Source organism: Callionymus lyra, chromosome 6 (assembly GCF_982586985.1).
Source record: "Callionymus lyra chromosome 6, fCalLyr1.hap1.1, whole genome shotgun sequence".
Classification (NCBI taxonomy): domain Eukaryota; kingdom Metazoa; phylum Chordata; class Actinopteri; order Syngnathiformes; family Callionymidae; genus Callionymus; species Callionymus lyra.
Window position 1 is genome coordinate 33,481,225 of NC_141823.1, and position 288,358 is coordinate 33,769,582.

Here is a 288,358-nt window from a genome sequence, read left to right on the forward strand (position 1 = left end):
TTCACAAAAAAAAATTTTTTATATATTTGTAGCACTGACCTTTCTTTAAATAAGACCTTATAATTAAAACATGTTTTTCTTTTAGTGTTGTTAGTGCACACTGTTTCGAATGTTTAAATTCCACAAGAGACTATTATTAGACTTAAGCCTTAGTACAACAACAAAAATCAACAATTCAAGTTTCAAAACACCTACGGAACAAGCAAAAGCTATTTATGGAAGGGGGAAACCAACAAACAGCAAATAAATTGTGTATATGACACAATAACAAACTACTCAAAGTAGATTGGCATTAGCAGTAAACTAAGCTGTGAACTGTGACATTTCTGATGAGATCTAGCAAGTAGACAATAGGCAAGGAGGCCAAATTTTACTTTAGCTTAACTACTGCACCACCAATAGCGTTACCAAAGGTTGCACACCCCTGTGTAGCATAAGCATGCACTGCAAAAACAACCAATAACTTTACCAATGCTAAGATATAAGTAACAAAAGCAGTGAGACTTTCTATTCTTCAGATTAGCACAGTTAAATGGTTTAGCAAATCAATGTAGCACTACAGCATACAGAGCTAAACAACCAATAGTATCTACCGAAGTTTATTGGAGTTATTGGAAGTGGAACAGAATTGTCTCAAATTGTCTGATCGAGCTGATGCGCACATTAAGATGAAGTACCAACTTATAATAAAAGATTGCTAACAAAAAAACTGTTATTTTCGGGGAATAGCGCGGGATTTCCGCTTCTACCCCCCTTTAAAAAACAATGTTGGACAATTGTTTACCACAAAAATGTGTGAGTCTTAAGAAATCTCTGTTCCTGCTCTACACACAATAGTTAAAATATATTCAATGTTTTGAAATCCTCGTTGGTTAGGCTCATACCATGAGCGGGATTTTACACTAGTAAACTGTAAGGAAGTAAGGAAGCAAGTAATATTTGTAGAGCGCTTTTCTAGACCTGGGTCACAAAGCGCTTAAACAATCACTACAATACCCAATAGAATATATATACTTAAAAGATCAACACTGAGAGCAACACAGGAGTCACATTAATTACCTTTGTTAGTTTGATTTATTTATTCACCTGTGGAACCGTTCATATCCTTTAGACGGTAACACAGTTAATTAATTGTGGATTAATTATCCATCAATAATCTCTTCCAGATTATTTGAAATCAAAGCAACGCGACTGTCTAATCACGGAAGATCAGCACAGCACAATGTTTTACTGGATAGTTAGCAACCCAAAGTAGCATAATCAAGCACCAATAAAAAAAACAATAGCCTTTAAGCAGTTTAAAAACTGTTGCTAATGTCAGCTAGCTAACGAGTAGTCAGCCTAGCAACGGTTGCTAACAACAAACCAGGAGGTTGCTTTCTTAAAAGAGGGCGGGATCTCCGGTTCCTCTCTACAATGGCACAGATCTTGTCTGTCAAAACGCCTCTCCAGTGAGACTCAGCCACACACGTGAGACTTCATTCAAAGATACCTCAATCACGTCTACCTCTCCCAGCACAAGCAGCGTAAATTGATCAATATTTGTTCCTGTGGGCAGATTATCCGTGCGCCGGGCAATAATCAACTCCTATCACTGTTGGAAACGATCCTACAATTTTGGGTAGTTAATCCAATAATTCCTAATGTCTCGTCATTAAATTGACAGTTACACGCCAAAACGGATACACGTACAATGACGTGAAGTTTAATAGATGTATTGAAAAGTAAACTGTGATGATAATAATTATGCACAAACTCAGTCACAAAAGGATGGTTCACAGTTGATTGGCTGCTATTCAAGCTCCCTGCTGGGTTCCTTATTTGGGGTCTTGAAAGTCCTTCTCTCTCTTTCCTCCATCACTCCATTGCAGTTGTTCAAATACTTCATGTGTCATTTCCCAACAACCCAAATTATTCTGGGATCATTCAATCTATCGGTTCTGTCTTGATTCTTTCCCAACAAAATGAGGACATAAAATGAACCTAAACACATCAATTATATGATTAGTAATAACACATGTAGGTAGCTAGTAATCATATTAATTGATGTTTAGTGCAGGTTCATAAGACTTAATTTAATACTTTTCATTTCTTTCTTTAGTCAAATCAAACACTTTGATCCGTTATCCAAAGAAGGAATTTCCACAGGAAGCATTATTCACAACACATGATACTGATCCACGAAACCGATCCATGGTACTGATCCATGAAACCGATCCATGATACTGATCCATGAAACCGATCCATGATACTGATCCATGAAACCGATCCATGGTACTGATCCATGAAACCGATCCATGATACTGATCCATGAAACAAGATCCATGATACTGATCCATGAAACCGATCCATGATACTGATCCATGAAACCGATCCATGATACTGATCTATGAAACTGACACGTGATACTGATCCCTGATACTGAACCCCATATACTGTTCCGTAATACTGATCCATGAAACCGATTCTCGATACTGATCTATGATATTAATCCATGATACTGATCCATGATACTGATCCATTATAATGATCCATGATACTGATCCATGATACTGATTCATTACACAGAGCCATTGTACTGATCAAATTATTTTGATCAGTATAATACTGATTGATTCATGATGTCTATTAATGCAGCATAAATGTTTGGTCAGTGCCAGTACATACCTGCTCCTCACACCCTAAAGCACGAGTGACAACTCAGCCTCCAGCTGTCCTTGAGCTGGTTTAAAGCTTTGATTTACTGAAAAAAGACTGAGATCCTTGTTAATCCTCAGTCTGAAAATTGAAAGACAGCTCCAGTAAAAGTCAAGATCACTGAACAAACACTGCGGAGAACATGTTGACAGACGTGGCCAATTACTTCATCAAGGCCACATGAGGGAAAGAAATGTTACAGTAGTGCAGGTGTCAATCCTTCATTAATGTTTATTTTTCTCGCTTTACTAAGCCACTGTTTCTGGAATCAAGTTTAACACGTTTTGTCGAAGTTTCATTGTCATCAGCCCGTCCGGAGGGTTGATCACATCAGAACGGCTTTAAAAATCAGAACATTATAAAAAACGCTTAATTTTATGTCAGGGCTCTCAAACTTGCGGCATAGGCTCCATTTGCGGCCTTTGAAATTATGTTTTCGTTTTTATCAGGGTTGGGCTGAGCAAGACTCCGTCTTTGGAAATTGTCAGCTGGGTAAAGGATAAACGTAAGTATGTCCACTATTTGTCCAGATACCTATGAGTCTCAAAACCAAAAGCTTTTTTTCTGCTCCTGCAACAAACATGTCTTTGTAGATTAACTGATTTCCTTCAAGGAACTGTTCATTGAGAGCAGAGGAGACTAACAGATCACTATCTTGCAGCCAATCACTAGTTGAGACAAACTAATTTGCATAACTCAATAAATGCCGTTTTATCTTTCATTATTTCATATACTTTAAGGATTGAATTAAATTCCTTTCAAAGTTTGTGGATAAAATAATTATCCTATTATTTATTTTTGGGTCCTCTGGGACCTTAAGGCTGAAAACAAATGTGTTTTAGGTATCCCTTGTATTTCTTCTGGGTCAAGTTGAATACATATGCAGTGGTGGAGGTTTTTTACCTTGACCCAGAGACAACATGAGGGTTAAGAAAGGTGGATGTCAGTTTCACTCTGGGCAATTTAAGAATTGAGCAGTTCTTTTTTCAAAAGTAATCAATGAAATAAAATCTTCTTTTTTTCTAATCTTTCTCTCTCTTTGCGCTTGATGGAGTCTACTGACTCCTTTAAGAAACATCTTAAGACGTTTTTATTTGTTCAGGCTTTTCCTTGATTTTCTGGAACTCCAGTTGTGTTATAAGTTTTATCTTGACCTTTAAAATATATACTTTATTGAATATTGTTTTGATTGTTTAAGCGCTTTGTGACCCTGGTCTGGAAAAGCACTATACAAAAAACAATTACTTACTTACTTACTTACTTACTTAATGGGATTAAAAGTGTTGAACTTTTATGAGTGATTGAAGCGTTAATACATTTGGGAATATATAAATGGAAATTTATATTTTTACATATATTTTTCTTAATTTTTTTTCACACACCTTTTAACCTGAATGTAATGTTGCTGAAAGGAAGTTTATATGAAGAGAAAAACAAGTTTTAAACTGAAAGGAGTTGAGATGTTGAAAGTTAACGATAAAGATAAGAGACAGCAGTCACGTTTTAAGAAAAAAGTTTTTGTCGCTGATGGCTTTAAAACTCATCTCAGTGATTTAATTCCTCTTGGTCTCTAAATAATACACGTTGGTTTTTAAATGATACTTGGAAATAGAAATAGAAATTCAGCATTCATCAATGTGTGTCAATGAAAAAACAATTTTTTAACCTTTCAAGCAATACTGAATAACAAAATACTTTCTCCGTCATCTGGTCCTCAGGGGCGTGTGGTGGTCCTTTAAATGTCAATTTCTCCAGAGAAAGCACTTCCTGTTGTAATGTAAACAAATCCAACAATCTTGGACATCAGTTTTCTGTCGGCTCACATGTGCTCAAAGATGGACACTGTGGAGGCGCATGTGAGTCAAACTGGATCATGACTGCAGCTGAGAGTTATCTCACATTCATCTGGGCTGTGATTTCTATTTCAGTAAGACAGCGACTCTCTGTCTCCAGCCTATCTCTTTGGCATCTCAGCGAGGAGCTGCTGTGAACCTGCGTCCTCCTGGGAAATGTCCCTGTGCTGAGCCACCTGCCAGTGTGCTGCCTCTGACATGATGTAGTTCATTCTCTTCTTAGACAAGATTATTAACAATGATTCTGTATTGATCCAGGCATATGTGCTCAATGCTTAGCTACTAGTTATAGTTGTATTGAAATTAAACACTAGTGTCGGCTTTGAAGTGCTCATAGAAATGCCAGCTGGCCCGACTGGATGCCAGCAGAGACAAGCGGAGAGCTTTGTTCTTAAATACTTCAATATCATTGATCTGTGTCTCACTTACATTAAGATTGACAGCTCGGTACAATAATAAGCACATAATCTGCCACCACATCGCTCACTGCAGAGCAGGAAGCTCCACGTGACAACAGAATGTTGTTAGAGATAACATCACAAACGTTCGTACAATAACTCATGTGACATGTGCTCAAGTATTCAAGTACTTTTGCAACTGTATTTAATTGTCTTAGTGGATTCTTCTTCTTTGTGTTTTGTACTTAAGGATATGCGTGACCCCGGTTCTCTGAGAATGGTTGACAGTCAATGATCAAATTGATCATCAATCAGTTTATTAAAACAGACCTGGGGAAGTTGCACATTGGAGGCAATATGCAGCCCTTTGTCAGCATTTGTGTGGCCCTCACAAGTTAAGAATGAAATTAAACTGGTCATGTAGCTGTGATAAAAGCTTCCAAAGCTTTTTTAAATATTAACATGTTTTTTAATAGTCTACACGTTTTGTTTCTGGAAAGTTCCTCTCTATAATGCTTTTTAAATATAAAATATTCACATATTTATCAATTAAAAGCGAGTTTTATCTTTTATCTATTTTTTTCTTTATGTAATTGTCATGTATTTTTAAATGATAAGATGATATTAATGTATGTCTTCTCTTGTCTTTCTGAACCCTCTCAATGGTCCCACCACATGATGCAACTCATGTCTTAAACAATCCCCTCAAAGTTCACAGCATGTTCTTTAAATACTCTTTGATGAGGTACCAACTTAAAATCCATTGAGCTCATATTTAAAATTTCCTCCAGGCTTGAAAATAGATTAATTATGAACTGTGATATGGTTTAGAAACCATATATAACCATGTCTTCAGAAATGTTCTTTCAAAGAAATCCTTTCACCCTTCTCATGTTTGGTACAAGAGAGTTGATACCCTTCCCACCAGATGTCCATGTCAACCTCGAAGTTGATTTATCAACTTTTTAAGAGCTTTATTTGTAGATGGAGAGGTTGTCTTCAGTTTGAATGTACAGAACCAGACCAGCACAAAGAAGCTATCAAAAGTTTGGGTTTGGGTCATATGCAACCCTTGATGTAATTAAATTCTTTGTTGTTAACTGTACGATAGTTATACACTTATTGCAGCAGCATTGTTCTTAAAAACAAATGCTCAAATCCGTTACAGCATGACATGTAACTGTATAACTGCATTCCCTGATGATCAACAAAAAACACATTCATGTATTTATTTTTCTATTTGTGGTGAAAATCTGAAGTTCAAGGAAATGTCACTAACAAGATGCAGTGGATCAAGTAATAAAATATACACGCTAAGAATAGTTAGAAAGTGTATTATGTGTTTTCACCTCTCCATGACTAGTTACCAGATCCAGATTCCTCTTCGGTTCTGGTCATTTTCTGCTTGTTAAAAGGAAGTTTTTTCTCCCCACTGTTGCTCACTGTGATCCACCAGAGTTTTACTCTTCTCTTTTGTGATTTGAACTGTGTTTTTAGGAAACACTCATGATTTGACACTTGAAATACAATTAAAAGGAATTTAATTTAATTGTTAATTTTTTTTATTCATAATGGTTCTTACTTTCCCCTTTTATGGGTAAATAATTTTTAACAACTACCATACATTTTTGAATTCGGTATGTGTTTGTACTGCTGTTTTGTCAAAGGTGGAGTCTTGTGTTGGCTGAAAGCTTGAGGATATTCATGATTGATGTACATTAGTTACATATTTTTACAAACAAAGAACTTTGTAACTATGTATTTTTTTTATGAGTGTTACGTTTCTTAATCCCGGAGAGTCTAGTAGAGTAGAGAAAATTATTCCACATCTTAACATGTATTTACATGTAAAATTAAAGCTGTTGTCTAAATAAACAGTTGAACAAATACTTCAGTGAAATACTTGTGTTTTGAGTCTAACTTAAGGTTAGACTCAAAACATTGCAGGTCTCCACTTGAACTCTGTTGGGTTCGGTAAAAATGATTTTATTCTCTTTGGTGGCGTCAGGCAATCTTGTATCACTCTTTGAGACGCTTGTTTGTGTAAGAATGTTTTATTTATCTGTTTTTATGAACCTCCTTCTTTCATTTTACGTTTGATTTTTTGGGATTAGCATTAGCATCTCAGAAACTATTTTTGCCGAGTCAACATGAATATACACGTAGATAGAATATTTAAAATGCTATCAACCTCCCATATACTTGTGAGTTATACTTAAAGGTCAACTAATGTTTTGATTTAAGTGTCTCAAACTGATCTTGGACCTCTATAGTACTCATCAGTATGTGTGTTCGTATACAAAACTCTCTTTTCTTTCAAATATTTGCATTAGAAAATGTGCTTTAGCACTAACCACTGAAAACACCATGTTTTTCTGGTGATCCTCCTTTTTTTTTTACCATTACCCTGCCGATTGGCCAAGCATCAATGTTTGTCACTGCACATCAGTAATCCCGGAAGTCTCCACCTCCAAGGGACTTGGGACAAAGAATTGTGCTGAGGGACTTCCTGCACCTTGGAGAGAAAGACTTCAACATTTGAGTAAAGCCCTAGTCACACGTGTTTCGTGAATTATTCCCCTCCTCTGTGTTATAAGCGACGTCTGTTTGTTATTTGTCTTTGAGCTATGTTCTTTATATTTAGACTTAGATTGTGTCATTTTGTTCTTTCTTTTTATTTTTCTCTGTTCTTGTTCTTATTTTTATTTTTATGAATAATCGTCTGTATTGCTGTGTATGATTGGAAAAACTATTTCCCGAAGGAGACCTCCTGAGGGATCAATAAATAAAGTTATATCTGTATAAGCGACGTCACTTAGATACAGGTGTTAAAGGCGCGCAACTACTAATAGACACGCACTCGCGATCACAAACAGACATGATAATTTAAACGGGATTAAAACTCAAACATTCTCCTTAATTATTACAAATGACCAGAGGTCCCCAGGTAATACTTATCCCGTGTGAATCAGACTTAAGTCAGGAAAGTTGGACTTTTATTAGTTTCCTTTTGAATAAAACACAAACTTCTCTAGTATTTAAACTTTATATGTTGTTATTGATTAGACGGTACCAAAACGATCTAAAGGGATCCTTGTTCTTCGTAAGAGCAAAAAACAACTGAAAAATGTAGTTTTCTAAATGTTAATCTAAACATGAACACCTGATACTAACTTAAACATTTAACCCCAGGTAGATACTTACCAACACTTGTGAGGGATGTATGATTTTGATGCAGTGCTGCAACATGACACAATACCATAATTATTATATATTCACAAAATAAATCAATAGATTGTGAAAGGCCTTTCTTCCAGAGAATTTTACCAGACCTGTTGAGTGGGTTTGACAAAAGAAGATGTTTCCTAAAGTCTGATTTATAGTCTGCTCCACCTCTCTGTTAATTAAAGTATTTTTAGAGCCACAGCAGAATGTTCATCTGGGTAGACTCGTGTTCATACATCTTCACAGCACCGAGGTGAAAGTCAAATCACTGAGGAGGAGACTTATCTAACAAGTTTGGCTGATACAATCTGGAATGTTCTCATTGTTGCAGACGCATGATGAATCTTTTTAACTGGAATTCATGCAGATCAACATCAGCATCATACAGGACAACCAAATCATACTTGATGCGTTTTCAGTTAAGAATGTGAGCCAGTAAACACAGCTCCAGGTGACCAGGGCGCAAACTCATGGATATTGAGTCGATCATCTGAAAAATTATTTCTGAAACTGTTGAACAGATCTTTACTAAACTTTCCGTTCCTCTTACACACAGAAAGGTTGAGATAAGAAACTCAAAAATGTTGGTTTAATTGAAACAATTGTAGAGAGTCAAGAGTCAGAAAGTTTTTGTGGTGGAAAAATGTTAAACTTGCTTTTTAATAGTTGACATTAATATTTAAGTCAAGAAAATCAGTGTCACTCCGCTGTTATATTAGAGTAAAAACACACAGACACACTTAACACAACTGTGTGATGCTCTTTCAGTTTTACTGGCAAATAAAGGTTGAAACACATGTCATAGGCGATGAAATGTAGATATTTTTTACTATCTTGGAATTCATGTGCAGGTGATCAGGTGATCATGTGATCATGTGAGCAGGTGAGCAGGTGAGCAGGTGAGCAGGTGAGCAGGAAAGGTGTGTCCAGCCTCACGTGTGAGTGAAGGACACCCCCCCTTGATACGTGTATAAAAAGTGGGATGTTGCTGCAGACACGGCAGCACTCTCAGCAGCATCAACACTGAGCCGCAAACATGGGGAACTGCTGTGACAGGTTGTGCAACGCCATGACGCCCCAGAAGAACACCAACATCCGAGTGAGTCTGCCGGCCGTCTGCTTGGTCTGGCAAATTGCCATGATTGTCCTTTTTGGAATTTTCATTCGATACGATGAAGAATCTGACGCACACTGGGCCGAACACATGAAATCACACAACATCACGAGCGACATTGAAAATGACTTTTACTTCAGATATCCAAGTAAGTGTTTCCATGTTTGAACATTCTTGTCTTGGTAATGGTTGTGTTTAATTCCTTTATTTTCTTGAAAGTTTTATTTGAATAACAATGTTCAAACACAGTAAATAAGCAAAGTCTAATAAAAGTAATAACAAAGTTTAATCTTAAAGTCAAATCTGGAATCTTGTCATTTATTTTCCAACCCAAGGTTTCCAAGATGTGCACGTCATGATCTTCGTGGGGTTTGGTTACCTCATGACTTTCCTCAAACGCTACAGCTTCGGTGGAGTGGGCTTCAACTTCCTCATCGCCTCCTTCGGTCTGCAGTGGGCTCTTCTCATGCAGGGCTGGTTCCACACTCTGGACCACAGTACGGGGAAGATCTACATCGGAGTGGAGAGGTACGTGTTGAACATAAACATCAATCATATTTTGACATCAGAGGTCTAAGGACATTTTTCACTCACATACGTGTTAAACGGCATTTTTCTTCACGAGTCGTCATAAATAAGTCAAGTACGTAGCTTGCGTAAGTTTGATGTTTACGGAATTCTTACAGTATGATCAATGCTGATTTCTGCTGCGCCGGGACCTTGATCGCCTACGGAGCTCTGCTTGGGAAGGTCAGTCCGGTCCAACTGCTGGTGGTCACCTTGTTTGGCGTCACACTCTTCGCCGTGGAGGAGTTCATCATCCTCAGTCTGCTCCATGTAAGACAAAAACGGACATGGGTCTCCTTCATAAGTCACTGAAATCTTGGGTATGCAGTGCAGAGACGCAGGAGGCTCCATGGTCATCCATGCCTTTGGAGGCTACTATGGTCTGGCCATCTCCTGGATCCTCTATCGACCGAACCTGCACCAGAGCAAGAACATGAACGGCTCTGTGTACCACTCTGACGTGTTTGCCATGATCGGTCAGTTTTATTTCTTCAGGTTTCGTGTTGTTTCCATCATCCCCTCACATCCTTGTGTTGGTGTCTGACAGGTACTTTGTTCCTGTGGATGTACTGGCCCAGTTTCAACTCCGCCATCACTGATCATGGTGACGGTCAGCACCGAGCCGCCATCAACACCTACCTGGCCCTGGCATCCTCCGTCCTCACCACTGTGGCCGTCTCTAGCATGTCCAAGAAGGGAGGGAAGCTGGACATGGTACCTACCAGACCCATGCAAAACAAATAACAACAAGTACCACAACCAGCTGATAACCTGCTGCTCCACCCACACAGGTCCACATCCAGAATGCCACCCTGGCTGGGGGCGTGGCCATGGGAACCTCAGCTGAGTTCATGATCACTCCATACGGGTCTCTGATCGTTGGCTTCCTCTGCGGCATCATCTCCACCTTCGGCTACCTCTTCATCTCAGTGAGTGTCAACTGTGGTATTGTGGGCTGTTTGTGCTGTGATGCAGTGCCTATTCAATTCATCAAATCATTAGAAAAAACAGATTATATGAACGTTTATAGGTTAGTTTTTAAGGCAAGGAAAGAGGAGAATATGTTTAAACTGACGTGATTGTATTCAATATTATTCGATAAATATGGGATTAACAAATACAAATTGAAATTAACCAAATAATAATTGCAAATAATAAAGACATATTTCTCATTACAATATATGGCTCAATATATAAAGGAACAGTAACAGAAGAACATGACATGCTCAGTGAAATACTGAGATAGTAAATGTAAAGCTGTACACAATCATTAACCTGTTTGTTTTCTTTTTCAGCCGTTCTTAGAGAAATATCTGAAGCTCCAGGACACCTGCGGCATTCACAACCTGCACGCTCTTCCTGGGATGCTGGGAGGATTCACAGGCGCCATTGTTGCTGCTGCTGCCACTGAGAGTGTCTACAGCCACGAAGGGTGAGACAGTCTAGTGTTGCTCGAAGGTTCCATAAATACTGAGAGTATCTTTTAGGGGAATATGAACTCAGTAGATGTGTTTGTCTAAATCCACAAACTACTGTCCATCATGGATTAAGACAGTCATCCTCTGAACAGTCATCAGTGAACAGAGAAGCAGATGGAGTGCACAAATGCTCACTAATAGACTCAGGGACTCATTGATTCTTTGTGCTATTTGGCTGTTTAATTCTGAGTTAGGGGGCAGTAGTGGAGTGACAAGATGATATTCAATGTTAATATTTGTATCCTTTGTCTTTGTTATTTGTCTTTGATCTATGTTCTTTATCTTTAGATTTAGATTTTGTCATCTTGCACTTTCTTTTTATTGCACTTGGTTCTTGTTCTTGTTTCATGAATCTATCGTCTATGTTGCTGTGAAAATAATTACTGAAGGAGACCTCCAGAGGGATCAATAAAGTTTTATCTATTTATCTATCTATTTATCCATCTATCTTCTCTCCGCAGACTCATCAGCGTGTTTGACTTTGAAGGCAGCTTCAAGGACAGATCAGTTGGAACACAGGGAGGTTTCCAGGCTGCTGGGACATGCGTGTCAGTTGCTTTTGGTCTTGTAGGAGGCGTCGTAGTTGGTACGTCTCAGCTTTTTTGTTTGTTTTTTTGCTTCGATTCTGCTGTAGAAGTAGGAAAAGATTTCATGCGCAAAACAGGTTTTCACAGCACATGGTCATTCCCTCTCTCCAGGTCTTATTTTGAAGATCCCCATCTGGGGCGACCCTGCTGATGACAACTGCTTCGATGATGAAGTCTACTGGGAGGTGAGTCTTTTCTGAAATTGACGACAGTCAGCCACCTCAAGCTACCTTGAGTCACACTTCATCTGCGTCTCTTTAACCACCAGAACTCCTTAAATTTATTTTCAAACTTCTCCACATAAGTTGATGCCATGAAATTGTTGAAATAAGATATGATTGTTACTAAATATTCTTTTTTTCACTTAACATCCATTTTTACTCTTTAAACAAAGAGTATAAAAAAAAAGAAGTATTTATTTATTTTTCATTTATGGCTTGTGTTTGTAACTACTGTCATGTTTGTGTGCAGGTACCTGAGGATGAGGAGAGCATCCCACCTGTTTTGGAGTACAACAACCACATGATCCACAAGCACCAGGACATGTAACGTCTCTTCTGCTCCTCTCACATGTTCTCCTCACAACTTCTCACTACCTGACCTCGTATTTGCAGATCTGAATCCAACTTCTCCGTGGACCAGAGCTAAAGCTGACGTGTGGAATGTTCATTGATGAAGGAGCTTGCGTGACATGAATCTTCAGCACAGAAGTTGGTTCTGAAAATGGGTTGATTCACAGGAAAGCAGGTTGAATTTGAAGAAGAGAAGGTTTTTATTTGTTGTCACATGACCATAATATGGTCTTGATTTTTGTCTATAGAAAATTTTCCTCCACTGTACTGAAGTTACTGTACCTAGTTTGTTGCATTTGCATTTATTGATCTGTAAATAGAAATCTACACTTTGTTGTTTGTTTTACTTCCTCAATGTGAGGTTCAGTCATCTATCATATAGTTGCTCTATGAATATTGTTAATTTACACAAATGTGCTTTGATCTTGTTTGTTGTTCAATCAAATATCATAATAAACACATCAAATCCTCTCACGTTTCCAGTGTGGTGCTTATTACTGCAGCCACAACACTCCTTTATGAGTCTAGAAACATACAGGGGTCAATTGATGACTGCAGAGTATGTGTAGTTGTGTGGGTGAATCAGCAAATGATCAACCATTGATCAAGAAATGTTAACTGTGCAACACTGATCGTGTAACAAAAGAAAATCTTGTAACAACATGATCTGGAGCTAATAATCCATGGGTTTGTGTCTTCTCGTAGACTATTCTAACAGTTTATTTTCATGTCTAAACAAGAAGGAGGTGTCTCACATGCATTTAATACAAAACTCTGCAGCAAGAATTCTGACCCGCTCTGGTAGAAGAACTCACATTTCCCCGATCCTTAAAACTCTTCATTGGCTGCCAGTTTCTTTCAGGATCACATTTAAAATTTTAGGTCTTGCTTGCTATTCATGGTGAAGCTCAGTGATCTGATCCAGACTTACACCCCCGCTCGGGCTCTGAGGTCTGTGGATCAGAATCTACTGATGGTTCCATGCACACGGTTCCAGACCAGAGGAGAGAAATCCTTCCAGGCTGTTGCTCCTAAGCTATGGAACGATCTTCCTCTCTCTGCGCTTGATGGAGTCTACTGACACATTTTTTTTCCTGCTGAGGTCACGTGAAAAGGTGCAACAGGTCTTACATCTCAGCTAGAACTGTTTTTTACTAGTTATCCCATTCAATTTAAATTGCAATTTAAATCTTAATGTTCAAATTAATTGTTTGTCTATTTAAATAGATTGCGTACTGATTAATCAAAAAACTTCGTTGTTGAGTTAATGTAACTTTTCTTGCATTTTGAGTATATTTAACTCAGATTTTTTGATTAAGTTGGACTACATTACTTATCTAAGTCCCAGTTACTTAACATGTGTCTTAAAAAATGAAAATAAAAATACACAAAATGATGAAGAAGCAATATTTAATATAAATCAATAGATTCATCTTATTTCATCATTAAATGCAGGCCATTAGACAGGGGCAGTATGCTGTTGTTTGATTCTATCAAATGTTGCATATTATGAACAAAGAACCAAAAAGAAAATTAAAAATAAATCTTGATTATAATTTTTTATTTATTCATTTTTCTTGCTGCAAAATCATTCATCCTTGCTTTCAGTCATGCTTGTGTTTTAATATTAATCATTTCTAAATGTCTGTGTACGAAAAGCACTTTGAATATTTTTAAAATCTGATCTTAAACATTAACTTTACACACCCAGGTATCTATAAGTAAGTAAGTAAAGAACATTTGTAAAGCACTTTTGACCAGGGTCACAAAGCTTTAACAATCAGAAACAATACTCTCCAACTCTCCTCTCCTCCACCTCTAGGTTACAGTTATTAACACACTATATACACATTCACTTTCAAGAGTTAGTCCTCTTCCATGCCTCTATAGTGATTGCATGTGTACTTTTTAAACACTTAATGCATCGCATAAACATTTGTCAAGATATCATTTGGAGCAGCCAAACAGTAGTTCAGAACAGAGTCATGTATCATTTAAATGTCCTTTGTGCAAATGTAAGCACCCACTATCTGAATCTGTGATTTGTGGTCATCTTAGAAAACACTTAAAAAGTCACGAAACAGTTTTCATATAAGGTTTGCAACTATAGTACAAATGTCTACTCTTCATTCAATTCTCATAAAGGCAGAACACACCAAGCAAGTCGTATGTCAGATCTGAAAACGGGAAACTGTATATTAACCAACTGATTAAAGAGGAGAGAATAGTTATATTACAGAATAGTAAGAAGAGTTGAAATTCATGTGACTGGTATACATTGATACAAAGTAGATTGTCTCACACATAAAATGTCAGGATGTAAATTCAGTGACTTCACTTCACTTGCGCAACAGAACATTTTATTTTGTGTTCTTTTAATGTGGAAACTACAGTGTTTGGTTACTATTTGGGATTATAGAGTCTTTCCACTTTATTTCGTCATATTTAAAACTTCTTACTTGAAGTACTGTTTACAATATACACTTTTTTTTTTTCCTCTGAAGTAAAATCCTTACTTCTGTTCTCATCTAATTTATGCACAATAAATGCTCCAAAACATTATATTATACATATATTTGATTTTTGTTGTTGTTTCTGTATAATCAACTTCAAAACCCATTGAGAAAAAACTTCTGCTATATAATATATACAGTAAGATATACTTTTACTGTGAATTCAATTTATACCGCTGTATGTATTTAAAGTCATACCACCCAGCACTTGTAAGTTGTTTATTACAAAAATGAAATTGAGCAGCTTGACCAAAAATTCTCTAACCATCTCTATCCTTCATTTAGGAAGACGAAGAGATGGAAGATGTGTCTGTGGCCCTTTTACTGTCATCAGTCCCCGGGACTCAAGTCCACTTCACTACCATCCTGTGAAAGTCTCAATCGTCATTGAAAGTGACATCGTTGACAGTTGCCCTGGTCATGTTTGGACTGATCTATGACCTTCATTTGAGTTATCCAAAAGATCTGACCATCACTTTTGAGTTCATTCAGAAGATTTTACTCGGTCTAGATGGTGCTAAACTGTCACCCAGGTCACTGACTCTCAAGAATGACTTGGTGAGACGTGAGTTAGTGCAGTAGTGTCTGCACAATGTGCATTTGTTCTGGTGAAAATTACATTAATAATAGTAAGTTAGTAAGTCATTTGTATTTATATAGCGCTTTTCCAGACCAGGGTCACAAATTGTTTAAACAATCAAAACAATATTCAATCAAATATATACTTTAAAGGTCAAGATAACACTGAGAACGACACAAGTGTAAATCTTTATTTGTTAAATGTGTACTTCTTCATTTAGGGCTTACATAAGGTAATACATATTACTATAAACATGCATTTGAGATGTTTTGTCTTATTTTATCCAGTTTGTTTAATTTCTTTTAAGTTCAACTAAATTGTAAAACAAATCATTGTAAACTGGTAAAATAAATTATTAATTTAAAACATTTGACTTGATATACTGTAAGTTCAAATTTAAAGTCAATATTATTATTATTATTGTATAAAAGTAAATATTTATGTTGGCTCAATTAAAAAAAATGTTTTAACTGTAATCAAAGAGTAAGTAGAAAATTATTATAATTTTCAACTTTTTAAATACTTAGTTTTAGAACTCAAAACAATTGGTGCAAGTGATTGCCTCAAACATGTTGAGTTCTGTGAACTCGTTTGGGTTTTCAGTTTGTCTTTACATTAGAGTTGGAAAAAAAACATAATTTCCGATCAAAAGGACAATTCTTATATTGAAACACGTGACCATTTGGAAATATGTGTTATGTGCTATTTCTTTATACCCTGAGGTTTACCAGTGCAGGATAGCCTCAACACAATCAAACATATTAAAAACAATTTGTGCAATTGGTCAAATCAAGAGGTTTCACAACCGAGTCATACTTAGTTGGTTTTCTATTAATCCCAGACTTTTTTTCCATCGAGCCAATTAAATTCCTAATATTTGCCCCCCGTCTCTCATGCAATCCTCTGGCGCCCCCTAGAGGAGGCGCCACTTACATTTATTCTGTAGCCATTGATGTTTACGTTGTAATTTACTTAGGTGTCTTATCTAAGCCACACAGACTGAGTTTGGTCCTTTAAAATGTGTAGGACCCATGTTTTTGAGGACCCGTTTTTTATTTTTTTTTGGAGATCATGAAATGTAAATGACTCGCCTGCCGTTCTCTATTTTCTCCACATGGTGACGCTGCAGGCCAAGAAGCGCAAGATCTGTCACGTCATCGTGAGAGTGTCGGACCAAATTCAGCAAATATTAGGTTAAGGTAAGTTAATCATTACTCATCATATTACTTTGAATTATGTAACAACGGGGGTAACCATCTGCAATTAAAATGTATAACTTAAGTTATTTGTGTATACAATTCTGACCAAATGTTGGTTTGATGGCCCAGGTTGGGAATGTTTCAGATTATGGTGACCGTGTTAAACATGTCTTATAAGAGACTGGGTTAGGGTCAGGGTTAGGGAGAAAATAATAAAACTGCATATTCATGAATTTGAATTTGTTTTCTGGTGAGGATGTCAACTTAATTCATCCAAGTACAGGTTGTTTCTTATATTCAGCCTCGCAAATATGTTTGCATGTAACGACCAGAAACTTTCCTTGATATGCTTTATTGTACAATTGATCTGTGTATTTTTCCGATGTTGTTATTATACCAGATGTTCTGGTCTTTGTTCTCTTTAGCTCTTCATAAATTCTCACTCAGGTTTTCTCACACAGTTTAACTTAACTCTTCCCTCGTCATATTAGCCATATTAGCTATTGGGGGGGGGGGGGGTCCCATGGTTTATTACAGTTTTCTATACTTTAGATTAGATGAGATTTTATTATCCCCTAAATCATACCTAGGAAAATTGCGGACATGCAGCCCTTTGACTGTATTCATGTGGCCCTCAAGAGGTCATGGTAGATTTTTTTATATATTCTTTTCCCTATTTTTTGTAACTTTTGTTTAAAAATGTCTAGCCCCTCAAAATCAATGGAGATAATATTGACATCATATTTAGAGGAAAGGGTAATTTTTCTATCAGTTTCTTTAACACAAAAGGTTTATTTTATGTTGATATTTATTTTTTCCTATTCTTACTAGCTTTTTCTTATCATATTTTCTGTAGATCTCTTTTGGATTGACGACCCCTCACAACAGTCACAGTATATCAGAGGATATTTATATGAATGAATGAATATGCTTCGATCTTCTTTTGACCGGGGGCAAGACCTTAAGTAACTACTGTCCACAAGATGTAAAATGTGGCGGGCAACGCCTCAGGCTCACTGGGGTTATCTGGTCTCTCCGGGGTCCAGATCCACTGCCCCCTTCATTCACATATGAATGAGTCCTGGACAGACCAACGGGACAATTTCCTGAGCGATCAGTGGAACATAATGGACTTTAAATTAACTGGGTGGACATCTGCTTTGTGCTACTCTTGTCTGGACTTAAGAGGTCATAAAAGGGCTGGAGGGGTCAAACCAGTTGACTCTTTAAAAGAGTGTTGAGGTCAAACAACTTAAGATCGTGTCAGTTCCTGCAGCAACAAACTATATATCATTATTCGTATTTAAAATTCATGGTTTGATTTGTTATCGTATCAATTAAAACTATGTTTTATTGTTACTCAACAGAACTGATTTTGTTATTGGCAGAGTCAAATAACAGAAAGGTTTCCAGGTAACATGAATCAATCTACAGGAAATATATCCAATATTTGGTCAGTTAGCGGTTCAATGCACTTTAGCAGTGGTGATTTATTTATGCAAGTTTTACCTACTTTTTGTAAGTTTTTGTTTTGTGATGGATTTTTATCTTGATGATTTATTTGGTTCTGTGGTCAATTATTTTTAAATTATGCTTAAAAGGTTTAAAGATGTTTAAAACAAAATTTGAAGTTAACTGTCATCATCACAGTGCACATAGTGAACTTGTTATCAACTTCTGATTTAGTTTTTGACGTATTTAGTGTTTGTATCCAACAGAATTATTGTTGTAGACAATACAAGATAATTCTATTCCTAATATATCTGCTTAGACCCCATATTTTACCTTTGTCAATTACACCTGCCTATTCACATATATTCTTCATGAACATCAGACATTTGACTCATAGGTTTGAGATTTGACTTTCTTTTTTTTCATAATACAGGAAGCGACCAAGTTTGGTGTCTCACAGTACAGTTCACGGATAAAGATCTCTGTGAGGTGGCAGGGCTGCCAAACTAGTTATTTTGAAACAGGACTTGTGCTAATGAATGGAATTGATGCAAAAACCTTTGCACTGTTTTTTTCACAATGAAAGTGGGTCAGCTTTTTTTGGTGATAAAATGGTGATGCCAAACATGGGCTGTGGCTGAAAGTGAAGGGTCAGTGATATATGAAATATTAGTTGAAAGAATGTATTTTTCCAAATTGTACATACATTTTTTCATTTATGAAGAGTAACACTGTCACCTCTAAGTCTGGTTACAACTGTTTATGTCAGAACCAGTATCAGTGCCCAGCCCTGACTAAGAGAAGTTCCTGATGCTGAAAATACACTCCCAAAGAGGCTTGATGGGGACCTGATGCCGGAGGAAAGTATCGCAGAGGCTCCTCTTGTGAATCATATGACCCTTGGGAGTGTGTTTGTGAAACCACTTGGTTTGCTTTTGTCCTCCCGGGACTGGGCTCCAGTGAAAAGCTGCAGAAAGCCTGTAATCAGATTAAAGGTTGCTGGCGAGGGGAGGAGGGAGTTTGAGGAATAGCAAAGAGGTCGTGGAAGTTCTCTAATCAGTACCTGCCATTGAAGTGCAGAAGAGGGTCTAAATAACGCAGCAGGGGGGAGGCGGTGGCCAAGCTGGATGGACAAATTGGCCTGTTGTTGAGAGGGATAATGGGACAATGAGGGAGGGGAGAATAATCAGCGAGTATGGAGTTGGACAGAAGAGGTGCAATGGGAAAAGGAGGAGACCGAGGAACTCCAAAGGCTACGGCCTCGTCTTATCCTGCCCCGGCAATTATATCACCTTTGTGAGCTCATTGGAGCGGCTGCAGGCTCCATATGGGCTCGTGGACCAACGTTACAACCTGCACGTCTCCACCAGGCGGTCTCTTTGGGTCACTGTAAATGAGGCGAGGGGTCGCTGGTTGGTCACATTTAAACGTCCTGTCGACGAACTGTCCTGGTCAATTGGATTTTCTTCCTGATTAAACTCCACAGCGACAATGACAGATAACCTTGTAATCTCACCAATAACATCGACCTCCTGGCTGAGAGTGTCGTGTCACGGGACGTCCCACTGAGCCCGAGCCCCTCTGGTCTCTCTGTGGGATCCTTTCTGTCATTGTGATTACTCATCAAACCTCCTTTGACTGAACACCAGGCACCACCAAAGGCCAATACCTAGTTTGAATTCATCTGACAAGAGTCCATTTATTGGGGTCAAAGGGAAATCTTGGAGGGGGAGACCCCTCGGCCGGTCAGACCTAGTGAGGAGGACTAGAGAGAGAAATCACCATTCATACCGGTGACAATGGCCGCTGATGTCTGAAGTTTGAAAGACGTCAAATCTGGGACGCTTTCTACATGGCAGATGTAAACCGAGCGCTTCGGCTAATTAGGCGTCTGTTTGTCCCCTAATTGGTTGTTAAGTACGAGTTTATAGTTTCTAGAATCCTCAACTTTAAGTGTTTACACTGCTTCATTGGTGCCCAACTTTTAAAGTCACTATTTGTTTAAGCCTTTCACTCAGAATGGGAACTTTGTGATGTAACTATTTCCCATAATAAACTATTCCCATTCCCTAAAAATGGCAATAAAATCATCATTAGATTAGATTTGATTAGAATAGATTGACTTTAAGGTTTCCAGTAAAGAGCAGACTAGAAGTTACCGAAGTTTCATAAATGCAAGAACAAGAAAATAGTCCAAATAAAAAGTTCAAAGAGCCTAGAACAAAGCCAAAAAACAATAACATCCTAGAGTATCTGCTGCTTCATACTGTAAATTATTTCCTATACCGATTGATTCACAACAGATTATTTTCGTCAAGATGATATTTTCATGTGTGTTGTAGATCTGAGGTGAGATGCAAACCTGCAGGTAGGAAGATTTGAAGTATTTTAAAGAGAAATTCCTGAAAAAAAGGTTTGTTCAACAGAATGAACATGGTTGGTACAAAAATGAATTTGCAAAAACACAAAAATCTCTGAAGTAAGAGGGGAGAAGAGTTTGGATTATCTGTATCCTGTGGATTATGGGCCTTACAATTTGCGAGTAGAAATGTCATTAAAAATGGACATGTAATTTGTTTCAGGGGGTCTCCTCACTCCCTTTTTGCTCCGTTTTCAATTAACCTCCAAAACTTTGTATATAGAACATTTGGGTTATATTTCATCACAGTTAACACGTCTGAATTAACATGGGGGTCTTCTGTACTGACCTCGAAGACCTTCACAGATAAACCGGTAGTCTACATGATCATTCAAGAACTTTTTTTTTATCTTGTTAGTCTATAAGACATTAAGATTGGGTAAACACAAACACACACATGAAGACCGACACACCTACTATTTCATATATATATATATATATATATATATATATATATATATATATATATATATAAATATCTAGGAGACCACGGGGCAGACCCAGGATGCGCTGGAGAGACTATGTCTCTTCTGCTGCCCCTGCGACCTGAATGAGCAGAGGACAACGAATCGAGACAAATCGAAAGTACTACAACAGAGTAAACTACAGACATGTGTTAAGTGAAGGAACAGAAACCAACGTAGCTTTCTTTCCAGAGTAATTGGCTGCAGTATCTTCAAAAGTTTTTTTTCAGTTTGATTCTAAGCCACTTGGTGTAGCATTCTTTGTGAAATGTAAACAACATTAATAGCACTGATAATGAACGAATGAAATGTGATAACAGCAGCTTCCTCCTTCTTTTGATTTATCTCTTGCCCTGCAATAGAGATTTACTTTAACACAGGAATCTCCAAAGTACAGATATTGTATGCGGCTCTCGTTATGGACTTTACTTTTCAACCATAGTTGGTAAAATACACAAATATGTTCAATTATTCTTCTTCTTTTGCGTGCAGCTGCTCCCTTCAGGTGTTGCCACAGCGAATCAACCTCCTCCATCTAACGCTATTCTCTGTATCCCCCTCTCTCACACCAACCAACGTTCTTCTTGGTCTTCCTCTAGACCTCCTGCCTGGCAGTTCCAACCCCAACATCCTTCTACCAATATACCTCTTCTGTACACGATAAAAGCATCTCTTTCTCTCTGACTTTATCTCCAAAACATCTAAGATGTTTCTCTGATTGACTCATTCCTGATCTTATCTTCTTCACTCCCAAATAGAACCTCAACATCTTCATCTCTGCTACCTCCAGCTCTGCATCCTGCCATTTCCTCAGTGCCACTGTCTCTAGACCATAGATCATGGCTGGTGTCACCACTGTCTTGTATATCTTTCCTTTCATTCTGGCTGATACTCTTTTATCACACATTACCCCTGACACCTTTCTCCACCCATTCCACCCAGCTTGAACACATTTATTCACCTCTTTTCTACAATCTCCACTGCTCTGGACTGTTGTCCTCCTTCTTCATCTCCACTCCCTGTAGCCTCATGGTTCCACTTGGGTTCCTCTCATTCCCACATATATTCTGTCTTGCGGCGACTAACCTTCATTCCTCTCATGCTTCTCCTCCACCTGGTCTCTGCTCTCACCACAGATCACAATGTCATCTACAAACATCATAGTTCATGGAGATTCCTGTCTAACATCGCCTGTCAGTCTGTCCATCACCACCGAAAACAATTATCTTCAATTCATTTTAAATGTCACACAATCTTTAATACAATGATCACAAGTGTAATGAAAACACCTCAAAGTGAAGCTGCTAAGTCTTGATGATTCCTTACTAATAACATTTGTCCGTCTGTGAAGAAGTTCTCAATTTTATGCTGAACTGGTTTAAGATACAGATACTTTATTTTTATATTTTTTTTAACTTCTGACTCTCTGTGTCCCCGTTCACATTTGGCCTCCGCTTGTTTTCACTTCATCGAATGTAGCTTGCCTCATTCAGTCAAGAAAACAGTGTACGTACTAACTATTACGCAAATTCTCCACAGATAGTATGTTCCAAATCAAACACTGCCGCTACGCACTAACCGGAAATGACGCGACAGCTTCTTCTTCTACTACTATTTAACGAGCACGTTTTGTTTGGATCAAGAATGCTCCTGATGGTAGACTTGGCGCAGGTTTGCAGCCTACTCCCATCAGTATGTGTGAATGGCTGTCAAAAGCACTACCGAATTTCCCCTCGCGGGACTAATAAGGGATTCTAAAAAAAATAAAAAAAATAAAAAAAATATGAGAAACGAAATATTCGCAAGATATTTACGCTGGTATCAGCTCCGAACACGTGTCCTACTGCTGGCTCAAAATGCACCTGTTAGTATATGCATATACCGGTATATATATAATATATATATATGTATATATATATTTATAACGTCAACGCAAGTACGCAAGTATCCGATTTGAGACACGGCTATTGAATAATTGATTCATAAATAGAATACATTTACATTTAATTCTAGCTTGACTGAAATTCAACATCTGAGGGATTTGTTTTTAGTAGTCTATAACACATATGATATCTATGATGTATGCGACTGTGTTCAACTTGCCAGGTAAAGGTTTGATCATTTCCTTTTTCAAGTTACATAATAAAATAAATTAAATTAAATGTGGTTTCATTGTTTAATAAAATACTGATTGAAATCCAATCTTCAACGTAAAAAAGCTTTCTCATTAAATAGCATCGGAAGGGTTAACTGAACACATCGATGCAGCTTCATGTGACTGAGCTAAAGACCTCATTAACATTTTTGGCGCAAAAATATGTTTTAGTGCTAATGAGTGGCAGTGACAGAGAGGGGGCACTGATCTCACACTCCACAAAAGCGAAGGAGCGAGTGAAAGATGTGAAAAAATGGAGGGAACGAGGAATGATTCTCTGGGGAGGGGGTGGGTGTTTGGGTGAAAAGCAACAGCATATGTATTGTTGGAGGCCCTGACTCGCCACCCTGGAGAGCTCCCCGTTCCCACGGTTGCCCAACAAACAAATGCACCCCCCTCTACACACGCACACAAACACACACACTCACACCATGCACCAGCACGCAGTGGTGATGTCATTAATTACCATCAAAATGAGCATGACAGCAAGCAAGTGTGCGCGCGTCGGCAAGTGAGGCTTTGAGTGTGTGTGTGTGTGTGTGAGTTATTGTGAGTGTGTGTACATTCCTGTGTGTGTGTGTGTGTGCAGGGCATGAGGAAGAAAGAGACCATTGTCCATTATAAAATAAAGAAATCTCCACTGAAGCATTGTAAATGGAAAAGGCAGAAAAATGGAGCAAATTAGAGGATCTTTGAGTGAGAGCTGGGGTGTCACATCTCGTCAGCACCCCACAAAACCTGATGTGCACACATTGCCGGGTTTTGCTGCAGAGACACTCTGTGGCCCGATGGCTCCTGATAGCCAGTTTTAAAGTGTGTGTGTGTGCTTGCGTGGGAGTGTGTGTGTGTATGTTTACTTGTATGTGTGATTGTGTGTGTGTGTGTTTGTGCTTGTATGTGTGTGTGTGCATATGTGTGTTAGTTTGCTTGATGTGTGTGTTTCTGCATGTATTTTTGTTTCTGTGTGCATCTGTATATGTGTACGTGTGTTTGCTTGTATATTTGTGTGCATATGTATGTCAGTTTGCTTGTATGTGTGTTTGCATATGTGTGTGTGTGTGCACGCGTGTGCTTGTGCATGTGTGTGTGTTTCTGCATGAATTTGTGTTTGTGTGTGCATGTGCGTATGTGTGCATGTGTGTATCTAATTATTTTTATATTTTGCATTTCCAAACAGATTTTTAGAGATTATAATCTAGTTTACTTGAAATAATTAGGAAAAAAACACAGATTACAGATGTTAAGAGTCAATCACACAATAGGTGACGTTTAAAATGTGCGCGTCAAGATATTTGATGTTTGGTTTTGTTTGGAAGTCAAGGGTCAAATCCACAAGAAACATGGAGCAGAGATTATGCTAGAAGTGACAATTGCAGCCAGGAAAACCATTTGAACTGTTGACTCTTGGAACATTAACCGTAATAAGACTACAGTGGGATGGAATCATGAGTGGCGCATTGATAATAGACGATTATGTTTCGAACCTATATTCAATTTTAGGAACTCAATTGGAAAACGTTGTAGAGGATAAAAAATAATGACCAACGATGTTGGGTGAATTATATGAGTGTATCAGTAACAGGTCACAACAACAAGAAATGAAAGTTCGGGTCAATCTCTAAAGCAGTTATGAGCGGAGAGAACAATGAGAGAACAATGAGAAAGAAACAATCATCACCCAAAGCACATTCAGGTAAAAACACAAAACAGAACCTTGAGATTAGAGATCCTTCTGAATTTATGCCAAACAGGATCCTTGTGGGGGCCAAATCTGGCCTGCAAATCTTGAGTTGAAAACGTTGAACTACTTTTTTCTCAATTCTCTCCAGACTTGTTAATTCCATGGGACATATTGGAAACAGTCGTGATTTTATGTTTAATTTTGCCTTTGTAAACTCTTTGTACACATGGAGGGGAGAGGCGTGTTGAACGTACAACTGAGAGATGAAGAGGCAGGTAAAAGAGGCAGAGGAGAACAACCAATGAGAATTTGTGGAGGCAGTAAATAAGGACTTGATAGTGACTAGGGAGGATGATAAAGGGGGATGGAACTGGTCTGGCAACCATCAAGGTTTGTCACCTTTTATCAACTCTGAGAAATCTAAGGATTCTCTGTAAGCATTTTTAGGCAGCATTTTCATTGAACTTCTGGTGCAACATTTTAAGATATTTTGATACATCAGATATAAAAGTCAGGCCAATAGTTTGATTTCAACTGATGTGAAGAATATTTGATCACTCCCACAATATTTAGAAAACCCTAAAACTCTCTTCATTGACGCTCCAGGAGGTGAACACATGACTCCAATGATACTCAACCGAAAGTCCAATTAAAAGTATTTTCATATAGTGTCAACATAGATTTTTTTTCAAGCTACTTCTTTGAGTTCCCATTACGATGAGATAAAGAGGCGTGCAGAAAGGATCCTTTGGAGATTGTGGGCAGCTTGTTTGGAGGTTTGGCTGACACAGCAGCGACGTGGCTCGGTTGTTAAGAGGACGGTGAATGGCTGGATTCTGCAGAGCCGACCTCCCTGAGCTCCCCTTGTGCACTGAACCAGGATCCACACTGAGATTATTGTCGAGTGCACGACCATGAATGGAAGAGACTCCACCAGCCAAGTTTGCACAGATAATTGCTCATATTTGATCTTCAGCATCTGAAAAGAAACAGTGTTAATGAGACGCTGTGAGCAGCAGAGAAACAAACATGTGCTTTGTTTTCCCCTACTTTGTATCCACCGAACTTCTCTGTCTTTGTCTTCCATCTCTGAACAGTCTCTGTCTCTGGGAAAAGAACCGTGTGCTGCTCATCATCAACCAGGAACCAGGAAAGTGCCGGACGTTTCAGCGTGTTAGCTGGAAACAAGTTACTAGTGAGCATGTCACAGTGATTGTTTCACTGGAATTATCCTATGAACAAGTGAACACATCTGGATCAGGGAGTGAATTGATTCAAGTTTTCCTTCGCAGCAAAATTTAAATAAACAATCAGGGGGACAGTGTTCAGCAAACTGTTATCTGTTCTAGCTACAGCCAGCCTTTGATCCTGGTTCAATCAAGAAGAGACATAACGTGTCCAGTGTGTCCAGGACACTTTTACTGGTTCTGCTTTGAGTCTCTCCTGGATGATGAACCATCTCATCATATGGTGTTCAACTGATTTGACATTAGGATCAACACAGCGCAGATCAAAGACGTGAGAACCAACACTGGTGAGCAGTAGTTTATTTAGATGGAAAACTATGAAAGCTGACCTGTTTCTGTGATCAAGACCAGGGTCACAAGCACCTTGAGACCCTGGTCTGTGAAAGTGCTTTACAAATAAACTTACTTACTTACTACCTTATACATAGAAATCTATTTTAGAAATGTTCGGGGGCCACATGAGGCCTCCCGATCTAAGGTTGGTAAGAGACAATGAAATGTGTTCAAGCATGGAAAAGCTTTTGATGTAACATTTAAATCCATCTCAAAACAATGTTAGTTTGTTGCAATTCAGTAAAAATGTTCATGTTTTTGTTTAGGATTTTTTTGTTTCATAAGTGCCAGACAATAAATGAATGAATTAACACTTTCAATTTTAAATTACTAATATATTATTAAATAAAAACAGAAAAATCTCTTTTTACAAATAACTATTTTTTTGTCGTAAAACTAAAACATAAGACTTTTTGTTTTCCAGTATATTATACCCACATACATGTTGTATCTGCATTCTAAACAAATCAGGACAAACAAAGTCATCATGCAGTTGATCACAGAAACAGGTCAGCTTCATAGTTTTCCATCTAGTGTGGAAGGCAGCTGGACACCCGCTAGATCGCATTTAACAGGTCAAAATTTAATAAGAGTGTTTTCGGGGTGTCGGGAGGATCGCACCCTATCCAGGATGAACTTCATCTATAATTGAAATCTCGGTGTGGAGCTGAAGACAAGCCTTGGGTTCAAGTGAACAAACCGCTTCACTTCCAGCAGATGGTGCCACAGCAGAGACAGGAAGCCGCTCATAGACAGAGTCAAAACCTCCCTGATCAAGAGTTGTTGGACTTCCAGGAGGGCTTAAACTTCACACTCGAGACTTGTTCTAAATGTTTGCAGAATAAATTAACAGTCGACTCTGAATATATTTTTTCTCTTTCTGCTTCCACTTGTTTGTCGTCCACTTCCTCTCCCTCATGCTGTGAATGGACTCCACTGTTACGCCAACGCTCCCTGACTGCTAATAAGACAACGTTTTCTTTGGTGTCCTTTTTCTTCAGACATCCTTCCGCTCTCTCCTTTAAGCTCTGTCAAAGCACAATTTGGATGGCTTAAAAAAGGAGTTACTCTTTCCGGCTCCGCTTCAAACTAAAGGAAATGATATTGAACTTGTGGTCATTTGTTTATTAGCTACAAATCTTGCCTGACGTCATTTTTAGTATTCCTTACAAATAAATGTTACGTGTGTAAACATATCCACCATAAATAATTCTATTAACCTAATTTTTGTTTATATATGCTTACTTATATAATGACAACACAATTCTTCATTAACCTTCTTTTGGTGATTCTATTAATTTATAATACATCTGCTTTCATTCCCAATCTTATTCTTCATTCTCCTGCCTCGTAATGAAGAGATCATTCATTTTTTAGTTGAAAATCTAAGTATATCAGAAATGAATCTCAGATAAAACACACGTGTCATCTTTCAGGCTGAATTTTAATATGAAACTCATCTATGGATATGTTCTATTTAGGCATTTTCTGTTCAAAGTGGAAAGACAATGTATTTTCTTTCAATCATGTAGTATTGTGTATTTTCTTGGCTGCTGAAGTGGCTGCATTTCCCCAAATTTGGAATAAGGAGCCGCACTGGTGAGAGAAGCCCTGGATGCCTAAAACAAACTGCAGAGGGGCTCCAGCAAAAACAGCAAGAGGCTTAAGATATATTAAATTACCATGATTGGGACTTAAAGCATGGTTAAAGCCTGTTTGAGAGGCTGGGGAGCCTCAATGCTCGGCTATTCATGTCTGGGGAGCTGGGTCAATAGGTTGGGGAAGTTCACAGGACCTGATTCTATTCTTATGCAAATGCAGAATGCAAGAGCTAAAGCTCAGTGAGTTGGAAGATATAAATGACGGGACAATCATCTGCAGCTCTCTGCAGACTCAGGCCTGCCGTCTACAGCTGCCTCCTCACCATTCATGAGGCCGACGCAGAAGACTGCAGAGCTCAGAAGGATCTCCCAAATCATCTGTCACTCTCCTGTTGCAGCATGACCATGAAGATGGGATGTTGCGTTCATTATTAAGACATAGATGGTGCCTTTGTTGTCCTTTGAAGAGTTTTAGTCAAGAGTCTGGTTCTCTTGAGGATTCTGCTGTCACAAGTTTTTTTTCGCTGAAGAACTCAACCAGGCCTGAACCTTCATGATGTAATAGCACAAGAAATGTAAAGCTCTTCCACCTCTAAAAACAGATCCCAAAATGACTTGCAACAGTCGAAGCTCGTTTGACCTCTATCATTGAGGTCATCGAGTTTTGAGTTTAAAATATTTTGGGATTCTGTAAGAAACTAAATCTATATTTGGCTCGATCACATCTTCTTAAATGTTTATTCAAATAATGAAAGTGGAATTAATAAATAATAATTAAATTATAATTTATATATATTTACAAATGTATTTATTTTTCATTTTTCCTCATCTATATTTATGCATTTCCACTTTTCTTTCGGCATTATTGCCAAATTGAGGTAATTTCCATACAGTGTCCTACAGACAATTTTAATAAATGTGGCACAGTCTTGGACAGTTTTAGATGCTTAAGCATTTCTTTGAATTTAACCTGAGCTACAGGTTTTAACAATTTAACAGCTCCTCTGTTACATGTTTCTAGAGCGTTATCGCCATCATCTCCTCAAAGGTCACAGCAACATGAGCTATCAGGGGAACAGGCTAGCGTGTGGCGGCTTGTGCCGGGTCAAGGCTGTGTCCCAGGAGAGAGCAAAGGTCAGGACCCTGTCGGCCTGCTTGATTTAGGGTACTCTGGACTCTGGGTCCATTAAGTGCTGTGACAGAGGAGGTGACCGTGACCACAAGAGGTGTGCACTGACATGTAGGATTAGCATGTATTGTCACGTCTCTTTAAAACTCTAGATCACAAGATAATGCCTTTAAAAGAAGATTTAAAATGTTTTATTCAAGGTATGTTTCGATGATCATGTCATTTCTTCGAAGATAAAAACGGGACTGTGACAGAACGCAAAAACCAATAGTTAATCGAAACACAAATACCACAAATGTCACCCCAAATTTAATTAAAAAAAGTCACTAAATGGCTTAAGAATGAAATGTGTACGGTTGCCCTGAACGGGAAAACCTCATTTACAAAAACTAAAATCACAAATACAAACGCAGAAGCAACACTAACACTAAGTGTCTCTCCCGTCACCAGGCTTGTTGCTGACTCGAGGAACAACATGTTTATATTTTCAGATGTGAAAATGACTTTGAATTTGTTAAAATACGTCGTTCTACATTCAAGTCGTGAACCAAACCCATGGTGAGAGCGTGGACAGCGTAATCAATGTCGTCTAAAACACATGCTTTTTCACATGCACATTAAAAAGGTTCACCTGTTCCCTGCATATCATCAGTCCACTCAGGCCTGATCATGAGCGACGTCCCATTTCCTGTTTAAGTTAATGCTGATACATTTGTCTTCAGTAATTGTTATACGTTTTAAACTTCCATTGGCATTACGGCCACTGTTAACGCAAAGATTCATGGGGAAGCAGAGAATCCCCACAGACAAAACTAAACTATTAATTCATGTTACTTACTTGTTTATTATTAATAAGATATTTGGTGGTAAAGATGATAAGACTTCTTTATTTAATAATACGCTGTGAATATTTTACATCTGTCTTTGGAGGTTTTGACATTGTTATGCAATTTTCACTGCGGCATCTTATATCACTGACACCACCTGTGTGTGAATATAGAAAAAAAAGGAGGAACAAGACGTGGTACTTGAAATCAATGATTCAGGGGCAGAGAGGAGAGTGCAGGCATGGTTGAAAGGGGTAGCAGGTGTATGACACTGAGACTTGTGATAGGTTGATTGAAAGCTTGTTTCATCAAGAAAACTTACAAGGTATACAAATAAATATTTCTTATATAGATAAAGATGCTGAAAACAAAAAAAAAACATTCAAATGAATGAAATCTTTATTTCTGAATTATATATCATACTTCGACTTGTTTTCTTAAACCTGCACTGAAGCTCCATATTTTCTATCTTTCAATTTTAAAACATGACTATTTAAATATCCATCATGTTCCCCAAAAATGGACCACACCAACATCACAGATTGTTTATCAGCATTTATTGATCCAGTCACATTTTAAAATACATTCATGTATCTATGCATTTTCCCAGCTATCCAGGGTGACTTGCAGAATTTGACAGCAATGATAGCAAACGAAGAAGTGATTGAATAAATATGTCGTTTTTCATCTTCTGCTGTCATGGTGTGGGCTCGGGGAGCAGATATGAACAGGTGTACCCCACAGGAGTCACGTCACTTCATCATGACAATCTGAGTTAGCATGAGTGAGTTTTGAAAGTGTAGTTTCAGAGGTGAAGTGTGAAGAGCGCCGCGGTCTTTGCTCTTCTTCACTTGATCATACGACTGCTGACCCTGGAAGACACAAATAGAAACAGTCACAACATGAACAATGAAAATGATGTTATAATGTTCAACTTTCTTCATTAAATGTTATTCATAAAAAATGACAAGGAGAGAATTAAAAATAAAGATATATGGCTGCAACTTTTTTCAAAGATGAACTACATTTTCCTCACTCACTCTTCCTCTTCATTAACCCTTTTATCACTGACTCACCCCAAACCTTAGGCTGATAACTCTGCTGATGATTTTCTAGTGTGAGTGACCAATGGCAGCCACGGACACTTAGCTTATGGCTGAGCTCTCTTTTTTCTCACACGTCCAATTGATACAAATTAATATGGGCTCTTATGATTCCCCTTCACTGCTGAACAAAATATCCTCTGGAGAAAGGAGTGCAGACCTGGAGTGGTGGCTCGGAGCGTCTGTATAGACTGACACAGAACTCGTCTGTCACGTGGGATCAGGGGAGTGAGAGGAGAGTGGGAATGATGAATGTGAAATTTGGGGAGTTCCCAGGGTCTGGAGCGTGTTTGAATGGCAGCATGAGTGGGGGTGCGTCGGCCCAGCTGTTGGGGGGGACCTGTGTCTTGTCTCCCCCGCTGCCGCCCCAGTCTCTCCCTCGCCCTCTCTGACAGGCTGTCCTTTTCACCAGCGCATTGCCGGGCCGGCCGGCCTGCTGCCATAACAACGCCCTGACCCGTCCATCATGGCAGCACCATGCAGCCACGCAGAGGAGTCCAGACATTTCTACCCTGTGAACTTGAACTTGACTGGCAGTCTGAGCAACTGGCGGGGGAGAATGGAAATCAGCTCCTTTGAGATTCTCTTCTCAGATTTGGCTGCTAATCGCAGACACCTTTGTTTGCCGTGATTAATCTGAATTCTGTCTGCTGAGTTTGGTGACGTCTGCAGAGATTTACTTTCCCCTTCCAGAGGAACTGAATCAAGTTTAAGCTAAAATACTTTTGATTGACTTTGAAAATACTTTTGATGAACGTTTGTTTTACACATGTTTTCTTTCTTACGTCATCATCGGGTGTTTATGTGGCCCTGCTTCTGGGCGATGTGCTTGTTGGCTAATGAATGGTGACTGCGACACCTCAGGGGTCTCAGCCTCTCAGACTCACTCGACCATGGGAACGTCGGAGCTGTGAAAGGTCCTCTGTCACTGTTACAAAGCCAAGAACAAGCCATAGCAGGATAATCGCGTTTATCCCCAGATTAAGACAGGATCGCAGCTGCGGTCGGTGTCTCTGGGGTAAGGTGGAGGGGCGTGAAGGGGGTCTCTGTGGTGAAGAAACATATGACAACGCACCCCTGTAGGACACTGCAGGTATCGGAACCTGCTCCAAAATAAAAACGTCAAAAGATAAACCACCATGATGATTTTGTTTCCATAGCTAATTCGTATGATTTTGACTTCAACAAGATCTCATGATTTTAAATCAAGAGTTCATCAAGATCCAAATCTTCACTGTGCAATGATCTAACACTCGCAGTATTTATTCCGTTTAGTTTTTGGTTTTATTTCATAATTGTTTCAATCATTAATAATGTTTAATAACAAAGACCTCAATTTGTCTCTAGACTCAGATGTACAGTATGTGTGGTTACGTTTCTTCTGATTTACTCGTCCAGTGATGAAATGGTGACTCGTGGCGAGACCACACATGTCCATTCATGCCACTACACTCACGCCGGCGGTGAGAAAGTCAGTGGCAGACAGAAAGAGGCGGGAAGACAAAGGACAGACTTCTTTCCAGGAGACATTCTCATGGCGGCAGCATCTGCCACGTCTGGGTTTTGGGGCTCCCACCTCTGTGCCCGCTGCAACACCCCTACCCTCAATCTGCAGAGCAACGTGTGATCAGAATCACACTCCAGCAACTTATTTACCCGTCCATCATAAACATGCTCTTTGTTAATGCTCATACAGTATCTCCTCATTTCAGCTCCACTGTGGCCCCTCCCCCACTCGCCAGTCTAATTACAGCGCTGGCTGTAATAAAGGAACATTTATTCATCACACCATTCTACTTACAGCGAGGAAGATAAATACAACAACAAACAGGTGTCGTCGTATCAGCGTTCATTTGTTAACGATGCATCTCAGGTATGTGCGTTTGACAATCTTCATGCGTCTGCAGTGAGAGCGTTTTTTACATAACAATATTTTTACATAACTATTTATTCTGAAGCAAGAGCTGCTATAAGTTCAATAAATCCACTACAAACTACTTTCTCTTGATAGTTTTATTTAAACAACATATTAAATATTAGCCAGCCTGAACCTCCACGCAGGCCCGGGAAGCCTATTTGGTGCTACTGCGCCTTTAAATTCTCACCACTCCCCTCGTTTCTATGCAATTATGTTAATATGCAGAGCAAGTCTGGCTGCTATTCATTATCGCTTGGAATTGCATGATTGTTTCCTTTATTTCCGTCTTTGTGAGCCACTCTTGGGTTTTTTGGGGCCTGTTCTATCCCACAGTCTGCCTGAGCCCAGCGACCAGCTCCAGTCGGACAAAGACGGCGTGTAACCTGCAGAGACGTGTGTGTGTGTGTGTGTGTGTGGGTGTGTGCGTGTGTGTGTGTGTGTGTGTGATGCCAGGGTCGAGGTGCAAAGTAGGAAGCATGTTCATTGCTACAATGTGATGGAAAATAAAACACCTCCTTTGTTTGGATTTCTGTCAGTAAATAGTTTGTTTGTGATAATAACTGTCTCATTCATTGTAACACTGTCGTATCGTTACCTTGTTTTTAGTTCCCTCTAAGAACTGTTTAACTTTAGTATCTTTCTGATCTTTAAATCCTTTGTTTTACTGTTGTTTTATATGTGGTCCTTGTGTGTCTTTAAAGGCACCTTATAAATAAAATGAATTATTATTTATTATAAATAAAGATTCCATTTAAAAATTAAGTTCCATTCACTCCAGATAATTACTAAAACATTGGGATGTAGAAATTTTTATTTTTATTTTCTTTTCATCAGCAGCAAGATCATTGTTAAGTGAATGATGACTCTGAACGAGGAAGGAAAACAGAAGATCTGAGGCAATATAATAATCTTAATGTAGAAAAATCAACAAATGAATATGAATGTTTTGCGTTAGAGGGTGTTGATCGTACACAAGTAAAGAAGAAATGTTTATGTTCATGACAGCAGCAGAGATGACCTTTAAATTACTAACATTAAGAAGGAAAATGTCAGATTTTGTCAATATTTGAAGGCTTTGGTATTGATTGACAGCTTTTATAATGCACCGACTCAACTTTCATTCCTAAACTCCGATTTTGAATGTAAAATATTTGATCACGAATGTGAAAACAAGTTTATTTACTCATTTGTTTGACTCATTTCAGCATCAGATCCTCACACGAGCGCAAACTAGTCCTACTAATGTACCGCTAGTTAGTGCAAAAACATCAGCCTAGTTAATGATCAGAAAGTAGACGCTAACGAAGCGCCAATTAACGCCGCCTCCTCTGAACCTGCACGACCATTTTACAGCAACAGAGACTCAAGATGGCTTCCCTGTACACGAGATGCTGAACACAGTGGAGGATGAGGCCTTTGACGTAACGCCACAATTAACTCGATGAAACTAAAGATAATTTCTGGTGATTCAAGATCATGATGTCACCTTTTTGGACCCTTTTTTTTTTTTTTTTAAAACATAAGGCTCAATCTCTATTTTTTAATCATATTTCATTTATAATGTTCAACTTTCTTCATTAAATGTTATTATTAAATTATACACACACTAACCCTCTTGACAGTTATACCTCAATAAAAATGAAATTATAATGGTGTAAAAAGATGATGCTTGTTTTTTGAAATAAAAGCAGTTAGAAAGATAAATTTGGGGCCCAGATATTAAAAACTAATGTTTCACTAATTTAAGAACGAAAAACAACATTTACACTCTTATATTGTGCCACTTACTTACTTAAGTATCTTATACTGATAACAAGACCCTGCCGTTTTAACCTCTTCAGTAATGAATTTATCCATCTTTTTTACAATAGGCTATCCATTCTTTTTCAGCTTCTATTGCATTTTTATTTGGCCTTCATTGTTTGTACAGTGTAGTTCAATATAAATCAATCAACTTTATTTCAAACACTTAATAAACTACATTTCTAATAAAATCTGGATATATTCTAGATTTTATTGTATGTAATTGGAAATATTTGATCGATACAATTATTATTTTTAAAGACATTCTGAACTCGATTAATACATGAGGAGTGTTTTTTTTCGGGCCTTTATTTCCAACTAGATTCACAGTTGTTCGTTCGATTTGATTCTGCCATCCACAGAATTAAACAACAAAATGAGAAATCCCATGTCCAGATGTTAGGGTTGATAATAATAATCATAATAAATTGTATTTAATTGATATATATATATATATAGTATATTAAGATAGGTCTTTTGACTTTTGAATGACAGAATCTATTATAAACATTAAAATGTTGAGCATTTATTTGTGGATTGTTGACAGAAAGTTACAATGTTAACTATGGATACAAATGGTTTATCAGCCAATTCGACAACTATCTATAAACTGTCAATCACAGTTGACGTACCTGAGAGAGACTTCTTCTGTTGACAAGTCTTTTACAGGTGTTTGAAGGCCATTCCTACTTTCGGTTATCTAGCTTTATGATGGATGATTAACACTCATACAGCTAGATAACCAAAGACAGGAACAGACTCCGCTCGTGGTCTCCACGGTGGGCAGCAGGTGTGTGTGTCTGCGGCATCCTGAAGGAAACAAAGAACATCTCTGTAAATCCTTGAAGAACATCAAGGCATGTTTCTGACAAGTCCCAACCTACTTTGACCTACACCTGCCTTAAAACATTTACAGTTTAATGTGTTCATTATTGCACACACTCCTATTTATGTGCCTTTAAATGTTAGACACTCTATTTGTACAGCACCACACATCCTGTTTGACTCAAAAACCCAAGTGTACATGTGAGATGTTGAGGCCTAAAATGAGATCAACCATCACAAATGTATTCAAACGTTGATATTATCAGTTCATGGTTTGATTTCCGCTTTAATATAATTGTATATTTTATTATCAATAATTCACTGGACAAAGTAATAAAAAAAAACACGTTACATTTAACGAACTTATTTAACTTGAATTGATACATTTCTAATCGCATTCTGCTTGTTATCAATTTACAATAACCCCACTGTGAACTCACGCGACGTCTGACGTCAGTCGTCTTAATTGGTAGATGTTGAATTTTTCATATTCTGATTTAAAATTAAACTTTGACACACATCAAGAAGGCGTGACGAGGATGACATGAACTCAGTTAAATGTGATGGAGATGAATCCACAGCTCCAGGTGGGATCTGACAGTAGGTACAGCTTAAATTGATGGAACACTCCTTTCTTGTGACTTGGAAATGCGCATTATTCAGGTTCATGTTCCTGATCTGGAGCCAGTCAGGCCGCCTGCACGTGAACGCACCGCAGTAACGAGTTCCTGTCAAACATGAGAGAAAATGATCTGGATGAACTCACCGAGCAGAAGGAGGATCCATCGGAAGCGTCTCCATCCACCAAAACATCCACATGTGGATGTCGGGAGTGTCCACCATTCGTTCCACGAACAGCTGATCAGATCGATAAACGACCGACTCTGGGATCTGATTGGTCCTCCGCGTGTTTGTATCCGTGTCGGGCTCCGGCGGCTCGGCTGAGGGAGGCAGGAGGATCTGACGCTTCTATCCGCCGTGCGAGCTCCTCCAGCGGCTGCTGAGACTGCGCCGTGTCCCCTTCACCTCCGGCTCTGCTCCTAAATGCTCGCCGTCCCCGCTGTTATGACGTCATAATGACACACCTGAGATCAACCAATCAGCGAGCATATGCTAGTGTGGGTGTGTCGTCTTTTAAATAATTATTCTAATTTATTTTAATGAACCATTTAAGGAATTTGTTTTGCAGCTGCCGAGAGATTCTCTCATTAAACAATTAATAAAATAATCCATCGTTTTTTATGATCGTTTATAAATAGTACACGAGCATACGCACGAGCATAAAGTACTCTATTGCATTTTATAACCATGTTAAATGTAATATAATAATATTAATACAAGGAAAACGACATGGAAACGTTTAGTTAATGATTAAAAAGTAGCATTTTAATTTAACAATACAATTATTTATGTAATAGTTATTTATACAAGTACATAGAGTTAAAATGAAGTGGATTAAATTATTCCACATGTTTTTATTTTTAATATTGTGCTTTACTCATAAAAAAGGAAAGAAAACAACTATTAACAATTTATAAACACTCAATTTATATATTGTGGTAAATGTACTCAGTTCTTGTTTTTCAATCATTCAGATACATGTAAATGTGTTTTAAAATATTTCAGGTTAATTCATTTTATTTTGTTATTGTTGTTTTCACTTGTCTACCAACTAAATTGTCCTTTAAAAAAAACAAAAAACATTTACCATTTCTATTTTCAAACATAGCAAAAACAATTCATTTGACTTTTTAAATACATCAAAAATGAATATAAACGACAATAAACTGCAGGATATGGATATTAAGATTTGTTTTGTTAGAAAGAGTAAAATGTTTTAATTATTTTTTTGCTCAAATACCTCTGTGATTCTCACTGTATTTTCTCTTCCCTCAGTCTTAATTATTGAATTCAATGTAGGTAAAACTATCTATTCAATTCAATTCAATTTTAATGAAAGTGTCTTATCATAATAAAGTTATCTCAGGACACTCTACAGTTGAAGAAAGACTATAGTGGAGAAAGAAAAACAGATCCCAGAAATTCAACAATGAGTAAAGCACATTGTGGCGTTGAAGAGGAAAAACTTCCTTTTAGAAGGCAAAAACCTCAAGCATAACCAGACTCATCATTGACAGCCTCCTGCTGTGACTGGCTGGGAGGAAGGATGGGGGGGTAGACAGATGGATGGAGAGAAGAGTATGGGAGGATACAGTGAGAGAAAAGAGGAGAGTATAGAAGAGTCCATTGAGGTGCTGGAGAGAACTCGGGATCTGATGACGTGGTGGACCTGGGGCTCTCGGAGAGAAATAAAAAGTTTTGGTTTAAACTGCACAGGTGATGAATGTAATGCAGAAAAGAAGGATATACAGAGCTCGGTGTCTAAAACTCCTCTATCTGAATCTATCCATCGGAATGTTTCCACATTGTAACTATGATAAAATGCACACAATTAGTCCCATTTTAACTCTTTTTGACAAATCTGTGTGAGTGCTTACAGTAGGACACATTACTGAATTACACAAATATGAGAGAGCTATGTTAAAGTTTGAATTCTTAAACATTCAATATCTTAAAACACTCCAAGTCTGCCCCTCAGTGAGGCTGTGTCCTCATGTGTCTCTCTTTTATCCCACCAAGTCTGGCCTCTCTCGTGCTCCTGGTCCAGCGAGTGTGAGAATACATTTGATCCATTCAGAAACTCAGAAATCATTTATTCATTTCAGTTAAATGATATATAACTATTAATCCGCAGTCAATGTCCTCGATCACTTGAAAACATGGAACAAATCCCATCAAGTAATTTTTGGTCTAATAGACCTCTAAATATCCTTAAACATCTGGGCTAAAGATGGTCTACTACTGGTCTATAAAAAAAAGACGTCTAAGTCTATAGTAACCACTAATGAATGTATATTTATATACGTCTAAATCTAGACATTAAACTGGAATTAATGCTTATTTAAAATGTGGACCTGTGGTTCATACCTTCATGTACTTTCAGGATGTGCTGAAAATATATTCACATTGTATTTTTTAAATATTTTGAATATATTGAAGTAATACCGCAATGCTCATTTTACCACTGGATATAAATATATAAATCGATGTTAACATTAACTGAACTATCCTACTGTAATCTGAATCAATAGATTATCAAACATTATCCAATCCTCACAAATTTGAATGTGACATGAACATGGACTTTTATTTTTTAATACATTCTTATACAACTTTAACACTAAACACATTATAAAACCTTCTTTTTAACCACACCTAATAAATGCACCTTATATAAACAACGTATAAACAACTTAGATATTATATGAAATGAAATGATGATTTGAAGAAAACCTATTAGAACAGTTTTATCCTGGGCTTCTTATAGCTTCTCCACCACTTCGACCTGGAGCCTGTTTGAAATGGAAACCCATTGCTGAGCTTATCACATTTTCTGTGGCCTCTTTAAAAGGTTTTCAAGGACAACTTACGTAAAAAAAACTAAAATTACATTCAATTCAATTTTACTAAAAGTGTCAAATCATAAGAAACTTATCCCAAGACATAAAATAGAAAAGCAAAACAGATCCCAGTGAATCAACAATGACTGAATCACAATGATGTATCGAGGAAAATAATCATTTTAATAGGTATGTTTATAATTTGTGCGTATATATACTGTATGTGTGTGTGTAAGTGTATCTGTTTCACAGTTAAGGGGAGAAGTTTAGAAGTTTAAAAAATGATTGATTCTGACTTAACAAACCTAGCAACACAATGGTCATGCTTTTTTTTTAATACTAATCCTAAATTTTAAATTTAATTTTTAAATGAAAGTTTTTTTTTAATGTCAAATCAAAACGTGTAAAAATATGTACAAACCATCTCAAATAATTATTTCTATCTTAAACTGCTGATGTACATGCAAAAATGTATAAAATACATAAACACAGGGAACATGCACTCAGCATAGTTACAAAAAATTAAATGAATTAAAAAAAGATTATTTCGAAATGTAGGCTTCTCGTGGAGTAATACACTTTCACAAAGATTTGTATAACTTAAATGATAGCCACCACAAAACATAAAGTGTTATTTTGGCATCGAAAATGGTCGTTTATGTAGTTTATTACGCATTTACATTAAACTTTTCCATTAGCAATGCACCTTTCAAGCATTTCACGCCGCACCGAGTGATAGTTCACGTTAGATGTTCAATGAGGCCAAATAACGCTCGACCCACACCCACATTCACACAACACACATCACATTAAGCATGGGTTTTTATTTTAACATCGGTTTTTGATGTAAATTTCTTTTCGGTTTTTGCGTAATTGGCGCTTGGTTTAGAAAAGCAGTGTGTTGCTGCCCCCTGGTGGTGATGGTCAGTGAGTTAAGACGGGGCTCTGCTGACATGATAGTCCACTGTTTATTTAGGTTTAGATTACTAAACTCCTCAATAAACCCTATTTTAAACTGTAAAAGACGTAAAGGAACAGGTTTTCGAGAAATAAAGTTCTTCTAGCAATTGCGATCTTTCAGATGATGTGGCCCTCCATGATATCTTAAGTGGAACATTTTTGCAACTTGTTTGATTATTGTAGTTAATGAAAGCATTTAAATAGTCCTATAATGTTCTGTTAGCATGTATTCCAGCTCATTCAATATATCTTAATCTGTAAAAAAAAGAAGAAAGAAATCAGCCATATTTTAAGTATATAACAGGACCTCCAAGTTATCAAATAACGAAAACAAAACCGAAATAAAGAAAAAAAAAGTTCTTATGGAATAACTTTCACCGACGTTGGTCAACTCTTTTGACAGAATGGTGTTATACTGACATCTGCCGGTCATTTAGCAGGATCGTTATAGCCCTACAAACGTTTATTATCAAGTTATGTTAGCGAGCACTTCATTCAGTATTACAAGCATCTATCACACAGACTAGTTTCTGAGCTGAAAACTAACAAAAAACATAAGACAGCTCTTATAAAGTATTTTATTACACAATATTGTGAATGCTCTACATGATAAGCAGATGGATTTGGTCAGTAAATAAATCATTTGGATTTGTGGCTTATTTACTATTGGACGTTTGGCAACTACGACTGTACAGAAAGTAAAAGTGCTTCATGGAAAACAGTGGGTTTGTTAAAAATATACAGAGAAACTAAAACATTACTTTGAAGGCACAGATGTTGTACATCAACATGTAGGGTAATGTAAAGTCAGACGGGATTCCTCCGCACATCTATCAGCACATTATTTGAAGTCAGTGGTCCCACGTTCAGGCTGGTGCGACGAGACTCTCTGCGAGACTTGACGGCGGGCAGGGATGAGGGGGCGCCGCAGGACCACGGCGTCGTCTGAACAACTCGCTTTATAGGAGCATCAACAGTTGATCTTGTCCAGAGTTCATCCATAATAGCCGACTCCTCTGTCGGGAGGGAAGAGCGCCGCCAAGTGGATGGAAGCGGAGTGTTCACCAGTTCACGCATCTCCTCTCTGGATCTAAAGGGTTTTTCCTGCTGAGCCGCTCTGGTTCCATGTTTCTCCTCAACGCAGCGTGACAGCCTCTCTGTGCTGTCAGAAGGTTTCGCTTCAGCTGGTGCAGCTGGTAAGAAAGAAAAGGATCAATAAGACATGGCGCAATTGTATTAAAACATTTTTCCATTTCTCACATAAGCAGTAAACCAATCAGATTTGGAATTGAATGCTGATGCACGTTTTTAAAAGCAAAGTATGAAAAATAAATACACATAAGACAGTAAATAAAATAAGTCAGTTTCATGAGCATGAACAGCTGTTTTAAGATCACAAATCTTTTATTAAATCCATTAGTTATAAACAAAATAAACACAAATATTTAATTTGGTTATTTTGAACTGTGGTCAAAAAGTTATGTGACTCAAATAAACTTAAATAAATCTACCTGCACGGATTTAAAAGAAGAACTGCGTCAGATTCTTTTTGATCAATAAAGGGAAAAATAAGAGTAACACTTCCTATGCTTTTGACCCCGATTTGTCATTCTCTTCTTGCAAAACCTTTAAAAGGAGTTATGACAGGCAACATGAAAACAAAGTGTCACTCCCTCACCTTTTGTTGGCTCCTTCCGCTGACTCACATGTGCATCCCTTAATTTGTTGCTCAGGTCCAGATTCACTGCCTTATAGTGGTTCAGCTCCAGGCTCAGGTTGTGAATCCAGCCCTCGTACTGCCGTTGCCGCCCAGCAAGACCCTCGTCCAGTTGTTCTGTTTTCAAGGAGATCAAAAGAATGAGCACATCGTGTCAAAGGAGTGGTAGGAGAGACGTCTCTGACCTCGACACTGCTGCAGCAGCAGCTGAACGCTCCTCTCGTGTTCCTTCTGCTGCTGCGTCAGCCTGCGATCTGTCTCCAGTTGTGTGCGATCCAGGGCGTTCTCCAACCACTGCACCAGCTGCTGCCGCTCGTCCAGCTGCATTTCCAGCTCAGCCAGGATGAGTTGCAGCTTCCGCTCTTCTTCACGTAGGGACACCACCTGAGGAGAGACACGCTCTTCAAGCAGCTGTCGTCACCAGCAACCTGTTCCAGTGTCTGATCTCACCACAGACCTTATCAAAGTACTTGCAGAGCAGCGCTCGTGTCTCAGAGGCCGAGAGGTAGCTGAGTTTGGCCATTAGGTTCATCTCCCATTGTGACAGCATGCTGGCAGACGCTCTCAGCTGCCTCTGCCTCTGAGTGATGGCTTCGTTCTTGTACTCAATCGCAGCGTCCAGGGCTTCGATGGCCTCGTCCAACTGAAACAGTGTTCTCTCCTCCTTTGATTGAAACACAAATGACATTGGTGCGAAACATATAATCTCCCATAAATACATTTTAGAATCTTTATTTTTTTATGTTCTTCAACATACTTTTAATCATCTATAACTGTGTTAGTGCTCAGAATCTTTTTTTTAAAACACCTTGAAATATTGTATGCATGTTTCTTTCAAAAACACACCTTCTTCAATACATCAGAATCATTTTTAGATTTATTTGGACAAGAATACAAACAGAGCAGGGGGCAGAACTGCAGTCTTACACACTCCTGCACTTCTCTCACAGCCGTCCCCTGCCTTTAACCAAAGACACGGTGGTGCCCAGTTTAATGAAACCAAGAACTTATGTCAGCAATAGAAGAGCTGTTACAGAAATAATATTCCAACTGATCCTTTTACTATAATTGTGAAAAACAGGAGAATTAAGTGTTGATTGTTGAATATCTGATCCTTTTCCTCAAAAGCTGCACTTATTAATAAACTCATTACAGATACAAACATCAAGTATAGTTCTAAGCATTTCTCATACAACCTTGGGAACAGGTTAGTGACTCATTTTCGCTGTTTCTACTGTACTTTATCGTCTTCCTGTTCCATTTTCGGAATTCTAGTCTCAGTTCCCTGAGTTCTTGACAAGCCTGGAGCTTATATCGTTAAGTTTTAATTTTGGTCACTTTAAAGGTAACCTAATGTGTTGATACAACGCATCTCAAGTTGATTCAGGGTGTTTGCTTTGATCAGGACTTATCATTTAACTCACACATAAAACTCTCACAAACAGTCTAATTTAGCCTTCAAAAATCAGAGATTTCCATCTCCATTTCCGTTCTGAGAGACTTTTATGATCATCCTGACAGAACTCTGCAGCACGTGTTCTGACTAAGACTAAAAGGCGTGATCACATTTCTTCTGTGCTGTCCTCTTTACATTACTACTGCTACTTATGTAATCCTCCTCTTAACCTATAAAGCTTTACATCTTCTAACATACATCACAGATCTGATGCAAACTTATCAACCTTCTAGAACGTTATGATCCTAAAACTCAGATCTATTAGTTATACCACAAAGACCACTTTGACTACCACTAGGACTGACTACGGCTCTGTCTGAACTAGTCCTTTGTGATTTTTCTTAGCTGCTATAGGCTTAGATTGCTGAGGGAGTGTTTATAAACCAAGCTCTCTCCCCTTCTCTGGATCCTTCTTTTCTGCATCATGTTCATCACCTGTGCAGTTTAAACCCACACTTTTATCCTTTTATTCTCCAAGAGCTCCAGGGCTCCACCTCCACAGCTTGATCCAGGATCTCCTCCAAAACCATGGATGCAGAGTTCTCTCGATCACCTTCCTTGGCCCTGCCCTACTTTAAATTCTCTTCTCTCACTTTTTCCTCCCTCTTTCTTTCTTTTCTCCATTGCTGTTGCTCTTTGCTCACTTCCATCTTTGCTCGAAAAATGTGTGTTTTTTTTACTTTGACTAGAGTTGCTAAAAATCATTCCACTTTGCTCCTCACATGCCAATCATTAGCCAACCCTTTTTGACAAACAATAAGGACTTCTGACCTCTGGTGAGAGCAGGTTTCCCTGCCGCAGTTTGTCATCCAGTTCCACTCGTTGTTTTAGCAGTGAATCTTTCTCTTGTCGCAGGTTGGAAATCTCCTGGCGAATCTGTTGGGAGTCTTGTGCGCTGCCACTGCGCAGGAGCCCGTTTCTCTCACTCAGCTCCTGTTCTAGCGTTTCAATGCGTCCTGTGAGAGTTACCAGGTCTTTACTCAGAGCCTGGTGGGAGACAGAGAGAATTCAATGAATCAGTCTGTAACATTTATTAATGCTTCTAGTGATGCGTCATACCTGGCTGGAGCGAAGCCTCTTTGTCTCCAGTCCACTGCGCTCCTGCAACAGGGCTTCTTTTTTGGCTAGGATTGTCTCTCGCTTGGTGAGCTCTCCTTCAAGACCCTCTAGACCTCGCCTCTGATCAAGTACACGCTCCATTTCTTCATCCAACCATCGCTTTTGGTCCTCGATTTTCTTGTCACAAAAATCATAACATCCATTATATTATTAAATATTATATAATATATTATATATAAAAAAAAACCTGCAGCCTCATATGTGAAAATTATGTTTTGACTTTTCACCGCCATGATACTTTATGGAGTATGCAGAAGCTATCAAATACAAAAGATTTCGACATACAGTACATTAAAAGGACAATTATATTTACTTTTTTATTCTTTTGCTAAATAACTCTGCTTTAAAATTCCTTCTTTTAATAATAATAATGATTAATATAATACTAAAAATATTATTTGTGATCAAGGTAGTGGTTTGGTAAAATTCTATCTAAACATGACTTGTATAAGAGACGACATATTTTGTCAACCTGTTGTTCCTCCAACGAGATGACGGAGCCGTTGCTGCCACTGCGTCTCTGTCGCTGGAAAGCAGCGATCTCTTCAGTCTTGATCTTCAGGATCTTTTGCTGTTGCTCGTTTTTTATCTCTAGTTCCTGCAAAAAGTGAATTCAGCAAACTTCAAGTCTGCCGACAGATGACGGCCAGGTAGCGACAGACTTCAGCAGAGCACTCATCAATCATACCTTCACTCTGTGTGTGTTTCTTTGCATCTCTGTCTCCAGACGTCGCTTCTGCTGACTTTCCTGTCGGAGTTTCTTCTGCAGCTGCTCCTGCTGCTGCCTCATGGACTGAACGCTGCGTTCCAGTTCCATTACTCGACGCTCACTCTGTGCAGGCAGGTTAGCCAGTCGAGCTGTATCTCTTTGTCGCTGACTGAGAACCTGAATCAGCACCAAACATTATTGGCAGTTTATTATTAGAAATAACTTCATAAAAAACACACCTTATTACGTTATCAAAGAAGTCTATGCTAATGTATGCAACTTTCGGACTCAATCTATAAAAGTAAATCACCCATTTTTTAAGCTCATCTTTTCATTAGTTAAATTCTAGATCTTGATAACGGTTAATGTTAGCACAATTCTTTGCCAATATATTTTCAACTTGAATAGCACATTTCTACAAAATAAGATGTTGATCTGCTTATTTACACCATTTGATTAGTGAGATGTGGTCCAACTCTGGGACCATAACCTTTTTCCTAAAAAAAAGAAGTCGCAGTCGAACCTGAACTTTGCTCTGAGCTGCAGCGATCTTCCTGCGACACTCCTGTGCTTTGGTCTTGTCGGTCACGCTAATATCCTTCTCCTGCTTCTCCAGCTCTTGGAGCTGCCGTTGAGCTTCTTGCAGCTCCTGTCGAGCCTGAACAGCCTCACATTCCAGAGCTGTGATCTTGTCACTGTACTGTCGGTTCAGGGACTGAGCATCCTTTCCTAGAATACATGCAGCGTGCGTATGAGTGAGGTGTGTATGTTAGGCGGAGTAGGTGAAAACAGGAATGTGACAGACCAGTTTTGACCAGCTCTTTGATGAGCTCTTCTTTCATCCGGATAGTGATTGAAAGCTCTCGGATCTTCTGCTGAGCCTGTACGAGTCCCCACTCTGATGCTCCATCAAAACTTTTCAAAGATTCATGTGCGGACGTTTCTCCAGAACTGGAGTTGGCTAAAGAAAGATAGGACAAATTTTCTTTAGGAACATGACACCATGGCGAAAACCACAGTTCTCTCCCCGACAGTACTCAGATCTGGATGCATAGGTAACTCACATGCTTTACGAGTTAGAATCGGAATCCGATCTTGTTCCACCGTATGACACAACAGGCTTTTGCCTCTAGTTGCAGAGAGAAGATCTTTTCTGCTCCAAGTTTGGTTCACATGCCTGCATAGAAACAGGTGAAATGTGTCTTAGTCAAGCATGTCAACAGCAAGCACATAATCAAATGAAACATAAATACCAAGCATGAACATACTTTCGACAATTGGAATGATTGCTTTCGTGATTCATATCAAGCATTCCTTGTGGCTCGTCGTAGAGGCTGTAGTCCTGATCATCATTTGTTTCGTTACCAACAGGACAGAGCTGCAAAAAGGACGAATAAGAATGCATTTACAAAATCAATGAATATATAGATTAGATTCACATATTAATAATGTAAATATTTAGTCTAGATTTCAACACAACAGCTTCAATAGCTAAATGTATCAAATGTTCATAATCTAAAGCATTGGTATTAAACTGTACCCGTCTCTTTGTAAAACCATTGTGGATGTGTTGTAAGGAGCTGGTGGGGGCAGTGTGGGGTCTGGAGTTATAGTTTAGGGTGGGTCTCAGCAGGCCAGGGAAGGACAAGAGACACTGCAGCTCATGGATCTGATCCTGCTGCTGCTGTAGCTTGTCACTCTGGAGGAGAAAGCCAGATCAAATGAGCCAATTCAGCAGTATGACAGGCAATGATTTAATATATACACCCACTGTAGAATTAGTATCTCAACTTGGCACTTTGCTGTAATCAAAACCATATTCCAAAACAACCAGATCAAACCTGCTGCTTATATTGTTCCATAGCATCCTCCAGGGCTGCCAAGAAGTCTGTGTTTTCTCTTTCCAGCTGGTTTATTTGGGCCTGAAGCTGAACAACATTCTCCTTCTCATCATGTTTCCCGTGTTCATACATCCATCTTTCCTCGGCAGCATCCTGATCCTTTGAAGAACATAACTTCCAATAATCAATTTCAATGGTGGAAACTTGTAACACTCTCTGTCTTTGTGACGAACCTGGTTGTTTAAAGAAGGCCTTCCAGCTCTTAATGCTAAAGATTCCTCAGTGGAGCCATTGTCTATTCCACTGTCTGGTCCAGAAGCAGTTGTCAGTCCACTACGTTCCTCCTCCACTGAGCACAGCCATTCTTTCACTCGGAGATTTTGATCTGCGGTCAGAGCACCTTCACTCTGGAGCTCATGCAGAAGCCTGACAAGACGATTGTAAAACACAGTTAAAGAAATAGATTAATAAAATGAATGAATCGATAAACAAAATATTGGTGAATAAAATTCTCTAAAATTGCAATCGTTTCCCCCTCAGAAAGCTACTTGTTGACTGTTACTATTAAAATTGTATCACTACCTAGACTATGTTGCAAAATCTCAATTTATTGATACATTATACAGAAATTCTTGTAGTATTTAGTATAATAATACGTACATTTGTTAAATACGTCTTTCAATCTAGCCAGGAAATCCTCATTTAAGGGAATTTACTGCTAAATAAGTAGTTATATTATTTTGTTATATATCTGGAGGAAGTAAGGGAATTTAGAGATGTAAAGGAATTAATATCAAGTACCTTTATCTAAAATTGAGTATGTATCTACTTATTTTAAGGCTGTGTATGTTCCAGAGGCTGATGGTTTCTAGACCAGGAAAATAATCTTTACACAATGAAAGATCATTGCACTACTATAGAAACATTCTAATAAAGATGCAAGTGTTCATATTTCTCATTGTGACCAACCTTTTATGTGTGGAAGAACTTGACAGTGATAGAGAAATCACAAACATTTCTTATTACCTGTATGCAGTGTCTGTACATGTCCTGTAGTGAGCACTTTGCACTTGCAGTCTGCTGATCTCTCCTTCACCGAGCCGTGGTCTTTTGTTGGGATCTCCATGAGAAATGATCCGAGTCTCTGAACGCTGACGGTTTTCTAATGCTCTGCGAAGAGCTTTGATTTGTTGCTCCAGACCTTCAACCCGATCTGATTCCCGCTTGCAGTTCACTGTGGCCCGGTTCTGAATGTTTCTGGCCCGTGTGGCGTAGTTTAATGTGTTCAGGCTTTCGTCAAAATCTGAAGATGATGGACTGATGCAGGCGATCATCAGTGTTTTGGAGTTTCCGCCCAAAGAGTCTTTCAAGATTCTGAGTGAAGACAATTCATGAGCATCAAACAAGAATGTATTAAGGAGAAATGAGGAGAAACATTTCGAGACGCACCTTGTGATTTTGGAATCTCTGTATGGAATGTGAGAGCCTTTCCTTTTGGGGTCCCCTAGTGCTCCGATGACGTTCCCAAGGGCCAGAAGGCCACTGTTAATCTGGATGCTTTCTTTGAGTCTCTCACCAGTGTTGCCAGTCCTCAAGATGCGCTCAGACCCGGCCAAGTCCACGAAATGAAATTTGGATGACAACATCTGCGGTGCCGAGTTTGTCCCATAAAGCCGGGTGCTTCCCCGACGTTGATCCATGTACAGGGTGAAGATGGTGTGGGAGCGACTGGAGTTTTGATTCATCTGGGTAGCTCCGGTATGTCGGGCTGTGTTTCCTGATTCCAGCAGAGTCAGGACTTCATCGAGGCCTTCCACCTCACACTCCTTGACTCCAGATAAAACTATGTTGCCACAGAAATAACTTATAAATACACATGTAAGGATAAATTTAAATTTTCAATGACGCTAATTCCCAGCCTAATGTCCAGGACACATTTTAAGATACAGCCATTACTGATCTCTGTGAGTCATTTAAACTAGTTAAATTAGTTAAGATGATGGCAGTTGAATAGTTAAATCATTTTTAGGAGGATCTCATTGATTCTACTTGTAATATTATCCAGTTAACATTTGGAAATGTTATGTTTTTTTTTCTTACCGATGTTTCCTTTGTCTTCTCGTATGTGAATGTCTTTGCTGGCAGTTTCCAGTTCCAGCAGATCCCTGAATTCTTCTTTGTAGACCTCCAAGTATGACACTCTGACTGAGAAGTCAGAGAGGTCATTTTCATCCAGGAGCTTAAAGACATCGGCCACCGCTCTGGGGATGATTCCTTGCTCCTCGTCTCTGAATGAAGCTGCATACGTTTTGAATAAAACACAAGAACTAAGAAAATAAACATATCATCTATCACTCTTATCATAGGTCAAAATAATGTGACCAAAAGTGCAAACATTTTGATACTGATCAAGATAACATTTATTCAGTGCAAAGTTTGGAACCATTACTTACTAATATTAGCTTCCCCGATGGTGTAAGTTTTGCCCGACCCCGTCTGCCCATATGCGAAAACTGTGGCATTGAATCCATGGAAGAAAGCATCTATTAGAGGCTGGACTGATTCGGAATATACTTCCTCCTGTGAGCAAGTTTCTTCAAACAGGAAGTCGCACTGGAAATGACGATCGTGGCCCAAAGTGAGACGCTGAAAATCTAGGTCGACAGTGATGCAGCTCTCATGGGAGTGAAGAAGCTCTTTAGGCAGAAGAGGGCGCACACGGATTGCAACTTGCACTGCAGAAAACTCCTCCCTGCTGTGGCCAACTGGCAGCTTTGGAGACATCGCTGCTTTTATGCTTAAGGATTGGTCCCTCCGCTATAACTGGATCATTCTGGAAGCAGGTGGCTGAAAAGTGCAAGAACAGTATAAGCAAAAGTTCAACACCTCAACTAACATGTGGATTTATTAAAAATAATTTTAAAAAAAGATCAAGAAAGAGCGTCTACTCAGAATGTGGGTTTGAGTCCATCTGTTATTTTGATATGGCAAAATCTTGGATTAAAAAACTGATTTCCAAATTCTTAAACAAGGCCTCATAGCCTAAAACGCTGGTCTTGTAGGTTTATGACCTTACTGTATTCAAAGATTGTAGATGGTTATACTTATATATTTTTCCTCTCCCCCCAGGGAGATGCAGGAAAATGGACACTCTTCAACACCGAAGACAAACTCAGCTTTATGAGAAAGCACTCACTTGGCTGAGGCCAGGGTTAATAAGAGAGAGACCTTAAATTAACACCTATAGCTGATCTAACAGCTCAAACTTAGGTCTAGAGGGCAGCCAAAGCCAGCTATAATATATATATATATATAGGATGATATTTGGGTGATGACATGGGATGACAGATATGCGTCTACATGGACCCCGTGCACTCTCCTTACATCTTACTTTCACCTCCGGAACATAGCATAGAATAGTTTCAACCCAATCTCTCCTTTTTAGTCACTGAAAAAATAATTCATGTCTTCATCACCAAGAGACTCGACTATTGCAAGAGCATCCTGTAGGGACTCCCCCCTGCTGCTCTTCCAAAAGTGCAAGCAAACCAGAGCTCCGGTTGTTGACGGACGACAGATTTTGGCTATTTTTCAATCTCAAGACCATTCATTTTATCAGCAAAATGTTCCGTATACTGTGTAAGTAATAATAACTTCTTGGTAGACAACCAGGGGATAAAGGTAAAAAAAGACTTTTTCTTGGTCTCAAATTTGAAAATATTTGATGCATGTTATGATATAAGGGCTAATAGTCTACATCTCTTAGAAGAGACATTATTGACAATAACATGTATGTGTCTCATCTTTAAACTGTATCTAGTATGATCATGACAATAAAGGATTACATGGCAGATGGAACCTTATGCTGATGCCCTGCTCTTAATTTGAAGTTTCTTTCCACCTTCTGCATATGACAGAAGAACCCTGACCAACTGAAAGATTGATGTTTTTGATAAGTTACGATGACTCGACCACGAGCTGTTGTCACTTTGAGTGTGAGAAGTGGTGCTGTAATGAAAGAGCGACCCGCCTTATGTTGCTTCTGATTGGTTGATATTGCGTGGTTCCTTCAATGTTTGGCTAGATTTACCTCAAAAAGGGTTAACGATTATTTATAAATATAGAGTATTGAATCGGTAAATATAATCGTGAGACATGTCAAGTGTGTCAAGTGCATGAAGGTTTTCATTACTCCAGGTCATTGTTATCCAAGAGGTTCTGTATTTTAATTCCGAGCATTCCAGAATGTCAACGGACACAACCAACATCGTCAAAAAACATAGAAAGCAACCCGACTCAGTCAATACGTATTATGATCATCTTTTCAACTCACAAACCACATGTTTTAGCTGTTTTATACCGAAATTAAAATACAAGTTTTTTTATAACAAAGGGAATTCCTGTGCTACAAATTCAAAAATATGCTTCATGCTTAAACAGATCAAACCACCCTCTGCTATTGTGTGCGTGTCCTTTTCAGCTCCAGTCTTCTATATCACATACTTGCTGTTCAACTCTGTCAACAGCTAAACAGAAATGGTTCATAACACAGAGAACAATTGTTCGTAACCATCTTCTGCATTCATATTGTAGATCTTAAGACACTACCAGGAAAAGTGTCTTAAGATCTACATTAGATTGGCTTTTCCTTGATTCCCTGAGACTCCTGTGTTGTCCTCGGTGTTGTCTTGTCCTTTTAAGCATTTATTTTATTGGGTATTGCATTGATTGTTTAAGCGCTATGTGACCATGGTCTAGAAAAGCACTATACAAATATAACTTACCTACTTATTTACCATACAATTTCTTTTTTTAAGTACTAGTGCAAAAGTGAATCAAACTAATTATAAAATAATCAAAGTAATAATAAATGACAACAAGACAACTAAGAACATAAAACCATCAGATAAGATACTTGAATAAGGATGATTTTAGGACCTCAAAGAGCAACTGGTAAGCTGACTTGAGGTGCCAGAGAGGGATGTTGTTGTTTAGGAGATTTGCAAGATTTTGCTAGTGATGGGTGATATCACAGAAAAATGTCTATCTTGTCATGCCTGTTCAATCATTTCTATTGCCATTTTATTTCACGGAAATTTCCCAGTGTAAGCTAGCGTTTTCACAAGAACCGACACTTTAGTACCAATTCAATACAATCCCGCACAAGATAGAGTTTATTAAGCCCTTTCTGTAAGTCGATTGTTGCACGCTGCTTAACAATCATTTTTCTGAATCATTGATTCAAGTTGTGTACTTAAAAGTATAGGGTGTTTTCTTAAATAATATGTATAGAAATGGTATTGAAGTATAAACAACTGTCATGACATTGGTAACCAGTACCATGACAACATGCTTCCAAAACGAAGGAAGTAAAGAAGTAAGCTGTTTCTGAAGTATGTTGACAGTATGTTTTCCAGTTATTCTCTGAAAATATATAACATGGTACAGAATTATCATAATATAAAAACATCCATACTGTGAGGACAACTCTTCTCCAATCAGGTGTTTTAGGGGTGTAATAATTTGACTGTCATCCTGGTGTTGTTTGTTTCACCTGAACCCTCATTGGTTAAACTACGCATGTTCGATCGGTTGAAACAAAAATGTTCAACCAGTTCAGCCTTTGAGGACCGGATTGGCAACCAACGGATAAGTGCTTTAAGAATAAAAAAAAATATTTTAAAATGAATTCTTAATCACAGGCAGCCATTGAATGGAGGCTAACATAGAAGTAATGTACTATGTTTTGTCCAATCCAGTTAAGAAACGTGCTGCAGCATTTTGGACAAACTGCTGGACTGGCTAACTCCAATAAGAAGGCATCTGCAGTAGTCCAGCCGAGAAGTTAAAAAGCATGGACCACTGTTTTCAGTTGCTGCCTGGAGGGGGTATGCTTTTTAAACAGGATAGCTGATGCAGGTTAAAAAAAAAGAAGGCCTTGACAACAACAATAGTACACACATCTTACATAAAAACACCAGGGAAAATCTTCAGAAAAAAAGCAATGTACCGACATATGCCTCCATGTCATGTCAATGACATGAAGATAATAAGTAAACAAACCTGTTGGCCGCATTCCCATCAGTTTGGAAAAGCAAAGATTTACAGAGCCTCAAAATATCGTTCAATATTTTCATTCATGGAGAGAAACCAACATTTGAACATGAGTAAAACCTTCCACTAAAGTGACTTCAAGCCCCAGTGTAACAAACGCATTAGTCATATAAATGCCATATAATTTTTGCATGGGTGCAAAGACCGACTTGTTAAATACACTCGTTTAAAAACTGGTAAAATCACAATGATGGATCTGAAATTTCCCATTCTGGACTAAGTAAAGTCCTTCAGCATATGAGACACAGCTCCTGTTAGTCTCTTTTTTAATCTCTCTGGCACAGGAAGTCACAGCATAACTACTGCATATGACACAAAAAAAGTACCATCGTTTCTTAAAACTAAATAATAACAAATAAATGGTCAGATAGACATTGACGCAGCATCACTCAAACCTTTTGGAGTTGAGATTTACTTATGTAATTGTTTGCATAGCTGGACCTGTTTCAACAACACTTCGCGTTTACAACAAAACCACAGAACTTATACTACAAGTCTGTCTTCTATCAATGTTCGTTTGCAACTTTCTCATGGATTACAGACGGAAAACGTTACATATTTCAGTTTAAGAGAGGATAAGTAAATGGTACCGAGCAAATCACAGTGATGTCAGTAAAACGTGTCTTGTTATCCGTTTTGAAACCTTTAAGCAAAAACAATGTGATTTGTGTTGCTTATTTGTTTCTTTCTTCTGGCGAGATAATGGTTTGCGTTTGTTTTGATCCAGAATGCTAAGCTAAAAATAGCCGGCAGCTACTTAAACAACAGAAGTGACGATGCGAGCTAAGCTACGAATCCAACAGGAACATGTTGTCGTAACATCTTAGGAAGGCTCTCAGATGTGATGTTATGTTGACCAACTTGACTATAACTTACTTGTTAAACGCACTTGTTGAGGCGTGGAAGGTGAAGAGGACATAAGAGTCTTTGGAAAATGGAAGTTTGGGGGGGCACCGGGGCAGGCGTGGGAGGAGCCCCAGAAGTGTCTCCTCAACTTTGGATATCGTCACAAAACACAGATCTTATCACTGTCGAGGGTGAGACGGAGGCACAGGAAGACTGCTAATCCTTTAACATTACAATCACGTTAAAAGTGCATTCGATAGATGCTGTGAGTCTGCAGTATATTGTAAGCATCTTTTCAACAGCAAGATGCCAGCTAAGAAGAGGAATGGTTTTAAACTTCTCTTGCTTTGCATATCAAGATCGAACTCAAAGACTTTGCCAAAAAGATGTTCGTCGATAATTTCAATGTAAATTTATAAAAATAATTTGCTGCATGCATCTTTTTTGTTTACATTTATTTCACCGCCTCGCATGGGCGATGAATATTGCAATTTAATTTAACCACAGGATGGCGCTGTCAACTCACTGATCTATAGTATTTTTTTCCCCTGTATATATGTATATATATACCCTCCAGAGTCACATATTGCTCTACATAAGAAAATACATCAACAACCATGACTAAGTTAAACAACTGCAGTAAATATACAGTACAAAACATTTTTATGATAATTATCAATGCTTAAAGTGATATTTCACCTAAAATTCAATTTTCACCCCCATGTCAACTAAGGGTTGAGTTTATTTTCAGAGTAATCCATTCCTTTTTAGAGTTATAGACAAAAACATTTTTATGCAGCGACTGGAGCTCGGTTGTCTTCAACTTCATCTTCGTCCAAAAAGACACCTAACAACATCCAAATACCTCCATACTGCTCGACTGCCTGACACAAGAGATTTAGCTTGACAACCCAGTATCATCCACTCAAAACAAGCCTAAATAAAGACTTGTTTAAGTATTTTTCTGAAGAATTCCTCGAGGCTTCAATACAAGATGGACATTACAGGCCAACACCAAGGAGGTATTTGGATTCTCTTTAGTGTATTTCTGGATGAAGACAAAGCTTAATTATTAAAATTAACACAAATATTGCCTATAACTCAAAAAGGGAGCAGATTACTCTGAAAATAGTGAAGTTTGAATTTTGAGATCACTAGCTAACCTTTTTGTATAAAGTTTATTTATATATAGCATAGAGGCAAGAAGAGGAAGTGAACATTATATGGAATTATATTATATTTTAAATGGGTCCAAATGGCTCTTTGAGTGGTAAAGGATGATCTACAGTCACAGTACACTCCTCTGGTGCAGAGACAGACTGTGACCACTAGGACAATCAGGAAGTGGACACCAGCTGTGGAGGACGCCATCAGAGACTGCTTTGACAACACAGACTGGGATGTGCTGCTGAGGTCTCATGGTGAGGACATCGAGGGTCAGACACACTGTCTAACGGATTATTTAAATGTATGCTTAGATGTTGTCGCCCCTGCTAAGACTGTCCGCTGTTATCCTGAAAATAAAGAGTGGGTAACAAAAGAGGTCAAGGATGTCCTTAACAGGAAAAATGTGGCTTTCCAGAGCAGGGACAGAGACGCCATGAGGTCAGCACAGCAGGAGGTGAAGCGATGCTTGAGGGATGCGAAGGAAACCTACAGGAGGAGGTTGGAGGAGAAGCTGAACGGGAAACAAATAAGAGAGGTCTGGGAAACATCACTAGACATAAGAACAATTCCTCGCTGACTGCAGTGGACACGGTGGAGGAGGCAAACAGTCTCAACACTGGAGTGGCTGGTCCTTCAGTCTCAGGCCAACCTCACTGATCAATCAGAGTACGTTAGGCTGAAGAACAACACGTCTAACGTCTCTGTGGTATGCACTACAGGAACACCTCAGGGGACAGTACTGGCCCCACTCCTCTTCACCGTCTACACTTACGACTTCTGCTACAACTCCGAGCTGAGTCTCGTCCAGAAGTATGCGGACGACACTGCCATTGTTGGATGCATCAGGGACAACAGCGAGGACGAGTACAGGATACGTGAATTTGTGGACTGGAGTGAGAGGAACCACTTGCAGCTGAAAACCTCAAAGACCAAGGAGCTGGTCTTGGACTTCGGGAGGTCCAGGACAAAGCCACGTCCAGTGTCCATCAGATGCGACGAGGTGGAGATAGTTCTAAACTATAAGTACCTCGGTGTGTGGCTGGACAGTAAACTGGACTAGTCCTGTAACACAGACCATGTATATAAGAAAGTTCAGAGTAGACTGTACTTTCTGCTTGCCTGCTTAATTTTTGTTTTCCCTTTTGCCCTTTGGATCTCGCGACTAGCAGCCAAACCCTCTCTGACCTGTCTCTTTTACTCACAGATTATTGTTGGACTTAAAATTGTTGTTGCTCGACTTGTAAAAAGGACTCACATTACACTGATTCACACACTGTAACTCAATAATTATCCCATCTACGATCAATGACATTGCCATAGATCTCTTCCGGAATATGAATAATAGTATACCAGAAAAAAAAAAATTAAAACAATTAATGGTAATGAGTCACATAACAATAATTGAATCATCACATTTTTACCATGTTAGTCATATGACATTGACAAAGGTGACATGGTAATACTAAAAGTGGCATGGATGTCAGAACATCAGTATTTTTAATAGTATAAATCAACATTAAAAAACGCCATTCTCACTCTTGTCAGTTTCATGACAACAATAACAGTCAAAGTTATTTCAAGACACTTTACAGTTAAGGTTGGACTCTATTGAAGAAAAGAGAAACCGATCCCAGCAACTCAACAATGAGTGTATTACATTGTAACAGTGGAGAGTATAGACTAGTGTAACAAAGTCCAGGAAGAGTCATTGAGAAATCTGGATCCTTGGTTGTGGAGGAGATCTTGGATCAAGCAGCAGCTCCAGAGGTGGAGGTGAAGCCCTGGAGCTCAGGGAGAGGTGGAGAAGAAACGTGTGGGTTTAAACTGCACCAGTGATGAACATAATGCAGGAAAGAAGGATATATATCTACATACATTTGTAAATCTTAAAAGTTACGAGTAAGTAAAAATTAAAGATACAGTTATTTTGATCACTAAATAATCCATGTGGATATGGTTAAGTACCTTCATTCTGAATGTTGCTCAGGCGGTAGTGATCTTGTAGAGTGATGTGTGAGTGGATTAAAAAGTTGTGTGTTCAATCCCAGTTCCCTGTGTGTGTTTTTTTGCGCTTTGTGGGGTGAAGAACAAAGATAGCACTATACAAGTAAGAACCATTTACCATCAAACTATTTGCCACAGCATGTGGTTATGTGGCCAACAGATTCAACAACGCATACATGAATTAATAAATTGTATTTATTGTCATCGAAATTGAGACTACAATCCCTTAAAGTACAGAAATAAGTTAATATTAAAAGCATTAAAAAAGAATAGGCTAGACCTTTAAAAGACACATTTAAAGTGACAAGCTTACACACACCCACACACGCACACGCACAGGTACATGCACACACACACACCGTAGCAGCTTAAGGAGACAGAACAAAAAAAAAACTTTAGATTGCAGAGACGCTGAGCAAAGATAGGCACATATTGCAAACATTGAACATCAGAAACAGTGCAGAACATTTGGTGATTAAAGGAAAGGGGTGGTGTTGAGCGCATGTACTTTGCATGTCATTATTATAACACAGATGGAGATTTGTTTATAGATAAAAGTATTTGTGGTGGGACGAATCCCTTAGAATGTTTTTAGCTACTAAGACAGCGAGAGCTATACAGTTCTTCCAGGGTGGGTAGTGAGCAACCAATGATCTTTTGGGCTGTGTTAACAACCCTTTGGAGGGATTTCCGGTCAGCCACTGTGCAGCTGGCAAACCACACACACATGCAGTAAGTCAGGATGCTTTCTATGGAGCAACGATAGAATGACACCAAAAGTTTCTGAGTCAGATTGTTATTCCTGAGAACTCTCAGGAGGTACAGTCTCTGTTGTGCTTTCTTGATGGTGGTTGTGGTGTTAATGTTCCAAGTTAAGTCCTCCTGTATGTGCACCGAGAAACCGGAAATCTGTTACCCTCTCCACCTTTTTTCCCCAATGAATAGGGGTTGAGTATCTGTTTTGGCTGTTCTCCTTAAGTCTATGACCAGCTCCTTGTTCTTGGAGGTGTTCAGTACAAGGTTGTGGTCTGAGCACCACATTGACAGTTGCTCAACCTCGTCCCGGTAAGCAGACTCATCTCCGCCAGATCATCATCAAACTTGATGATGGCTGTAGAGTGCGGGGGTGCAGTCATGCATGTAAAGGGTGTAGAGTAGGGGGCTCAGCACAAAGCCCTGAGGCAGGCAGATGTTTAAGCTTAGGGCTGTGGAGATGTGGGGGCCTACCTTCACCCTCTGGGAGCGCTCCGACAGGAAGTCCTTGATCCAAAGGCAGACAGAGTTGGATATTCCAAGTACTAAAAGTTTGGTCATTAGTCTGTTGGGTAGTATGGTATTAAATGCTGAGCTGAAGTCCACAAATAAGAGCCCCGCATAGCTCCCCTCCCCCTCCAGGTGGGGCTATGCAGCATGGAGAGCTGTAGCGATAGCATCCTCTGTGCACCTGTTGGTTCTGTAGGCAAACTGGTGAGGGTCAGACCTGGGTGGGAGATGTGAAAAGATGTGTGTACATACCAGTTTCTAAAAGCACTTCATGATGACTGCGGTAAGTGCTACTGGACGGTAGTCATTAAGGCTGCTGATGGAACTTTTTTTGGGGATTGGAATGATGTTTGAGGACTTGAGACAGGGAGCGACTGCACCCTGGGACAGTTACTGGTTAAAAATGGTGGTAATAACCCCAGCCAGCTGGTCTGCACGGACCTGGAGCACCTGTCCCGAGATGCCATCCGGCCCCGTCGCTTTCCTCGGCTTACCGGCCCCCAGCGTGCGTCTCACCTTGTGCTCCTTGCACTCGCGACAGTTACCAACGTCCGGTGAACGTGTTTCCGGCTCCGCTTCTCATCGACTCGGACTCTGTGGAATATCGTTTGATCTCTCGAGTACCGGGCGATTTCCACAAGGGATCGAGTCGGGCTGGAGTACAGGTCAGGATGAGACGTGCAGTTGCGATCGCTCGGAACAACTCTGACGTCATCGAACGTCATCGATGTTTGATCGACATTCCTCTCACTGTATGTGACGACACATCAGCGCTGCCGTCTGTCCAGACCTCAACGAAAGGTGGTAAGATTTTTTCATTTCCTCTCTTTAATTCGACTTTTACAACCGAGTTGAACTTCAGTGACAGCTGGTACCCACGTGACCGCTGTTCGCTTCAAAAGATCCCGCTCTGCGCGCCTGTCAGTGACGCGGCGTCGTCAGTGACGTCATCGGTGCTGAATGTGGGACTTCTTAATGTTCGCTCCATTACTAATAAATCCTTTATTCTTAATGATCTTTTCACAAGAGTTAATTTGGATTTATTATGTCTTTCTGAGACTTGGCAGAGAGAGGAAGAGTTTATTCATCTGAACGAACTCTGTCCAGTAGGGAGCGCTGTCCTGGGGAAGCCTCGCCTCTCTGGTCGTGGAGGAGGTCTTGCTACTGTTTTTAGGGAGAGTTGTTCTTGCAAAGTGATTCAGACACAGGAATTCACTTCTTTTGAGTCTCAGATGATCTTGGTTGGTTCTACAAGACCTTTCTATTGTGTGTCAATCTACCGTCCGCCTGGTCCTGCGGCGGTGTTCTTAAAAGACTTTAGTGACTTCTTATCTTCCATTATTCAGATGGAATCTGTTCTTATTCTTGGAGACTTTAATCTTCATGTTGATGACGTCACATCTTGTTCTGCTAAAGAACTTTTAACTTTAACTGAAGCCTTTAATTTTGAGCAACATGTTTCTGAACCCACTCATCAAAAAGGCCACATTTTAGACTTAGTTTTTACTCCTGGCCTGAACATTTCTAATGTATCTGTACATGATGTCCATCTGAGTGATCATTCTCTTGTCTTGTGCAACCTGGACTTCATCCCTGAACCTAAGCCTTTGAAAGTTAGGTCTCAGAGGCGTGTCATCTCAGCCGATACTGCAGACAGTTTTTCTGCTATGTTTGACCGTCTTTCCTTTGATGACTGTCCAGATGTGGACAGTTTGATTCACTGTTACACTGATCATTGTGTTGAAATACTGGATCAAGTGGCACCTGTTAAATCGAACTTGAAAATTCAGAAAAAACGGTGCCCTTGGACAAATGAAGATCTCCTGAGTCTGAAGAGACTTTGTCGAAAGACTGAGCGTCTCTGGAAGTCCACTAAACTTGAGGTGCACAGACTTCACCTCAGGGATCTGTTGACTTCTTACAATGAGATGGTAGAAACTGCTAGATCTGATTACATCAGAAAACTGGTAGCAGCAAATAGGAAAAACCCCAAAGTTTTGTTTGACACGATTAATTCTCTCGTGTCTCCTGCTCCTCAAATCACGCCGGTCTTCTGTGAAGCTGACAGCAATGCATTGTTGAGATTTTTCATTGACAAAATTAAATTGATCAAAGAGAAAATCTCTCCCCCTTTGTTGGGAACCCCTACTGTCTCTGAGCCCATCTCCTCCTCTTGGTCATCCTTCACTGCTGTATCTTTGGGTGATATTTCGGCACTAGTGAACAAGATGAAACCCTCCTCTTGCTCAGATGACGTCCTTCCTTGTAGGCTTTTTATCAAAGTATTTGATGTAATTGGCCCCTGGGTTACCAATAACAAACATGCCATTGTGGAGCCTCTGCTCAAAAAACCAGGCTTAGACCCAACTGACCTCAGTAATTTCAGGCCTATTTCTAAGCTCCCTTTCTTGTCCAAGATCTTGGAGAAGGTGGTGTCCGAGCAGCTGTCTTTGTTCCTGGATCAGAGCGACATCCATGAGAAGTTTCAGTCTGGCTTCCGTAAACATCACTCTACGGAGACAGCTTTATTGAAAGTGTCCAGTGACATCATGATGTCGGCTGACTCTGGTAAATTCACTGTTCTGGTTCTCTTGGATCTGTCCTCAGCCTTTGACACAGTTGATCACCAGATCCTGCTGAGAAGACGAAGGGATGAAGTGGGACTGTCTGGGTCTGTGTTAGAAGGGTTCTCATCTTACCTTTCTGGGCGCAGTTTTAGTGTATCTGCCAATCAAATGAGGTCTGAATCGGCAGATCTGTTGTGTGGAGTCCCTCAAGGTTCTGTTCTGGGTCCTTTATTGTTTTTGCTGTACTTGATTCCCCATGGTAAAATCATTCAGAGATTTCCAGATGTTTCTTATCACATTTTTGCTGATGACATCCAGCTCTACTGCTCTTTTGACCCAACTGAGCCCCAAAGGCTGAACAGCTTAGTCAATTGTTTGCTAGAAATCAAACAATGGCTGAGTGAAAACACTTTACAGCTTAATGTGGACAAAACTGAAACTCTGGTGATTGCTCCTGATGATAAGATTCCAGGGTTGAGTCAGTACTTGGGTGACTTAGGTCAGTCTGTCAAACTGAGCCTGAGAAACCTGGGTGTTGTATTTGATAAAGACATGTCTCTTGTTCAACACTGCAGAAAACTGACCAGAAACTGTTTCCTTCAACTGAGAAAAATCTCTAAACTTAGGAAAATGTTGTCACAACATTATCTGGAGCTTGTAATCCATGCGTTTGTTTCTTCTCGTCTGGACTATTGTAACAGTTTGTTTTCATGTCTTAACAAGAAGGAGCTGTCTCGTCTGCAGTTGATTCAGAACTCTGCAGCGAGAATTCTGACCCGCTCAAGTAGGAGAACTCACATTTCTCCGATCCTTAAAACTCTTCACTGGCTTCCAGTTTCTTTCAGGATCAACTTTACAATTCTGGTTCTTACTTTCAGAGCTATTCATGGCCAGGCTCCTCCTTACATCACTGATCTGATCCAGCCTTACACCCCAGCTCGGTCTCTGAGGTCTGTGGATCAGAATCTACTTATGGTTCCACGCACACGGCTCAGGACCAGAGGAGAGAAATCTTTTCAGGCTGTTGCTCCTAAGCTTTGGAACAATCTTCCTCTCTCTTTGCGCTTGATGGAGTCTACTGACTCCTTTAAGAAACACCTTAAGACGTTTCTATTTGTTCAGGCTTTTCCTTGAATTTCTCGAACTCCTGTGTTGTTCTCGGTGTTGTCTTGATCTTTGAAGTATGTACTGTTTTGAGTATTGTTTTGATTGTTAAAGCGCTTTGTGACCCTGGTCTCGAAAAGCGCTATATAAATAAATATTACTTACTTACTTACTTACTCCTTCACTGTGAGAAAGTCACTGCTGTGGGCTGAAAGATGTGATGTGTCCTGTGAGGTGACCTCGAAACGGGTGAAGAAGTGGTTCAGCTCCTCTGCCAGTGAAATGTCACTGGCATCAGCCGAGGTGTTCTGTTGATAGTTGGTGATGTGCTGAACCCCCTACCACACCTGCCTGGAGTTGTTTTTGTCGAAGCAGCCCTCAATCTTCCTCCTGTAGTCCTGATGCCTCTCTTAAGGTTGGATCTGGCAGTGCTGTATATCACTGCATCACCAGCCCTGAAAGCGATGTTTCTCTCCCTGAGCAGGCACTGCACTTCTTTTGTCATTGACATTGTCTGTGCAGTCTTTTATATAATCCAGGACAAATGTTGTGTACTGCTCCAGATCTTGGTGCTTAAGGATATCCCAGTCTGTTGACTCAAAACAGTCCTGAAGCTGTTCAGAAGCACCCTCAGGCCATGTTTTAACAGTTCTGGTTGTGACAGAAGCACTTTTCCTATGGGGGTGTATGCTGGTATTAAATGCAGGGACATGTGGTCTGACTGACCGAGGTGAGGAAGTGCTTTAGCCCTGAAGCCTAGTTTAATGTTCGGATAGACCTTGTCAAGTGTGTTGTCTCCCCTGGAAGTATATTTAACATGCTGATGGAGTTTGGGGAGTGCAGTCTTTAAATTTACATGATTAAAGTCCCCAGCAATGATGTGAACAGCCTCAGGAAACGAACTCTGTGGCTGCTGATAATATCATATAAATGTCCAAGTGCCACGCTGGCATTAGCATCCGGAGGAATGTACACAGCTGTTAGCATCACAATGTTAAACTCACAGGGCAGATAAAATGGTCTGCTGCTGTTGAAAAAATAATAATATGTACAGTATATATACAATATATATATATATATTGGAACAGTAGAGACAATTTGTAGACAATGAACGAATGAGAGAATAAGTATATATATGTATATATAAAAAATCATTTAAATAGGTTTCATTACTAGGTCGATGAGGATGGAAAAATCATACATTTCTGTGCAGACTTTGTCCGCCAGCATTAAACAAGAAAGTGTGCTGGTCAGGACATCAATTCTGCAGTTGCTGTTGCTATTTGGGAGTGAATGTACGGCTGTGAACTAAACTAAGGTTGTAATTGGGAAGGGGCAGGAGGTGGGAGAGAAAAAGAAACTGGATGAAGAAATGGGTTCAGATGTCGAAAGAAAGTTTCACCTTCACGTGTGGGCTTACATAGTGGCAACATTTTAAATCTTGATTATCTTGATTACCTTCATTAAGGTTTTTGTTGATCATAATCAGTGTCAATTCATTCTTTCTCAGCAAACAATTTTAGAAAGCATAATGATTTATTGATACCAAATCACCAAGCATAGGCGAGACTCAAGTACACATATTCCTTATCACAACATAACTTCAAAAGTATTCTTACTTTCTCACAATCTCAGTACATTAGCTGATAGACAAAAGGACATTTATTATCATCCTTTAACCTCTCTGCATGTCTTGGACCAGAGTGTATTCAGTAGCACGTAGGGAACCTACAAACTCTTCACAAGACTGCGCTGTACAACTGGAATTGGAAACCAATATATATAATAATAACAATATAGTTATTAATACGAAAAGCTCTACCGAAACAGTTATTTACCACCATATGTAAAACATTTTTGTTAGAAAGATTTCAAAACCTAGATTGTATACGTGAGAAAAAGAACAACGATAATAATATATTTTATTTAAGAGCACCTTCAAAAGTTCTCAAGGTTTCTTTACATATCGATCTACCCAATTCATAATTTATAGTAAGTTCCTCGATGATTGTATTGAAGATGATTTGATAGCAACTTTATTATTATTTGATTATACCAACTTGCACATCTTATTGGAAATAATACATTTTCAGGTTTTTAAAAGTCGTACTGTGAGACAAACATGGTAACTTTGGTGATGTAACGGCCCAACTGGACTCTTCTCTCCAGCTCACTCATCTCTACCTCGGCCTCAAGGGTTGCGGGGCCCTGGACTGGGCTAACCAGCATCAGTTGCCCTGTCAGACGATCTGATCGCTGAACTGTGAAGTGGCGCCGAGCTTGCCTTCCCCCCAGCATAGTGAAGCGAAGTGTGTCACCCACTGGACGCAGTGCAGAGACTCTGAACATGACGCGAGGAGCTGACAGGTTGGAGACAACAGCAAGGTAATGGTAGGAGAAGGAGTTGGGGGCTTGTGAACAAGCCTTGTTATCTACGGGACATGGGTTTCGTTCACAGCGCCTGAAAAACAAAAAGGAAATAGAGTAAATAGCAAAATGTTTATTTGAAAAGAAAATACAAGATATATACTTTATTAATCTCACACAGGGAAATACAATACTTATATAATAATCCTCACATTGGTGATGTTTTTACATATGTTGCGTGTGGGTTCTTTGGGCATTCAACTCGCACACACTGGAAACCCCCATATGTGTTGATGCACATTTGGTCTTTAGTGCAATTGTTTTGTCTGTTGGCACATTCATCAATATCTGGTGAGAAGAAAACATGCTGTTTAGAGAACACAATTTTTTAGAATCTGCAAAAAGTGCATAGGTAGAGAATGAAAATGACATTGTAACATTCTTCGTAAAAGGAAAAAAAAATTCCAAGTCAAATGTATATAAAAAACAAAAAACAAATACGAAACATTATTCTAATATTTAACAATAACATAATTCAACTAAATATATACTTTACATTTGTTCCTGATCCATATGATACATTTTTTAACAGTAGAAAAAACAGCAATGGCATAAGTAGGAAAGCAGGAGGCGGTCTCAAATAAGAACAGGACCTCTTTTTGCAGATCCTTCCAGACCACACTGAGTCACGCATTTTCAAAATATTTGAAGATACAGATGGATAACACCACTTATTAGTGTTGTCTTTTCATATGGTTAACATTTTCTGGAAATCTCTTTGTTCAATTATTTTATTTTGCAAGCAGACAGTCAGGTAAGCTAGACTGATTATTGTTGTTGGTATGATTATTGTTACGAGAATTTTTCCATTTTCTTTTTTAATTCAGTTTAATGTCTGCAATAGCCTTCGTTTTAAATCTAGATTTTAATACATTTAAAAACAACTGCACCTTTACAACTGCGACCATCTCTTGTTGCGTTATAGCCACTAGGGCAGGTACAGCGATATGCTCCTGCCGTGTTCACACAAGAATGTAAACAAAGTCTTCCAGCCTGTCCATTATGAAAGAGCTGACATTCATCGATATCTGTAATGAACCATATAATGCATGTTATTAGAGTAATAGACATTAAGATGTTGGTTGTTTCATTTGGCCTGGTTACCAGTGCAAGTGTAACTGTCCCTTCCTGAGATTGTGTACCCAGGCTCACAGGTGCAGTGGGTGGTCCCTTGAGTTATAGTGCAGCGTGACGGACGGTTAAAGGGACCAGAAGTGTCAGCTGGCATTGATGCAGCAGTGGCAGCAGGAGAGGCTGGGACTGTGGTGTTTATCACGGTAACAAAGACTGAACAAGGAAGGGCAGAAATTCAGATGGATAAGCAGTCATAAAAACATCCAAGATACTATTTAGCCATTAAATGCACATCCTTGATATGGTATTTAATAAACATATCCCTTATTGTGAGTAGAAGATATTTCTATGGCTGAAGTACACAAAGGCAGAGTATATCTTGGCCTGTTTTTTAAACAGTTCGATTAATTTCCATATTGTTGAATAGCTTGACATACATATAGCTGCTTCGAAATATAATTTAATATTGATTTTCACTACATCATTTGGAATATTTTATATGGAATCTTATTAGAAGAAGAGATGAAACAGATTGAAGAAAATTCAATATAAGACTGAAAAGTATTTTTTCATGTTTATGTGACTATAACTATAACTATTTTATAGTTGGTAAATCATAATCTCTAATAATTGGCATAAAGGAAAAATAACTTTTCTCTGTGTGCTTGCCATAGTTTGCCTGAATCAGAAATGTATTCTTCTAGTTAACTAAAAGGACCATGAACGTGGCCGGTACCTACAGTTTGGAACAGGGCTCTGACATGTGACTCCCGCCCAGCCTTTGGAGCATGTGCAAGAGAACTGGTTGACATCGTCTGAACACGTCCCTCCGTTAAGACATGGTGATGACTCACATTCATTTATGTCTGTAGGGAATCAGAGAAGCTTTCAATCCACAAGTTTGTGTGTTTCAAGGTATATCAGCAAAGAGCATTTAGGTTTAGAGACTTAGTCTCCACTCAGTGACATTAAAACCTGACTAATGCTGAAGATGGTTTTATGGAGATGAATTGGTGATTTGTAATAACAGTCTGAGAAACAAATCAAGGGTCACATTGTCATTTACCTCGGCATAAAGGTTGTTGGTTACTCCATGTCAGACTCTCCTGACAAAGTCTGCTCTCTGATCCGACCAGTTCATATCCAGGTTCGCAGACAAAATGAACCTCATGTCCGATGCTGTGTGATCGGCCCAGTCTCCTCCCGTTAACAGGAGCATCCAGTTTTGGGCAAGTACCTGAAAAATATTATGGTTTTCTTTTGCTTGTTGTTCAAACTGGCTGTTGATATATATAATGATCCCAAAACTCTGCCTCTTTTTTTTTTTTTATAAATTAATACTGTGTATTGACTGATCAGCTGAAAGTTGTTTGATCACAGCTGCACATTGTGTGATTATTGTTGAAAATGGTGTAAATACTGATGGAAACGATTGATTTATTTTCATAAATTGGTTGACTACAGGTGAAATTCTTTGGCTGGGGTTGAAAAGTTAAAATTTCTACAACTGTATGTTTTGGATGTAAGTGGAACAAAAAATATGTACATGAAATTACAAACAAAAAGAGAAACTCCTACTGTTGATTGTTTTTGTAGAATGTTTTCCAGCACTGCTCTGTAGAACGTTAAGCTTCTTCCTCAGGTTCCGAAGACTTTGTAGATAGGAGGTTTCGTGAGCCAAGAGGAGCTTCTGGACTTGTTTCAGGGAGCCTTGTATTTCATGTTTACTGGGACAGTCCTGGAACATATAACCACTTAAACCAATAATGTCAAATAATGTAATTGGCCAAAATGTTAAACACAGTTCAATTGTGTTTACATGCCCTCTTTTAACAGGAAATAACAGTTGATATTTTCTGATGGTTGTCTTCACATTCATAGCCAGAATACACAAAAAAATGAGCCATACACTCCAGTGTTCTTGAGAAGATCAGATACAGGCAGAAGTCTAGTATGAATGCTCCTTCCAGTACAAACCTGATTTAGCCAGACCCAATATATTCAGTGTACAGTCAGTGAACCATTTTACTCATGTGGGTTTAGGCGTGAAGAGTTTTAATCCTCATTAAACAAAGTTATGTAACGTCTAAATACATGATAGCAGAGAAACACACAAGTCAACACTGGCTTCTATAATGTGGTAAAAGGTTTGAGTTGATGCATCTGTTAGGGTAACAACCCTCCGTCTTTATAGGCTGAAACGACGAGGGAGTGGCTGGGACTTGTTTACCATCTTAGCCCCTCATTACTCTCTTTCATTCAACAGTTTGGTTCTCCCACTGCAGGCCACTTCTCTCGCACATGTTTTTGGCACAACCAATGAGTGTTTTTCACCCCAGAGAAGTTATGTAAGAAGAGTCAATATTTATTGAAAACACCTTTTGGATTTGAACAGAACTGAGACCTCGGTCAGATGCAGACTGTCTGGTGTTTATGGTTTGGGTGTCAATGGGGTCTTTCTGTGGGATCAGACTCTGATGTTCTGCTTCTGGCTGCAGATTGGACTTGTGTGTGAGTGTGTTAGAGAATTGAAACTTTTTGTAGCAAAATGCTCGAATAGCGTTAGCCACATCGCACTAAAGACAAAATTTTGATTGATAAACTTCAATTCAATTTCAATTGTTTTAAAAATGTTCTTCCTTCAAGGGCAACTACAAAGAGCATTCATGTATTCACAGATAAGTAAAAAAAATTTCTTGAAAACATAAAGTCGATTCATCTAGCCCTTCACTGCTGATTTAATTACATCTAGTCTCATAGCATATTCAATCCAATTTAAGTGTCAGACGACTTTTAGTTAGTTTAGTTACGTTTTTATTAATGGAAGAAATACAACAGAATCTCCAGCCCAATTTTTAGCTGTAACACTTAATAGAAGTTTGAATAAATTGTTGTTTGAAAAGGATGACATTAAGTTTCACAAGTGCTTATGATATAACAAACCAAAAGTAAAAGGATCACACACAAATAATGAGAAACTCACAAATCACAAACAACCTGTCAAAATTAAATTCGACTCACCTGTGCAGCTGAAGGATGGACGAAACACAAGCCCAGCAAAGCAATGAAAGCAGAAACAATCATTTTTCCAGTAATCTCCATCCACAGGGAGGCTGGGTTAAAAAGATGTTAACCTCAAGTGGACAGTCCACAGACTGAGCCGCCTCTATGGGTCAATGAAGGAAAGTACTGGGCAGTGGAAAAGTTGCCACTGCGGAATGTTGTGTTGCTACAGTGGAACCAATCAGTGAGTGATACTTTAGGTAAACTCTAACAGCATTATGGTCTCCTGAATACATTTAGAGACACTGTCACAACAGATTGCTATAAGACGAGGTTTATGCTCACACATTTGGGCATATACATTACTTTAAGTGAAAGCAAACCGAAGGTGGGCTCCACTGAGAATACTTTTATATGTGATATAAATGTGTACTCATGTAAGAGCCTACAGGTTTATGTATGTCAATTCCTTATACAGTTGGAGTGGAAAATGTCATTATATAACTTTATATTATATATTTATTTCTTGGCCCCTCCTTTCATCCTTTCACGATTTTTGTTTTACAGTGTTGTCAGTGTTATCCATTGCCTGCTTTGCAACTTGCAGATAGACATACAAACTGCTTACAAGGCTGCACAGAAGGATACACGTCAGTACTCTTCAAGTCAGCATGTGACTAAACTGACAGACCGCCTGTGATTCTGTGACTCAGTCAGAGGTCATACAGCCCCAAAGACAAGAACAAACAAAGTGATGAGAAATAATGGTGTAGTCTGGGAACAAGATCTGTCACACAAAACACTTTCATACCACAGAGGCAGTCTGTGTGTTTTGATGCATTGTTGGACGCCTTAGTCACCATCTGAGTCATGACACAAAAGCATATTGTCATGTTTGCTGCTTAAAATAAAAGAATAACAGATTTCAATCTATTAACTCTGTTCTGTTGCTTTACATTTCAATGTGCAGCATTAATGCTAGGTAATTTAATGATTGTTCAAAAGTATAAAACTGTCAACACAGCAAATCTTAATAATGACTTTCATGTCATATACAAACGTAAATAACTATTTCTGAGAGGTCAGAGGCAAAAAATAAGACAGAGAAAGATCATAAATTCGGATAATTTAGATTTATAAATCCAAATGACGTCTGTTTAAACAATAAATGTGCCTTGACGTTAGACATTATTCAAATGGTTTATCTTTTAAATAAAAATTAAACTGTCCTGTTTATCAGATGTTTTTGTAATCAAGTAGTAGCTTTAAGTTTAATGAAGGATTTCAACATGTTATGCGCTGAGTGCGACCGTTTGATGATGACGTCACGCAGCAGTGGAATAGTAGAGGGAGGAGGAAAGAAGGAGGGAGGATAGAAGTGATGGGAACCTGTGGGTGCTGCGGCCAGAACTTGGTGTTTCAGATATGGAGACACGCAGCTTGTCCCGCGGTTTGGATCTGTATGTTTTCTATCTTCTCAGCACAATATTTGTTGGGAACCGGATCCTTGTAGCGGCGTCACCTCCCGGTAAACACGAGCAGAACACCTGCTAGACGAGAACACGCTCTTCTGTTTATCAAAGTGTTTTTTTTCATGACGCGAGCTAATCTTGTTCGGTTAACGTTGTTTTAACGACTTTAACAACTGCATCTACTTTGTAACAATTTTAAACAAACAACTAAAACTTATAAATGAAATATGACCGTAACATTTTTAAGTAGGTTAACATTATACAAGCTTGACTTCCAACAGATATTAATGATAGACATGTTTCTCCCCCTTCTAATTGAAATTAATCCAGTTACATTAAAATCATTTAAGAAGGTATTACAATGTTTATAACGTCCAATAAATGTACATAGATCAATACGAACAACTGCAGCATATTGAATAACACATTATATCTTTGTATATCTAAATACTCAATTATGCATGTTAAATAATTTGCCTTATATTTGTTGTCACACTTTTGCCAATACAATACAATATCCCTTCATTATTATATGTTTGGTGTAAGTAACAACACATATTTTGAAATTCTATAGAGCAGTAAAAAAGGACCTACTGTATCTCTGTATTTATTCCTACACATGTGGAGCCTGCTTAGAAATGTCAGCCTCATGGAGAGATTTTGTGAATTAATAAGAACCAGCACTGACAATGATAGAAGTAATTGTCATAGAAAGGTGATACAGTCGTACACATAACTAGAGAGGATAGCCAAATAACTTGTAAACGCATCATTGAAATATGTTGACATGAAAAGGGTTTTCAGTTTCAAATTAATAAATTAAAATGCATCTCTCCCATTTTAATCAAGAGTTATTGTTCATGCTAAAAGCACCATCATGTCTACATCCTGTTTCTGCAGAAAAGGCTGCAAAGGAGAATGAAGAAAGGACAAAGTTCAACATCGTGGCTCATCACAATAGACTACGGAGCCGGGTCAATCCAATGTCTGCAAACATGCAAAAAATGGTTTGTGACCTCTATTGTTCATTGGTATTCCCTCTTTGCAGCATGAATGCTTTCACCTGAGTGTATGTGGAGTCTAGAAGTGCGTGGTTTAGTGTCAACAGTTTGAGTAAAACTAAGTGAATGATGGATGACTGACAACTTCTATCAAATACATGCAGCTTATGCACTCATTGTTTCTGGCAGCAGCATTATCTGATCATACTATTTCAAATGTAGTCAAAACGTATCTATTTCGAACATCTATTTTTTTTATAACCGTGATGTTGTTTCATCTAGACTACTGAATATTAATGTAAAAAAGGTATAACATGTTAAATCCCTCCTTCTCTTATTATCTATTGCTGGATCTAATTGTGGCCCGAGGGGACAATGTAACCAAGTTTTTTTTCCCTTTGGAGGTAATCTGAGATATACTGTATGTTTGGTCACACTGTCACTTTGGCAGATAACCTCCTTGTTGCCACGTAAGCAGTTTGGTCTGAATTCTTCGGCTGCTCTTGTGGCTCAGAGAGCTGCTCACTGCTGATAAGATGGTTATAAGAAAAAAATGGATGTGGGTAATCATTCCTTATTCAGGATGTCGGTAATACAGGTAATTTACTCTATGAAAAACCCTCACAGGGGAGGTTTTCAGAAGCGTAGCAGCATGTTAAAGAGCTGCGATGTTAGATGTTAAATGCTCTCGGCTTCAGTGTCTCTACGATAATCTCAATCATTTTTTAAAAACCAACCTTGGCACATTTCACAGAAATTGTTGACTGAGATAATATTCTAATAAGAATAAATAATGCTCAGCCCTTTTTTACCCTAGCGGCAAGATGTTTTCTAAGAGCTCACGCAGCAAAAATATACATTCACTCCATGATGTAAATCCTCACAGCTGTTAGAAAGAGCTATCACCTCCATCTACTTTCACAAGTGCAATAGCTAGTGTGCAGATCTTACTGTTGACATGCTCAGTATTATCTGTATGGTTGAGCCGAGCTTTGAAATCTTACCGCTAATCCAACTGGACAATGAAAGAAACGTGTCTGGTGACCTTTAAACCTGTTGGTGAAACAATGGCCGTTTTAAAAGCATGTCACCATCACACATCAGTGTCATCGTCTTGACCCCTTTCTATCTGTGGAATCAGACAGAAAACATCTATGTCATTCTGCTGCCAAATATGCACACACAATGATTCATCTCACCTGGCAAAGCATCCCCCCGGCTCTGTCAACTACAGTTCTGCAGTTTAGTTGAATTACCCTTCGTCTAATTAAGCAAATCTTTCCTTTTTTTAAAGTGTTTCTTTATCAAGATGAGCAACACCAAGCAGATGGATTGATGCTAGAATGGACGAGTTAAGGACTATAAGGTCTATTTTTTTAAGACTTTGTTTTTCGCTTTCGTCCCACTTTTCCTTTGTCCTTTTTGTGAGTATTGCTTTCTCATCAGAATTAATTGAAGCGAAATTTAAAGGTGCAAATGTTTTCCAATAGTGCAGATATTCTGTTTTCATGCACCCTTGAAGATATAAAGCATTTCAAATATTTCATTTTGTAAGCAGTGAATGGTTTACTAAAGAGTCTGCAGTACACAATGAGTGTCAGACTGGATTTTCCATGCTTGATGTAGATGTTTCTCTCTGCCGGCTGCCTTTTTTCAATTGGCTTCCATCTCTGAAAGTGGCTACAATAATTACTCATTAGCCGGAGGCAGCATGCCAAATTGTCTTTTTAAGCGTATTTAATGTACAATACGTCTTTCTATCAGAAAGAAGCCATTGATTCTAATCTGACAAACAAGTGGATGTTATTGTGTATATGTTTCTGTCCTGTAAAGAGCCTTTTAGTGCTTAATGAATAGAAGTAATTGTTGCTACTTTAGATTTGCACATAAGTGGAACAAAAGGATGTAGGAATTATGTTTTAACATATAAGTCAGTGTTTTATATAAACATATAATATATCATAAGTGATATTTCATTAATTCCTAATTCATTATACTTTTGTGTAGAAATGAACCTTGTGATTAGTGTAGAGTAGTCCCAGTGTGAGGACAAAATGTTTGTTTTTTACTCTTACAATTGATGTCTCTGCAGCAGACATAATAATAATGATTACATAAAATAATATTAATGTTTGTACAATGATCTTTATGAAAGACTGATCATGGACATTTTATGATTTGTATAGATATCATTGAATTTCCATTTTCCAAAATCAAATTTATGGTTCAAACATGAGGTGAGGAATAAACGAGCATCACCTCACCTCAGATTTGACCATTGTGTTGCTTCTATGCATTCGTTTATATACCCTGGTCTTCTTCAGTCAGGCTAATGTCTGAGACCAATAAATGTTTGTATTTAGTTGATGGGACATAAAACCAAAGTGCGTGTGTGTGTGTTTGTGTGTGTGTGTGTGTGTGTGTGTGTGTGTGTGTGTGTGTGTGTGTGTGTGTGTGTGTGTGTGTGTGTGTGTGTGTGTGTGTGTGTGTGTGTGTGTGTGTGTGTGTGTGTGTGTGTGTGTGTGTGTGTGTGTGTGTGCAAGCTGTCCTTTTGGTTATATGGACTCTGACTGACACGACACTTCTCTGCAGGTGTGGGATGAAAGGTTGGCTGGACTGGCAAAGACAAGAGCAGTTTTCTGTGAACCAGAGCTCTCTCCTTATCAACTGCCTGCCCCCAGCGACATTGGTTGGAATATACATCTGGTTAGTGTTGGTGAAGCCTCAATTGCTGCCATCATTGAGGGTTGGTTTGAGGAGGGCAAAGATTTCCTCTACCAGACGGGCCTATGTAGAGGAAACCGAACATGCCATCACTACACACAGGTATTAAAACGTGTTTTGGTTTGTGTTGCATTAGCGCAGACATGTATGTACATAACTGTTGTGTCTTTGTGCAGTTGGTGTGGGCCACCTCCAGTAATGTGGGCTGTGCCTCTGCTGTCTGTCTTCGAGGAGAGCCGCTCATGATATTTGTGTGTGCATACTACCCAGGGTATGAATGAAGATCCAAAGAACGAAAGAACAAATAGTTGACTGTTTATTATGTGTAGACTTTTGTTGTGTTACACTTTGAGAGGGTTCATTGTGAGGTACTGTGTATTCACTGAATGTTGCAGAGGTAACTGGAAGTTGAATGGCCGACTGGTCACACCGTACCGGACAGGACTCTCCTGCACTCTGTGTCCTGCATCCATGTCCGGCTGCTTCATGGAGTGGAGCTACGAGGGCGGACTCTGCGGTGAGACATATTGGATGAAAAGCTTACCATTGAGATTTTGTCCATGTTGAAAATTGTGAATCCTAATCTGCAGTTGTAATAGCCCTTTTGTTTTTGTGATGTGTCAGAGATTCCTACAAATCCCTGCCGCATGAGCTGTGGTCCACACGGGCATCTCAATCAATCTACATGCAACTGCAAGTGTGAGCCAGGATTCACCGGTCGATTCTGCCAAGGTATACATCACAAGATGCAGCATAATCTTCCAAAGTTTGAAGGATACATCTTGTTTGCAGTGCGGTGCAGTGTGCAGTGTGTCCACGGTCAGTTCAGTGAAGAACGCTGCTCATGCTTATGTGATTTTGGCTACAGCGGTGTTGAGTGTACAGGTAAACAAATATTATCATGTGATTCAACAGTTGATGGTAAGGGCTTGTTCTGTGCTGGCACAACCTTTTTTAAAAATGTTAAGGTCAAGTTTGTTTTTTAAGGATAAAGAAAGGTCACTCCTTAAACTCAATGTTGAAGTTATAAAAACGATGAACCCTTGTGTTGTCGTTGGGTTAAGTTACAATCAACTTTGTATTGTCAAATTTACCAATGTACAAAAAAGATCTGAGATATGAATTAAAAAACCTTTCACATGCATTTTACTTTAATTAACCTATACTTAGAAGTCACTGTATATTGAAGTTTGCAGTCATCATGTCAACTCTCAGGGAGCTACTCTTCTACCTGTGTTGGCAGAGCGAGTTTCATTTCCCCTTGAAAGCTGTGATGTCATAATTGATGGCGTCTGCTTCTCTGTGTCTGCTGCTGCTAACACCTACTATGGAGCAAAGCGCCAGTGTCAGGTCAGAAGCTTGGTGTGCTGCCAAATGTCCTTTGTAAAATTGGCTTCAGTTTTGTGTTTCTTTGTTTTAATCTTCAGAAGAGAGGAGCTATTCTTGCTCAGATACAGAGACAGAAGGTTCAGGACATTCTGGCTTTTTTTCTCAACCAAATGGAGATCAGCAATGATATCAGCAAGTCTGATTTTGAGCCAAATGGCTTCTGGATAGGTAAAGTTGTAAGAGAGAATTAATCAAACAGAGTTTATTTTATACTCACTTCATCTAGTGTGTTTTTAAGCAATGCATCTACACAGGTCTGACATACAAACGCCCCAAAAATATATTTCGCTGGGACACTGGAGACCTTCTTAAATATAGCAGCTTTGCCTTTGGGCAGCCAGACAACAAAGGGTAAGTGACACACTTAAAATTCACAATTCGGCATTATGAACTCGTGTTGTTTGTTGCTTTACTTGTCCAAAGTCAAATGCTCAAGATAACAACTGTACCATTATGAACCTGCATTCCTTTTTCTGACCACTAGATGTCAGCCTTCTCTGCCACCCTCTCCGTATAACGAGCAATGCCACGCTCCTTTGAAATCGAAAAAATAAGACTCAGATTTATTTAGTATAACATTGTTCTTGCTTTCAGTTTTGGAAATTGTGTCGAAATGCAGGCATCAAGTGCCTTTAACTGGAACGATCAGCGCTGCAAAACAGAGAATCACTATATCTGTCAACACAGTAAGTTATTTAATTGGATTCAATTCCCAGTACATTTGACAGTTTTTTCTGTTTCAAAACAACTAAAAGACATCCTATGGATATATGAAAGGCAGTTTGAGAAACATGTTACAATTTTGTCAGGCTGCATATTTTACACAATTGAAAGAAAAAAAGGAAAATACTTACGCAAAGCAAAAACATCGTTTTTCTGTAATTCAGACATTGAATATAATTTACATAATAAATGTTTTTGTTACATATAAGTCTTGAAATACGACTGGAAACTAATCAAATATGAATGACAACACTACATAGATGTTGGTTATTCAACATGTTGAATACTATGTACTCTACTATAAAATCGTGTAAGTATGACAGTGAGTGAATCAATTGTCCCGAGTGCTTCCATCAGGAGATCAATATGCATCAACTCCACAAAGAGCTGGCAGCGTTTGTACGCACACATACCACTTATATCGACCACAAAGATCGATGTTCTACATCAACTTCACTTCAATGTGTTACCACAAGTGGATGTTTTTCTTTCTGGAATTGAGTGACTACAAACCTTAACCGGGAATCCAATTGTAGCCTTTCTCTGTCCAAGCGAGTAAACTATCACATTTTTATTTACTTTCAAACCTAATGTAAAACCCAATCTTAAAGTTGAACAGTGTTTGGGACCTCAGTTGACTTTTCCTGATGCAACAGAGTGGAAATTTATAACTGAGATGATTAGAAGCACACAGAGCTCCGCCCCGACAGAGGAACTCTCAGCCTTCATTGCGGCGCTTTGTTAATTGGTAATAAAGTGATAAGGGGATTTCAGAAGGCCTAAGGGCGACTCTAAGCTGTGTGTGTGTGTGTGTGTGCGCGCGCGTGTGTGTGTGTGTGTGTGTGTGTGTGTGCTGGTGTGGGCATGTGTTTGCCTTTTCAATTTAAAATACACCATTTCATAGATTGTCAAGTAAAGTACTACCACATGAAAGGGTGTAAGGACTACGCTATGCACGGACACTATTTCTGTTGTCTAAAAGTTCATTTTGAATTTATTTGTGTTCCGACAGATCCAGAACACATTTCCCTGTGGGATGATGGGAGTTGACCGGTTCAATACATATATTTTCAACAGGAGTCGATCTAGTTTGGGTATTTTTGTTGCATGTTAAGTAATGAGATTTAATGTTAAGTTGTTATTAAATAATGACTTTTTATTACAAAGTCTCTGTCTAAAATTCTTGGAATTGTTTTTTTTTCTTCTGGTTTTTAAAACTTGCAGAAATATATTTGTCAGTAATGATCAGTCTTATGATCGTTTTATTCTATTCCTTTATCCTTTCAATTTTCTCTGGATGTTGGGGGCAGCATCCGATGTAAAGTAGTCCAAACATTCCTTTCTAGCATGTCGTTGTGTTCCTCCTCATAGAGGTCTTATTTTTTTTCTGTGCTGCACAGTATATCATGCAAAGGTATAGTATGGTAAATGGTTCTTACTCATATGACCCTTTCTTTGCCTGTTCACAACCCATTCACACCCAATTACACATGGGAGTAGTTCAACATCAGGAGCAAACAGGGTTAAGTCTCATGCTCAGGGGCACAATGACACAATCTTATTTGGAGCTATGATTCAACTTTTTAGCTACAAGCCAAACACTCTCCCATCTGACCTATGCTTCTTTGCAGCCTGCCGACATCACTGGAATTTTTATCTTAATTCTGAGCAGAATTGGGTGCTCTCACCACTAGAGCGTTGCTGTGCCAGTCTACATGAGGGCAGGTACAGAAAGACAATGACTCATGACTAAAAATGATCGCCCAAAAAAAGTCTCAGTCCCTATATGTGTACATGTTAAGTCACATTTTCTAACATTAGGTCCTTTTTTTCTCACAGTTGTCTTTTAATACAAGCGTAGCTTTTAATGTTTTTGCTTACACTAGCAATTTATTTCCTTCATGTCTGCGTGTGTGACCTTAACCTACAGTAGATCAGCACTTTAAGGGCTTTAATGGCTGCTCTTTGGTACAACAAAACTCTTTAAAGTTTGAAGTACTTGTAATGGAAATGACCTGTTTTTATAATGAAAAATGTGTTGAGATAACTGTTTTGCATTTTAAATAAAATGGAGTCCTAAAAAGTCCTTTAGGGAGGTAGATGATGTTACATTTAAAGCACAATAATGTATAAAGATTAGAGAATAATGGGTCTGAACATCTTGCTAAGTTATATAGTATTTTATACAAAAACTAAATAGGGACAGTTTTCAGTATCTCCTTACAGGAATGTTCAACGATCTGTTTTTGCAGGTAAAACTTTTTACAGCTTGTTTATACACAAGACCGAACCCATACAATAATAAAGTGCAGATTGATATCTGTAAATGTGGATGTATATTAAGCATGATATAGTAACACATGCTTTTGTGCCGAAGATGGATATTTTTTAAGTTTTATTTAAAGCAAAAGTGAAAATGTGGAAGTAAGAGCAGATGAAGAGGAGGTATCAGTGGGCGTGAGGATGGTCAGGAGAAAGGATACTTCATAGGACTGATTTGTAGTAAAGATTATACACAGAAAACATCCTGCAGTGGAGTCATTTGTGTTAGTCAGGGGTGGATAACCTAAGGAGTCATTTATCCGTTTGCTTTTTGAGAAGAGTATAATTGTACTCATATTGTACGCAGTGAAAGTGAGACGGTAAACAGCTGTGTGTGCACTTGAAGGCCCTGCTTCTTCGACTCCCAGCTTGATGTGTGACTTGTCACGCTGAGCTTGACCAACAGTGTGTGAGGATTGTGTGTGTACGGTGGAATGCAGTGGTAATAAAAGGTCAGTTATAGAGGGATTTGCATCACAGTGGGTGTCCATGATAGTAAAATTGTTTATCTGTTATTGAGTCCAGGGAGCCACTTTCACATCCACTGATTAATATTGACCATAACATTCAGCAAAAACCTGTATACGTGGAGTTTAGAGGAGCAAAACACAGAAAAGAAAAAAGTTTCAGGTGAAGCTGAAAAAGACAACAGGACGTATAGGTGGGAGATGTCAGGAAATGACACGTTAAGATCCTTTGAATGTAAAGACGTTCAATATAAATTGAGAGATGAATGCTGTGGTTAAGACTGTCAGGTGTGAGGGAGCAAGATGCAGTGATGGATGACGTTGAAGACGTGTACTGATGTGTATGGAGTGAAGCAGAAAGGATAGCATCAGCAAAAAGAGAATTTTTAAAGGCATATATTCATTCTACATCTATTCCCCTCTGTCCTGACATTTCGTCTCATTCCATATATTTTTGACGGTGTCGCTTACTAAAATAATTGCCTATCTAAATGTATTCTTAACAACTCTCCTTTTACAAAGGTTATTATCACCTAGATATTTTCATTGCAATTAAGTGTGTTACTAAAAGCAGAGCACAGATCTAATAGAAGTCTTTCGAGGTGCTTAAACCTGTGACCCGAGGCTGCGTTGTTGTGACTTATCTCAGTTATTGTTTTATCCATTTGAGAATAACACGCTTGACTGCACAAGATGACGCATTTTACTACAAGTTTAGAAAGTAACAGAAGAAACAAAAGACAATATTGAAGTCAAATTTGACAGGAACAACGTTTAACTTATCCGACTAGAGGTATGTGACTCTCAATAGGGAGAACTTGTTATATGAGGAACGCTCATGTGCAGAAGATTTGCAGACATAATTCGCCAGATATAGACAACAAGAAGAGAGAACATTTCTGACCAAGAATGTTTGAGTTGGTGAAACTAGGAAAACCTAATGGGATACATTCATTCATTTTCTTTACACAAAGGCATACAACCATTAACGCACACACTCTCTGTATTCCCTGCCTGTATGTTTTGAACTGTGGGAGGAAACTGGAGTGTCCGGAGGGAACCCATGCAGCACAGGGAGAACATACAAACTCCACACAGAAAGGTCACAAGTTGCCTCCCTCCCAACCTGGAAGCTAACCGGCAACCTTCTTGTTGTGAGGCGATCACGCTAACGACTGCACCACCCGATGAGATACATGAACGTGATAATAGAGGATGTGAAGCCGTAGATGTGCGTGACATAAGAGGATATATTTATACTTCAAAGTAAAATATTTTGTTCCGCCTTTCAGCACCATTCTGTGGTAACAGTCAGAGCAAGAGATGGATCCAGATACTGTCTCTGTGTTTCAGTCTGTTGACAACACCATAAAGGAAATGAGCTCTTGGACTAGGGAACTCATTCTTTATTGTCACTACACTTCCATAACTGCTCATTTTTCAAAAATTAAAATCATGTTTACTGTCTTTAATCTAAAAAGAGAAAATCATTTTTTGGTGAAGAGGTGGAAAAAGCGAGCCAAGCATCGAGGCAGCCATCTGCAGCGTCATCTTGGACTCACAAACTAGGAAAAGACCACATGAGGAAAGGTGGGTAGGTGGAGAAAAAAGTCACATATTTCTCATATGTGTTTCTGTATTAGATCATCTGATAAATTGTGCAAGGGTCACAGCCTTCTTTTCACATTGTTTGCCCTAGACGATCCACATCATCCTGTAGCAAGTATTTTCACTTGCAATAATGTGTACATCAACATGTCTGACCTGTGTTTATTTAATGTTCTTTCAGATTTGACCCTGTTATCTTCTCTATCATCTCAACCTTTATCTGCGACATTCTGTCTGGCGAAAATTGTCTGAAAACTATTCAAAATAAACAGTGAATGCTGGGCACAAACATATTGTGTAAAAAATAAATAAATCATATTTCAGTTTGGATATAGAAAAATTGAATGTTTCTGCTGATGTGTTGTGGTTGCCTCTCTATATGAAGTGAGGCTCTTCAGTTCATCTGTGTGAGTGAACCTTTGGGTGGAACACACTGCTGACTTCCTCAGCTCTCATGGTGCCCCCTGATAAGCTGGTGCAGCAGAGGGTCTTTAGAATGGCACCAGTGGCAGTGGAATTAGCTTCCATTGTCATGATAATGACAATGATACTCTCGCCCCGTCCAAGTCAGACCAGCCATTGTATGGAAACAGGAATGCAATTTCTCCTGCAGCGGCGACAGACAATCCTCCACGAGAGTGAAAGGTCCCTAAATGACTCTCCTTTCAGGCGAGGCTGAAGGGCTGGGAGCCAATTAAAGTGGGAGCAGCAGAACGCTGCCATTCCAGGGATCTGAGGCCGTCACTAAAAACGCACATTATGTGCAGCAGGACTCAAAAATACACACGTTTTAATGCAAGGTCGTGAAAAGTATTTAACCCAGTCATTTGTCACATTTTAGGACACAGGTAAGTAAAATACGACACAAATTTGCGAAGAAGACTATTTTCCGACAATAGGATTATCTTTGGCTCTGTAATGATATGACTCTTATAGAATCATGGGGAGAGTTGGAGTGACAGTCAAGGTTGTTGCTACATGGATGATAGAATTGTGTTTAGTCTTAACCTTTATTATGTCTTGGACAAAGTTAAATGTTTCAAGAGTCTCAAGTCTACCTCATAATTCTGAATCTGTGTTAATGAAGGGTTTGCCCAATAGTTCCTCTCTTTGTAACCTTAAGTGACCTGCCCCATATAATTGGTGATCTTTACCACTCTTACTTCACCTGAGTCCTTCTCTGCTTGTGTACTTGACCTCCGACCTTGTTCCCTGAATATTGTCCACCCAAAAAATCTATCTGTTTTTGAACTGACACCTGAAGTTGATTGTTGTAATTTTTAGTTTGTGAGACTTTCTATTGACCTCTTTGGATAAATCCGTAGTGTATTCCAACAACAAAATCTCTGACCCTTTCATCGACCACATTTACTGGAGACTAATTGCCAAGAAGCTAATTTATTAAACCATTTTTCATACGTGCCTTAAAGGTCTTTATCACTGCGCCATCTTTGACGTTAGCTCATTTCTGTTTCCTTAAATCAATAATGATGTGGAATGATGGATAACAACATAATTTGTCTCTAAAATCACATAGAAATTAGATTTAATTCAGTGATTTGACTGTATGCTGTGTTATATGATTTCAAGGTGTTGATAGTTTAAGCCAAGGATAAACCATCATTCCACAGTGCTCGCTGGCGTAGAGGCTAAAACGGTCAGTCAGCAATCCCGTACCCAAGTCCCAACACAGACCCATCACAGTGTATCTTACTCCTGTCGTCAGCCCCACCAACAGTAAGCCATGACCAAGATCCAACTACGACAGAGGAAGAAATGAGTCGCGTCCTTGAGGAGAGCAATGAAATATTATTACCCTTCTTCAACGAAGAGCTGATTGAAGGACTGAAGCCCCTGAAACTTGGCAAAGCTCCAGGACTCGAAGGAATCAGCTCTGAAATGATCAAGCATTTCGGCCTCAAGACCCTAGACAAGTGCTAAACCTGACACAGTTAATCAAGGACGGCTTTAAGCTGGGGTGTCTACACAAATGATCAGCCCACCTTCAACAACATCAGAAGGTTCATCTAATCATTGAATTGCTGGGATCTGTTTTTCCTTAATCAACTATAGTCTTACTTCAACTGTATAGTGTCTTGAGATAACTTTGTTATGATAAGACACTTTAAATGAAATTGAATTGAATTGAATTAATCAGATGATCTCTTTCTGGCCACACAGGCAAAAAGCTTTGAAACCATTGAGAAGCCCCTCACAGATGCCTCTGAGATCCTCTGAGGGTACTACAGATCCTGGTTCCTTAACGCCAACCCAGGGAAGAGCTTCCTGTGCTTTTCACCTGAACAACCACGCTGCAATGAGAAAGCTCCATCACAGGCAACCTTGAAGGCCACACACCTAACAGCATTGTACACACTGGCAGTAATTTGCCCGCCTGGCATCCAACGAGATGTCCAATCAAGGACCGAGTGGGACAAACAGCAGAATGATCGCAGACATCCACTACATGGGCACCAGGAGGCACCCCGGCGACTGATGTCTCTTCACAGCTTCTTGACTGTCCGAGGCCTACGGGGGAAGACACAAGAGACTCTCAGGATCGAGCTGTGGAAGAGGAGTGACCCGAACAACAAAAGGGCACTCCCACCCCCCAGCGAGTCCATGCACCGGGGGCCGACACGCCCAGAAGTAACTGGGTTGCCCTGAACCAGACAAGGGCAAAGGTGGCAAGGACAGGTGACAACCTGCTACGGTGGGGGAAGACCAACAGTGAGGATCCCCAAACCCTACAACATCTGATGCACAGCTGCAGACTTTCAGCTACCTGGACAGACACAGACCTCCGAGAAGCCAACGAAACTGCACTGGACTGGGTGGAGAGAAACAAGCTATGATTGCGATCCTTTGAGTGATTGTAATGTATCATACATTCAGACACTCACCAAGCAGCTGCACTGTTGAATCTTGCCTTGTTTCTTCCTGACAGAAATGGAAGCCTCTGATGGTGATTCAAGGAGAGGAAATGGAGGAGGTCTTGGTCCAGAGCGAGGTGTTTAAGGTGCCAGGCTTCACAGCAACAGTAATCTCCAGGTATTCAACAGCAGAAAGGTTAGGTAGAAGATGTTGCAACAAAGTTGTTCTGTATCAGGTGTGGTGGCATAAGAATTCTTGTTTTTGTTTTTATTGGATGAATACACAATTTCATCCTGAAATTTTGCTGAGATTAGCAGAACACTAAAGAAAGAACACCCTAATGTTGCACGGAGACATAGAGGATGTTCTCAACTGAGAAAAGCTGCAGTTGATCTCATCAGATCTCAAAGTAATAAGGCTCTTGTGCGCACAAGTGTTGTGGTTTCTCTGTTGAAGGCAGCAATCAGTCTGCAATTATTGCTCTTTAAAACTCATCCAGCGTCGCCAGCTGCACTCGGGTTCTGATGTTGCAGGAGGAGGAGATGTGTACGTAGAGAACGCTCTAGGTGAATTGCAGGGTGATTTCTAATCATCTGAACAAGTCCAACGAAGAGCTCATCAGAAATTCAGTGCATGTGTTCACCTGCTTGTGTTTGGTGTTTATTGGACGCTGGGCAACGTTTCATCTGAGTGAAGTCCCTTGTGACGGGTGTTTTTCTTTTGATGATGCGTTCAAAGCCAATTTGAGAATATTCTAAACTGTACTTTTGAGCATTCAAACATTGAATTGCGATAAGATGACTTTTGTCCTGGTTCTTACATTTACTTAAATAAGAATTGGCGTGCTAACAAAAAAGTTTGAGATTTGAACACGCTTTCATTTCCCCATCAAACTAGCCTGGTTGAAAAAGCGAAGTGATTATTCCATTACGCCATTATTTTTCAGCCCTTTATCTACATGCTGCTTTCCCTCTTTTTCATTTCGTCTTTTCTCTGCAGTCAGTATTGAACGACCCACGGCATTTGGATGCAAGATGAACTTTGATAAGATTTAATGAGAACACTGCATTGTGTGGGGGGAAGAATGGCTTGGGCTGCAGTCAAGAGCCTCCTCACCAGGAAATGGACCATAAAAGAGCCACAGTTAGTCACTCTGAATCTGGAGGAGGAAGACACTAAGGACCAGAGAGAGAATATAAAAGACAGAAGAATAAAAGAGAGCAGGTGAGGGAATGTGAAATAGCTGAAAAGAAGCACACAGGAGAGGAAAACAGGTAACGGAATGGGAGGAAGGAAATCAATTCAGAATTAAATATTTAATCTAGAATCAAAGCTTAAATATATTTTGGTCATGAACAACAACTTAACTGACCTTAATCAGAAAACCCAAGGTCCAGAAAATAGCGTGATCTGACCATGGCCCTGTGAAATATATTGACGTCAGCACCGAGAATACAGTATAAAATGCCCGCATAGTGTCTCATTCATCCAGATCATGGTTATCCAAGGGGTTTAAACCCCCAAAACTGTACCCTGATTATCTGGTACTCCTGTGTTTGTCTTATGTGTCTTGGCCTTTTATAGTTTATAGTTTTAACTGTGTATTGTTCTTGATTGTTAAAGCACTTTGTGACCCTAGTCTAGAAATGTGCTTTCAAAATAATCATTTCTTACTTACTTACTCGCACAATTTCTTGTAAAATTTTTCTTTTGTCACTTTTTCCAGCGACAGGTAAATGTAACCCACCTGGCATCCGACGAAATGCCAGGCGGGTTACCTTTACCTGTACATTTTTGAAACCTCATCCCAGAGTGATTTGCGGTGAAATCAGTTGAGGATCCAGTAAAAAAAAACAGTTTAATATAGTAGTATAAAGTATAAGTATAAGTATAAAACTATTGATTTTAAATAAGAATAAAATGGAAATGTATACAAATAACGTATTAACTTCAATAGAGCATGTAGTGACTGAAGGCAATGAGCTCTGTCTATATCGTTGTATCATTGTATGTATCTACAACATCGTTTTTGGTTGTGTTTTTGTTGACTCCTGAAAGGACACTTATGTGGATGAAAAGGATGAAAGGATAATCTGAAAGTCTCAAAGGTCGTAAAAAATGCTAAATTAACTTATTTACTGGAAAATATTGCCACTGGCACTTTCTGTTTTCTTTAATTAGATTACATAAAGGTCTTTTTCCACTGTAGTGCAATAATATAGATGAAAACATATAAAAAACTGTGTTTTATAAGCCACAGTAGGAGATCCTTTAATGAAAATGTAAAGGCAGAAATGTTATGCTGAGATGAGTAATGCTATGTACACATGTGTAAAAACAAAATGTCATTTTCCTGTGACATAAACTTTCATTCCTTTTATTCTCTCATTCTGGTAGGGCAGGAGTCATTAAAAGTGACTACAATGTTGAAGACAATGTCAGTGCCCTTGAGGAAGACCTTGAATACCTGATGAGGAGGTTTGCACCATTAATTTTCAGATGGGACATTAAATAGTATCTCATTGACTATGCAGCGTCTTCTCTGTGCCCATGTGTGACCCAGCTTGTGGATGAGATTGCTGATTAGGGAGCATGTTCGGTAGTGGATGTGCTTTGAACATGCAATTTCATTTAAATGACGCTTTCATCCACAACGACATAGACGTTCACAGCAAAAGACCTGGCAACACCAGCCCCACTGTTAACAAGGTGTGATGTCAGGAGCAGCAGTCACTTACCTACAAAGCTAACCACCATTTCAATTTTGAATAGACGCTTCCTGTGAGTCCGTCTTGCACCTGTAACCTCTGACAAGTCTAGAAGCTCATCGCTTTCTCCTTCTGAACCACTCAAGCGCTGACTAAGAGCTCTGCCCTCACAAAAGTCGTGGTAGATTATCCCCTTCAACGCCGTGGTCCTCCTCCTCCTTTGTAGCACTTCTCATCAGCCTGTTTTTTCCTTCAGCGAATTTACCCCCTCTTACCCCTGTCAAGCAGTATCACGCTTTGAAGTTAATGAGTCAAAACCATCAGTCGTTTCGCTTTTAATTATAAAACGGACAGAATGATTACATTTTTAATTGAAACTGTCATTTTCAATTAAGATACGCCGTCGTTGAGAAGCCCACCACAACAACCCCCCATTACTTACTGAATCATTTACTTTATTTTCATTTACAGCCAACTGATGATCAAGCAGTGCGTTTACTGATGAAATATGATATGAGTTTACTAAACAGCACAAACGTGTATATATTCTGTACTCGCAGAATGTGTTATATTGTGCCATCAAGCTCTCACACACACACGCACACTAATGCATTACATAATACAACGTGGCTAACTACTTTATCCTTTTTTTCAAATAAATCAGACATACTGTTGGTAAGACTTTGCGTTAGGATAGAGCCTGTTTCGTAGTACTTGGGTACATGTGTGAGCAGCCAGTCAAGACGAGGGGCCACAAGAGGGAGACAAAATGGGTGGAAGAAAATTGGGACAGCTGTAGAAGACACATACATGTTATAGTGATAATCTACAATCTTGATAGTCATGAAAGGGTTTGTCCAAACGCTTGGCCTGTACTGTATATTCATGCACATGGACATACAAAGTAGATTTAAACGCTGTGTGTGTGCTATAGACATTTTTTAAGTGGCTTAATTCTTCAAATCCAAGTTGTGTAGAATGATGATGAGAAAGTTCAGCTAACTGCTCTGCTCCAGCACAGCACTCTGTGATAAATGAGTCTTTCAAATGCTTTTTCTGTGCTTTTCTATGTGCAGGGAAATTGAATTGCCATTTTGGTTCCAGCGGTCACCTTCATCAAGGAATCATTTTGTCATCTCCACCTAGCTGTGTAGCAAAATACATTAATGACGTCTGAGGAGAAGGAACGAGAAGATGTTTGCACAATGTATTTGTAGAATGATTCAGGTGCCTAACATACTGTTCTTGCTAACTTCATTAGATAGATACGTTTTTCAGATCTTCACATTTTCTTTGATGGTTCTATGGATCAAGCCGTAGTATGGAGACACCTCAGTTTTCATGACAGTTTTTCCAACCTCCAAGGTGGAACTAGAAATAACTTCAAGTGGTGAAGGACTGCTTTAAGTTAGGTAGATAAAGATTGACAAACCATCAGCTCAGGTGTCGGACTCAAATTATTTCTCAAGGATAGAGATGAACTCTCACTGTCAATGAGTCCACATGCTGTCTTTGCTTGGTGAAAAGCTTGGACATCTGGCCTAAAGTATATAATTATGAGCATGATACTGTCCTTCAAGTTATATTTTTTAAATCGTTGTCAAACATTTATTTTTTTATTTCTTCCAGAGGGACCGTCTCGGTTGAAGCAGCAATAAAGTTGAGGGGAAGTACAGAGTCACAGTGAGTTCATTAATATTCCGACTGCATTATCACAACAAAAGCCAGCCACCATTAAATGAACTCTTATTAAACTATGAAATATTAATTTTGGCTGCTTCCATGTGCAGACAATCAAAGGGAATGTCTGGGTGTCCAGTAGCATATTTAAATTTGTCAACATAGTGAGAGAGCATGTTGACATTATCTGGGTCATTTGAAGTTGATTCAAACAAGATCATTATCAACATTATCAGGATTTCTGTGCTTCGTCTCAGCCCAGTGGACTGTCTGGAGTTTCTCTGCTTCAGTCTGTAGCTGCTTCGGAGCAGAGATAGTCTGTCACAGCCGGGCGGTCTGAGTGAACATGACTTTCACCGAACGTGGAGAGATAGCGCAGCAGAGGATGATGAATGTGCTGTTTGAGAATGCAGTTCGGCTACACTTGTCATTGTCTCTCTTTGAGTTCACAAGCTCTGCATTTCCAATACCACATCTATGCAAAAGGTTCTCCAACATCACCAAGCAAATCACACTCTGGTTAATCAACACACATGCAATGATGGATGACATGAGGATTGTCTGTTTGCTGCTGAGATGTCCATGAAGTGGAGTCAGCATGCAGACGATCCAGATTTTTCTATTCCTGTTTTAATAAGAACCGTATTTAGTTACCACGTTTAGTTAGCATTATTGATATAAGTCTGTCTTTATCGTCTTCTCCAGGATCTATTGACGTCTTTCTGTTAATATGTTTCTGTGGATGTCGTCCAGTTTATTGTGAAAATCATGAATGTGGTAACGTGCAGTTTTTAGTCACATTATCACAGGTTTAGGGTTGTTGGTTGTTTCATAAGTAAACGTGCCTGCATTAGCTATCGTGTTAAAATGTGAGAGTTAGGTAGCCATTTTGGACTCCTGCCCTGCAAGACTGAGAGAATAAAATGAATGAAAGTTCATGTCATAAGCAATTACATTTTGTTTTAATATATATATATGTACACAGCATATGTACTGTATATTAAGAGAAGAAGAACATGTTTCCAAGGTCATGCTTTGATTCCATCCATTAGGATTGAGTCAGAAAATGATAACAGATGCAAAAATATGGATAACTTCGACCACGCTCCGCACCAGGGCACCCACCTCTGTCCAATTGACTTTACTGATTCTTTAGCAGACGGTAATGAGTTTTCTCCCCAAGATGGAGGAGGTTGGAGCGGTCCACAGCGAGTACGATTGGGAGGGGCTGGCGGTGGGGTAGAAAAGGCATTCAATGATAATGTATGAGCTGTCTGCTGTGCAACATGCTGGAGGAAAGGAGTGCACCAGTGCATTTAAAAGGAAGATTATCATGTCAGGATACAGTAAAACTGGCCTGAACCGGTTGTGATCTTAGGTGAATACAAATGTGAACCATATATTCTGAAAGTCATCATGTTTAAATGGAATTAATTAATTTTCTATGTTAGAATTATAACCATAACTCTGAAACCGCAAGTTGGTTACGTGTTGTCTATTGTGTGTTTTAGCAGCATCATAACAAGGACATCAGACCCTTCAGGAGGTGTTGGACCATCATGATTTTACAGCTGCTCTCTCCAAGTTGTTGAGAGACTTTTCAATTATTCATTAAGACTTTTATTGTGTTTTCAGTCGCTGTTGTTGAAACGTGCCTTGTAGACCGTCAACCATTTGACATGGCAACAGAATATCTGAGATTAAGAGTGACTAAGAGATACTTTTGTATTTTTATTTTATTTAAACAATTCACCATTTACTCATTCTGGGAGAAAAATAAATAATAATGTATAATGCAGAATAATAAACATTCTCAAATTGTCTGGTACTGAACTTTTAATCCTGATAGCTGGTGAAAATAAAAACAAAAAATAGGATTGAATTTATTTTCTTGTAAAGTGTGGTCATTTAAACACCATTGAAATAGTTGACATCCCAAGATACCCAAACACATTAACTACCCTCTTATAAGAACTGGTTATTTGTAACTAGCACAGTTATGTTGCAGACACATGTTATGTTCATTCTTTTAATACTGTAATACTCAGAAAAAGTCCATTATTACATAGCTGGCCAGGAACATTCAGCATAGATACTGTATATTTAAAGATTGGAGAAGTGTCCTGTCTTGGTTTAGTTTCTGAGCATCTAAACCTTGTGTTTACTTTGAGTGATTAGGCTAACAAAACAGGCTAGGGAAGGTCGCTGTTGTTCTGACAGAACAGGATAAATGTGGCTAATAAAAGTGAAAAAGCAGCACTTGTTCCTTCTCTCATTACCCTCCTACTGAGGTGTGAAGCTCTCAACACAAGCGCTGCAGTGGAGTGGCTCAGCAGCCGGCCGTTCAGGCTTCTATCTATAAACGCAGGTTTCCATGTCAGCGTGCTTTGCAAGACTGATTACTAACAATCTTTTTGTTAGAGCAGGTGCTAAACCTCAACATGGCCACCTGCCTCTGAGTGTGAGTTCATCTTTAGTATATAGCTCGCAGCTTTTGTCCACTGCTATGTGGTACATTTGTTAGTTGGCTGACCACTGCAGGAACAACAAATCTTTCTGCAGGCGAGAGGCCAAGTTATGACAAAAGTGTGACCAAGAAGCGTTACATTGAGGAAGGTTTGTGTTGAGATGTCAGTCGGAGGAGCAAGAATAATGGGAGAAATGGTGTGAGCGACAGTGAGGGACCAACAAGAGTTGATGATCTGGAGCCGTTCCAGATCCCATTAATGGAGCCCGAGACTAGAAATGAGGCTTTGAAGACCATGTCGGAAGAGAAAGAAAAGAGTCATCTCTTGGCACTGGATGGTGTTTCTTGAAGGTCAACCTAGTGTTGACGTAAGTGTCTCTTGAATCGACCTCTCGGGCCTCTATCATACTCATCAATATGTTTCTCTTTGTACAAAACTCTATTTTCTAAGTGAAATATTTACATTAGGAAATGTGCTTAAGCCCTGCCCACTGAAAAAGAGTAGTGAAGCCCAAAATGAGGTCATAATCAACTCCGCTCTCGTAACATCTCAATTGCTAAGATTTTAGACAGGGGAGAACTTGTTAACTGCAAAACATAAAGCTCCTTTCAGGCTCATTTTTTGGTTAAAATGAAAACAATTATTAACAACTATTCTTCTGTGTGAACCTGTGCAAAGGGGAGCAGTTCAGGCCATGACCTGGTAAAGAACCACTAGATACAATTTCTGTGTGTTTTTATGTTTTTATGTTAAAATTATAGTTAATAATTATGATTAATTGAAAACATTTGTCAGCTGAATTTCAAATAATTAGTATAGTTAATATTTAAAATATACTCTAAAGATTAGAGAATGGTTTTAGATCAATACTTGTTATCTTTACAAATGAGTTATGATGAATGTGTTCAACCATTCATTGCTCATTCCCTAGTTGCAGCAAATATTTACGTGCCCAAATACTTGAGCACTTAGACAGCCAGAGCTAATTTAGCTGCATGTCACACCACTGAGAGCGCCACAGTTATCCTGACTAAACACTCCAATAATGCAATTGTTTCTGGGTTAAGTGTAGTGTGAAAAGGGGTAATGGCCTAATCATTTTAGAGTTGACTAAGATTAAAGTTGGGCTCACAGCCAGTCCCACCCTGTGCTGGTTGTTAAAGAAGCTAATTAAACTGACATGAAAGCGTCTCTTCAGAAGGCAGGAAGATTAAACAGCCCGCGGCCTATTCTCTCCTAAACTGCCACACAACCCAAATGAAGCAGTGATGTGACTGCACAACAGGGTCTCGGCTAAAAGGCTTTCAGATGCAAATTAAAACCTGGATGGATTAAATGTGAAACAGAATGAAATCAGGACAATGAAAAATACGTTTTGTTTAATCTTTTTCTTATTCTTTTTACCTTCAATGGGTCAGAACAGTGCCTGTCTGAACTTACCTGCTGCCCTAGCTGATCATCTCGGAGAATTATAAAGTCACTTAAATCAATGCCGAATTATTCACCGTCAGTTTTTCACTGAATGTGGTTGACCCCACCTATACAACCTCATCAAATTTCTCCCACTCGTGTGTCTTCAACCTTCCATTTGTCTTCTACTGCTTCTACTTTCTTGCTCACTTAGTTGTTTTTTAAAGCAAAGAAATCCTCATTTTAGGCAAAGCATCAATTAGACCTTCATCTAGCGATATGTCCTGCATTACTATAATGAGGATATATCGTGGATACAAAAGGTGATCTGGAGAAGGTTTTTGTAGGCCATGTGTCGGCTCCTCTTAGAGTTTAGAGCTAATGTTAAAATGCTGAGACATGCACAATAGCATGCTAATACTGTATATACTGTATGTTATTTTCAGTTGATGTATCTTTAATATCTCTGTTATTTCACTTTCTACGTGAGAGTTTCTATCTTGTCTAAAGTAATTACATTTGGAATGTGAACAAGGGAATGTTTGTCAAGGAGATAAACGAGAAGAGGGAACAAAAAGGGAAGATACAAATGAGCTGAACAAAGAAGACAACATCCTCCCTTACAAATCCACCAGGCATAGCCATTAGCAAGCAGAGGTATTGATGTAATAATAAATAAACAAGCCAATGAAACAAGGATCAGCAGAGTTTATGCTGAGGTACTCTGGAGAAGGAGAGAATATATGAGATAAGAACATGAAAGAGAAAAAAACTTTATTGATCTTTGATAGATAAACAGGTGTTAAGTATATGAAAAATTGATGAATTGCTCTGATATCTCAAGTATGACTAATGCGTGATGAAAAGCCCACTCAAGAGTGAAAACATTTAATGAGGAAACTCAGTTTAATGGATTAAAAACGTATTAAAGTCATGTTTTAAATAATCAACACTCACAAGCAGCACAAACTCTCTTCCTGATTCAAAACATACAAGATCATTAAAGTGATAGTTCACCCAGAAATTCAAAATTTACTAATTTACTACTCTCAAAATAATACTAAGCCTTAGTCAACATGAGGGTGGTTAAAAATTAGGTACATTTGAATTTCTGGGTGAACTACCACTTGAAGTACAGTTAAATCAAGAGGAACTTCCACTGTCTCGGAAAGAGAAAGCCTTGGAGAAAGCCATAGATGGGACTACTGGAAAGACACTTATTAAAGAAGTTATGGTAAATATGAAAAGTTGCCATTTTGCTTAAATGTTGATACTAGTTTATAAGTATAAAAGGTTTATATAATTCTGCCCTGGTATGGCTCATCTTAACACAATGTTGAAAATAAATAAAATGAAAAATATTTATTTTATTTAATACATTTGCGAGAGTCCAGTTATTTTTTTTTTTATTGAAATATATAATGTTTATATATTATTTTCCCCTTTAATTAACATATTTAATATATATATGAATGAAATATAAATACGTGTGTATTTATTAACTCCACCAAGGAGGCTTTGTAGGTTCTGAATGTATTTAAAGCCCACTCTGCTGTGATTAGTCCAGCATTGGAATTGTCACCACACGTCATCAATCCTGGATGTCCCCACATGACTCCTTTTAGAAACAAAGCAGAGCCTGATTACAGCTGCCTCTTAAAACCTCTCGTTCGCTGAGATTTCAGTCGGTTGAGAACTTTATAAAGTGATAACTATAAAACATCATCATGATGAGGGACTTATTGCATCTTTGAGAGGAAGACTTCAACATTTGAATCATGTGAGTGAGTCAGGAGAGTTTTGTTTTCACATTAGTTGCTTGTTTAGTTTATTTGGAAACTGACAGCATTGTCATTTTATTTCCATTTCTCCTTAATCTCAAGGGAATCAGTAATAAATGTATTAAAGGCTGACCTACAAAAAGGTTATTTCATATTCCTTTATAATTATGTTTACATATTAATACAAGTTTACTGCAACAATGCAAATGAACCATTACTCTTCTCCTCACTAGTCTCCTTCCAAATGGAACAAACCTCCTCCCCCCGTCACAAACTAACACTTGGTACAGTCCAGTGGTGCTTCTCTAGCTGCTCTTTCTTTGACTCAGTCAGTAGTATCACAGCAGCAGCAGCCTTACGTCGATCTGAACCTCACAAAGAGAAAGAAAGGGGACATAAAGACAGAGTTGCACCGAGGGAAAGAAATCCTCCTCCGTCGCCTTGTCTACTCGCGGTTCTGCATCCCTGATATGACCCTGTTCAGCCCCAGATGTGAGTATAGATCAACGTGCACGTTTGCATGAGTAATTCCTTCCATTTGAAATACTTGTTTTTACAGCTCAGCTATTTTCATTCTAACATGAACATATATCTGATGCCGTGTTGTTTATTGTACAGTCTAATATTTGAGAGGCTGAACAGTTTTAGCAAAAACTTCCTGAAGTCTCTGAGGTGGAAACTATAAGATCTCACCTGGACAAGGTCAGGACGTCACAGGTTTATCACCTGCTCATAAGACTCTCTCTCGATTGATTCTTTGAAAAGCAAACTCATAGAGATATACCTGAGAACAAGCTTCACATCGAGATGTTGTGTTTTTGTGTGAGCTAGTATTTCTCACTAGCTTGACATGATCTTTAGAAAACACATTTTAAACGATCAGCAATTCCACTTCTGAAGCAGGTGATTTGCTGTAATCTTATCTTTTAAAATTGTATGTTTTTGAAGCTTCTTGTTGAGTGTGACTGAACACTCTCAGCAGACGAATATGAACATTGAAAGCCTCTATCAACCTGGTCTTATTGATACATTGGCCATTATTAGACACAATTTGCTGCTCAAAACCGGAAAAAGTTGATCAAAGTTTATCTGATTCAAGCCGGGGGAAATATATACAACCTTCTTTTTTATCACCGTGACTCCAGTTTTAATGTGACTCTTCCATCTTCCACCTGTGATGCATCGTCTTTGTAAATTATGAGCGGATTTGAATCATTTAGCATATTAATTTGAATGATTATTCTTTCATTTGAACCCTACGGATCACATGATCATACACTCACCAAAAGAAGAAAACTGTTCTTTTACATTGGATAAGGTTGGACAGTGCAAAACGGTAATTATAAAAAAAATCTCATTTGTTTCTAATTGTGAAATGAACTACTATTCTCCTGGGTTCATAGCGTCTGCATTGTTGGACACTTGCGTCTCTCACTGCTAGGCTTGGTTGTCCAAAAACAAATGAACATAAAGTGCGTATGGAAGAGATTAAAAGGTTTCAGGTGTGAGGCTGCAAAACAAAGGAATCGCTCAGATATTTTTGGGTTCTTCTCAAAGTCAGGTTACATTTTCCAAAGTCTACATTTCATCATGACAGTTATTCAGATAAACATAACTTTGAGAAGATTGTTGTCCGCCTCTTGGTCAGCTGGAGATGGAAGTAGAGACACTGTGTGGCCGTGACCTTAAAAAACTGGCCAAAAGAAAATACAGAACCAATTTGTGTCTTATCTCCTCACTTGAAAACCATGTTGCAGTGAGCTTACATTTCCTCCTCCTGCATTGAAATGGATATTGAAAGCTTGTTAATTTTTGAAAATGCTCCAATCATCTCTGGTTTAACCTATTTTATTTTGTTATCTTTTACACTTATATTTCTGCTTACTCATGTTTTGATCATGCATAAATGGTGTCCACATGAATGTGCAGCTCAGAACACGTTCCAACATCAACCCTGTTAGTGAACCACGTTGATGAGGGGTTTGAGCGAGACAGCAGCCTCCTGCTTTATTCAGCTGCCACTCATGATCTCCACTAGAGTAACTCTACTGTATATTTGAGTAAAAGATTGAAAAGTCATTTTTTATTAATTCAGAGCATCTTTTCATCCAGCAGCCATCAACTCATTTCTGTTTGAGCTGAGTCTCTTGTGTGTGTGACGTGATGAGGTTTAATCCTAAAATAACATGTCTGGATAATATGCAAAATCTTTTCCAACATTTATTCAATAAACTGTATATCCAATTAGCCTCATGTATTTAATATTAGTATTTCCCCATGTATTTGTGCCATATCTATGTATTTATTTATACCCTTTTATATTCCTTATATATATTTAAATATATGTATACATTTTATATAATTTACTAAATTAGTAAATACTTTTTTTTTTAAACTTTTTTAAAATCCATTTCCTGGCAGTAAAATCGGCAGCTTGGGATCCATCCTGCTGCTGGATGTAAAGTGGAGCTGAGGCGCTTGACCTCCTCTTACCTTCTCCAGAAATTCCAAATAAGAGCAAGCTGCTCCCGACAGTGCTGCTGTTTAATTTAGTGTCCAGGTAGTGAGGTGAAGCCAGCTCGCTGATGCTCTCAGGGTTGGGATCCGGGCCCAGTTTCCACTGGTACCGAGCGGAGACTGCTGAACATGACAAAGGCTTGATACGCCATTATGGCTGATGATGTGTTACTTTCAAGTATTCTCTGTTCTCTGCTCATATTTTACTAACATGCTGTTGTCAGTTTGGATTTTTATTCTGCCAACGTTTATCGCCAGCTGCTGGTGGGCCTCGTGCTGGAATCAGAATAACACAGACGCCAAAGGGCTGTGGAGCAAAGGGATGTTGCAAGAATATGCAGAAATCTGACTTTTGCTGGTATATTTGAATGCTCGTATGCAGCTTCATCAAAAGAAATGAACTACAGGGGAGGCGAGGAGAGGGGAAGAGGGAGGGTGCACCGAATAGGTTAAAGGGGGGAGGGCTGACTTTATGTGGCAACCCCGATGGGAAAAGCTTTTGTTAAGTCGACAGACAATAATCCTGAATAATAGTCAAAATATTTCCCGGTCCTTTTTCTCCATTAAAGTTAACAAGGTTGTAGAATTTTACAGTATTTATTTGTCTTATTTTATCCCAGTGCGTCTCTTGTTTTTTATGGTCCTTTAACTTAACATTAACTGACATTTATCGCCATTTTTAACCGCCCTATTCCTTTTTGATGATATATTGCATATAATATTTCCATTTTAAATGATGTTTTATAAGTATGTTTTATTATTATCAAATCTATTTCTGTCACATCTATGATTCCTTTTTTTTTTTTTTTTTTTACATTTTTTTATTCAATTACAAATGATAAATTCACTTTGTGTATGTTTTCTTAGTAGCTTGGCTCTGTTGTCATTGCAAGAGGTACAATGATATTTCATTGGGCAGAATCTCCTTGCAGAAGCTACAATGCCATGGTCATAAAACATAACATAAATGATTGTTTGAGTAATTGTATTTATAGAAATAATGTCTAAATTTGTGTTATTACACTAACAGTAACTTATAACATGACTTAATACTATTTAATTTAGTTTTTAGAAGGGGACAACCTATGAGTTTTCTTATGATGCAAAGGGGCAGCCGCTCTACTTTGAGCCTCTTTCTAATGTCCGAGTTTCTAAGCCCAATCTACAGTAAAGACTCATTTTTACCGCATTTTTCTGCCATCTTGTTCTCTTCTACTCGACTGAAAGACGATAAAGATTAAATTAAGCTTTAGCCCATCAGAAGAGAGGGAGAGAAAAGTAAAATAAAGTCAATAGAAAAATATTTGATCTACATTAACGGATGACAAATCCTGCTGCTCTGGCCCACACTCGCCGATCAGTTCATACTGTGTAGGTGAATATTTTCTCAATCAGTTCTGCTGTTATTTGGAAAAGGATGACACTGGGCCTACTGTAATGGATGTCCTCAGCTTCAGGCTGAAAGCTTCTGCGTGGATCTGCATTTTTTCGCTGTTCATGCAGGGCCAGCATCGGCGCGTCTAAATGCATCATATAGGAATTTGTTTTCCAAATAGCAGAGTGATTACCACCCGTGGTTTCACAGCCGGGCTCAGCTGCATCCTCACTTCTCTTCCTGTGTAATGACTCATTCATGCAGTCAATCATGACTTTCTTAAAGTTGCCCAGGAAACATTAGAAAGTACACTTCTCTCCTTCCACAAGCTCTTACTCTCTATTTCCTGTTGCAACATTAAGAAGAGGTTTGACATTTTTATTGACCATGTTGAACATGACAAACTAGAATCCAGTTCAAACAAGGTATGATGATGACTTGGTATGATTTATACTAAAATGAGAAAGACTTTCAAGTTAAAAGTCTCCCACATCTTTATCTATATAGCATGTAAAGTCATTTATCTACAGGCATTCTGAGATGAATTTGATGACAGAAACACATCTAGACAGGAAACTCTGACGTAGATATGCAGAGAATGTATTTAAATCTGATTTTCACTTAAAATTTTCAAAACTCACTAGTGTAATTATTCAATGTTAATAAAGTAATAATGAGGGTTTGTGCCTGGAATAAGGATGATTCTTGATGGAAATACATTGATTGATGATCTCTTGATGAATGAGATTTGACACCCAGTAATGGCTGGTCTGCAACATAAACACTTGATCAGCAACTTTGATAAAAGCAAGATAAAGATCTGGATCAGTATTGCCACAGCATGTCAACTTCCTCCACCCTTGCCTATCTTGAGCCTCCCCCAGAGTCACTATAGGTCCTCTTTATGTCCTTATTAACCACATCCATGAACCTCTTCTTCTTTTACCAGCTCTCTCCATCGCCAATATCCAACATGTCCACTGTCACCTCGATCTACAAGCATCTGGACTCTCTAAGCAAGAGCTGTCTCCTGCGTCTAGTAGCTGATCTTACTACTGACCTTTTAAAAGTCCCCTTTCTCTCCTGCTGACACCTTTCGGTCTGAATCTCCTCAATATGTCATTGCCTGATCCAAAATAATTTATGAAATCTACTTGACTGCTGCTTGTCAGTCCTTAAATCTTCCTTAAAAAAATAATTTAGAAACTAGTGTGAAAACCCAACTCTCCTGACTCACTCACATGTTTCAAAAGTCTTCCTCCCCGAGATGCCGTCAGTCCCTTATCATGATGATTTTTTGAGGTTATGACTTTATAAAGTTCTCCACCGTCTGAAATCCCAGCGAACGAGAGGTTTCAAGACTAAGGTTTTAGTCCTGAATGCTTTCACAGTCGACCATCTTGAAGGCAAGACATTTTCTTCAGCCGATGCTTGTCCTTGTTATGAATTGTCAATAGTTAATTAAGTAATTAATATTTATAGGGCGCTTTTATAGACCAGAGTCACAAAGCGCCTAAACAATCAAAAAAATACTCAAAAAATATATACTTAAAAGATCATGATAACACCGAGAAAAACACAGGTGTATGGGTCTGTACTGTGTCTAAATCATTCTCACAAGAACTAACAACCAACAATCAACTAGAAAAGCACAAAAGCCTGATCTCACATGTGGTTCTACCATCAAATGAATATTGAGTTAATGAGAACATGTTTTTCCTTATACTGACAAACACAAATTCATGTATTCTGGGTTTTACAGTTTTATTTCAAGTCATTGGCCTTGACCTTGGACCAAAGTATACGGGACGCTACTTTTGTTTGGCCATCAATGAATGGGCCTTGTAGATAATTATTATCTAAGATATTATTTGATGATTTTCTTGATGATTTTCTTTTGTATCTTATCTCACATTTTGGAATGAACAGTTAGGACAATTAACATTCCTAAAAATATACGTAGATTTTTTTTTAAATCAACAAGCAGGCAGGAATGTCCTTCTTAATTCTCATTTACCTTCATCAGTGTGACGATGTCAGCCTAGGAAAGTGTCCTAGCTCAGCCAGCAGGTCACTGCAGCATCTTAGGTGTGAGGGGAAAAGAGAGTGTGGCGAGAGGTAAAGGCTCTGACATGTGTTAAAAATGTTTTTTCATCCTTATAGCCAAACTTAATTAATTGTAGCTTGCAGCCATCTGACTGTCACGCTATGTAAGTGTGTTCGCAGCTTGTCCAGTCACACTCCATTCACCATCCGTCTGTCCCTGTCAGACTGACCCCCGCCCCTCCTCTCTCCCTCGCTTTTCTTTCACCTTTTTTTCTGTGAATCAATGCCAAGTGACCAGCATGAGCGCTGAGCTGCTGGCGTGTCCTGTAATCAAGTGGGCCGAAAGTTAATTGTCCCTGAGGAGGACTTGAAAAGAGGTTTAGTTTAGTAGAAGGAGGCAACTTGAATGGCACACTTGATCTAGGTCATTTGTCATCAACTACACATTCAAGCAGAAAATGTTTTCTTTTGCATCATTTTTCCATTTCGTTTCATAACATTTGTTTATCTTAGTGCAGTTAGTCCTTTGACTATGTTCCTGCATAAAACAAACTCCTGCACATTCTGTTTGAATCTAACTGAGAACCATGGTCAGTGATTTAGAGGAGCACAGGATAATAAACTTTACATTACATATGTTTATCTTTAGCACAACACAACTCCTAGTCAATCGAAGATTTTCCTCTTAATCGTCTTTTGTGTCCTCGTTCTTTTCTTGCAGACACAAGCATGAGTGGAGAGTTGAAGTCCAGTCGCTCCAGGGCTGCAAGCAAGAGGTCCACTTATGAGTGAGTGCTCCGCACACGCACGCACACACGCACATGCACACACACACACACGCACATACACACACACACACACACACACACACACATGCACACACACACACACACACACACGCACATACACAAGCACACGTACAGACACACACTAACACACACACTTACGCACAGATACACATGCATAAAAACACACACACACACACACACACACACACACACACACTCACACACATGCACATGTACAGACACAAACAAACTTACAGACACACTTACGCACAGACACACACAGACATGCTTACGTACAGACACACATGCATGAACACACAAACAGAAGCAAACTCACATAGACACAAACACACACACACTTCCCCACACACCCACACACCCAGACACACACACACATTAACACACAGACAGGCACACAGCTCGCTCTATTATCTGTTGCAGGCCTTCATCTATAACTCAGTAGCTTCTCTTGAATAATCAATGCTGCATTATTTGTTATTAGCTTCATTGCAGTCGTTCATGTTGCTGCTATTGATCCCACACTGACTCTCTCCATCTGTCAATTTTATGATTTATCATCTGAAGCGTACAAATGATAGCATCTGATAACTGTTTCTGGCTGCTGGTGTTGCTGAACGTGCTCACACGGAGGGTTGCAGGGACGAGGGAGAATTGATGTTTTTGTTCCCATGAAGTCTGTGTTCAAGCAGACGGGTTACAGACAGTTTTGAAATGTAAGTTTGTTTAACAATGCTATTAACATGATAACATCATATAAATTACCGGCTCAGCATTCCATTATTTTAAACAAATGTGAGCGTTGGAGTCTCACAGCTGCACAACATGACGTTCAATCACGCCTCTGGAAAAAGTTCTTCTTTCTAACAGAAACATAACCTGATGATTTTGGCACATTTTTAAAATTCAATTGTTTTTTTAGAAAGGAACACAGATAAATGACTGTATAGATTATACCTGTGATTGCAGAATTATGAAAGACAATCAGGATTTGCGGGTGGATAACCGGAATGATCAGAAAAAACAGGAAAACCATTAAATCAAAGCAGATTGTTACGACTCTAATCAGTGAGTCTTGTTATTGTTGCTGCATAAATTGACTTCCACATATGTTTGTGAATTCTTCTTATTTCTGCCATGACCAGGTACATAAATATGACATCCTTGTCCACTATGTATTATTTGCAGCTCGCTAAGTAAATCCAGCACTCCCCCCCTCTCCCCCGTCCCCTCAACATCTCTGGCCATCTCGGGGTGAGCCTTAAATGCTATTTGCCCATTCCACCATGTAGTTATTCAACTCTGTGCGACCATGCATTAATGAGATTAGTCACACAACATACACACAAACACACACACACTGCGGGAACACACCTGCGGTATCAGCCTGCATAAAGCCTGAGCTCACCTGATAATACATAGTCATGACATGAGCTTAAGTCAAGTTCCTGCGAGCGCTTAACATTTGTTGACAGTTGCCTAATTTTGGCTTCTGGCATATTGTTGCCCCGAAGAGATAAGCTCTGAACATGATGTGAGTCTGAATGCCAGCATAAAAACCAAAAACTAATTTGCATTAGTTTGCCCGGTAAATGAGAAGTAGATAAGCTCAAGCCAATCAGCATTTTCAATTCCTCGAAACTGAAGGCGGCGATGTCGCTGAAGTCACAATTGTAAATGAGTCTCAACAAACCGGACGCGGGTAATCCTGCTCCGTGTCGCTGGCAGCAGCGAGTCAAATCTTCTTCTCCCTCTGTTCTCGCAGCAACGGCCAAAACTTCTGCCGGCAGCCCAGATTAGTCTGTGAACAAACTTTCTAGCTGGTGTCTAAGACGCTAAACTAATGTAATCTCCTGCCGGCTCTGGTGTGTCCCACCGAACACAGGTGCCGGTCTATGTGCAGGCAACCACACTGCTGTGTATCCCAGTTTGTGGGGTCAAAGGTAAAGTCTTCGGTTGCCTGAGGTTTTTATGCTTTGAACATAAGATCCACAAAAGAGGTTACGTTTTTGTTTATTTAAGAAATGTTCTGGAACCTAATAATGGGACAAAAGATAATGACATTGTGTTTGTCTTCTAAATCAGTGGTCCACAACACCGGTTCAAACCGGGGACCTGTACCGGTCCGTGAGACATTTATTACCGGACTGCACAGAAAAAAAATATGTTCTTTTTAATATTACTGGCTAAAAGATGTTTAATTTGGAAAAGAAAACAGAGTTTCTCTGAACTAACAGTAGTGTGTGACTCTTGACTAGTGAAAATGAGTGAAGCACACACTTCTGTTTAGAATCCTCATGCCATAGATATAATGCTTAAACACAAACTCACACATTGGCTCAAAGTCACACACACACAGAACGCCATCGTCAGCAAACGATCAAACGTCTCAACATTGGTCCGTGAATATTATCCCGACAACTGGTCCGCGGTACAAAAAAGGTTGTGGCTCATTGCTCATGTTTCACTTCTATTTCAAAATGATTAAAAAAAGGTTTCAAATCATTCTGAGGAAATACATGTAGGTAATACAATTTCATTTAAACCAGTTAAATTGTATGCTACTAGCTAACGCGACAATGGCGGTTATAAAGATGAGGTTGTATCCAAAAAGATGAATCAAGTGCAGCTGTGAAATATTGTCATCCACATTTCTTTTGCTTGGAGCGACCCTGAAACCTTGTGCGGCTTCATTTATCGCTGATGCGTCCTGTCGGTCAGAGGTCGCCTTCAGCTAGGCGAACCCCATCTGTGGAATTAGGGATGAACCAGAGATGGTGATAAGATTCTCACAGTCCAGATGTTCCTGCTGCAGCCACAGCGTGATGAACTGCATTATGTGGTGCGGTGCACTGTGGTGTGTAAACGATCTCAGGTGCAAAGCCGGGATTTGACCGGGGGGATATGAAAATGTGATTGACTCGTTTATTTAAGTTTCCACGTGATAAAAAAATAGTGCAGATATATATGTGGATGTATCAGGTTGTTCTGGGCTGTTACTTATGATATGCTGAGAGAACAATTGTCCTGGTAACGCTGGATCATCTTCAGACTCTTAAAAGTTAAGAGTGGCACTCTCGGGTTGAATGAAATTAAATTTAAAATGTAAATTTTTAATTATTAATATAAACGTCGAAATCTGGCACTCCTAACAGAAAGTAAGAGTCTTGTTTATTATTTTTGTCAGCTTGAGCATCCACCCTCATTTGAACTAGTTTCTGGATTTCAATTTAATGTACAAATGTTTTTTATTCAAGATTTTGAAGGCAACATAAAAAGGCCAAATTTGACCCTGGTTTGGTCTCTTATGAGTGAAAGATGAGGGATGGTTGGATAGATGACATTTTCAAGTTTTCCTTTAGTTATGAGATGACATCATGCTGCAACCACAAAATAAATGGAGATATTTGTTAATCTTTTAAACTACTTTTGAACAACTGTGCTGTGAATGCTATACAAAAAAAGCAACACACACATCTCATCAAGCATGTTCAATAAATGAAGAGATTTGATTGGAATAAACCAGGGGAAGAAGCTTAACCTAGATTTCCCCTCTTCTCAAGGAATTATGGTTTTCATGCACAGTTACTTAAAGTCAAAATGATTAAAGTCAATGTTTTCATCGTCAAGGAATATTTCAGCAAATTTTTTTTCTAGGCATAAGCAAAGGTTCTGAATTTGCAGTATGTCTAAACATATACAAAGAGCCTAGATATTAAGGAACCTTTGATAGACGGAATAAAACAATTCAAAAATGTGTTTAATCTGTTTAAACATTTTTCCAGGTTAATATAAATGTTGTTTTATAACAATCTTAAATAGGAATGAAGAGTTTTACTGCAAAAAAAACGTACTAGTCAAACACAATATTTCGACTAGTATCCGATCAAACCTGCTGTGCGAGCAGAACCGACACAGACTGCTCAGACTTCTTTTCACCTCTTTTTTCTTCTCTCAACTCCGCGTAGCTGCTCTAACAGCTGACTAAGGAGTTCATATTCAGAAAACAATGCAGCTGGTCCAGCCATCAAACCAAGCAGCCTCTGAGATGAGAAGGATTCCAAACGTGACAAAACTAATCTGAAGGACAAATGATCCTGGTTCATTACAAGTGGTTCATGGCCTCATGTCCCCAAATAATCGTGTCATTATCACACTGATCAATAGGTACCACAAAGTTTACTTTTTGGCTTTGGAGTGACAGATATTTAGAAAATACTTTAATCCTGTTGTACGTGTGTTGTTTCTGGGCCAGCTGTTTTGACAGAAGATCATCCACCCATGACAGCAGTGAGAGGATTGTGCGCAGGTCACCTCATATCGGCTGTTCCTGCAGCAGGAATTTGTTGACGGGAAACAAAAGAAATCATGTTTAAAGCAGTTTTCCAGAGTTATGCTGCAGTGGAGCTATTCAGTTAATGTCGCCTCTTCAGTGCTGGCGTTTGTCGTGAAGTACTTTGGAACCGTTCACTTGATGTATTCCTCAGCAGTTAGTTTCCCCTCTTCTGCTTATGTCGGCAACTTTGCCAAATGAAGTTTAATGAAGTGTGGTGAGTTCAGGGCCCTGTGTATCTAATATACCAGTGTTTTCATTCTCGATAGTGACTCGGATGCTATCACACTTGATTTGGTGAGCCTGTTTCTTTGACCGCCTGCAGAAGAAAAGCCAAATCTTCATCTTAAAGGGCTTGTAAACAACAAGAGAGAGGAAACACTGCTAGAAATGCTCTGCCAAATTCAAGATGTATTGAATGCTTGTATCAATTACAACCTTATCTAGTTTGAGTTAGCACACTATTGGGTTTTTTTGCCTTGAAATAAGTATAATAATAAAAAAGCTTATTAAAATCAGACTGTAAATAGAGTTCAAGGGCTGGAAATAAAATGGTGCTCTTGAAAAAAATCTTCTGTCAGTAATATTTAAGAAGTCTGAAGTCTGAAATAATTAAATTAATTATCTTGTCAATATGTAAAAACACTGGGAAATTATTTCGTCTTCGCATTGTTTTGTTTAACTTAGTTAAAGGGTTTCTAGTTTAAGGTACCTAAGGACCATGGTAGTGATGTATAATATTTAGGGATAGTATGTAGATGTTTAACCTTAAAATAACAGACATGTCAAAAACAAAGCGAGCAGCCTTACAATAAGATGGCTACCGTTTCAATTCCAGCTTAAGGCAGCCCTGGGTTTATACATTATTCCTATGTTAGTGTGGGGCCGCTGTCGGTACTTAAATCTACTTTAGTTGATGGGTGGGAGTGGTTTAACTATATGTGCCTTGTGTTGCGATGAACAAAATAACATTTGAAAACCTCTCCCTCAATCTCTAAAAATGTGTTGATGATTTCATAGCAATACCAAACTACCTAACTTACATTTAAAAATATAATTAAGCCATTGATTTAGTGATTGACTCTTGAATTGTTGTCTACACATTTACATATTGGATACAAAATAATCCAACCGAAATATAAAACTTCTGCACTACTGTTCACCTTCATATTAATGAACGTTTTGATTTTGTTATTAATTATTATTAGAGGTTAATTTGCATTATTAAACTGCTATTTTTACTATAATAAATGAGCTCTCATGTTCTCGGTGTTCCTGATCCTGAGCACATTTACTTAATGAATAGAAGTCCTCACAGAAAAATAGAAATAGTAGAAAAAAAGGCGATGGTTCTAATGGACGAAAGGGAATCAATTTTATAAACACTTAGGTTGCAAGTTTGTTTGTTTGGTTTGTCCAAGCCTTTACATTGTTTTCTGTAAAGAAGTGCGAACATGAAATGCTATGAGATTGTAATATTTTTAACAGATAACCAGGAAGATTCACAACAGTAGATTCACTGAAAAAACTCATCATGAAAATAATCAAGTAAATGACATTCGGACGAAACTTGCAAAACTGGCCAAAAACGAATTCTCTAATAGTTTTTTCCATAAGAGCAGTTTCTTTCATGTGCAGAGGTTCAATAACGTCTGAAATCCTCTTATACAAAAATAGCCAGGATCGGTGTCGCGACTCTGAGCTGACGATTTTGGTAATTGAGGTCTAAACCGATCCGACAAGCGTTCAGACTCATCAGCCTGTTTATGTTATATCTTTTTCTTCTCTTTATTTTTGGCAGCAGCTCACCAGGTATCAGTCGGCAGAGACTCGTATTGTGTTTTTGCAGAGCTGACTCGAACCTTTGTGAGCCTCGCCCTGTATTTAACCGTTCAACTGAAGCAGGATCCAAAAGTTTGTCTAAGAAATATTCCATCTTTCTTATGTCAGTATGACACATACATGTTTGTGTTTAAGAGGACAGGCCAAGAAAGATGGTGATTTATTGGATGTGTAATCTGCTCAGGTGTTTTTCATATGGATGTTTTCCCGATGTATCCATGTCTTTACTGACACCTTCACACGGCTGGGACTTGTACATCGTCTTCCTACTGAGTCCATCACTAACGTAGCTCTATTTCTGACAGTTTCTTTCCTGCGACACTCGGATCCATACTCTCTCTCCAGCTGCTCTGTTCCCATCATGACTGCCTCACCATCTTTAGTTCTCCATGTCCTCAGTGGTACAAACGAACACCTACATACTCCAGAGCTTACTTCGTGACTGTTGTGTTGTCATTATGGGATCAACACTCATCACATACAGTATGATGAAAATGGAATCTATTAACATGGTTGTCAATGAAATTACTTGCAAGGTCATGGGGAACATAGTGTAGTTTCTTCTCTAGGTTAACATGTTTTTGGTTACTGTTTTAACAACAGTACTGTTTCAAACAGATGGATGGATAAAATGAATGGAGCATAAGTTTTAGAATGCTAGTTGAAAATCTCCAAGTTAACAACCATTCTTTAAGAATGACTATTTGTTAAACTCAAGGGAAAAATCGGACTTTGATCTCGAACCTCCTTCATGGTGGCCAACAATAGCTTGAAATGTGTATTGTTACTCAAGGATACGTCATATGTTGTGAGTTAGTATTGCATTGATCTGATTTTTTATTTGTCCCACCTCTGTGTGATGCAGTTTAACTTAAGGAAGAAGTGAACATCATCCTGTCATCTTCTATTTTCTCTCAGATCTGTATTCTACCAGTCTTTCCTTGTGTTGAATTTGTCTTTGCACAGATGATTAAGTTTCTTCGACCCACATGAACTGTCTGGTTAAAGGTCAGTGCAGTCAGGGGTGCATAGTAGCGCTGGAGAAAAGGTCAGGCTGTGCAGAGACAGTGGTGGAGAGCCTCAGATGAGCGGTAGAACAGTAGAGTGGAGATAAAGGGCGATAATGTCCACTGTGGCCGAGGTCACGAGTCACTGATAGTGACACCAATAGCTCGAGGCAGGGGGCGGGAATGACCCAAACGAGGTTCCAGCTTGGGTGTGTGTTTGTCTGTTGGTTTTCTGGATGTGCATTACCAAGGCAGATGAGTTATCACGCCTGTCCTGCTGGCTTATCACTCTCCCGCGGTGGCTAATGAAGTCGTCTCTCTCCCTCCTCCTCCTCCACAGAGAGGAAAAGTTAAAGAAGCAGGTGCTTGTGTGGGAGAAGCAGCGCGTGAATAAAGATGGATGAGGAACGGGTGCGAGAGACGAGGCTTAATTCAGTGTAACAACAGTGTGGAGGACAAGAGTGAAACAACTGGTAGACGACTAGATAAGTCGGCGAGTGAAGGAAATAACAGCGGGGAAGTGAGCGGACGGGGAAAGCTGGGGAAGCAAGAGAGCCCTATGTTGCATGTCATTGCCCCCCCTGGTGTGAACAATCCATCTCAAATTGATCTTCCAGCTCGGCCCAGCAGGGCATTCTGAATCAATCTCAAATTGATCTCTGTGCCAGAGGTCGGGAAAACTAGCAGTGGAGCTTATCAGAAATATAGTGGTGCTGGGAGGATCTGACAGGGAAACTTATCACACTGCACAACAGGAAATGGGCTCTGAGCCTCCGGGGCGGCGCGAGGACGAGCCGGCTCACACACACACCCGCACACATTCAAGCGTGTGTTCATGGACACGCGCTCGCCTGGGTTCTGTTCAGCACAGTACAGTAGGGTACACCAACGCATCGACACACACACACGGCCAGGCATCGCTTTGTACCCAGAGGCCACTTCAAGAGAAAACAAGTCAGTCGATATCTTTTAAGTTAGACAGGTGAGATTTAAAGGCCTCCAGCTCTTAATGACTCATAACAGGTTTAATGCGTCCTCGCCTCTGAGAGGCACAGAGAAGGACGATCGATAGCACCTCGCGTTCGGTCACTTTAAGGGTGCGATGTCTCTCTTGAGGCCAAGTGAGAAGTAAAACAATTTACACAGAGAGAGCTTATGAAGAACAATGGCCAGTGGAAGAAGGAAAAACAAAGAAAACCAACTTTACTTAACTCTTAAGTTCCTGTGATGAATGATTTCACTCTTAATGCCTAGGGTTCACAACTAATATGAACAAATAACCGTAGATATTATGTCATACTTTATGGGCACTTTTTACAGGAAAAAGTACTCTCATTATATTTAATAACTTTTTTCTAAATCCAACATAATTGTCTTTTTCTTTGTTTGGAGGAAAACATGCCGACTCAAAAGAAAAAATAGAATAACTCAAAAATAATTTGGAGGGTCCTGTAGGTTCCCTGGGCTTTGAGTTTGACAAAATTAAATGAATGAGTTAACAAGATGAAAAACTTAATGCTTTTTAAATAAATTGTGATTTCAAATTGAGCATTAATTAAAAGCAACATTATTGAAATTAAATAGTTTAAATGAAACAATAATGAGCATTGTATTTTTGTTACAACAATGGAATGACACTAAATAGTCCCACTATCTTTTGATTCAAATGTCCATTATTACTTGTATAAAGATTTAGGAAAAAGTTGGCAAGTGACCAAAAAGGCATACTGTGTAACATATTTTAAACCATCCCATGAGTCACCGGACACGTTTATAAATGAAACACTCAAACTCCGCCTGTTTCATCGAAATGTTGGCATCAAATGTAACTTTAGGCTGGTGGACACATGGTTTATCTGAAGTCACTTGATCGTTTGACCTCTTTTACCACCTTTATTTTTGTAGTATGCCACAGAAACATTTTTTTCTTTGGTCCTTTTTCAAGAAATTGCTTAAAAAAACAACAGATATTTCTACTTGTGTAAAAATAGTTCTGTCAGAGATGGTTGTGTTTTCGTTTGAGAAGATTCTGGGTGCTATGGCTGTCAAAGCGCTGAATCACTGAGGTGTTGTAGGCAGATGGTTAATTGTGCGTTCCAAAATCTGTGTCCAGAGAAACCCTTTGCCAAATGGAAAACAGAATCCAAATCAAACTTTCTCTTGTTGATGTCTGACAGCACGATTAGAGAAAAACAACAAGCTTTATCGGTTTTGTTCTAAAAACTCTTTATATCGACGGTCATGAAGACAGAGATGATGAGCGTCTGCATCTTAACATATTAACTGTAGTGTAGGGCTAGCAGTGGCGTAGTGGTTAGCGTGACAACCTGAATTGAACCTATCACTCGGATCCGGTAACAGGAAACCACGACTAAAATGAAAGCAGTAACAGCAGTAGAAGTAAGTGTTCATGTACAGTATGTAATATCCAGAACATGTGTCATTTAACAATAGGTACTTATCGTTTCAAGATTATTATTTTAATCAGTTCTGGCTGACATCAGGTTTCTAGTAATCCACCTCTTTGTTTCCCTTGATCCTTCCTGCAGCTGGGAACGTCACTCGATTGGAAGAGAGGGTACACGCTAAGACCCACACACCGGAATACTCAAAGTTCAGTGCCATGACTGAGAAAGTGGGAGACGGGAAGATAAGATCAGAGGACTGAGCAGAGGAGACTAGTGAGGGGGTTTGAGCATGTCAGCGTTTGGAAACCTTTGCTGTGCTGTGGCCTTGAAAAGCTTCTGTCAGCACGGGAGGTAATGGAGGTTAGACGAAAAGGACCTGAAATATATGCAACTCCTGTGAAGCCGATGCTGGAGGCAATTTAGGGGCACAGATTTGAAGTATGTTTGCCTGACATGTATGTTTAAAAGACCCACAGAGGCAGCTCAAAGTGTGATGTAGCATAAACAGTTGAGTGGACATGGGAGGCCTGACCTCCTTTTTTTCTGCCTCTGTGGTCATAAACATGCACTCTGAGGACCACTGCGGGGGGAGAAAATGCTTCAGCAAAAAAGCATGACCGACCGATGTGGCCTTTGACCTCTGTTGAGAACGCGCTGACGCATCATGCCAGTGACACAATGAGTATGTTGAACTCGGATAGAAGTGGAATGAACATGAACATCACATGATCACGTTCATTTGCACAATTACTGTATACAATTATTATTGAAGAATGTTCACAAAATGATGTTAACTTTTTTGTTAAATCTAATTGCAGCCCGGAGTTGAGCTTTGCTCCCAAAACAAGGCACAAGTTTTACACCAAACCTGCTTCAGCACAGCCCTAAAGATGCAGGGGCCTGACAGAGTTGAAAAGGCCACAAGGATTAATTACTGCACATCCCCTCTAACCTTTTAACTTTCTTCTCTGCGTCACTTTCCTGGTTGGATGTCTGAGCTGCTCAGTTTGGTTCGGTATTGTGGCAAATGCGTGTGTGTGGCTGGATGTCACTTGTTACTTCCTGCTGTGTGGTGCAGCTAATTAACGCTAAATATCTTGAACCCTGGAAATTTCCAATTACTGCTCCCAGTGAGATTCAGACGTCTGATGAATGATGGGGAGCTGCTGCAGCTGGCTGCCTGCAGAGAAGTCGTTGGTGCACATATAGATCACCGTCAAACAGAGGATCTGTTAACCAGCTCCTTCAAACTCATCCCATCACTTCAGGCTCCTGCGCTGTAGAAGCTGATTTCATTACCTTTGAAAACAAACCAAACACATTCTTTCGATCCTCTAAACAACATGTGAGTTCAGTTTCAAAAGTAGAAGTTTGGCACCGGTATTGAGGGAGACCTAAACACTAACCATCTCTTAGTCTAAGTGTGGCAACAAAGTGACACATAAGATGACTACATAGATGTGAGATGCAGTTTCGATTGACAAGTATTACCTAAACTTAAACACACAAAAAATAAGGTCAGGGCAATTAAAGCAACAGTTGAAGGTGTTGGAATATGCAATAGCACAACAAATGATGATTTATTCCAGCCAACAAAAATATTGAGTGTACGTCGACCTTAATATAGGCTTTTCAAGCAACACTTCATTTCCAGACCAAATCACCCAATAAGCTCAATAAACTTGCAGGAAACTAAGATCATAGATACTTTTATTAAATATAAAAGTCCACAAAGATTTAATGTCATTTCATTTGTCATCACTTCTCTGTTAGACGTATAGACACAAACTCTTATCTTCCTATGAACACACTAATGCTGGGAATGGTTGTTTATTGTTATACACATCTCAGTCTTTTTAAGAATGAGCGGCTATTGTTACAACATCAAAACATCTTAAATCATAAAATAAATAATAAATATAAAAGACGAAGATTTTCTTCTGAATCAGCCATTAAAGGGTTCTTTTAATCACCTCTTACACCGGCTACAGCGGCAGATTGGAGATGGAGATTGGCTCTAATCTCTTGCTCTGTCCAGAGATTTTGCTTTGCTTTGCTTAAAAAATCGTCTTCACGGTTTTCACAATTCACAGTGTTCGTTGGTCGCGGAATCAGATTTAAACTTCTAATGATTGACAGATTTATATACGACTTGGGTGGAACTGTAAACCCTGAAAGTATTGAATAGGAATATATTTTAAATTTCATGTCTCGACAAACCGTGACATGTGTTTTTGAAGTGTCATGACTGAATAAAAGTTCTTTATGAGAGTGACCAAATCTTTATAATCTCTCCTGATCTCATGTCGTTCCTTCCTATCACTGTGAAGCAGCATTCACCAACCGTTGGATTGTTCACCCACTAATCGGGAACTTGAGCTGGGTATTGACCATCATGAGCGAGTTAGTTTTAACCTACTGATGATGTGTTGTTGCAAAAGTAGTGCTGTACCATGACTACCTAATCTGGAATATCAGATGTGGTGCAGTCGGTTTGAGATAATACAATTTATTTTTACTCTAATAATACAAAAAAAAAACTGTTACACTAAAGATGCACAGAAATATTTCACATTTTGATTTGTTAGTTATTAGTAACATTATGTTTTTGTTTAAAAGGTGCTATACAAGCATGTGAAAGTAATACAAAATGAACACATTTTCCATTAGGTTTTGTCGAGTACGACCGGCATGTGACAGTTTATATCTGGACACGCCACAAAGCAGTCCGTTGCTGTGCTGATCCATCCGAACAGACAACTGAGAGCTAGCTTGTCCTTAAGCCAAGTCTGAGGCGAGCCTATTCTGGTGTTCTCATAAATATTCATCATTTATTTTAAATGTTATCATCTTTTATGATTCATTCATTCAATTTTCCACTGTTGATTATTTGGGGGGGGACTTTCTTTGCTTTGTTATTATATTACTCCCTGAATATTTAGTTTAATTATTTAGAATTACAATATTTAGAAGTTTAAACTCAGTAATAAAGGAGGTCAAAATGTTGAAAGAGTCCAAGTTGGAGACTTAAAGAAATATGTCTTTATTTTTATTTAGCTACTCTAAGAAATTATTTACACCCTCAAAATGGCTGGACCTTGTTCAAGGGGCCGGGCCAAATGTGGATACGGTGTAAGTACCATTTCAGTCTGCCTTGTCATTTCGATCCGGGCACTTCCTACTGAGATATTAAATGACACTTTGTACCAACATTAAATGTTTATATTAGCAAAAAGACACATGTGTCTTTCACCCAAACAGAATGTGTCGGGGGTTCCAAGTGACGATGACGCTGATTGGCAGAACTTTGTCCTATTTCACTTATTTAACTTGCCAGTAATCAATACATTTCATTTGTTTTTGTTTTATAATTTGAACATATATATTTATTTGGTAACCCCTTATAGTCTCTTGAATGTTTATATTGCATTGCATAGAAAAAAGTGTGTTATTTTAGTCAAACACGGTTCAGCAAATCAACGGCGTTGTCACGTGTAGCCTGGACACGTTCCACTAGTGTGAAAGTCACGTCAGCGTAAGAGCAGGAAGTGACGGACGGATGCTTTGACAACGATCCAATAGACAAAGATCTAGACAAAGGTCTATCTGTTAGCATAAATGTTTGGTGTGGTAAAAAGTGTCCTTAAATGGCTAAGTTTTATTTCTGATCACTCGTAAAAAAGCTTTTAAAAAGGCATTCGCGTTTGGGGCGTGTGATCATCATGTAGGAAGCACCTGGACGGAAATGACAGGGCGGACTGAAATGTTACTTACAATGGGCCGTTTCCAGCCCGTGGGACGAGTTTGGGGACCACTGGCCTAGTTTAACGCATGTTGTTTACATCATTCTGTTGAACATTTGTCATAATATTTTATCTGACGCTACAATAGTTGTGTTAATAGTGATATAAGTCACACAACAGTGGAACTAGCATTTGGTTTCTAACCATACATCTTATTTAAAAAAGAAAGTCAAGTCATTTAGGCCAGTCAATGAAATCATCAACAGCAGAGCACAGAAAGGTCATTTCTAAGTGTTGCTCATATGTCTTGACAAACATCAGAAGAATAGAAAAGAAAAGATGTGCTAACGGTAGAAACATCTTTTGACCATTATGTCGAGGCGACTTGTAATAGCCTCTTAATGTGTGGAACAAACATGCTTGTAATCATTTGGAGGTCTGACCTTCCAAATTGTTTTCCCAGCGATCAGTTAATGAACGCCGTCATTCCTCTCTCCGTGACACTCACTTGCTCATACGTTTGTTTGGTAATGATGCTAAATACGACAGCTGATTGGTGGGGCTCAATTATTCTTTCCAATGTGACATTCTTGGGAGACTTATTGAAAACGGAGCGGTTGCCACGCCTGGGCCCGACTGATCCAGGCGTATCAGTCGGGAATGTCCACTCCCTGACAGCTGCAGGAGAATCTGACTCATTCGGTCAACGCTCTGCTCGTCTCTTAAACAAATGCTTTGCTCATTTGTCTTCATTCCTGCCCGTCCACTCAATCTCATCAAGTCCAGTTGGTTGGTTTTGGCGTCCGACCCAATGCTCTGTCTGATATTTAAATGTCAGTTTAGCATTCCAGGAAGCTCCAACTGCACATAGTGTGTGTATTTTTATAGGCAAATTGAGGCGAGAAAAACCCAATGAATGAATGAGTGTGTGTCTAAAGGTCTCTAAACAGTCTTTCTCTGGCTTTATGGAACTTTCTGAGTGGAATTTCTTTAGCTTTGCTTAGAATGTTCTGAATTGTATACTGAAATCACAACTCTTGAAACCAGCTGAAAATGTACATGAACATGATTTTGGATGTTTCCAAAACAGTTTGTATAACTCCCTGTTCTAGGGGCGCACGGTGGCGCAGTGATTAGCCTCAAGGCACGAAGGTTGCAGGTTCGGTTCCAGGTCGGGAGAGTCCGAATCTGACCGTTATTACTACGTTTTAAGCCAATGATCGTATATCAGTAGCAATGGTATGTAATACAAGTTCCATCTTTCCAGGATTATCCAAAGTAATCTATGACAACATGTGATGCTCTACAAGGCAGTAGCAGTTTATCCGATAACATCGCAGACCTACTCCATTTGTATTCTGCCATTAAATTAAATTAAATAAATAAAAAAAGAAATGGATAAATACACCAATAGATAAATGTTAAAATTAAGAAATACATATATAATTAAATGTGCAATTAAATAATTTGATAAATACACCGGAATAGCACCCTTCTTTAAGAAAATACAATCAGTTATTTATTAGTTTTTCTATTTTTTTCCACACATTTATTTAAACATTTAGCTATGTATTTATACATGTATTTATTGATTTATAATTATGTAATTTATTCTCATAGTAAATTGCAAGAAAAAAAAAGAGGAAGAAATGACCACCTTGATTTAAATCACTTTGCAGGATCAACGTCATCTTTTGACGCTAAATATAAGGATTGTATTTATAAATATTTTCTGTTAGGAAAGAGATTAATCAGCATCTGTCACCTTCAGTCCAGTCTCAATTATATTAAGAATAGAAGAAAAGAAAATATATCTCCTTAACGTCACTACTTACAGAAGAAATTAAAATGTTTTTTTTGAACTCAAAATGATTATAGGTCCTCTTTGTTTTTCTCTTTCTCTGTTTGCACCGTGTCTTGTAGGGTGACTGGATTATCTACACCTCCTTATATGGTCATCATTGTCTATTTATGGCCAGAGATTTATTATGTAAATAAATATTCACAAAATCTTATTTTCCCTAAGAAATTATTGTTTTATATTAAAATGAAGAAAATATAATGTATCGTATTAACACTTTTAATAGTGAAACATTTTGTAAAAAGATTGTATGTGGAACTCTCATTAAAAATGAATAAGAAGTGTAGATATTTCATTTCCAATTCCATTGAAACATAAATTCTATCTAATGCTACCGCTGATTCTCTTAGTGGGGTCATGGCTGGCTGGAGTCTATCCTAGCTAATTTGTGTGAGAGGTTGGGGACACCCTTAGAAGGTCACACCTAAGGATAATTTAGAGTTCTTAATCATTGTCTTTATGTTTTTGGACTATGGGAGGAAACCGGAGTTCCTGGACCCATCGCAAGTGGAGCGTAGGAACTCCACCCTGTATTAAACTGACAATACATTGATTTTTGAGCATTTTAAAATAGATTTCTCTCCTGAAATGGGCCGAACATATAAAGTTTTATTGGCTTCTTCCTAATCTTCAGATGACTCATATTTCATTTGTTAGTTGATATTCTGGAGTTTAAATTGCGTTAAACAGATCCAGCATCAACATCTGTTAAGTGATGAAAATAACTGATCTAGCTCTAATCAGCTTCTCTCAGATGTTGATGTGAATCGCTTCATGCTCAGTGATTCTCCAGATAGCACAAATTGCCTTTCCGCCCCAAAGTCTGTCCATCTCCTGCTCGGCGTCTAGCGCGCCCTCCTCCATCACGCCGCGGCTGCTTCCTCTTAGGTGTGGCTGCAATCAAACCTGAAAGATTCAAAGTCCTTCGCAGCTTTTTGAACTAAGGAGAGGACGGATAAGTGCAGTGTGACACGTAACCCTGCCTCTCCACCTCCATCTCTCCTGCAGAATAAATTGCTGCCAGGCTGTAATTTAGCTCTGATCTATGTGGGATATAAATTTCTGAGCTGCTTTAGTTGCCGCGAATGTGGGAGCTCTTGTGCGTTCGCCATGAATCAAGCTGCACACTTCGTACAGTATATCCAGTTGATGCAGACCAGCGGGCCGAGCAGTAATGAGTGTCACAGAACAGATAACATGTTGATGTGTTATTGATCTGCTTCTGTCCTGGACATGCCATTGATTAAATCATCCAAGTGTGTGATCGCTGCGTGTTTAAGAAGCCTCTCAGGAAGCAATAAAGATGCTCCTTGTCAAATGTGAACTCCCACAGGGCCAGTCGTAAAACCTGGTGTGTGTGTGTGTGGACGTGGACAGTGTTAATGTGCTGTTTCGTATCCATCTCTAGAGTAAGAACAATACATCTCACAGAAGGTTAATTATTGCTTAATAACGTTGTTGGGAAGGAAATCATTTTTGAGGGATTTAATGTACTTTGATTAAAGCGACTTTGTTTTAAACGCTCTTGAATATGGTAGTTAAAGCCTCGGTGTGTGTAGCTTGAATGTAACCCAAATTGAATTAAATTAAAATGAATCATGTTGACCATGTGTCTTCTGATTGTCACCAACAGTGAGAACAAAGGGAACAATTGAGAGCCACATATTAGACTTAAACAAATGGATACTGGGTCAATCTACGTAACCTTGCCTTTTTGCCCTCAAAAATAAAGAAAATATGAGTTAAATGTGTTGTTTCAATATCATTGTACACTTTTGAGTCATTCCTATCAAGAACATAGACATAACACTTAACATTTTTTTTAATGCATATGGTTTATATTATTTTATCATCTAAATTGCACTTATTTGAGTTTCCAGGGGGCATTCCAGGTTCCAAAACAATGCATTATGCTATACTCGCTCTTTCTCATACTTGGCTATTTGATAAGAGGGCCAGCTGTCCTTAAATCAAATCTTACCTGTAACACTTAGTTTATGTTTGAAATAAATTACTTTTGTCGAATTGGCAGCCTTGATAATTCAAAAGGTGCAAGATATATGTCGTGGGCATTAAATGTCTCACTGCTGATCTTACCCCTAAAGAGAACCACGTATATAATCAGTATATTTTCACTGAGTGGACACATTTAATAACTAAATAACTGCCCTGCTTGCTTGCTGTGTCAGACACTGTGGGACATTTTCTGTCGTCATTCCCACATTACATGTTTAAATTCCAGTCCTGACGCTTTGTTTGCATCAGTCAGCTGCTGCAGTTATGAAGGTGAAATAGTAAAAAGTAAAAGTTAATAGAAGTTGTTGAGCCAGTGAGCTAAACAAAGATAAGGAAACCCACCTGATAACATGCAGTGATCCATCGTCGCTTGTATCAGCAGTATTGTCACTTTTCCACGGACATAACTATAAATACATAAATGATACGAGTCGTTTCAAGTTTCTCAGACTAAAATAATAACCAGAGCAGATGTAATTTCGAAAACGTTTTCTGCATAATTTCTGTAGAATCGAGTGATTATCTTCATAATTACTGTTGTTGTCGTGCTTGTGCAGGGAGAGTGTGCGACGGATGCGTGAGTGAAACTGAGAAAAAACGTTTCTGATTAAATGAGAAGGAAAGCGGGAAATGATTAGCTTTGAGTACGTCCCATGAAAGTCTCTCAGAACAAGAATAAGCTCTCTTTTTATTCGCCCGCCTTCTCCATCAAAGTCATTCAATTCTGAATTGCACTCAATTTTAACATCATTCCGTCTAATTCCCTCACAGCATATGCCCAAATGTTGTTCAGCCCCACGTATGTTTGAAGGTTCCTCTGAACTCTGTGTTATTGATTCCTCTTGACAGCGTGCTGTCTGCCTCACAGTGTAGGTGTTCACTTAATGAGATTACAAAAGAAACGCACCACAATATGTTGTTGCAAACAAGTGTTGTTGCCACCAAAGAAAACCTGAAAAAAGTATTCCAATCGCAATAGTTCCCTGGTTATTTTAGTAACTGAGGAGAGCTGGATCATAGTCATTGTCTGCCCAATGATTCAGTCTGTCAGCAGGACGAGGATCGATAGCAGAGAAACAAGCACATGGTGATTTAGTGAACAACTTGATTACCTGGAAAAAGCTTTTAACACTCTTCTAATGACAAACATTTCCTTGTCAGCGATTTTCAAATATTTATGGAATTTTTTCACCCTTTACCAGGGGAGTTCTGTGATTATCAGTCTGTCTGTTAGCAAATAACTCAAAAGCAGATGAACAGATGATAGTGTTCCACAAGTAGAATCTAGATCAGTGGAGGTCAGCTAAATCACCTCAAGGGTCATTATCTTCTGTAACTGTTGTGAGTCAAGCCAAAATTACAAAGTCAAACAGTGTAATATATTGAGAGGATAATTTTTTGATTCATTTCTCTAGTTGATTTATCAAGTCAAAAGGATAACGTGGCAAGAACCTAAATATGTTCTTTTCATACATCAGTATATCACTTCTGAAGATACGCAGTTTTTCTATTTGTCTTTAATTCCACCATCACTAGTCTGAACTGAGATTTTGTCATACTGGGTCAGTTTCTTAGCAACTAGTTGTGACATGAACCTTGAGTCCTCACTGTGTGAAGCTTGCTTGTTCTTCCTGTGCTCGCCTGGCTTCAGACCAAAAACAATAGATTGATCGAAACTATATATGTTAGCAAGTAAGTTAAGGTTATTTGTATGTGAGTGGCTGTCCTTTGCATTCATAGCCAAAGACTCCACACACAGTCAAATATCCACTGCAAAGTAAAGTGAGTTAAACATATTTTCATCCTCAGACCTGGGGATGCTTCCGTGATCCACCTGAATCTTTAATATAAATGAAACTTCAGATGCTTGTCTTCACTCTAAGCTGAGCTCATCAGTAATGATTGATTGAGATTCTTCTCTGGCTATAGAAATGAAATCAGGACGATGGCAAACATATTTTCGGTCTTCCTTTAGATGATGATACTTGAGATCATAATCAAGTTCTGTGCGGTGTGTAGGTGGATAAAGCTTCGAGTATGTAAATGATTTACTGCAGCTGGTTTTTATTTTAATCAGCTGCGGAAGAGTTTATTACTGCAAGTTTAAGAAGGTCCATCAAGATTTTAATCAGCATTAATACCCGTGAGATGTCTAATCAGATGCTGGGGGTTTGAATCATCCTCGGTCACTGTGATTTTAAAAGTTTTCTGATCACAGGTCAGTGAAACTACCTGATGTGTTCGCACCTGAACTTATACTGAAATGACTTCATCTTGATTTGTTAAAGAATGATCATTTTTGTGCAACATTAGGTCCTTAAAGATTAGATTTTGGAATAAATAATTTAAAGTCTATACAGGTTTGTTGTACATTATTTCTCCTGGTTGTAAAAATAATAATAATAAAGAGAACCTTTGAAACTCTCACTGTCACAAGTAGCTTTATATAAAAACACACCTAGTTAGAGATGAGGGCTCCAAGCAAGACTGTCTTGGGATAAGATATGTAGTTTACGTTCTATGTGCTTATGTGGGTACACTAAAGACGCACACTTTTTTAAGAAAACTAGAGGAATCAAGAGAGATGGCAGCCTCGTGTCACAAGCTTCCATGATGTTTCAACAACTCCATAGACTTCCATGTCTGCTGAAATAAGTGATTCAAGGCAGAATGAGTCGGGTGAAGTAAACCTGGGTCTCCTTGGTCTGGTCTACATGTCCTTTGAAGGCTTTGTGCTGGTACTTTGGTTTCCTCCAGAAAGTCATTCATAATTTCTACATAACCATGGGACTTCTATTTATGTACTATGATGTGGTGGAAAAATAAACAGCCACCTTTTGTCCCATGTAGTGAGGAAAAGCTCCAGCAACCTGTGTCTCTGTAATGGAAACAATCAGAAAGAAAAGATTGAATTAAACTGAAGTAAACTCTCAATGAGACAAAGAAGAAAAACATACTATAATACATCAATAGTTTGCTTTGAGAAGTATTGTAATGTACAAAAGTAGTCTGAGGAAAATCACAATGCACCACTAAAACATGACATGCACACAGAAAAGACAGTTGTTAATGTCCCAAAGAAACGTGATTGCATCAGACAAAGATTTCTGTTGTTATAGAAAAAAAAAGCCTTTAAATGTCACACAGACTCTTTCTTGTCTATTTGGTTTTGCTTTTTGGAGACTTTTTGTTAGTCACAACATACAGATAAAAGAAAAAAAATCGGAAACTATGTGAAAAATTAAGCACTTTAGGAGTCACAATCATTTCTCACTGAGCACATCTTTAAAAAAAAAAAAAACGGGGCTTTTCAGTGTGAGTCATTGATAGTGTGATTTAAATTGCATCTGTCAAGACACCAAACTAATTCTCCCACCAGGCCGATAATTCATCTCATACAACGACAATCATTCTGTCCAGATTCCTCAGTTGCGGTGAAACAGACTTTAGTGGTTCATGCTGGTGTGAATCTAAGGGATGCTTTATTGAAAGAAATTCATCACACACAAACACACACACATTGACGCTGGGATGATTTATGGCCAGCCGTGTCTAATGGATTTCCTTGGCACTTGAGAAATTATGAAAAAAAAAATAATTAGCCTTTTGTGACCCTATGTCCGTCAGCCTTCCCCTCACACACACTCTATTTATGCTCACACACACACACAGTGACCCAGGCAATTGGTGTCTCACTCTGTAGGTAATTACAGTGTAAATGTGTTTGGCATAACTGGCACAGATTTGTCTTCACTAAATAACGTGACAGCTCTTGTTTATACTTGTCATGTTGTTACTGGACCCTGGTGACTTATTTTAATGGGCTGGCTGTCATCAAGCAGGAAATAAATAGCTAAACACGCCGAGTAATGATCAGTGCTGAGCAGCTAATTGTTTAAAATACAGAACACTGTACACTGGTAAATTCTACAGTATGTTATTATCTTTATAATGAGTTTTTATGTACGATAAGTACTTTTTGAATGATTCTCTCAATTTTGTATTGGTTAATAAAAACACAGTTAATATCTTTAAATTATTATTAGAGGTTTCAGAGCAACTTTTGAATTTAAATATTTTTTTATTCTATAAAAAAAGGTTAAATCGGTCAAAATGGTAAGAAACATTACAAACTCAAATCCTGTCATGCAGGGTATGTTATGTGTCCAGAGGAAGTTTTAAATACATGAGTTGGTTAAAGTTTAATGTTGATACTAATCCAAAGTAGCACCTACATTTTCACTACAGTAGTCCCACCCACTTTCCTCTGACTCTCACCCTAAAGCACTTCGCGAAAGTAGGAACAAGTGATTGCAGTGACACTGTGCTCTACAAATATTACTTACTTACTTACTTTCTGAGAGAGTGCACAGAAGGGAGGGGCGAGACAAATGGAAGTTGAGTTTTGAACGGCTACAAAGTAGTAACAAGTAGTAACTCACCTCCCAAGAGTTTTAATTAGCTGCTCCCATTAACATGTTAGAGCTGAAGAAACCTTGAACCGTGGATGCTGATGTGAAAAGAAGACCCTGAACTCTGCCGTCTGTCTCTCCTGTCCTACCACCATCATCATCTAGCCGATGGTTACCGAACATTTATTGTTACAATTCATTTGAAAGCACGTCAATGAAGTTCCTATGATGGCCGGAGAAGGATGAGAATGAGTCGGAGGGGGGCGGAATAGAGACAGAGGGATGTCGGCAGAAGGATTATTAGTTGAAGGTATTATGGGGGAATGTGGGGGTCTGACACACTGGAATGTGGATTAGTGTCATTTTCCTGCATTTCCGCTCACATGATCACAAAACAAGTGAATTTTGTCACCTGAACTCGGCTGTGCTGAGCAGAGAGAAAAAAGATTTTATGTGTAACAAATAGCTTCGTCCTGACTTTCTTAACCAGCATCTCTCCATGTCCCCCGCAGCACGGACTTGGACCTGGAATGTGACAGCTATCAGGAGGATTACTATGACAGGTACTGTCATAAATCTTCTGTGTAAGGTCACACACCTCACTGCTCCCGTGTGTGTTTGAGACGACTAAAGCTGATTCTTCATCCCTCCTGTCGCGTGTCGTCTCTGTTCTCTGTCATCATCTGCTCCTCCGCTGTTCGACACCTCGGCTCTTTTGCACCGTATCAAAAAAACATGTGCAATTTCCTCTGCTGGACCGAAGATCAAAAGTAGAACGTCTCTCTGAGTGTGAGGACGACATTCTCTTTCAGTTTGAAGTATAAGGACGACTGTCTTATCTCTCTTTAATGAATCTGGTTTCATGTTTCACTCTTATATTGTGTAGCAAGTAATCGTGTTACTGTTATGATTTTCTATTTAATTAGAATTAAATTCATATAATATGTTTTCTTTTGCATCCAATCTGACTTGACCTGCTGATGTGTTTTTATTTTTCAAACCAATTTAATGTTTGAAACATCAACTTAGAAACCATTTGATTGTCTAAGCGCTTTGTGACCCTGGTCTCGAAAAGCGCTATATAAATAAATATTACTTAATTACTTACTTACCTGCACTGCAGTATTTTGCTTTTACAAATAAGAAATTGAGGATTAAGGTGATTTTTTAAATATACAAAAAAAAAATACTTTATGACTACAATACATTCCCATGCCACTTATCCAATCATATTTCACTATATCTTTCTCTCATTTGGCTGTTAGCGAACCGGCTGTTGTGAATTCCCATTTGGATCCATTCCATTCTTCACTCTCAGAAGCTCTGGTTGCTGCTTCGCTTCTCCTGTCCTGCGTTTATTCTCTTGGTGTGATAACATGGGAAATATTATTGATGGCAGGTTAGTAGAGTAAGAGAAGAGTTTAAAAGTGTGAAACATTTTTATTCAAAGCAGTTCTTGAATTATTTATCTGACAAACACAAGGACAAGATGGTGACCATAGCTTCACTGGGGAAATAGAAATCTCCCCAATGAGTGGTAAAGCACCAATTTAAAGGTTAAGTGATTTAATGTAAGAACAAAGACCACTTAATAAAACTTGATGTGTGGAAGCACTTTTCAATATCGGCAGGTGTGTGTTCGTCCAGAAAAGGATGCATTAGGGACGATCAAGACAACAAATGACCTTCTGTTGTTAATTTAATTATTTATTATTAAGGAGCCGCTTCGACCATTATTGCGAATGTCATCATTTTGTTAGAACAAAGAAGAAAATCAGCCGTGTTGTCTCTCTCCATCTGCTCAGTCTGGTCAAAGTGAACACAGAAATATTATTAATTTTGCCTTCACTCTCTGCTCTGCTGCGCTGAGTATTGACTGCTATTTCTTCTTTGTTGTGGTGCTTTTCATCATTTGCTTTTCCTTGCTCTGCATTTTTTCCGCCCTTGCTCAGGAGAAACACGCGCTACAGATTTTCAATTTGCTTTTTACACACTCCATGATTATTCCCCCAGATGCAGACGTGTCTTATAGCTTGTGTGTGCATTTTTGTGTGTTAAACATGCTCGCTCAGAGTCATGTTGTGTCTTTTGGGAATAAAGGCTTGCCTGTGTGTGTCTGTGAGTGTGTATGTGTAGGTGTGTGAGTGTGTGTTGATATGGAAGATAAAGTGACCATCATTCGTCCTCTCGTCCAAACATGAAAGAAAAGTGTTGTTCCACAGGAAGATAACAAGTCAGGCCGACAAAGCTGCTTTACGTGTGCGGTCTAATCCACAGAGACAAACACTCGCTTGCACTTTCCTCTAATCCTCGCTCATTGTCCTCTCGTTCATTCTCAGAGATGACACTTCAAAGCCAGTCTAACAACACATTGTCTCTGTGTCCCGGCAAACTGCTCTGAAGGACTTTAAACTCCCATAAGTCTTCGGTCTGGTGTCTGTCTCCCATGCAGAGCCCATAATCTTACACACTTGCAGTGGCCTAATACACTTCATCCTTGTGTGACGGGGTGTAGAGCATCATTGTGTGGCACTCAGCCAGTTAAGAAATGTACAAACATGACAATAGAGAAAACAACACAATGATTTTCCAACACAAAACACATTCAAAATAAGTCCCATTGCCAACAGTCTTATCTGTAAATCTGAATCATGATTTGAGTTGTCACAGCTGACTGATAGAGATGTGCAGCAGAGGAGCTTTCTCTCATCTTTGTTTGCACGTCAGATCAGACGTCCTCTGTCCCGGATACACTCAGATAAATCTATTAACCAACAATCACAGGGAACCTCATCGTTTGGATTTCAGGTGTTTCTAATTCAAAAAACGATCCACAACAGAGTCAGAAAATCAGTTGGATAGTAATATATATAATATATCAGTAATATATATATATATATATATATATATATATACAGTGCCTTGCGAAAGTATTCGGCCCCCTTGAACCTTTCAACATTTCGCCACATTTCAGGCTTCAAACATAAAGATATAAAATTTTAATTTTTTGTCATGAATCAACAACAAGTGGGACACAATCGTGAAGTGGAACGAAATTTATTGGATAATTTAAACTTTTTTAACAAATAAAAAACTGAAAAGTGGGGGGTGCAATATTATTCGGGCCCCTTGCGCTAATACTTTGTAGCGCCACCTTTTGCTGCAATTACAGCTGCAAGTCGCTTGGGGTATGTCTCTATCAGTTTTGCACATCAAGAGACTGGAATTCTTGCCCATTCTTCCTTGCAAAACAGCTCGAGCTCAGTGAGGTTGGATGGAGAGCGTTTGTGAACAGCAGTCTTCAGCTCTTTCCACAGATTCTCGATTGGATTCAGGTCTGGACTTTGACTTGGCCATTCAAACACCTGGATACGTCTATTTGTGAACCATTCCATTGTAGATTTGGCTTTATGTTTTGGATCATTGTCCTGTTGGAAGATAAATCTCCGTCCCAGTCTCAGGTCTTTTGCAGACTCCAACAGGTTTTCTTCCAGAATGGTCCTGTATTTGGCTCCATCCATCTTCCCATCAATTTTAGCCATCTTCCCTGTCCCTGCTGAAGAAAAGCAGGCCCAAACCATGATGCTGCCACCACCATGTTTGACAGTGGGGATGGTGTGTTCAGGGTGATGAGCTGTGTTGCTTTTACGGCAAACATATCGTTTTGCATTGTGGCCAAAAAGTTCGATTTTGGTTTCATCTGACCAGAGCACCTTCTTCCACATGTTTGGTGTGTCTCCCAGGTGGCTTGTGGCAAACTTTAAACAAGACTTTTTATGGATATCTTTGAGAAATGGCTTTCTTCTTGCCACTCTTCCATAAAGGCCAGATTTGTGAAGTGCACGACTGATTGTTGTCCTATGGACAGACTCTCCCACCTCAGCTGTAGTTATCTGCAGTTCATCCAGAGTGATCATGGGCCTCTTGGCTGCATCTCTGATCAGTCTTCTCCTTGTTTGAGATGAAAGTTTGGAGGGACGGCCGGGTCTTGGTAGATTTGCAGTGGTCTGATACTCCTTCCGTTTCAATATAATTGCTTGCACAGTGCTCCTTGAGATGTTTAAAGCTTGGGAAATCTTTTTGTATCCAAATCCGGCTTTAAACTTCTCCACAACAGTATCTCGGACCTGCCTGGTGTGTTCCTTTGTCTTCATGGTTCTCTCTGCGCTTTAAACAGAACCCTGAGACTATCAAAGAGCAGGTGCATTTATACGGAGACTTGATTACACACAGGTGCATTCTATTTATCATCATCAGTCATTTAGGACAACATTGGATCATTCAAAGATCCTCACTGAACTTCTGGAGTGAGTTTGCTGCACTGAAAGTAAAGGGGCCGAATAATATTGCACGCCCCACTTTTCAGTTTTTTATTTGTTAAAAATGTTTAAATTATCCAATAAATTTCGTTCCACTTCACGATTGTGTCCCACTTGTTGTTGATTCATGACAAAAAATTAAAATTTTATATCTTTATGTTTGAAGCCTGAAATGTGGCGAAATGTTGAAAGGTTCAAGGGGGGCGAATACTTTCGCAAGGCACTGTATATATATATATATATTGTATTGTATTTATAGTGTGTGTGAGGAACCATCAGTAGATTCTGATCCACAGACCTCAGAGCCCGAGCTGGCGTGTAAGGCTGGATCAGATCAGTGATGTAAGGAGGAGCCTGACCATGAATAGCTCTGAAAGTAAGAACCAGAATTTTAAAGTTGATCCTGAAAGAAACTGAAAGCCAGTGAAGAGTTATACGGATCGGAGAAATGTGAGTTCTTCTACTAGAGCAGAATTCTCGGTGCAGAGTTCTGTATCAACTGCAGGCCAGACAGCTCCTTCTTGTTAAGACATGAAAAGAAACTGAATTAAACAATTAAAACTTAAAATTCAGTTAAACATTTTAATTATTTTTTAACTGAATTAAAACAATTAAACAATGAATTAATTGTCATCAATTCCACCTCCAAGGGACTCATTGTATAAACAAAACACATGCGTGATAGCAGCTGGCTACAGGAGGAGTAAGGACCATTAATATCTCTTAATGGACTCCCCTCTCATAATCACTTGTTTGCCGAGATTTCAGACAAGGGAGAACTTTATAAAGTAATGTTCAAAACATGCGTAGGACATACTGCATCTTGGAGAGAAAGACTTCAACATGAGAGTAAGCCAGGAGAGTTGGGTTGTCCCTTTAAGATCTTGAGTGGAGGAAACTGAAATTTGACTGACTTATTGCCTTTTATTTTTTTACATACTCAAGTGTGAAGCATATAAACTGTTCATATAATTAATAAATGTCGCTTGACCAAAGGTGTATATACAGTATACTCGGTACACAATCGTACAGTCCCTTTGAATTGACCTGAACACTTACTGGTGTCATGACCACTTGACACGTCAAAATATTTATTTTTTCTTTCTGTTAAGATTTGGCCTGAGACCAACACTGACAAACACTGAAGCGACTTTTCAGCTCCCACTGTGGAGTTTAACTGAGATACACCCGCTGTCACCGGCAGTGCCAGCCTGGCGGCGAGCTATTGATCGGCTCTGACAGAACCAATTACATTCAGTGGCAGATAGAGACACGGAGCTGTCCACGGGGAGGCGGCGATGCCAGAGCCAGAGAAAGATGAATGTGCTTGAAAAACAAAGGGACAAAATATCAGTATTGTTGTTCTTGGTTTATTTTGTTTTCATCATTTGTGTGTCTGTTTTCTCCTTTGTTGTCCCAGACTGGAAGTGATTATTCACAGAAGTGACCAAAGAAAGGAATGTGACCAAAGAAAGGACCATTCAGAGCAGTTTATAATATAATTGAAGTTTAAAATATAAGTCAGTGGTGCACCTCGAGTGTGTCACAAACATGCTGTTTGCTAGCTATGTCATTCTGAAGGTGGAACATTACACTTTGTATCTTTGTTTGTTTGGAATTTCAAGATCTAGTTACCGTACATTTCTGATGCGATTTTAAAGCAGTCATTTGTATTATAAGATTGAAGACAGTTTTATAAAATCTAACCTTTGGAAATAAATCTATGAATTATGTCTCAGAAACTTCTTGACCAGGTAAAGATGGATTTATGTGCCCTGTGAAAATCACCAGTCAAGAAAAACAATGACAATCCATCTATCTTAGTAATGACCATATAATCTCAAGACCTACATGCTTATCAAAGCATTTATTAACATTAAAATTAAATGTAGCCTGGGCAGCAGGCATAGTAAAACTCTAGTGGCAAGAGGAACTACTACGACAGAAACCAACTTTTCAAAGAGCCATTTCTGATTATTTTAAATGAACAGGCTCACATTCAGTATTTGAAGCATGTATAATAAATCTTTAGACACAAGAAAAGACCATGTGACATGAACTGCACGGATGAAAAATAACAGGTTTTAAGCATTATTAAAATTACACACAACAATCAAAGCTATTTTTAGCATCTTAACCTTACTCTGATGTATTTCCAGGGTCTACGACTACCAGCTTGTCCCGGCGTCACTGTCGCCACTACCTGGGGGAGTGAGCCCAGCCAAGAGGTTCCGCTCATCCTCTTCCTCCTCCAGGCACAGACGCAGCCGAGACAGAACCCACTCCAGAAGCTCCAGAGCTCACTCCAGCAGTTCATCCACAGCCAAGCGTGAGTCTATTTCAGCAGCAGGGAGCGGTGAGGGTGATTGACATTGGAGAAAGACATGGATTACAGCTAAAACAAAAGTTGATTTATTGAACAGTCGCATAAAAAAAAAATACTTTTCCATAAGCATCTGGGTAGGTAGGTAGGTAGAACTTTATTGATCCCTCAGGAGGTCTCCTTCCGGGACATTTTTTTTTCCAATAAGACACAGCAATACAGCAATTATTCATAAAAATAAATAAAATAAATAAATAAATAAGAACAAGAACAAAGAGAAATGAAGAGAAAGAACAAGATGATACAATCTAAGTCTAAAGATAAGATAAAGAACATAGATCAAAGAAAAATAACAAAGACAAAGGATACAAAGATTAACATAGAACAGAACATCAAGATACTTTTACTCCACTCCTGCCTCCAAACTCAGAATTGTACAATCTAATTGCCCGTGGGTCTATTTGTTTTGCATCTGGGGATGAGCATCTGCTTCTCTGTTCACTGATGAAAGTGTTCAGTGGATGACTGTCATCATCCATGATGGACAGTAGTTTGTTCAATGATCTCCTCTCAGCAACTGTCACCAGTGAGTCCAGCTTCATTCCAACCACAGAGCCAGCCCTCCTGATCAACCTGTCCAACCTGTTGACACTCCTCTTGGACACATTCCCACCCCAAAACACCACAGCATAGAAAAGGACACTGACCACCACAGACTGGTAGAACATGCAGAGGAGCTTCTTGCAGATGTTAAATGATCGAAGCCTCCTCAGAAAGTACATTCTACTCTGAACTTTCGTATATACATGGTGTGTGCTGCAGGACTAGTCCAGTTTACTGTCCAGCCGCACACCGAGGTACTTATAGTTGAGAACTATCTCCACCTCGTCGCCTCTGATGAACACTGGACGTGGCTTTGTCCTGGACCTCCCGAAGTCCAAGTCCAGCTCCTTGATCTTTGAGGTGTTCAGCTGCAAGTGGTTCCTCTCACTCCAGTCCACAAAGTCACGTATCAGACTCCTATACTCGTCTTTGCTGTTGTCCCTGATGCATCCAACAATGGCAGTGTCGTCAGCATACTTCTGGACGAGACTCAGCTCGGAGTTGTAGCAGAAGTCTGAAGTTTAGATGATGAAGAGAAGAGAGGCCAGTACTGTCCCCTGAGGTGCTCCTGTACTGCACACCACAGTGTCAGTCGTGATGTTCTTTCAGCCTGACATACTGTGGTCGATCAGTAAAATAATCTGTAATCCAGGAGACCAGACCAGGGTCCACATGCATCTGTGTCAATTTGTCCTGCAGCAGAGTGGGCTGGATAGTGTTGAAGGCACTAGAAAAGTCCAGGAACAGGATCCTCACTGAACCACTTCCTTTATCCCGGTGGGAGTAGGTCCGATGCAGGAGGTGGAGAATGGCATCTTGTACATCAACTGCTGGCCGGTAGGCAAACTGCAGGGGGTCTTGCACGTGCTGGACTTTTGGCCTGAGATGTTTGAGGACCAGCTGCTCCAGTGTCTTCATCAGCTGCCACCGGTCTGTATCTTTCAGCAAGCTCGATCAGATCTTTTTTCGGGACTGGAACGATACAGGAAGTCTTCCACAGGGTTGGTACTTTCACCAGCTATAGACTGAGGTTGAAGACATGCTGGAGCGGCTCAGCTAGTTCAGCAGCACAGTTGTGTAGCAGCCGAGCAGACACCTTGTCAGGACCAGCAGCCTTCCCTGGACGAATCCTCCGAAGTACATGGACGTGTACTTGGAGTGAGGTGATGCTGGGAAGTGGTTGTGTGGAGCTGAAGGAAGTAAAGAAAGGTGGGGCAGGTTCTGAAGCGGGCAGCAGTGAGGGTGAGTCCGCCTGCTTAAACCTGTTGAAAAAGTTGTTGAGACTGTTTGCCTCCTCCACCGTGTCCACTGCAGTCAGAGAAGACTTGGTCTTGTGTCCAGTGATGGTTTTAACACCATCCCAGACCTCTCTTATTTCTTCAGCTTCTCCTCCAACCTCCTCCTGTAGGTGTCCTTTGCCCTCAAGCATCGCTTCACCTCCTGCTGTGCTGACCTCATGGCGTCCCTGCTCCTGAAAGTCACCTTCTTCCTGTCAAGGACATCCTGGACCTCCTTTGTTACCCACAGTTTATTATTAGGGTAACAACGGACAGTCTTAGCAGGGGCGACAACATCTAAGCAGAAATTTAAATAATCCGTTAGACAGTGTGTCTGTCCCTCGATGTCCTCACCATGAGACTTCAGCAGCACATCCCAGTCTCCATTCCAGTCTGTGGTGTCAAGCAGTCTCTGATGGCGTCCTCCACAGCTGGTGTCCACTTCCTGATTGTCTTAGTGGTCACAGTTTGTCTCTGCACCAGACAGTAACAAAACAATCTAGAATGTTTTGTCTCTAATTAATATTCTTAGAGACAAAACCACCTTGACGCTTATGGAAAAATGTTTGACTGGAATATTAAATCAAATAAAAGCTCATTCCAATAGTAAAAAATAATTTGGTGAACAGAGCAAAGAAAATGCAAACATTATGACATTTCAATTCAATTAAACAGAAGACATACACAATAATGTAAAATTATAGCAGCAGGTATATTATAGTAGTATATATTTTTTCTAAGGTTTTTACCAATTTGTATAAAATAACATAACACATAAGAAGTAATTTTTTTTTTCACTTATTTTAAAAAATATATACAAATTTATAATTCATTTTACCAACACAAAAAATATTTTTTGGTTTGTTCAAATAAATTCTAAATATGTATAAAACATCCTGAACCACGTTTTTAATTTTGCTCTTCTTATTATCTACTTATTTATCCATATACAATGTCTGTGCTCACAGTCGGCATGGAGGAGCTGCAGGTTATTAAAAAGGAGCTGACGCTGATCAAGACACAAATCGATGGGCTGCTTGACAGCCTGGACAGGATGGACGAGGAGACGAACGACCACAAAGGTGAATAACAACACAACTTGCACACAACTGAACCCTAGCGTTGCCTCTAGGTCGAGCTGAACGACCTCCAGCACTGCATATGTATTTATGAAAGGGATGAATCAAACATAGTTGTTTCGGGCCTTTGGGTCACTTTGACTTTGAATCTTGAGATAACACAAGGCTTAAATAAATAAACATGGTCTGTATATTAACACCTCTGTTTAAAGTCAACATCAATGCTAAAGGACATGCATTCTTTCTATGTGTGTTATTTCACAGTGAACACTCCACAAACATACAGAGATGAATTGATGAAGAGCTTTCCAGGGTTTCCCCTGAGACCAATTGAGCTGAGATTATTTATGTCGAAGGACATAAATGTCAGAATGTTGAAAGGCAAGTTTGGGAAACCCATTTTAAACCTGTTGTCGTATCACACACAAACCACTAACAGAATGTAAGATGAGGCACACACGCAGATTTTAATGTTCAGTGCAGCTGTCTCCTCTTGTATGTATCACCTTCAGCGATTGAGCTCTCTCTTCTTCATATTAATTTGTCTGCCGGATTCCCTCGTCCCTCATCATCTTCCTCCTCTGTCGCTCACCTCCTTCACATCCATCCATCATCCTGTCACTCCCACTTTAGTCTCCTGTCTGTCTTCAGGAGTCAAGTCAGCAGGTTGAAGACTGTAATTTCTGCTTTTGTCCTAGAGCCGAGATTTATTGTCTTCTGAAACCCACACCCTTAAGTTTGAATGTTTTTTTCTACGGGTGTCCTTGCAGGGTCTCCTGCAGGGGAGGACAGTCCTGCTGGGTCACCGTACTGTTTATCCGCCTGCAGTCCAGATCACTCTTTCTCCTCCCTCTCCCCTATAAGCTCCTACCATCAAAGCCAGAAGGAGAACCTGGACCTGAGGGACCCAGATGACTACCACCACACGGTAAATGGGGTTGGATTATAGCATTTAATTTCCTGTCTGGATCAAACTAGGACAACGTTATCACATCATTTCTGTTCAGTCCACATGAGGACCAGTGTTTGCTCCAGTCACCTGTGTTTATTCTGACTTCCGGGCTGTAGATGTGTTGGAAACCAAAGTCATTAGTTACTTTATGGGTTTATATGAACATAGATGCTTCCTGTTGATGTTAGAATTATTCTAAGCGTGTAGAAGCGTTTGAGGAATATACACTAAAGCACCAAATCCTGTCAGCTGTGACTGGAAAAATTAATTTGGATTTAATTTCTGCATGTTATTATTTACCCTCACATAAACGTTCAACTGTTTTAAAGTGAACCTCAACCTCAATGTCATCAATTTTTCGGGTCTGCGTTTCTTCGTATCAACCTATGGCTCTAGTGCTCCCTACTGGCGGTGTATGGTACTTTAAGAGGGATTTAGTAAATAGATGACCCATGAACTACGCTGCGGAGTAATTTAATATTTTCAGAATCAAAGGTCAGTGCTTTTAAACGTTAAAATGGCGTTTTCTAACATTTCTCTTTCCTGCCCCAGATGAGGAATCACAACTTTGGTCTGGAGGATGAAATATGAACTCAAAAAGAAAACAAAAAGATTGAAGGAGGTGCCAAACATGGGGAAGAGTTTAAAGACCATCAAGATCATCTCTCAGACTGTCACGTATCCAAATAACATATCAGGTGTTCATATGTTGAAAAGTTAATCAGATAATTCCTTTGGTATTCTTTCATGTCATCTCCTCTTTTGACCTTCTTGCTAGTTAATTCTTGTTTTGATCAGTTCATACTTACAACTGCTGACTTATTGGTTGCAGTTTTGGTGTAACTTGGTGATGTGCAACATTGATCGAGTCATGCATATAGTATAGCTATAACGTCTTTTGGATATGAAGGGTCCAGTCTCTTTCTAACACGATGAAGTCAATGAGAAAGGACAACAAATGTAAGCTGTGGGTACTTTACCAACATTTTAACAACAATAATATATGTGTAGAATATGAAATGACACCCACACTAAAGACATCCCAGTGTCGCAATAATAATCCAGATGAGACGGCACAGTTAGTGTGATTGCTTTTATGTAAGCAGCTTAGATGTGAAGGACAGCCATCGTCATGAGAGTTTACACAAGTGCCAATAGATTTAACATTGAGTTTTCTGCTGCAGTCTGGGTTGTAGCCGAGTGTACCTTCACATGCATCACTGTCAGATCCTGTCCTTCTAGTTCAGGGGTCACTAACCCTTTGATACCACAAGCTACACTAAGAGCACTGAGGGATCAGAAGGGCTACTATATGTTTGAGACTCTTTTCGGAAAGGTTGCTTTCCAATGTTTAACTAATGTTTAATATAATATGTCAATTGTTTATTTACAATGATTATCAAGATAGGAAACATGACATCTAACATTAAAAGTGGGTTCATTCAAAACAACGTATTCATGGAACAGTTGGGTGACCCCTGTACTAGTACCATTAGATATGGATCTGCACATGACGTCTATTCATCATGTGATGGTGCCAGACAGGATGGGAATCAAAAGAAACCATTGTTTGCATGCTTAGAGGAAGCGCTAGTCATGTCATAACCACCTAAAAGTTGTATAAAAGACCTCATAAGTTTAGTCATGACTAAACTGAAACGCACTACTCTTGCTGAACGAGCAAATATGTCGAGCATTACACAACTCTAGTGGCGACTAAAATGAAAGCATACAGTAAATGAAGCAGGTACTGGGTAGAATTTAGCATCCTAACACAAACATCCCTACAAAGATAAATTACTTACTTCCTTACTACATCCCTACTTTTACATAACAATGTGTTGTGCGTTGATTAGAAGACCTGCAGTGTCAGGTTGAAGGTTGGAATCTGCCAGCACCAGTAAATTAGATTACTAACATAAAATCTTGAATCTTATTGTGAACATAACAATTTGTCGCAAATATAACAAAAACATAAAACAAAAATATATTTATAAAACAAAATGAGCTGCGGAATGTTGCGGTGCATTTGGGGCACTAGTAATAAAGCAAGAAAATAAGATTATACTGACATTTAAACTTACCTTTTAATATTTTTGTGTACTATACAAACATCCAAATTCAGCTCACTTTTGTTTCTTTCTGCATCGTCAAAGGAATGTCAGCATCTCTTCCATCATGTGTTTGGCTCAGAGAGAAGATCAATGTGTAATATTGTGTATTATGATCAAATTTAGATGTTCTGTCTGATTTAAATGTTGTTATATGACATCTCACAGTTTTTTTTTTATGAAAATGAAATTCAGATTGTGCTGTCTGTTTTTGGTTTGAATTATTAAGATAAGCCAAGTAAAAATACTCATTGTCACATCATTAAAAGTATTTTCACGTTGAGTAAAAATACCTGGCTTGATTTTGTGTGTGTGTGTGAAAGTCTTATGGTTAACAAGCTACTTGTTAGTGCTTACAATTCTTTTCTGACAAGTTTTCTCTAGTTTAGTTTTAGAAAAAGGGGTTAATTAATTTAAAAAGGAAAGGTAAGTAAAGAAAAATAAAGTATTTTATAGTATAAAGTAAAAAATAATATAAGTAAAAAAGTGAGTATATTGGTTAAACAAATGTGCATATAAACAGTATTTCGGAAATATATTTTCGAGTATGATTTGATATAATAAAAATATTAAATAAATACAGTTTGACCTCATTAGTTTGCCACCTACAACCCCTCCTGGAACAGACCCCTCATGAAGACAATGGAATTCCATTCTGATGGAACATTTCAAAATAAAAAGTTTCTCGTGAATCTCTTCTCCAAGTCATTACAAATTATCTCTTGTTGAAACAAACCATGTCATTCTAGTGGAAGAGTGTTCCAAAAATCATGTTTGCTTCAGCAACATTACGTGTTCTAACGAAAGAAATATGCTTGAAATATATAACGTGCTTCAGTTTTTCTTTTTTGTAGTATTGACTTGTGTGTCATGTTCATTTGAGTTCAAATTCAGACGTTAGTGCAGGTGGGCGTGACCTTGGTACTGCTTCCGCCTTTTCCAAAATCCAAGTGGAACTCTTGCGCAACCTCTGCTGTTGACAGAACGATAGCAGTGAGCAAAGTCGACTGATGGCAAAGTGATTTAATATTCTGTGGGTGAAGCTGAAAATTACTTTATTCGCTTCTGTTCGGAACGAGTCCATCTAAGTTCACTCATGAACACGCACAGACTGCAGAACATCAAGAATCATATTCTACCTGAATATAAGGTGAGGAATTACGTTTTAAAGTGTATATATAATACAACGAAAATGCTAATATATCCAGTATTATCTTTCTGTCATTATTAATTAAAATATATATTTATACTTTACTAGTATAGAAATAATGTTGATGGTAGATAGATATCGTGTTTATGAGCACAAAGTACCAGATAACACTACATTTGGAGAGTGATATTAATTCAAAGATAGATAAACAACCTACACAACCCCCAAACCTGACTTGAGGACTTTAGAAAATATTTCGACCTTTTTAAAATATTGCTAATGTAATGTTAAAATGACGTGTATTAGATAAGTCACTCACTAAACTAAAAGTATCTATATAACCGTGGTTCTACGAATAGTTGTGAGTCCCTCGACAGAATTTCTCTATGGGTTACACTCTCCACCAGGCCTTCACTCCCTTAGAATGGCTGTCTATGACACTCAGATGGTGTGTCCCAAATCGCACACTTCTGCAATTGCAATATTTTGAGTACACAAGTGAGTGCACACTGAGCAGTGTGTGGAAATGTAATTCACTTTTCTCTTTCAATTGTTCACTCAAACGGCCATGGGATATGTTTCCAATGGTCGGTATAGGTGTTAAAAATACGTAGAAGCTGTTGAATAATTTTTGGTAAGTGCATAGCAGCAGTGTTTGTTTCGACAGTACTAGCCTGTCTACTGCGCAAGTAAGTGCACTGTCTTACAGAATTCATAGAACTACTGTAGTCAAGATGACTTGTGGTTTCTACTTTATTTGTGTGAGGCCCTCTACTGGCTGTCGCTGTGGGCTACAATGTGCGCAGCACAGGGATAAATGTACTCCCAGAAAACCGCCCTTTGGTGAAATGTGTGTGGCCAGGACCCACGTTTTGAGGAGCAGGACCTTGTTAACCAGGCTGTGGACACCTACACTGTCGTGAGCCACTGTGAGTGCTGTTGTAATGACAACAAACTCCTATCGTGACCCACACCTCGCACCTGAACTTACCCTCCACAGACACTAGATAAGTGGTAGCATTGTAGAAGCTGGTTATATTAAATAAACAGGTGAGGGGTCTATAAAAACTAGAAGGAGACCACTCAAACTCCAGAGGAATAGGTCTGAAACTCCAGATGGAAAGCTGAATCTAGAGATAACATAACCAGAGATTATTATCAATAATATTACTATAATATTTTTGAGACCCTAAAGACACAGCAGGAGTAAGTAAGTGCCATGACGTATGGCACACTCTCTGGGTGTCTCCCACTTCCCCGTGGATGTACTTCATGGCAGTGGTTCCAGCCCGTCAGATTAAGGAAGGACCTGGAAGTCAGACACATCCGGTCCGGTGCTGGCAGAGGAGGAACTCTTCTCTTCCATTTACACCACCTAAAAGACTGATGATAACATACCTACGAACATGAGGTGGGTCCGGTTGGTTCGGCTCCTCAGGGTTTCCCTCGCAAACAACTTCACAGGATGACTGTCCTGGGACGTGCCGGATTTTGAGCGCTCCTCTGCTCTCGGAATACAGGTGACCTAGGAACCACTGGAGGGAGCCTGACCGCCATGTGAGCCGCATTCATCCTCTTCCTCGAGTCCATAGACACACACTGGCCTAGAGGATTGAGCAACAAGTCATCAGCCTCGTATCAGCGATGATTGTGCCTGCATGCTCCTGGCTGGTGGTCTGATGTCAGTCCTCCGACAGCCTGTAGAGGGCAGACCACGAAAGCAGTTTAACCTTGATTTGTCTATTACAATCTATAACAGTCTTTGCACTTCATGTTTTTGTCAATGAGTCATGTTTTAACAAGCAGATTGTTTTATTTAAAACCAAGTATCCTTTTCTTCATGTTTTCTAGAGCTCACCAATGGCAGTGTCAGCCAGTCCTCTGACGACTCATGTGCTGAATGTTGCCGCTGGGGTCCCCGGGGCAAACATGGCTCTTAGGCTGTTTCGACAGGATGCCTCAACAAAAGCCTGGAACTTGGTTACTACAGGGTAAAACCTGACAACGGTTTAGTTAACTACTGCAATGGGATTGATGGTTTGAATACAATTGGCTAAAAATGTCCAATTAAACATCCAATTGAACCTTTAACCTTTGAACATGAGCCACTATATTTATGTTTTTGGTTATAACTATATGTTTTCATTTCTTGTCTTCCAATGATTTGAGTCTTACACTGACATTTTTACAACTGATATTTGTTATCATTTCAACATTTACAATGATTTAAAAAGCCGTGGTTGGTTTAATCACGTTATTTCTGCTTATCAATTTATTACAGCAAAGTTTATGCACATTATGAAAGAAAAAATCAATCAATTTGACACTGTATCTTAAATATTTGATTCATTTTAAATACATTTTATATTTTCTCTTGACCACAGTATTTGAAGCACTTACATTTTCACTTGGAAAACCCTTAAAAACAAGTTTTCTTTTCTAACCAGCACCACCAACAGTGATGGCCGCTGTCCAGGACTCATCACCAAACAAATGTTCCTTCCTGGCGTATATAAGCTACACTTTGAAACAGGACACTACTGGGGGAACATGGGGGAGACAAGCTTTTACCCCTATGTTGAGGTGAGGAACATGTCAGTAAATTCACCATTTCATTTGACCCACAGTAATTGTTGTTTTCTGATGCAGATTGTGTTCACCATCAGTGACTCTGAACAAAAGTACCATGTTCCTCTTCTACTCAGTAGATTCTCTTACAGCACATACAGAGGAAGCTAGTATGACGCGTCGCTGATTTAAAAGAGTGAACCGTTTTCAGGATGACTAAACCTGTTTCATGTCATAGTAGAACAGTTATTTGATCATTTAAACTCTGTTTTTTGTTACTCTAAAATAAATGTTGAATACCATTTGCATTGTGTCTGTGCCTGTTCTTTTCTAAACCCAATTAAACATTTATGTCTCAATAACATTAAAAAAGGTTCCATTTGTGCTTCGTCCATATATCTGATTACAAGTTACAAACTACACATTCAGTAAATAAAACTGAATAAATCATCCATACAATTGCACATAGAAATGCAGAACTGTACACTTTCACATGATAAAGTTGGACATTTATGTTTTCGTTTAATAAATTACTCATAGTAGTTGAATAAAAATGAATACCGAAAAATTACGTTTAAAAACATCCATTTATAATGGATTAACATGGATAAATCTGGTATTGTTAGACGAGTACATGTTTTATTTGTATTAACAACAATGGCTCCAGCGATTGACTTCGATTGCTTTAGCCTGTCAGACTCGACTCGCCGTGTTCGATTACTCTTCCCTGTGAAGGACGGGCCTGGCTGGCTACTTGGTGACGATACTGCTAAATCACTTTTCTTTGTTTTCCGTCTACGTTTTTGCAATAAAGAATGGCAGACGACGAATTACAAGCAATACGACAGCAGAGGATGGCCGAACTCCAGGCAAAACAAGGGGTAAAGAGACAGGAATCTTGAGAGAAACGTGTTTTCGCTCCCCTTATATGGAGATGCTTAGCTGCCCGGGTTAGCATGTGGAGATAAAAATGTCACTCTTGTAAACAACGTTTCTCATGTTCGATGATTTTACAACAAATTTCAATTCATGGAAAATAAAGTCACATGCGCTACGCCTTTATTTAATCATAGAAGGAGAAGAAGCTGGTCGTAATGAGAAGACGGATCACACCCATCTATTGTTGCATGTATTTTCTGACAAATACTTGTCATACTTGTATTTATTAATACATGTAAAAATACATTGAGGATGAATTGTGTACTGTGACATTTTCTTGTATTTTGACAATACTGTAAGAAACTAAACTAAATGAGATCATCAGTTTATTTTTAATAATTAAATAATTGTTATAATGATTATTGGTATGCTGCACAAGTTGTTGTTGTATTATATATATATATATTTATATCAGTGTTATACTCTGTAAACTTATTATTTTCCATGTTAAATATTTGTCATTATGTTATGGTGGTCCTTTTATTTTAATTTTATTTTCCTTCAGGGTGGCTCATCAAACAATCAGCAAGGAGAAGAAGCAAAACAGAGGTAATTTTTAATTAATTTTAGTATAAATACTTTTTGTTTCATTATATATATATATATATAATATTATTCCATTCCCCTGTTTGTATCTGAATAACAGTATTGTCAATTGTTTTGTCTTGTCAACAGAGAAGAAGAAATGAGAAACTCAATATTAGCCCAGGTTCTAGAACAGGCTGCGCGAGCTAGATGTAAGTACTTCAACTGCAATATATGTTGGTAACTAAAATATGAATTAACTTGTTTTCATTTTATTTTCAGTAAGCAATTTAGCTTTAGTAAAGCCTGAAAAAGCCAAAGCCGTCGAGAACTACCTGATACAAATGGCCCGTTTTGGACAGTTGGGGGGAAAGGTAAAAAAAAAGGTTTTTGTTAATTAGTCTTTCTGTTATTTTAGCAGAGATCAGGTGAAAGTTACTTGGTACAGTAATGCTTGCTGCATACAAGTGTTTTTAAGCTTCTTTTTTGTTGTTGTTTTTTTCAGATCTCAGAGTCCGGATTGATCGAGATACTTGAAAAGGTCAACAAGCAGAACGAAAAGAAGACGACTGTTAAAGTGAGTTTGAAGTTTCCAATATCTCATTAGCTGATGTGCTGATATACATATAAATGTGATGGCTGAAACACTTTCACCCGACGGTTGAAGCAGACTTGAGGCATATTAGTAACTACATTTTTAAAAATTATACTGATGTTACTGTTTCAGAAGTACCCCTGTAGATGTATTTTTCCATTTAAACAATAATTATAATCAGTGTATGAAGTGTTATTGAATGATTAACATGCAAGACTATTAAGGTATATGTCGGGGTTCACTGTTATACCTGGATTCTTAGTTATAAGCGAAAGAAAGTTTATGTTTAAGTCGACTGCATTAAGAGGACAAATCAGTATGATATCGCGGTATATACTAGATTAGAAAACAAGATTAACCAAATTGGGACTAAGGGTGCATAGATCCCGATAACTTAATCAAGCATCTAAAGACGCATCACAAAGCAGTTTAGAAAAATAGAAGACTGACAAAACAAAGAAGCTAACTATGGCAATTCTGCAAAGACTAGATAATAACATAAAAAAGCGCTCAAATTTATTTAGATGGACAGTCCTAAAAGTGGATCTAAAATGAGGGCTATTGCCACGTTTTTGTATATTAAGAACCATGGTACTGTATTCCCCTTGTATTCCCATATATATATATATATATATACATATATACATATATTCCAGGCATGTTTGTGTGCATTTAAAGAGTTGCTTGCCAGGTTTATTGCGCTATTTTCCTCACAAACTTGTAACTTTATAGTATGTTGTACAGACTGTCTTTGTGTTATGCGGTTGTAGGGTAAAAACAGTTTACAATTGAACAATTCTCTATATTTTCTCAATATGCTTTTAAAAATATAAACACTTTGTTCATTTTATTTAAATGAATACAATCTTTGTATTGTTTATTTTGCATCTTATTCAAAGCAAAACCAGTGTTATTTCAAAGTTGGGAATAAAAGTTAATATTTAAACACTGGTAACGGATCAGTGTATCGGTATTTAGACCATAAAAGTCAGATCTGTGCATCCCTAATTAGAATGTTGACATACATGAGAACGTCAATGTTTTGTTACAAAGGAAGAAGCATGGCAAAATGACAATGTCTTCAGTTACTGTTCTCATTGTAAAGTAACCTAAGATTATCGAGGATGAGGAGAAATTATTTTCCAGAAGATAAAACTGTTCAATGCTTTGTTTTTCAGTTCAACAGACGGAGGGTGATGGATTCGGATGAAGAGGATGAAGATGATTAACCCAACTGGAATCTAGGCAGAGACCCTGCAACATGTTTTCTTAGTTTGGTTCATCCCTAAATGGTGGCGCACCCTTCCATCTCGAGGACGAGCACAGCTACTGTGTTGCTTCTAAATAAGCAGTGATTTCGTCATGATAAAAAAGACAAAGTGACATTATTTTTCATCAAAATATCTTCAGTATGTTTCATCAAAATGGGTGCTGATGCTGATAAACTTTTGCCAATAGGTGACCCTTAAGGAAAGCAAAAGGCGGTTAAGGCTTTGGTATATTTCACATCTGCTGCAATGTTTTCTCTTCCCATCAAAACATCTATTTTGGATGTTGCACTTGTTCATTTTCTCACTGCATACCTGTATTTGGATTGTTTACAAAAATAAATAAAATGCCTTAAGTTGATTTGTTTATTGCTGTCTTAAAATCATTGTCAAAGTACAAAAAATGTAAGTACTTCTGGGTTGAATTGGCATCAGGTGGCTGATAATCATTAGATTCGTAAAAAATGATATCTCTTTCTCTCAATATATGTTAATTTCTGCTTAAGGACTGTTGATTCAATAAAGATCGTGTATGTGTGTATAGCAGGGCCGGGTCTAGACAGGCATGTATGAGGGGGCAGCCACAAATCTTGAGGGGGCATTGTGCTGTTACTTACTTACTTACATGTAAGTTTGAGAGGGCCAGGCCCCCTCTTGCCCCTGCCTAGACCCGGCCCTGGTGTATAGGGTTATAAAACGGTGGTTAAACACTGGTTTTAATTATATTGGCAAGCCAATAATTTGTAGAGAGAAACTTTTTTAAATACCTTCTCCAATTTTTTTTTTTTAAACTACAAATGTTAATCATTTTCATTCACTTCGCTCCTTGAAGTCAAGTAGGCGGGGCTATAGTGTCTTCATTTTCACACGAGGGTGGTCAGATGTTTTTGATTGGCTGACTCGGCTGTAGTGCCTCAGTAGACTGGTGATCATTGGTGGGAGTATTTTGTCACATGTTAGAAACCAGCCTATCAGTAACCAGAGTCGTCTGTCGTATGGTTCAGAAATGGTAGCTCTCATATGTACCGAACGCTCTCTGGACTTTTCACAGACTTGAATCTCTACCACACCGTTAGTTGTACTTTTAAAACCATTCTCATACATTTCAGCATGCCAGCAGATATCATGGACAAAACGCAGGTTGTGACATGCACTGCTCCTGTAAATATTGCTGTCATCAAATACTGTGAGTATTTTCGACTTCAGCCGTACGTCATATCTTATTCACGCTTTATGTCATGTGTTTAATATTGTTTACCAGTAGTTACATGGTTTCGTTGGATTTAAAAAAAAGTTTCTATTGTGTTTATATTTATATATATATATATTGCTTTAGGGGGGAAGAGAAACGAAGATCTGATTCTACCCATCAACTCATCGTTGAGCGTCACTTTGCATCAAGACCAGGTAATACAACATATTTAAATAACATCAACAGACTTGAATTGAACTTTGTGTTGTGCCTGGCCGCTTATACTATATGTATATGTATAGTTCAAATGTTGCTGAGGGGTAATATCTGACTTAAATGAGTGAAGTCTTATAGTAAAGCATACACATACCAACAGATTGTTACAGTAGGACCATATTCCTAAGATTGAGTAGTTACCTCTTATTAGTACCATAAACAAACATGCATACAAACTTAACATTTGGGAAAATAAGACCTACATCAAGGTAGATGTTCACTACTATGTAAGTAAGTAAGTAAGTAATTTTTATTTGTATAGCGCTTTTCCAGACCAGGGTCACGAAACGCTTAAACAATCAAAACAATATTCAATAAAGTATATACTTTCATCAAGATCAAGATAAAACTGATAACACAACAGGAGTTCCAGAAAATCAAGGAAAAGCCTGAACAAATAAAAACGTCTTAAGATGTTTCTTGAAGGAGTCAGTAGACTCCATCAAGCGCAAAGAGAGAGGAGGATCATTCACTATATTCACTGTTGTTGACTTAATTTTGATAAACTCGTCTCTCCATCAATACAAATCTAATTTTTGCAGTTGAAAACAACAACGACAGCCGCAACAAGCAGGTTGTTTGAGGAAGATAAACTATGGCTGAATGGTAAGGAGGAGGACATCAACCACCCGAGACTACAGGCCTGTCTGAGAGAGAGTGAGAGTGCTTTTATTAACTTGTTTTCGCAGACAGATGATGCGATACTAACAATAACACTGATCTTTCTGTACAGTTCGACGTCTGGCACGGAAGCGACGCAGCAACGCTGACTCTGATGCTGCTGGACTGTCTCACAAGGTTCACATATGTTCTGAGAATAACTTCCCAACTGCTGCCGGACTGGCGTCTTCTGCTGCTGGATTTGCTTGTCTCGGTAGAATTTCTTGTCATCAATGAGCCGCAAGAATAAAGTGTTTTTAACCCATTTTTTTTGTTGCAGTCTACACTCTAGCTCGTCTGTTTGGCGTGGAGGGGGAACTCTCAGGGATTGCTCGGCAGGGTTCAGGAAGCGCGTGCAGGAGCATGTATGGTGGATTTGTTCAGTGGCTCATGGGCCAGAAGAAGGATGGAAAAGACAGTCTTGCCCAGCAGGTGGAACCAGAGAGCCATTGGTCTGAGCTCAGGATTCTCGTTCTCGTGGTGCGATTTAAATCTGTTTTCTGTAGAATAAACGCTATAATTTGATCAATACTTTATGCGCCCCTTCACAGGCAAGTGCAGAGAGGAAACATGTTGGAAGCACGTCTGGGATGCAAACCAGTGTAGAAACAAGCTCTCTTTTGAAGGTGAGAAAACACTTGCAATACAGTTTTGTAAATTCCACTCCTCAGAATCTGATAAGAAAATGGCTGTTATGATTCTTTAATTAAGTCAATCTAATCTAATCCAATCTAAATTTATTTCAAAACAGTTTAGGAGCTCAATAAATCGACCAGACACTAAAGGCAACAGTGTTTTTGGATTGACCCTTTGAAGAAATGAGCACGTCCTTTTCACAGTGCAGTACAGGGTTCTTTCTGTCAGTAAAACTAGATCTGAACACATCTGATGTTACTGATCAAGAGTTCTGTGAATTTAAAACATTTCCTAAAAAGATCTGCGTTCGCTTTTCATCTTTGAAAGATTCATTATCTGTCTTGTGTATGTGTGTGTCGTTCTCCAGCACCGGGCAGAGTCTGTGGTTCCAGGACGCATGGAGGAGATGATCAGTGCTGTGAGGAGGAAAGACTTTGTTGCCTTTGCAGAACTTACAATGAAAGACAGTAACCAGTTCCATGCAACCTGCCTGGACACCTTCCCGCCCATCTTCTACCTGAACAGAGTCTCTCAACAGATCATCCACTTGGTGCATTGCTACAACAAACACTGTCAAGAGACAAGAGTGAGCATCTAATTGTCATGTTGTGAAGACATATTTCGTGTGATTATTATTAAGATTGTTCAAATAATTATTTCAGGTTTTCTTTTGTTTTTTAAAATTAAATTAACATTTTTTTCCACATTTGATTTCTGCTTCTGTCAGGTGGCGTACACCTTTGATGCAGGACCCAACGCTGTGATTTTCACTCTTAAGCAGCACATCCCAGAGTTTGTCCAGCTCGTCCAACACTTCTTTCCACCGGAAATTAATGGTGTACAGTAAGTAGACAAATAATTTGTAAATTAATTAATTAATTAAAAAAGTAAAAACAATTACTTGTTTTTTTCCTGCAGATTCATAAAAGGTCTCCCTGTGGAAAAAGTGACTCTTTCTGAAGACTTAAAACGGGCCATTCGTTTAGAGCCAATGCCCAAAGGAATCGGCTATGTCATAAGTACTCAGGTATGACTGAATCCACTCCCTTTTAAAACATGGGTTGATCGAACAAACATGCACATATGTTTTCAGCTTGATCACAACTGACATTATAATATCTAAAAGTTGTCAAAACACATTTAAACGGAGTCAAAATTATCGGCGCTCACTTATAATTTAAAAATGCTTAAGCCCATCCTTCTTTTTTTTGTTGTTAGTAAGCCATCTTTTTTTTACAGCATCATGGTGCTCTCTGACACTCCCTGCAATTGCACAAACGTGCACTTTACTAGTTAGGCTTTGTGGGCCAAATAAAATCTTTGCAGGCCATAATTGGCGGATTATTTATTGTCTGTGAACACATTTATAATTTCCAACATTAGCTACCGAACCCTCTTAATTTAGTTTTAAGGGTAACCTTTCTAGACCTCATTGCACATATAAAATGTCACTCTGGGCTATATGAATCTTTCCTCTGATGTCTGTGTCTTGTTCCAGCCTGGACCAGGACCACGTGTGGTGGAGGATCCGAAGCAGCATCTACTAGGATCTGATGGTCACCCTATCGTCTTAGCTTGACATCTGCGATGCTGAACAAGACGAGAAATTAACTTGTTTCTTTTTAACTCCGTTGATCACATTTTTAGCTATTGTTTCATGGTCACATGAGGCAACTTAATTGTTTTAAATTGAAACAGAATTTTCTTCCTAGAGTAATTTGTCAAATTATGTTGACATTCTGAACATGTTGCTCAATGAAGAGTACAATTCAATACAACTTTGTATTCAAGCTAAATTGCTTCCAGATTTACTTGACAGGTAATTACAAACACAAAGGAGATCACATGATCCTTCGTATTCATCTGTGTGACATTAATACTGTAAACATTTTTTAAAAATAAAATGGATGGAAATGAGTCACATGGCCTAAATTCATTTCATCAGATTGTTTTTTGCAGGTCAGTACAAGGTAATTGCTGGCCTCGGTGACAAATCAGTCCCAGAAAACCAATATTTTTGTACCTGCCCAGCTGGACAGAGTTTAAAAAAAAGCAGTAGGTTATTGTCCCTTTGTGAGCTCAGTTTCTTTATGGGACGGACATATGGGATCTGTTGGAATCTGACCTCAACATCATAAATGTGTACAAGGACATGTTTTTAAATTATTTATATAATAGCATGTTCTTTATGTTGTACACTTCACAAAATCGATGCATGAGGGTCAATGCTAGTAGAATGTTAAGAACATTTTCTACTGAAGCGTCTTAAACGAAGTGCAACTCAACTTTTTATATAATTTTTCATATATATTACTAATAATTACGGTTTGTGACACCAAAGAAACAACATCATAAGTCTGATTTTATATGTATAGGTCTGAAAGAATGAAGACTCCACGAGGGAGGATGGAAAACTTGAACAACTGTTTATACGAACATGGCTATTTGTATCACACATGATTAGAAACATCAAGGGTGATAGAATTCCAAGTAAAAAGAGCAAATGTCTTTGACTGGTTTTAACAACAAGGGAGGGTCTACTTCGTGGTACTAACAGGAAAGATATTTCAGCTTTAAATGTAAATATCTGTACATTACTCTTTTTAAATAAATGTTTCTGATCTCAACATGGTTGGTGCTCAGAAAGTTTCTTTTTTTTCTTAACTGGGTTTTTTATGTTCTGTTTTTACCAAGAGAGTCATAAATGTCATCTGCTGGACTTTCACTTCCTCGTTTCCAGTCAGATTTTCATTTCCTGGTTTTAGTTCCTTAACCTGTCAGGTGCGTGTGTGTCGCGCGGTCCGAGCGGAAATGACGTAGGCACCTGGGAGTCAGACCTGCCCATTCTTCACATGTTGACTCCCATCAGCACGTAAAAACCACTTCTTCCTCGTTCTTTACATCGGTTTAGGACGAGGATCCTAACAAGACCGACCAGTCTGCAGAGAGCCAGAAGACGATGGGGAAGATCGAGTGGGCGATGTGGGCTAACGAGCAGGCGCTGGCGTCTGGACTGAGTAAGTCAAGGACTAGTTTCATGCTGGAGAAAAACAATATATGTATGTATTTTAAAGTTTTTCTTCCTTCAGTTCTCCTCACAGGGGGTATAGTCGGAGTGGCTGGACAGTTCAGAGGCTGGCAGTTTGCTGCTTATGCTGTGTATCCTTTGATTCAGACAAAACACCTTCTACATGCTCAAAACATAACTATATTGAAGTGTATATTTGAAGTATAATGCAGTCTTCCAACCCACGTTTACAAACATCATTATTATTATTCCTGTGAGCTCTTAAATGAAGTAAACATAGAAAAAATCAGACAAATGTATAATAATTTAAATAAATGTAATTGTGTTAATATTAAATAATTACTGAAATGCATCCTTTAACTATTTAATATTTTCTTCTATTATATTCACTAGTTCTTCACCAGTGTTGAAACAATCTATATATTATATTTATATAAATATGATTATTATATTCTTGGAATGATTATTCAAACAGTTCAAAGTGTGGTGATGACATTTCCCTCATGTATTTCCAAATGGTTGTGACTCGGCAAATTAGTTTGACTGATACATGGATTATATTTATGAATCCCACTTAGTGATGCATTAATGCTACTTAGTATTAATATTTTAGACAACAAGAACATTAAACATACTTTATCCGACTATAGATCAACAGGCTGTTGCATTTAAGAAATAAATCTTAAGTATACACATAAAATACACACAGTTTTATACATGTCATTGTGTAAGCTACACAATCTATTGCTTGTTTAGTGTCTGTAAAGAGTTACAATTAGTGATATTGAGTCACATTTATGACACACTATTCTTGCCAAACAATTTAAGCTTTGATTGAGTTGTTTGTCTTGAAATGTTTCAAATGCTCCTTGACAGACAGGTCAGAGCTGCTGGGTTTTTTGTCTGCTTGCTTGAGTACCCTCGGAGCAAAAGGTCAAAGGGCACAAGCGTGGAAAGATCGTAAGTGTGAATCTGGTCTCTTGCTAATGGCCGTCACAAGTCTTCCCATTATGTTGAACCATTTTCTCTTCAGAGGTCAGTACTGCTTCACTGTGTGTGTGAAAGCCTTCGGGCCGCTGACAAGAAACTACTATGTCAGGGCGTTTCTGCATGCAGCGTGAGTTGATATCAATGTTGACTTTGCTTTGCTACATTCTTCCATCCATGAGAGGAGACAAATCAACTGACATCCGTTTTCATCCCTAGCATCTGTGTGCCGGGAGGGTTCATGTTGGCCACTGTCCTTGGGTGCGTCTGCCTTGGCATTTCTAGCCTCATCTACCTGGCAGTAAGTCCCTATCAATGCTATGATTCATGAAGATCTTTTACAGGAAGCAAAGAAGGATGGTGAGGAGGAAGTAGTCATTGTTGACACACAGCTGTTGTGAAATCAAAGCAGTCAAGAGTGAAGCGCGATCATCAGATACTTTTTAATGACCAGTTTCACCTTCTCTGAAAATGAAAACATTTTATTAAATAGGCATCACAGAATGTCTGCCTTGGTGCTTGGTTCTGTTTTTCTTTTGCTTGTTTGTGTTTATGCTATCTTATTTCATTATTTTATTCTGTGTCAAAAATACCTATAGAGTGTGCAACAACAGTTTAAGATTCTGAAAATCTGCATTAATAATAAGAGTGATCATGCCCTGATTCAAAGGCGGCGATCCGAGGAGAGCATTGGGAACCCATCCTACCAAAGAAGCAGGAAACAAGAAAGCCTGTAAGCATAAACCAGCCCCCTACCAATCCTCCACCAAGACCTGCCATCGCAGATGTGAGGCGGAAACATGTGGACGATCTGGAGGCAGCAGCCTACGACAACCCCATGAAAGTGCAAGACTAGTGACCAGCACAAACATTGTTGGAATTGGTTACAGAGGGTGAGATCTAAAATTGAGTTGAGCAGTCAACTGAATTTCCCTTTATATTCAAGCCTTCTATGAAGTTTAAGAAAGACGAAAATGAAGGATGGGTCGATTCAACTGTCTGAAGGAGTAGATTATCATTTACTGCTTGTATTTGAAAAACTTATTTTATGTGATATATTCTGAAGTATATTTTGTCTCTTTTATACTAACATTTGAATGGTATGTTTGAAGTAATGTTTGATCCTTTTTGAATAAGAAGGAAACGTGTTTTTAAGTGGATTTTATATATGAATTCATGTGAATTAAAGAGATTTGTTTAAAGTGTCATGAGGATACTTTCATATGTATATTTGTGTGTGAAAGTATTTTAACATAGGCAACTTCTGTTTTTCTTTCTTACAAAACATCCTGTGTTACAATATCTGAGAATTCCACGCAACACAAAGCGTTTAAGGTTAGAAAAGACAAAATTACATTCTTTATGGTTGACTGACGACTTCATTCCTTGTCTGACCTTTATAACTTATGCAACAGCTGTCTTGTATGGAAGCTATTGTATTTGAGGCGGTGTTGATTCACTGATGCACTTCCTTGTTTCTGTATGAAGTTAAAACAACTCTCAGTCTTTCTGACTTTTAGCGTGGCCAAAAATAAACGTGTACTATTAGTAATGAGACACGCAAAGGTCTGGGGACCAAGAGCTTGTGTAAGTCTAAATTGCCAATGACTAATCAAACTGCCTTAGCCCTGTTGTGAAATGATGGGAATTCCTCTTACGTGATTTTGAATTGTATTAAGTAAGTAAGTACATAAGTACTAAGTAAGTTTCTTCTTATTACACATTTATTTAGACCCAATAAGCTTAATAAGTAAAAACGATCAAACATGTTGTATTTAACTTTATATTTTAGTTTTATGATGTTAATGTAGACTAACTATAAAATCACACACTGCACACACCCTCAGGACTGCACTGATTCATCCGTCTTTACCCACACTCATGAACAAAACCTCAAGGTACTTTATTCTGACTAGCAGTAGAACCATGTACTCAGAAACCAGGTCAAAACTTGGTCACCGCGGGCAACCCTGATATAAGTTGATGATTAAATGCTTTCTAGGTCCACAAAACAACAAACATCTTTCTTATCCATTGAACAATTCTTTTAATCTCAATGGCCCATTGGCTAGAAAGCCTCACAATAAAAACACTGTTTTCATCATGTTTCTCATTGTTTGAAAATAAATATATTTTATGTATGTAAAAGTATGTACATATGTATTACTTCATATAATTATGTTATTATTGTGACTTCCATATAATTACAGTCACTTTTACATTCTGATGCACTACTTACATTTTCCAGTAGGTGGCAGCTGCACATGCGAAATCATTTTATAACACGAAGAAGAAGAAGAAGAAGAAGAAGAAGAAGCGTAATGGCTGCGTGTTGATGTGTCAGATAAACCACTGCTGCTTAAATCTAGATAGATAGATATGTATGGATAGCAGAGCCTGTTAACACATTTATGTAGTGGAAAATGTCTACCCGGGCACTCCGAAGACTCAAAGGGAAACAGCGGGGTCAGGAAGGACTGGACTTTGACTGTTTAACTTTAGGTGACGACACTGTAGAGCAGGCTGAGCTGGACGAGGATGAGGAGCAGCTCGCCTCTTTAAGTCCACCGTCAAACTCGCAAAACAGAAAAAAGAAGAAGAAAGATCGGAAAAACTTCACAAACATTTATGAGCTGGTAAACTGTTATTATAATCTCACAGCTGCGTTTTGAACTTGTAATGTCAGAGTCACTTGTTCGTACAAAGTTTTGTAAGCGTGTCTAGTCACAATAATGCGGAACACTGTCATGGTGTTATGATGGATGTCTCACCAGAAAGAATTCTGCAACTTTTTCACATGCTGTAAAACAAGATATTGATTAATTACCAAAAATAGAAACGGTATCTTAACAACAACATGGTAAAGCAAAACAAAAGAGTGATTCATTGTGTTGACTACCCTCTTGATAGCATACAATTTACATTTTATGTACCAAAGAAAAGTCCCTTTAAACACTTATCCTTGTTGAAGTAGCGTATACTCATTAGATGTTTCCCCTTTCTTCAAAAGATATCGGATGCTGACCATGATGCAGAGAAATTATCTCCTGATGAGGAAAAGGAGAAAACAGATGAAGGCAAAAAAGAACACAATGCAGATGACACCAAAGCACAAGAAACACAAGTACAGTCTTCAGAAGTAAAGGTTGGTAGAAGCTGTCGGCCACTGTATTTTGTGTAGAAGTGTAATTTTATTTATATTTTCAAAAGTCTACATCAGGAGCAAAAAAGAAGAAGAAAAAGAAGAAGACGAAGGCAACACCTGAAGATGGACAGGTAAGATGACTTTGGTGACATCTGACTGTTTATTAATGCATGCTTATTATAATGATCTATTTTAGAGACAGACCGATATGTTTTTTCAGGGCTTAATATATTTGCATCAATTTTTTGAGTAATACAAACGCCAACACTTAGCTTTAAGCATATTTTATTAAACATCATAGAACATCAACATAATTTTTCTTAAAATAAAAACAAAAACAAAAAGTGCAGTTTTCTTGAGTTTCCAGCGTCAGCAGCATATCAAATGAATTGATTTCTTATCAGCTGTTGGATAATCAAAATGGCAGATATGCCTCAAAATCGAATATCAGCGCCGGTAATCGGTTTATTGGTCTATCCCTAATCTTTTTTGATATGGCTGATCTAGAGTTCATTTAGATTTTTAAAAAAAAATAATACTTCCTTTTGATTCCGTTATGTATACATATAATATCCTTTGTATAAACTGCTAATTTGTATTTCATTCACTGCTAAGGACTTCTGGTTGGATGCTAACTGCATTAAATTGCTCTTAACTTGTGAAGGGTGCAATGGCAATAAAGTTGAATCTGATGTAATCGACAACTTATGCAGCTTTAGTAATCCTCTTTATGTCTCTCTATGTGCTGTCAGTATGCATCCCCAGGTGACAATTTAGACTTGTTGCTGGAGAACTTGGAGCAAACCAATGGTCTGAGTCTTCAGAGAGAAGACGGTGGTGCATCTGACAGAAGAAGTGTTCTTCATGTGGAGCACAGGTGAGTAAGCAAAAAAAGGAAAAACTTCAACTTTATGGTTTGTTTTATTTTGTTTTCACTTCCCATTCTTCTAATTACAGTACATGTGTTGGATTCACACTTTAATTTAAAAGCATTTAATGCAGTGAAAATTGTTCTGATAATAACCTGGCTCACATTGTGTAAGTAAGTGAGTAAGTAATGGTTATTTCTAGAGTGCCTTTCTAGACCAGGGTCCCAATGCGCTTTAAAAATTACAAACAATACACAGTTAAAATATATACTTAAAAGATCAAGACACATAAGACAAACACAAGTGTCCCAGAAAGTCAGGGAAAAGCCTGCACAAATAAGAATGTCTTAAGATGTTTCTTGAAGGAGTCAGTAGACTTAGGAAACTTAGGAGCAACAGCCTGGAAGAATTTTTCTCCTCTGGTCCTGAACCGTGTGCGTGGAACCATTAGTAGATTCTGATCCACAGACCTAAGAGCCCGAGCTGGGGTGTAAGGCTGGATCAGATCACTGATGTAAGGAGGAGCCTGACCATGAATAGCTCTGAAAGTAAGAACCAGAATTTAAAAATTGATCCTGAAAAAAACTGGAAGCCAGTGAAGAGTTTTAAGGATCGGAGAAATGTGAGTTCTTCTACTTGAGCGGGTCAAGATTCTTGCTGCTGAGTTTTGTATTAACTGCAGGCGAGAAAGCTTCTTCTTGTTTAGACATTAAAATAAACTGTTGCAATAGTCCAGGCGAGAAGATACAAACGCATGCATTACAAGCTCCAGATCATGTTGTGACATCATTTTCCCAAGTTTAGAGATTTTTCTCAGTTGAAGGAAACAGTTTCTGGTCAGTTTTCTGCAGTGTTGCACTAGAGATATGTCTTTGTCAAATACAACACCCAGGTTTCTAAGGCTCAGTTTGAAAGACTGGCCTAAGTCACCCAAGTATTGACTCAACCCTGGAACCTTATCTGGTGCAAAAACCAGACCTTCCGTACCCATCCCTCAGTCTTCTCAACAGGATCTGGTGATCAACTGTGTCAAAGGCTAAGGACAGATCCAAGAGAACAAGAACAGTGTACTTTCACGATTCAGCCGACATCATGAATTCATTGGACACTCTCGTTAAGGCTGTCTCCGTAGAGTGATGTTTGCGGAAGCCAGACTGGATGTCGCTATAATCCAGGAACAATGACAGTGGCTCAGACACCACCTTCTCTAAGATCTCGGACAAGAATGGAAGCTTAGAAATAGGCTTGAAATTACTGAGGTTAGTCGGCTCCACAATGGCATGTTTAAATGCACTGAAAAAAAACCCTGTGGAAAGACAGAGGTTTACCATTTTGGTAACCCAGGTGCCAATTACATCAAACTCTTTAATAAAGAGCTACATGGAAGAACGTCTGACGAGCAAGAGGAGGGTTTCATCTTGCTCACCAGTGTCGAAATATCAGCCAGTGTTACAACGTTAAAGGAGGACCACAATGTGGAGACGGGCTCAGTGACAGCTGTGGTCCCACACAGAAGGGGAGCAGTTATCAAATAGTAGTGTAGTGTAGATCCTGTGTTTGTCCATTCACGTCACCTTAAAAGGCCCACTCACCTAAAGTTGGTTAACAGGAAACAGTATTAATAGGCTTCTTTGTGAAAGAAGTAAAAAACTGGATTAATTTAATAGCAGGGTAAAATAATAAAGGTGTCCTGTATATTATATGAAAAAGTACAGATGGCTGGCACCATATGTAGTAGAGCAAAATGTTTATGGGCTATCAAAACACTTGGGGTTAAAGGTTTTTGTGTGTGTGCATTACAGGAATCTTAACCCAGAGACGGAGCTGAAGAGATATTTTGGTGCCAGAGCTGTTTTGGGAGATCAGAGGTAAATAAAGACTATTGGAATTCATAGTTGAACATCATCTGCTACAATCCCTATATTTTATCTTCCTCAGACCTCGACATAGAAACCGCCAGTTTCAGCGAAGCACCTGGATGACCAGTCCTAAAGACAGCTGGCCCCGCTACAGTCGGCCAGGTGACTTTAATGCAGTCCTCTCATAAACTATTGTGCTACATACAGTCAAGCCTTTGAATCTTTGTGCTCTCTGTGGATATTTTCGAATATTAATCCTGGATTCTCTTCCCAAAGGAATCTCTATGACTCTACTTCAGACAAAAGATGGCATCCAATACTTCACTTTTGAGCACAGTCGAGAATACCAGCAAGTGCAGTTCAAGTTCTTCGATGCTGTAGAGTCTATGGATCCAAACAACATTGTGGTAATCATCCCATTAAAAAATCTCATGTTCAGTGACTGTTTCTTTACATGTTGCTGATGATTAGATGATGTTAATTAACGTGTAATTATGAGGTCATGAATGAACAACATCAAGTTCTTTATCCTTGTTTCTATGGTATCGTAATATATTGCAGTACGTATCGTATCGCAAGATACTTTCCAATACAAAGCCCTACTGGACACAGAAAAATGACAAGAAAAAGAAAAATGAAAAGAGGGTAAAAGGAAGACAACCAGTGAGGTCAATGGATGCCGTAAACGATGAGGATGTTGAAGATAAATTAATGTGATAGTGCCAATAGTAGAAATTAAATATTCAAACTTTAAGTGAGCTGGTTTACATAAATTAAATACTTAATATCTCAACTTGGCAGACATTATTCTGCTTTACCTGTCATTCGTGTTTTCAGTCATTTATATGAGCTTGAAAATACCAGAAAGGAAAGATAAATGTTCTGAGGCTTTTGTTCATGTTTCCATCACAACCATCCCGAACAAACTTGTTTAACCCACAGAACCATCCCATCCATGAAATAAATGAACTTTGAGTTAATTTTTGAAAGTGAAAGTCTTGATTTATTTCTGTTGTGGTTTAGCAGAAGTCAAATGCTGGTTGTATTATTTCTGCTCTGGAAATTTTCTAAGTTTGTGTCTTACAAGCTTACTAAGTTAAGTTCTCTATTTATTTGTTAGACTGTTCATAAATTGTTTCCAATGTTTGTATTTTTTTTCCAGGCCTTGCTGCAGTTGAATCCCTACCATATTGATTCTTTGCTGCAGCTTTCTGATGTTTGCCGGATTCAGGAGGATCAGGAGATGGCCAGAGACCTCATTGGTATGAAAAGAATATGTTCTGAATCATGAGCAATTAACTCGTATAAGATTTATGGTCACTTCAACTGTTTATGGTGCTTTGGTCTCCCTTACTTACTTACTTACTATACAGATGCCCCTTTGTGACCTTAGTGCATAACGTTATGGTGCCAATTAATGTTTGTTGCCAGAAGGATGGGTCCTCTACTGTTGAAACTTTATTATTTTGTTCTACTCTATTATGGAAGTCGATAAAATAACACAATCCTTATTCAGACATTGTTCCGCTTTTTAAAGTCAAATCTGTTTTGTATAACTAGATAGATGAACATTTTCTGTTCACTGACTGTATTTTCATGCACCTCAAACAAAGATGGGCCTTTGCTTTGATCCCATGTAAACTTTTTCACGACCGTATTATTATTATTATTATTATTATTCTAATAAGTTTAATGTTTACATATACTAGTGATCAAAACATATTTTCTGTTGCCCTTTTAAAACATAGATGTATGAATACTCCCATATTTTACATGTTGAGTTGGATATTCCTTTTAATTCAGCATTTATTCCCCCCTTAATGTTGTTTTTTTTTTCAAGCTTTTCCCCCCTGTTAATATATCACATTTGAGCTCATTTATTCTGGGTCATCTTTTTTTTATTTATAGATAACATTCATTTTTTAAATGAAATAAATACAAAGAACTGCATCAAGCAAATATCAGAAAAAAAAATTGCGATAAAATCTCATCTCGTCTCCTTCCGTTCATCCAGCAAATTCAAATTGTGATTAACAATATAATCAAATTCCTGGCTAATAGGACTCTTTAAACAATGTATTAGACACCAAAACCAAGTCATTTTTATTTTTGCTACTGTAATATTCTCATATCATTCAGACAGCCATGATTTAAATGTTTTTTTTGTGTCCTCCAGAAAGGGCCTTGTACAGCTTTGAGTACGCTTTTCACCCCTTATTCAGCCTGACCTCGGGTACTTGCCGGCTCGATTATCTCCGGCCTGAGAACAGGTTTGTTGTTGCTTTCCTCTGAGGACTGACTAGGTCTTGTGAGTCACAGTTTGCATTATTTATGTTATTTTTCTGCAGGGCATGTTATCTGGCTCTTTATAAGCACACCATGTTCCTGGAGAAAAGGGGATGCCCATGGACAGCTCTTGAGTACTGTAAACTCATCCTAAGGTAAAAGGCCCTGATGAAAATAATTACCAAAAGAAATATCCATTCAATTGATGATTTATTAATAAATATGTCGGCAGTTAACCAGTTTTTCCTCACCTGTTCTGTATGAGCCTTAATTTGAGGTAAATTGGCCACATATTTATGAAGCTGGATAATTAAATATTACATTTATATAATTGTAATTAATTATCAGAATGTATTTAATTTAAATTAATTTATTTAGAATTTGTTCAATGTGTCAATTAAAAAAAATAAGCCATTTAATTTTATTTTAAAAAAAACCTTAAGATTTTTTAAACCTGTGTTCTTACAATTTTAAAATGTTTTTTTGAAGATTTTAAAAATAAAAAAATAATGATAACAGATTCATATTTAGCGAAAACAGACGTGTTATGTTCACTTGACTACTTTATAGACGGGCTGTACACTTTTACAACATTTTCTTTTTGACATTGTTATTAGTTTGGATCCAGACTCTGATCCTCTCTGCATGCTGCTTCTCATCGATTTCCTGATGCTGCGTTCAAGACAGTATCTGCCCCTCCTGCAGCTGTTTCATGAGTGGGAGGTACTGTAAAAGAGGAGACAAAATAAGTCATTTTCAACAATTTCCGACATCTGATGAAAATAAATTAAACGGGGTTGTTTTTTTATGTCTCCAAGGTTCCGAAAAATCTATCTCAGTTGCCAAACTTTGCATTTTCCTCCGCACTGTGCCACTTTCAACTCAGCCAGGAAGAGGATGTGGATCCATTGGAATGTGAGACACAAAAGTGCAAAGCAGACCAGCTGTTGCAGAAGGCTCTCATCATGTTTCCCGGAAGTAAGAATGGAACTTTATTCTGTCAGCGACAGAACTAATCATTTTGAAATTTGGCCTTCTCTGAAAATGTCAATTGTAATTTTGTAATTGCAACTATTTCAATAATTGTCCTCTCAATTACTGTTTTCTGCACCATGAACTCAGATGATCAGATGCGTGACATTGTTAAATAAACCTCAAGTATTTTTTTTTACCATCACACAGTTCTGATGCCTCTACTGGATCAGTGCACGGTTCAGCCGGACACAACAGTCACTTCACATGAATTCTTTGGAACAAGGACTCAGATTAGGTAACTAGGACCTGTTCACACTTGTTTTAGTGCTTCTGTGTCAGTGTCCCTGCTTTGACCTCACACACTCATCCATTACCTTGCTCCTTCCAGACAACCACCAGCCTTGGTGGAGCTAACTTCTCTGTATGTTGGGAGAACTCATAGTCTGTGGAGGGAGGCACCTGTCATGCTTTGGATGGAAGAAAATGTAAATGTGGTGCTGCAACGAGTCGACGCTAAGGATCCATTTATAGAGGAATGTCAAAACAAGTAAGTTGTTTGATAAGATTCTCAGTGAACATTCAAAGGAAATGAGCACATATGACATCCAAAGATTTTTATAAATAGAAATGCATATCCTGAAGTGTCCAATGAACCTTTATTACAGGTAAAAAAAACACCAGATTAATATAGTATCTACAGCTACTAAATACTAGTATCTAGAGCTGCTTTTTTTCTGTTTAACAATGAAGCCACAAGCTGGTCTTAAACACTGTTCAGAGTAGAACTTTTAACTTGAATCTTTACGTGGAAGTGCTGTAATTATTACATTATCAAAAACCTTAACACCTTTCTTAATACTGCGATCTAAACAGGCTTGTTATTCGTTACTTGCCATGCATAACTCACAATAATATTGTCTGTGGTGGACGTGACGCAACCATCACGCTCTCCTGACTACACTATCCTACTTGTTTTCAACATACTTGGAACCTTTTTTTAGTTCAAAACAATAATAAATATACTGTACTTTTGTTAGTTTTATTCTAAACCTTTGGTAAATTTTCAAAAGGGTATTTTGTGCGTGGTTATATGTTGCGTCAACGGGCGAAGTTTCCAGAGTCATGTCATTGAATTCTATAAGTCAAAATACAGCAAGATGAGTGAGTATCTCAGTAATTTTTAAACTTTTGAGTTGAGAAATCAAAATGTCATCTTGATCACAGAGATTTGTAGCTGAACTGCAATTAACTCAATGTAGATCTCAATCATCTGTAATAATTCATAAAAATATGTCTTTTTCTGCCTTTATTATACTATTTTAATTTCAACAACAAATAAACTGTCAAAAAAGTTGGGCAAAAAAAACAATCTGCCCAAACTTCAATATTACTAAATTAAGTTACAAAGAAGTAACTGTAACTAATACAATGAGTCACAGTACACCTCCTACAGTAAGTCCTTGGTTCTTTAGGTTTATTCTAGGACTTCTAATGTTAGTCATGCTTCATGTCATGACCTTTTAAAACCATCTGTTTTCTCATGCAGTGAACAAATGTCGAAATAAAAGTGAATAAAGGAGAAATAGTAACTGGGTTTTTTTTGTTTTCTTTCCTCGATTTTCCCTTTCAACCTCTATAATCTTGAACAATTTCAATAAGCAAATTAGCTATCAATAATTATTATTGACAATTCATAAATAATGAAGATTCACTAGACTTATATCAGTCATTCAATATTTAAATATTATATTTTTTATTTAATTATAATATATAATATTATTATGTTAATATTTCAACTGTGCTGAACTCTGGTTTGTGGCTCAACTGTATTGATTTAGTAACCTACTTTTCTATTCACTCTTCTGTAGAAGGAAGCAGAGATACCAGAGTGCTCCACGAAACATCCACCGCCACGTTCTGCTTTCTGAGATCAAAGAGGCCACAGCCAGTCTGCCACTGGTAAAAAAAAAAACACACTTATTCATGGTTGGACATCCCACAGAAAGCTGCTTCATGAACTCTCACGATTTAATTGTTGTTGTTAATCTTTTAGCAGCACTTAACCACCTGAATATATTCCTTACTGTATAATTTCAAACTGATATCTAACTGGAAGGCTCTCTTCCTTGAAGCCTTAGAAATGACTCATGGTACTTCTGTCATGCTGGAAGCATGGAAGCAAATGGAACCGACAACCTCTGACCCACTTGTGTTTGAGACTTGTTTTTAAACTTCCAAGCCCTGTGGCAAGATTGTCAAGAAAAATAGTACAAACAGTTTTTTTTTACAGAAAGACCCAGGACCAGATTTCACCAATTAAAGTGTACTTCTTTACTTCTAGGAAGTTACAACTCAGCCTGTGATGGGCTTTGATCCTCTCCCGCCCCTCAACTCTGTGACATCTTATGTTCGACCTGAGAGGTTAAGAACACGTTTTCAGTCTTAGGAGCAAGAACACGTTGGTCCATCTTCACCATTAAGATTTATTGGTTTTTGCTTTACAGACAGAATGTCAGGTCGTCCAATGAGAGTACACTGTCGCTGTTCTTCCGGTCTTTACTACCGAATTTCAACCTCCAGGTGAGTATCAGCGTTGTGGTGTTTTTGTAAGTAAGTGAGTAATTATAACGGTTTTTCTAAAGCACCTTTTTCAGAGCAGGGTCACAAAGCGCTTAAACAACAGAAAAATGAACGAAAACTTTATATAATAAATGTATTTTTTTTGTATAATCTGTACAAGGTAATTCAGGTAGATGGTGCTTTGGATTAAAAAAGCATCATAGGGAAACATTAAGTACATTTACCTCTCATAACTTGTATTTCTTACTTAATTTGTGGTTAGTGATAAAATATAATTCACCTCAGGTTAATTTTATGTTGGGTAAATAATAATGTGACACCTAAACTGAACTTAGTTTCCTTCTCTGATCTCTTTTCAATTAACATTGTGATACAATGAATCTGAACTGGGATCCAAAAAAGTCATATCAAATTTTTAAAAGTCAACCGACTATACCACGTGGCCTATTTTGGGTTTCTTCCCACATTCTTTCATTAAGAAAAGAAAACTTCAAACACTATTTCTCTCTCAGATGTCTTCAAGGCATTTCTTTTGGTTTTTCGATACAGAAGCAAATTAAGGAAAAGGCTGTGCACTCTTCCTCAATTAGTTCTGATGAAAATTTAGTGTAAATTGACCTAGTTATTTTTGATCCAATAAATGAATTTCCTGCCACACACAGGAATGCTTTGAGCTTTTAGAGGTGATGATTGAAAAGGTTTAATGTTCTCTTTAAGAGTTCATTAAGAGCTGTAGATAAACGGGTCCTCTGCGGCCGCCGCCACAGAACGGCCAAGAAATATCAAAGAAACACTTCGAACACACCTCAATGTTTTCCATCATCATGTGATCCTGGACCATAAAAGGCCTTTTACAGTATCTATTACATTTGTGTCTTAGAATGTCTTTTTTGGGCGTAAAATGTGTATTTAAGGTGTTTTAAAGATTATTTAAATGTGTAAAATATTTTAAAAGTTGTGTTGTTGGCAGTTAAAGCTTGTTAATAAATGTGTTGAATTGGCCTTAATTGACATAGTAAGTAAGAATCGATTTGAATTGTTTATACCGCTTGAACCACAAACGAGACCGATGTTCTCTGTTTGTCTGTATGTCTAGCCGCCGTCTGCCCGTCTGTCTGTATATTAATATTTTCACTTGTTAAAACCGGACCAGAATCACTATGTACTTTTGTACAATTATTGTGGGATTGTCTGCTATAATCTGTAATTTTTACTTGCTTTTTATTGGGCACCATACTTGAACATTTTATAAAATATCATTTGTGTTTCGTTCAGTCAATAAATACTCTGTGTGTCGGATCTGATGACAGTAAGTCCCACGATAAATTGTGTTTTAATTTGGATTATTCACCATAAGGAATTGATATCAATTTGTCATCTTTAAGTAGGAGGATATTTACAAAAAAACAAGTTCAATTAAGATTACAGATATGCAGAACTCAATTTCTCTTGAGATATTTCAATTGTATTCAAAGTATGTGACAAACGGAAGTATGTTTTCCCTTGATAATTATTTTAAATCCTTACACATTACTTTTCTGGGTAGAAACCTTAAAGAAGAAAGTTGACTTTAATCACCATAATCATTGAGGTTGTTGTAATTTTGACCATTTAAAGTAAACATGTGACATAAAAGCTTGAACTCATAAAAGTTGAGTACAAGCGCCTTGATTGTTTTTGGTCATTATGACTACTTGGTCTGTGTTTTTTCCTCGTCATTCCATCCATGAACATGTTCTCTAAGTGAATGTTTTCAATGTCTGGGCCTCCTGACATTCCTCTTTTTATTATTCACATGAACATTATCGAGCTCCTGATCTTGACGGTTAGGAGACTCTTAAATGTTATAAAGATACCGGTAATTACTTTTGAGAGGAAACTGTTATTCTATTATCCATTGACTGTCTTTCTGTAGATTTGATTGTTGTGTGATTGAAAGCAGAAGATGTTTGATAGTGATCAGTCAAGCTTTTATCTGTAACTGTAAGAAACGGTGACATAAAGATATAATATATATATATATATATACAGTATATATATATATATTATATCTTTTACTGTTGTTTGATAGTTGCACTTGACTCCTAATACTTTTGATCTGAAGGATATCTATTTTAAATCTGGCTATACAAACAATGGATACTCTTCAGTAAGTGCTCACCTGTTACATTTCTAATAGACATTTATATTTTTACTGCTCTAAACTTTATTTTTGTTGGTTCTTATCTGATCTCTTAAGTAACTAAAACACATACAACCATTCTCTTCTGAGAGAAGCACATAGACAGACATAGACGTACCCTCAGTTCAACACTCTGAAAAATTCAGCCTTATATGGGAGGATGTAATGGACATCATCAATATTAAAAACTATTAATTGATTAATTAAGATTAATTGTTTCATTGTCAGATGAAAGTGAGGTTTGATGGCGCATAAATAGCTAAAGAAGGAATATGGCAAGTATATGTCGCATGCAGATGACTTTCTGGCTTTGATTGACAAGTGGATCTGCACTATAATCTGATTTGATTATATTTGAGCCAACTCTGCCATTTTAGAAGAATGATGTTGGCAAGAATGCTACAAAATAATTATGTTTTTATGTCTGGATATAATGTTTAATTTTCTACACTGGATTTCTATCCATGTGAAGTCTCGGCAGCTGACTGTTCATGCCTATAGCTGAGCTGTAATCATGTCAAATACTCCATGATGAAAAGTGTATAAGTTGCATTCAAAGCATCACATGATTTGCTTCGTTCAAACAAGTCATGCATTGTGAGCCACATAAGAGGCCTTGTAGGCAGATATACGTAATCCATTGATCACACTTATATGTACATACCTATATTCATGAATGATATACGTAGGCATATCTATGTGTATATACTATATATATATGTATATATATATATATACATATATATATAGTATTGTTTTATTTACTTTTTTGAAGGATGTATGCAAAATGTAGCATAGCCAATAAATAATAGATGTTTTAATAAATAATCAGTATGTCCTGACAAACCACTCAAATTAATTTAGATATATTCTGTATTTATAATAATAGAAATGTATAAAACATATAAGTTAAACATTTTTTCAAAAGCACTGTAATAACATGAAAATTATAAGCAACACAGTCTGCCACACTGATGTCTCATATGGCTTAGTGTCAGGGTTTTCTATATAAATATTTACTGATGTAGTGAATACAGATGGAACACGTGTTGCAAGGATGGATACGCAGGTTCTGGCCAATGTTAAAAGTGGAGGGTGATCCATATGCTCTTTCCACCACTGCATGAACAAAAGAGAATATTCAGTTCTAAAAAAATCCCTCCCCATGAACTTGTTAGTTTCCTCTTTAGCTCATTTTCCTTCTGGGCTCTTGGAGTGGGGTTTTAGTTTCAACTGGGTGGGGACCACTTGCAGAGCTTCACAGGCTTGTAGATACTTTCCATATTTTAACCAGCTTGGCTGAAACAGTTTCAGCCTTCAGAGCTTTTGGGGAGGACATATTAAGAGTGTGAGTGATGTGTGGCTCCATTTCTGTACCTTGCCAGTAGCATGTTCCTTGTATTGTCAGTTACCAAAGCACATATCTATATTTTCCATTTCAAGCAGACATCACCCAGAAAAGCTGACAGATTCTGTCCAGTTTGATCCTCCTTGTATGTCTTTGTTTGTGGCAAATCGTTTTTGGTATACCATCCATTTTCCATTTGATGTGACTGCAATATATGACACCAGATATCCAACCATCTGCAGTGATGGCAACTTGCATTACTCAGGGATTCCACCACCTGTTTTTTTTTTCACTTTATCTACTTTTTAACTTGTCTCGTATTTTATACCTGGGGTCTAAAATATGGACCGGACTTGTAATTCTCTACAACGCTGTTGGGTTGAATATCATTGCAGATGAAGTAGGCTATAGCGTCAGTTATAGCCTGACAGCTGGCAGAGTTAACTGCCACGTGGGGGATTCTGTCCAAATAAACTTGTGATAGACGTACTGTTTGTGTTACCACCTTTGATGACCCTTGTTGTGAGTCTTGCTACAGTAGAATAAGAAGAAGCTTGTCGTCTGACCTGAATTAAGGCAATAGAGAAAATCCATGTGATTGTGACTTTATATAGTGATAGTTCATTATTCAAAACCATCTTGCTGCCTCTTCAGTCTAGAACACTAGAATATATTTAAGCTCCTTGGATCTTGCTGCATGCCCACCCTTTGTCTGGAAGCAGTGAGACATAAAATCATACATGTCAAATTTAAACACTGGTTATTAACAGTTTAGACATTTTGAATCTGCTACAGTCTTCTAACTTCTTTTACTACAACGGCTATGGTCGTGTCTTCAGACTGTTATGCAACCAAGTCTACAAAGGTTTTTTATTTGATCAATATAGTTCTCCAAATCCTAGCATACGCTAGGAATTTTTACTGTAGGTTGTTGAATAAAAAAATCCCGTCACCATAAGTCCATGTGTATAATTGTTATATCTACTGCAGTGTTAGTATGAGGTCTGTTTAACACCAAAGTATTTTTCGTTAGACTGACCAAGCCACCGTCATCGTTGTCATGAGGCGAACATCTCTATGATCAGGTCATTGTTTTACAGTATGTTTTCTTAACAGTGAGTGTGCTTAAAACTCATCTCCATGTTTTAAAGGTTTGTTTGCTTAAAGCAATTTTTTTGCTCTGTTTATATGTAGCAGTAATTCCACTATCGGGAATGAGACGACCTTGAATGGCTTTTTCAAAAAGTGCGGAGAATGCATTGTAAATCTCGGTTCAACCTCCTAATGTATTCAAGACCAGACTCCTAAAAGACAGTTCCAAGAGATTAAGAGTCTGATTCAATCACTCACGCCCTGAAGGAGGGACCGGACAATTGCATCTTCTGCTAACAAAACTGGAAACTGGCTCCTAATATAACCCAGTGACCCGTTTTGTTACTTGTTCCCTGCATGAGTTCTTAGACAAACAAGAGTTGACAGTTGAACTGTATTTACAAATGTCGACTGCTCTCGCCACTTCTGCTGCTGCAAACATTCATCAGATGACAGAGTTAAAAAGGGATGAAGTCCAATGGAAGAGTCACACACTGATCAAAGAACAAGTGTTACAGTCATGTTACCAACCGTGTCAAACGTAGCATTGCAGAGATAAGAGGACTGTCTGCAGGCTCAGGAGCTGGAGGGCGGGGACAGAGACTGCTGGTCTCAACGTTAGCGTCTCATCAAACAAGTACGAACCACCAGCACATCCAGGCGTAGATTGACTTGCCAAGAGACAGTCAATTTATTGTCAATGAAGAAACTCTTACGCTGAACCATCTAACCTTGACTCTGGATCCACCCACCTCTTTTTGGGGTCTCTACACGGACATGGACAAAGCAACACAATCGTGTTTGAATTTGAATACACTGAATATAGATTGAGAGCACAAACAATGTATTGAAAGTCCATTTATTCACTTATAAAGTCAATATATCACAATCATGAAACAAGTAAATTGACGTGTAGATTTGTACATAAAGGTCCGCGCTACTAAAAATCTATTTCTACTGTTATAGCGTTGTGAAAGTTACATGCCGTTAAAAATCCTAACATCGCTATACTATCAGTTGATATGTAAGTAAGTAAGTCATTTATATTTGTAGAACGCTTTTCCAGACCACGGTCACAAAGCGCTTAAACAATCAAAACAATACTCAATAAAATATATAATTAAAAATCTAAGCTCCTGTCAAATCCTAACAGGGGAACTCCATTTTAAACCTGCTAACTGCCAACTAATTTTTATCAAACATGTTATTTCTTTTAATTTTTTGTTCAAATCACACATTTCAAAGAATTGGGTTATGTGAACATCACCCTGGTTCCAATAATGGAGCGATAATAAGAATTAAAATGTCCAATAGTGGCAAACTTGATTTGAGTGCATTCTTAACAACACACATGCTTTTGTGAGATTTTTGTGATAGATTTTGTAGCTACAAAAAGATTGAAGTTACTTAAATATATTTACCTGCCGCTCAGGTTTTGTACACACATTTGTTCTGCTAACAATTCATGAATGAGATCTAATTAGTTCTAATTTAGAAGAACTCACATTTCTCCGATCCTTGAAGCTCTTCACTGGCCGCCAGTTTCTTTCAGGATCAACTTTAATGGTTCCTCACACATGGTTCAGGACCAGAGGAGAGAAATCCTTCCAGGCTGTTGCTCCTAAGCTTGGAACGATCTTCTCTCCCTCTGTGTTTGATGGATCTACTGACTCCTTCAAGAAACATCTTAAGACATTTTTATTCATGCAGGCTTTTCTTTGATTTTCTGGAACTCCTGTGTTTGTCTTATCTGTCTTGATCTTTAAAGTATATATTTGATTGAGTATTGTTTTGATTGTTTAAGTGCTTTGTGACCCTGGTCTCGAAAAGCGCTATATAAATACAAATTACTTACTTACTAATGTGCAGGGCTAGTGATGTAACTGTCGCACTAGAATATGTGAGAGGGTGAGACAACAAGTTTGCTTATATGTGTTTCAGGTAACATCGGTAGTTTACTTGTTCATACGTCCTGTAAAATTATCCAAGTCACTGCTTGTTAACCAATCACAACCAATATTATATTGACCTGTAAACTATTATTGTTTCCTGATAAACCCATGAATGTTCTGCCAACTTGAGATTTAAATGTTTTACATATATGTGTACTACAATTGTTTATATATGTTTTTACATACATTGCATTAAGACAGGGGTAGGGAACCTGGTCCAGAAAGAGCCGCAGTGGGTGCAGGTTTTCGTTCCAACCATTCAAGAGGACACATTATATCCAATCAGGTGTCTTAGGAGTGTAATCAGTTGATTGTCAGTCTGGTGTTGCTTGTTCAGCTGAAACCTCATTGGTTAAACTGTACATGCATCGGTTGGAACAAAAACCTGCACCCACTGCGGCTCTTTCTGGACCAGGTTCCCTACCCCTGCATTAAGAGATGTAGCGAGATTAGTGAGAGAAGAAGAATCATTAGAATCATTCTCACCATCTTCAATCATTACAGAAGGTTTTTGTTTTGAGTAGTAATGTATTTGAAGTTGGGAACTGAATTAACACGGAACACTTATGTGTGCAGGATGGACCCAGGCAGGAGGATCAGGCTGAAGTGGCCCGAGCCGGTCAGGAGCTGAACCAGGAGGTGAACCGCCTCATGGTGGCAATGAGGGACATGCTGGCCAACATCCGTTTCCAGGAACCCCCGAGGGAAGACAACCCGTACAGAGACGATGAGGAGTGGGACTGAGAGAAGAAACTCTAAATCTTCTGTAGAACTGTCTAAACTCTCAAACATCTGTTCTCATATTCCCAGCAGTTTATGGAGCCAGAGAGGCCGTAAATAAACAATTGTTTTACTCGGTCATAGCTTGAAATCCTACTGTACGCACATAAGCTGCGATTTGATCATGAAATTTATTTTACGCACTTCCGATAATTGAGTGAGAGATAAAAAAAGGGATTGAAACATAAGCTTGGAAAATAAATGAGTGTAAGATCAGTACAATGGATTTTGTGTTATTTCTTGAACTAAATGTAAGCAAGAGCTAAATGTCGTTCCTGAGACGAGAAGTGAACCCCAGTAAATAGGCCACAAATTAAGATGTAAGAAATTGAAAGGTCCTGTTTGGGGGAAAAAAATAAGTTTTTATTGCTTTATGTACAGATTTATTCACTTGTTGTTTGCAAGTGTTTCTTGTATTTTTGATTAAAGCTTAATTTCAAACGGTCTTAAACAATCTTAAATTATTTACAAGCTTATGTTTTCTTTTTCGTGTCTATTGGTTTTTGGCTGCAGCCAGTGTCCATCTTACTTATACATACTACTCACCCTCTCCCGTCACAGTCAAGGTCATTGTTTGGATGTCTTCCTTCCTTTCCTAGTGTCTCTAACCGTCTTCATCCAAAATTGTTCTACCGACAAGCTGGTCTTTCCAACTTCGACTCAAAATCTCTCTACGTATCGGATCTTCCTCATCACTGAAATTGACCATCTCAGTATCGTCATCTCTGCCACTCTTACTTGTCAGAAGCAGCCTCTCCTTTATCAACGCTGAGTCAACTCATCCATTCATGTTCCTCTGATGCGTTGTGTCTGTGACACAGGAGTTAAAGTGAAGAGGTCCAGATGTTCCTTACCTGCAGAAACGTCCTCTGGAGGAAAAGTTTGTTTGTTAAATAACTTGAGTTTTATTTTGAAGCGTTCAGAGGTTGTTGAAGATATGTGTGAGGAATGTAAAGAATGCAGAAACTTGTTGCACACCTGGTTCAACAATCTAAGAGTGCTTGACACAGACAGTTCAGATGACTTATGTTCTGTTTGAAAGACTGGATAATGAACAAAAAACCTTAAAAACACAAAAGCATTAGATTTTAAAACAAATATGAATTGCATTTACTCAACTGAATTTTGTTAGAGTTTTGAGCAGTTTACAGAGCTTGGTGGTATCAACTGTAAAACAAACGAAAAATAAAGACAGATTCTGTGAAAACCGTCAGATGCTAGTTGGTTTATTTCAATTACTTTGTTTACTGTTGCCGCGTATTGTGTGGGTTTACTCTGGTCACTCTAGTTTCTGCCACAGTCCAAAAACATACATGGTTGATTGAGAACTGGGGAAATTGTCTGTAGGTTTAAGTGTGTGAATGGTTGTCTGTCTTTGTAAGCCCTGCAACAGACTGGCATCCTTTCCAGGGTGTCCTGCCTCGCGCCCGATAAAACTGTCACAGAAAATTAACGAATTAACTGTTTTTATAAACTCAAGTTTTCTGTTTGTTGGTAATTTTAAAGGTGCTGCAGCAGTGAGAGGCCATACAGGTGAATAAAAGAACATTCCATAATAAAGACAGACCTCTTCATTAAAATCCTTCTTGAGTTCCATTGTGTTTTAAAGGGATAAAGCTGGTTCCTTTTGCAAACCTGATGAATGTTGACTTCACACTGTTCCAGAGGCACAAAGAGAATACTGGGAGATGTTCTCAGAAAAACTTTTTTATCCTCACCTGATCTTCACACCACAGTGAACCTCTTTAGGGTGATGTGAGGCTTGCGTGTGGCTCCAGTGCCGCACTCCCATCCTCTGACTTAGCTCCCACACTTGTGGTTCTGGAGGTGATTTGGAAGAGTCTTGAAGTGGTCCAACATGTGATTAAGACGGTCACGAAACTCACTGATGAAAGTAAATGCAACAGATGCACGTCGGCCTGGTGTGGAATAGTTGAGGAGATGATACATTGATTTAGTGTATGGAGGTTCTGGAGATCAGTTGATGTTTGTGGTGGAAGGATTGGTTGTAGGAGATGGTGAGAAATGATTGTACAATTGGGTGAATGGAGATTTTACTGCACATGTGAGCAGAAACATGAGAGTGATGCAGTGAATTATGAAGGTGTTGTCATTGATGAAGCTGTTCATATTCAGGCTGAAGACATCAGAGATTGGGTTGATGCTATCAACCTCTTTGTCCCTCACGCTCAGTGGTGAAGATTGAAGAGTTTATTGGGTTTTTTCACTGATCTTAGAAGTTTAAATGTATTTATTGGTTACAAACTTCGTCGTACAGAGTTTTCTTCTGAAATCATTGAACAAGATTTTAGAGATTTGAATGGAGAAGAACAGTTGTTTTCTAAATCTCACTCTCAACTCTTGAACTGCATTATTTCACCTGGTAATAAAACTCTCACCTAAACTGTGTTTGATCATAGAATCAATGCTCTTCAATGCTTTTGGCTCTGGGGAGCGTGACATGGATCATCCAGAAAACGGCGTGATGTGTTGGGGTTTTTTTCATTAAAAAAAAAAAAAGATCGCAGATACGCTGACAACTTCCCCTGATATGATCTTTTTATCAAGATGACATTTCAGTAGGATTTTGAGGTTTTTATTTTAAGTGCTCCTCAAACTGTTCTTGCCTTTAATGAAGTTATTTGTGATGTTATTGAAAAAGCTGAGAAGTTCATGTATGAATGTTCACACAATTGTAAACAAATGTATGAGGTAAATTGGAATCATTTTTTTATATCCTTTTTGCATGTTTTCATGTTAGTCTGGCCTGATTTTGACATGAACACACGTTTGATGATCATGATCTCAGAGAGAGCTTATCTCAGGCTACAAGTGGCTTCCATTCAAATAGTCTTGAGCTGGCGTTCACGAGACAAAAGAGAGTGATGAGATGAACTGGAGTGAACACCTTCATGTGCCAAAGAGTGAAACGGTTTTATTGACTTTTATACAAGTCACACATCAGTTTAACCTGAAGTGCGATTCAAACGTACCGACCTAGATCTCTGACACCAGGGCCAGGCCTGGAGGTGTTCAGGAAAAAAACTTAAAACGGTCATCACAACCGATTAAAGCTGTTTGTATCTGCGTGATTTGTAATCTGAGGGGGAAATGGGCGTAAATCTGCAGATAATCTCTCATTTTCTGGTCCTCATTCATAAATGAACAACATGAGATTGAGGGGCTGTTGAAGCCAGTCTTGTGATCGCTTTTCAAAGACTCAGATGTCGCAGCACAAATTTACTGCACTCATCAATGCTGAGTGAACAATGAACCATCAGTTCAGTATCAGTCTGGGGAAGTCATGGGCTTGTTGCAGCAAAGTGACTAAATGTATGCCTTTAATTTGAATTTTTTTTAATATTTTTATATATATATATATATAAAATGTACCTTATCATGATTTATTTCACCCTCATGTTTTATTAAGATGACTGTGGTTTAAACCTTATTTACATTACAATATTCGATAATTACATTATAAAAAATATTAATTTAAAGTCGAGAATATTTTATGTTTTACTTTCATAACATTCTCCCATATTCACTTATTCCCTATGTATTTTTTAATGGTACATTAAAGACCAAATACAAGTATTTCATTTTAATTCTTTAAAATATAGCTTGGCCCCGTATGCAAGTTACTCTCCCACCCTTCCTTAAAAGGTTACAGAGAACCTGTTTGTGTGTTGACAGCAACATGTCTTTGTGTTCTAGTGAGGGCTGTCACTTGGAAGTTGGAAGAGGTGGGAAAAGTGCGGCCCGTGGACCCTTTGCTCGTATTTATCTGGCCCAAACAAGGTCGTAGAAGTTTAGTTTTGATATAAAAACAGTGAATTACATTATTTATATTAACATTGTTAATTATCATGTGAATATTTATTCACATTTAAATGCAACATAAAGCTATTTATCTTGATAAAATTAGCACTTTTTAACACATTTTATGATTTCTTCTCACTTATATTTATTGATTTACTTTAATTAAGAATTAGAGTATTAAACGTATATTTTTCTTCTTAAACAGTGTTAACAGTAGCATCCTAATCCTGTTCTAGAGTCACCCGTTGCTGACCCTTTTATTATCAGCTATGAGTCTAGACAAAGAACATTTCCTTGTTAGTGGTGCTGGTCAGGACGTTATGCTCACATTGTTAAAACCAAGTGCAGGTCATAAATGTATTTATTTCTAGATCTGCTTCAGATAAAACTCATTTTCAGCATGTCATATTCATCGAGGTCGATATTTAGTGAAGTGTCGTCATCAAAGGCAACTTGTCATAAATCATTGAATTATATGATCTTATCTTGAGGATTTCATTTTTAAATGTTTCTTGACAAAGGTGAGCATGTTTGCGGCTCACCAGACTTCCTGAGCATGCTGGGTGGGGGTGGGGGGGTTGTTGTGGGGTTAATTACCGCTGTTAGTGGGGAAAACATCTTTAAATATCTCTGTCTTAACGAATGCTTTGGTTCCAGAGTCGGTATAAATAGAAGACAGAGGTTCATTATGAGAAGCGTAGTCAATGAGACTGTGTCACAAGAGCTCCAACAACAAACACTGCCTGTACACTCATGATGGTATCGCATTCTTTTTTCCCTCTTTGGTCTGAAACACGAGTTTTTATTCACCGTGAAAACATTGGATGCAGTCACAATGCAGACTTCAACCCATGTGACTTCTCACTTTTACAACCACCTGGAAGGATACTTGTGACATGAGAGCTACAAACAATCGTCAAGGCAACAAATCATCTCTCCTGGAGCAGCATTTCCATCAGGTTGACCTTTTACATGATCCACCTGTCAGAAGAAAATTCCAAAGAGAAGATTTACTGACTGACGGCGCTTACTGCTGCAAACCTGAATGTCCAGTTTTTAGCAAAAATTCAAAGCAAGTTTAAGTCATTTCTGTTTTGAGCCTGTCAAACATGGAAAGTGTTTTATTTGCAATTTAACAAAATCCATGAGAGATATTCTGTCTGTGTGGGAAGCAAAACTAAAGAAGCTTTGTTTGAGGGTCTTCAACTGCATTTGAAAAGTTTTTTGACAACATCATTTATTCATTTCATTGCTTTAAGTTACAGTAATGTTGTGTGGATTTCAATTCGGTTAAAGTAAACTTTATTAAAGAGATTTATTTTCCTGTACACATATAAAGCACCAGCACCTGGGAAGTCTTAGCCCTGCAGTTTTTTTTTATGTAATGTAATTCACACTCATTTAATGAAATCATGAAAATGTGTTCTAAACAATATTGAAATATGTACTATACTTTTAAAAGGTTCAAATATTGAGATACTTTCTTCCACAGACTTGAGTATTTGCAATTACATACAACTTGCTAATTTATCTCTTAACACAACATAAAGTTACGGTTGTTGTGATTTCATATACAGTGTAGAGTTCAATGAAATTTATAAAACTATTTTAATAAAAAACTAAATAAAAATTGCGGCTTGTTTTACTTGATTTCCCTCTCTAAAGGTCGAGTTTATCGAGTGGGGCGTTGGCTCTGAGTCGCATCGCTCAACTTGAGATCCTCGCTCTCCTCCATCTCACTGGAGTGTGAACCCAGCGGCCGGCTGACGTGTGCGTGCGAGGTGGAGCCCCCCGCGGGGTGTCAGGCCCACACAGCTCTTCTGCGTCCAAACCTTCTCAGAGCCCTGCCTCAGTGGCGTGCGAGCAGAGCTCTGTGTTGGACGAGATAAACGAGAACATGGCGCGTCAGTGTTGGAGTGACGGCTTCAGCAGGTTGTGTGCGTAAAAGGGAACCACGTGCGTAAAGATGGATCACCTGCCGTCCTTCTGTGCAGAGAACCAACTCTACTGAACTCATTTGAATTCAACGGGAGGGATGGAGTTTTCAAATCGATCCGTCCTCACCAACTTCATCCTCCACTCGGACCTGAACTCTCTGACGGACTACCTGGAGGACAATGAAACCAACTCCACCGCCGGCGAGCGGCTCTCGTCCGGGTGCGTGCAGATCCGGATCCCTCAGGAGCTCTTCCTGGCTCTTGGACTCATCAGCCTGATCGAGAACATCCTGGTGGTCCTGGCCATCTACAAGAACCACAACCTCCACTCGCCCATGTACTACTTCATCTGCTGCCTGGCCGTGTCCGACATGCTGGTGAGCGTCAGCAACGTGGTGGAGACCATCTTCATGCTGCTCAACGACAACGGCCTGATGGACGTGCACCCGGGGATGCTGCGCCACCTGGACAACGTGATCGACGTGATGATCTGCAGCTCGGTGGTGTCGTCGCTGTCGTTCCTGTGCACCATCGCGGCGGACCGCTACATCACCATCTTCTACGCGCTACGGTACCACAGCATCATGACCACGCGGCGCGCCGTCGCCATCATCGTGCTCGTGTGGCTGGCCAGCATCGCGTCCAGCATCCTCTTCATCGTCTACCACACCGACAACGCCGTCATCGTGTGCCTGGTGACGTTCTTCTGCTCCACGCTGGTGTTCAACGCGGTGCTCTACCTGCACATGTTCCTGCTGGCGCACATCCACTCGCGACGCATCATGGCCTTCAACAAGGGCCGGCGCCAGTCCACCAGCATGAAGGGCGCCATGACGCTCACCATCCTGCTGGGGGTCTTCATCGTCTGCTGGGGGCCCTTCTTCCTGCACCTCATCCTCATCCTCACCTGCCCCACGAACCCGCTGTGCAACTGCTTCTTCAGGAACTTTAACCTCTTCCTCATCCTCATCATCTGCAACTCGCTCATCGACCCTCTCATCTACGCGTACCGGAGCCAGGAGCTGCGCAAGACCCTGCAGGAGCTGCTGCTGTGCGCCTGGTGCTTCGGCCTGTGACATCATATACATTCAGGAAGAAAACGGAGGCAGACGGTCCTCTCCACGACGTCGGTGGGGTCTTCTTCCTGAATGTTTATTATGTCAGAAGCAGGAGTGACGCGCACAGAGGGGCCCTCAGGTGTGGCCCTCAGGTGTGTCACAGGACTCCTTCCACTGGACTCTCTTAACTAGGAGAGAGTCGCTTTGTTAGTTAAGAGAGTCACTTTTTTCGCTTTTATTGTGGACTATCTCGCCAAACTTGAACGACGGTAAATGTTTTTTTGTTACTGTCAGAATGTAGGTGTGTGACCGGTCACCATGGAGCACGCCACAGACTTCTGTTTATTCATACGCTCCTTCTACGGTATGGAATTGATGAAAATGTAAATATGTGTACATTTAGAATTGCCACCCCGGTAATTTCATTCTACTTTTATATTTTAATCCAAATTGCGTTGATCTCATTATATAATTATGCCTTTGAATCTATCTTTGAAATAATAATAATAATAATGAAGTATTCATTTAATGTATAAAAATCCACATTTTATCTACAACTTAAGCTAATATTTTTTGGAAATTGCAAAAAAAGACGGATACTTAAAGTGCCTTAACTGCAGTTTCAGCCAGGATGGTTTATAATCAATATTATAAGAGACATGGTAACTGTCTGCCTTAATCGGACATTAAGTGAAGGAAACTTTGAAATAAATGGTATACTTGATTCTATGGCTAATTGATTCAAGTGTAAGCTGAATCATTCTGAGATGACATTTACGAAAGAAATTATAAAGGTATTTTGCTTGATGTTGAATAGTATTTTTATTCATCAAACATGTGATTCAATATGTAACGTCTCAATACCTGCAAGGACTCATCGTAGTCTTTAGTACTTATGTTTATCATTTGGTCTTAGAAGAAAATATTAGATTTTCTCCAAAACGAAGTTTGGTAAATAAATATATTTATTATTTCATGAGAGGGTTTTTTAAATCTTACAAGATTTAAAGTACAACTCCTCTTGTCTGGTATACCAGTATTAAAGCATTGGTTCACATAAAACGGTTTACAGTATTGAATATTTTCCTTTTAAAATGTTTTCAAGCCAAGATAAGAACATGTTATTCAAACAATATAAAAATTAATAAAATCTTGGCCTCTTCAGTTATCCTAACTCATCCTTTCCTAACATAGGTATCTGGCTTCCAGATGAAATGTTTTGAATTGTGTCTCATTTTAGATTATTTCATAAACCTTTTGAGTGACTCAGGATCTTTTTTGGTTCTACACAATCAGCAAGAAAAAAACATCATTGTGACAGCCGCCGTGTCTCTTTATAATAATAATATTTTATTATTTTTAACCTTGCACTGTTTTATTCAAACTTTCTATATATAGCTCTTAATCGTAAATCAATATCTGATATAACACTCATCTCGAAATCATCATTTTCAACATCTTCAATGTTTATTAGTCTTTCGTTATTTCTGCATAATAGGATGACCAAAACTACTAAATGTATTTAGCTTCATGACAGACGTGTAAATATGATTCTTCTGATATTTAAATATCCACTTCCATTGGCCTTCCTGTTTTGAGGAAAATGTTTGTTTTTTTCTTTTACATTTTGTGTCTTGTTTGTTGATGTTTTCAAGGTGGCTTCAAAAATACAAGTGTTAATAACTGTAAAATATGCATCATTACTCAGAAAGTAAAGTGGTTGGCTTGTGGCTAAGAAGTTGACGGTTAAAATCCCAACTACTGGTTTGATCGTGCCGTTGTGTCTCAGAGCAAGTCACTTCGGTGCTCCTGATGTTAAGAGGGTGCATCGCAGCGCACTCCCATCAGCATGAAATCGAGTGAATGGGTGATATAATGTAAAATGCTTTGAAAACATGAGATCGTGTTACCATTTAGCATTGAGAAAAATTCATTCTGATAAGTCATTTACAGATATTGATGATGATGAAATACTTAATTGTGAACGTAAATAATATGTTGCACACTGTACTTGAATAATTCAGCACTGGCTGGATGTGCTGTTTTCAGTATTTATTTATAAGTGTTGTTATAGAGACATTCAATGACTGATGACTTTATGTCTAACCACAACTGTTAGGTGTAATTACCCATCATTTATAATCGCAGTTAATAACATTAAAGCACTGGTGTAGAATTGACATCTGTGTTAAATAGCTTTTCTTGAGTTGTTGTCAATAAAGTCTTAAAGTCTGTTTGTTTGTACATTCACTATTTCCTTCTTGAAGGGTTGGAGCTCCAGTGCTTCTCCTGTCAGGCTGGAGACACAGTCCAGCACACACTATCCATTTTCCGTCCAATTACAGAAAAAAATGAGCCAGTTTCAAATGAGATAAACTGTCCAGTTACCCAGTGACAGCCAGTCTGTCATTATTCAGTTGACATTGACATTCAGGTTCACCGTTGAATAAAACATACAACATATATTTTATTAATAAGACAATATTTTAAGAATACATTTATTTGCAAAATGTTTCTGTTTATTTAAAATATATAGATAGCTACAAACACCCAACTCCCCCCTGGAATAAGTTGAGAATAAACAGCAACGATGCACCTGCCGCGGTATGCCACGCTGTTTGTGCTTGTTTATTTTTGGAGACATGAAGGTAGCACAACTGATACTGTGTAAAGAATCGGGAAAGATATCAACCCAGAATAATGTATCGAAGAACAATCACCTGCTCCAAGGGCTCAGGCACGATCAAACACGCCCAAGAAAGCCCGGGAAAAAACAGCATCTGTCAATAGAACGCATAAAAAATAACCTTCTATTTATTCAAATATATATTAAATACCCTTTTTTCCACGTGACTTTAAGGGCTCTGTATACTGCACCAGCAACCACAGCACGTTTTCAATCGCATTCTTTAATTTTGTATTTATTTGTTTCTGGCTTGGATAATGTTCTAACTTTTATTTCGATTTTAAAATAAGGCAAGTATTGTGTCTTTCGCAGAAGGCCTTGATTTAGCCTGTCCCTTGGCAGTTCATGTCCCTTTTAAATTCCTAAAAATCGAAAAATGAATAAAGCGTAAGTGAATGAAGCGCAGTGAAACGGGCATATCCAAAGATTGTCCCAAGGCCATTTGCAGCCCTAAACAGATATGATATGGTCCACATGGGTCCACTGGGTATAACAAATGTAATTTTTAATTGTTAATGTGGACCTTTTTATATATACGTATATAAAAACCTGAACAAAATGTATTATTTTGGTAATTGTTATAAACACTGTGGCTTTTGGAAATCCTTCAGAAACATTGCTCTGATCAGATTTTCTGCCTCACACGGACTTCATAAAGGCTGCTGCACACCTGCACGCATATGAGCAACACTTGATATGAGACATCCTGGCCACACTTTGCCTACGTCTTACCAAACCTGTTGCACTAATTATGTAAAATCCAGCAACAAGTCTTGGTGTACTTTTCATTTACTTATTTAATAATACTTCATTTTGTATTATGAGACCTGAAATATATAATATTTTTAATTGGACATGCTTGAAAGATTGGTTACAAAAATATTGATGTCTCTCTGCATATGCTTTCTTGTGAACAAAACTCTTCTTTCACTATGAATGATTTTTTTATGCAACACATCATCGGGTCATCTGGATAGAAGAACCATTGAGGCCCGAAGACCAAGGTTTTTCGGCAGACTCCATCATAACCCTCGTGATCAACTTTTGGCCACACCGTAACAGTGAGGTTGAAAGAGGGGATTTCCAGCTTAGATACAAACAAACACTCTTTGTTGTTGTGAAGAACATTTCGAATCATCATTGTTTATTAGTTACCTTTTTGGATTTTTTTAATAAAAAATTCTTCAATTCATTTGGTGGAGATTATTTACTTTAAAATAACTAAATATAACTTTTTAAATCTTTATTAAATTCAAAAACCCAACTCTACTTCACATGTTTGAAATGTTGAAGTCTTCTTTTCCAAGAAGCTGTAAAAGTCCTTTATCATGATAATATTAGTATATACTGTATATATATCAAGTCATTACTTTATAAAGTTCTGCCCAATCTGAAATCTCGGGAAACTAGAGGTTACATCATGACGTAATAATGGGCTTCATTCCATGCCAGCTAAGATCATGCCCTGCTTTGTTTACACAACAAGCCATTTCGAGGGGGAGACTTTCGGCATTTATGATAAGCAGTCAAAAACCTTGATGCTTGACCAATCACAGCAAAGTGGATGTGGTTATAAAAAAATAAGATTCAATCTCCAGATAAAGAAGCATTTTTTAGTGGGCGGGGCTTAAGTGCATTTTTTTTAATATAAATATTTTATCTAAAAGAGAGTTTTGTACAAGCAGACACATACTGATGAGTACAATAGCGAACCAAGATCAATTTAACCCCCCTTATCTCAGGATCAAGGTGACCCAAAGGCCTAAAACCAAATTAGTTTGTAGTATCCCTTGTGTTGTCTCTAGGTCAAGGTGAACAACCTCCCTGGCTTCAATAAATACATACGCAGTGGCTGAGGTCATTCATCTTAAACAAAAGATAACACTAGGGATAAACACATTTGTTTTCGGGTCTTCAGGTTACCTTGACCCTGAGATAACAAAAGGGGGAAGAGGAACTTAAATCAAAACATTAGCTGCCCTCTAAGAGTGTGGATTTTAGCTGCTGGATCAGAGTCAAATAAATAAATGCAAGTACATAGTATTACAACCCAGCAATTTTGAAGTTCTTTTTTTTCTTTTTACAGTAATGGACATTATGACTATCAACATACCACGAGTTAAGATTCTGATTCTGATCATGGATGGAGACCATTTCCAGCTCTGAGTTGGAGCAAAAGAAAAATAAGAAAGATGCCTGTTGTTGTTTGGTCAAATTACAAGTAAATATAATACAAATATAATAGCTTCCAAACACAACAATATCATCGCTTAAGGCAAATTGCAAACTTCTACCACAGACCAATAGAATAAAGTTTATCTAATCTAAATGTCAAAGGCCGAACTCTGGTCTTTCTTGCTCAAGGCTCCCCAGAACTCAAGGCATCATCTCCACATGCTGTCCTGGACAAGTAAGTAAGTAAGTAAATTATATTTATAGAGGGCTTTTCCAGACCAGGGTCACAAAGCGCTTAAACCATCAGAACAATACTCAATAAAATATATACTTGAAAGATCAAGATCACACAGAGAAAAACACAGGAGTTCCAGAAAATCAAGGAAAAGCCTGAACAAATAAAAACGTCTTAAGATGTTTCTTGAAAGAGTCAGTAGATCCATCAAGCGCAAAGAGAGAGGAAGATCGTTCCAAAGCACTGCAAACTCACAAACTCATGCCTTAACAAAGACGGAGTCACCTAGGTCAAAGGTGACTTAAAAAAGAACAAGCACCAGAACTGATTCTGTAGATTTAAAAACAACATTATACAACAAACAACATGAGAAACTGAATTAATGAACTTCTTTTCTTGTGTGCGGTCCTCATGCTTGTAGCGTCTGGGAAATGCTAAGAATCCTGACCATTGATGAAAGCTTTTCTAATACTAGTTTGTAACTTGTAGTTAGTTTCTAATGTGTTTGTTTTCGACGGCTATCTGGTTTACATAGCAACAAAAGCGTTGTAGCCACACAGATGATGATAGTCAAGAGGACTATTACATGTTTGAAAAATATATATATGTTTTTAGCAGTGGCGGGCCGTCAGGGCCAGCAAGGCATCCTCTGCTGGCCTAAACATAATCAGAAAATTAATTTAATTAAAAAAAAAAAAAAAAGTGTATTTTTTTATTTTTTTATTATTGTTTATATTTCATAAATATGTATTAAAATATTTCTCAAAGTCTTTTCTCTTCATTTCATTTCTTTCCTCTTGCTTGCGAAAGTTGCGCACTGCTTCCAGGATTGTACGTTCATGTGAGAGCTTTAAACTAAAATGAAATAAAATTTGAAAAGCAATAACATATATATATATATATATATATATACATATATATAAAACTCTAAAGACAACGTTATTTAAAAAGGGTTTTCCAAACCGTTATTACCATTTATCATTTCACCATCGCTTTAATTTACAGTGGCATTAGTTGGTCTTTTATTTTGTAATTATTGAACGGAAATGTGAGTGTGCGACTGACTGTTGTCACGTGATGCTTGTGATGCTGCAGAATCCAGAGAACATTGTTCTGTCACCAACTTAAACTGGTAAACGAGCTGTAACTGACCTGGACGAAGTACGTTACATTTCCCGATGATACGTGAGGTAATCTTCATCGTTAGCTTTCGGGATATATTCGGGTATATTCGTCTTTAACGATTTTAGCCCATAACATAATGGTTAGCATTTTAGCTTTAGCCTGTATTGACATGTTGACTCTGGACGACGGACATGCAAAATGTGTTATTTATCTGTATAAGACAGAGCTAATGCTTTTAATGCTCTTTTGAAAACGGACAAAAACAGATGTTATTGCAGTGAAGAGTGCTAGTTTAGTTAAGTCACTGGTTCATGTGTTATGATGTTTATAGGCGTTTTCGTTACAGTCAGTTACGAAGGTATTTGACCCTGAATATTGATCAAGTACAATGGTATCCTTTTATGAGTAGGAATTGACCCAGTGCTGCCATTTCGTGTCAAAGAATCATCCTTGCCATCAAAAAAAGGTTTACCCAAAGGGGCAAAAACGCCTTTTTGGTAAAACGAGTCTAAATCTGGACAACAATTGTGTTTATGCTTAAATGTAACTAAAAATATTTTTCTCTGATGATATGAATTCAATATATCTCCATAATGCTAGAATGTTTTACTTTATTGCAGGATCCTGTAACAGCAGCACTAGCATGGATCTTATAACCACATGCACACACACAAATCATTGTAGCATGTCAGATGATTGCTTGTTTGCTAAAAGGGGTGAGTTTCTATGCTTTCTTAGATAAGAGTGATGATCTCAGACTAACGCTTTTCGTTTCTAACAACATGAGCCTTGCAAAGCACTAAAGAAAAGGATTGTTTTTCTTTTTTAATCTTTATTTTTCGTTAATTCTCAGATGTAGCTGATGAAATGGAGTATGATGAAAGACTTGCTCATTTTCGCCAAGCCCGCCTCAATCCCTTTGACCGGGGAGAAGAGGAGGAAGAGAGTCCAAGGGGAGGAAAGATGCCACCCCAGCAAGGTATTTTGACTTCTGGTCCATTTACTTCTAACCTACGTACTTCAATGTTAATGTTTTAATTAGTTGTTAATAAATATATATAAATGACTAGGATCAATGTTACTAGGCATGGAGGTTTTTTAAGGTAACTATTAAAAAAGAGGTTATTAAATCCATTAAAAAAAAATCATATCTGTAGAACATGTTCTTGGTTTTAACATTTTAACCTGAAAATTCATCTTGCAATGGTGATTTTTGATAATTGCTATGTTTAGTAAGTAAGTAAGTAAAAGAAGTAACGACACACGGGACGCTTCCTGAATTAATAGTTGTTGGTTTGACCTTTTTGAATTTTGGATTTAGGTTTTAGTGCTGTAAGTTTAACTTATAATTCATAATCTTTGTTATAAACATGTACAATGCTGTCATTCATCACAAGAGATATTTCTTCAACCATATTTTTTATCATAGACAAGTTAAGGTTAAGGTTAAGGTAGAATTTTATTTAAGAAATTGTTTTTTTTCCAAATTATCCACAGCAAATACAGCAATTTTTCATAAAAAATAATCAAAATGAAATAAGAACAAGAACAAAGAGAAATAAAGAGAAAGTTGCAGTTTTTTAAATTTCAAGATTTTTGATGAACAAATCTGAATCTGAATCTGAATAAATGTATTAAACCATGCATTTGATTTTACCTTATAAGTATTGTTCAAAGCAGATTAAAGTGTAGATGGGTTTTTCCAACTTACATTTTAGATAATTTATTGGTTCAGAAAATATTTAATGTAGTTTTGTTTTTAATGAAAATGTGCATAATATTTAAATAAAAAGATACAAAAAATGGGTGTGAGAGTGTGAGATTTGCAAGGATGAGGTTTCCAGCCCCATCTCATTGACTTCCATAGTAAAAACAAGTGAAACAAAAGCAAAATAAGCATAGATCTGAGCGAGTTTTCACTTTATATGAGATAAAAATGATGAAATGAAACCGGGCAATTATTGAAGAGATTTGTAGCTGAAGTGAAATGGATTCTATATATATTTTAATCTTGATTAGAATGTTACTGACTCTGATGCAGAAATGTCAGACTTCAAAACTAGTTTTGTCTTGTCTCACTCTTTACGCCACGGATCGGTGCAGCGTCCAAATAACTGCAGATGCCGCACCAATAAGCCTGTCGATCTCATGCTCCATTCTTCCCTCACTCATGAACAAGACCCGAAGATATTTAAACTCCTCAACTTGGGGCGGGGTACCATCCCCAACGTGGAGAAGGCCCCCCAGCTTGTTCTGACTGAGAACCGTGGACTCAGATTTAGAGGCTGCACACTCTTTTGCTAATCTTTCCAGCGACAGCTGAAGTCACGGTCTGATGAGGCCATCAGGACCACATATTCCGAAAAAAGCAATGTCACAATCCCACCAAACCGGACCCGCCTCAACACCCTCTCTACATCCAGAAATTCTGTCCATAAGAGTTCTGTGACAAAGGGCCTCAGCTTCTGCTGAAGAATAAAAAATTGCACTTTAAATTCGTAGAGACTTTAATTTCAAACGTTTCAAACTACTTTTTTCAGTACTGAATATGATTGGTTAATTCCTCTTTCTTCTGTAATCTTGGTCACATGATTTGTCAATCATAGGTTCTCTTGGAATCAACAAACGAGTCACTATCTGACTTTGTGAACATTGACTGGTATTTTCAGTTTTGTAATATGTTGTATTTTTTTAAAAGAAACACATGAGGCTCATGTTGTTATTGGAGTTACCAATGCAGCAATTGCGGAGCCTTCTATTCAAGTGCTTTTTCCTGGTTAACCATTGCCGGGTAGCTATAAAGTATGTAGAACAGAACTTGGGAAGGTGAGGAGCTTTGAACCCTTATCAGCTGTCTTGGTCGGAGGTTACTCTAGCTGAATAATTCTGGACATAACTTTTGACTAGTGTGTGCTTTAGGGGTGAGTCTAGTTGGTAATCTACTGTATTTTATGCTTTATTTAGAGGCCAGATCAGATATGTTCACTGGGACCAGATTTCTAAGTTCCGATCGCACCATGGACCTCGGCCTTTCTGAAGATCACTTTTCCAGACCTGTCGTGAGTGTTGTGAACTAAAAATTTTGCCCGACTAGTATATACACTTTGTAACCTTTTTTGTGTCTCTTCAGGGGTCATTTGTTGCTTCTGACATTGAGCATCTGAAAATGTCCATAGAGGAGTGCAAAAAGCTGATTCTGGAACTGCCAGAACATTCAGAAAAGCAGAAGGACACAGTGGTCAAACTTATCCATCTTCGTCTGAAACTACAAGAACTTAAGGTAGTATGTAAGTGGAGAGGAGATGTTAACATTTTTCTCTGTTTTAATACTGATTGTTTTCAGGCATGAAAAGGCTTATAGTGCTGCTTACACAAATAAATTCCTGTTTGTGGAAGTTGCTTCAATTTTAACTAAAATATTGTTGGTAAACCATAGAGTTTTAAGATCTAATACATATAATCATCTGCATTTTAAATACGAATTAATGCCAAAGGTGTGTTTAAAACAAATTAAGGTAATTTCAGCATATATTTGACTGAAATAGTAAATTGAGAAAAAAACAAAAACCAAGTTATTTTTATATTATCTTTTAACTAGATCCCCCCCCCCCACACACACACACAATTTAGTTGGCATCCTAAAACACTTGTATTGTATTTTGAATCTGATTTGTCATGTGGAAGGCCAAGTTAATGAATTGTTCCAGTTATTTTTTCTCGGTAATAACAGTTAAATTCTAGCAGAAACGACAAGATGATTGATCATGTATCTTTTTGTTCTTGGATGTTTGACCTTTTCATAGGACCCAGAGGAAGATGAACCCAATTTAAGAATTTTGTTAGAGCACCGTTTTTCTAAGGAAAAGAGCAAGAGTGTGAAGCAAACGTGTGACAAGTGCAGTGCCATCATATGGGGTCTGATCCAGACGTGGTATACCTGCACAGGTATGTATGTTTTCACAGTAATATTACAAAAACCTGAATTTTATTTTCTGTCAAATTAGCTTGGCTATGCAAAAAGTTTTGCATATTGAGGGATGCCATTTCATTTAACTACCAGTCTTCAAATAATCCATCACTTCCATTCTCTTGCATCTTTCATTATACACTTGACAGTAGCAGAACTACTATCTGATAGAAAGGTAAACCTCACTTGAATAAGTTGAGCAATACAGCACATAAAGGATAGTATGATAATATTAAACATGTCTTTTACAATGAATACACCATTGATCCAGCAATTCTTTTCTGTCTTAGTCACTTTTCATCTGTTTCTCCCACAACCCAGCGAATCCTATTTGATAAAATTTACAATGATCATACTTGACTTCTCACTGTTTTGACCAGCAAAAGTTTAAGTGTTTATTTCTGCCCAACAGAAAGTTTTTTTTTTTACACGTACTGGTTTATATTTGATACAGCTCAACCCATGAGAACAGCAGCTGTTTAACTGAATAAAACGGATCAATTGATGTTGTCTGATGTTTTGTTTTTCAGGTTGTTATTACCGTTGCCACAGCAAGTGCATGAACTTAATCACTAAGCCCTGCGTAAGGTCAAAGGTCAGCCATCAGTCAGAGTATGAACTCAGCATCTGCCCCGAAGTTGGCCTGGACCGTCAAGACTACCGCTGTGCGGAATGTCGTACGCCAATTTCTCTAAGTAAGTTGAGATAGTTTTCCCTTTAAGCAACAGTATAGTGATAGTGACTTTATAAAGGAGTATTTGAGGTGTGCCGAACTGCAAGTTTTAATTTATATACTCTATTGAAAAAAATGCTGTTTTTGAAATAGAAGTAGTATTCGTATGAAAAGAAATGAGAGAGAAAAAGCAACAACACATATTTATAAGGACTGAACTAGTAATATTAAATGTTTCTACATCAATTTAACTCAGACTTGACCTCGATGGCGGCATGAATACAGTCAATGGTTGCCACTTTCTCACTTGCTCAGATGTGAAATATAGCATATTGATATTAAAGAAGTGTAATTTAAATGATTTATTGTGCTTGTAACAGCCTTTACAGCATTAAACAACCGTGATATTTAAACGGGTAGTTTAACCCAAGATTCAAACTCCCCACTTTTTTACTCACCTCATGTCGGTGGGAGACGTTTAAGAGTAATCTGTGTCTTTTTGGAGTTGGAGGCAGAAATGTATGTCTATATGTCCATCGCAAATGGCACACACTTTCCTTGGTCCTTCTCATCCAAAAATACATACTTAACGTTAAATTACCCCCAAATTAATTGTCTGTAATGCCTCTCATGTAATCACACCCCCGAAGATTTTTTCAGAAAAAACAAACGAGTCTATATTTTAAAGTTTTTTTTGTAGCAGAAGCTTAAAGGCTAACATGCTACACATACGTGTTAGCTGTTTAGCTTCTTTACTCTATAAAGATATCGATTAAACTATTCCCAACCCTTCAACGACATGAGGTTTAGTAGAAAATGAGTAAAGTTTGAGTGAACTATCACTTTAAGATTGACACTTGGTTAAAGTTTTTACCTCGTCTGTCCTGTAGGGGGCGTGCCCATTGAGGCCAGACAGTGTGACTACACCGGTCAGTATTACTGCAGCACATGCCACTGGAATGACTCTGCCATTGTCCCTGCACGTGTCATCCACAACTGGGAGTTTGATCCCCGGAAGGTATCCTCTGAACCCCGAGCCTTTCAAATTTTAATTATTCTCCTTTAGATATTTTCCACGAGGAAAAAGCTCAGGCTGCTTGGTCATGAGATTGTAGTCACATTGTTCTTAATTGAAATTCATGATTTCCTTTCAAAATTAGAGATATAAAATGCTAAACATCCTGGCAGATAAATAAGTATCCATAAAATCTTACATCAAAACTATAATTTTTATAAAGGCTCACTTCAAGATTTAACTTTTTCTGTGTTTTTGTTTCCCTTTCGCAGGTTTGTCGCTCCTCATTACGATATTTGGCCTTAATGATGTCAAGGCCAGTCCTCAAGCTGAAAGAAATCAACCCGCTGCTGTTCAACTTCGTGGAGGAGTTGGTTGAGATCAGGGTAAACAAAAGCGTAAGTCAAGTTGTGTTTGTTATGTATATTAACTTTATTTCCTTTTTTTACAGAAACTTCGTCAAGACATTCTTCTGATGAAACCATATTTTATAACCTGCAAAGAAGCCATGGAGGCAAGGTTACTGCTTCAGGTCAGCTGACCTTATTTCTCTGGGATTATTGCTATTCTTTCTAATACGGCGGCATCTACTGAGTTTTTAATATTGGTGACATGATCAATAAAGTTTTATCTATCTATCTATCTATCTATCTATCTATCTATCTATCTATCTATCTATCTATCTATCTATCTATCTATCTATCTATCTATCTATCTATCTATCTATCTATCTATCTATCTATCTATCTATCTATCTATCTATCTATCTATCTATCTATCTATCTATCTATCTATCTATCTATCTATCTATCTATCTATCTATCTATCTATCTATCTATCTATCTATCTATCTATCTATCTATCTATCTATCTATCTATCTATCTATCTATCTATCTATCTATCTATCTATCTATCTATCTATCCTATCCTATCCTATCCTATCCTATCCTATCCTATCCTATCCTATCCTATCCTATCCTATCCTATCCTATCCTATCCTATCCTATCCTATCCTATCCTATCCTATCCTATCCTATCCTATCCTATCCTATCCTATCCTATCCTATCCTATCCTATCCTATCCTATCCTATCCTATCCTATCCTATCCTATCCTATCCTATCCTATCCTATCCTATCCTATCCTATCCTATCCTATCCTATCCTATCCTATCCTATCCTATCCTATCCTATCCTATCCTATCCTATCCTATCCTATCCTATCCTATCCTATCCTATCCTATCCTATCCTATCCTATCCTATCCTATCCTATCCTATCCTATCCTATCCTATCCTATCCTATCCTATCCTATCCTATCCTATCCTATCCTATCCTATCCTATCCTATCCTATCCTATCCTATCCTATCCTATCCTATCCTATCCTATCCTATCCTATCCTATCCTATCCTATCCTATCCTATCCTATCCTATCCTATCCTATCCTATCCTATCCTATCCTATCCTATCCTATCCTATCCTATCCTATCCTATCTATGTCTATATTTTATGTAGTAATTCAGTAATACTAATTCATGTAGTGCTACCTGTCTGTCCATCCGTCGGAAGTTTAAGGAGAATTAGCTCCAAAGACTGTCAATCATGTTTGATTTATATTGATCACCATAAGCTGAAACTTCATCTTGTTCCTAGAGTTCTAATGGCTCTTTTTATGTGTTTAACGGGATCTTTTTCTCTTCAGTTACAAGATCGACAACACTTTGTGGAGAATGATGAGATGTACTCACTACAAGATTTGATTGACATATCCAGTGGAAGACTCAGTATCTCTCTCACTGAGGTTCACACTACTTTTGCCAAACACATCAAGTTGGACTGTGAGGTAATTCACACATATTTTGTCTTTTATTTGACTGGTATAACTTATTAAATCATCATCTGTCGATGTCTGTTGTGCAGCGATGTCAAGCCAAAGGATTTGTGTGTGAACTGTGTAAGGAGGGAGACATTCTGTTCCCCTTCGACAGTCACACATCAGTTTGTCACGACTGCTCTGCCGTCTTTCACAGGTTAGTCTTGACTAGTTCTGTTGCCTGAATGTCTGAAACTAACCTTCTTTGGACCTGATAAATGTCTCTAGTTTTCAATTCAACCGCTATTAGGATTTTCAATAATACTATTTCTTTACTTTTTAAAAATAATTATTCTGTACTTTATGATTGTTATTGCTGACAAGTGTTTTTGACATTTTTTATATAAATCATCAAGTTGAGTTGTAACTAAGGTTTCAACCACCAACAGATCATGAGATCATGAGCTTGACTGCAACAAGTGTTATTTACTTTATTGGTCACTTCATTTTTGTGACTCTTTTTTTATGTTTCCATGTCCACAGAGATTGTTACTATGACAACTCCACAGCATGTCCACGGTGTGCACGCATGAGCGAGCGGAAGCAAGATGAAGTTTTCCACGTGAAGGCTGTATGATGCTCAGTGTTTCTGCCGTGGATCAAAGAGAAATGTTGCACAAATTGACTTGTTTTGAATATTATGGTCTTGTCTTTTGGCACAGAGACGAATGATCAAGACCTCATTTGCAAAAGAGTAATATATAGCTATTATTTTTTCATGTCTGCATGAATATGTTGCACAGATTTGTTCTGTAATGTCATACCCATACATTTTAACGATTGTCTCAACAGTGTACTGCCAAACCAAACTTAATGTCCTTTATAAATCATGTCTGTTGTTGAAGACAGATTTTGATCCAGTTTTGTCCTTATGTGTGGACTCTTATGATCAACATAAATCATAACTTGTGATTTAAAAGCTCCTCTATTATTTATAAATATTTTGTAAAGCATGCCTCTAAGTAATAATGTTGCTTAATGAAGGAAAATGTTATACTTTCAACTGTGAATTTGTTCATATCGGGGTTTTATTAAGTTCTGCAAACGACATTGTGTTTCAGTCATGAAAAGTGATCTTAATATTTAAAGTGCTGGTGATCATGATGTCGATAACTGTCTGGAGGTATTTTCAAAGGACCTTTTAATGTGTCAATTCAAGTATTTGTTCTCAAATAAAGACTTTTTGCTGTTATCTTTCCGCATGATGGCTTTTCCCCCCCAGCTAATATTCCGAGAAGGTCATGTATCATGATGTATTGTATAACACCAAGTTTGTGTTAATGAACTAGTGTAATGCCTCAGCAATGTTCTTAATAATCTTCAAAGCCCTCAGCTAAACTAAGTCTAAAGAGTAGTTTTCACTAAAGAAGTTACATTTTAGAATCCCAGGGGTGATGTTCTGCACTTCAGTAAAGTTGTCTCGATATTGGCAGATTTCGATCTTTGCGCATTAATAACTCACCAACGCTAAGATGTTGAATTACAAATCCTACCTCTTTCTAATGAGAGTAACCTTGACTACAAGTGCGTTTGAGAAAGTGTTGAGAGTTTTATTAGTTTAACGTGACAACTCAGAGCACAGACCAGGAGGCAGAACTGCAGTCTTACACATTCACCAGTCATCTGCCTTTAACCACATAGAGACGGTGAATGTGCCCCGTTTAATGAAACCAAGAAAAAAGGTCCGCAGTAGAAGAGTTGTTAGAAGAAAATCCAATTCAAATAAATACTTCCGCATCTACTACTATCCGATCCCTGTCCTCAAAAGCTGCACTAATTAATGAACTCGTATCAGATCATAAAAACATTGACTTATTCTGCTTAAAAGAAACCTGTCTGTCTATAGACGATTACGTATCCTTAAATGAATGAAACACCACCCAGCCACATTAACTTTAATGGCCCTCGACGCTCTGGTCGAGGAGGTGGAGTCGCAGTCATCATAAACTCATGTCTGTCAACCTTTACTAGACCACAATCTGATTTCAACTCTTTTGAAAGTATTATACTTGGCATATCTAATACAACCTTGAGATCAGGTCAGTCACTTCTCTTTGTTGGAGTCTATCGTCCAGCTGGACCTTATTCTGAATTCTTGTCTGAGTTCCCGGAGTTCCTGACCAGCCTGGTGCTTAAATCAAATAAAGTTATTATTGTTGGTGACTTTAACATCCATGTTGATATGGTCCATGATAGCTTAGCTAACAGGTTTCACTCTATCCTGGAGTCATTTGGTTTCTCTCAGTATGTACATGAACCGACTCACTGTTTTAAGCACACATTAGATCTTGTCCTAGCATACGCACTTGAAATTAAAAATGTTATTGTCTCTCCTCAGAATTCAGTTCTTTCTGACCATCAATAATAACCTTTGATTTTATCTTAAATGAGCCAAGTCTACAGAGCAGGAGCACTCTCAACAGATGTCTGTCTGAAAGTGCCATAACCAATTTTAAGGAAACAATTCCCTCAGTGCTCAGTAAAATGTCTAGTCTCATTGTGTCAGGAAACTCTACCAATAGTCACCTTGACATTGATAACTTTGTGGAGTAACAGTTGCACCACTAACTCAAAAGACTGTTAACAGAAGTAGTCGTGCTCCCTTGTATACTCAGGAAACACGTAAATTAAAACAGGATTCTAGACGATTAGAGAAGAAATGGCGTTCATCAAAACATAGTGAACTCTACCAGGACTGGCAGGATAAGTTAAAAATATACAAAATATACTCTTCGGAAAGCCAGAGCTAGCTATTACTCGTCACTTATAGAAGCTAATAAGAATAACCCCAAGTTCTTATTCAGCACTGTAGCCACCAGGGCCGGGTCTAGACAGGCATGTATGAGGGGGCAGCCACAAATCTTGAGGGGGCATTGTGCTGTTACTTACTTACTTACATGTAAGTTTGAGGGGGCACAACATTTATTTGAGGGGGCCAGGGCCCCTCTTGCCCCTGCCTAGACCCGGCCCTGGTAGCCAGGCTGACACGGAGCCATCATTCCATTGAGCAGTCCATCCCTCCTCATCTCAGTATCAGTGACTTCATGAACTTTTTTAATGAAAAAATTGTAACTATCAGAGGAAAGATTCAAGTCCTCCTAGATTCTTCGAATACAACCGGTGCAGCTTCACCGGACACAGACACTATAATTTATATATATTTTGACTCCTTTTTACCAGTGAGTCCTCGACAACTGTCCCTAATTGTTTCCTCTTCAAAGTCCACAACATGTCTTCTGGATCCTGACGTCTGGGGACATTGCACGGCGTGTGTATCATCTTGTTCTTTCTATTTATTTCTCTATGAATAATCGTCTGTATTGCTGTGTCTAATTGGAAAAACAATTTCCCGAAGGAGACCTACTGAGGGATCAATAAAGTTCTACCCAACCTAACCTAACCTAAGAGCATCAGTTTTCACTGTCAGCTTTCTTATATTTCTCCTATTTCCTGTCCAAATCACCCATAGCCAATGCTGATTCTTTGGAGTATGTGTCCCAAATAATGCTTATGACAGTTCAGTCCAAACTTGTGACGAGTGTCATGTATTTCTTTTTAATAAATGATTTACAATTTTTGATGGGTCTGACCACAACCTCGATGCCAGCTGCCAATTTCCAAAGGTCCTTCGGTTGTAGTCGTTTTACTTTTTGAACAATTCCCATGGCTTTTTCAACCTTGATGCACAAAGAACAACAAAATTAAGAAAATTAATGTATATGTATATATATATATATATAAATATGTATATATATATATATATATTTACCATTACTTTTCAATAGAATGCGCCTGATGAAAATATGTTCTATTTTATAATACCTGCCAGCTGTTCGAGAATCACCATCGAAACAGTTGATTTAAAGTTTTTTGGTCTGTTTTTAGGGTGTGGTGAATATCTACTGTAACAGTGATCAAAATTATATATGTGAAAAATTGCATAAAAATATTGATTACGAAAATTTAAAAAAAAAAGAAAGAAAAACAATGAGTGTAGTAACATGATATGAAGGTACTCCATAAGTGACATGAATTGAATACGTCTATATTACAACATTTTTATGAAAAATTCCATACAAATATAGATATGAATGAATTTAGAGGACATTTTAAAAACTAAACATTAAAGTAACACGATATGGATGATTGTGACAAAAATGTGTTGCCCATAACAGTTGTAACTAATAGGAGTTATTACAAAAAGGTTAATGAATAGTGCATGTAAAAACTAAATAACTAATAACTAAAAAAAAATGTTGAAAGTAAATAACGATTGGAGTGACGATACAGTATATGAAGGTTAGTTATTTGTGGAAAAAATACGTTTGAAAGAAAGTCTGCTAGTTAAAATCAGACAATATTTTTCAATACTACATTTTTGTCGTTGTAAGTAATTTGTAGACGGTCCCTCATCTGATGCGGAGACTCTTTCACGCTTTATTTATTTACTGTTTACGTGCGATCCACACATTTGTTCTTCAAAAATGAGGTTATAGTACACAGCTAGTGTAACAGTGATCAAAATACATCGGGCTTTGTTATTTTTAATAACTCGTATAAAAAGGTATTAGAGCGCAAAGATCGAATCTGTCACTACCGAACCAACTCAATTGCACTATAATACAAGTTTATAGACGGAAACCAATTTACGATTACATTTATTTTTGTGCAGGCTACAAATTTTAATCTCTACGATGTCCAGAACACTCAATAGAACCAATTTGAGTAAATTGCTAGGAATGATTCCCTGAATCACTGACAAGTAGACATAAAAGTACCAAAATACCTAACTTGTATAAACTGTTTTTGAAGTATACATGATACGATTTATGATTAAAAATAACTGGTAGAGTATGATTACAAATATAATATGTAATGTATATTCGACTCCTCACTTCAATCAACACAAAAAAATAATAATGATAATAATGAATAATAATAATAATAATGAATGAAGTTAATTGTAAATGTTGAAGAAGACTTTGGTATCTACGTCTTTCCGCTTCTATAATCTCGCGATAGTTTAAGCTCGCAGGTTACGTGACGTTCGGAGCAGCCAGTCTGCTGCCGAGCTCCAGAGATCATGTAACAACAATGGCTCTTCTTGCTGTTGGTGCTGGAACCTTTCGGAACCAACTATCGAAAATTCAGTCGTACAGTCGAATCTACTGCACCTTGTCAGGTCTTCAAAATGGCGCTGCTCTTTCTATGGTATGGTATGGTTTTTTTTTAATGTCTTCGTAGAGAACGGCTTGTCACACTTATTTGTGTCTTGTTGTTGTTGTTTCAACGTGGACTTTTAGATTAACTCATTTACATTTACTCATCATCTATCAGGTTTTTGTTTAAGTTTCCATCACTGTATTCTGTGGCTGTGTGGCCCAGTGGCACATAACTGTTACATCAGACGCTGAAGGACAAAGATAGTTGCATGAAGTAAACAAACAACTTAGTTTACATGCACTGTAACGTAAACAAAGTTTAACTTTTAAATTACACTGGATGATGATTCATGAAGACCTTGACTACTATCCTGGTAAATTGGGAGAGGTTTTACGGTAGAAATTTGAAATAAATGAGAATTGAATGCATCATGTATAACTAAAATGCATTTAAATATACGAGAATGGATTTTGAAGTGTTAATTCTTCTCACTTTCCATGGCAATTTTTGATGTCTTAGTAGTTGTGTTGATATGCACTACATTCAATTTAATGCTTTTATTTTAATTTTTAGTTATAGAATATATATATTGACAACTGTATTTTGTATTTTCCTTTTTAAGGTGTTGCCGAATATAATCCTTAAGGTTTTACAAAGTATTTTGCAGAACTACAAATGTATTTTTAAAAGTAAGCCATACATTCATCCACTTTAGACTTGTACATTTATTTATTTATTCCTTGTAATATAATTTTGTAAAAATAAAGCAATTGTTTACTACATTTGTCATGTCAAATATTTACTGAATCTGATGAAAAAAAAACTAAATATTTTTCAGAAATTACCGCTGCTATTGAAGAACTCTGGAGGTTTTTATCAACATACTTTTCCATGTGTACGATTATTACACACAAACAAAACACCAAGAGGTACAGTTTCTTAATAAACTTGCAAATACAAGACCATTTTAATCTGATAATCTCTCTTCTAGGATTTGAAAAGTTTTCCCCAAAGGCAGAGGGGACGGTAAATAAAGACAAATCAGTTGAAGGTGCGCACAATGTTAAGTCTTGATCCACCTGTTCTACTTTGACATGTTTCTATTGTGTTATCAAGATAAAAATCACATAGAAGAAGATTCTTTTGGAAGAGAAGAAAGAGATGGAGAAAAAGAGGATGAACGAGAAAGAAGAGGCAAAAGAGATGAGTCGCAGTGGTGGAGCTGGTTTCAGGTGTGATTTTTATTTATTTTTGTTCCACATATCACATGTGATGCTTTTGTCCTTGCCATATTGCAGTCTTGCTGATTTGTTTTGCGCGAGGTACGGCGTATTTAATCATATTGTAGCATTTAGCAGTCGGGAACGGCAAACTTCTTACCTTTGTTAACTCTGTTACAAACAGCTAACCTATTTAAATTGCATATAAACTTTAACAGAGCCATACAACTTGCTAGGAAGCACTTATTACAGTACCCAACCTCTGATGCTATTCTACATACTGCTGCATTTAGTGAAGGCCGATTGGTCACTACAATACTGTATTTAAATGGTACGTCCATGTTGCTTCGTCAAAAGTGAACAAAAAATGTAACCTCATCATAATTATTTTCTGTTCAGGACAACTTCCCCTTGGACGATAAAATGACTCGTAACCTGGCAGTTGGAGCAGCTGGCATGGGTGCTTCATTTATCTATTTCAATTTTAGAAAAACTGGAGTCCAGATTACTTGGTTGGACTTTGTGAATCATTACTTGAACTCTGGAGTGGTGAGAAGCTCAGTTCACTTTATTCATTCTTTAAAACCTTTTTCTGAAATTAATGAATTAAGTATTTATTACATTTCCTTAAAGGTGGACCATCTTGAAGTGATTAACCGACAGTATGTCAAAGTCTTTCCTCTTGATGGAGTGAACACAGGAGAAGCAGTGAGTAGATTGTCTAAGTATTCTATAGATGGATATTAGTAAAACCAGGACTGAAGTAGATTTACTTTGATGTAAAGACTTTTCATCTTTATTTAAATTATTCATAAGATTTATATGAAAGTCTGGAAGGGTTTTAGCTTCGCAATCGATTATTGCCCCTTATTGTGTAAAACTCAAGTTTTTACCATTGTAACTTTTTTGGTTATGAACTTTAAGATGAATATTATCCTTGGATGTATTGAATCACTTTGAAATGTTATTTTCACATTTACTTAGTTTACTCAAATTTCATTCTACCAGATATGTCGTAACTCAAACTTCCAACTATCCTATTTATTGATGGGGAGTTTATACATATGCTGTAAACCTGTTGCCTTGTTGAAGGTAATTTTGAGTTAACTGTTGTGTGTGTTTATTTTTCAGAATTATTTGTGGTTCAATATCGCCAGCGTAAACTCATTCGAACGGAATCTCGATTTGGCTGAAAATGAACTCGGTCGTGAAAGCACCCAAAAGGTTCCTGTGTACTACAGCAGCAAGATGGAGGCGTAAGCAGACAAAGACATGTATATCCTGTTGTGAAACTTCCAGCAGAAATAAACATTTTCTTTCTCTCTCCCTAACAAGAGTGCCGCTCTTGACTCTCCCGATCGTCCTCCTGGTTGGCTTTTTTCTCCTGACCAGAAGAAGAGGGGGAGGATCAATGGGAGGAAGATGGAACCCGTTCAGCTTTGCTAAATCAAAAGCTAGAATACTGACTGAAAAGATTAGTGTGAGATTCAAAGATGTCGCCGGTTGTGAAGAAGCGAAAATTGAGATTTTGGAGCTGGTAAACTTTCTAAAAAACCCTCAGCAATACCAAACACTCGGAGCAAAGATTCCAAAGGTGCATTTTAAAAATCTTTATTTTATAAAAGTTTCTGATTATGAATACTTCAGCGATTACCTCTATTGTGGCAGGGGGCTGTTCTCTCAGGACCACCGGGCACTGGAAAGACCCTGCTAGCAAAGGCTACAGCCGGAGAAGCCAATGTGCCTTTCATCACCGTCAATGGCTCAGAATTCCAGGAAATGTTTGTTGGTGTTGGAGCTTCAAGGGTCAGTGTCTCCTCCTCCAACTTTTGTCAGAAAATATGGTCCAATCCCTTCACTGCTCGTGTCTCATGGAAACTTTCCCCTCCTGCCTCACACGCCAGGTCAGAGATATGTTCAAGATGGCTCGCAGAAATGCTCCGTGCATCCTCTTCATCGATGAGATTGACGCCATAGGTAGGAAGCGAGAACAAGGAAGCAACGTTGGCGAAAGTGAACAGGAGAACACACTCAACCAACTGCTCGTGGAAATGGACGGTAAGGACTTGACCATGTCTTTTAATTTGTAATTTATTGTTTACATTTGTGTGTTAAAATGTGCATTTTGGTTAAAATATTCTTTTCAAAGTCATAAATAAAAAATACATTAACATTAAATTACAATTTTCAATTTTGTTAAAATTTGGTTTTCCATTTCTTCATCTTTGTTTTTTCACTTCAGGGTTCAACAGTTGCGCTAATGTGATTGTTCTGGCCGGCACCAATCGAGCTGACATCCTGGATCCAGCTCTGATGCGACCCGGGCGTTTTGATCGACACATTTATATCGGTAATAGAAATGGTTCTGATTATTTTTTTGTGACAGACTTTATAACAAATCTATCAGTAGGAGTTAAACCTTTTGCCTTGAGATTGAGTCTTTATTGGTCAGAGACTCCTTCATGAGTTCATACAGTTTATGTGCAGGGTTCAAAGGTTAGCTTGTGTCTGCCTGAATGGCCGGAATTGTACAGTACGTGAACAGAGACTAGTTCTTTAAAACGGATAAATGTTCCATCGGTCACGTTTGTTGCATGATTTTGTCCAAATTATCTTTAAATTCAGTTAAAGTTTTCACAATGTTAGCAAAACCTTCCTCAAGCCAATCTTCTGACGCTGTCAGCAATTCATATTTTACAAAAAAGCAGCATCAGCAGAAGTGAGAAAATATCGTTCGTGATTTTAATTAGATTTTTGTAAATTTATCGTAAACCAATTTTTCAAGTAATAAAAAGGGTATTTCATTATTCAACGCTGCTATAGCAACAACAAAATAACTAAACATGTACAGTATATATTTTCGCCCATTTCTTTTATTTTTATTGAATTGTTAGCTGTGATTAAAGACATAAATCTCAAAAGAAAAAAGGTATGTGACTGTAGATGTAGTTGAGATAAGACAATAATAAGTTGGCAGCTGTTTTGGACACAGCAAGTCCACCTCCTCCACTTAAAATGATCAGCAACAATGTATTTTGTTGTTTTCAGCCCTACACTGAGAAACATGAGTGATGTTTATTTAGGGGTTGTCCTTACTTCACTCATGCTTTCTTTCTAGCTTCAGAACTGCCAGATCCTTTTCTAGTGTCTGCTATTTTTATGTAATCCACCACCTTTATCATATTTACCTGCTGAAATCCAATTTTCTCTTTCCTGCTTGCGTCACATTTACACACATCAAGGACTTTTCTGTATTTAATTGTATTATTTTGTCTAAACGGATGAATGCATGATTGCTCAAGAAGGTATATTCAAACGTAGGTCTCTTTTTCTTGAGAGTTGCATTAAAAAAAGGAATTGCAATAGAACTGTAAAATGGAGAAAGTCTAGTTTTTTATCCATTATTATTATTGATTTACTTTGCTTTAATTTTGGAAAAGGGTAATTTTCTATCTGTAGTTCAAAGTTCAGTTCACACATAAATAATAATGAGTGCAGTTCGTAAAAACTTTCTAGTTCATAGTTTTCTTTTCCATATGTTGCTGCGAGCTACTATTTATTAAGCTTAGAAACTAAAATTAGAAAAACAAAATAATTAATAAAATTAAATAAATAAAAAATAAATAATGAATTAACCAAAGTGTAAACGATCCGGACAGCAAATGGTTAGATCGAATTATTGAACCATGGTCAAGAATCTATGGCAATTATTTTATCACTTTTAACATTGAAATGATGCGTTGAATTTTATCATCATATCCAATTTTCAATTCATCATGAACCAGAATTCACATCAGCATTGATGTTTTAGCGCTTTGTTGCTGACTTCTCAGTCAAAATAAGCAGCTTTAGTGGTGCTGACGTGAGATTTTTTATTGGATCAATTGAAACAACATCTGACAATGGGCCATCCAGTCTTCTCTCTCTTGAACACAAGAGGGCAGTAGAAACACTTTTTTTTTTTTTTTAAGAGAAAAAGAGTATTGTGGGTTCCATGGCTCTTTTTAGATGCTGTAAATTAAATAACGGTGTTGTCTCCCTCCAGCTCCACCAGATATCAAAGGCAGAGCGTCCATCTTTAAAGTGCATTTAAAACCTCTGAAGTTGGATTCAAATATAAACATGGAAGCTTTAGCTCGTAGGATGGCGTCACTGACACCAGGCTTCACTGGTAAGAACCGAGGAATCTTTATGATCACGCTGCTGTTTCTTATCATATTCCATCTGACCGATGTCGTTTGCAGGTGCTGATATTGCCAACGTGTGCAACGAAGCAGCTTTGATAGCGGCACGAAACTTGAACCAGCACGTCATGGTTGTGCACTTCGAACAGGCGGTCGATCGAGTGATCGGAGGTAACAACCTTTAGGCTCATATCAAGGTTGATGATCAAATATTTGGTCAGCTTTGGCATTAACATGGTTTAATTGTGTTCATTGTTTTATTTCAACAAACAATTGGTCTATGATTAAGTTCTTGTACTTGTTTCACACTTTTGATATCTTAGGTTTAGAGAAGAAAACTCAAGTGCTGCAACCTCCAGAGAGGAAGACTGTGGCGTATCACGAGGCTGGACATGCAGTTGCTGGCTGGTTCTTGGAACATGCTGATCCTCTCCTGAAGGTATTTTCTTTGGATTTCTTCTCCATTTCATTGTTTTGTAATTTTTTCACACACCTCCCTGCTCTGGTGCAGCTTTTCAACTAAGAGAAGGGCAAAATATATTTGATAATACATTTTATTTTAATGCTTCACCTGTTTTTGAATCCTATATTTAATTATATTATGATGTCATATTTACCTAATAATATCCGTTTTAAAAATCTTATAATGGCCTCTTTATTTTATAAACATTTCTCTTCTTTTTTATTCATACTTTTAATTTAAACATAAGCTTCATTAACGGCTATCCTCTCAATTTATTGTGTAAACATCTTAACATCTTAAAATCTTTAATTGGTTTATTGCTTCCAAACCTTAACCTGCCAACATAAAAGAAGGTTGGTGGAGAAAATAATAATCTTTCTTTAATGAGTTGTTTAGTTTTATATTTTTTCTCTAAAATAATTATGCATTATGGAAATTAGATTAATCTTTAAAGCCTCTTTTAATGCCCATGTGCCAAGCATTAGCTGATACTTGGTGAAACACCATCACTTTAGGATTTGAAAATATCCTGAAAATTGTGTTTGTTTAAAAAAGATATGAGAGAGGGATCTACCTTAAGAGGGTTGATCCTTCTATAAGAATCATGTATGACACAATGCATGTGCTTCTGCAGGTGTCCATCGTTCCTCGAGGCAAAGGTTTAGGTTACGCCCAGTACCTGCCAAAGGAGCAGTTCCTCTTCTCTCAGGAGCAGCTGTTCGACAGAATGTGTGTGATGCTCGGCGGTCGTGTGGCTGAGCAGGTTTTCTTTCGCCAAGTTACCACAGGGGCTCAAGATGACCTCAGGAAAGTCACCCAGTCGGCTTATGCTCAGGTGAAGCCTCAAATGATGCATGTTTCTTTACACAAGTTGGTCATATCAAACTCAGGATTGTGCTCTAGTTCTTTTGCAGCTCTGACATTGATGCTTATTGAAATATATGAAAATGTAGTAACAGTCAGTTCAAGTACCATTTCAGACCACTGTGCACTTCATATGTGGAACACAGTGCTTTGAAATCATGCAGTCGAAGTTTCCTTCTTTCATAAAAACCAGGGTGGAAAATTGGGGTGGACTGATATTGTACTTAGACCGTACTTTGTTTATATTCGTTGTATTTCTTGGTCAATCGACAGCACGAGCAGATGGCGCCTTTTTCTGATAATTTGCAACAATTTATCTTTTCACTCACTCCAACTACGTCACCATGCTCTGATCAGGAACTGATGATTTAGATTCGTGATTGATATTCTTCAGCAGAACTTTGCCTTTTAATAACCTTCACAGCATGTTATTTTGTTTACATGCATCCAAGTTTTATTACGTGATGAAAATATTCTTTAAGTGAAAACACAACCTCTAAAACGTGTATTTAAATCTTAACTTTTAGCATCAGTAATTACACAATATGTGCATGTTATCTCTGAATATGTATTTTTCAACAACAATAAACATATCATTTAATTTCTTTATAATACACAAAACAAATCCTAAATAGTCAGTTTTGTCTCAGTATCTGTACACTTACAGTTATCTTTCATGGTTTTATTAATTGCCTTCCTGTTGATTGAATAATATATATCTTCAAATGACAATTACATCTGTTGAAGGTGGTCCAGTTTGGCTTCAGTGAAGCTCTGGGACAGATGTCCTTCGACCTCCCTCAGCAGGGCGACATGGTGACTGAGAAGCCCTTCAGTGAACCCACGTCTCGCCTCATAGACCAGGAGGTCCGGCTGCTGATAGACTCTGCCTTCAAAAGAACACTGCAGCTCATCACTGAGAAGAGAGAGATGGTGGAGATGGTGAGACTGATCATCAAGTGTGATGAGACTAGTTCTATTCATATGCATCCCATCATCTACTAGTTATGACCAAAACTTATGAAGAATCTTTAAAGTTCAACTAATGTGTTGATGTAAGTGTCTCTTAAATTGATCTTGGACCTCTATTGTACTCATTATGTGACTGTTTGTACCAAACTCTCTTTTCTGGAGATGAAATTTTGTTTACCATAACAACACCCACTCTACTGTCAAGCATCAAGGTTTGTCACCGCACCTCAAAAAGCCTGGAAGTCTCCACCTCTAAGTGACTTTATGAAGTAATAACTTTAAAACATCATCATGATGAGAGACTTACTGCATGTTGGAGAGGAAGACTTCAACATTTGAAACGTGAGAGTGAGTCAGGAGGGTTGGGTTTTCACATTAGTTGCCTGATCTGGACCCATTATCAAAACTATTTTTACGGTTACTGAACGTATCTGAGCTTATCTTTTAGAACAACAAAAAATTCTCTATATACTGTATATCTATCTATATATCTAAATTAAAAAAGCAGATTATTTCATATGTTAAAGCTTTTTTTTGTTGTTAGCTGCTGACACTTGGGGAGGTTTCAGTTGATCCGCTGCACATGATGACGCAAAACTAAATCTAATCTTCCCTTTCGATTGTTGTGCTGCAGGTCGCCAAAACTCTGCTGGAACGAGGCATACTTAACAAAGCTGACATGGTGGAGATGTTGGGGCCTCGTCCTTTCTATGAACAATCCTCGTATGAGGAGTTTGTGGAAGGACTGGGGGAACTCGACGAAGAGTCCTCTCTGCCTGAAGGTTTAAAGAAGTGGAACAAGAGCTGAAAATCAGCCGCAGGATCTGCAGAAAAACACGTTTTTGTTCAAATTGTGAATCAACTGAATACTTTTTATATGTAATTATGTTTCCATTTGACTTCAAACTCCTGAAGACCACAACTTACAGTGTATTACATTTGTTACAAGTTGCTATAGATGATTATAATAATAACTTCTTCTATAAAGCCCTATCATTTATTTTAATGCGTTAAAATGATGTTCATGCTTTGGACATGACGCCTTCATAGAAAGTGTTACAAAAGTCTCTTTACTTGAATAATACTTGAACTTGTGAAAACCAAAGGTTCTGTTTCCTAGTCAAAAAATATTGAGTTTGAAGGAACACTGATGATATTTCGTGTAGATAATAAAGAGCTTTTACAGTTTTACTTCCTCTTTGTGTGGTGAGATGTTGTTGCACGCTGGAGTACTCAGAGGAAACCAGTGTAGTGATTAAAAGACTGTTCTAGACAGACAGATGGGTGATGAGCCACATGAGCACGTGGCTGCTTAGACTTGCTGCATGTGCAGAGAAAAAAACCCTCAAATGATGCTTAATGTTCATATACTGGACACAATCATTAATGAACAACACATTACAAACCAATATTCACATTTTAGTTTTATTTTCAGTGTCAATTTTGATCCCTAATTTCACAGCATTCAGAATGATTGGCACTCGTGGCTTAGACAAGCAAATAAAAAAAACCCAAACTATTGGCACTTTGTTGATATTTTTGGCATCTCTGACTGTGATGTACCTTTGTACATCTTTAAGTTCTTATTTTCCGATCATTAAGTTATTCAAATTAAGATCAAGGCAATTTCCTTTAACCCATCTAGTCAATCTAAACGCCTTTGTTTGTTGAGGGAAACAAACAGGAAATGCTACATTTTGTTGTTCATAGCTGTCAAATAATGCTCATAGTTTTTTCCAAAAAAGTCAAACACAGTTTAAGAACATCAGATTGTTTGGATTAAACGTGGATTCTGGATCCACTCAGTGATCGTCCTGGCTCCTTGTTTTGACTTAAAGTACAAGATGGATGTATTAAACTTACTAAAAGGAATCAAATTTGTTCATTTAAAAAATGAAAGTATCTGGAATGGTGGAAAGCTTAATTCTTGTATGTCCTGAACCTTGACCACAGAATACCTGTTTATCTTTTAGAATCATCTGCACAAACTACCAGTAATTCACAGAGCAATGTGTAAAAGTGCAACATTTGACCTTCATCTTCACATATTTCCAATACATAAAACATAAGGACTTATTTAAATCTATCATACTCTCCCATCTGAGATGCTGATGGTTTGGTCACGAGGCTGTCGCTCATCACCTGAGAGGCTGTGGGAAGGTTTAAACCCTGTCTGATCCTGACAAACGACCCCAAGTGCTACAGGGTCTCAAACAAATGTTTGTTAATGAGAGAAGGAGAAAAGTATTGCACGTCTTTAAACGAGACCATTGGAGTGATGAACACCAGGAGTGTCTGTGGCCTCCTCCTCGGTCCCTTCTATCTTTCGGACCATTTCACAGCTGCTTTGGCCTCTCCATCCTCAGAAATGGCTCTATTGCATCCGAGTCGCTGTGGTGCTTCCGCTCCCGCTGTGGCTCCACTTTAGTGCTGCGTGTCCATGATGGCGAGCGCATGTAACCACCTTTAGCTAGAAGTGGCTGGTGTGGACCTGGAGGTGACAGAAACAGACCTACAGTCAGCCTTGTAAAGAGCTTTGGGAAGAATCCTATAATAAAAAACACCTTTATTTTGGGCCAATGAGAGTCGATCGCGTGATCTTGTTTGAAACCAATATCTTTAGTTATAATCATAATCATCATTTACTCCGGGGCCTCAGGTTTCCTCCCACAGTTCAGAAACATATAGAGCGTGGGGAAATAGTAGGGTGTGTTCGTGTGTGTGCGTGTGTGTGTGTGAATGGTCGTCTGTCTTTGTGTGCCCTGTGACTGGCCTCATGTCCAGGTTGTCCCCTGCCTCTCGCCTGGAGAATCTGGGATAGACTCCAGCCCCTCCGCGACCCCCACATGTTTATTGAAAGAATTGTGCAGTTCGCACACACGAAAACTGCATCTCTATCCATGAACAATGACTCTTTGTTAGTTAAACATGAAACAAAACAAATATGTGGCTCCAACACTGTGTGTCAAGTTTTATTAGACAAGATGCCCAGTGAGAGCAAAATTAAAGAAAATTCAAACAATATAATCTTTACTATCTTTGCTAATATTTCACTGTCGACAGATTGGCAAGAGTAAACAACAGATCCAGGAAATGGCAGGAGCAACAAATTCCTCAGGCAAGACAGCTCATTTAGCACATGTAAGCTAAAATAGCTCTATATATACTGAATATGTGCAGAGGTTAAAGATACCTTGGCTCATGTGTAGAGTTCGGGTACAGGATCAACTGTAGTTAATAAAGAGAACAGCAGCTCTAGTCCAAACAAACCTCTAGATATAAGACATTTGGTTTGCTTACGTATTTACTTTGGTAGTCGGATCTCTACAAATATAAATGACTTACTTATTAGCTGTATGAGGTCACAGATGGGTTTGCTAAATTTAATGGAAATTTGATCAATAGTAAATTAAATCTTGGTTTGTAGAAATAATGGAAATTTAGAAAAAATGCTATCAGAATGATGAATAACTTCCATTGCTGGATCTGAAAATGACATTTACTTCTTATTCAACATACTATCAATCATCTTAAGTTGATTATAAACTGTTTATGGAATCATTTATAACATTTGACTACTGTTAAATTAAGTTAAGTACTTACAGTATTACACAATAATGTGTTATTTAAAACAAATACTTAACCATGCAATGCTTTTAATTTACTATAAAATACTATGATGCAAAATGCTACATTTTATGCTACAATACATTTTTGTTGTTTTGTTGTCGTGAAAGCTATGAGGTGCTTATTTGTATCACAGAACAAAAATCTAGAGAGAACTGTGTCTATGTAAAGAACCACTTTAATACAAGTTGTTTCCTGAACAGGTTGTTCCTTCAGATTGAATCTCTTTACTGTTTGTTGGACGAGGTCGAAGAGGGTCAATCTGACCCGCTTAATAAAACCAAGAAAAATGTCAGTAGAAGAGCTATTAAAGAAAATCTAATTCAAATAAATCTAAATCAAATAAATACTACCATTGTAGAGGACAGGAGAATTAAGTGTGGATTGTTGAATATCCGATCCCTGTCCTCAAAAGCTGCACTAATTAATGAACTTATATCAGATAAAACCATTGACTTATTATTCTTAACCGAAACTTGGCTGTCTATAGATGATTACGTATCTTTAAATGAATCAACACCACCCAGCCACACTAACTTTAACGCCCCTCGACGCTCTGGTCGAGGAGGTGGAGTCGCAGTCATCATCAACTCATGTCTGTCAACCTTTACTAGACCACAATGTGATTTCAACTCTTTTGAAAGTATTATACTTAGCGTATCTAATACAACCTTGAGATCAGGTCAGTCACTTCTCTTTGTTGGAGTCTATCGTCCCCCTGGACCTTATTCTGAATTCTTGTCTGAGTTCCCTGAGTTCTTGACCAGCCTGGTGCTTAAATCAGATAAAGTGATTATTGTTGGTGACTTTAACATCCATGTTGATATGGTCCATGATAGCTTAGCTAACAGGTTTAACTCTATCCTGGAGTCATTTGGTTTCTCTCAGTATGTACATGAACCGACTCACTGCTTTAAGCACACATTAGACCTTGTCCTAGCATACCGACTTGAAATTAAAAATGTTATTGTCTCTCCTCAGAATTCAGTTCTTTCCGACCATCAATTAATAACCTTTGACTTCATTTTAAATGAGCCAAGTCTACAGAGCAGGAGCACTCTCAAAAGATGTCTGTCTGAAAGTGTCGTTACCAAGTTTATGGAAATAATTCCCTCTGTGCTCAGTAAAACGCCTAGCCTCAGTGTGTCAAGAAACTCTACCCATAGTCACCCAGACATTGATAACTTTGTGGGCAGTTTTACAGACTCGTTGCACAATACGCTTGACTTAATCGCACCACTAACTAAAAAGACTGTTAACAGAAGTAGTCTTGCTTCCTGGTATACTCAGGAAACACGTAAATTAAAACAGGTTTCTAGACGACTAGAGAAGAAATGGCGTTCATCAAAACATAATGAATTCTACCAGGACTGGCAGGATAAGTTAAAAATATACAAGGCATCTCTTCGGAAAGCCAGAGCCAGCTACTACTCATATATCACTTATAGAAGCAAATAAGAATAACCCCAAGTTCTTATTCAGTACTGTAGCCAGGCTGACACGGAGCCATCAGTCCATTGAGCAGTCCATCCCTTCTCATCTTAGTAGCAATGACTTTATGAACTTTTTTAATGAAAAAATTGTAAGTATTAGAGGAAAGATTCAAGACCTCCTAGATTCGTCTAATACAACCAGTGCAGCCTCACCGGTCACAGACACTATGACTGATACATACTTTGACTCCTTTCTACCAGTGAGTCCTCGACAGCTGTCCCAGGTTGTTTCCTCCTCAAAGTCCACAACATGTCTTCTCGATCCTATTCCCACATGGCTACTTAAAGAACTGTTCCCCTTACTTAGCACTTTCATACTTGACATTATTAACTTGTCAATAACATCCGGCTATGTGCCTCAGATTTTTAAAGTTGCAGTAATTAAACCTCTGCTTAAAAAACCCACTCTCGATCCAGAGGTCCTCACTAACTACAGGCCTATCTCTAATCTAGTATTCATTTCAAAACTTCTGGAGAAAGTGGTAACGAGTCAGCTCTGTGATTATCTCCAGTACAATGATCAATTTGAGGTGTTTCAGTCTGGTTTTAGGGAACACCACAGCACAGAGACTGCCCTGGTAAAAGTAAGTAACGACCTACTGATGGCCTCTGATCAGGGCCATGTTTCAGTTCTTGTTCTTCTAGATCTCAGTGCTGCATTTGACACTGTCGACCACCAAATCCTTCTACAGAGGCTAGAAAACCATTTAGGCATTCGTGGAACTGCTCTTAACTGGTTTAAATCTTACCTGTCGGATAGAACGCACTATGTACATGTCAACCACCTCTCATCGACACACACTAAGGTCAGCTATGGTGTCCCACAAGGTTCTGTTCTTGGTCCAATACTATTCACAATCTATATGCTCCCACTAGGGGACGTGATTTGAAGACACTCTATACATTTTCACTGTTATGCTGATGACACCCAACTTTACTTGTCCATGAAGCCAGATGAAAGAAATCAGCTAACACAATTACAGTCCTGTATCACAGATATCAAGTCATGGATGACCAAAAACTTCCTCCTACTGAACTCGGAAAAGACTGAGGTTTTACTAGTTGGTCCGGAACATCTCAGACAATCATTAACTAGCTTTACAAAATGGACTTGCTCCTGCTACTAGCACCACTGTAAAGAATCTGGGTGTATGCTTTGACGAGGACTTATCATTTAACTCACACATAAAACAAATCTCACGGACTGCTTACTTCCACCTTCGTAACATCTCAAAAATTAGGCACTTCCTTCCTTTAGATGCTGCTGAGAAGCTCATCCATGCTTTTGTTACCTCCAGGCTGGACTATTGTAACTCTCTTCTGTCAGGCTGTTCTAAAAAGTCTCTCAGAACTCTTCAGCTCATTCAGAACTCTGCAGCTCGTGTCCTGACTAAGACTAAGAGGCGCGAACACATTTCCCCTGTACTGTCTTCCCTACATTGGCTTCCTGTAGAATTTAGAATTCAATTTAAAATCCTTCTCCTAACCTATAAAGCCTTACATGGTCTAGCACCAACATACATTAAAGATTTAATCCAAACTTACCAACCCTCAAGGACCTTACGATCCCTAAACTCTGATCTACTAGTTATACCACAAATCTCTAAATGTAGATTCGGAGCCAGGGCCTTCAGTTTTCAAGCCCCTCTGCTGTGGAACAAACTACCGGCTTCAGTCCGGAGGGCAGACACCCTCTCTATGTTTAAAAATAATCTTAAAACCTTACTTTTCGATAAAGCCTATAATTAACTTGACTGTTTATCTCTAGCTGTCATAACTAACAAAACTGTTTATCTTAGCTGCTATAGGCTGAGAATGCTGGAGGAGTTTTAGTTTTAGACACCGAGCTCTGTATATCCTTCTTTTCTCGCCGGGGCCGTTCTGGCTTGGCCGATTCGGGTGTGGGGGGCCCGGCGGGTGGGGCCTGTGGGTGCCTTGGGCCTGGTGGTGGTGACCGCTGGTGCCGCGATGGCCCCGTGTGCCGGCGGGGGGGTGGCCCGCTTCCGGGGGGTCTTTGGTGGTGTGTGGGGGCTGGTGCTGGCGGGGGTGGTTGGGGTGGTGGATGGGGGGTTGCGCTGGGGGCGGTGCTGGGGCTGGGGGGTTGCTGGTCCCGCTGACGGGGTTGGCGGGTGAACCGTTAGGGGTGGGGCTGGGGCTGGCCGGGTGTTCTGGATGACCTTCCAGCCCCGATGGCTTGGCCTGGTCTGTGGTGGGGGGCCTGTCTTGGGGTGGGTGTCTGCTGCAGCGGTGGCTGTGGTCCTCTACCCGCCCTGTGTGGCATGTGCTGTGGTCGGGGAGTTTGTCGCCCTTGGTCCTGGGGGTTCGTGGCCGGGTTGGTCGGTCTTTCGGGGGCTTCCCGGGTGGGGGGGGCCACACTGGGCGGGGCCACATTGGGGGGACGGCGGAGGCATTGGGCGGACCCATGTTACCGTAGAGACCATGTACCGCCCATGCAAGTGCTGCTGTCCCCCTGGGTGCTGCATGGTGGGTGGGGGCGGGGGCTGGGGGTCAGTACGTGTGATGGGCGGGGCCTCTGCACCTTAGAGACCGTGGACCGCCCATGGAATACTGCTGGCCCCCCAAACTTCCCTCATAACATGGGGGAGGTGGGCTGCGGCTGTTGGGGACGGTCTACAGTTCAAAGATTGGGGTCCGTTCCCGGACGGCTGCAGCCCCATTGCCCCCGCCCTGCCCGCACAACCGTGGCCCCCCTGTGACCCGGGGGACCTGGGCCGGTGCCTGGCCATTGCTCCCCCGGGCTCATGCGGTGGCACTCGACCCGGCTACTGGCCGTGTCCGCAGGGTATTGGGGGGGGCTCCGCCGCCGCTGCTGTGGTGGATCCCTATCTCCTTGACTCGGTCCCCTGCTATGGACTTGGTGGCAGCCTGAGGGTCTGGGGGTCCTCCGTGGCCCGGCCTGGCCCCGGGGCTCTATCCCCTGACTGGTTCTTCTGGCTGCCCCTCTGCCCCGGTGCCTGCGCCTGGTGCCTCCCCCTCTCTGCTTCCTCGGTCGTCCTCGCCTGTGCTTGCCCTCTCGCGCCCCGGTGGTGGTCCGCCTTCTTGCTGGTGTTTGGGGTCGGCTCTGGTGGTTATCTCGCCTGCCGGGTCCTGGTCTCCTCCGGGTTCCTGCCGCGGCTTGGGCCCCTGGCTATTTCAACCTCCCCCCCCCCCTCTCCCCTCTATATATCTTCACCCGTCACCGGAGTCTGTATACCTGTGTATTGTATTGTCCCAAACCCACACCTTTTTATTTCTCTCCCGGAGCCCCAGGGATCCACCTCCAGAGCTGCTGCTGATCCAGGATCTTCACCACGCATCAGATCCCGAGTTCTCTCCAGCACCCCCATGGACCCTCCTACACTCTCCTCTTTTCTCTCACTATATCCTCCCTCACTCCTCTCCTTATCCATCTGTCTACCCCCCCATCCTTCCTCCCAGCCGGTCAAAGCGGCAGGCCGTCAACAATGAGTCTGGTTCCACTCGAGATTTCTGCCTTCTAAAAGGAAGTTTTTCCTCGCCATTGCTCACTGTACAGCTCACTGTACAGTGTTTTGTTTCTTGCTCTTTGTTGAATTGCTGGGATCTATTTTTCTTTAATCAACTGTAGTCTTATTTCAACTGTATAGTGTCTTGAGATAACTTTGTTATGATAAGACACTTTAAATAAAATTGAATTGGACCCGTCAACAGGATTATTTAGCTCACTCCTGGGCAGCATAAAACAAACTGGCCTTGAACTGTACTTTCAGCAGTTGAAGCGTAAAGAGAGCATCATGGCGAGATGGACCAGCTCTGTGGAAGGTGCTGGAGCACATAAACAAAGTTGTCTTTTGAGTGAGAATGTAAGTGGCTCTCAAACATATTGGTGTCCATCATGACTCTGCTCTGGGAAGACTGTGTAACACAAAACCCAGTCTTGGGCCAAAGTGGAGCTATTCCAGTTTACTCCAGGTGTGTCTGAGAGGAAAGGACAAGCAGGTAACCTGTGACTAACAATACATGATCATAAATTAATAATGTGAGAGCAGAGATAGAAGGGGCAGAAACTAGAGGAGGATTTTCTTTAAATAATTTACGAATCTGTATTTAGCCTGAACTTGCTGACTGCCCTTTCTCACTCACCTCTTCCTCAACTCTCATGTGAACTACACACACACGCACACACTACACGTACGAACACGCACATGCACACGGGCACACACACACACACACACACACACAAACAAAGCAGGTTTTCTTTTAACTCTGGCGCAAATACCCAATCCTTCATGTCCTAGTTTGAACTTGTTTAATCTAAAACCATGTTAAGACTTCATGATTCACAACACGCCACATTCTTACTGTCACTTGCTACTTTAATCTTGAACTGTCTTCTTTTCTCATTGCAGTCTTGCAATTTTATGAGAAGTGTCAGGAACTAGGAGGAATCAGAGTTGGGTTTAAGGAATGCAGATGAATGCAACATCTATAAATACACTTTAAAGCTCTAAAGTTCAATAAAAGACATGCATCCAGTTCATTTCCAGCTTTTAAATTCAGCTTTTACATCAATACTACATGGGTCATTCTGTAAAAAAAATGTGCTCTTTCCTTCTGGTTTATTAAATGAACTCGTATTTATAAAACTTGTATTTCAGTAAAAGGATAACACATTTTTTACTATTTATAATTATACTAGAATTCCACCTTTTTGTTTTCACGATAACAAAGACATTGTTGAAATCACAGGCTGTAGATACCTCTTTAACAGGCTACAGACGCCTCTCTAGCAGGAGGCAAGGTCTTTAGTAAGCACCAGTTATGTAGAGTTAAGGACATTTTGAAGGGAATGGTGACCTAGCAGCAACACATTTTTCAACCCTAATATAAAAATGTAGAATCTTATTTCTGTAAATCTCTTAAGTCAACAAAACAACAAACCAAACTCTGACATCAAATTGAGAAGAATGATTGACAGTAAAACAAATCATATTTTGAAACAAGTGCATGCCTTAAGTCTCAACTGAAGTTCACTCAATCTCCTGTGAGGAATTCAGCCACAAAGGGTCACAATAGAAAGCAAGTTATTCCTGAGTCTGTAAAAGGTTTTGCAGATTATATATGTAACGCATGTGTTACATAATGGATGAAATAAACGTGGTGATGAATGCAATGTGGTAAGAGCACCTGTTTTGTAGAAGGACAAAGACCGCTGTCCAACTCGGTTTAATAAATTAGATTTAAAATGATGTAGAGTAAAAAACATTTGTTTCAATGTTGGGTTTGAGAATCATTAGCATTAGTAGCACCGAGTCTAGTCCCCTACCACATCTATTCTGTTGACAACCTCTAATGTTGTATGGCAACAGGAACATTAAACCAAATGATTTGACTAGAAAATATAGTTTCACAGAAAAAGCACGTCATATTTACAGTAACTATGTAATCATCAAGTAAATCAATAACGACCTTCCCATGTTCACAGTAAAACTTCACTGCAGTGGGAGTTGTATCTGCTTAGAGCATTCCTGTCAGGCTTTTCTTGCTCTTGCTTCTGTACAAGATGACAAACACATAGAAACAGAAAAGAGTGAGACAAGTGGAGGTAGACTGGAGAGAAAGAAGATGGGAGAAAGCAACTACACTTATTTATGTCTCAGACTGGAAGTTGCTACACAGATGGTTGATCTATTTTTACCCACAGAGCAAAGGGATAAAAATAAAATGTTGAACACACTTTGGTGAGTTCTTATCTGACATGTATAAACTATGCATGTGGATGTGAACGTATCCTCTTGTATTTTTTGCAATTTTTGTTACGATCAATGACGAAAAGTCACCAATGCACATCAGAACTGTCAGTCAAACTTCAACAAACTGTTGCCCACTCCTGTCACGCATAACCTAGCAACCAATTTCATCTTGTTTAACATTCTCTGTGTAAATGCTGACTGGTAATGATCAATGCACTTTAAAAAGCAACACACGCACCAGTCTCAGCCCGGACGAGCATCGGCTTTACAAACTTCTTCTGCATGACCATGCTGCTCATCCTATCTCTAAGGGACAGCCCCGCCACACTATGGAGAAAACTCACTTTCAACAGTGATCGTGTTGATTTGGTCACTACCCACAGAGCTTTGCATAATAGTTTTAACTCTTTTTACCAGTGCAGTATCAAGTGCAGTGTCTGGATAACTGCTGACACCTCAATCAATCTGATATCACCATACAGTTCCCTTGACCTACTTTGTAATCGGATATTTCACTATATATTTATAAAAACAATATATGTAATTCAGATGGTGTCAGAAGTGTTAAGACATTAAACTTGATCCATGTTCTATTCCATGCCATCTAAACAACTATGTTTCTGGTCTTTTTATTTTGGAACAATACACAATTACGAGGCAGTTTGTCAAAACCCTTTCATTTTCTCCAGATTATTACATATATCATACATATATATTTCTATATGTATATTTATCTCATTTTGAAATGAACGAAAGTCAGTGTTATATGCATTATCACAAATGATCATCCCATGTATAACACCTAGGGGGAATAATTGCCCAAAATATCTTGATTAAAACATGTATTTACCACTTCAACATTTGGCATGAGTGGATGACAGCAGCAGTAGCGTTTGGCACAGATGGCCAAGCTACACAATTTCTTACAGTCGTGGATTGTGACATGAACGTGGAGGACAGGAAACATAAAACCACAACTGCAAGATGTTTTGTTTCAATCGTAAACTCTCAGAGGAAACATTCATTTTCCGGAAAGTGAACCACAGTGGAGGTCTTAATAAAAATGTAATGTGGAGTTGTGAGTCTGCTGAGGTGCACAAATGTTGCAGGAGGGAGTTCATCGCCAGCATGCAGGATGAGGCACCACATCATGAATAAAACATGGGAGCTTTTCTGCTTCCTCTTAAGACACAACCGCCTTTAGACACGGAACCTGGTGCTTTGACTCACAGTGTGGGCTTTAACAATCGAATCTAAATGTGCCACAGGGAGATGTTTCTGAGAACTTTACGAGGCAGAAGGTTGTTCCTCTGAGGAACCACACTGATTGATGTGCAGTATAGAAATGACAAAAATGTTGCTGATTCTTGCCAACACAGTAGGCTTAACAGCTTCTGAGCTTCATCTTTTATTCTTTACAAAGGTGCACAATCACACAAAAGCAGAAATCTTAAACAGAGTCCTAGTCGAAGTCTTCAAAATGTTTACTTATTTACCGATTTCCGTGATTGCCTCTTATTTAAAGTATTTCCCTTTACTTCTTGAAAACATTACGTTTATTTATCTCTTATTATACCAGATTCTCTATCCTCCTGCTCTGTTTTTCGGTCTTTGGAAGTTTTCATATAAATGTTGACTCATCTAAGAACACAATCAACAAAAACATTAATCTGTGTTGAGTTTAATTTATGCTAACCATATCATGTAAGTAAAGTAAAGGTTATTTGTAAAGCGCCTTTCTAGACCTGGGTCACAAAGCGCTTTAACAAACAAAAACAATAACAGTAATAAAATACATGCTATAAAAGGCCAAGACACAAGACAAATTCAGGAGTCCCAGAAAATCAGAGAAAAGCCTGCACAAATAAGATTATCTTAAGATGTTTCAAACGCAGAGGGAGAGGAAGATTGTTCCAAAGTTTAGGAGCAACAACCTGGAAGGATTTCACTCCTCAGGAAGCGTGTGCGAGGAACCATCAGCAGATTCTGATCCACAGACCTAAGAACCCGAGCTGGGGTTTATGGCTGGATCAGATCACTGATGTAAGGAGTAGCCTGACCATGAATAGCTCTGAAAGTAAGAACCAGAATTTTAAAATTGATCCTGAAAGAAACTGGCAGCCAATGCAGAGTTTTTGAGGATCGGGGAAATGAGTTTTGTATTAACTGCAGGCAAGTCAGCTCCTTCCTTTTTTAGACATGAAAATATATGTAACAATACTCTAAACGAGAAAACACAAAGGCATGGATTACAAGCTCCAGGTCGGGTTCTGACAAAGTTTAGAGATTTTTCTCAGTTGAAGGAAAGAGTTTTGGTCAGTTTTCTGCAGTGTTGTACTAGAGACATGTCTTTGTCAAAAACAACAGCCAGGTTTCTGAGGCTCAGTTTGACAGACTGGCCTAAGTCACTAAAGTACTGACTCAACCCTATCATCAGGCGCAATTGACTAAGCTGTTCAGCGTCTGGGGCTCAGTTGGATCAAAAGAGCAGTAGAGCTAGGTGTCATCAGCAAAAATTGTGGAAAGAAACATCAGGAAATCTCTGAATGTTTTTACCCAGGGGAATCAAGTACATCATAAATAATAAAGGACCCAAAACAGGACCTTAAGGGACTCCACACAACAGATCCGCTGATTCAGACCTTATATGATTGGCAGATACACTGAAACTGTGCCCAGAAAGGTCTGACGGGAACGACTGTAACACAGACCCAGACAGTCCCACTTCATCCCTCAGTCTTCTCAGCAGGATCTGGTGATCGACTGTGTCAAAAGCTGACGAGTGATCCAAGAGAACCAGAACAGTGTATTTACCCCAGGGGTAACCAATCAAGAGCACCCTCTTTAACCCAATCAGAGTGTTATCAGTCAGGTGTTGCTCATTTAAGGTGAAACCTCTTTTGTTAAACTGTACATGCTTGATCGGATGGAACAAAAACCTGCAACACCCAGGCCCTTGGAGGACCGGTTCGGACACCCCTGATTTACCCGAATCAGCCAACATCATGATGTCACTGGACACTCTCAGTAAGGCTGTCTCCATAAAGTGATGTTTACGGAAGCCAGACTGAAACTTCTCGTGAATGTCGCTCTGATCCAGGAACAAAGACAGCTGCTCAGACACCACCTTCTCCAAGATCTTGGACAAGAAAGGGAGCTTAAATATAGGCCTGATATTACTGAAGTCAGTCGGGTCTAAGTCTGGCTTTTTGAGTAAAGCCTCCACAATGGCATGTTTAAATGAATTGGGGAAAAACCCTGTGTTTACCATTTTGGTAACCCAGGGGCCAATTACATCAAACACTTTAATAAAGAGCCTACACAGTAGGACGTCGGGCGAGCAAGAGGAGGGTTTCATCTTGGTCACCAGTGCCGAAATATCAGCCAGAGCAGGGGTTATACACAAAAGGGAAGCGATTTTCTCTTTGATCAATTTAATTTTGTCAGTGAAAAATCTCAACAATGCATTGCTGTCAGCTTCACAGAAGACAGGCGTGATTTGAGAAGCAGGAGACACAAGAGAATTTTTCGTGTCAAGCAACACTTTGGGCACTTTCCATCATCTCATTGAATGAGGACATCAGATCCCTGTGGTGAAGTCTGTGAGCCTCAAGTTTAGTCTTCCAGACTTCCAGATACCCTCACTCTTTTCAGACTCAGGAGATCTTTCTTTATCCAAGGCCACCCTTTTTTCTGAATTGTGAAGTTTGATTTAGCAGGTGCCAGTCAATCCAGTATTTCAACACAATGATTACTGAAACAGTGTATTAAATTGTCCACGTTAAGGCAGTCATTGAAGAAAAGAGGGTCAAACATAGCAGAAAAACTGTCTTCAGTATCGGCTGAGATGACACGCCTCTGAGACCTAACTTTCAAGGGCTTAGGTTCAGGGATGAAGTCCAGGTTAAACAAAACAAGAGAAATGACCAAGAGTAAAAACCAAGTCTAAAATGTGGCCTTTTTGGTGAGTGTGAAAACTGATGAAAGATGGGTCGTGCCAAACATTGTTCAGAAGTTGATTGGAGAGGGGAAAACGTATAAAAAAGTACAGGAAATTATCTGCTGCTGAGCTAAAATGATCTCCAATGCTTTAAAATGGAAAGACAAACCAGAGAGACGTGGAAGAAAACGTAAGACTACCATTCGAATGGACCGAAGGATAGTCAGAATGGCAAAGACTAAGCCAAGGGTCTGCTCCAGGGAGATCAGAGACGGTCTGAAGGTACCTGTGAGTGCTGTGACAATTAGAAGACGCTTATGTGAGGCTAATCTACCAGCAAGAAGAACCTGCAAAGTCCCACTGTTGCAAAAAAGACATGTGCTGAAGAGGATTGCATTTGCCAAACATCATGTCGACTGGCCTCTGGAGAAATGGAGAAACATTTTGTGGACTGATGAAAGTATGATTGTTCTTTTTGGATCCAAGGGCCGCAGACAGTTTGTCAGACGACCCCCAAACACTGAATGGTGGTGCAAGCATCATGATATGGGCCTGTTTCTCTTACCATGGTGTCGGGCCTTTATATCGCATACCAGGGATCATGGATCAATTTGGATACATCACAATACTTGAGGAGGTCATGCTGCCTTATGTCGAATGGGAAATGCCCCTGAAATGGGTGTTTCAACAGGACAATGACCCCAAACATACCAGTAAGCGAGCCAAATCTTGGTTCCAGACCAACAAAATTAAGGTTATGGAGTGGCCAGCCCAATCCCCAGACCTTAATCCAATTGAGCACTTGTGGTGTGACATAAAATTTGCTGTTTCTGAGGCAAAACCCCAAAATGCAGAGGAATTGTGGAAGGTCTTCCTGGGCTGGCATACCTGTTCAGAGGTGCCAGAGGTTGGTTGACTCCATGCAGCATAGATGTGCAGCAGTTATCAAAAACAGGAGTTATTCAACCAAATATTAGTTAACTAATTGTCAGGTTTGCTAAATTTTAATATTTTTTCAGTTTATTTAGTAAATATTTGAGTTTGTAATGAGAAATGCCGACATTGCTATTTTTTTGAACACAGAAATATCACTTTTTCTTCATATTCTGTAAAGTAATTAAATATTGATACTTTTTTATTTATGATTTGTTGTGCAATACCATGTGCAGCGTTCCTAATGAAAGAAAATAAAAAATATTATAAGGATTTTGAGCTTTATTCACTTTTTTAAAAACACTGCTATTATTTTGAATATAGCTGTACATCAACATACATTGCACATATAAATCAATCTCAATATATTTAACTATACATTCACCATTTTTTTATTTTTTACATTACAGTATATTGGGAGGGAACAATTTGAGTATTGATTTGTAAGCATTACCTGCTGGAGAGTCGTTGTGGTTCTCCTCATCCGAGTCAGCAAAAACTTCAGCCAGTTCCTGGTCTGACATGTCAGTCAGCTCCGTCAGATCCAAAAGGTCAAAGTGCACTTCCAAAGAGGACACACTGCTCAGTGGCTCTAAGTCATAGAAAGAGAGGACAGGTTTATCATTCAGTGAACACCTGGATTTACTTTATATCAACCCAAAAACAAAATACATTGGTGAAAGATTAACTTTTTTTGCAGCTATACACCAATAACATTTTATAGCTTGCATTCACATGCATTTTTGATTTTTGTCATTTAGATGAATAGCTAAAGTTGTATCGGTGATGGCTAGATTTTACAAGGAAGGACAAGTGCTGCTATCACGTGACTATTACATAACCCAGTCCTGTAGAACATTCTCTTTTCTGCCTGAGCCTTGTCATATATATTTAGAATAAATTAATGTTTACTTCTTGGAATGATTAAATCTTCATGTACAGATTGATACATGTGTGAATTACAAGGGATGTGGAAGACAGTGATACTGAGCTGAATGACTTCAGACTGTAAACTTTCTTGTACAAGAAACAAATCTTCACTAACACAAACAACTCTTGCTTACTGATTTCTGTCAGACTGTTAAGGTGTGTTCTTTTCTTTAGGACCACACTTTTTGATTCCATCTTAAATGTAGCACTCAGTGTGAAGCATGTAATGAAAACTTTACTACATTTTCTAACTTTAACACAAAACATGCTTCCATGTTGTTACATCCCCTAAAACACATTTTGATCAAAACTGCAGTCTGGCGTATCATCTATCAAAAAAACATGTATGAACAAAAAAGCAGAAACACTGTAAGGACTGTTGGATTCTTGAAGACATATAATCAGAGAAATGGTTCCATTTGAGGAGGAAAAAAAGGCCATCTTAGTCCAAAGTTCCAATATAAGTCTGCCTGAAGATTCAACTCCACTGCATAGCATAATGCACATTTACGTCATCTTGTTGTCATGGTTATCTATATAGGGTTTATCACGGCTGATGTGTTGCTTCTGAAAGCTTATCTCCAACGTTTTATGGTTAAAAAACAAAGTTAAAATGAAGCTCCTAAAATCCAAGTTGTATGTTGTGGAGTTGATCTTAGGTTGAAAGTAGATATATGTTGATGTGACAGCAAGAATTACTTGATTTTTTTTTGTTGTGAAAAAACAGTTATTTGGTGCTATTAATATGGTGCCAGCTCTTTACTCCATTTTATGTCCTCCTCCCACACACTTCCTCCTTGAATAATTGATTAACCCACTCTCTCTCCCAGACAAATGTTAAACTGTCTCCACTTTTTAAACAAGATTAACATTAACATTTTAGATTCAACATTTTTCTTTTATCTTTGGATCTCTAACTTTGTCTCCAAATGTAAAACCCTGTTAATGCTACTGTTAACATTGGAGCCCCCAGGGATGGGGTTCTATGTCAAGCGTCTTTTGGCCTGGCCTGCAAACACTACATAGGGTGTACACACAGCCCGAAAAAACGTAAGGGGTTTGGTGCAATGTGAGCCGGATGTTAGCCTAAGGCAGGACCCTTAGCAAGGTGATGCTTGGTGCACAAACTAGCTCTAGGCAGATTGAGACATCAAATGTCTCCCATCCGACAGGGAAGGATCATGAGCTTGGGCATCAGGTTGAGAGGTTCTGGCGAGATATAATTGGACCTTGACGCAGAGTGTGGGTTCTGGAACCAGAACTCTTGAGAGGCTACTGCACAGAGGTGCAGAGCAGGGTAGGTAATATACATATTGCTCCAAGCCTAAGTGCATGTCTGTTGGGGTTTCCCTGTGGAACGAGAGGGTAAGCCTCTCTTCGCCTTCAAGGTGTAACATGGGGGTGTTGCATAATGCACAAAACAGCAGCATACTGGATACTATAGAAGGGGATCTCTCAATATTGGTGTCCATCATGATTCTCCTGAGGGAATATTGCCGGCAAAACCGATCACAACCAGTGGGGAGTTGGCTCTAATAATAAATGTGTTGTGAGGATCAGTTGGATCTGGCAGTGTCCATTCAAAAGGGGCTTCAACTCCCGCTCAGGGAAAACTTAATGTTCCAGGGAAGGTGGGGGACATTGAGTCTGAATGTGCCATGTTCAATACCTCAATTGTCGAGGCGGCTCATTGGAGCTGTGGCCGTAAGGTGGTAGGTGCCTTTATTGGGAGTAATCCTAGAACCTTTTGGAGGACCGTGAATATATATAATAAAGAAGCCTATTGGGCTTTTTGGGCTGTGGGACTCTTGAGGCCGCTGCTAGAAGTCAATACTATGTATGAGAAAGCAGGGAGAGGGGACTCACACAACTGCATCTCTAGGGTCGAGGTCCCTCATTTTCTCAAGGCTTGGGTCTGACAACTGTGGTGCTGTCGTGGCTGACCCGTCTCTGCAACATGGCCAGCTCATTGGGAACAGTAACTCTGGATTGGAAGACTGGGGTGGTGGTTTCTCTTTTTAAGAAGGGAGATTGAAGGGTGTTTGCCCAACTATAGTGGGATCACGCTCCTCAGCTGACCTCCCTGGATATTCAAAGTTTGTATTCAAGAGACGCAATTTGGTTTTCGTCCAGGTCTTGGAACTGTGGATCAGCTCTATACTCTTTATAGGATCCTTAAATGGGAGTTTGCCCAAACTTTACACATGTCAGAGTCTATAGCTCTTATTTTGCTCTTTTAATCTTCTGCAGCGTTTTTTTTTAGTCTCCTTCTTTCTGCTTTGCTCTTCCTGCACCCACCTCATCAGCCCAACTCTGCTCACCTGTCTGCTCAGCTGCAGTTCATTCACAATCAGGCCTGCACTAAAAACCTGTCCAGCACTTTCACTCATTTTCAGATTCTCTACAGCAGACCGGTCCTCAAAGGGGGGACACATTCTAACCCAATCAGGATTTTAGGAGCGTAATCAGTTGATTGTCAGTCTGGTGTTGTTTGTTTCAGCTGAAAGCAAATTGGTTAAACTGCACCTGCTTGACTGGTTGGAACAAAAACCTGCACCACCCAGTATGCAAAACTCTCCAACATTCTTCTGGTCCTGGTTAACAAACCTGCCTTCATTCCCCGACCTTGTGTTCTGTCTCCACGTTATCTGTGAAGCTCTGTCCTGGTGGCCTTGGGTATTCTGCGTGCTTCCTATCGGTGCCTCTGTTAACCGCTTGCCTGGCTTCAACCTCCTTCTTGCCCTCGACTACAAAACCACCTCACATTTTGCTCTTTAGAAAATAAAAGATCATTACAAACTGTTCCTGTTCTACAATATGCTGCATTTAGGTCCAAACCACACCAGTTACACTCAATGTTTTTTTTATTTTGTGGATCTGGAATAGGCATTCGACCATGACCCTCGGGCAGTCCTGTGGGGGGTGCTACAGTAATATGGGGTATCAGATACACTGATAAGGCTGTTCTATGTACAAATGAATGAGTCAGAGCTTTGTTCACAAAGGTGGTAAAAAGTCAGACTTGTATGCAGCAAGGGTTGGACTATGCCTGGGATACCCTTTGACACAGATTCTGTTCTTAACTTTTATGGAAAGTAGCGAGGACGTAGGATAGGGTCTGCTTTGGTGGGCTTAGGACTTGATTGTGACGGCAGCGGGGGTAAAAATTAGCACTTCCAAATCCAAGTCCATGGTTATCATTTGGAACAAGGTGGGAAGCCTTATCCAGGTTGGGGATGTGATCCTCCAAGTGGAGCTGTGTAAGTATATAAGGGTCTTATTCGTGAGTGTGGGAAGAATGAAGCATGAGATTGAGGTGCCATCAGCAGTTATCAAGACACTGCACCATCTCTATATACTGGTCACTCTACATCACACCCCCACATATGGTCACGAATGGTGGCCCTTTCCTGGAAGCCTCTCTGGTGAGGAGTTTAAGGCATGTACCACCAGTAGGAGACCACGGAGGAGACACAGAACATGTTGTAGAGACTGTCTGTCAACTGGTCTGGGAACAAGAAGAGCTACACGATGTAACTGGGGCAAAAGAAAGTCTGGGCCAACCCGTTAAAACTGCTGAAAGCAGTGGAAGATGAGACCAGTGTTCTGTCTCAAATGGCATACTTCTCTTAGTGCACTGGCGGTTAGGATGCATCAGGATAGTGTACGTACTAACTAGTACGCAAATTCTCGACAGAAAGAATGTCTTGAATCAAACACTGCCGCTACGCACTAACTGGAAATGACATGACAGCTTCTTCTTATACTACTATTTAACAATGATTTCAACCAGCTATAGGAACACTATCAACACCTATTAAGGTATTTTATTTTCTTAAGCTCACATCTATTACCTTAAGTTACAAAACAGCATCAGCAGTTGAGGAAAGCATAAAAAGTTGAGGAAAAGAGGAACCAATAGAAACGGTTCTCACTAAGAGAGGATTCTGATGTTCTGAGTTTGATGAATTAAACACACTAGTGCAAGGGTGTTGGACAGGATCGTCTCTGGTTTGACATCACTTTACATAACGTTGTTATAATAATGTTAGGATTGTAATCATCATGTTGAGGCGATCAGTGAGGATTGTGGCTCCAGACTTTTCAAACTTGACTTTCAAAAGTAATGTTTTAAACTGTCAGAGTTGTTGATGTAACGTATACTCACGTCTTTTCTCAGCTATGGGCAGCAGACTGGCGGTGTGTCCAGAGACAGCCCCCTTTTCCAACAACTCCTGGGATAGGTCACCTGAGCTGGAGGGCTTCAGTAGCTTCTTGATGTCTTTATTGGGCTCTAGCATTAATGACAGAAAGTCTTAGCAAGTCTTGACTCTGCTCCAGACAGCATTAACTGACTATATATATATTTTGCGTTGGTATTTCCTCTCTGAAAAATCCTTGTTGAACAAATAACAGCTTTCTTTGCTTCTTTCTATACTATTGTCTGCGTCACAATTGAATGACTGAGCTCTTTTCAGTAGTGAAGCTTATTTATACTCATTGCCTTGTAAAAAAACAAATATCTACGTATCTTGCCGTGATTAACTCCGTCCCCTCACTAGTGAACCAGACCTTAGAACTCTGGACCTCCTTAAACGAGCTGCTCTAATGCTATCTGAGGTTGTTAGATGTTGAAAAATCGATTTGTTGAAGCAGTGTGAATGTTTATCTCATCAGGCATCGACAATCATTCGTATCGTGATGGGTGAGGATGTAAAGCCCAGCACTCAGACAACTATTGAGCCTCTTACACTTTGTCGGGCTGTTATTATGAGTGTTGACTCGATATCACAACAGCACTGGTTTCAGTAATTGTCATCAGATTCTGATTAAACTATTGATGCCGACTGATGCGGACCAAATACGTATTAAACAAGAATATCCAAATAAAAATGTTATTGATCTACATTATTAAAAGTAAAAGTTGAAATGTTTTTATTTTAATCTTTATTTTCATAACTTATTTTTCGCATATGTGCTATTTCGCAATAGCACATATGAACAGGATTCATCAACCTATTTTTCTTTAGCTGTTTGTCATTTGATGAAAATAATATCTATAAATAACAGGCTGATTCCTGGTGTCCAGTGATTTCATTTGCATCTGAAGTTCACCACAAGAATTAATAATTCATAGATCAGCATAGTAGATCTCATTTAATTATTTAAAAGACTCAGCTATGGCTCCGGGCATATGATGTCACTCATATTTTACTATTATTGTCACACATTCTTTGTGAGCTGTGTTTTATAAAAAAAATATGATATATCTTTGGATTGTGACCTGCCAAAACTCTACTAATGTTAATTTAATCTAAATGGATGCAGTTGCTTCTATGACCAACTTTTAGTTTTATCGAAGACAGACCTAATTACAACTCATCTTGTAAAATGAAAGACATTCTCACATGCAGTATGGAAACTAATATGAAAGTTTACAATCTGTCCGCTATGGTTTTCTGTTACTCAGAGCGACAGTTGCTGAGCCAAACGGTGAGAATATTTCACATACATTTTTTTTAAACTCAGAACTGAATATTTTCGCTGCCTGTCTTAGAACATTGTGTTCCTTTAAAAAATCTTTATGTGTAGTTTGTTGTCAGAATTAATGATGTCAGCTGTATTATAGGAAGTGGTGTCATTATCAATTTTTCTGTTGGCAAATTAACTCAAAAATAGATAAACAGAATTCAATTACATTTTCAGGAAATGTTAAGGATGGTATATGGAACTACTTTTAAAGATTTAGCTGTTGTTCCATTGAGCTAATTTAAGACTAGATAAAAGTTATATACTGTAGGTGTGTATATAAATGTGAGACATTGTTGTCTTTCATATCTGTGTGTTTTTCCTATTTGAGAACTTAGTTTTTCTAGATAGCAAATGTAATCATATGATGCTATGTGTTTAACCTTTGAAGAGCTCTTGTGTCCTGTTTCCTGTGTATAACATTTCTACACAGGAAATAGACTTAATTTATATATATATATATATATATATGAGTAAATGCACTCAAAATAATATAAGAACAGCATCAATACAATTAAAATATAAACATAATAACATTAAATAAATTAATGTATAATGGCCCTTTAGCTTTAGCAATTGTTTTCTTCAACCAAAAGCAAGAAACCAGAAGCTTTCCAGCTTCTAACAAGTACTAGAAAATAATATTTGTTTGAAATATAAGAGGAAAGTCAACAACAAGACAGTGGTTATGTCCATGTTTGACTCCATATTGGTTGTATTGATCCATTTATATCTGTATTCTATAGATGCTATGTATAAATCTGCTCTCCAGACTGGACTTTAATCTTCCTCTATCATGCTATCATTCAGGACAGTGTGAGAAAACATATATTTTCCTAGACGCCTAAGACAAAGAATGTCTGAAGAGGAAAATCCCTTATCATGCTCAAGTGCCGGACATCATTGCACACATGGCAGTGTAACTAACCATCTGACTCTTGGTATGAATATTTACTGTTAAAAAACAAACTTAAGACTTAGTGAGCTAAATCCTGCGACACGGAGTGCAACATCTGAGTTCAATAAAGGAGCAGCAACAGCACTCATGAGTGGTGTGAAAGAAACCAACACAATCCCTGCTCATGCATGCAACAGACAAAGACAACAGTCATGTGAGTACCAGAAAAAGGGCTAAGGACGGACTCACCTGGACTCCCTGCCCCACCCTGAGCCTCCATGCAGCCCACCACGGTCCTTCTGATCAGCACAAGAGCATGGGAGATAAGAGGAGACTAGAAATGGGGATAAGAAAAAGAGAAAGCAGGGAGGAGTGGGTGTGTGATGGAGGGAGAGGATGGAGGGGGGTTGGGTGGCCGCGGTGAGGTCCTACTTTTCCTTTTGTTCAGCGTGGAACTGAGATGATGCCTCAGTCTGTCTCATCCCTCCATCAGTGGAGCCACAGAGGAGAGCAGCAGCATGTCTGCAGCACACTAGTCAGTTCAGTAGGTGCAGCATTGTGAGGCAGAGCTGGGAATGTGCAGAATACACAGTCAGAGAAAGAAGGAGAGAATAGAAAAGGTGGGGTGTTCTGGCTCACAGCCCAGACTGAGGGAGTAAAGGGGGATCGAGAGGGCAGCGGACCACTAGGGAGGAGAGGGAGGGGCGTCGATATACTAGAGTCTGAGGCGTCATCTCCGCATGTATCTGAAGCTGACTGGTGAAAACACAGAGTCGTTTCCACAGGTGTAGGTGTGAGCCAGCTGGTGAAGAATGAAGCTGACTCATCCTTCCTGGCCTTCCACGTTAGATGCAAAAAGTTTTTCATTTAAATGTACTCACAAAAATAAAGGAAAAGTTTCAGAATGTTGACTATGTTATCTCAAGATGTGTTACTAAGTTTCGAGGCCTTACTTTGATTGACTTAAGAGTAAGCGAGAGGAAGAGTGTTCTTTCTATCTTCTGACGTTACCAAAGGTTTCTCAAAGGTTTGTGAAAAGAATTAAATAGCACTATATTTCCATAAACGCTTAGATGAGGTTCGTTTGAAAGCCCTGAAATGTACATAGTTGTCTTTCCGCCCCTGTAAAATATATTGTACTTATATTAGGTTTCCCTCTAGTGGCCTTGTAAGAGTGTTCATGTTTATTCCTAATAGTTTTGAGTATAATAATTTTCGTAAAAAGTATATAAGGGGAAGTGTCTAGTTTTCTTGTACTGGTCCATAAACAGTGTATTGTAATGTGTATAATAGTGAAAGTCAACATATTCATAAGGGAACACTGTGGTGTTTGTCTACGCCGCTCAGAATAACTCGTCCAGTCATGCGCAGATCACTCTCAAGTTAAACGTGCGACCTCACATATTTGCGAATCAATAAAAACACAACAAACGGTTGGAACGTTCTATTTTTCATCAGATATGGAATTTTAGAGCAAACACGTGCAGTTGGTGTTCATAAAATAGAATAAACAGAGCGTAATCCATCCCAGAACAAAGTGTTCCGATTAATTCTACGCAACCAATGGCGTCTTTTGAGACTTCGCTGTCCTTCCCGCCTGTCCCTCGCGAACTCCCGTAGAAATCATCAACACTGACAAGCAGCTGTTCTGCAGGATTGTTTTACTGACCCACATGTGAAGCTGCTGCTCACCGACGCACACGACACCATGGAAGCGTTCATCACGATAAACCCAGGTCCGTCCGAAGTCAAACGTTCATCTAGTAGCGTTTGTTGGAAATATTGACCGTGTTGTTGTCTCGACAGGCGCGAACAAATGGGACATCCGTCAGAAAGTTTGGGACTACATCGAGGAGAAGAATCTGGCTAACTTTCCCAGACCCGTCCACAACAGAATCCCAAATTTTAAGGCATGTTAAACACGTCTCGTGCATTATTGCGTAGATCAAAGCCTAGAGAGAAATAACGGCTAACTGCACGTGTGTTCTGTGCCAACATGTAGCTAAAGCAGAATTAGCTGAAGTTAGTAAGTCATCTAGTATATATCATTCTCTGAAATAAATATTGGTGCATGTGGTCTTATGGCCGTGTTTTGCTTAGAATTTCTCCGTCTTAAATATACGTCACACATTCTCTCTCTCTGTTCTATGGTTTTATTTCACTGCACTAAAAAGACACATTTAGATTCTAAGTACTTCTCAGGTGTCAGGCGGTGTACCAGTGTACCTGCACTGTGTTGGGATATCAATTCACTTTCACCAGTCCAGTCATATTATGGTTAGATAAAAAGTAGCTACAAAAAATGTCTCCTCATGCTTTGAAGGGTTACACTGACAGCTGATATTTAAAATGCACAGCTGTCTCACCCCTCCCCCTCTAACCAATTCACCACCAACCTCCTCCTAAACTAGTGATCCTGAGTAGAAATCTATGATCAAATGGATCCTGACACGATTATTTAGCAGTCCTACAAGCAACAGACAACCTTTCTATTACATTTGAATGATTGAAGCTTGTGAAATCTGTTTCAATTCACTGTGCCATGGACTAAAATTAAGAGAGAGCAGGGATCCAGCACACTCCTGCATAGATCAGGTAGCTTCTTTAGTTCAAAACTTAACCTGATGCACCTGCCCATAAATCTCTGTAATGGTACAACACTCTTCTTCACAGCGTTTCACTAAATCTCAGTACTGAGTTGCAAGATCCCAACACCAGACTCACTAAAGGGACTGAAAAGTGTTTTTCAAGTCTGATTCTTACCATTATACTTCAAACTTGAATAAAATGCATTGGTTTTTAACCATTAAAATATTTTACAGTTAACATGGCTGTGAATGTTTCTCCAGTGAAGAAGTTAGTTTTAGCTGTAATGGATCAGTGCAAGCTTTAATTTTCCTAACTTTTCTTAAGCACATTTTCATCAAATGTTTTGCAGTCATATTCAGTATATGTATGTCATGCTATGTCACATAGCATGACAGCATGTAAGCATGTAGGTATTAAAACGGAAAGTCTAGGTAGAATAGCAGCTTCTGTTTTCTGAAGTTAGTGTATCTTTGTATATTTACCTGACAGGGAGCAATCCAAGCATGTGACAGGCTCAGAAACCTACAGGAGTTCGAGTCCAGCCAGACAGTCAAAATAAACCCAGACAAACCTCAGCAGCAGGCCCGCTTTGTCACGCTGGAAGTAAGTTGGAACTAAGACACCACACATTTTTTTTCTCTACCAGGGTGCGTTCAAAGCCTGCTCCAAGGTGTCTGAGATGCAGATGTTTACCAGTGCTTCTGAAGTGAAGGTGGATCCTGACAAACCTCTGCAAGGAGTTCGACTGTCTGTACTTCAGGTGGAAAAAGACACATGTTGACTCTAAACTGTAATCACTTTACATCCAGGCTGATGTCTGGCAGTGGTCGAGTGAAGCTATTGCTAAGTTGTGCTCAGTGCTTTATATGAGGGCTTTCTGAGATGGTAGTTTATCTGCCTTAGTTTGATTGATTGAACAAAAAATACGATACAAATTCAATTTAACTCAAATTGCAGACAAAAGTGTCTACTGGCCTTTGTAAAAGTACCCCACAGTTTGATAGACTTTGTTGTAGCATAAACTCTATGTTGACCTCTGACCTTCATTAAAAGTACAGACCAGTAGTCGGAGTGCAAATGTTTTTTTCACAAAAAGAAACTCCTTATTGTGGAATTTTGTTGGTCCTTCAAATCAGACCTCAAGTGCGAGTGTGGCGCCCCCGTGTGTTTATTTTTGTTTCTTACAGCCCTGGAACTTGTTGGTTAAACGTAGTTAAATTGGATTTGTCTGCTGAAGCATCCAGTTAAAGTCACACACCATTTGTTCTTTTCAAATTGTATTTTGAATTTGTCAAATATTTGAATACCTTTTTTATACGGCAAAAGTGGAACTAAGGTTAATTCGGTTGATCTTCACAGGCCAACAAGACGTTGCTGGTCCCGACTCCTCGTCTTCGTACCGGCCTCTTTAACCGGATCACTCCTCCTGAGGGAGCCAACAAAGAGCAGCTGCGCAAATGTTCATCTTCTCAGGTCTGCTGTCGTTCTTCATACTCAAGCGTAGATTTCGACTTAATTTCTTCATAAATAGACTTTTTACTCCTATCCAACAATAAAACGTGTCACATGACTCTCATGCTGCAGGGCGTAAAGGAGTTCAGCATGCCTGTGGGCCTTGATGCGAAAGTGAAGGTGGATCTGGTGGTGGTGGGTTCTGTAGCAGTCTCAGAGAAAGGTGAGATGAGGAACACTTGGAGCCTTCAGACAACTCTTTTAACAATAACAACAAGAACTTTGATTTGCTATCAGAGATATCTTCACAAAGAAGGTTTAAGATTTCTTAAATCATTTTAGAATGCAAGTGTCAACAGGCCACAGATTTAGATCTTGACTATTTAATTACTGTGAGCTTTTAAATGTGTAATTTTGACAGTTCAATAGATTTTTCATTCTTCTAATGGAGTAAGAGCTTACATAACTCGGTGCATAAATAAGAAAATTCAAATTTGAATTATTTGACATATTTATGACTATAACTTCTTAACTTCAACTATTTTATTGTACAATTGCAACCAATTTTGCTTTTCTAAAGTATTTCCCATTCCCTAACTCTATAGTCTCCAACTGTTACCCCAAACTTTCTTTTCCACATCACTGCTGCTGTTTTAGTTGAGCACATTTCAACCTACATACTGTGCATGTCTTTCAAAAGCTTTTGTTTTCCGTTTTATAAACCATTTTATTCCCATTAATGGTACTGGAGTTCTTTAACTGGGAATGCTGTGTACCTCTTGTCTTGTGAGCAGGTGGATCTGCTTCGTGTTTGGGTGGTTCTACTGCAAAAAAAACTACTGTTACAGTTTTGATTGCAAAACAGCTGCTTGATGTGTGTCAGTATAGATACAGCTGTGTGCCACATATGGTTCTAGCAGTTGGAGCATCTGCTTAACTCTCTTTTTAAAATCCAGGCATCTTCTTTATTATTTGGAATTCCTAAAGAAAGTGAATAAGAAACAGGTGTATATTTTGGAACCGAGAGCAGCGAATATATCGAAATGCATTCTCTGTAAAAATGTCAAGGTTTCATAAGTGTGACTACAGTTTGTGAAGGACTACGTAAATCTTCATTACTCCGCCTTCAGGGTTCCGCATAGGGAAAGGTGAGGGCTATGCCGACCTGGAATACGGAATGATGGCCGTGATGGGAGCTGTGAATGAGTCCACTGTGGTAGTCACTGTAGTCCATGACTGTCAGGTTAGTTTTTTTAATCTTTGATACACACCAAATTCTCATTTTACGATAAGAAGTGTCTTTGTTCATATTTGAGCTGTGAAATGATAGTGGAAATATATCATTGATTGATCAGGTAGTGGACATACCAGAGGAGATCATCGAGAGTCACGATCTGACTGTCGACTACATACTTACTCCCACCAGAGTCATCCAAACAAACTGTCAATTTCCCAAACCACAAGGAATCATCTGGAGTAAGGTGAGTAAGGTCAACATTGTGTCTTCACTGATATCCTCACACGTCCGACTTGAATTTTCTACTGAATTCTTAAAGAAGGTTTAATTTTTAAATGGATAAAACAATTTCACTAAACGGGTGTTTATCTATTTTCCAAGCACACTTTCTTGATGATCGTTCATGTACATCTTCCTCTCTCTTTGCACTTGATGGACTACTGACTCCTATAAGAAACATCTTTAGACGTTTCTATTTGTTCAAGCTTTTCCTTGATTTTCTGGAACTCCTGTTGTGTTATCAGTTTGATCTTGATCTTTAAAATATATACTTTATTGAATATTGTTTTGATTGTTTAAGCGCTTTGTGACCCTGGTCTGGAAAAGCGCTATACAAATAAAAATGACTTACTTACTTACTTACTTACTTACATGCTTGTCATAGAGCGCTCAGCGTGGCGACACTGCCCTCTAGTGGACACAAACACCTCCTCACTTTGCCAACTCAATTTACTTTTTGCCAACTGTCCTCCCTACATAAAAAAAATCTGATACGTTCCCCACAATGTGAGGAAAAAGAAAAGCCCTAAAAATAGCAACTACCTATTTATTGTCGTTACAGATATTTACCAACTTCCCTAATACTGTCAAATATTTTCAAATGACTTCTCCATTAATCTGCTGTGACACCCGATTACATTAGTTGGGACTGGCATATGTGCCCCTGGAGATTGTGACGTAGGTAAACAGGAGCCAGTGACCCGGCAGACAGGAAGGCCACGTCTGCTCATCAAAGCCTCCCGTGTCCCGCCAGCGCCGCTCCGCAGCAGCACAGGAACGGCGGCAGGTCACACAGGCCACTGTACAAACAATAGACTTGTATATCCTTTACAGGACCGGCCGGCATCAAAGACCGCCAAGACACTCTTGCACCCAACAAATCAAGAGAATAGGTTTTATTTTTAATCTCAGAGGAAGCCCAGTGTCATGCTGAAAACATGTTGGCTCAGACACAGGACAGGATGAGTGAAAGCAATTGAATTATTCCTGTTTTTATTCAGTAGCTATCGACTTAATCTTGTCTTTTATCTTCCTATATACTTTGATATATATAATAATGGGCTGTAATATTATGACGGTTCTGTAAGTACGCAGGCTTATTCATAAATGCCCTGTGGGCCACAATTATATACAAGTAGGGGACCCCTCGGGTCAAGGGCCATTGAAATGAACAAGAAAAGATGGCTTAATGCAGAAACTTTGTTTTAGCACATAACCACGGTTTGAAATTATGACATACAGCTACATTTTCATGTCATGGAAACGGAACTCCTCTTCTGGTAGCTGTGACTAAGATGTGGGAGCATAGTTATAGATGAGCTTGTCATAATGATGGAATGTTTTCTGTGCTTAGCTGGACTCTGATAAGCTGGAGAAGATCCCCATTCTTAAGAAGCTGCGCGCTCTGGAGGAAGAAGCAGGAAAAGATGTCCAACTGGGGGCAGTTCCTGTCCCACCAGAAGCAGCTCCACAGGCCGCTCAGCCCAAGAGGCAAAACAAACGCAAGCCCAGGCAGAGACCTCAAGATGATGAAGAAAAAGAGGGCAAGCAGAACCACAGACGAGACAAAATGGCAGAGCCAGAACAGGGACCTAGACAGCGTCCGCCTCGAGTGAGGAAAGACAGCAGAGGTGAAGCTAAAGCGGTGAGTGAGGGCCACCCCGGAGAGGGCAGACAGGGAAAAGGTAGACGAGAGAGGAAGGAGAGGAACAGTGAAGGACCTGGAGGAGAAGTTGTTCCTCGACGCAAATACCCAGATACAGTGACCACCGTGTATCTGGGTGGGATTCCAAATGGGCTTCGTGTTAGCGAGTTAAAAACAGCCCTCCGGGAGCGAGAAGCAGCACCGCTGAGGCTGACCTGGCAAGGAGCTCAGCACCGGGCCTTCCTGGACTACAGCGACGCCAACGCTGCAGACCAGGCCCTGGAGGCCCTGCAGGGGCTCTCTCTGAATGGGGCCGAACTGCAGGCCGCGCTGGCCAAAAACCAACGTGGAGGAAGGCGGCCCACTGGCGCGATCGCCAGACCAAGACCATCAGCTGCTCCAGAACCCAAGAGCAGCGAGCAGACGGAGGGAGACTCTCCTCCAGAGTGTGAGCAGTAAAGAAGATCATGTTGTCTAGCAGCTGAAGACATTAGAATGCAGCTTTTCTTATTTTATCAGAGTGATATGTAATAATAGTTAAAAGTTTAATTTTTTTATCAAGACATGATTCAAAGTGCCTTATTTTGCTGCACGCTTTGTGTTGTTGTCTAAAGGCTGTTTCCTGAGTTTTAATACAGTTTTTTTTTTTTTTTTTTTACATTTAACCTTTTTAGATGTTCTGTTCTTTAATAAACGTTGTAAAGTAAGATTACATATCATTGAGCAGCTTGATTTATTTTCTTCTGAAAGCTTGTTTTTCTGTATTTATATTATTCTACAATATTAATATTTACTAAAGTGTGGAATTTGACTTGTGTGGGTCTTCTTTTTTAAATTAAATTATTATTGTAAGATCAAAAGTAATTAATATGATTTGGTATTGGTTGGGTTGTACATTTACATTTCCAGACCAGGAACTCGGCATGTTGGACAGGTGACAGAAAAGGCGTTTTGGTAAAAAAAAAAAAGGTAAATAATTATGTTTGGGCATTTCCGTGACTCATCCATCTAAAATATCTATTCAATTGCATTCATTGTTTTGCGGCTGGAGAAGCACAAAGAAAACATGTCATTTAAATGTAATTTTATACTCATTAGATTTCAAGATCTGAGTTTTAAAGAAGGTTCTTTGAGTTTTAATGAAGGCTGGTGGTGTTGTGTTGGTCAAGTCTGGTTAAACGTGAAAGGCTGTTGGAAGCTGCAGTTATTCTGTGTCTAATGGTCGTGTGGTTGATGTGGGGGGCGTTCTGTCAAAGTACCACACATGTAGACTCTGACATCTGTGTCGCTGGACTGAGAACACAGCACTTGCATACGTGTGATCGCTTCAGCCCACTCGGGCGTCTTGTGCGCCCTCTTTCCTATGTGCGAAGGCCGGCAAATTCTCCGTGGTGCCAGTTCCTCTCTTTCCACTCTTGTCCTGACACAAGCTCCCATCATGTCTGTCTGCACACAGCAGCCTCCAGGCTTATTCTGGAGCTGTCATCCTGGCCAGCCTGGCAGCAGAGCAGCTGCACACAGAACCACACTGAATCATGTCACTGTGCTCTCATTGCAACTCTTGACTTGTGAACGACTCCAACATCAAGTTTGGACAGAGATTGATTGCTCAAAATCATTGTTGTGTAGTATGTTAAGTTTTCCACAGGAAAGTCTTTTATAAAGTGTTTTGAGAAGTAGAACCATAAACTATATGAGCCGTAATTCATATTCTGAAGCTCAAAGTATTGCTCATTTGGAAGTAAGATAAGTGTAAGAATTTCTAGTGAAAAGTGTCCCAAAATTGGTGAAATCTTTTGACAACTTATATTATTATTAGTTTTGCTTTTTATAAGTCTGCCTCAGGAGAAGACATTGACATACTCAGTCAAAAGTAAATAAAGTGTAAAAAAAGAAAGATGTTCACTTTTAAATTTGAATCCTAGAATACTGTACATCATTTACTTTGACCATATCTGTGTTCTTGGTAGTGTGTGTAAATAAAAGTAATAGTGAAAATGTAAATTGTAAAAAAATAAAGTGTAAATAATAGAAGAAGCAGTCGTACTATTTGTAACAGTGCAAGTTCCATGAAGGGTAATTCGTTTAGAATTAGAGTTTAGAATTTATAATTTAGAGCAGCATAAAGGTTTTGAGGTGTCCCTAATTAATTAATATTGTGGTAGTAAAAGTAGAATGCTACTGTTATTTTTTCATGTGTGCGACGTCGAGGACCAGTACCATCAGGCTGAGCTCATGTGATCACGAGAGCCACGACGTTTTTCCCCAAAATAATAATGTAATAGATGAGCGTGTTAATTTTTTTTTGTATATATCTTGATGCCAATCGTGGGTGGTGCTGAAGAAGAAAAAAAGACTATTCGTGGGGATGTGAGGCATTTATAGCCCCCAGATATATTTTATTTCTTACAAAACGACCCCACATGAACCCTCACTAACATTCCTAACGATATACAAGTATACAGTGCTGCTGGAAATCTAACACAAATAGTGCTTACAAATATACCCTTGATTTCATTTTAAAACAAATAAGCCGTCTGACAAATATTGCCAATAAAGCATAAACCTCTTGGCCAACCCGCCTGCATTAGAAGATACGCAGGCGTCAGAATAAATAAGAAAAACAATTGCGCGTATAGGCTATTTAAAAAAAAGTGCCTTAATCATTTATACAGTATATGGACAGGAGTGTTGGCGTCCACAAGTTAAACAGACTACAGAGAGAAAGGGGGATCCGTCTGAATTGTCGAGTGTGCACGTGTACATAGTAACACGGGAGTGATCCTCGAGACAGTACCGAGCAGCTCACAGTCTTCTCGTCTCCTGGACCCCAGGACCCCTGGACCCCAGGACCAGGTAACTTACTCTAACTATCGTTATTATTACTGTTGGTGTAAAATCATGCCGTCCGTGTGTCGGAGTCCGGCTCGGAGCTCTCTAGAGTCCAGCAGTGGTTGTGGGTCCCTCACATGACGCAGGGCTTGATGTCCTGGTAGGAGACCTGCTGGTGGTGGTAGTAGGAGCCGCTGCTGGGCGAGTGCATCGCCGATGACGTCATGGCGTTGAAGGAGAAGACGAATTCCTTCCGGTCGCACATGCTGGGCGACTGCGAGTGGTACCGAGGGATACCTGCGAGAGAGCAGCGGTCAACACACACAACCATCAACCAATACAACTTTACATCCCAGTGTCTCCAAAAATACAAGTCATAAAAATAAAAAAAACATTATTCCAGACGATCAAAGCTAAATCCAGACAATTCTCTTGTATTTAGTAAAATCATCTTTACATAATACAATATCAATGCCACAATTACTACTACAAATTATGCGAATGCTATTTAATAGTGATATTTTTTTAAGTTTCTTTTGAAATACTATTACAATAAATTGTTTTCATATTTTATAAACATAGTTTATTAACTGCATTGTATAATTTAAATATATACATCGTGTTTACGTTTACAAGTTAGAACCTGTAACAAAAGCAATACACATAATAATATTTTAAATGCTGAAACATATAGTACTGATTTAATGAATATAGTACTTTTACTACTCAATTGATTATTTGACATGCCTTTTTTCTTATTATCGCTACTGAGACGACTTTTTCAATATTTTACTCACAAATAATCTTTTGCCAGTATGGTTAGAGGTTTTCGTTTTAAGTGTCTCATATGCGTGTCCTATATCGCTAGAATTGATACAATATAAATATGAAACCGTTCTAGCTGTTATAAGAATATAAATAAAATGAATGAGCTCACAATAATATTACTGTAAGGTGGCGGTCATGACGACTGGACTAACTGGTGGGATAAAAGTGTGTATAGGAGTAATAACTTGTGTGCGTGTGTGTCCTCAATTCCTAATGACATGATAGTTCCAGAGGCGGGGGGTCAGCAGAGGAGGGGGGTCTGCAGGATAATTGGCCCTGGACGTCTTTGCACGCCAGTCCCGCAGGACTGCAGGCCTGCAGGCGAGCACGGTTGGACATAATCGCTCGACTACTAGCATTTATTCCGCGAGCATGCGGCTTCTAAACTACTAGTTTTATTTTGGAACATTGATCTTTTGTGTTGCGCCGTCTCCCTTTACGGCCTGTTTATTGAAAATGGCGCCTCTGTTGACTTTGGTCAGTTATTTCATTTCTCTCAGAACTTCTCACCCCACACAATAAAAGAGTCAACACCAACAGTAAATGTTACTTTTACGTCATTACAAACTGTTACACGGCTTTATAGACCGCCATAAGTGAGCCTTCAGTAAAGTTAAATACATTCGTGATAAAACACCATTATTATTATGTTTTTTATTTTTATTTAAAGGGTCACTTTCAGTTTAAAATGAGTCCATACATAAAAGAAATCTACAAAAGTATTATCATAAGGAAGACTGTTGAACGACGTGTAAAGTTTAACAAATAGACAATTAGGCCATTCAGTTCAAAATTGGAACGAAATAAGTTATTTGATAGCTGTTAGTAACAGTGCAAAAATATAAAACACCTAATATAATTAAATTGTGATTTAAATCTATGCTCGCACGTTGTACTAACTTTAATAAAGTTATAATAATCCACCAAAACATATACTTCTTAATTCATTTAACATTTTAATGGTTGACAACATTTCTTATTTTGTTCTAATTGTCCCGTTTTTTACCCAAAATCAATGCAAATATAGTTAAATAAGATATAACATTTTGTTCTTAAATTTTACAAATGTTTATCTGGTTATTGTGTATTTTTTAACTAATTATACACATTGTCAAGGCATATTAATTGTCGCTCCAGTTTCAAATATAAAATACGTGTCATCATTACAATCCAACGATTGGGGTTTCATTTTAACTTTCACAATTATTTTTACAATATTAATTATTTGTTATACTTATTTTATTTGTATCACATAAGCGTTCTCTTATTTGTTATCTTAATAATTAGAATAAAATATAGAATATAAAAATAGAAAATAGAATATACACATTATACAGATATTTTGGGGGATAGTTGTACGTTACAAATTAATATGGCGTTTTTTAAAAATTTTTATTTAACTTGGTATATATTAAAGTCATAAAGCAGAGACTGAATAGTAAATGAACTACGATTTATTATTAATTTGTAAACAAAGATATCTTTAAAGTCTGAACCATTTCTTTCCTTTTGCAGCAGTTATCAAGGCAACTGTATGTTGGACTGGATCAGGATGTTGGACTAAGAATGCAGGTGTGTGTGAGTTCGGTCTCCATACCTTGTAAGTCTGTGTTGTGGGAGTTCTGGTGCAGGTACTGTTGGTCCAGTGAGTGGGTGGGCAGGCTGGGCTGCAGAGAGTTTCCTCCGGGGTTACACGGTGAGAGAGGCTGCTGCTTAATATACGAAGCCCCGTTGTTAAGGGGAGCGGGGGGCCCCGGGGCCCAGGCCGGGGCCGAGCTGGAATAGACCGGGTGAGGTTCCATCACTCCTCCGCTGGTCAGCAGCGGGGAGCCGGAGTTGTCGTGGTGCGGGTACTCGGGCCCGGCGGACCCCGCGCAGCTGCCCATGTAGGAGTGACCCCCGTTGCCGGACAAGTGCGTCATGGAGTGTCCGGACAGACCCATGCCCTCCATGTTGCCCGCCAGGTGTCCGTTCATCATCCCGAGCCCAGAGTCCAGCGCGGACAGGCTGTTGGGGGCGCAGGAGAGACCCCCGCCGCCGCCTTGGAAGTTGTAGGATTCCGGGATGTGGTTGAAGCCCATCATGCTGTACATGGGCTTCAGCGCCTGGCACTTGCGCCTGAAGCCCCTCGGTCTCCTCCTGAAGGAACCCTCCTCGAACATGAACTCGCTAGCCGGGTCTATAGTCCAGTAGTGGCCCTTTCCGGGCCTGCCCAAACCTTTGGGCAGCTTGATGAAGCACTCGTTGAGGGACAAGTTGTGGCGCACCGAGTTCTTCCAGCCCTGGTATGAGCCCCGAAAGAAAGGGAATCTGCTCTGCAGGAACTGGTAGATCTCGCTCAGGGTCAGACGCTTGGTGGGAGAACTCTGGATCGCCATGACGATCAGGGCGATGTAAGAGTAGGGAGGCTTCTCTGGGCGACGGATCCCCGCGTTTGTCTTCTTGGTTTTCGTAGTCGAGGAGGCGGATTCTACCACCGACGTCTGTCCGTGAGGCTTGTCCGGGGCAGACATGCTGCTCTGGGCAGGAGTCTGCACCGGGGGCTGCTGGACCTCTGCCGTCATCAGGTCGATCCGAACCGCCTTATCCTTCGAGTGCACGGCTGTAGCAACTTACTCACTGAGCCAAAATAGTCTGATCCAAACAGTCCAGCTCCTCTGGGTCCAGTCCTGTTGAGTCTCGGAAGATCACTGGGACAAGAAGTAGAACAGCGGCTCTTTCACCTCGCGATGTTGTCTGTCGTGCGTCCGTGGACTTTTCACTTATCTGTTGCCATCGGCGCGGTGAAGCTGGAGGTCTTGGACATGTTGCTGGGACCCGCCCAGATCCCTCCCCTCGTCCTCCTGTTGGGCTGCGAACACGGACAGTATCAGGAGTGCAACTTCAGTAAGAAAACAACTTTACTGATTGTATTCGAATTTTAGAGAACAACAGAAACTGACGTAGAAACGCTCAATTTTTCTTCTTGTCCTCCCTTAACATTCATAAGGTCGTACACACTTTAAATACATTCATAGTTACACGTTATATTGATACTCACAACAATACAGGCCCTCACCTGCTACCAGCTGAACATATTTTTTCATTAATTAAAACTATTTTAAACAAAAAAAGAGTAATATTTAGAAGTCCTATTTCATAAGAAAAAAAAGAAAAAAAAATTCTAAATGTGATGCTAACCTAATAAAAAAAGATAATTGCAATCTTACAATCTACATATTAGTAGATATGTGGTTGTAACAGATAAAAACATAAACAACACAGTTAAAATTGAATAACAATGTTAAATCCATGATTTTCTATTAAAATCCTTTAAATAATAGTGTGTGTAAAAAATGATAATAAAGGTATATGTAAATCTTAAATAAAAAGAGGTTAGTTTAAAAGAAAATATATATAAATGGCTAAGGCAAGAACGCTGTTGAATATAAATCATAAAAAACAAGCTTTTTAATATTTACTGTATAAGCTCATTTGTATTTCCGACGTCCTATATTTAAAAACGAAATAAATCAACAGGAGCAAATAATATAATAATATAATACAAATTCTCGGATCTTTAAACACAGATTAATATTGTTCAGGCTAATAATTCAATATTCGTTTTTGATCAAATCCAGTTTTAAATCAGCTGTATCCTCCACACACGCTCGCAGTCCGTCTCCTGCTGGCGCAGTCGCTGTAACGTCCTCTCTCGTGTTATTTAATATTTTGACTAAATATTTTGCTCTATAATAACAATTTACCACAGTACATGCCCCTCATATTCACAGCCACCCTCCAGATTTCTCTAAAAGATAGACAGGAACATGGGCAGGATGTTTATACAGCAGAATGTAAACACGATCCGGCCTCTACTTTAAATAAAAAGAAATCAAGCTAAAGCTGCAGAGAGATCCTCTAATACCTGATCCGAAGCGTCCGTTTGCTAAACTTGCAGGATTATTTCAGGCGAGAATGTCGCTCCAGCCCACGGAGCGTTTGGAGGACGAAGGCGGAGAGTGGAGGAGAACCAGGCTGAAGCTGGTCGTGGAACTCAGTGGAAGGTAAGTTCAAACGAATGTGACAATGAAGTAAATGAACATCTTAAATGAGGAGTGAAAATAACACGCGCGTTACCTTTAACCTGCCGCTTCGTTTTATTTCTGAGAGACGATCCTTGACCGTCGAGAGCCTATTATTGTTCCCTGGAGATGTATTTTACGGCAGCCTCAGAGGATTGTTGCCCCTGTGACTCTCGAACGTGGACCGCATCATGAGTGTGTGAAAGTCTTTAGAAAGTCTCTCGTACTTCTGAATCACATTATTGATTAAATCAAACATCTGATCAAGACAATCTTATACATGTTTAATACAAGTTTAACAACTAATAAACATATATTAAAATGTTTACGATAAATAAATGATATACATTTTAACTCTTTTTCTTGTTGCGGGTCAGTTGAATAACGAGGATTATTATTGAAACTAAAGGAGTTATCAGCGCAGGAGACCACCCAGCGCGCCCGCAGCAGCGCGCGCTCCCGTCCTCCCTCTGCCCACCACTGCATTCAATTACCTCTGGTGACTTCATTCCATTAAGACCCCCCTCTTTTCCTGCTCCCCTCAGAGTCCTTCGTGTCGTGTTTTGATTCAGCGGCATTTGATTAAGTTCAATGTTTGTCGCTTCTCATTCGTGCGTCATGTCGCGCGTGAGGACGAGTCGCATTGCTGCTGGAAGACAAAAAAAAACAAACAATAAGCACAAATTCATCCTCAAAAGGACTAATTCAAAACTTCTAACCTTTTCATTATATTTTTCTATAATCATTATTAAGAAAAAAAAAAACATGAATTGATAAATAAGGAAACATAAACTTATACCAATATAACCTGCTATAAGATGACAATTATACCGTATATGACTTCAGTAGATCTTTTTCTTATTTAACATTATTGTCCTCGATTAAAAAAACAAGAAGTGCACATTTTAATTTTAATAAAACACTTTTTTAGAAAGATAAAACCAGAAGAGAAACGTCGTCATATTTATGTCATTACAATATACCAACGCGTAAAATAACACCATCACCACAAGAATGATGCTGTAACGGTAAAACAATTTTAAAACGACTTAAACGTTTTATATAATATAATATCATATAATATAATATAATATAATATAATATAATATAATATTATATTATATTATATTATATTATATTATATTATATTATATTATATTATATTATATTATATTATATTAACATACAAATACTTACACATTTTTTAACAAACATTTATTTTAATAAATGTTTTTTCTTGTTATAACACTGCACCCCATGTGCCAAACAACACGTTTTAAAATAAATAGATAATATTATGAACGTATATAAAAAATGAGAAAATATAAAATAAATATATTGTACTTAAAAGAGTGATAGTAATGATGTGTATCATTTTGTATATTACTGTTACTGTGTATACTTTTTGTGACCTCATTCGAGTGACATTGAATAAAATATGCGGGAATGTAAATTCATTTTTTTAACTTCGTAAAATGAAGTAAAACATTTGTAAGTATCAACAGGCCTGAGTTATTAATCTCTCTGGTCAAAACATCACAATTACTTAATCGTAGAACACCCTCTTGTTTCCATGACGTCTCATGAAGAAATATTTGACAGGTGTGTGTTCTCAGGAATCTTCGGCCACTCTGACCACACAGCCAATGATTTCTAGACCGTCGGCATTTGTGGCAGCAACTGTCAGCCTCAGTCTGGACTGGTGACCTTTCATCAAATCAGACGATCCACAGAAGTACCGCGATCATAAGTCACAGTCGTTTGACGTCATTCTGGATCACCACAATATTTACTAAATGTATTTTTTTTTAAATCGCATGAATGAATATAATAATAATAATACAAATAATAATCGTAATAAAAACATTACGCCATTATAATTGCGTTACATGGTTTAAAATATTTAATACTTACGTTTGTAATTTATCCCATACCGAGAGCCACTGGTCAAATGACATTCTTCAAACGAAATAATAATTAATAAATAAAAATACACTAAATGAAAGTGTATACAGGCCATTTTCCAGGGATGACTTTATTCCTTAATTGTGCTTAAGACGTTATAATAATAATAATAATAATAATAATAATAATAATATTAATAATAATAATAATAATAATAATAATAATAATAATAATAATAATAATAATAATAATAATAATAAGTATAGTATTACTGTTATTACCATATCCTTGAAACAAAAATCAAATACTTTTAAATTCGTTTAAAACGAAATACAAACTAAAACAATATAGGGCAACGACGTTTAATTAACATATTGAATTATCATTCTTCCTTGTTTAATTTATTTAAAATACATTTGGGAATTTGAAAAAAATCTAATTTCTCTCAGGGCCTTCTCCTCGAGGGTCACTCAGCAGTTATTAAAAGCAGCGGGTGTTGGTCGATGGTCCCCTCGTCACTGTTCCTGCGGTAGGTGGTCGTGTATATTTTCTTGAAGTGATGTTTACGTGGAGCACAGATGACGGGGTCACCTCGGACCCCTGATTGCCGCACACTGGGTCAGAATTTTAACTTGATTTTGATGGTCAGCAGTTATTACCTTTTCCGTTTACAAGACCCAAAATGTATTTTTCGCGTTTCAAAACTGACAATTTAATTAGGAAAAGATAATTTTGTGAATCCAACAGAAAAAAACATTCTGTGTTGACAAATTTATATTATGTGTTTACACACACGCACGCGCGCGCGCGCACACACACACACACACACACCGCACACATATATACACACAACCGCACACATATAGGCAAGAATCTTCATTTAAATTATAAATAAAAAAAGAGCTCACCTCAGTTGTACTGACTTCTCTATGATCATTACTGCTGGAGTACAGCATTTTCTCTCAACATTTAGAAAATCCAGCAGCACTCAGCACACATTTGGACAGTTTGGTATTCAGAAAACCTTCTGAGCTCCTGCTCACTGCTGCCCCTCACTCTGAACATGATGTGCAGCCTCACAACTCCAACTCTTGCATCGATCCATCATTTGTTTTCTTGTTTTAAACTGTAACATTTCCTCACAATAAAATGTTACAGTTTCCTTTGTTGCTTGGATTAAACATTTGGACATGATTCTGTTTGATTGCTGCTCAGCTCACCTTTTTAAAGGTGAAGTACCTGGAGGAACCCCACACATTCAGACTTTAAGTTGTTGCTGCTAAAAATATCCTTAATATTATCGTATTAGATTTCCCTTTTTTTTGCAAGCAAATATTTATTTTGAAATCAGATTTACAATGGAAGGAGGTGTAAACATTTAGTCATCACAGCATTTGTCTTTGTTTTAACATAAGTGATGTGTTACTGTTTTTTTTCAATATACATTTTATGTGTTAAAAATATTGCAGTATATAATAAAATCTGTGTGCGCGAGTATGTGTCGCCCATGTCTTTCTGGTGGTATTTATTGTGAAACTTGTGTGTAAAGTTTGTGTTTTCTTCTACCACGTTTTTTGTGTACTTCAATATGTGGGGGATTTAATAACACGTTAATGTGCTCGTGTGTAATGGCTCAAGTTTTCAATTTGTTCACATTCTAATAAAGGGTTTTCAATCTGTCATATTTTCTTCTTTGAAAATGTTCTTCAGTATTATTTGTATGATAAATGAAAATAATTCATAAAATGTTTCTTATTTATTTAAAAATGTAACGTGTGAAGTTGTGTTAAAACTTCAATTATTTGGAGCAAATTTAATATTTATTTACTCCAACATTGTTATCAATATGTTGCTTTTGGAATCAATTTGACTTTATGAATATGTCAAAAAAAAGAAAAATTTCGCTTAGTGATCCATTGCAGCTGAATAAAACTATTTTGCACATTAGGATGTTTTTACGCCTTTTTTAAGAGCTGACGCGTCGCTCTGCTATTGTCCACTGCAGATGGTTTTCTGTGGGCGAGCGGTGCGTGAGCGTGAGCCGGTCTGCTGCCCCACCCTGCAGGCTGCACACCTCCTCCGGTCGCTCTGTCTGATGGCGACGGAGACATCAATAAGAGGAGCTGAAGCAGAAAAGCCACAGAGGAGCAGACAACAGAGTGATGGAGGGCAGACACGGGCCACAGCTGGATGTGCTGCAGGTTCTTTGATACAAAAGCCTTGATGGGTGCACATGGGGCAACGTAGATGTTTACACCATATCTCTGCTGTTTACGTCAAGCCTACCAGCTCCTTCTCTCTCCGCTCTGAAGGGGGATTTTCCTGTGGCAGGCTGCTTCGGAAAAAGCAATTAAGAATTCCCAAACAGAAGACCACAATAGGAGATATCATTGGTGCAATGTGTGTTCCGTGTCGTCCACAGTTTTTGTCTGGAATGGGTTGGCTATTTTTAATCTGAACCCACCTACAGACAAACCACAAGCTGGACGGGGAAGAGGAGAGAGGAGGAGGTGGGTTTGGTAATTGCCTATTACTGAGCTCAAACTGTTCTGTTCTGCCATAAACAGCTCCGGTAGTTCACAACTTGATACTCCAGCCATCTCCATCCATATTGTCTGTGGGAACACGCAGAATCAGTTAGGAATGCTTTGGGTCGGTAACAGGACTCGCCTGTAATGCCCAGATCTCCTCGGCGAGAACATGAGGGTGGGAAAAAGGCCCGGAGTGTTTCCTGAGTAGAGGGGGGTCCCAGCGAAGCATCACATGCACGGGCACGGTGTGACAGGGATCCTGCCAGGCCCGTGCGATCCACTGAAGCCTGGCTAGTGCGGTGCCGACGATCATACGTGTTTACTGACACAGAGCTTCTCTGATCCCAGATCTGCACGACACACTTGCAGAGGAAGCGGCTTGGACTGTTACACACCATGTATTCTGTGTCAAGATCGTAGAGGAAATACTCTTAAACATGTGGACCCCGGAACCAGAGCCACGCTGGAGACCACGTCATGAGTAACTATTTGACCTGAAAGCATCTAAAATAAATCTCGATTAAGATCCGAAACTGACTCTCCTGATGCTTGTGTGTTTTGTTTTATTATCTGCTAAACTTGCATGTTAAGAAATTACACTTTTTGTAGATTGATATTAAAGAGGCAAGGTATTTTTTTGTGCATATTTTTTCAATCTGTTTTTATTGTCTATTTATGATTGTCAATTCTGTTGTAATCTCTTTTGATTTGAACCTTCCAGTTCAGTTAATGTAGTATATTATTACTTAATTGGCCTTGTAATGGTGGCAGTTTATATGTTTTTCATTCAAGTGTCTTTGTGCAAAAGTTATTATACTTTAAGAAACAACAACACAGACGCTCACCAGTCAAAGACAGAACCAATACTATAACAATAACAACATACAAGAGGAGACCATCTGTGACTGAGTGATCATGAAAGTGATGGACATCAAACCAAATCAAAACTGCTGCACTACCAGAGGAGCTGGCGAGTAGAACTGCTCCATGACACTAATGTAAATCAGTCTTCATAATCAGAGTTTTAATAATTCTATCCCGTGGGCAATCTTTGTTGCAGATATGTGTATGGTGATGCTGATTTCGTCGTTTGCGCCTTCTTCTGTAAATGTTTTAAAGTTTTAGCCAGGAATCTCACCCTCAACTTGACAAAGATCTTTATATTTCCACTTGTGCCGGCCTCTTTCCGCTGCTCTGCTCTGTAACAATGGTTCTTGGAACAGCTCTGGTTGTGTGTAGTGATTGATGCTGGACTGTATTTGGACCTTCTTCACATTTGGGCCTGGAAGGAAGTGGCTACCTCCCACCTTCACTCCCACCTCACCGCGTGGCAGTCATGTGGATTCTGGGTTCTCATCCAGACTTTCTTAGACATCCCAATAAACAATCTGGCAGGGGACTACAAACACTTTAGAGCCACAAATGTCTGCTGCCACCAAATTAAGATATTCTGCTGAACAGTCTCTTCCCAAAAATTCCTTCACAGAAAGTTATCATTCCAATATCTTAAAGCAGAATCACCCAAGCCAAATTCTAAGTTTACATTCTAGCACTATTATCTTTAATGCTAGCAAGTTAGCTAAACAAGTTATTCTTGACAACTTTAATTATTTCTGAAATCATTTAAATGTTCCATTCTTTACAATTGGAAGAAAAAGTGGGATTGGATATTAGTGTGGACAATATTGTGGATATGATATTGTAGATGAATGAGTGATGGATTTGAAGTTTTTACAAAAATGATATTGCATTTAAATGTTAAAGTAAAATGTACTAGATTGTATTTCCTACAACTGCTAACTGTAGGTAGATCAAATGCATGTTCTTTATACGTTACGTACATTTGGTGTCCATCAGTGTTGTGGTTCGAGGCCAACTAATGTGAAAACCCAACTCTCTTGACTCATTTACATGTTTGAAATGTTAACGTCTTCCTCTCCTAAATGCAGTAAGTCACTCATCATTACTTTGTTTTGAAGTTATTACCTTATAAAGTTCTCCCCTGTCTGAAATCTCGGCAAACAAGAAGTTACGAGAATGTAAGTTAGTAAGTAATAATTACTTGTAAATTGCCTTTCTAGACCAGGGTCACAAGGTGCTTGAACAATTAAAAGCAATACAAATTTTGTTTTTCTGTCATAGATTTAATGACCACTAGTTTGTAAAACAAACAATTCCTACCTCCATAATGCCAGCCATGTTCATTACCTGTGTGTTGCCTCTGCGTCAAGTTGATGGACCTCCCTGATGGCCAGAAGTTCAGATGCAATAATGGGGCAATCCTGTACTTTGAGTGTTCTGTTTTGACCCGAATGCAAAGAAACTAGGGTGTACACAGAAAATGAAGGGTGTGATTAATCCAGGCAATGAAGCTTTATATAGGAATAAAGGTTTTGTAGATCAGGTCTGTAATTTAAGGTGAAAATGCATCTGTATTCAATTAAATTGTTAAATATTCAAATGGTTGATTTTTGGGTTACGGTGATAGATGGTCTGCTTTTTGGGTTCCACAAGTTGTAGTTTTACTCTTCATAATGTCACTGTTCTGACTGTCTGCTCAGCACTCGCAAGAGAAAAAACACAAATCAAAATCATTTATGCCATTGTGTTGTCTGACATCATGATGTAAAAAATGAGTGAACACATGAAAATAGTTCCACGTGATTCTGTCTATTATGTAAATGTATGATGCTCTCACAGTCACACTGACTTATCACTGGTTAACCTAGTTAGTAGAGATTATTCATCAAGCAAATCACCTGATCAAATCAAAGCTACTTGCCTCTACATTCAATGATACGTCTAGTTTTTTTGTCCAGAGGTTGATGAGTAGAACGTCTGTAAATGTCTAGAGGACGAGCAGGTTTATGTTGCTTACCTGTGATTTGATAAAAACTCATTGTTCAGCACTTGAGATGCTTCTGAAATGTAGCTGGCTTGATGATACATATTTCAGCACAAGTAAGAAATTGAACATCTATTCTGAGAAGTGAATAAACACACTTGAATTGTAGAGACAATACAACGTTCCTTTAAAACACATCACTATTTAAAGAACACTTTCATTAGAAAGAAACAGTAATGCTACAGAATCTTTCCATTCAAAATAAGAACTTGAGAGTCAAGCAGACCATCTATCACCACAAGCTCTCTTCTACTATTTCTGTTTCTCCTTCCTCCCGCGCTACAGTGGGCTGACGTGCCTCGGACACAGGAAGCCGTGAATTCTACTGAGAATGGAAGATGTCTTTTGGGGCGACATACTGCTCCCACCCCCCAACCCCCCACCCACCCACTCACACACTCACCACCCAAAAATGACCCCTGACCCATTCATGTGTTTATATCGGGCTGTGGAAGTGAGAAATAGTGATGAGTCACTCTGGATGTGTGTTTATACTCCAGAGTCACGCAAGGAAGGAAATCAGCCACGGTCTGCTACAAGTGGCGAGGTGAGAGAGAATAGCTGCGGAGATTTACTCTGAGCCCGAATTAACTCCACGTCATCTCGGCTGTGCAACGCTTACATGACCGGCTCCAGAGTAACATGATTGAGCGTTGCTATGGAGACAACACAAGACAAAACGACAAAAACATCTATGGTAGATTTGTGTGGAAATAGATTTATTCCTGGTGCCTCATGCTAACCTGTGCCATGTACTGATGGGGGCAGGTGCTGCTAGTCAGTCAGTCCCCTCATGCGTGATGTAACGCAACAAAATACGTTGAGATGATTTAGTCACATTTTACAGCAAAAAAAACATTGTTACAAAAATAAATCAACTCTACTTATTAAGAAGTATCGTGTCGAGGGACAGGACCGTAGTTCCACGGATGGATTAGGGGATCAAACCAGCGATCAACAGATAACAAAGATGTTAGCAGAAACATAAACTGAGCCATTAATCTGAGGCTTAGTGGTGAGCAGAGCAGATAAACAAGGGCTCACTATTTGACAAGCACGGGCATATATGTTTTGAAGTGTATAAATTGAATATTGAATTTATTTAGATCATTCAAGTCAAATCTTTTTTAACCTTTCTTTTTAAAAATAAATGTGTTGCTCTTAACACAATGTAACAGCAATCGTTGACAGTGCACAGTTCTTTATGATTATAGATCATGATTATAATGGAGGATTTTCCCAATTTGAGCATATTCAATAAGTGTCAATCGATACACATGATGATCTATTCTTATGACTTCCCCTTTAATAATTGCATTCCCAATGTATAACTTCAACTAAAATGTATTTTACTTTTCTCTCAGAAATTTTGGCCTTTGCTCTTACAAATGTATAAACTTATAATATATATATATATATATATATATATATATATAAACAATATTTATGAATGTTATATTTGTCATTTTAAATGAATATAAATAATCCAATCAGAGTTTTTAATCTGTGGGAATATAACCACTTAATCTTCTCTAACCCGCTCATATTGTAGAATCTAACACCAAATTCTTTTCTTGGTGACTTAATGTGAAACTAAAATTCCAAAATTAAATTAAGTAATTCATCTTTTTTCAACTTTGAATCACTGAAGTGTAACTTCTTGGTTGAATCTTTTTGAATGTTGATTGTAAATGTATTAACAAACTATTTTATCGCATGCATTATTATTATTGATATATATTTTGCTGTGACGATGTTAAATATTCCATCTTAAACGTAATGATAATATATTAGTAAATGCAAGTCTTTCTTTATTTCCATCATCACAGCAGAGAAATACATTTGGTTGTTGACGGTCAATAGTATCATATAACAAGCACACACACGCGCACGCAGACACACTCACACACGCACAGACACACACTCTGCCACAATTAGAGAGCGAGCGGTTCTTATGTTGACCGATCTTGTCTGGATCGGGAGCTCTGTCATGGGTTTTGATTGATGGCTGCTGCGTTCATCACCATATTATTAAGTAATCATCTTCACCGCAGTCCAGCCTGAAGTTTTTTAATTCCAGCTGCAGCACACAAGCTTAATTAAAGCTTTGGTCTCAGTGTTTATCCTGGACATTTTTAAATGTCGTTGGAGTAGGAAGTGTGTGAAGTTGCTCGTCTCCACGGTGCGAGCGAGAGTTCCTATCGTGGACGAGCGAAACTGTAAAAGGAGAAGAGTGTTCTGTGTATCGGCGAGCTCTTCTGCCCGGTCAGCTAATCGGGCCGCAGCAGCCCGAGTTTGTGTACTTCTAGAGTAAACACAGTCATGGCAAAGTGGACGTGCCGCTGAGTGTGTCCTGACGGAGACGAAACTCGCAGCGACACTGTACTCTGAGAGTCGCTGGCAGCTCTCCGGAGGCTCCGAGGTGATGAATGGTCATTTGGTAATGGGCCATGTATTCCAGCGAAATAGCTGCTTTAAGAGCCAAACTGGAGACGTTGCTGTGGGCTGTTTAATGCGGGGATCAATCAGGTGGCAGATGTTCCGTGTCAGTGGCGACTGGTTCTAGCAGGAACAAGAATTGCATGAGAATTTGTTTTCTTGTAAACAAACATGTGGAACTGTCGCTGGACGAAAAAGGTCATGAGGTCATCGTAACAGTTACCTTATAAGTCCCTTTGCAGATGGACTTAATCATTCTATCATTATTTCGTTTTTTTCCAAACAGACGTAGTGATTTTTCTTTTTAGTCACTTTTATTAACCCAAACAATTCATAACGTACCAGTTTAGCTTAGTTTTTATTCATCTTCTTTGAACTGCATTTATTTTACATTTCTTGATAAGACAGTAGACTTAATCAACCTTAAAGTGATAGTTCACCCAAAATGTAAACTTCACTCATGACCAAGGGTTGGATTATTTTCTTATCTGTTGTTTTTTATAGGCAAAAACATATGCTTATCTTAATGGAGCGACTGGAGCTCAGGGAAGAACAGACGTATAAAAAACCATAGCGATATAAACCAGAAGTATTCCGGGTAACATATACATGTCGGTATTCGTTCTTTTGGAGTACTTCCGGTTTATAGCACTCTTGTCTTTCAACAAACAAGCGTACTATCACTTTAAATGGTTATAGACACAGATGAATATACGTTGATTATTGTTAAAGTATATGGATGTATATATATTTTAATATCTTTTATTTTATAAAGAAACTTTAGTGAATAATAATCAAACAATAATATAATAAATTACATTAAATGAAACTAGACTGATGGAAACATCAGAATGAAAATGTGTGTGTCATTTAAACATATTGTTTTTGTAGGTTTAACTCTAAAATGCATGATCATTTTTGACGAGTATCTCAGGAATGTTTCAGTAAATGATCATCCTCCTGAGTCAACATTATGCCTATTACATATTCAAGTTTTTTTTACTATAAAGAACATTGTCAATTGCCTGCTTAGCTTATAAAAGTATTACTTTCCTGACGTTCCCACAACCCTCTGGTGTCATAAATACAGATGGAGGATCAGCAATTGGGACACATGGAGTCCAGAGTATCAACCCTGAATGACACCCTTAGGTCTGGCTCTGATGTTGATGGTCGGTGGTTGGAGATGAGAGACGGTCAAATAAATAAAGCCCCTTCTGTCCACACTAGGATGTGATATGCTGACACCAGAGTTATTGTCATGGAAACAGAGACGACCGGAATAGATACTTTAAGTCATGAAGTCTGTGTCGTGTGATAGTTTGAATCAAAGGCGGTTGGATCAGATAGCATATTAACCTGCTCACATCCATCTCCTCATCAGCTGCCGTGTCTGCGGTCGCTCTGCTGTAAGAATAGTAATGGTAAGACAACACCAGCCTGTCTCATCCTCCCGCACAAGATCAGCTGACCTCATCTGCACCTCGGCTCGGATGCGTCTCTGGAAGTCTTCCTCATGTTCTCCAGTGTACCAAGACACATATCACCCATCAAGCATCAAAGTCAAGTGCCTCCATTTCTTCTGGCCGCCAACAGTAGACGATATACACTGTGAAGGATGTGCAGGACCTGACACGACGTACCACAGAAGATGAAGCTACGATTCTGTCTCTACAATCCACCGTTGGAACTTCAGATACCAGAGAAGATCAACCTACTTTTCAAGATGTACATTTAGAGGCGGTGGGAAGTTGATTTGTGTGACTCGTGTGTGTGTGTGTGACGTGCCTTAAGAGATCAGGAGAATATCTGAGTGATCACAATAGGCTCATATAAAAACAAAACCACAGCTTCTCCGTCTCAAAAAAAGTCAGTTGAGGTAACTTGGACACCTTGTCAGAAAGACTCCATAAGGAAGGAGGTCTCAGCCGATGCTGGACATGGTCTGTCACTTGACCTGAGGATGTACTCCTCAGAAGTGATCTATTGATTATTGAAAAGATTTTAAAAAGTGTGTTTGTGAGTCAAATTTAGAAACTAGGTGTGAAAGTTATTTTTTATAACTTCTCGTCTGATAATCGACATGAACCCACTTTGACATCAACCTGCATCTTTAGGAGATAACTATGGATTAACCTTCAACACCCTCAACTAATAAAGAAACAGATTAAAAACTGAACTTGGTAAAGATTTGTCTTATCTTAATATCATGTAAAGCTTGATTGTGCTGCCTGTTTCCTGTAAAACATTTTGTTGATCGACATTCAGTCCAGTTGGTAAAAAAAAAAATGTTTCTACATTTCTATTTCTGTTAAGAATACAATTTTAAATGTTAAACAACACATATGAGGTCTGTTTTTTGTAATTGTAATTCAATGATTTATCATAAATAAGAAGAAATATAAAGTCAGTTCAAAACAGCAAATAAACAACAGTGATACGTTTAATCATTTATTGAGTCCTTATGGTCATTTCTTATTACTAATAATAATTCATATTTTTATTACTTATATATATATATATATTTATTAAGCAGAATGTTTTCAGAAATTTTACTTATACCTCAAACATTTATTTAAAATAATAATTAAGTGAAATTATTCAACAAAAAAAACAGACTTAAAAACCTTTACAATATAGTTTGTATTTTAATAATTATAACAATAAGAACAATACCAATGTTGTTGTGAGTAAAACTGATTTAAATGACTGAAATAAATCTATGCTTGACACAGACAATGTTTCTAAGAGTGTGTGTGTGTGTAGGCATGTGTGTGTGTGTATGTGTGTAGGTCCTTGTGTGTGTGTTTGTATGTGTGTGTGTAGGCATGTGTGTGTGCATGTGTGTAGGTCCTTGTGTGTGTGTGTAACAATTTGGGGGGATTGTCAGGTTTTATCATTGGAGCCACACAGGTGATTTATTCACAATTTAGACGACTCCCGTCTGATGCACATCAACAAATCACAGCCTGAGGTCTGGATCAGCACACTTGTCTCCGTCTCCCCCTCTGACCCCTCACAGCTGATCCTGACCCCGCACACTTTAGTGGCCACACATCCCTACAGCTACACAGCACGATTCAAAATCATCATCCTGGACGAAGAAATGTTTATCACATCCTAACTAGGAGCTGGTATGTTTCTTCTTCTGCTTCTGGTCAAGAGAGTCTCACTGATAATTAATGACTTCTTGACCACCAGCAGTGCAGCGTGACCCGAGGACTCGGGGCGATAAGACCTCCATAACTCTACTTTATCCCTCTGCTCATTATCAACCTCCATCCAGGATCCGACCGAAGCCCTCGGGCCATGCGGGGGTAGATTCTCTGCAGCATCTAGCAGCTCTGGTGGACAGCAGATTAGCGGGGAGACACACAGGCTCGGCTCAGTTAAACCCGAACACTTGACAGCTTCTCTGTCTGGGTCACGAGGATGAGCAAAGAGAAAATAAAGATGGACAGATAACGAAACATTCACTTGCTTGAATATAGATACATCAGCAGGCTCTCATTTATACTAATTATATTAGAGAAAGATATGTTTCATTTAAGATAAAAAGTATAAAGATTTTTGTCACTTCATCTTTTTTCTTTTTTCAATCTTTTATATGCTTTGGTCTCCTAAAGAATTCCCTGTATTTATAAGAAAATTATGGTTGAATTGTATGGTTGATCATTGTAATCCCAAATATAGTATATATGTGCAAGATAATTAATACATATTTTGAATTTAAAAAAATCTGTTTTAGTTTTAGTCTATTATCTTTGTGAATATATAAACAATGGGATGATTCCAAGTTGCATTTATTCTGGTTTGCAATAAAACTGTGAATTTATTTAGCTGAACAAAATATAAAATCTATTTAGTAGTGGTCTGGAAATATGAGAATAAGAGGGTACCAAAATAAACATTCACAAATGAAAAATGAAAAAAGGTTTCATTAAGTAAGAATAAACAAGTAGATTCACATTTTCAAGAATATCTAAATCATGTTATTTAAAAATGTTACTACTACTTTAATTCCAGCTTATTTACTATAAATATAAAATATAAAGGCTGAGGTGTCAAATTTTACACCATACATTTATATGTTCTCATATAATATAAAATGTATAATATAACATGTTTACACATAGAATTATCACATAAAAAGTTGTCAAATGTTTTTTAAATCCATTCAATTTCCTATTAAAACAGGAACAAAGACCTGACTAAGTAATATTTAGACAGTAAAAAAAAATATTGTGTGAATCCGGTCTTCACCAAGATCAGGTAAAAAGTCATGGTTGTTCTAAAATTCTGGCATATAAACGTCTTAAAGTTGTTCTTACAGTGTCATTAAAACCAAATAATTTGTATAAATAGAAACAAGCTTCAACTTCAATGAGTGTTAACATCCGATCCGAGGAATAAATGGATGTTTAAATCTTTACAGCGTTAAAGCTAAACAGACCCACATCTACACACAGGCGTAGTAAAGGATGCATCTCTTCACCCTCAAACATTCAGTCTGGAGTCGGTAAGAGCTGCATAAGCAGTGTGGTTGTTTTCACTCCCAAAATGTCACTCTGCAAGGAAAAAGCAACCAAAAGGAAATATTAATATAGGAATATGAGATTTGATTTTTACCATGAGCTGTTTTTTCTGGCTGCTGTTGGTCACCACAAAACCATATATTTTCATCACTTACTCTGTGCTCAAGAGGAGTCTAGTTGCCTTAAATCTTCATGTAGATATTTGTGTGTTTGTCTGTCACACTGGAAGATTTTAAATTAATATTAAATATTTAAGATTGTAAATGAAGTTACTTACAAAATGGTCTGAAAATAAACAGAATATAATAAATTGAATTGTTTGATAATTTTTAGTTAAAAAAAATAATAAATCTGCCTTAGAAGCAGTAATATATTATTATGTTAAAGTGAATGCTTTGTACAACAATTACTGATATTAGCCGATGTTGATCCCAGCTGATCACAAATGTGAGTCAGATATCATTTTAAATTAGCACAGCTGTCATTCATTCATTGTTTAATAAGTTATTTTTTAACATGTGCAGTTATCTTATTGAAGTTAATGTTGTTAAGCTTTTTTTTTTTGAATACTGAAACTCTGGTGCAAATCAGTAAGCAGCAACATGACAGACAAATTTTAAAGAAAAAGTAAAAAGTAAGGGTTAAGAGCTTCGCGTGGACGTCGGTGTGTATTTATAGCTCCAGAGTGTCAGCGTCTCCGTCAGAGACTAATTAGTGTAATTGAAACTGGCTTCCTGGAGAACACTTGGCAGGACGAACCAAGACCCTGGACAATATTCCTGCTTCATAGCTGAAAATCAATAACCCGGACCTGGTTCCGTACTCACGCAAGAGAGACCCCCCACATCGCCGTGTGCTCCCCCGGCCGCTCCCCCTCACCCCACTCCAGCTTTGGGGCAGAAATCTTAGCGTTTGTTGAAACACACGATTTCCCTTCTGCAGTTTTTCCTCCTGATGATTCATCAAAAGTTGAGATGCACAAATCAGTTTTTGTCCTCCGAACTGCTCCAACCAAAGGTCAAAGGTTGACGGGGCACAACAACTCTGACAAGATAAGCACCTATTTGACGCAGAGCCTTCTATTACCGTCACATGTGAACCTCTCCGCACGCAAACACCATCACATGTGGCTGTACATTTCGGGCAAACAGCAGGTCTACTGTTTCAAGGAAACGCTGTCATCACCTTCCACCCACGTAACTCTGCTGCTACCTGACGGCAATCTTCTCGTCGGCTCTCTTTGTTTTGATACAGATGTTTACCTCGTTAGTGGAGAACCCTTCATTTCAGGAGCACTTCGCCAGACTTTTATAAAAGGTGTCGGTTGGCATCGCTGTATTTTTAGACGCTAAATAGAAGCCGTATTTTGAACCTATAATTTAGAGTGTTTATCTTCACAGCTCTGTCTTTTGGCTGCAGAATGATGAGAGGACATCATAGGTGAGGAAGGTTGGATGTCCGAACCAGTTCAAGGAAATGTTGAGTCCACCAGCTGGTTGTTCATTTCATCTTTCAAACACTTTTTAAACTCTTCGTAGGATCTCCTGATCATGTTGCTCTGCCACAGTCGGACGTCGATTGGCAAGTTAACAAGTCACTTGTTCTGTTTTTAAGTATTAATCATGACAATAACAAATGAACAACCTGAAAAGATGTCAATCCTGAGGTGAAGAGGAGAGTGCAGTCAGTGTGGAATTAATGGAGAAAGCTGCCAGGTGATCAGTGACAGAAGAGTAGCAGAGGAGTGAAAGGGAAGCTTCGTGGGCAGATACTTGGTACCATGATGATATTTAATAATATAACTGATATAATGGATCTGACGTGATTGGGCAAGATTTCCGTGTTTCAGATTATTTTTCTTTAAAAAAAAAAGAAGCTTAGATTAGGTGTGATATGTTTGTCCTCATTTTTCTCCTTTTATATTTAAGAATATAAACTAAAAATTAGGACAAAGAAGTCACACTGCAGCAAAGACTTGGAATCAAATTGAGTGAATATTTTCTTTGAATTTCATCACTTTTGCCTGTAGTGAGACCGTTTGGCTGCTGAATGTGTCTTTCCTCTGAGCTGCTCTGCGGCTTTCTTGGTGAAGGTGTGTTTTATTTTCACACCAGCGAGGTTCTGCTGGCCAAAACCCCAAAAGCCCCAACAGCCCAGAGGGTGCTGAGGTGAGGCTTGTCAGCGGGCACGTTTGAAGACTGGTGTGTGATCAAGACACAAATAAACACACAACAGGAAACCAAAATATTTTGCATTATGACCAGGAGTACAGATCAGCTGTCATGGAATCCAATCACCTTTTAGTATTTTCTACTTGAAACAATCTGAGTGTCTTGGACGAGATTGACACAAATGTCTTTGAAAAAGGTCAGAGCGACTTGTGTGATAAGTGGATGGATGTTTTATTTTTGGTGTGTATTAACGCTCCAGACGTCATCCTTTTTAATGAGTGTAAAATAAACAACAGTTCAAACACACTAAGAATAGTGTGAAACTGTGCAGACAATGGAACACACTTGCGTCACTTCGGCAGCTCCTCGGAGTGTGTATTGTTGTGTCGGGCCGGAGTCATCCCTGCATGTTGTTACTAATCCAGAGCTTAATCAAACTCCACAGGTCGGATTTCTTGCCCTTGTATGTGAAGCCTTGTTGCCTTTTTATACCATCTATGTGCACTGAGTCATCGCCGCGCACGGAGGAGCAGTAGCTGGAGATGGATCTGCGGAGGAGGAGGTGGGAACACAGTGGAGGACAGGCCACATGGATTCATGCGCCGCAGAAAAACAGCGAGACACGATAAGAAGGGTCGGTCCAAATGAATGGGGGTCATGGCCTGAGTGGTTTGGAACAGACCCAGTCTGGGTCGTGGAGGCAGTGAGGGGCACAGGATTGTCGGGGGTCACACAGTCACACAGACTGGGTGTGTTTTCTTGCATTGTTCCGAGGCTTCGAGGGGCAAATGAATGACGATGTGTCCGGACCAATACTCTTTCTCACAATTGTCCAGGAGAGAGTGTCAACTTATGTATTTATTTCTCTGGAACTTCTGAACCTTTGTGATCTAGAACTTTAGGAGTTGCTCAAATTCTACCAGAAAAAGCTTCATAATTGAGTTTGGTGGTAAATATATGCATTTTCATTCTTTCGCTACCAGATACTATTTTTGATAACATCACCTCTTTCTTTGCTAGTGTGACCGATCATAGAACTACACTGCTATTACATGACAAATGACCTGACATGACCTTTAGACATCAACATTTTAGTCAGGTGATCTGAAGGACAAGTCTGCTGATATTTTGTTTTAAGTTTTTTAATTTAAACAAGCACGTAACAAAACAACATGTTTTTATCCAATTACATCCATTATTTTGAAAAACTTGTAATTTGGGAAACATCAAGATACTTCTTACAGATGGATGAGAAGTTCTGTTTAAGTTCCACAGGGGGAGGCCCCGGGGCAGATCTGGAGAGGGAGAAGGAAGTGGCGACGTGACCTTGGATATGCTTAGAAAATGCATGAAACATTAAACTATCAGAACACGACACCCTAATTACGCAATAAATCATAATTTTTCAATTGTATTTTTAATTTTGCGAATATTGGCTCCTTACGAATCTTGTATTTGAAGGTGTATATAGATATACATGAAATGAGATCCATCATACACCACAAAAAAGACAGAACATTTTGGGGAGGTCTTTATTTAATCTCTGAGGGTTCTAATAACTCCATCACTGGTGGTCGATGCTCGTGGAGCTGCAGAAGCTGGGAACTATTTGCGTCTCTTGGCCGGCAGCTCGGACAATGGCAAAATGCTTTTCTATTGTTGCTAATCAAGACTGTCAGTGTAGTTCAGAACTAGTTGTTCTTGGCACTTGCTGCTCAGCTATGGGATGCAGATGTGAACATTCTCCCTTTGTCCCAATTAAAGCATTAATCCAAATCAAGCGACGATCACACACGACGTGGCGAGGAGGGAGGACGCTCGACGTTCTCTCACACGTGGCCCCAACTGTCTTTAACAAATGTTCTTCCTCTCGCACCCTGTGGCCTCTTTAATTGTCTCCATCACCTCCTTGGTTCATCAGCGAAGCCCACCGCTCGTGTCTCTCGCTTGCCCCCCCCCCCATCTCCCCCCTGTGATTACTCACCCAGCATTCCTGCAGCATGCATCAAAGCAGTTCAAGCTAAATGTGGAAAAAGTGAATAAGGAGACAGCGAAAGACAATGGAGTCCGGCGTTTCATTTTTCCAGTATTTTCCAGATTCAAAGGTGTTTATTTAGCTAGTGTATACTTCACTATAGGAGCCGTGTAATTAAACTCGTTCAGCATCTACAAGTCTTTAAGTTAGAAGAGTATATAATGACGCGGTGAAACCTTCAGTGTCTGGTTGAACACACCATCCCGCAGCCCACCCACCCACACACTGATGTACACGCTCACACGTGTCCACGTCCCAAACATCCTGCTGCAGCGAACACTAACTCATCAAGTGTACAAACAAATGTCTTAAGGAGGCAGGACATGGATGGGAATGACACCCACCTGCTCAGGTCACACGGTTCAACGGTCTGTGGCAGCACTGCTACGACTGGAAGAGAGAGATATATTGTTGTCATGTATGAGGTGATATGATGACCCGTCCAGAATCTCTCTTTTACTCTGTACCTTTGCACTTATTCTCCAAATAATGATTCTATTCACTTGAATATATGAACTTGAAAACTATCTTTCAGGATAATACTGATATTGATACGAGAGGACTAAACAATCTGTGATTGGGTTTTATTCTATGAGCGCTTTTGGAATAAATACCCAAAACCTTGTTCAAAAACCATTATTATTTTCAAATAAGAAGTAGAAAATTGTGCTTAGAAGGTATTTCCATTAACGTGACATGGATAGTACTCACTTTATGTGATTTTATGTCACAATGATCATGTTTTTGTTTTTCTTTTTTTTTTCTTTTTTTTTAGAATCCCTTATTAGTCCCGCGAGGGGAAATTTGTTGAATTGACCTTGGATAGTTATGGTTAAACTATGGTTGAATGATTAACCACAATCTGTGTTGATTTTCCACATGGGTTCTAGTGTTTATGTCGGCACTGTCAATCTAACTGTGACACGTACAGCAAAGATCCTGCAGAGCTTCTGGTCCAACAGCTGTGAGAAATGCAGTGACCACATGGCACCAAATCAATGTTCTTTTGAGTCTCAACAAACAGTTTGAATGGATTAAAATGCTTTGATTTTTGACTTTGAAGGATGTTCAACAATTTTGTGAAATTCTTTTCAATTCCAAACTATTGATCTGATTAGTTCCCACACAGTAATGACTAGCAGAGGTGTGGACTTTTAAGAGCAATCATTTCATCAATATAAAAGTGTGAAGTAGATAGCGACTAGATCTCTGACGTTACAAGATCTTCATTTATCCAGAGCAATGATTGAAAGAAAATATAATGTATTTTCATTGCAACATGGTTGGACACAGGTTAACATAACCCTGGGTCACCTGAAGCCCAAGGTATTTATTTGGATATCAATTTAGTTAAACTGCAATTTTTTGTTCTGCTCCTGATCTAATTATATATCCTAATTGAATTTGTTTTATATTTGTAAATGTGGAAGCCTAAAACTCATCCATAGAATCTTTCTAGTCCGACATTTCATCCAAACACAACATCGCAGTGTCACCAGCACTAACTTGTGAGAGTAAACACTCCATTACCCTGTTATTGAAATTAAAAAATAAAATCAGCAACATCAATATCATGATGACCTACTGTAACTAAACCTAGACTGAATCTGAAGTAAACACTTCTCAGCTTGCATGACTGCACCCCAAACACACACATACTGCTGCATGTCTGCTCGTCTGAGTGAGATGTCCTTGTCTGGGTTGACGCAGCATCTGTACGTCAGTGTTCCTCTGTCCTCCCAAACCACACATAGTTAACAGTAGCCTGCTGTCATAACACGCTGCCATTCCACATGGAGGTCGCTGTTCACTTTAAACATGCCGAGAGAGACCAGGAGAGAAACTCCAGAGGCACAAGGAATCTTTAAATCTCCAACAAGCCGCTGTAAAGAGAAAAGGAAGCAGCGGTATTCCAACTGCAATAGTGCTGGTGATATTTTTCCACTGTGAACCAGCAACCAGTTCTTGAACAGGAAGTTTGAAACATGACAGAATTTGAGAAATAATATATAGTAATAATAGTTTCCATGAGCTTATGAAGTGAGCGATTGTGTGTGTGTGTCTGCGTGTTTCTTGTGTGTGTGTGTGTGTCGTTGTGTGTGTCGCTGTGTTTGTCGGTGTGTGTGTCGGTGTAAGAAAGTGATCTTAAAATTTCTTCTGGTTCATTAATGCGCTACATGTCAATCTTTGCTACATGTTTTTAGTTTACTATTTTTTATGTTTATTAATGTATTTAATAATTAACAATATAATTATTACAATATTATACATGTGTTAATATAATAATAATAATAATCACAATAATTATGATTAATGTTGCATGATTAAATATTCCTAAACATAGAAAACTATGAAAATATCAATACATTCATATTTACTGTCATTTTCTTATAAAAATATATATATATATTTATCATTTTTACAAATTATCCCAAAATAAAAACATTTGCTTGAATTTTTTTTTTATTGTTTTGCTGTTATATTATGATTAGTAAATTCCTGTAGTAAAGTCTCTTTTCCTTCAGTTCAGTTTTTAGTTTTAAAGAAATAAGCAGTTTTTTTCACCATCATATACTTTAATGAAATAATCATGTTACAACTCTGCCTAATTAAACAAAATCAAAACATCAGTTTAAAATTGGGAACAAAAAAAAATTGAAATTAAACAAGACATCATTCCAAACATTTCTGTATACAATACTTGAAATGCTAAAATAAATTGAGGAATTGTGTTGTCATTTATTTTACTCATATTTGGACGTTTGAAAAGCTCACAGACTGACTTGAATTGTTATCGTCAATGCAAGTTACAATTGAGTCATCTTTTAAATCTAATCTGCTTTCAGGCCACATCTTTGTGGATTACAGAGTTAGACTTTCCACCTGATAACAGGGGACGAGCTGAGACGTAATTCCTCCTGTTATTCCCTCTTTACAAGCAAACCTCTAAATCGTGCTGCCAATACTGCTCCTCCACTGTACGACGACTACAAATTGAATTACACACTGAGGTGCAGAAGATTAAAAAAGCGGGATTGATGAGCAGGAATTCCCTGGTCAGGCTGAACTTGGCTGGACTATCACTGGACATATTTGTCTGTCAGGCCGCAGGAGTCTGTACAGCAGAGCCAGCTGCCGCGGCTCACAGCCCGGCTTCTAATTAAAACAGTGGAAAATGAGATAAGTCCACAGATCCATCATGGCCGCCGTTGGCTGTCAGGGCGCTCGGGGGCTGCCACCCACCGAATGTTTACACCAGGGCCACTCGGCCCCTCTGCTCTCAGGGTGTTTTTAGAGTCCTGGCCTGATTTCTTTAATGGGCCGAGAGGTTTTTTTAGCCTCCTTAGCTTTGCTGCGAACTTCTCTGCATTCCCAGCCCTCCGTCAAGTGTTCCTGACGGGGTTGACAGAGGATCGGGGTGGTGGGCCGCCCCCTCCTACACCCCTCCTGTGTGTTTCCCACCCACCCCGCCTCGTTAGCTCTTCATTTATTAGCCTCTAATGGAAGCTGTGAGTGCTGTGATGTCATGCTTCGGTGCACGGAGAGGACAACTTTTCTGTTTTTCTTTTGCCTGAGCTACCCTGCCCAACCCCGGTGTGAGGATTTTACATCCCCGTGCAAACAACTGTTTTTCTGTTGTAACAAGATATTTTGGTACTTTTGTTTAATCCACATCTGGGTAGGAAATTGAAATAAACATATACAATATGATGGATAACACAGGCTTGCCCTGGTGGAATTATATCACTGATCTAGAAATGTTTCCCCTTTTGTTAATTATGATCTGTACTTTATTAATGAAGTCATTCAATTTTTATAACTGTAACATGATTAAGGAATTAACTTGCTCCTCTATTTGATGGGTTCATTATATTATTTTTATTTAAAAACATCCATGAATTGAAAAGAAAATTAAATACTGATGTACAGTATATATCTGCGGGTGGACAGGAGCAAATGCATTTTCTCACCCTTTGCATAAGATTATATATTTTTAAATAAATACGACACTAGAAATTCAGCAGAGGTGGCGAGTTTCTTTTTAAATTTCCACTAACAGAGGTTAGGAAAAGTCTGCTGCTGCTCTTACTTTCCTTAACTTACCTTAAAGTTTCTTCAGGTGCTCAGTAGCACACGCGAGTCCAATTTAACAGATCTTTTTCCAAGGTCACGTACAACGTGTGAGCCGGAGCAGGGACTAAGTCCACAACAAGCCAGGGTCAGCAAATCATTTACGGCCAGTGATTCTGGTAATTTTGTGGAAGACGACGTATTTTGACAGCTGCCATTTAAAAGGGGATAAACTGCCACTGCGATTAGATTCAGGGGAAAAACTGTCTTCATTCTTGCTGAATAATGGCTCAGTGTTCTGCAGATTTGTTTCAAGCTCTCATGCCAGGCGCGCTAATGACTCTAAGGCCTCTTCCACCGCTTCTGCCAACACACTGAGGAGGAATTCAGCTTCCAGCTCTGTTTCCTCTTCACATACGGCGGCCTGAACGCTCAGAGCAACGAGCAGATAGAGTTGAAGGACCCGTCACAGCTGCTGACGCCCCTCGGACGTGTTTGCTCTGTTACTGAGATTCCAATTTAATGTAATTGTTTAATAAAATGCTCCATGTAATCTGACCACAGCGTTAATATGAGATGCAGCTGCTGATAGAGCAATAGTCTGTGCTGATAAAGGACACAAAGATTTGAATCAAATTCAAGCATAAATAAGTGTCTCTAGTGCTGTGGTATAGAGTTTGAGATGAGGGAGGTAGGAAATATATGTAAAGTTCAGCCTCCAATGTTTAAACTGATTTTTGTAACTAGCCTTGTCCTCAACAAGCTGGGATGGATTCCAAAACGACAACTAAGGTATATTTTATTCTTCAAACATGTTTGCATGTTTACAAATAACTATAACTTACTTACTTACTTTATTGCTTCTGTAACATCATCATGTGTTTAACATATGCTTCTACTCTTCAGTCTAACTGCGATGATAACAAGATCAGATTCTCCAGGAGCTCAACATCCATTTGTCAGCACACTAATAGCTACCATCCTTATGTTGAACAAAAGTGCGTGTCACGTTGGTGTCAACATGCGAGAGGAAATATCACAATACTTTTCATGTTATGGTGCATTCTAACATGTCTCATATGCTCACATATTAGTACAGACAACTTATGGTCATCAGTTAACCTGTGTATGTTTTTGGACTGTGGGAGGAAACCAAAGAGCCTGGTGGAAACCCGGGCAAGTAAAGTGAGCCAATACAAACTACCCACAGAAACAACCCCAAACCCGAGCTTGAATTATTAGCTACGGCGCTCACCTCTGTGCTGTCTGGATATGATTGATGGTTCAAAATGTCAAAATGCAACAAAGAATAGATCTAAAGCAGGCCAGAGGTATACAAAAACATTGTTATTATACTAACGATTCATGCTACATTACTTTAGCGTTTGGTAGAACTAATGAGTACATCACATTTTTAGACACAACTTCCTGCTTTGAAAATGATATTGACATTTTAATTAAAGGTGTGCGAACTGGCACTGACTAGCTAAGCTAAGCAAGTACACCATTTAGGATTTTATGAATTCAATGATCTATTATTAGATATATTAACATACATTATGATGATTTGTCTTTTGACACATGAAATGGACAGGACATAAAAGCTTTTTTGGAATGAATTATGTGTTGTTTTATTTCCTTAAAGTTATTACAAGGTTCTCATTAAAAGTTGAAACTTGCTTTAATGCTTATGTTTTCCTGAAGTTGATAAATAACTGATACTATTCCTTACAACATATTAACTGGTTACTTACTTACAATGTGGTACACTGTATCATTGTATTAATTTGTATTTGTTTTAATTATTTTCATGTAATTTTATGTCCCACCATAAAACTGGCAATAAAAGGTTTCTGATCGTGATATAGCTTCTCTAATATCCAACATCTCGCTGCGATGTGATCAGCGCCACTGTGGTGTCGCTAAAATATTTGTTACAAGTGACAACGGGTTTAACGTGGGACTTTTGTTTCACTGCCTGTGAAACCTCATGGAGCAATACATCACGTTCAATAAAGTTTGAAGTTGAATTGATGGCGACAGAGACGAAATGGACATTTGTGAGATAAGCGGGTGTGTGGAGTGTGTGTGGCTGCTGATAGGCCACCCAGCAGCGAAGCCTCATTAGTCTCAGTGACTTCATGTTTGGGCCTAAATATCGTTACACAAATCCCATTGATCAAGCAGCAGTCAGGCTGATGACTCAGACCGCAAATGTGATACTTTGTTCTGTAACCAGATCTGTGTTTTTGTTCTCCTCTCAGAGGCGTGTGCCCCGAGCTCGGTCCACGCCGTTCGCCTCATTTAGAAATCAAGCAGGAATCATTACGCTGGCCGAGCAGTCGCTCGCACATCGTCAGACATCAACACATGTCAAATTACCTCCACAATTAGCCCAATGGGCCTCATTGCACAACTGCAGCCTGTGCTTTTGCTAGAAGAAGGATTGCTAGATCGAGCTTTTGATTTCTATGACAAGTCATCCATCACGCTGAAAGCTTTAAACCCACCCAGCAACTGTCTCTCTCCTCAGCAGAGTGTCTCACATCTCCCTGACCTCACGCCACGCTCACTTGCTCTTTCTCTGCCCCGACTGACTCGCTGTCGCCTCCCTCCTGTCACTCTCGGTCAGCTTTAGAAAGAAAGGTCAGTGTGAGAGTCGGCGAGAGAAAGAACAGGAGAGTAAACAACAGAGAGAGATCAAGAGTGTTTTACACCCCACGTAAATATTTGCATAAATGTGGCCTGAACACGTGGGACGCACATGAAGACACGGAGCAAAAGCAGAGGTTGTACTTCTGAACACATCAATATGGATCGTACTCCGGTGAATCCCCTCGGCTTCATTCGTCAGGACAGCATGTTTATATGAACCTTTTAGAAATTATTAAAACTTACTTTTTTGACACCCACACCCATGAGCAGGCCTCTTAAAGTTAAGTGTTCTTGCTTAAACATTACGCATATCATTTAAAATAAAAGGGCGAGAGCAAGAGGGACATAATAAAGAGCAAATTGTTGGTAGGAAGAATTTAAAATTTATCTGAAAGTAAATAATAAAACATGAAAAATATTTATAAAAACAAACCAAAATTAGTTTGAAGTCATCACTTATTATAGTAATAAATATATAACTATTAAATATGGAGCTTTTTTAATCAATCTACATTTTTATTTAAATTTAAGTTACACAAAAAGAGCGAAATCAACCAACATCTATCCTTTCTTGATTGATGAGTAAAATATGATGATACATTCTAATTCTCTTTAAAAAAAAAAAAGAGTTCTTTCTTTTATTCAAGTGTTTTAGTCAACCCCCGCCTCAAAAAACCCCCCAACAACAACAACAACAAAACAAATAATACACTTTATAATGCATATTAAATATGAGCATATCATAATAAAATTGTACTGAACATTGTTATTCTTATTTTTATTATTAAAATACTCAATTTAATTTAATAGTTCATTTTAAAGGATAAACTACTGAATACAATTTTATATTTCATTATTAAAATTTGATGTGACCTAATCTAACACGTTGATGCTTCTGGAATATAGGTCATGTCATTTCGGAAGTTGAATGTCTGCTCCGAGACAGATCTTTTTTGTGACACTGTCTCTTCATGACCTGGAGAGAGCTTCATTATTTCTGGAGGAGCCGGACTCTGAGTGCAGACACGATGAAGAGCTTTCACTCCCTCCCTGTCATCGAACCTCGTGTCAGCCGACCGACGGCTGACTGGACGACTCACACACAGCTGCTTTCACTCGTGGCCACGCCCCTCCAATTACAGATAAACATGTAAACAGCAGGCCATGCCAGGGAGTGTGTGTGTGATGGATGGACAGGTGAGGAGAGCCGGTCAGGCGGGGTGTGAGGGCTCACACGGAGCAGGCGAGCGCTGAAACCGAGATAAGTGTGGATCTACAGATGATGGATGGAACAGAAGAAAGATCAAATCAGATCTGGTGCTGCATGTTTTGCTGCTGCTGGACTGAACCACTGGTTTAACTAGTGTCTCACTCTAAACAAGAGCGCCAACATATTTACCACGTGTCAAACTCAGAAGATCTTTCATCACACAGAGTTGGCTTGAAAATGATAAGAAATGTTCATTCAAAGGGCATAGAAACTAGATCAGTCCTAACTTTAGTTTATCATGACAGAAAAATCTGTTTACCCAGTATTAGATCTGTGACTTATTTTGTAAACAGTTTCATCCTCGTCTTTGCAAATTAGCACGATAGATCTACCTAAAGATGAGGTCTGTGGGAATTGGAAAGATTGACCTCAAATTAACCTTTATTTATCTCACTGTGAGAAATAAGAAAATAATAAGAAAATTGGTAAGTGCGACTTTACAGTGTTCTTCAATTCATATTTCTAAGTAGTTCAGTGCAGCTTTTTCCAAGAAACATATATGGCTGCTACATTGTGTTAATTTGTCTTTATAAATATTTTTTACCCAATTACATTTGTTTTTTCTAATTTATTCACTTCTTTTAGACTGTATTGTTTGTATGTGTGTATATTCATGAGTTTTTCAGAAAGCCTTCTGCTTAAGTACAATTGTGGGTTATTTTCTCTGAAACTTACTACCTGCTTTACATTCCAAAGAAGCACACCACTACACTCTGCAGGCTCATGGATCTGCTATGACGCCATATTTCTTAGAGTTTTAATCCGTTTTGATCTGACATCAAGTTTCAATTACATTTATTTCAGTAGTTTGGCATGCCTTGAGGGGTCAGCATGGTTGTGATCTTGCTCTGGTTATTTAGATTTTGTATTTCACACTGGTGTGCTAAAGAACGATGAAACTGAGATTCTTCAGTTTTCCAGTCAAAATACATAAAATTGAGGGAAACTGATGAGTATAATAACTTCTTAGAGTTTCATAGGTTTTTAATGGCAAATTGTAACCTTTTTCTTTTGAACATGAGGTCAAAAGAAGAGCTCTGCCCAAGTAGACAATATGAATTGGTATCTGGAAAATATGAAAATATAAGCTGTGGAGCCTTAATTTTGTGTTGAAATAAATCTACAAAGATAGGTCTGTGCCAGTGAAAAACAATGCCAAAATAAAAAAAATACTATTTACAAGTTCACCGATATGTGGGCTCTGTGCAGAAACGTACATAGTTGAAACCAGCAGAGCAGATTTCTATCTTAAAAGCAGCACTGAACACAGCATGATAATAAAATGAGGTGTATCATGTTGTTTCACTGTGACGCACTTAGATTAGCAGGACGGGTTATGAACCCTCAAGTCATGGGCTGACCCACTAATGGTCCAGTTTTATCATCTGACAACTTCCTGTTGCTCTCGCTCTCCTGGGAAGAGTCGCCGCAGAGCTGGAAGTTTTCTGATAAAAAGTGCTGGTTCATGCTCACAAGCTCCTGGGAGCAAATCAGAGCAGAGAGACAGATAGTGGTCAAAGGTAATGAGCCATTGCATTTCATGGAGTGAAACATCTTTGAATGATCAGTCGATGACTTTAGAGCTGAACCAGTGACGACAGCGAGTCCAGTCAGTCGATTGGCATGCTGGAAGTCACAAGCCTGGGAACGAGGGCTCGGAAGAACAATGATGGTCCCACAGCTCCACATGGTTTGTGGTGGAAATGTCGGAGTCCAGTGTGAACAGAACACAGTTAATTAATGAAAAAAGAAAAGGAATTTGGTCAATCTTTGATCCTGTTTCTCAGACTTCCTCTTCGTGCTCATCCTGCTCTGGCTCAGAAATCCCCACATATTGACAAGTCACTGTGAAGAAATCCTCTTTTCCTGTGGACTGGGTCTAGGTGACAACAGAAGGTGACTGGTCCACCTTAACTGACATCTTTTAATAAAGAGTCTGACTAATTAAACAACAGTGACCTTGATTTACAGTTCACCAATGAGACCTCTTGACCGGAGATGAGATAGGGGGAGATGTAGTTTAGAATGTTCTTGAGAGTTTTAGAAGAATTAAACATAACATAACATGAGAACATAATTGGAGCTCAGGCCCAATAAAACCTCTCCACCCCAACCCCACATTCGACTGTGTCCCTTGGCAAGACCTGAAGGGTCTGGGATGTAGGGTATAAAATATAGTGCTTTTTACTGATACTGTTGGCTTAACCTGTTCTCCTGGTAAAAAAGCTGTGCCCTCTGTGGGCTTTGGGGTCGACGGAGAGCGTGAGATCGACAGGCGAATTAAAATGGCTTCAGCATTTATTTTAACTTCACCCATTCGTGCTGGTAAAAAAAAAAGTATCTATAATGAACAAGATATGCTCACTATTCTCATGTTAAACTTATGTATTTCCCTAAATTTTAGATAAATAATTTGAATTATTTTTGGTTGTCTTTTTTTCAGTCTGGGTACTACCAATCATGGTGAAAATCATGGTCAGTATTAGTACCATCCATACTTAACAAACAATAAACAAATTTACTTAAAGAGATCTGATCAAGTTTCTTCTTTGCGAGAAGTGGGAATCAGGTTAAGATAAACCAGATAAAAGCTGCCCAAGAAATCGCTATCAACGTCAGAAATACATGTCGATGCTCTATAAATTAACACAGATTATAATAATTAAAATAATAACATAATAATCAATCGTGTTTTACTGGTGCAGAGGAGTCATGTGACAAGAGGCGGCTCTTAAAAATGTTGTCTGGGTGTGGCAGACAAACAAAGTTGAATGAATTCCATTAGAGCCTAAATTACCTTTAATAATAAAACAACAGGCAATTAGCGGGGCGCCATTAGAGTAGTAGGGAGGTGTTTGCCGGTGCGTGTGGCGCGGGCCAAACATATGGTTCGTCTCACGGCTAGCCTCGCGTTATAAAGCTAACATTGTCATGACTGATGTATGGTGGCGCGCTAGTGGGCTCTGAAAGATCCATTTGTCTTCTCAATTAAAGCTGAGAGGGGGAAGAGAGGAACGGGATATGGGGGCAGGGAGGTTAGGGGGCTACCCTCATGTGCGGTCCCCTCTCAAGAACATGTGGTGGGGCAACAATGTACGAATGTATGTTTGCTATAAGGAAAAAGCTGTACAAGTGTGTGTGAGAGCGTTGGATATGTACCAAGAGAATCCTGTGAGTTGTTTTGGCAGATCTTATTCACCTAAATGCCCCCGCCTCCCACTCCTCTCCCATCTCCTGTATCTTTACTCGACATCCCCCAACCCACCCGCTCCACTTTGCCATGTAGTCAGGAATCTCTTCCCTGGGGCAGAGGCCACTTTAATGTGGGAAGCCTGGCAAAGGCAATCAGAGCCCCAGACTCTTCTGCGCCATACACACACTCCAAACACAAACACACACACTCAAACAGAAAAGACTCTTATCTGAGCGGACGGCATGTATGTTCGCTATTCTCATGATCTGACACTGTCTCACTGTCGTCAACGACAACACAGATCAGACGGGGAGGAGGGGCTGCACAGCTAACAGCAACACAAATCAGTTTCATCCATTAGTTAGTGCTTGAATAATTATCTAACTATCTACAAGGACATTCTTTGATGCTTGTCAGTGCATCCGGTTCATTCACGCTCTTTTTCATCTCATTTTATCTGGGAAATGAAGTTTAAGCACAGATCCACTTTAGATGGCTACACCGCTGAGAGCCTATTAATTGTGCTAACTGATGAATCAGCAAATAGAGGAAGAGCCTTTACAATGAGCGTGATCACTTCCCTGAACCAAGTTACAGGAAAAGATGTTCTCTGTGAATGCTGAAGATATATTCAAGCAATAATTCCTCTTTTCTTCGAATAAACAAACTGTCATTCATGTTTAAACGCAACGTGATCAAGCTTGAGTACTTGTCGAGTGTCTTTGAATGCAACACATTTTTTTCTCTGCTTAATCCACGACTCATCTTAAAGTGATTCAGCAAGAGACTTTTTTTTAATAGATGTTCTTTGTTGATAAATGATTATTTTTTTGTTTGGGTTGATTCTGTTTTTACCATGTATAAAAAGTTGAGTGTGACGGTCAAAAGAAAAGTTAAAATTGTATCAAAAAAACAAAATAATAATAATAACAATAATAATAATGTCTATATACATATATTGTGTATATATTGTGTGTATAAAACATGATGTATATATATATATATATACATAATGTGTATATATATATAAAAAATGATTGTTATCACAAACAGTAACTTGTGATTTAGAGATAACTGAAACCATTTAGAGCGTTTAGTTCACATGAGTATAAAACATTCAACCACCATCAATCTTCTGTGCTGACGTCACGTAGTTGATTGCTGCCATAAGGGGCCTTAAAGGCAGCAAAAGAAAAACGCTCGCTAAATCCCCAAACAATCACCCAACGTCTGTCATTGAAGGCCTGAGGTGGTCCGTGCTGAACAACCAGAGAGACTAAACAGTTCTTTGTAATATCTCATCTTTTATGTGCAGTAACTTTTCATTAGCTCCCAAATGCACCTTTATGTTGGTCACAGCGACCAAAACAGATCTGAAATGATGTAACATATACTCAGCTGGGACACACGATGGTACCGCAGGGGCCGTCAAATTATACTTTGAACACGTAAACATCTCAGAAGAAGAAAAAAGCTTTTAATAGTTGCTCAGTGGGGAAATCTCAACTGACTGACTGGCCGAATTGTTCCTGTGTTATCAAAAAATAACAGAATATTCTAGTTTCTGCCTACAGATATTTGTTAAGATTGAAACATTGAATTATGTTAAGATTAACTTCAAACTATCTCTTTAACTTAATTCGAAAACTTTTAAATGTAGTTCCTACAAATAAACCTACATAAAGCCACAGGAAGCTCTTATTGTTATAATGATTATCAAATATGGGCAAAAATATTATCACCTTTACTATTTTTGAAGAGCATTTTTTAAAAATCCAAATTAGTTTAATTCATTAGTATTTATTGTATTTTCAGGTCAGCTTGAATAAGTTCCAGAGTTCATCTACGTTCTTTATCCACTCTTCGATTGATTCTTTGTTGTAATCATTGTTGTCTTCTGACCCAGGGAGGTTAGCGACAGTGTGTTGAAAACTTCTCGATTACATTGTGCAGTGAACACATGAACACTAGGATCTCTGGAAAATCACTTGTGACCTTGAGATGATCCATTTTTTCCATTATTGGCTCGTGAATACGAAGAAAACTCTCTCTACACTTATCCACGATCATCGAGGCACGACCCAGGGTTGAGACAAAGTTTCTCTTTCCTGATTATTATGAACTATGTGAGGATCATTTTTATATTTTATTGCAAACAAAAGCAGCAATCATGTATCATACAAACATTAACAGCAGCTTTTTATGAGAAGTGTTACACAGTGACATAAGTGTTTAGCTGGGATTCACAGAAGACACTGGTCAGCTGTGACTTAAAGGTTGACCATTGACAAATGAATGTCAGTACGAATCTTTGTTGATTAAGAGTCTCTAGATTTTATGCTAATTTCTAACATCTGACTACATGTAAGGAGATCAATTGATGCTTATCTTATATTAAGTTTAATGTCAGATGTTCTTACGATCCAAAATTCTGCTAACCACTTTCACCAGCAACGATTCACTCCTTTGTGTGTAATGTGGAAGAAATGGAAAGTTAAATATCATTAAATACAAGTCAAATGGTTACGAGGAGGTAAAAAATCTCATTTCTTCAGCCTTCCCCTGCCTGTAGTTGTTAAACAAATGATATCTGCAGTGTCAGCATTCTCAAGTCTGCGTCGATGAAGACCAGCATGAGCACAAACACGGGCAGAACTTGTGCCCGTGAGGATTACTAATGAAGAAAGGCCTTATTGTTGTCCCCGTCCAACAGCTTCTAATTGGCCCTTCTAATTATCCGGCCTCAGCGCTGCGCTGTTGGTGGTATGCAGTGAAACAGAATCGCACTTCTGAGGGCGCAGGGGAAGTGCACTCTCTGCTAGTGTGTGATACTTTTTAATTCAAGGTCTCATCCAATTCCCTGTGGCTGCTTGTGCTGGAACATCTGGAGCAGGCGTTAGCCTTCATTCAGTGCTCCTAATAACTGCTGGCAGCTCTGAGAGCGCTGACCCAAACACAGCCTGCGAGGATGTGCTAGTTGCACGCTCAGCAATATCCAGGAGTGAACAGAAAAGCTTCAGTCACCCCAATTCAACTTAAGATACTTCCAAAGCCGAACACAGGAAAACACAGTATCCCTGCTCCTGCACAAACACCTGCTCTCACCAGCAGGAATGTAGTTTTAGTTATTGAACTGAATATCTGAAGAATATCTGAGCCAGTGTCAACCCCAGACTCAAGGAGAAGACATCAGTTATTGTTCTTTATTCACCTAGAATTCTTCAAATATTAATATTAGTATGTCCAACTAAAATATATATATAAAACACAAAAATATATTCTAAAACAATATTTTATAAAGCCAAGGCATAAATTGACAAAATATTCTACCTTATTTAGTTTCTTGTAATATCAGTATTTTTTGCATAATATTATTGCCTCTCTTTTTTCTTCCCTTCTCAGCTGTCCGTTAGAATCTACATGAGTCAGGAGTCACATATGTAACATTTATATTAGTGACAGTAACTGAACTTTCCCTGGTTATGCCTTTGTTGACTCTGACTTACTAACAACGTTTTTACTGCCTGTAAAAAAGACGTTAAACCCTAATAATCTCTTCTTAGATCCATTTATTTAAATCATTTTGTAAAATTATTCTGGATTCTGGTTTGAGATAATTGTTTTGTCACGAAATATACAAGGCCGAACCCAAATACAACTTTCACAATTGGAATAAACAACTAATAAAAACAACAACTTGTCCAAGCAATACAAAATAAAAAAAATACAAATCAGAGAGGATCAGAGTCCAAAATCTCTAAATGTCCCAAAATAATAATAAAAAGAATAAAACAGGAAACAACAGGGAACCTGGAAACATTAACTAATAAAGAATAAACTAAAGCACTCAGGCACGAGCCAAAGCACAAGTAGTCCAACAGGAATACTTCACAGAAGGAAACAAGAACTACAAACCAGTGCAGGAAAATGATATATCTGGAACACAGGTCTGGACTCAGGTGGTTGAAGTAGGCATCTTGAATGTTGAAGCGGTTTGCCACTAGTTGACTGGCGGAAATTGAAAAGGACAGTACAGGAAATGAGAGAACAATAGAGTAAAATGTCACCAATATAATCAGAATTATTTTTAATGCCATTATTAGTGGAGTTGGGGTGCTGGAGCCTATCCCAGTGCCTCGGGCATGAGGAGGGGAAACCCTGAACTGTGCCACCGTGTGCCCAGAAAATATTTTAAACATCAATAGAAGAACAATTTAAAGTGAAACCATAACATGGTTGCTCCACATGTAAACATTGTGCATAAAAGAGTAAGTTGTTTGTATGGTTTACAAGGTTTGGCTGCTCATTATGATCAAATGAATGGTGATATTTCCAATAAGACCTGTTGCTGTATGACCACAACTTTCAGGCTGAATGAGATTAAGATGTCATTGTTTAAAAATAGAAATTTGTTTTTTGTTTGTACAAATAAACACATGAAAGACTACTCCTTCTTTTGTCTAAACTCGATGTACAAGCATATGAGGGGAAGATCAAGTCTTAAATAAAGCGTGTTGAGTTGCCTTAGCAAGACCTAAACAACATCAAGATCTTCCTCAGGTTCCTCGGTTCGCCTTCGTTCCTAGTTTTTATGCATTCGTTCCTGGCATAGAAGCACACTTCTGTGAAATGTTTGCTGCTTTATGAAAACGTATGGCTCAGTCTGAGAGCACGGCAGATTGAGGCAGCTTAAAATAGTCCCATACATTAATGGAATCAACCTCAAGTCTCATTAATGAATCAATGCATACTGCTCCCAACCAGGTGATTTATGAGAGGAAAGAAGGTATCCCAGGGTTAGCAAGAACTTTAAGAGGCTTGGGGTTCCTGGTCAGGTCAGTTTATGGAGTTTAAAATAGTGATGCTCTGTTATATAGTCAACTGTAGTTGTTAATATCAACAGACTTATACAATAGGTTACTAGTTTGAATTTTTTTTTTTTTTTCTATATTTGGGAAAAATTGTTTGCATTTTTCTGAATCATTTACCATCCTTTCTGCACTTAGTGTTACTTGAATTTATTAATTGTGATCTGCTAGCAACACAGCACCAACAGGAGAGCTGCGTCATACACAAAAATGTCTCTCCAATATCGTGGTCTACCTGCAGGTCAGTACATATCAGTCAGACTGCATTCTAGACCAGCAAGTCAAATCATTACTAAAACTACACAAATGTTGAAGTCTTCTTGTAGATAAATATTTTTTGTTATTATAAAATAATTGCATTTGAAGTAATACGAAAAAAGGACTACAACATTGTTTTTAAAGTGAATTGCAATATTATTGAATCCTAGTGACAAACATAAATCAGTAAAATATGGGCTGTTTTCGTGTCAAAATGTCTAGTATGTCTACAGTATGTTTAAGACACAATATAGTTCCACTTAGTTTCACACTTTTTTTCACACTTTGCCCAGGTCAGCTCGGTTAAAAAGCCCCCACTGCCATCAATGCTAAAGTATCAAAAATATTTTAAGAGATGTAAAATCTTATATTTGTCAGCTTTCTAGTCAAATCAACCTCTGGTTTGTGGGCCGCTTGCATTCCTCAGAACTATCTTTTCTTCACACTCTTTTTTCTCCTTCCCTAACACTCGGGCATCAAGCCGTCCCTGATCGATTGATTCATTTACATTTCACTGACTCCAACATCCAGTCAGACCCATTTAAGGAGGCGAACTGTCGGCGGAAAAGACACCCACGCAGCCACGCAGATGGAGAAACCCTGAGGAAGTTCTGGGTTAATTAGATTTGTCCTACAACGCAGTGCAGCCCTTTCCACTTCAAATATTTATGGATCACACGTCAGGAAAACAGACATTTGAAACCTCTCTGCGAGCTGACTAACACGACTTTCCTCACACCGAGCTGCTCCTCCTGCTGCACACACACATGCATGCATGCACACACAGATAAATACACACAGACACACAATAGCAGCAGAATAAGAGATACATGATATTTGATGGATCACAGAAGCAATCATTTTCTATGACCATTCCTTCATTGAAGAGTTTTGAGAAATCTGCTGAACTTACAAGTTTATTGACTCTAATAGTGAAATAAAATCCTGAAATAATTCTTATATTATCCTAAGGTTATTTTAAATTTTAATTACATTTTTGTTTTTTGCTCTTTTAAAGTTACAATTAAACAAAAAGCAGTTTGTTTGGGTTTTGAAGAATCAAGGACAGAACTTTACATTACTGATGTTGTCATTGTTAAACAGACGTGAGTAAAATGTTGCCAGTGGGCCACGTGCAACTCTTTGACTGTATTTAATGTGATATATGAAGTAAGTGAATGTAAATGTATAGAATACATTAATCTTTTCTTGTAGAATTGCTTTTTTAACAAGGCATTTAATTTTCTATTTATTCTTTGTCCAATTCTTAATATAATGTGTTAACAACTTTATCCTTTTTACACTCCTTTTTTATAAACAAGTTTGTTATCTCTACACTATATTTAATGTCATATACATGATATACATTTTTTTCTGTGATGTCAGCACTAATATTGCGACCTTATAAAGTGATAATAGTTTTTCACTTTTTGCTGTTAAGTTCCGTTTTGTATGTTTTCACTTCATGTTAAGACTTACTCGGAGAGAAATCTTTTCAGGCTGTTGCTCCTAAGCTTTGGAACGATCTTCCTCTCTCTTTGCGCTTGATGGAGTCTACTGACTCTTTTAAGAAACATCTTAAGACGTTTCTATTTGTTCAGGCTTTTCCTTGAATTTCTCGAACTCCTGTGTTGTTCTCAGTATTATCTTGATCTTTAAAGTATGTACTTTTTTGAGTATTGTTTTGATTGTTTAAGCGCTTTGTGACCCTGGTCTCGAAAAGCGCTATATAAATAAATATTACTTACTTACTTACTTACTTACTCATCCAATTGTGCGATCAATGCGGCGGTGATGGATGTGGATTAATGGAATCAGAGGGAGGATCTGATATGAACAAGAAGGATGTGGGAGGAAGGATTGAAGGAGAACAGATGCATGCTTGCAGGCTGAGAAAAGGACTGTTTCACTATCTCTCTTTACAGCTCTTCAAGGCCTGGGAGAGGTTTTATAGGAGCAATCACTCAGATCCTCTTTGGCTTTTCTTCCGTCTCTGGATTCCACAGCGTTGTGTTCTATGAAGGTCTATTTATAGACGCTGGAAAAAGCTTCTCAAAATGAAGAATTGAACCTTTAATTCTGGCGACCTTAACCTGCGGGGGGCGTTCACGTCTAGCGTCTCTGATACTGAGTGACATAACAGGACTTTTGTCCGCTGCGAGTGTTGTGTTGCCATTTGATCCGCGCACTGAATGTTTGTGTCCCAGAGGGCAGGCCCAGTTTCACTGAGCCCACTGTGTCTGCGCGGGACCACACAGCACCCCGAGACCCCCAAATCATTAGATATAAGGGCTCTGTGAGACTGGGGTCCCCCGTCCTGCCAGCTGAGAGACAGATGCGTCAATTATGAGCGTTTAGCGCGCAGAGATGTGAGACATGTGAGGCCAACAGGCGCAGCTCAGCGTCTCCGTGCTGACCCGGTCAACGTGTGTGTGAGAAATATTCCTGCGGATGCTCAACACGCACGCGCAACGATAACATTTCCAGAATGATCGTCATTCCTTCATAGAAATTTGAGAAAATATAATCTCGTGTAAGAACAACAAAAAAGTAACTGTTAACGCCATCTAGAGGGTTTAGAATATTGTACAGGTTTATATATGAGTTAGATAAGTCACTTGACATGGTTAACGTCACATAACTGAAATTATGGTTTGGTAGTAATTATAATGATCATATTTATTTTATATTTATAGTCACATCATCCACAGACAAATAGATAATTACCTTTCAACTTGTTCTCTATGTGAACATTTTTTCATGCTGGCAATAAAGTGACAATTTGAAGATTTAAGCCATACATGAAATAAAAAAGGAGAAATAGGATTACTTAACCAAATATAACCACAAGTATGTATAAATAAAGCAAACGTATTTGAAAAGGGAAAGAATAAAATAATGTTTTAAATAATGAGTGTGTGATGTTGGATACATTGTTTAACCTCACAAAATAAATATTATTAAAAAATGTCTGAAAGCATTTCTCATGTGGTATTAATATCATGTCATATTTGAAAATATGTTCAAGTTGAGTGATAATTGTTGCTTTTTATTCATTTTTATTCTTCTATTGATGAACAGAAAGTTTGTCAAGAGGAACCACACCATAAGCTAGAGGGTCGGAGGGAAGTGGCCCACGTATGACTCTGCTTTATGAGCAGATTTAAGAGCTTTACATTCTCCTGCTGGATGAAACAATGGGCCAGACAAAGCCAAAACTCTTTCAACTGACAGCGTCTCTAAGAAGTCCTCACACAGGAAACTGTGCTCTGAGGCGCTCAGGCCAAGGTCTCCCCGTGATTGATCCTCGCCCCACAAATGAACCCTCCACACACTGTCTCTGCATCTTTACACAGTGATGATGAACACAAATATCTCACAGTGCAACATAATAACATACGCTGCTTTATGGAGTCAATTAAGTGAAACAAACAAATAAATAATAGAGTTTCAAAACAAACGTGTTACAGCAGAAATGAAAAAGGATCAAATTTCAACTACTCCAATATTACTATAACTGACAACATCAACTGATGCTATGGATGCAGAATAAGCAGTAGTAATAGTATTTGTAATAGTAGGAGTAGTGTTAGTAGTAGTAGTAGTAGCAGCAGCAGAAATAGTTGTAGTAGTAGTAGTGTTAGTAGTAGTAGTAGTAGTAGTAGTAGTAGTAGTAGTAGCAGCAGTATTAGTAGCAGTAGTAGTAGTAGTAGTAGTATAAGTAGTAGTAATAGTAATAGAAGTAGTAGTAGCAGCAGTGTTAGCAGTATTAGTAGTAGTTGTAGTAGAAGTAGTAGTAGCAATAACAACAGGAGTAGTAGTAGTTGCATTAGTAGTAATAGTAGTAGCGGTAGTAGTAATATAAGTAGTACTAGTAATAGAAGTAGTAGTAGCAGCAGTAGCATTAGTAGTAGTAGTAGTAGTAGTAATAGTAAAATAAGTAGTAGTAGCAGTAGTAGCATTAGTAGTAGTAGTAGTAGTAGTAGTAGTAGTAGTAGTAGTAGTAGTAGTAGTAGTAGTAATAGTAATATAAGTAGTAGTAGCAGCAGTAACATTAGTAGTAGTAGTAGTAGTAGTAGTATTAATAGTAATAGAAGTAGTAGTAGCAGCAGTAGCATTAGTAGTAGCGGCATTAACCAAATTGGTCTCACATAATGATGTCTCATAGTTGTAGAGTCTGTTCATGCTAAAGATTTCACACAGTCACGATGAAACATGAAGATGTTCCACTCATACATGACATCCATAATTCACACTGCCGACCTCCAGCAGTGTGGACGCAGCAGACGTGTCCCTCGCTCTCCTGATACACCTCCTCTACCTCCGCCCCGTCCTCACACCCTGACCTCGGATCAGTGTCATGCTCTTCTTCGCCAGCATCATCTTTGTGAACAGCAGCTTCCTCAAAACGTGTGATGTTAAACCAAGCCTGACCCCGGCGTCCTGCCCAGACACTGAACCTCCGTGTCCTTCTCAAGCTTGACCCCTGAGTCGCCCTGTCAACTTATGCTGGGCTGAGGGATGTTGAAAGTCTCTTTAAAACCTGTGACAGCACGAGATGAAGATTTACTTTTGTCACACCTTTGAAAACCTTTTGACTTCTACGCAATTCATCAAGTAACTGACATAAGTATAAAAACAGCCTGTTATTGCTATTAGTTATTACTTTGTATAGTGTAAATTAATGTGATATTTTTCTCTGGTTTAACTTTTGAAAGCTCATTTTAGCACAGCAACACTTCAGTACTGTAATGTCTGTGGGTTATTTATGATGGCCTTTGAATTTATAATTCATTTAATCTTCAAACAATTTTGTTTTTGATTATTTCAGGAACTACAGAATAAGTTGGCACGCCGCTTTTGGTCGTAGTCTGTTCGCAAATCTATCCCCGCCTCAAGATAAAGTTTATTAAAATTGAAGTTATGTTTTTCTTGACCTTTGAAGCAACATGTGATGTAGAATGACATAGTTGAGTTTGCTAGCTTTTTTTTTTATTTTTGACGTTTGAATATAACTTCTACACAAAAACAGCTACATTCTGTTAAAGTGTAAAGTTGTGTAATGACCACCCAGTAAACATAGTTGCTCTGTGGTATCAGGGCAGGAGGAATGCAACTTGTCAATGAGTAGATAGGGAGGGGTCAGTGCCCTGGCTACCTGTCATTGGTTAACATAAATGTGGTATTAAATGTGGAGATAAGCGATGAAAGAAGAGGGAGGCAGCGTGCAGGAGATTACTGATGTGGCGATAGCCTGACAGCTGCACTGGATCCTTACTGAGGGTGAACCTGGACTCCTCGTCCGACCCTGAGTACACCGTGTCTCTCCACTGACAACACTGACCCCTTGTTTGTGTGTGTGTGAGGCAGTGATGTGAGGCAGCAGCACGACTGGTGGCAGTGAGGAGTAATTGTGATTGAGAGCATTACTGCTCACTCCACCCACACATACACAAACTCACACACACACATGCACCCACACGCTTGTACACTCAAACACTGAAACACACGCGCACACACATACACACGCACATGCGCATGCATGCCCCCACACTCCGACACACACACGCACATGTGCACACAAACACACACTCCCATGGGTCATTCTGACAGTGTCCAGATAAAAGCAGAGACGGATGGTTTCGTGGACTTGAGGAGAGTGGGAGAAAGGGGCAGGGTGTGTATTTGTATGGTTTTTATTTATTTTTGTTTAGCCTTGGCGTGCTAATGTGTTTGCCAACCTCTGAGAGTATGTGTACTTTCATGAGTTTTGAATGTGTGTCAGGTCCCTAGAAAGGGAATACAGTCATAAACTACAGTAAGGAGTAAAAAACTTAATAATAGTTCAATAATATATACATATATTTTATACAATGGTTAAATTATACGTAATATCCGAACAAAAGTGTAAATAATAAAGTCAATATTAAGCACCAATATCAAACTAAGGTCCCAAAATAAAATATGAATGGACTTGAATTCAATTCTATTCAATTTTATTTTATTTAAAGTGTCTTATCATAACAAAGTTATCTCAAGACACTTTCCAGTTGAAGTAAGACTATAGTGGATTAAGGAAAAACAGATCCCAGCAATTCAACAATGAGCAATAAGCGAAACACTGTGCACTGTGTTACTATTAGAATAATATTATGAACAATTTAAATAGTATTCGATTTATTAAAGTAAAGTATGAAAATACTTTTAGTAAACATTTTTTTTGTTTTTTTGCTTTGTATGTTACTTAAAATATAAAATCTCGTAAATAATACAATTGTTGGGGTTTGTCTGAGAAAAGAAATCAGAATGGAAATCACACTTAACGTTAATAATGTGATGAGAAACGCATGATTAAAGATTGCTGGTTTTACATATTACCATCTGGATCTGAGAATCTTGAGGAGAATTCACAATGCTCTGTTTGCTTATGTTTTCTTGTGTGTTACTCAAGCACTACTGCCACCTGCTGTTTATTACACTTTGTAAACTACACCATATAATACATTATTATGAAAGTCTTAAATGTCTTTTCTACGACTCTCATCAACGTCGAGCCACTTCCTTATTCAGTGAAAATGTTCTTGGTGTTTGATTAATGGTGTTTACATATACTTGTTCACCTCCTGCGTGGGTTTCCTTTTATTAATTTGTTGTGGTTTTCCAGTAAATGTGTGTTTGGTTTTCCAAGTAGAGAGCGAGCGGCTGCAGAACAGAGACGGACACATTCTCCAAAATGCTCTTCATGATTTGGCAGTCGAACGGCAACATACTTGAGAATCTCTTCCTGTTTGTGTTGACAGGTTTGTGGAGAGACAGGACCAACAGTCCCTGTCAAGATCCTGGATCAGTTGTGTGCCAGTCTCCTGTGCTGCCTCGCCTTGACCTGCAGCAGGGTTTCTGCCCACAGGGGAACCCTGTTGATGGGGCGTGTGCTTGCGTGCGTAGGCCCCTGAGCCCCGGCCCTTGTGTGGTCTGTGTCTTCGTGCATGTGTGTGGTCTTCCTGGCCCCTTGCTCATCTGTCCGAGGCCTGCTAACGGCCTGCCCAATGACCACGTCTGTTTACTTTACTTCTGTCTGCACCAACTGAACTCTGATCGCCCGCTTCCTCCAGCTGGGCCGAATCAGGCCCCGGCTCCGACTCGTAGCAGTCCGTGGAGAGGCCCTCGAATCTGGGACGAGACGGGACGATCGGGTCCTGCAGGATTAGGTCCCTTCAGACCCACCTCTCAGTCCCAGCTCTTTCCATTTTTTGTCTGCTAGTTCTAGGCTAGCATGTGGTGCTGCGAGGCAGGAGCGCCTGTAATTATGCTGTCAGAGGTCTGTCCTCATCCAGCGAGATAATTGGTCGCTCTGTAAGCGTCAGTATCAGAAACAGTCCAGTCTCTCTCTCATCAGGGAAACAGACAGACTGGCAGCGCTCTAAGACAGACGTAGAAGACTCTGCCCAAATCACAAGCTGCTGCTGATGATGATGAGGAGGAGGATGACGTCGCTGTTGAGGGAATATTTTGCGGGGAAGCGTTTTGTTTTTTGTTTTCATTTTGAGTTTAATCTGCAAAGTGAAAATAAGAGTTGTTGTTCGGCCTAATCTAAAGGGAGAGGCAGCTGACACCCTGGACTATTAGCAAACCCACTCATACGCTCACCTGGGTTTTTGCAATACCAAAAAACAATATACAAATATACTAATGTTGTTATAGAATTATAGAATGAAAGCCATGCTTTAGAGAAAAGTATGAATACAATGTGAAAATGCAATTGACAAAATAACCTCCTGAACTTTATAGATCAATAAAAAGTAAATAATCCACAATTGAAATTTAGAAACATTCTTATATTAACTATACAATACATAAATCCCATTATTGATTCAAACAATGATGTCAAAAACTTTATTTTAAATATTTTCAGACTTTTTATTTTGTAGAATTTAAGAGAATACTCAATAAACATAATAGATAAGGGTACACCTTATAACAGGGTTGGGCAATTAAAATTCTTCAAGGGCCACATTAAATTCTGTGAATGTTGTTAGGTGCCGTCAAGAAAAAGAAAGATAAAGAGGACATCCGTCATTAGGCCATGACATTTATTAAATTAAATAAGCTGCAATTTTATTCTTGTATAGATGAGTTTTTTTCAAAACATTTCTTCAATTAATTGAAAACATTTTTTTTTTGAGGGATTAATATATACTAGAACAATTACACACAAAAAGGAGGGAAGTGCCACCAATCTTCTGCCACTTATTCCCCTATGGGAGTCGCAGGGCCAGGAGCCCACTTTTTATGGGGCGGAAGGTGGGGCCTACAGGCTAGAGAAAAGTGTGATTAAAATCTGAACAATGCCATTACAGCCTCCTTAACTTTATTGATTTTATTTTTTTTAGAGGGGTTAAGAGATCATCTTTTTTCAAAATAACTGACAACAGTGTGAAAGTACTTTTACGAATATTTAGGAAATGAAAATTGAAAAACATTGGAATAGTTCTGGGTGTTGTTGTATATCCATTTGCCTGTAGGAGATATTGAAGTTGTTCTCATATAATTGAATGGCCTCTCACTGCTGCTGCCCAACACTGTTTTCAATCAATTCAAGTTAAATGGTTTTCTTGGCAGTGGTATCCGCCAGCTCAGTGCTTTTCTTGTAACGATCATATTTAATTTAGTATTTGACAGCAACTCTCTTTATAATAATCTACATCAACACTCAGGCGACAATTAAGAAACAGAAAGGATCTTCTTGTTTTTGGGAGGAACCTCTGGAGTAAACCTTCGTATAGGAAGATTATTGCACTTCAGGTCAAGGAGTTAAGCAGCCGAGTGCGCCATGACACAAGGGGCATATGATCTTACATAAATCCACTGAGTAATGAGGCGGAGATGAGGGCGGCATACCTGTTCCCCCTCCCTCTCCCCCTGTGCCCTTGCCCAAGGGTAATTCCTCTTATTAAGCGTGGATTGGTGTTGAGTGTGTGTGTGTGTGTGTGTGTGTGTTTTATTCTGGAGGAATCAGGGGGAGGCTGGTAGTGTTTAAGACCAGTGTTTGGCCAGGGAAGCCAGGAGGGGCCCTCTGGGGTCACCCTCGACCGCTTTACAAATTGAGGGCTGTGCAGGCAGGCGCCAGGGCAGAGCAGAATGAGCGAGTTGGCTGACCTTTGACCTGGCCCGGCCCTGGTGCAAGAGCCCCCGTAACCCGGGAGAGGGGACTGCTGACCTCTGAGGGGTACATTCCTCCTCTTCCTCCTCCGAAGCTGCAGGGGATTCCTCGCAGCACCCGACCTGCACAAATTAGATTCAACACAGACCGTTCCAAAAACAAACAACTGGTTTATGCTTGAATTGCTCCTGAAGACACAGAGCTGAGTACAGGTGGCTTATTGTCGTGACATTGCTTGTTTTGATGGTGTTCAACTTGACTGGATAATGGACGGACAGGAGTCAGAGAATAGACGAGTCTTTAAGAAGTGGCTGCATCTTAATACGAGTTACTTAAAGGGCAACTAGCGTGAAAACCCAACTCTCCTGAGTTAATGATATGTTTCAAATGTTGAAGTCTTTCTCTCCAAGATGCAGTGAGTTATCACCGTAAAAAGTACTGAAATCTCAGCGAACGATAGGTTACGAGCGTAAAGTCCATTATGACGCAATAATAGTCTTCACTCCTCCTCCAGGTCGTTGTAATCAAGCCCCGCTTTGTTTATACAACGAGTCCCTTGGTGGTGGGCAGTATGCTTCTGGCCCAGCCCTGCTAATGTCATGTAAACATGGAAAACATTTTTTCTCATGTGACTTCAAAGTAATAAAGCGGTCCCAATTCTGTTGTCAAGACAAATAATGAAATAGAATAATGTGAATATGATGATGGAAAACCATGGCAATAGGTTATAATTGCAAGTTAATTGTTTCATTTTATACATTTTGTATTGAAATGATCAGTGTAAATGTGCACATCCTCAAATAACTATTAAGTAATTAATTACAAAATACAGTTTTCATTTTCAGACAGAATTATAAAGAAATATTTACCAAAAGGCAAATGTGTTTACTTGTTATTGTTAAAACAATGTATTGTTTCAGTATGAAAAGTTGTAAATAAAGAAAACAAACAGGAAAAAAAAGTTAGGTCCAATTTTTCAGAAGATACTTCTGGAATTAAAATATATATTTTAAGGTAAAAATGTTTTAAAGTATATTATAAACAACAGGCCTGTTAGTTTGCTGTCAGAAATATCTACAATCATTGTGTTACTCTGAATTTACAAGGGCCACAGACTATCATGCTTAGATCTTTCTGTACCAACATCGAGGAGCCCTCTGGCCCATACGAGTTGTTAATGATAAACATGGCTTTCCTATGGACTCATAACAGCCATGTTGGCTTTCCTTCACAGTCCTTCTTGATTTCATACGTATAGAAGGAAGTCATATGGACAGTGTGAGAATCCCATGTGAAGCTGTGTTACATCTGTCTGTAACGTAACGTTTGGTAGATGACACACCTTATGTTTCCGCACCCCCCCTTGTCTGCACAGTGTAAACCCCAAGAATTACTGGACAATTCTAAAGCAAATCTCTGCCCTGAGTAAACAGATCCCCTGCAGCACGCTCCCTCTAACTTAAGCAACTGATTTCTAATAGTAATTGATTGAGGAAGTGTGAGCACACGGTTCAAGAAAACCACACGGAAGAGAATATAGGCCACTATGTGAATCTACAAAGTGTTTAATAGTGTCTGTGATGAGGAATCATTTCTCTATTGTAGCCCATTTAAAAAAACAAAAACATTTTTATCTGAATTCACAAGTAATCATGAAACACAAAGTGTTAGTCATACTGATTTGGTTTGGAACCTCTGACCTCTGGTTACTGCTTGGCAGGATTCCATTTGGAAATATAAAGTGCAGAAAAAGTGTTAAAGGCAAAACACGTTTTTGAAAGTATCTAGTATCACAAGAAATTACTTTTGTAAGAAGGATTTTTGAGACAATACAGTGGAAAATTATATTTAAGCATAAGGAATTTTTTTTCACATTACAGAAAGACAAAAAACATATTTCACAGAAATCCTTTTAACATGACTTTTACTTTTGTTAGGGCAGCTAGTTTTTGATAATTTAGAATGATCACTTCTATTTAACTTTCATTTAGGAAAAACTGCAATGAAAACCAGCCATGGTTACATCTATGATCTTCTTTACCAAAGCACAAAAACACATTTTAAACAACCACCTTTTTTATGTAGTTTATTGTCGTACATGAGCCTAGAGGGTCTTGCTGTTAAATGTGATACGTCATAAAACTTTATTATATCTGATAGTACATGTCTCCATTCTTTAGAATACTTTTATATGACCCAATATTTGTGCAAGACCTGTGTGGCCAGGTCACAGTTCTTTTGACATCCCCGAGACAGAGAGGCACTGGGGTGCTGGGATTTTCCTCCACAGGTCTCTGAGCATGTCCACATGCATGATTGAACCTCACAACTGTAAAAATATCCAGTCTCATCCTGACACCTTCGAGCAAGACGTCTCAGAGATGGTCTGAGGGGAGACAGAGATGAGTTTCACATTTACCTTGTACTGTATCTTCATTTACTCACAGTTGAGGATTGATCATCAGTACCAGGTCCACAGGTTCTAGGACGTAATCTAAAGTGATGATTCTGGTAGAATAACACCGTGGCACAACACCACATGGGTGATGTGAAGTGAACTGTGAGCGGCCTGATAGGAGTCGGACCGTGAGTGTCCGCTTTGCTCCATATCTGTTTATGGCCCTGCAGCTCCTTAGCGTCCTCTCGTCTCTGCCACGATCACTATCATGAGAAAAACAGACACACAAACTTATTTGTGCAACCAGATCTAAGGTCGAGACAGGGCTGTATTCATGGATGTTCAATGATCATGAAGACGACCTTGCTCAGTATTTGTGTGAAACTACTCTTAACTCAGCCAAGAAGATTCTATTTTTTTAGTTTCTCTGTCTTCCCTAAAAAGTTATTAACGTGTTTCAAATGAATTTTCATAAAATGTTTGTTCTAGTTAATAACAAGACTACGATCATTGGAAATCTGTTTATCAAATAGACTTCTCACGATCACTAAGTCTTTCCACACTGGCTAAAGTAATCTACTTAAAGGAGGTCGACGCCCTTTGAGATTCATCAGAGGTTACCACTCGTGAGTGAAAGAACTAGAACATCTTAATGAAAATAGTTCATTTGTTTTACTATATTGTCCCTTGATTGAGTCAGTGGAAGTGATGTTTGGGGGGACGACCTTGGTGAGGGGAGTAAAACGTTGGAGTGCACTTGTTGTGACTCACGGTATATTGCTGTGCATCAGAACGCTCTCTGTGACGTCAGCATGGCTTTCAAAGTGTGTTATTTAAGTTCATGGCTGCACGTGTGAAGACTGTCCAAACAGTGATGGTGGTTGAATCCACATGTGGGGCCTGTGCATGCAGACTAAACCCGTGGAGAGGAGTTCCAGACCTCGACAGCTTCAGTTTTGTCCGTAGGGCCTTGGTCCACATGTGCATGTCTGAACTTTGAAGGAAAGTTCAACAGAAGGTCTCAGTTTCAAACTGAGTAAGAACAGAGCGTAAGCCTCCCCTTATTGCACAGATCTATGTTTGAGAGTGATCATGACGTTTATCCAGTTATTCATGTGAAGTCCTACATTTGTGTAATCACCTTTAATTGTCTCCGAAAAATGTTTCATTTATTTCTGTCAAGTCAGCAGAACCCATCTGGACTTAAACATTTCCTTCCTTCTTATCACTTCCTGCTTGTTGAGCGCCTTCATGCCAGCAGATGATATCATATCTCACTGGTGAGCCTGCAATTCACATTATTATCTCATTATTGCTCTGCACTGAGATTGTTGTCTCTGAAGGAAACGTTTAAAAATTGAACCTGTGAGTAGGAAAACATGAAGATCCTTCTTTTGAAGACCAACCCATTTGTTGTCTTCTCTCTTGTTATAGTCACAGATATCTTTTAAAAAAGACTGAAACTTAATGATTCAACTAGGCACGATAAATAACAAACCTAATAATGACATTCATATGTTTTCAATTCCTTCAATATCAAATTTGTATCAACGAGAATCGATTTCGTATTCCAAATAGCGAGTAAAAATCATACATCAGTATAGGCTGATGGCCTTGCAGCGTCCACTAAAACAAGCTTAAAATATAGGCTTGATTACTTTTCCATCCATCCATCCATCCATCCATCCATCCATCCATCCATCCATCCATCCATCCATCCATCCATCCATCCATCCATCCATCCATCCATCCATCCATCCATCCATCCATCCATCCATCCATCCATCCATCCATCCATCCATCCATCCATCCATCCATCCATCCATCCATCCATCCATCCATCCATCCATCCATCCATCCATCCATCCATCCATCCATCCATCCATCCATCCATCCATCCATCCATCCATCCATCCATCCATCCATCCATCCGTCCATCCATCCGTCCATCCATCCGTCCATCCATCCGTCCATCCATCCGTCCATCCATCCGTCCATCCATCCGTCCGTCCGTCCGTCCGTCCGTCCGTCCGTCCGTCCGCCCGCCCGCCCGGAACAAGCAACAACTTTTATTCTTTTAGATTCACTTTTTTTTCTTTATGCAGGATGACAAAAACAGAACTATATTAAAACAATGAAAGTTGAATCATGTTTTTTTCTCCTCATTCAGACTTCAGAGGGTCGATTATCAGATCAGGTCAATATCAGACTCTGATCTGTCCTCCACCTGTTGTCTACTGGACATTTGTCGACACAGACCTATTTTCATAACTGATTGAACGTTGATGAGAGCATGTGTTGGAGAGAGAAGGTGCACATGGGCGACATGTTCTCTCACTCAGTCGGCTCAGTGAGTGGAAAAGAGTGGAGCAGATCAGTATCCCACACACGCTGCATCTCCTTCTTGTATTTGTATTTCTGTGAAGATATGGAGAGCAGGTCTGGAATGTTCTCCACTCCAGTTTCTGAGTGAAAAGCGTTTCAATACTTGTGACACTAATCACAGAGTTCACATATTGCTTTGATTTGAGTAGATCCAGCACTAATGGCCGAACACTCTCCGGGTTAATCAATATGAGAGTCGACGGGAGGTTCAGGGCCTCTCACCACGCAAATGTTTCTGTGAGGAGAAGTGAGTGCTAAGCAGGAGAGAGAGACGCATGAATACTCTGAGGGTTTGATAATGTGGGAGCACATTTGCTGTGTCAGCAATAAGTGTATGATTTGTTTTTATAGTTTGGGATTAAACACGTTAAATGGATGCACATTCCTCTACTAGGGAGCTGATTTCATCACACTTATGAAACAACTTGATTCCTACATTCTTAAAGCAAAAAAAAGATTCCCTCAAGCTGACATAAACTCACTCAACAGGGTTTCAATGCTTGCTGCTTAACCACTGTGACGTGTTGTTAGCTCTGCTGCATTCTGGATTCACTTCTATTTTATTTATCTCAAGACACATCAAAAATGACTGTATATATCACTCGATAAGAGAAGTGAAAAACAGGTCCCAGTCAATCACAATGCCAGACAGGGGTGAGGAAAGAAATCTTTTAAATAGGCAGAAACCTCAAGCAAAACCAGACTCAGTGTGGATTGTATTTTGCTGTGGCTGGCTCGGAAGGAAAAGAGAGACACAGGGATGGAGAGAAAGAGAATGTTTTGATTTTCCAATCAAATTGCCTAGTGGAAGCAGATAGCCGATGACTAGTCAAGAATAGAACCTTGTGGGACACCTAAGGTGGGACCAAAAGGGCGACTCAGGGTTCAATACTTTGATGATATTTGGTCAACCTTATGATAACATAACGATACACGATATCTGCGATATTCCATACATTTTAATTCATCAACTATATAATTCATGAACTATTTCAGTCATATATGTGACTGAAAAGGGA

At 38.8% G+C, this 288,358-nt stretch overlaps 16 protein-coding genes and 1 long non-coding RNA gene across 19 annotated transcripts; 12 read left to right on the top strand and 5 right to left on the bottom strand.

Annotated features, from left to right (window-relative positions):
* Positions 1-9,183: 9,183 nt before the first annotated feature.
* Positions 9,184-12,962, top strand: rhcga (Rh family C glycoprotein a). Its single transcript, XM_087792895.1, has 11 exons — positions 9,184-9,435; positions 9,623-9,815; positions 9,974-10,124; positions 10,183-10,330; positions 10,402-10,568; positions 10,646-10,783; positions 11,150-11,286; positions 11,794-11,918; positions 12,031-12,104; positions 12,391-12,464; positions 12,534-12,962. Exons 1-11 carry the CDS (start codon positions 9,210-9,212, stop codon positions 12,565-12,567), a joined length of 1,467 nt encoding a protein of 488 aa, XP_087649021.1. The 5' UTR covers positions 9,184-9,209; the 3' UTR covers positions 12,568-12,962.
* Positions 12,963-30,631: 17,669 nt separating this feature from the next.
* LOC148078882 (uncharacterized) lies at positions 30,632-36,704 on the bottom strand. Its single transcript, XR_015711405.1, has 2 exons — positions 36,507-36,704; positions 30,632-35,725 (listed from the first exon to the last, which is right to left on the bottom strand). It is a non-coding gene; the product is annotated as an uncharacterized LOC148078882 (long non-coding RNA).
* Positions 36,705-40,722: 4,018 nt separating this feature from the next.
* On the bottom strand, positions 40,723-54,065 carry kif7 (kinesin family member 7). The gene is made up of 20 exons (XM_087792896.1): positions 53,994-54,065; positions 49,457-49,850; positions 49,104-49,301; positions 48,453-48,846; positions 48,030-48,377; positions 47,237-47,429; positions 47,004-47,162; positions 46,703-46,861; positions 46,431-46,540; positions 46,227-46,339; positions 45,968-46,123; positions 45,686-45,891; positions 45,142-45,339; positions 44,926-45,051; positions 44,394-44,570; positions 44,106-44,321; positions 42,336-42,542; positions 42,064-42,262; positions 41,840-41,995; positions 40,723-41,354 (listed from the first exon to the last, which is right to left on the bottom strand). Exons 2-20 carry the CDS (start codon positions 49,785-49,787, stop codon positions 40,969-40,971), a joined length of 4,032 nt encoding a protein of 1,343 aa, XP_087649022.1. The 5' UTR covers positions 49,788-49,850; positions 53,994-54,065; the 3' UTR covers positions 40,723-40,968.
* A 9,657-nt stretch (positions 54,066-63,722) lies between these two features.
* On the bottom strand, positions 63,723-68,714 carry LOC148078884 (fibulin-7). The gene is made up of 8 exons (XM_087792926.1): positions 68,591-68,714; positions 67,148-67,307; positions 66,636-66,806; positions 66,310-66,435; positions 65,600-65,782; positions 65,386-65,523; positions 64,648-64,783; positions 63,723-64,529 (listed from the first exon to the last, which is right to left on the bottom strand). Exons 1-8 carry the CDS (start codon positions 68,669-68,671, stop codon positions 64,166-64,168), a joined length of 1,359 nt encoding a protein of 452 aa, XP_087649052.1. The 5' UTR covers positions 68,672-68,714; the 3' UTR covers positions 63,723-64,165.
* Positions 68,715-69,997: 1,283 nt separating this feature from the next.
* Positions 69,998-77,003, top strand: LOC148078885 (C-type lectin domain family 18 member A-like). Its single transcript, XM_087793565.1, has 12 exons — positions 69,998-70,100; positions 70,945-71,051; positions 73,638-73,871; positions 73,946-74,040; positions 74,165-74,286; positions 74,394-74,501; positions 74,562-74,654; positions 75,013-75,119; positions 75,197-75,326; positions 75,413-75,509; positions 75,753-75,844; positions 76,894-77,003. The coding sequence occupies exons 1-12, from the start codon at positions 69,998-70,000 to the stop codon at positions 76,929-76,931; spliced, it is 1,326 nt and encodes a 441-aa protein (XP_087649691.1). The 3' UTR covers positions 76,932-77,003.
* Positions 77,004-93,559: 16,556 nt separating this feature from the next.
* On the top strand, positions 93,560-134,505 carry LOC148078886 (RNA-binding Raly-like protein). Of its 2 annotated transcripts, none has more exons than XM_087792929.1 (7): positions 93,560-93,691; positions 99,859-99,925; positions 122,078-122,128; positions 128,044-128,213; positions 131,056-131,169; positions 131,937-132,094; positions 132,671-134,505. In XM_087792929.1, exons 1-7 carry the CDS (start codon positions 93,670-93,672, stop codon positions 132,707-132,709), a joined length of 621 nt encoding a protein of 206 aa, XP_087649055.1. In that variant the 5' UTR covers positions 93,560-93,669; the 3' UTR covers positions 132,710-134,505. The 2 variants fall into 2 exon arrangements, with proteins under 2 accessions (XP_087649055.1, XP_087649056.1); XM_087792930.1 differs by having other exon boundaries at positions 131,949-132,094.
* A 688-nt stretch (positions 134,506-135,193) lies between these two features.
* On the top strand, positions 135,194-138,251 carry uraha (urate (5-hydroxyiso-) hydrolase a). Its single transcript, XM_087792933.1, has 4 exons — positions 135,194-135,379; positions 137,231-137,370; positions 137,827-137,962; positions 138,029-138,251. The coding sequence occupies exons 1-4, from the start codon at positions 135,326-135,328 to the stop codon at positions 138,116-138,118; spliced, it is 420 nt and encodes a 139-aa protein (XP_087649059.1). The 5' UTR covers positions 135,194-135,325; the 3' UTR covers positions 138,119-138,251.
* Positions 138,252-138,673: 422 nt separating this feature from the next.
* Positions 138,674-141,635, top strand: pdcd5 (programmed cell death 5). The gene is made up of 6 exons (XM_087792934.1): positions 138,674-138,828; positions 139,392-139,435; positions 139,562-139,623; positions 139,694-139,785; positions 139,917-139,988; positions 141,185-141,635. Exons 1-6 carry the CDS (start codon positions 138,763-138,765, stop codon positions 141,233-141,235), a joined length of 387 nt encoding a protein of 128 aa, XP_087649060.1. The 5' UTR covers positions 138,674-138,762; the 3' UTR covers positions 141,236-141,635.
* Positions 141,636-142,284: 649 nt separating this feature from the next.
* Positions 142,285-145,970, top strand: mvda (mevalonate (diphospho) decarboxylase a). Its single transcript, XM_087792927.1, has 10 exons — positions 142,285-142,460; positions 142,611-142,681; positions 143,285-143,399; positions 143,476-143,616; positions 143,683-143,882; positions 143,954-144,028; positions 144,406-144,624; positions 144,766-144,881; positions 144,957-145,065; positions 145,537-145,970. The coding sequence occupies exons 1-10, from the start codon at positions 142,295-142,297 to the stop codon at positions 145,615-145,617; spliced, it is 1,293 nt and encodes a 430-aa protein (XP_087649053.1). The 5' UTR covers positions 142,285-142,294; the 3' UTR covers positions 145,618-145,970.
* A 929-nt stretch (positions 145,971-146,899) lies between these two features.
* Positions 146,900-149,259, top strand: cyba (cytochrome b-245, alpha polypeptide). The gene is made up of 6 exons (XM_087792931.1): positions 146,900-147,055; positions 147,128-147,197; positions 147,952-148,026; positions 148,100-148,183; positions 148,273-148,354; positions 148,724-149,259. The coding sequence occupies exons 1-6, from the start codon at positions 146,998-147,000 to the stop codon at positions 148,907-148,909; spliced, it is 555 nt and encodes a 184-aa protein (XP_087649057.1). The 5' UTR covers positions 146,900-146,997; the 3' UTR covers positions 148,910-149,259.
* A 1,109-nt stretch (positions 149,260-150,368) lies between these two features.
* tcf25 (TCF25 ribosome quality control complex subunit) lies at positions 150,369-167,566 on the top strand. Its single transcript, XM_087792923.1, has 18 exons — positions 150,369-150,689; positions 151,064-151,198; positions 151,264-151,329; positions 151,951-152,075; positions 153,870-153,935; positions 154,006-154,088; positions 154,203-154,333; positions 155,089-155,188; positions 156,103-156,196; positions 156,275-156,367; positions 156,830-156,935; positions 157,031-157,190; positions 157,395-157,482; positions 157,576-157,734; positions 159,056-159,146; positions 159,529-159,608; positions 159,692-159,767; positions 166,918-167,566. The coding sequence occupies exons 1-18, from the start codon at positions 150,477-150,479 to the stop codon at positions 167,083-167,085; spliced, it is 2,034 nt and encodes a 677-aa protein (XP_087649049.1). The 5' UTR covers positions 150,369-150,476; the 3' UTR covers positions 167,086-167,566.
* Positions 167,567-172,978: 5,412 nt separating this feature from the next.
* On the top strand, positions 172,979-174,045 carry mc1r (melanocortin 1 receptor). The gene has a single exon (XM_087792928.1). The coding sequence runs from the start codon at positions 172,979-172,981 to the stop codon at positions 173,954-173,956; it is 978 nt and encodes a 325-aa protein (XP_087649054.1). The 3' UTR covers positions 173,957-174,045.
* A 6,074-nt stretch (positions 174,046-180,119) lies between these two features.
* On the top strand, positions 180,120-188,878 carry def8 (differentially expressed in FDCP 8 homolog). The gene is given in 13 exon segments (XM_087792924.1): positions 180,120-180,224; positions 180,780-180,875; positions 181,013-181,138; positions 183,124-183,218; positions 183,290-183,439; positions 183,963-184,104; positions 184,657-184,821; positions 185,690-185,817; positions 186,087-186,249; positions 186,252-186,346; positions 187,516-187,656; positions 187,734-187,843; positions 188,170-188,878. Coding segments are annotated over 12 exon segments (1,482 nt in total). The 5' UTR covers positions 180,120-180,224; positions 180,780-180,802; the 3' UTR covers positions 188,264-188,878.
* A 3,865-nt stretch (positions 188,879-192,743) lies between these two features.
* LOC148078894 (mitochondrial inner membrane m-AAA protease component AFG3L1-like) lies at positions 192,744-201,743 on the top strand. The gene is made up of 17 exons (XM_087792922.1): positions 192,744-192,897; positions 193,688-193,778; positions 193,841-193,900; positions 193,966-194,081; positions 194,469-194,618; positions 194,703-194,777; positions 195,201-195,325; positions 195,405-195,663; positions 195,738-195,875; positions 195,974-196,127; positions 196,312-196,419; positions 198,115-198,240; positions 198,314-198,424; positions 198,577-198,692; positions 199,351-199,551; positions 200,328-200,522; positions 201,187-201,743. The coding sequence occupies exons 1-17, from the start codon at positions 192,781-192,783 to the stop codon at positions 201,358-201,360; spliced, it is 2,316 nt and encodes a 771-aa protein (XP_087649048.1). The 5' UTR covers positions 192,744-192,780; the 3' UTR covers positions 201,361-201,743.
* A 220-nt stretch (positions 201,744-201,963) lies between these two features.
* dbndd1 (dysbindin domain containing 1) lies at positions 201,964-224,480 on the bottom strand. Its single transcript, XM_087792932.1, has 5 exons — positions 224,067-224,480; positions 223,884-223,933; positions 221,376-221,501; positions 216,732-216,869; positions 201,964-203,043 (listed from the first exon to the last, which is right to left on the bottom strand). The coding sequence occupies exons 1-5, from the start codon at positions 224,114-224,116 to the stop codon at positions 202,889-202,891; spliced, it is 519 nt and encodes a 172-aa protein (XP_087649058.1). The 5' UTR covers positions 224,117-224,480; the 3' UTR covers positions 201,964-202,888.
* A 591-nt stretch (positions 224,481-225,071) lies between these two features.
* On the top strand, positions 225,072-231,647 carry mthfsd (methenyltetrahydrofolate synthetase domain containing). 2 transcript variants are annotated; one of them, XM_087792899.1, is made up of 8 exons: positions 225,072-225,370; positions 225,441-225,544; positions 226,870-226,983; positions 227,583-227,696; positions 227,808-227,898; positions 228,806-228,918; positions 229,031-229,156; positions 230,546-231,647. In XM_087792899.1, exons 1-8 carry the CDS (start codon positions 225,343-225,345, stop codon positions 231,293-231,295), a joined length of 1,440 nt encoding a protein of 479 aa, XP_087649025.1. In that variant the 5' UTR covers positions 225,072-225,342; the 3' UTR covers positions 231,296-231,647. The 2 variants fall into 2 exon arrangements, with proteins under 2 accessions (XP_087649025.1, XP_087649024.1); XM_087792898.1 differs by lacking the exon at positions 226,870-226,983 and adding an exon at positions 226,717-226,826 and having other exon boundaries at positions 225,076-225,370; positions 225,441-225,548.
* A 1,552-nt stretch (positions 231,648-233,199) lies between these two features.
* Positions 233,200-237,273, bottom strand: foxf1 (forkhead box F1). Its single transcript, XM_087792900.1, has 2 exons — positions 236,094-237,273; positions 233,200-233,965 (listed from the first exon to the last, which is right to left on the bottom strand). Exons 1-2 carry the CDS (start codon positions 237,058-237,060, stop codon positions 233,802-233,804), a joined length of 1,131 nt encoding a protein of 376 aa, XP_087649026.1. The 5' UTR covers positions 237,061-237,273; the 3' UTR covers positions 233,200-233,801.
* Positions 237,274-288,358: the final 51,085 nt, after the last annotated feature.

Excerpts from the sequence above, each read along its gene's own strand:
- rhcga (XM_087792895.1), top strand. The coding sequence starts at position 9,210 with ATGGGGAACTGCTGTGACAGGTTGTGCAACGCCATGACGCCCCAGAAG. Across the intron at positions 10,125-10,182 it reads TCATCCTCAGTCTGCTCCAT|TGCAGAGACGCAGGAGGCTC; the intron begins GTAAGACAAAAA and ends TTGGGTATGCAG. Across the intron at positions 11,287-11,793 it reads AGTGTCTACAGCCACGAAGG|ACTCATCAGCGTGTTTGACT; the intron begins GTGAGACAGTCT and ends TTCTCTCCGCAG.
- kif7 (XM_087792896.1), bottom strand. The coding sequence starts at position 49,787 with ATGTCTCCAAAGCTGCCAGTTGGCCACAGCAGGGAGGAGTTTTCTGCA. Across the intron at positions 45,892-45,967 it reads CAAAGAGCTGGTCAAAACTG|GAAAGGATGCTCAGTCCCTG; the intron begins GTCTGTCACATT and ends CATGTATTCTAG. Across the intron at positions 45,052-45,141 it reads GAAACACACACAGAGTGAAG|GAACTAGAGATAAAAAACGA; the intron begins GTATGATTGATG and ends CACTTTTTGCAG.
- LOC148078884 (XM_087792926.1), bottom strand. The coding sequence starts at position 68,671 with ATGGAGATTACTGGAAAAATGATTGTTTCTGCTTTCATTGCTTTGCTG. Across the intron at positions 66,807-67,147 it reads TTCTACAAAAACAATCAACA|GTACTTGCCCAAAACTGGAT; the intron begins GTAGGAGTTTCT and ends AATATTTTTCAG. Across the intron at positions 64,530-64,647 it reads TATGTAAAAACATCACCAAT|GCGCTGTGAACGAAACCCAT; the intron begins GTGAGGATTATT and ends TTTGTTTTTCAG.
- LOC148078885 (XM_087793565.1), top strand. The coding sequence starts at position 69,998 with ATGGAGACACGCAGCTTGTCCCGCGGTTTGGATCTGTATGTTTTCTAT. Across the intron at positions 74,041-74,164 it reads GTGTGTGCATACTACCCAGG|AGGTAACTGGAAGTTGAATG; the intron begins GTATGAATGAAG and ends TGAATGTTGCAG. Across the intron at positions 75,120-75,196 it reads GAGCAAAGCGCCAGTGTCAG|AAGAGAGGAGCTATTCTTGC; the intron begins GTCAGAAGCTTG and ends TTTAATCTTCAG.
- LOC148078886 (XM_087792929.1), top strand. The coding sequence starts at position 93,670 with ATGACCCTGTTCAGCCCCAGAT. Across the intron at positions 93,692-99,858 it reads GACCCTGTTCAGCCCCAGAT|ACACAAGCATGAGTGGAGAG; the intron begins GTGAGTATAGAT and ends CTTTTCTTGCAG. Across the intron at positions 132,095-132,670 it reads CAGATGACTACCACCACACG|ATGAGGAATCACAACTTTGG; the intron begins GTAAATGGGGTT and ends TTCCTGCCCCAG.
- uraha (XM_087792933.1), top strand. The coding sequence starts at position 135,326 with ATGAACACGCACAGACTGCAGAACATCAAGAATCATATTCTACCTGAA. Across the intron at positions 137,371-137,826 it reads TGGAACTTGGTTACTACAGG|CACCACCAACAGTGATGGCC; the intron begins GTAAAACCTGAC and ends TTTTCTAACCAG. Across the intron at positions 137,963-138,028 it reads GCTTTTACCCCTATGTTGAG|ATTGTGTTCACCATCAGTGA; the intron begins GTGAGGAACATG and ends TTTCTGATGCAG.
- pdcd5 (XM_087792934.1), top strand. The coding sequence starts at position 138,763 with ATGGCAGACGACGAATTACAAGCAATACGACAGCAGAGGATGGCCGAA. Across the intron at positions 139,436-139,561 it reads GGAGAAGAAGCAAAACAGAG|AGAAGAAGAAATGAGAAACT; the intron begins GTAATTTTTAAT and ends TCTTGTCAACAG. Across the intron at positions 139,989-141,184 it reads AAAAGAAGACGACTGTTAAA|TTCAACAGACGGAGGGTGAT; the intron begins GTGAGTTTGAAG and ends TTTGTTTTTCAG.
- mvda (XM_087792927.1), top strand. The coding sequence starts at position 142,295 with ATGTACCGAACGCTCTCTGGACTTTTCACAGACTTGAATCTCTACCAC. Across the intron at positions 142,461-142,610 it reads TATTGCTGTCATCAAATACT|GGGGGAAGAGAAACGAAGAT; the intron begins GTGAGTATTTTC and ends ATATTGCTTTAG. Across the intron at positions 143,883-143,953 it reads TCAGGATTCTCGTTCTCGTG|GCAAGTGCAGAGAGGAAACA; the intron begins GTGCGATTTAAA and ends GCCCCTTCACAG.
- cyba (XM_087792931.1), top strand. The coding sequence starts at position 146,998 with ATGGGGAAGATCGAGTGGGCGATGTGGGCTAACGAGCAGGCGCTGGCG. Across the intron at positions 148,027-148,099 it reads GGCACAAGCGTGGAAAGATC|AGGTCAGTACTGCTTCACTG; the intron begins GTAAGTGTGAAT and ends TTTTCTCTTCAG. Across the intron at positions 148,184-148,272 it reads AGGGCGTTTCTGCATGCAGC|CATCTGTGTGCCGGGAGGGT; the intron begins GTGAGTTGATAT and ends TTTCATCCCTAG.
- tcf25 (XM_087792923.1), top strand. The coding sequence starts at position 150,477 with ATGTCTACCCGGGCACTCCGAAGACTCAAAGGGAAACAGCGGGGTCAG. Across the intron at positions 152,076-153,869 it reads GTTCTTCATGTGGAGCACAG|GAATCTTAACCCAGAGACGG; the intron begins GTGAGTAAGCAA and ends TGTGCATTACAG. Across the intron at positions 157,735-159,055 it reads ATAGAGGAATGTCAAAACAA|AAGGAAGCAGAGATACCAGA; the intron begins GTAAGTTGTTTG and ends ACTCTTCTGTAG.
- mc1r (XM_087792928.1), top strand. The coding sequence starts at position 172,979 with ATGGAGTTTTCAAATCGATCCGTCCTCACCAACTTCATCCTCCACTCG.
- LOC148078894 (XM_087792922.1), top strand. The coding sequence starts at position 192,781 with ATGGCTCTTCTTGCTGTTGGTGCTGGAACCTTTCGGAACCAACTATCG. Across the intron at positions 194,082-194,468 it reads AGTGGTGGAGCTGGTTTCAG|GACAACTTCCCCTTGGACGA; the intron begins GTGTGATTTTTA and ends TTTTCTGTTCAG. Across the intron at positions 194,619-194,702 it reads ATTACTTGAACTCTGGAGTG|GTGGACCATCTTGAAGTGAT; the intron begins GTGAGAAGCTCA and ends ATTTCCTTAAAG.
- dbndd1 (XM_087792932.1), bottom strand. The coding sequence starts at position 224,116 with ATGAGACAGACTGAGGCATCATCTCAGTTCCACGCTGAACAAAAGGAA. Across the intron at positions 223,934-224,066 it reads CACGCTGAACAAAAGGAAAA|AAGGACCGTGGTGGGCTGCA; the intron begins GTAGGACCTCAC and ends TGTGCTGATCAG. Across the intron at positions 203,044-216,731 it reads CCACAACGACTCTCCAGCAG|GTCCACACCAGCCACTTCTA; the intron begins GTAATGCTTACA and ends TGTCACCTCCAG.
- mthfsd (XM_087792899.1), top strand. The coding sequence starts at position 225,343 with ATGGAAGCGTTCATCACGATAAACCCAG. Across the intron at positions 227,899-228,805 it reads TGTAGCAGTCTCAGAGAAAG|GGTTCCGCATAGGGAAAGGT; the intron begins GTGAGATGAGGA and ends CTCCGCCTTCAG. Across the intron at positions 229,157-230,545 it reads AAGGAATCATCTGGAGTAAG|CTGGACTCTGATAAGCTGGA; the intron begins GTGAGTAAGGTC and ends TTCTGTGCTTAG.
- foxf1 (XM_087792900.1), bottom strand. The coding sequence starts at position 237,060 with ATGACGGCAGAGGTCCAGCAGCCCCCGGTGCAGACTCCTGCCCAGAGC. Across the intron at positions 233,966-236,093 it reads CCACAACACAGACTTACAAG|GTATCCCTCGGTACCACTCG; the intron begins GTATGGAGACCG and ends GCTCTCTCGCAG.